The sequence below is a fragment of the Telopea speciosissima genome, chromosome 10 (genome assembly GCF_018873765.1).
Source record: "Telopea speciosissima isolate NSW1024214 ecotype Mountain lineage chromosome 10, Tspe_v1, whole genome shotgun sequence".
NCBI classification, from domain to species: Eukaryota; Viridiplantae; Streptophyta; class Magnoliopsida; order Proteales; family Proteaceae; genus Telopea; species Telopea speciosissima.
Window position 1 is genome coordinate 61,075,445 of NC_057925.1, and position 229,692 is coordinate 61,305,136.

General features: G+C 39.7%; 19 protein-coding genes, 2 long non-coding RNA genes and 3 pseudogenes across 27 annotated transcripts; 19 read left to right on the forward strand and 5 right to left on the reverse strand.

Moving 5' to 3' along the window:
* Nucleotides 1-3,586: 3,586 nt before the first annotated feature.
* Nucleotides 3,587-26,762, forward strand: LOC122643917 (actin). 3 transcript variants are annotated; one of them, XR_006330194.1, is made up of 6 exons: nucleotides 3,587-3,728; nucleotides 5,853-5,925; nucleotides 6,097-6,490; nucleotides 6,720-7,333; nucleotides 7,467-7,641; nucleotides 26,650-26,762. XR_006330194.1 is itself a non-coding variant. In XM_043837493.1 (5 exons), the coding sequence occupies exons 2-5, from the start codon at nucleotides 5,866-5,868 to the stop codon at nucleotides 7,530-7,532; spliced, it is 1,134 nt and encodes a 377-aa protein (XP_043693428.1). In that variant the 5' UTR covers nucleotides 3,587-3,728; nucleotides 5,853-5,865; the 3' UTR covers nucleotides 7,533-7,839. The 3 variants fall into 3 exon arrangements, 2 of the variants coding, with proteins under 2 accessions (XP_043693428.1, XP_043693429.1); XM_043837493.1 differs by lacking the exon at nucleotides 26,650-26,762 and having other exon boundaries at nucleotides 7,467-7,839; XM_043837494.1 differs by lacking the exon at nucleotides 26,650-26,762 and having other exon boundaries at nucleotides 3,622-3,728; nucleotides 5,856-5,925; nucleotides 7,467-7,839.
* On the forward strand, nucleotides 12,655-15,699 carry LOC122643916 (pentatricopeptide repeat-containing protein At2g26790, mitochondrial). Its single transcript, XM_043837491.1, has one exon. It carries the CDS (start codon nucleotides 13,093-13,095, stop codon nucleotides 15,559-15,561), a length of 2,469 nt encoding a protein of 822 aa, XP_043693426.1. The 5' UTR covers nucleotides 12,655-13,092; the 3' UTR covers nucleotides 15,562-15,699.
* On the forward strand, nucleotides 23,910-24,508 carry LOC122643847 (annotated as a pseudogene).
* Nucleotides 25,192-26,762, forward strand: LOC122643918. Its single transcript, XM_043837495.1, has one exon. It carries the CDS (start codon nucleotides 25,564-25,566, stop codon nucleotides 26,530-26,532), a length of 969 nt encoding a protein of 322 aa, XP_043693430.1. The 5' UTR covers nucleotides 25,192-25,563; the 3' UTR covers nucleotides 26,533-26,762.
* Nucleotides 26,763-32,334: 5,572 nt separating this feature from the next.
* LOC122641746 (50S ribosomal protein L25-like) lies at nucleotides 32,335-37,516 on the forward strand. Its single transcript, XM_043835037.1, has 3 exons — nucleotides 32,335-32,798; nucleotides 34,496-34,625; nucleotides 36,942-37,516. Exons 1-3 carry the CDS (start codon nucleotides 32,382-32,384, stop codon nucleotides 37,163-37,165), a joined length of 771 nt encoding a protein of 256 aa, XP_043690972.1. The 5' UTR covers nucleotides 32,335-32,381; the 3' UTR covers nucleotides 37,166-37,516.
* A 2,858-nt stretch (nucleotides 37,517-40,374) lies between these two features.
* LOC122643848 (nudix hydrolase 23, chloroplastic-like) lies at nucleotides 40,375-45,528 on the forward strand. Its single transcript, XM_043837421.1, has 8 exons — nucleotides 40,375-40,518; nucleotides 40,601-40,849; nucleotides 42,955-43,086; nucleotides 43,966-44,042; nucleotides 44,243-44,378; nucleotides 44,473-44,613; nucleotides 44,775-44,833; nucleotides 45,147-45,528. Exons 1-8 carry the CDS (start codon nucleotides 40,375-40,377, stop codon nucleotides 45,247-45,249), a joined length of 1,041 nt encoding a protein of 346 aa, XP_043693356.1. The 3' UTR covers nucleotides 45,250-45,528.
* A 3,549-nt stretch (nucleotides 45,529-49,077) lies between these two features.
* On the forward strand, nucleotides 49,078-66,902 carry LOC122643067 (metal tolerance protein C2-like). The gene is made up of 10 exons (XM_043836701.1): nucleotides 49,078-50,017; nucleotides 50,437-50,545; nucleotides 51,496-51,535; nucleotides 54,416-54,492; nucleotides 55,291-55,379; nucleotides 57,838-57,907; nucleotides 64,696-64,734; nucleotides 65,988-66,138; nucleotides 66,209-66,298; nucleotides 66,745-66,902. Exons 1-10 carry the CDS (start codon nucleotides 49,504-49,506, stop codon nucleotides 66,844-66,846), a joined length of 1,281 nt encoding a protein of 426 aa, XP_043692636.1. The 5' UTR covers nucleotides 49,078-49,503; the 3' UTR covers nucleotides 66,847-66,902.
* Nucleotides 66,903-70,376: 3,474 nt separating this feature from the next.
* Nucleotides 70,377-78,551, forward strand: LOC122643069. The gene is made up of 3 exons (XR_006330158.1): nucleotides 70,377-70,387; nucleotides 76,149-76,166; nucleotides 78,480-78,551. It is a non-coding gene; the product is annotated as an uncharacterized LOC122643069 (long non-coding RNA).
* LOC122643068 lies at nucleotides 74,691-76,793 on the reverse strand. 2 transcript variants are annotated; one of them, XM_043836704.1, is made up of 4 exons: nucleotides 76,226-76,793; nucleotides 75,974-76,035; nucleotides 75,552-75,628; nucleotides 74,691-75,382 (listed from the first exon to the last, which is right to left on the reverse strand). In XM_043836704.1, exons 1-4 carry the CDS (start codon nucleotides 76,703-76,705, stop codon nucleotides 74,739-74,741), a joined length of 1,263 nt encoding a protein of 420 aa, XP_043692639.1. In that variant the 5' UTR covers nucleotides 76,706-76,793; the 3' UTR covers nucleotides 74,691-74,738. The 2 variants fall into 2 exon arrangements, with proteins under 2 accessions (XP_043692639.1, XP_043692638.1); XM_043836703.1 differs by having other exon boundaries at nucleotides 74,691-75,385.
* Nucleotides 78,552-79,565: 1,014 nt separating the features above from the next.
* On the reverse strand, nucleotides 79,566-80,837 carry LOC122643849 (multiprotein-bridging factor 1c-like). The gene is made up of 2 exons (XM_043837422.1): nucleotides 80,823-80,837; nucleotides 79,566-80,043 (listed from the first exon to the last, which is right to left on the reverse strand). Exons 1-2 carry the CDS (start codon nucleotides 80,835-80,837, stop codon nucleotides 79,624-79,626), a joined length of 435 nt encoding a protein of 144 aa, XP_043693357.1. The 3' UTR covers nucleotides 79,566-79,623.
* Nucleotides 80,838-82,614: 1,777 nt separating this feature from the next.
* LOC122643850 (peroxidase N) lies at nucleotides 82,615-84,118 on the forward strand. The gene is made up of 4 exons (XM_043837424.1): nucleotides 82,615-82,818; nucleotides 82,942-83,124; nucleotides 83,226-83,391; nucleotides 83,692-84,118. Exons 1-4 carry the CDS (start codon nucleotides 82,615-82,617, stop codon nucleotides 84,108-84,110), a joined length of 972 nt encoding a protein of 323 aa, XP_043693359.1. The 3' UTR covers nucleotides 84,111-84,118.
* A 2,205-nt stretch (nucleotides 84,119-86,323) lies between these two features.
* Nucleotides 86,324-87,957, reverse strand: LOC122643851 (annotated as a pseudogene).
* Nucleotides 87,958-96,756: 8,799 nt separating this feature from the next.
* On the forward strand, nucleotides 96,757-98,852 carry LOC122642999 (peroxidase A2-like). Its single transcript, XM_043836630.1, has 4 exons — nucleotides 96,757-96,966; nucleotides 97,506-97,697; nucleotides 98,206-98,371; nucleotides 98,458-98,852. Exons 1-4 carry the CDS (start codon nucleotides 96,757-96,759, stop codon nucleotides 98,850-98,852), a joined length of 963 nt encoding a protein of 320 aa, XP_043692565.1.
* A 5,064-nt stretch (nucleotides 98,853-103,916) lies between these two features.
* Nucleotides 103,917-106,130, forward strand: LOC122642998 (peroxidase A2-like). The gene is made up of 4 exons (XM_043836629.1): nucleotides 103,917-104,135; nucleotides 104,664-104,855; nucleotides 105,478-105,643; nucleotides 105,736-106,130. The coding sequence occupies exons 1-4, from the start codon at nucleotides 103,917-103,919 to the stop codon at nucleotides 106,128-106,130; spliced, it is 972 nt and encodes a 323-aa protein (XP_043692564.1).
* Nucleotides 106,131-109,173: 3,043 nt separating this feature from the next.
* Nucleotides 109,174-111,422, forward strand: LOC122642995 (peroxidase A2-like). The gene is made up of 4 exons (XM_043836626.1): nucleotides 109,174-109,419; nucleotides 109,528-109,719; nucleotides 110,546-110,711; nucleotides 110,960-111,422. Exons 1-4 carry the CDS (start codon nucleotides 109,174-109,176, stop codon nucleotides 111,418-111,420), a joined length of 1,065 nt encoding a protein of 354 aa, XP_043692561.1. The 3' UTR covers nucleotides 111,421-111,422.
* A 6,481-nt stretch (nucleotides 111,423-117,903) lies between these two features.
* On the forward strand, nucleotides 117,904-120,563 carry LOC122642996 (annotated as a pseudogene).
* LOC122642993 (peroxidase A2-like) lies at nucleotides 117,949-138,746 on the forward strand. 2 transcript variants are annotated; one of them, XM_043836625.1, is made up of 5 exons: nucleotides 117,949-117,973; nucleotides 135,427-135,590; nucleotides 135,690-135,881; nucleotides 135,989-136,154; nucleotides 138,281-138,746. In XM_043836625.1, the coding sequence occupies exons 2-5, from the start codon at nucleotides 135,429-135,431 to the stop codon at nucleotides 138,739-138,741; spliced, it is 981 nt and encodes a 326-aa protein (XP_043692560.1). In that variant the 5' UTR covers nucleotides 117,949-117,973; nucleotides 135,427-135,428; the 3' UTR covers nucleotides 138,742-138,746. The 2 variants fall into 2 exon arrangements, with proteins under 2 accessions (XP_043692560.1, XP_043692559.1); XM_043836624.1 differs by lacking the exon at nucleotides 117,949-117,973 and having other exon boundaries at nucleotides 135,342-135,590.
* A 2,561-nt stretch (nucleotides 138,747-141,307) lies between these two features.
* On the forward strand, nucleotides 141,308-156,042 carry LOC122643852 (probable calcium-binding protein CML23). Its single transcript, XM_043837425.1, has 3 exons — nucleotides 141,308-141,595; nucleotides 142,242-142,267; nucleotides 155,544-156,042. The coding sequence occupies exons 1-3, from the start codon at nucleotides 141,308-141,310 to the stop codon at nucleotides 156,040-156,042; spliced, it is 813 nt and encodes a 270-aa protein (XP_043693360.1).
* LOC122642997 (peroxidase A2-like) lies at nucleotides 151,710-154,015 on the forward strand. The gene is made up of 4 exons (XM_043836628.1): nucleotides 151,710-151,931; nucleotides 152,081-152,272; nucleotides 153,044-153,209; nucleotides 153,582-154,015. The coding sequence occupies exons 1-4, from the start codon at nucleotides 151,710-151,712 to the stop codon at nucleotides 153,998-154,000; spliced, it is 999 nt and encodes a 332-aa protein (XP_043692563.1). The 3' UTR covers nucleotides 154,001-154,015.
* Nucleotides 156,043-163,070: 7,028 nt separating the features above from the next.
* LOC122642992 (homeobox-leucine zipper protein HOX11-like) lies at nucleotides 163,071-179,174 on the reverse strand. Of its 2 annotated transcripts, XM_043836623.1 has the most exons (7): nucleotides 178,752-179,174; nucleotides 178,296-178,660; nucleotides 178,091-178,170; nucleotides 177,606-177,996; nucleotides 173,161-173,167; nucleotides 165,268-165,278; nucleotides 163,071-163,082 (listed from the first exon to the last, which is right to left on the reverse strand). In XM_043836623.1, exons 1-4 carry the CDS (start codon nucleotides 179,095-179,097, stop codon nucleotides 177,615-177,617), a joined length of 1,173 nt encoding a protein of 390 aa, XP_043692558.1. In that variant the 5' UTR covers nucleotides 179,098-179,174; the 3' UTR covers nucleotides 163,071-163,082; nucleotides 165,268-165,278; nucleotides 173,161-173,167; nucleotides 177,606-177,614. The 2 variants fall into 2 exon arrangements, with proteins under 2 accessions (XP_043692558.1, XP_043692557.1); XM_043836622.1 differs by lacking the exons at nucleotides 163,071-163,082; nucleotides 165,268-165,278; nucleotides 173,161-173,167 and having other exon boundaries at nucleotides 177,292-177,996.
* On the forward strand, nucleotides 168,563-170,833 carry LOC122642991. Of its 2 annotated transcripts, XM_043836621.1 has the most exons (3): nucleotides 168,563-168,707; nucleotides 168,847-170,378; nucleotides 170,600-170,833. In XM_043836621.1, exons 2-3 carry the CDS (start codon nucleotides 169,042-169,044, stop codon nucleotides 170,634-170,636), a joined length of 1,374 nt encoding a protein of 457 aa, XP_043692556.1. In that variant the 5' UTR covers nucleotides 168,563-168,707; nucleotides 168,847-169,041; the 3' UTR covers nucleotides 170,637-170,833. The 2 variants fall into 2 exon arrangements, 1 of the variants encoding a protein (XP_043692556.1); XR_006330139.1 differs by having other exon boundaries at nucleotides 168,596-170,486.
* Nucleotides 179,175-189,208: 10,034 nt separating the features above from the next.
* LOC122643003 lies at nucleotides 189,209-205,347 on the forward strand. The gene is made up of 3 exons (XR_006330140.1): nucleotides 189,209-189,219; nucleotides 202,516-202,522; nucleotides 204,899-205,347. It is a non-coding gene; the product is annotated as an uncharacterized LOC122643003 (long non-coding RNA).
* A 1,178-nt stretch (nucleotides 205,348-206,525) lies between these two features.
* On the forward strand, nucleotides 206,526-208,109 carry LOC122643853 (ubiquitin C-terminal hydrolase 12-like). Its single transcript, XM_043837426.1, has 6 exons — nucleotides 206,526-206,585; nucleotides 206,673-206,720; nucleotides 206,888-206,995; nucleotides 207,654-207,731; nucleotides 207,826-207,912; nucleotides 208,023-208,109. Exons 1-6 carry the CDS (start codon nucleotides 206,526-206,528, stop codon nucleotides 208,107-208,109), a joined length of 468 nt encoding a protein of 155 aa, XP_043693361.1.
* A 9,289-nt stretch (nucleotides 208,110-217,398) lies between these two features.
* On the reverse strand, nucleotides 217,399-220,338 carry LOC122642989 (protein trichome birefringence-like). Its single transcript, XM_043836619.1, has 5 exons — nucleotides 219,221-220,338; nucleotides 218,877-219,069; nucleotides 218,575-218,768; nucleotides 218,300-218,458; nucleotides 217,399-218,192 (listed from the first exon to the last, which is right to left on the reverse strand). Exons 1-5 carry the CDS (start codon nucleotides 220,228-220,230, stop codon nucleotides 217,826-217,828), a joined length of 1,923 nt encoding a protein of 640 aa, XP_043692554.1. The 5' UTR covers nucleotides 220,231-220,338; the 3' UTR covers nucleotides 217,399-217,825.
* Between the last annotated feature and the right edge of the window lie 9,354 nt (nucleotides 220,339-229,692).

The window sequence follows — 229,692 nt, forward strand, 5'->3', positions numbered from 1 at the left end:
TTCCAAATGCAGTACTATGTGGCAGAACCCATCATTTGTTCAACTTTACATCACTTTCCCTCACTTAACCTTGAACCAAGACGGTTCTTATATACGAAAATGTGGAACAGGAAGATGACCGAACTCTCAACTCCACCACATTCTTTCCTGGTTTTTATTATTCATTGGATGTCCCTCCTGAACCAACAAGAAAATTAGGTCACTGGCTCTTTTACTTTCTTCCTTTAATATATTTCCCTAACTTTAAGCTTATAAACAACTAAAGAAATGTTATAAATAAGTTGAGTTAACTACGGGTGATTTAAGCTTGAATCTTTAGCCATTGATATGCTCACCACACCCTTAAGATCAATCACACAAAAGCTGTCCAACACGGCAACCTAAGCCTGTAATAACTTTGCTCGGCTAGCTTTCTTAACTTAACACCCCCCCCCCCCCCCGAATTTCTTAAAGAATGAAAGGCTAGGAGGGGAATAAAATCTATTTCAAGCATACATACCAAATAGAGCCTATGTTTATCCCTATTTTTTCACATTATTTTCCCTTGATAATGTGGGAAGTAGTAGTATCTAGGGTTGCAACAGGGTCAGGATGGTGCAGGCTTTTTAAAACCAGCCCAACCCTGAGTACCCTTAGTGGGCCCAGGCTGGTCCTCACTTAGGGCCTGAAAAATCCAACCTTGACCCGTCGTCAGGGTTAGGGCGGAGTGGGGCAGGCCGGGCTGACCCTTATTGGCCCTAATTGTGAACAATCTTAAGCAATGAGGAGTAATGATTTGGGCCTTCTAAACTGAATAAACCGTTAGATTTGTTGGTTGACTAGAACTCGCAAACTCAAATAAGGAACTTACCAATTACAAATGAAAAAATATTGACACTCAAACATCTGCTAATAAAATCTACGCAGCTCATGTCCACCCTTGGGACTAGAAATACATATAGAACATCATAGGCTTTGAGACATCATAGCAGAATTCAACATGAACAGTTGAAATAGAAATTAAAAGCCATTAGATAGTGGACACCCATGATATAGTTCATTGTTCATCTCAGCCTTCAACATTATGCATGGGCTATGGCACGGGGGAAGATGAAATATGAATTTCTGGTCCAACTCTTTCAAGCAAGGGGGAAGGGAGATGCAGGGGTTGAGCCAGAAGAATTGAGAAGTAGAAGACAGGGTTAGGTTGGGCCAGGTTGCTGGGCTCAGCCCAAAGCCTTAACCTTGGCTAGGCCTTGACCTCAGGGCTAGGGTCAGGTTGGCCTTAACCTGGCCCGGCCCTGACCTTAGGGCCAAGGTATCTCAGCCCAAGCCTTGTTCGGGCTCAGGGTGGGCTAAGTTCGATAGGACAAGCTTGCATTCCTAGTAGTACCTTATTGTGGTTTCAAAAACCCAAATCAAATTGGTCAAATCGATCAATTACAGACTCCAGTTGTTCTGACCATTTTGGAATGACTGATTCTAAAGTTTCTTGGATTGAGCTGTCCCTATCCCTATCAGTTGAATGCTAATGCCCTCTGCCGATACAGAGCCAACCTAGCTCTCGTCCCCGCAGGTGAGTTTTTCTAGTCATAAAGAGATGGAAATTAGGGAATAAGTTAATATTTCATGACTTTATGATTGTTTCGGAGGCGAGAAAGAGAACAAATAAACGAACTGAAAGGGGTTAAGGTAGATAGGTGGCATCGGCCTATCCAACAACTTTTCAACCGGCCCAGTTGCTAGTCGTCGTGGCAGAGACCGATTCCAATTCTTTAAAATCTTGATCTCAATCCAATTTAACCTTTCCATTTTGGTAATGGAGTTAAGTTAAAGAAGGTTAACAAGAAAATTGCATTTAATAAAAAGAAAAAACAGAGCAAAATTACAAGGCACCAGCTTCAGACTGCCATTTTGGGTTGCTTTTGTGTAATCCCCAATCTTAAGGGTGTGGTGGCTACATGAATGGCAATGGACTTTTCCAATTTTAGCTCCTGCTCTCTCTAAGATTAAACACTAGACAATGGGTTGGTTACCCAATTAAAGTCCATAACTGCGATGGATCATATAACTTTTTTTTTTTTAAATGACAAAAAACAAGAAAATAATATTAACCAACCAAAGGGAGTACATCGTTAATGGTTCCAGCGTTGGATCATACAATTGTTTGTGGAAGAAGTCTACGGAACCAATGGTCAGGATCTTCTCATCAGGAGTCAAAATGTTATCACTAGAGAGGTCAAAGGTCAACACGTCCTGGCAGAAAATTGGTCAAACATTAGGTCATAGGTCCCATTTCCGTCCCCACAATTCCACAACGCGCGCATATCCTTGTGGGAGTGCGTACCATGTTTGCAAATCGTCTCCACTCGCTCCGACAGTCACGGAAGAGATTTGGTTATGGATCATTGACCGGTTCGTTTGGTTAAACCACCCACGTGGCATGCAATCATCCTCGCACGTGTAAACTAACAAGTCGACCATGATTTCCAGGCTGTAAGACACGGATTGCTGAGTTGGCGTTCTCAACTTTTTCTTTTTCTATTTAAATATCATCCATCGAAATAATTACCCCAACCCACAAAATAGTGGGGCGCTTAATTTAGAAAAACCATTTCTTTTTGTAGGGCCATTGACCAAGGACGAATTTAACCCTTTATTCCCTCTATATCACCAAACTATCCATTCAAAATAATTCAATCTAATACTGAGGGTATTTTTGTGTTTTTAAGTTTTAACACCATTCCATGATTCCATCCAGTCTCCACTCTCATTCTCATGTGTACATATCATGGATTTTAAAATCAGAATCAGATCAGTGAATCGGTCAATTCTTCCAATTTTGGAGCAAGCGATCCATACAGGGTTTCTATGGTTTAACGATTCTAGTCGATTCTTGACCGATTCTAATCAATCCACAACAAAATCAAATCCTACATCCTAATTACCAGGTGATGTTGAACATATTTTATTGGTCAGGTTTTGACCCAAATAAATAGGATAAGTCTCTTAAAAATAAAGTATGAAGCATGAAATCTAGATGTGTTAATAGATTTCGTAACAATGAAAATGGCATTCTTATGGGTTTAGACAACTTTAAACTCATATTTGATGTTTGATTCATGTTAAAATTTGAACACTGAGATGAGTGTGGTTCTACTTCTCTCTCCTTAAAACTTATGTGTCGAACATTGATAATGATATTTAGATTGGATTGAAGAGGAATTATGATGGTCAATTAATTTGAATAATAATTTAAGGTGCTTTAAAAAACCTATCACAAACATAACAAGGTGGCTTATTTCTTTAATTTGTGTGGCCGAGAAGAGGTACATTTACATGTTTACCTGAAGTAGATAGCAAGGACTTTTTTGGCCATTTTTTGAAAGGTTAGGGATAGACTTGTCATCCGAAAAAGATGTCTGAGACGCACGACTGATACGAAAAAACCAGCTGTATCCACAGTTATTCTGACGCGTCATCGAGGCCGTAGGTATGATTAAAAAAACGAACGGCAAGGATTGGAAAGAGTGAATTTGCGGTTCATTTAAGCAGAATTTCATTTGGGGCGGAGTTTCATTTGGACGAGTTTCCTTTTTAAACTAAGGGCGGGCAGAGAGAGAGAGACGAGAGATATAGAGAGGGTGAAAGGGAGAGGGAGAGGGAGGTGAGAAAGAACTTAGTGAGAGAGAAGAGAGAAAGAGAGGGTTTCGAAGGCTCTCACGAACGCGCGATCTAGGTTTCCTGAGGTAATAACAACAGTGCCTTTTATCATTTTAATCAGGGAGAATTATAGTGGATCGATCTGTAGAAGATCGTTTTCCTTCGATCGCCATTTTCGATCTCTTAAGACGCAAAATGAAGACAAGGAAATGATTTTATTTATGTTTGCCTATATTTATTTATGATTGTTCTAATTACAGTGCTTTTTGGCTTTACTTAGAGAGTTAGACAAATGTAAGACGAATTTCTCATACATTGATCTGCATTTTCTGTTCGTTTGCGATTTGAGATCATGAACTCAGGGCTCTGGTTGTTTATGACGAGGATTTCCTTGTTGAGTTTTTCTTTTCTTCTTTTCTATCATGGTTGTGATTGATCTGTTTTGGATTGGCCATCATTCTAGATCTGCATTTGGTTGTCATTATTTTATTGGGAAGTAAATTGTGGTTGGTCTTATATGGAGCTGGTGTTAAATGATAATTTTTGTTTAATTCCCTTATTGCTTTTGAATTGCAGTCAGTATGTGATAAGGTTGGATCAGTTTGATAATTTATCCTTATTCGTTTAGTTACATTCTCTACCAACCCCTTATGGTCTGTCCGGTGGTTGTTCTTCGTCCACATTTCTGTTTCTCTCTATCAAAATTGAATGTTTTGTTTGTCTAAAGTTATTTTGAGCATTTTTTTTTTATATTGTTCCTGTAGTTTGTTCATCTCATATTTTAGGATTTGTGTATGCTCTTTGGGCTTCTTGACTGTTGTTATTCTCACAATTATATAATTACATAATTCACCTGACCCATAAATTTTTTTCCGGGGCTTAAAAGAAGGTTGATTACGTTTTTACGTGATATGGTTTCCTTTTGTCCTCCTTGATGTTTCAAAAATTGTATTGTGGAGTCAAGATATGAACTCGAACCTCTCTCTCTTGGGAGGTGGATTGGGAGATATTGTAGTGGTACCTCTCTTGAATTTAATGGTATGGGCTTCTTAGGCCTGAATTATGATGTAAAATTAACTGATTCTCACAAAACATGTTACAGATCTTGCTGATTTTACATGTTTCTGAAAACCATGTGGCATTGCATTACCTTTCTGCTTCTAATGGATACCCTTATTCCAAATCATTTTCCTTTTCTCAAAAATGCTATTTTCCCTTTATTCCCTTTCAAAATATTATTGCTATAGTTGTCAATGCTATGTTTTATATTTTCACTCGATTTTTATAAAAAAACACCTAGTTCCGGTGTTATTTTCCAATGGTTTTCAGTTGTAGTGCTGAAAACTTACTCCAAAAACGAGAAATGTCATCGGGTATTATTTTATGCTCTTCTATTGCTATCCAGTTGTCTATGACCTGTAAATTGTCCAAAATGATTGTATTGTGGTTATTATCTTTTCCTCCCTCACTATGCTTATTGACATATTCTGGTGGTCCTTGCAACCTCTGATGCAAATGAACTTGATTGTATAAGAATAGAAATGCATCTTTTTAATTTTCCGTAATGAAAGGAATTAGCCATTTTTCAACTGTTTGAATTGAAGAGTAACTTACATTTATTTGAGCAGGAAAAGCATAGAAGCTCTGTTGGTTGCAAGGGAAATAAAGGGAAGGGAAATGAAATTAAATCATACCTAAAAAAGAAACTTTTATTATCATTACCTAACATTACTGTGTCAATAACTCCAAATCATTCCAAATTTGGTTTTGAAATTTTATTTTACTAATTACTTTGCAAACAATTCCCTTGGATTTAAAAAGTAAAATAAAAATTACATCTGATTGTATATTATTAAATATAGTAAGAATTTTAAGTAGGATACACAATCATGTTAGGTAGTGATTACAACGGTTTCCTTTTTCCCTTCCTTTTTCTTGCAACTAGACAGAGCCATAGCGAGCATGTTTTGCCATCATATTCGGCTTGTTATTTCTACCAGGAAACTGCTAAATGGGGCACATTTCTCTAAATGGTCAAACTAACCCATGTTGCAAACACATTGAATGGCACTTCTGTGATTTTCTTTTTGTTGGTTGTCTTAACTTATTTGTCATAATTTAATGTCAACCGTGTTTCATAGACAGTTTTGAGGTGACAGCTTATGTTCCGTGGCATAATCTTCTTACCAAAATTTTGTGCCTGTCTTCAGTAGGCAATAAAAGATGGCAGATGGTGAGGATATCCAGCCTCTTGTTTGTGACAATGGAACAGGAATGGTCAAGGTAATGAACCCAGATTTCTTGCATATTTTTATTTTGGTTCTTGTGTTTTCATATTTGTATATGGTCACCTGTAACTGCTTCCTTGGAAATCTATTTAGTGACATTGTGCACTTATCCTTAATGATTTTAAATCTTACATTTTGCCTCATCTGAATGTGTTTTAATAATAAGGCCGGATTTGCGGGAGATGATGCTCCAAGAGCTGTGTTCCCTAGCATTGTGGGCCGCCCACGCCATACCGGTGTGATGGTTGGTATGGGGCAGAAAGATGCCTATGTTGGGGATGAGGCTCAGTCTAAGCGTGGTATTTTAACTCTGAAGTATCCAATTGAACATGGAATTGTTAGCAATTGGGATGACATGGAGAAGATCTGGCATCACACCTTCTATAATGAGCTACGGGTGGCCCCAGAAGAGCACCCTGTTCTCCTCACTGAAGCACCTCTCAACCCTAAGGCCAACCGTGAGAAGATGACCCAAATAATGTTTGAAACCTTCAACGCTCCTGCCATGTATGTTGCAATCCAGGCTGTTCTTTCTCTTTATGCCAGTGGTCGTACAACTGGTAGGCAACATCTTCCCCTTGTGGGTTAAATTTCTTCCTTGATGCTTTATTTTTGTTCAAAGGCCGGAAAGCCAACAAAGATTTCATTCTTCATGCTCTACCATTGATGTCGATTCTTGTACTGATAAAGATATGATCATCTTTGGGAGGCTGTTGCTTTTGATTTTTCAACCTTTTCCATTGTGATGCAGTGTTCACGGTTTATAGGTTATGTGGGTTTGTTATGTAGGTATTGTTCTGGACTCCGGGGATGGTGTCAGCCACACAGTTCCCATCTATGAAGGCTATGCCCTACCACATGCCATCCTTCGTCTTGACCTGGCAGGTCGTGATCTCACAGATGCCCTTATGAAAATCTTGACTGAGCGTGGCTACTCTTTCACCACCACTGCAGAGCGTGAAATTGTGAGAGACATGAAAGAGAAACTTGCGTACATTGCTTTGGACTATGAACAAGAACTAGAAACGGCCAAGACCAGTTCCTCTGTGGAGAAGAGCTATGAGCTGCCTGATGGGCAGGTAATCACAATCGGAGCTGAGCGTTTTAGATGCCCAGAGGTCCTCTTTCAACCATCCATGATTGGTATGGAGGCTGCTGGCATACATGAGACCACTTACAATTCTATCATGAAGTGTGATGTCGACATTAGGAAGGATCTATATGGCAATATTGTCCTCAGTGGTGGCTCTACCATGTTCCCTGGCATTGCTGACAGAATGAGCAAGGAGATTACGGCACTGGCACCCAGTAGCATGAAAATCAAGGTGGTGGCCCCGCCTGAGAGGAAGTACAGTGTGTGGATTGGAGGCTCCATCTTGGCATCTCTCAGCACTTTCCAGCAGGTAATTTCATCGATATATTTATGCATATTTTCACGTGCACACCACCCACTCCACCCAGTATGTTTACCTAGAGTTTGTGTGTGTGCCCATGGAGAATGTCTGATTGTTAGATAATTTTTGTTTCTGGGTGTAGATGTGGATTGCTAAGGCTGAGTACGACGAATCTGGGCCATCAATTGTGCATAGGAAATGCTTCTGATCACGGACAAGCACAGTGGAGATTGATGAAGAGAAACCCCCCATGTCATAGGAATGCTTCTGATCAAGCATATCTGAGAAACACTCTTTCTTCCTTACTTTCCTTCTTTTCCGTTTATTCTCTTTTTCTCAATCTAAAGAACTCGAAGGGGGTGAAATTTCTCGCCTGAAATTCAATTTTTTCATTGTTATTTCTTCTTAGAAGTTGTGTACTAGTACTGCTTTGGTTTGGGTTGAATCAGTGGTCTGCCATTACTTCAATAGAGGCCCTCTTGATTAATTAAAACCAATAATATCTTTTCCATGTTCAATCATTTACACAAGTCTTTGAATCCCATCTTCTCAGCAGAACTAATATCTGAGGATCACACAGCTCATGACTCTTCCGACGAGCCCTCATCCTCCAACTTTAGAATCCAAACTTGTGGGGATGGGAGCAGGGAGAATTGTTTCCAGGTTTTGTAGATTCCTTTGAGTGATGTAGAATCATTGTTTCACAGTTGGTTTGTTATTTATTCTCTAAACTCTCATTTAACACATTGGATTCTTAATTACTTAGATAATTTCGTGGTTGGGGAAAACAGCTTACAGCATCCGGGGATGTTAGAATCAATGTTAATTTCATCCTTGTGTGGTTATTTGAAATATTTATTAAAATGGCAATTATGGTCCAAATCTATACAACGAATTGATTGAAAGTGGCTAACTTTTCTTAGCCACGGAAAGTGGATTTGGTGACCTTGTCTATCTGAGAAAGAAGGGCCGTAGCAGGTAAGAAGATCGAGCAAAACTAAGAGGTCCAGTCTGCTGCAGCTGAAGAACTATTACAGGAAAGAAACCGAGGTGATGGAGAGCACCCCTCGTTCTGTCATGGGATTCAAAAATATCAACAGTATGGACTATGGAGTGGTTCGAATCACTGCACAATAAAGGGATAATCCCTGCAAGGGGATGGGTAGCAGGCAAATAAATTTCAAGTGATACATTCAGTGCAGAATGTTGTTAGGATTGAAGCTGAAGTATTAGTACCACAAGAAAGCCTATCTACTTCGATTGGTTGGATTCTGGTTCATGTTAATGGAATGTAACGAAGGCCAAGTTTGGTATGATTTATTGAAATACATTATTGGCTTAGAATGTATTTCAATAATACACAATAAACGCAGCCCCAATTATGTTGTTAGCTAAGATTTTGTGGACAAGTAGACCTCAAAGTTCATGTTTGCATGTCAAACTTCAAAACCTAATTGGAGTTGATCAAGTAGCAAAATGAAGCATTAAAAACCAATCAAGGATTATCAAGGGAGTATGCATTATGAGGGAGCACCGTTGTCAATGGGAAGGTAAAATGATTTGAGTTTGATGCCAAAATTTGACATATTCCTAATTTATATCATTCTATCAAGGTATCGAATGTCAGATTTACCACATCATTCCTCAACATGGCAAAATGAGGTTGCCTTTCCACTGAGATTTTTTTTTGGTAACTTGCCCTTCCATTGATTCTATGCATAGGAGGTCGTCATCTACGAAAACCTTTGTAGAAAACAAAACTTTTCAATGAAGACGAAGTGTTTAGTTGTGTTGAAAATAGATGTTGAAACTTGAACAATTCTGGTTGAGTCGCATCCAAAGTAGACACTTTCTTTAAGATTTATAACGGCCCCTATATGAGTGCAACGTGGGTTTCTTGTGCTTTAGCTCCAAGATAACACAATCACTGGGAGAGTAAAGTCAGACCCACTAAATACTAATTTGAAGAATGATTTTAATGCAAGCGATAGACCCGAAATCGTGGAGGAGCACAATACCAAATATTGTTCTGAACATTGGTAAAAGACACAGTTGTACACAGTAACAAAGGAAGGAATAGAGTATTTTCAAAAGTATTCTCAGTATTTTTTGTTGAGTATTCTCCCCATATATATAGGAGATTATAGGTCTGTACGTATGAGTATGTATTTATACACATATGGGTGCTACTCTTGTACGTATAACCTTTACATATTGGTGAAGACACACTTTGTTGTTGCTTGCTCATACACTATCAAACGAACAATAATGCAAAATCAAAACAAAGGAGGGATTGTTTTGAAACTTTAAATTTTTATTTTAAAAACAAATAAAATACAAGAAGTTGCGAGAAAAATAAATGAGGAAATGTAAAATTGATTTTATTTTATTATTTAAGTGGCACACTCATAATGGTATCTTTGGATGAGCTCTTCAATGTCATGGATTTTGGATATGAAATTCTAACTATTCTTGAAACCCCTTAAACTGTGAAACCATAAAATCTTTGGCAAATACATCCAAAAACTATATGAAGTCTAAACTTAGATTATGAAAACTATACACAATTTTTGCATTTTAGTGCTTTTATAGCTTTAAAATATAAACTTAAGATCCAAAATTTGAGTTTTCCACCGGCAACATTTTTTTTTCTTATAACACTATAAAAAAACCAAAAGTTTTTCCATAGCAAACATGTTCAATAATATCATAAAAGGATTTCCTCACCCACAAATCTACCGTCAAATTCACCCATGAATTTACTGTCAATACGTCTATCCCTGATCTACCTACTTTTCTTCTTTTTTTTGGAAAAGGGAAAATTTACATCCTTTAGTAAGAATGACCCTCAGTATCTTTATTCTTGAGGTGCTGAAGAGAGAGGGGTAGGGAATCTATACAAAAATCAATCTCAGTATGAGACTGTACAAGGTTAGTAAGCCAATCTGCTCAATGATTTCCTTCCATGTAGCAAAAATAAAGGAAGTAGATATGAGGTTGTGTTCCACATGTTCCAATGAGTTGAGGTGACGCCAGTAATCCCATCTATTGCCGATTTTTAATATGAGTAGATTATCAATTTGGCAAAGCCCAGGTCTCTGGCCGTCCGAAGACCACAGAGGATCGCTTGGAGCTCTGCCTAGTAGATGTTGATAGAAGGAATTGCCCCAGCCTTAGCAAAAATGATTGAACCATCATGAAGTCTACCAATAGAATCATATCCGCCCAACCCATTTCTGAAGGAACCATTGCGGTTGATTGCCAGAATCCCGATAGGAGGAGGGATCCATTAATGAAGGGTGGGTCTCCTCGTAGTGAAGGAGACCTGAATTCCCCAGGTGCTGAAAAATTGCCTGTTGTATGCATTGTCAACTACCTTTCCTCTATAGTGGTTGAATCTCAATCTTGTGTCATGCATCACCCTTGCAATGATCTTTTTGTGGTTATTCACTATCTTCAGTGTGGAGTCTAGCGTTGCGCTCTGCCCGGATTCTATAGATAGCCGCACACATGCTGAACTTCTTCACATGCTAGGTTGGTTGATTAACATGGAAGTGGTGTTTGAGTCATGTCACTTCATTATTCCAATTGTTTTCTAGATTTCTGGTGTAGCCATTGAGCCTAAGGATCTCCCTCTAGATAGTCGAACCAAAGGGACAAAAACAAAGGAGGTGGTCAAAAGACTCTAGCGAGACTCAGCAAAAGGTGCAAAAGTGATCTGGTGCGACGTCCCAAGCAAAAAGTTTGTCTTTGGTGGTGAGGGCTCCTCTCATTGCGAGCCAAGCTATGAACCTGAAGCGAGGCATGCGGTTTTTAAAATAGACCAGCCCATGGCATCGGACATGATTCGATCTCTGGCGGATGGAATCCCACCTTGAGGCTCTAATGTATTGGCCTTTGAGCGTTAGAGTCCAGATCAAGGTATCCTGAGCCAACCCCGGATGAATTTTGATATGAGTGATGCTATCCCAGTGGTGGCAAATAAGGTGATCCAGGGGAGAGGTTCGATCCAGGAAGTATTTGAGATTAAGGTTGAGACTTTATCTTTTCTAGACCTACCCAGAGTGGAAGAGATCAGAATCCCAAGTCGCCAGATGGAGTGGTGTCCAATCCAAGGATCGAGCCAATGGGAAAACCGCTGGCCATCACGGATGAAGTATAAGTTGTGGAGAGAAAGAGACCGAGTATGAAGGACAGCTTTTAAGATAGACACAATAGTGGCTAGGGGGATATGGACCAAATGGAGTCTTGATTAAGCCATTTACGTTAATTCGTGTATGAGATGCGTTGGAGGCCAAGTCCTCCCTCGTCATATGGCATAAGACATCCTTCCAAGCCACTTTATATATCTCTTTGTTGTTCTGCCAGACCCATAAGAACTTTTATATCTCTTTGTTGTTCTACCCGACCCATAAGAATTTGGCGAATAGCCTTTCAATAGCATAAACAATTGAACTGGGAAATTTGAGCACTTGGATCCAATAGGAGACGGTGCCCATCATGACGGATTTGATGTGTTGGAGGCATCCGACAAATGAGAGGAGAATCCCCCTCTAAGAGGTGAAACACTTGGCAAGTTTGGAGAGAAGCATAGCATAGTCCTCGTGCTCTAAGCATCTTGACCAGAGAGGTATTCCGAAATAACGAATAGGGAGAGAGTCTATATCAAAATCTTGGCTTGGAGCATTGGATTGCAGTTCAAAAAAAAAAAAGGGGCCCAACTATTGGCAGTTAATTGTAAAGCTAGAAAAGGAGACAAAGGAGTAAAAACGTCGAGGATGCCTTTGGCTTACTGGGTCATGGCACGACTGAAGGTGAATAGGTCATTTACAAAACAGAGGTTGACCAGATTAGTAGAGGAATAATCCTGGTAGAGCTCCATTTAGCCTCCCCTTTTCCTGCCTCATCTATCCCTAATCCTCTGTGGAGTTTTATTTGAAAGTTAATATTTTTTTGATGAAATTTGGAAGTTAATATTTGTGTCTAAGATTAAAATGTTTAATTGGCGGTGTTATTCTAATTTTATTATTGTTAAATAACTTTTAGTTAAAAGAAAATTGGGCACTAATGCTCTCTGTCCAATATTGTTAAATAACTTTAGCTTAACGGTTTGGTTTCGACTTCGCTAAATACCCGACCAAAACCGATTCAGTCCTACTGAAACTGGACCGAACCGACCAATTAACACCCCTTTCCGGTTTCAAGTTTGACCAAGCAGACGGTAAAACGAAACACAAGTCCTGGCTTCCGAGTTTCGGTCTCAGTCTCTCAGGGCTTAAACAGTTAAACCCTCAAAATTTTAGAAATCTACTCCAGTACTCCTCCTCCGCTGTTTTCCATGGACTAGCAGCCTAGTAGGGTTTTAGAGCTGTACTTTATACTTCGTAATTTGCAGAGTGAACGGCAAGCCTGGAGCTGTAAAGTGATCGAAGTATCTAAAATAACTAACTGAAGCAAAGTTACTTCCATGTGTGCTGCCATTTCTCCCATGAACTCCTTCTCTGCATCGATCTCAATCATTTGGGAAAGCCGGTAAGACCCTTCTATGTTGTTCTTGCCGCTATGAACTTCGTTTCTTTTCCTCCTCATACCCTAAAGAACTTCTTGTATCTAAAATAACTACTCGTTCTACCTTTCACACCTTAGGGAAAGCAGTTCACGGCTGCAGAAGTTAAAATAGTTTCCTTCTTACAGAGAACTCCTTGCATCGATGACATGCTGCCTAGTTTTATTCTGTACGGTTTCTACTTTGAAGCGTATAAATCCCCATGTGGGCTTCGGCAATCAGGTCGTTTTCTCGTAAGAAATCGATAATACCCTGTAAAATATCCCTCTTTGCTTCGGTATCCACTGCGAGTCAATTAAATCTTCACTTGTTGGACCCATTTGCTGAAGAAAAACCTGTTTCTACAGAAAACCGTTGTGACTTTCATGAAAATTTTATTGAATTAGATACTCCTAGAGTTGTTCAAATATTGTACGGTTTGAGGAAGGAACCCAATACTGCCCTTTCATTTTTCCGCCGGCTGAAGGACCATGGTTTCCGACATGGTGTTGAAACTTACTCAGAAATCACTCGAATTCTGTGTCATTCGGGTTTTCAGAGGAAGTTGGGATCTCTCTTTTCGGAGCTTGTTGGTTTGAAGGCAGATGACCTGGGTTTTGAAATTCCTGCTCTCTTTGAGGCTCTATCTGAGAGACGTGAGTATGGAGTAGAGGGTGAGAGGCGTGATTGTGAGGGAGAGAATAAGCTTTCTAGTCCCTCAGTTAAGGCGCTTGATGCATTGATCAAAGTTTATGTTGATCGTCAGATGTTCACTGAGGCTGTTGATGCTTTATTCCAAACAAGAAGGCGTGGGATTCTTCCCCATGTCTGGACCTGCAATTTCCTCTTAAATTCCTTGACTGAACGTGGTGAACTGGATATGGTCTTGGCCATTTATCCACAACTGAAGATGCTAGGACTGAGCCCTAATGTTTACACTTATACTATTGTTATCAAGGCATTATGCAGAAATGGGGATTTGGAAAAGGCCATAGATGTGTTGGACGAGATGCAGGAAGCTGGGATAACCCCTGATGACTTCACTCGTGGAACGTTCATTAAAGCATTGTGCTTGCGTGGGGAGTCCAATTTGAGTTATAAGCTGCTCCAAGGATGGAGGGTGTCTGGAATCCAGTTGAGTATTTTTTGTTACAATGCTGTGATTGAAGGGTTCTGCAGGGAGAAGAAGCTACAGGATGCTGAGATTGTCTTAAATGACATTGGAAAGCAAGGGTTGGTCCCTGATATATATAGTTACAGTAGCCTGATTGATGGATACTGTGGTATTTGGAATTTACCAAGGGCCGTTTGTCTCTACAATGAGATGAAGTCACTGGGTATCAGACCTAATTGTGTGGTTGTTAGCTCAATCCTACAATGTTTGTGTAGAATGGGTATGGTCAGTGAAGCAGTAGATCAATTCATGAGTTTTAAGGACTCTGGAATTTTCCTTGATGGGGTTTCATACAATATCGCAATGGATGCTTTATGTAAGATGGGAAAAATGGAAGCAGCTGTGGCATTGCTTGATGAGATGAAGGGTAAGAAGATTGATCCAGATATTATACATTACTCCACTTTGATTAGTGGGTATTGCCTACAAGGCAAACTGATGGAAGCTGAGAAAGTTTTTGAGGAAATGAAGGAAATGGGTGTTAAGGTCGACATTATAGCTTACAACATACTTGCCAGTGGGTTCTCCAGAAATGGGCATGCACAAGAGGCATTCAGGCTTCTGGATTCAATGGAAACCCAAGGTTTGAAGCCCAACACTATTACATACAGAATTATCATTGAAGGCCTGTGTTTTTCAGGCAAGGTGAATGAGGCAGAAGCTTTCTGGTATGGCTTGGAAGTAAAGTGTGTTGATACTTACTCTGCAATGATTAATGGCTACTGTGAATCAAACCATGTCAGGAAAGCATATGAACTTTTTATTGGATTGTGTGATCAAGGAGTCCTTGTGAAGAATGATGTCTGCTTGAAATTGCTCAGTAACCTTTGTGCTGAGTGTGATTTGGACAGAGCTCTAGTGGTGTTTGAGAGATTGTTGGCATTGGGTGTGGAACCCAATAAGAATACAACGGGTAAACTTCTAACTGCTTTTTGTCAGGACAGAGACATGAGGAGGGCACGATCTGTGTTTGATATTTTTGTTGAGAGAGGGTTAACCCCAGATGCCATCATGTACACCATAATGATAAATGGATACTGCAGGATGAATTACTTGCGAGAAGCCTGCGATCTTTTTAATCAAATGAAAGAGAAGGGGGTTAAACCAGATATAATAACTTATACAGTTTTGCTTGATGGTTATTTAAAGATAACTTTAAGACAAGGTCGTTCTTCAACCTCTGAGGAGAGAAAGCAGCAAAAATTTGGTGCTTCAGCCCTGTGGACTGAGATGAAAGAGATGGACATCGAACCTGATGTTATTTGCTATACTGTTTTGATTGATGGCCACTGCAAGATATATGACCTCCAGGATGCGCTTGCTCTTTTTAACGAAATGGTGGAAAGAGGACTGACACCTGATGTTAAGACATATACCCCTCTTGTGTCCATCTATTGTAGTAATGGTGATTTGAAGAGTGCCGTAAGCCTTGTTTATGAAATGTTATCCAAAGGTATACAGCCAGATACCCGTATTATCTCTGTGTTGAAGGCCCAAAAGGTTCAATTACAGCAGTGACCACTGATGACTAGAGGGGGCTGAACAAATCCAAGTTGTTTAAACTGGCCATTGTATGTGCTTCAGCGGTAAGATAACAAAGAGTTGCACTAATTTCTAATGGTTTAATCTCTGAAAGCCTAGTTTGGACAGTTTGAATGAGAACAGGGTATCATAGAATAGCCTAGTTTCCAAATCACACTTCTCATTCACTGTGAAAATCCTAACAACATATCGGTGATAGTGATGTTTTCTGATCTAGAGTTTCTCTTGGTATAGAATGCTTTCACAACTTGAACACTTCTTCCTTGCCCCCCCCCCTCTTTCTAGAAACCAGGTTGGTCGCTGTGGGGGTTACTCTGAATTGTAACGGCCATTCCAAAACACTAACTTTAAAGCTGTGCACCCTAGTTAAAAGTGGCTCATGAATTGGGGTAATCTCCATTATATGTGGATGTTCACCACAAAAATGCGAACCTGAAAAATGAAGGGGCTTATGAAATGGTTATCCCCAATACCATGATGCCCAGGTTCCTTGCTAACTGCTAAGCTCACTCTACCAAGGTCATGGCCCCAGCGAAAGAATCTTCAGGACCCCTTTCACCAACCACGTCTGACCTAGCGCTGTTGCTGATTCTAGAACCCCCCCCCCCTCTACCAATTGTTGCTGCCTTGACAGCAAGCCAGTTTAAGGCAGAGTAATGCTATAATCTCTGCTCTTGGTAATCCAGGCCATGCGCAGGCAGGAGGTATCTTTCAGATTTGTAATGGTGCTCCCATTACATGTTTCTCCACCTATATGGGAGTAACGTCAAATTTCTTTGTGGAATTTTCAGCTTTCTTTAATGGCATTAATCTGGCCATGGATAGAGGGTTTAACTGATTATGGATTGAATGTGAGGCAAGCTCTGTGGTGACATGATTTCAAAATCAGTCCATTCCTTGGTTCTTCCTTCAACAATGACGGTATTTCAAGAGCTTCCTTGATAGTATTGAGTGGAGGGTCTCCCACTGATATCGAAAGATCAAAGTGGTTGCGGACTCCCTAGCCAAAAAAGCATCCTTCAATAGAAGCTCGTCCGAATGGTCAGGAAAGACCAAGATTTTGATTCTGTTGATTGATCTTATAGGCTCCTTAGTCTTTTTGTTTGGTTTGTTTTCTCTGCTGATGGCCATGCTGAAGGTAGAAAAGCAAATTAAAGTTGTTTATGTAATTCTCCGTCCAGGATTGCCTGAACATTAACCCTGTATTGTTTCTTTTATTTTAGTATATTGAATTGCTGACCTTTAGCAAAAAAAAAAAGAAGGGCCACTTGCATCACTCTTCAGATCCATTCTCTGAAAGTTTCCACAATACCGGATTGGCCCAGATTTCCTGAACAAAAACTATGGAACTTGAGACGGGATGGGAAGACATCTGATCTGAGCCCACTCCATGTGGAATCCCTATATATCCTATGAAAGATCTTGACTTTTGATCTCTTGTTCTCTGTAGCATTATTCTTAAAATCATATCCTGTCTGTCTATCAATATCTCATAATAAAGAATGACTTCTTTGATGTCCCTGTAGGCTTGAAGAAAGTCAATGTTATTGGTTGAGGAAGTCGGGAGCCAGAGATCACAGGTAAGAAACTGTTCTAACATATGACAAAGGGAAGGTTTATGGTTCATCTGAGATTGTCTAATTTTGATGTATTAGGACGCAAATTGTACTTTGATTGTTAATATTGCTTAATCTCTCCAACAAATTAAGCACATCAATTCTGTTTGTATTACCTCATCTCTGCACGAAGACCAATATGAAGCATGTTTCTCCAAGTATTTCTACTTTTGTGTTCATTTGTAAAAAGGCTGGTTTTGGTGAAGTACTATCGTACAAGTACAGATACACTAAAGACTTGTGTTTGGTGGTACATATTCTGACTGACCCACGATTTGGCTGTTCTAACCGTTGGATGGTTAGGTTATGGTCTAGGTCCGTTATGTGTGAAATTTTTTTTGTTCATCTGAACCATCTGACCTATTATGTGTTGGAATTTTTCCTTTTATTTTCAAGTGTCCTATTGTTTTCCAAATTGTTGGCTTTCTCATACCTCTTGCCAAAGCTTTATTTCTCCATGTGACAATATTTGTTTGAGATAAAGCTTGCTACATGACGAGGTGGATATGGAGAAAGGTCCCCCAAAATGTCGTTGCCATTAAGCTGCCATGTGGCAGAAAACAAGGTCCATGGGTAGGCCTATATACAGCCCGTACAGGGATCATTCAAACAGAGAAAAAGGAAAATACATGGAAAAGTATAGAAGAAATTGTCAGGATAAAAAATAAATGACACAATCCATAAGGAGAATCCCAGAAAAATTTCAATGCCTAACAAATACTTTTGCTAACAATCTAAATGACTTGATGATATTAACTGTCAATCAAGTTGAGATTTGGATTGTGCTTTTGCAGGTAATACCTGCCATCAGCTGGAGGGGACCTCTTTTATTTTATGAGCCTCCTAATTGCAAACAAAGAAAAGATGCTGCCTTTGCTCAGGATTTTATATGGAAAACCTCTCTTCAGACAAGAACTGCTCCATCCACTTTTCGCAAAGCTTGGCACACGGGTAAGGATAGGTTCAATTGTACAACCTTATATTCTCAGGCCTATATTCCTTGTCTAAGATGATATTTCTCCTGATTCTCTGGTAGATAATTGTTTCTATCCATGAGAACCTCAATTCAGTTGTTCAGTTTATTATGGTAGTTAAAGATTACCTTTATTCACCAAAAATCTTCACAGAAGTGGTTAAGCTCCCTATTATTGTATCATTCTCATCCTTCAATTGTCTCACTTACTCCCGCTTTTATATTTACTGGTCAGAAAGGCTTATGCATAATTTAATCTTGATTTATCTAACTAAAGTACCAAGTTCTTTTCGGCAACCCTGGCCCAGCTGGCACTGGGGTGTTTCAGGAATCATTCTAGGACTGTGCCCGTTTGTGAAGTAAATAAAATATACATTTCCTCTCGACTCCATGTCCGAATAAATAAGTAAGTCCTATAAGATCGGTGGATTCCTGGTCAAATCCCTCTGCATTTATTACAATTTTTTGCTGAGAGAGTTCTTCTGGGGTTTCTGGACCCATTGGTACGACAGACTCAACCACTGACTGTAATTAAAATACCAATGGGAGGAGAAGAAGAACTGAACACAAGAAGAAGAACTGAAGGAGAGAGTTCCCGGAGGACTGGGAGGAGAAGAAGAAGAAGAACCACCAAATAAAAAAAATAAAAAAACCAATTACAGTAATTACTTACCTGCTTAAAGAGGTTGCCGGAGCTGGGAGCACTCGCCGGAGCCGAGGAAGGAGGCCAACAGCCGTTCGAAGAAGTGAAGAAGAAATGTGTCTCTCTATCTCATGACTCTCTCCACTGTTCACTTTTTCGATTTCTATTTCTCCCAAGAGACTAGAGTTAGGGTATAGTGTATTGTTTTAAGTTTTTTGAACTTTTTTTATGTTAATGTGTATTGCAGGTGTAACTTAAAAAGTTACACCTCCAATCCACATTAAGATAAAAGCATTATCTTTTAAAAGGTTAAAAAAAATTAATAATTATTAAAAACTTAAGTTTAATACACTTGAACATGAATATCAACTGATATGGCCATATATCGTGGTATGGCATCCATGTCGGCGCCATGGCGACGCCATGGAGGCCATATCAGTCGATATTCTCACATATCCCATGTCGTTGGTCGATATGCCCATTATTCCAGCGATATATCGCCGTGGCAACGCCATGACAACTATGATAGGAGGACAAATGAATGTGAAGAAAAATGGAAAGGAAGGAAAGAAGGATAAGTGCTCCAAGAGATTGGCCAAAGGCATAAAGAAGGTTTTTGATAGAAATGGGAAGCAGAATATGCTTAGCCTTGTGAGTGAAGCTCGAAATGATGGAGAATCCTGAATCCTGGAAGAATTCTTGCAGGATCGATTCTGGAGGACAACCAGATTAAGATCAGGTTGTGTAGGACCAAAGGGGGATAGAAGGATTGCAAGCTAGGGAAGATGAAGGATTCTTGCAGGATCAATTCTGGAGGACAACCAGATTAAGATCAGGTTGTGTAGGACCAAAGGGGGATAGAAGGATTGCAAGCTAGGGAAGATGAAGAATCACCTAGCCACAGTCTAAGTTTAAGGTGGTTTGATGGAAGGTTGAAGATAATGGAGATGATGAGGATGATGATAATTGAAGATGAAGATATATAGGTGGCAGCCTAGAGTCCCACTAGTTGCCCAACTGTCAGAGTCCCACTGAGGTCATGATCGAAGGAGTCCCACCTTGATCCCACTTGAGTCTCACAAGAGGATTTTTTTATTTAAATCTGGGTTGCCTTTGAGAGCCCATTGTTTGTATTATATAGCCATAAGATGGAAGCTGAATGCCTCTTGGTTACATGCAATTACATTTAATTGACTTTTGGACTCCCAACACCTAGAAACTAAAACCAATAAAACATTAAAGACATAATACATGAATCTAGGAATATGAAAAGACTAACACTAGACTCTAGACTAATACTTAGAAGACTGAAAAGACTAATTAATACTACCTAGGAAAATAAACCCACTACATTAATCAACCTAGGAATGAAAAAGAAATTTCCTGGATTCGAAATATTGTCTACATTCATCCGTTATAGACATGTATACGAAGTGTGGCTTGCACGACTGCATGCTCAAATTTTTCAAAGAAATTCCGGGCAACAATTGTCTACGGAGCAGCATGATTGCAGGATTTGCTAAAAATGTTGGGCATACATGAAATTTCTCTTTTCCCAGACCGGCTGAATGTGATCACATTTTCTATTGTTCTTCTTGTGTGCTCACACATGGGTGCTCTGCAACATGGAGACTGATCATGGTTATGTGATTAGAAATGGGTTTGAATTGGATGTAGTAACTTATACTGCCTTCATTGATATGTATGCCCAATGTGGTTCCATTGGGATTGCTTACAAAGTGTTCGATTGGATGCCGGAAAGAAATGTATATTATTGGATTGCAAGGATCAATAGGTTTGGAATACATGTTTATATTCTGAAGCAATCAATCTTTTTTCTTGAATGGTGTCAGAGAATTATATGAACTCAGTTCCTTGCCTTGTTTTGTTTGGATCCATGTAGCCGACCCCATTAAGTTGGGATAAGGCTGAGTTTGTTGTTGTTGGTGGTGTCTGAGAATTATATACCCAATTCCATAATTTCTGTTTCTATCCTGTCAGCTTGCAGTCATTCTGGTAAGGTTGAAGGAGGATGGTGTTATTTTGAATCATTGAGCAGGGACTTGGGTATTGCTCCAAGAGGAGCATTATGCATGCATCATCGACCTATTGGGCAGGACATGTAAAACTGAGGAGCTAAACTGCTGATTGATAATATGTCAACAAAGCGTAGTGGTAGTAATTGGGGGGCTCTAATAAGTGCTTGTAGAATTCACCAGGGAGTTGAATTAGCTGAAGAAGTGGCTGAAAGGCTTCTTGTCTTGGAGCCTGATCAGCCAGGCGCTTTCATATTGTTTTCTAATATATATGCAGCTGCTGGAATGTGGGAGAAAGTAAAGAAGATGAGATTAATGATCACTGAAGTGAGGCTTACGAAGACTGTTGGGTTAATTTTCTACAAACCACTGAGCAGAACACATTTCTGTTTTCCATTTGATTGCAAGTATTGAAGTAAAAGCTAGTAGTTCTGCATGTGATTTCTCCATAATGTACAACATTGTAATTGTCTATATATAAGATTGGACTAATCGATTGATATATGTTAAGAGTGCTTCTTTTATCCATGTAGCAATTCTTGGTGAATAGGTTTTGCCTGAGTTGATTGGGAGTTCAGAGGCATTTGACTACTGTATTTGCAGATTAATGTAAGAATCTAGGTGCAGATGTAAGAAATATTATAGTTGTCTTTATTACATCGAGTATACCATGTTCTTTGACATCAAATGTTCCTTCTTTTTCATTGTTGTATTTGGAAAACAGTTTTGAAGTTGCTGCATTTAAATACTGTGTAGTTTTCTACCCAAAAAAAAAAAGTGTAGTTTCATAAGCCATAATGGGTATTTCTGTAAATATTGTGTAGTTTCATAAGCTATAGTGATATTTTTGTAAATATTATGTTGTTTCTTTAACCCCCAAAAAAAAAAAAAAAAAAAAAAAAATACTATGTTGTTTCATAAGCCATAATGGTATTTTCTAATTAATAAGCATAGTGATTGAATTGATTCGATAAAAGGCCTTCCGAATACTGTTCTTGATCATTTGTATTCTTTTTTTTGTTTTTTGGTAGAAAGAATCTTTTTGTATTCTGGAACAGGTTTATCAAACGGTCATTTCTCAATCTATCGGAACAGAATCAAGAAATATCAATTTTGCCTAATACTGATTCCCACGGAGCGGGAGTGCAACCAAACGTAACTTAATACTCTTAGGTAAAGGGATTTAAAGGGAGGATGGAGGAGAGGATGTACTTTGACCTGTAAAATTGTAATGCTGCGTTTGGTATATGTTCTTGGGATGTATTCTAGGTTGATAATCCATTCCAAAAAAATCATACTAAAGTCAGCCTTTATTTCAAAAGTTCACTATACAATTTCAAACACTTTCAAAGTATAGAAGTATAGTTCATTGACTTCATTCTCTTTAACCATGATTTAGAGTTGAGATATTTAGGGGATGGGGGTGCTTGCGACCAACAAAATGTTGAGATTGAAAAGATGAGATAACAAAAAGTGGGTTTAGATGTTTAAGATCATGGGTGGAAGACAAGGCTATGTTTGGTATGATTTCTTAGAATGTATTATCGACAAAGAATGCATACCAAACACAGCCTATAAATGGAGGGGATGTACTTTGACATGTCAAATTTTAGGGAGGGGGATCACTCCTTAACACGGGGGCCAATGAGAGCATGCATGGGGATATCTAGTACGGGTGGGATTTTTCATTACATGGGGTTGGGCATGGTCATTTCACCCTTACTGTGTCTAGGTACAGGTGTCAACAACCTTCTTTTTCCAAAATTTGTATAGCCATAGTGTGGTTGAGTTAAAATCATCCATGGAATCGAGGATTATAAAAGCTTTTCAAAAAAGGTTCTTGACAGCATAGAGACGAAGCTTTTTCAAACACCACCTTTCTTCTTTTCCTAATGGTCTCACCACCACCATGCCACCCCGACCCTGCCACCACCACCGCCACCACCTCCCAGGCTCCTACCACCAACACTACCACCACTTCCATGCCACCACCACCACCCTCACCCCCACCCCCACCACCAGTACCACCACTCTTCCCAAAGAAATATAGAGATTTATTATCAGAAATTGAATTACCAAATGGATTTTTTTATTCTTGAAATATTTCATATTGATACAACCATAACAATTTCAATTTTTTGACCAACAATCTATTTGTTGACTATTTCATGAAAATAATCTGAAATTAAAATAAAAATCATACCAAATCAGAGATAAAAAATTTTGAATTGTAAATCTATTTATTCTGTCATTTGTTTTTTATTAGTCTCGTAGATTTAGGAAATTTCCCAGAAAAAGAAAGGGGTTTCATGCTTTCACAATTCACATCCCCCCCTTCCCCCTTTGTTTTGTTTTTTTGATAAACTCATCTTATACCCATTCCCACTAGGAATCGTCTCAAAACGTACGTACCACTTCATAGTTACACTTGTTTATGCCTCTGCAGAACGTTCTCGAATGCACGTGTCAACAAATCCTAGTTCGTAAACAAATCTAACAAGTGACAACTGCAAAGTGAAATTGAAATGACGAAATACCCACAAGATAAAGAAGTGAACCGAGGTCCTGTTTGGTAATTCAACCAATATTTCCTTCCAACGCACAAAACCCCCACTACGAGTTTTAAAGTGAAACATATTATCACAAAAAAAAAAAGGGTAATTTCCACGGACCTCCCTTGAAGAATGGCCAAATACCAGGCACCTCCCCTGACGCTTGAATTTGGACTCCTTCACCCCCTACTGTTAACGGTGTCAAATAAAAAATAAAATGATCATATTACCCTCGTATATAAAATAAAAGAGAATACATTCTCTTCTGCTAACGAAAAGAACTTGTTAGCAGAGAGAGCTTGAGTAAAGAAACCCTAGAATAAAAATCCGAAAATCTAATTGGTAAAATGTTTCAAGTTAATCAAAGCATTTGTTTTTTAAATAAACAAAGACCCTGGTTTGCTTATGTGAAAAACAGGAATCAAAGCTAATCAAAGCATTTCTTTTCCTTTGCTTGGGAGTTCTGCAAATCCTTAACGTGGTTGATTTGTTCCCAATTCGAAGATGGAAATCACCACAATTCAACGAAAACCACTCTCTTATTGGCTGTCGGACCACCCGTCGATCGTGGGGTTTCGATGGAGTCACTCCCAATCGTGGGGTTCCACATGGTCCTTCCTATTCTCCTCCATAGCTACCTACATCACCCTCTCCTTCTTCCTCCACCTCTTCTTGGCTCTCTTCCACCGCAGCCACCGTCCAGTGCCTCTTGGCCCCATCCCTGCAATCCACAGCTTTGCCATGTCCCTTCTCTCCATCGTCATCTTCGTCAGGATCCTCCTCTCCACCGCCTCCGAGATACGCGACACCCATTGGTTCTGGTGGCGTTCCAAAACCCCTTTCCAATGGCTCCTCTGCTTCCCCTTGGGACTCGGCCCAGCAGCCGTGTCTTCTTCTGGTGTTACGTCTTCTACCTCTCACGCTTTCTCCACTTGCTTCGCACCTTCTTCATGATCCTCCGTCGTCGTAAACTCACATTCTTTCAGCTCGTCAACCAATCCATTCTCCTCTGTGTGTCCTTCCTCTGGCTCGAGTTCTCGCAATCGTTCCATGTCTTGGTAAGTCAATGGGAAGAACTTTACCAGTTTGAATTTAAATTATAACTTCTGTTTCCATCAACTAGTCCCAAATTGAAGGACACAATGCTTCACACGTTAAAAAGAATGATTTTCTTCGAACACTGAGACCCAAATAGAAGAATCCAGTCCAATTACAAGTTTAATTTCACTCACCGGCGAATACGGTGGGTTTCGATTTCTATTCTTTTTTACAAATTCTTTATCCGGTGAATGAGTTCGTCCGGTGTCGGCATGCATAGTTGCAGGTTTCTGCTTCGGTGATGGTGAATGAACTCGTCCGTCATCGGCATGTACAATTGCAGGTTTCTGTTTTGGTACTCTATTAAAACACTTTGTTTAAGGGTAGCTTCGTCTATTAAGTTGCTTATGTCACCATTTAATATCATTACAATTACAGAATGGTGTGAGAAGTTTGACACCGTTAACAGCAGGGGGTGCGGGGGTCCAAATTCAATCGCCAGGGGAGGTGCTTGGCATTTGGCCATTCTTCAGGGGAGGTCTGTGGAAATTAGGTATTAAAGTGAAACCAATTCAGATCTCAAAAAGGCTCACAAACGTCAAGAAGTTCCGATCTCAGCCATCCAATCCTCAAACGAATATCTAACCGTTCATTTTCCTTCTCTCTCACTATAAATTGCTCGCCAGGGACACCGTGGCTCATTTGTCAAACCGTTTCATAGGTGGTATCGTCAATTGCGAATCGAGAGAGGAGAAGACGAGACTGGTAGAAGAGGGGAGAGAGAGAGAGAGAGAGAGAGAGAGAGACACACACAAAGAGGGATTGCATCATCTAACGTAACTCTGTTCAAAAAGTTCTTCGGTTTTGAGCTTCGAATCTGTTGTTTTCCCCTGGAAGAACAAGTTTTCTAGGGTTTTTAGGGTTTTCTGTACGTCCAAATCTCCCGATTTTAGAAAAGATTTAGGCCTTTTTAATCTAGACAGTCTTGATTCTCTTCCGTATTAGTTATCTAGAGCAAGAATTTGAATCCAAATATCATTGTTACGATTTTTAGCTTCGTTTGGTACGGTCTTGCTCTCCTTGGAGGTATTTGGTTCAATCGATTGAGTTTGTACATCCAATGAACGATCAGTCTCAGATGATGAGTCAGTCTCAAATGTTGAATCGTAGTTATGGAATATGGCCGCAGCCACCTCCGCTGCCACAACCTCCTGAAGATCCTGTTAAGTTTCAAAATGCTTCACGGCAGGCTTTTTTGGCGACGAAACCAGGAAGAAGCAATTGGAAGGGAAAAAAGCTCGTTGATAAACGGAAAGGCCGGAAAGAGAAGGGCGTAGTCATTAGTGGCAACGCTATCTTTGGTGGAGTTGGAGGTTATAACCCCCCAACCCTTCACGAATTACAGTCTCAGAACCGATTGAATGCTCGCAGGTTCTACCCGAAGAAGAAATTCAATCGTTTTGCTCCATTTGCTCCGAGGAACACGACCTCTTTTATAATTCGAGCAAAGAAATCTGGTGGAATTGCCTCACTCGTCTCCCCCTGCCCTGTGACCCCAGCCATTCTCCCGACTCCGATGTTCTCACCGTCGAGAGAGGTTCTTGGTGACATGGCCAAGGAAGAGTGGGGGGTTGATGGTTATGGATCAATGAAGGGTTTGATCCGGCTTCGATCGCCGGGTCACGACATCCGTGAGGACGTACGTGATGATGAGGAAGAAGAGGAAGGAGGAGGATCCAGCGAGAGTGATGTGGAAGAGCATGTTGAGGTGGAGAGGAGATTGGATCACGATTTGAGCCGTTTTGAGATGATTTATCCAAACTGTGCCGACGAGCATGCGAACTTACTGGTGAATCGTGTGGATGATCAAGATACTCACATAGCACAGCTGGAGGAGGAGAACCTGACACTGAGGGAGCGGCTTTTCTTGATGGAGAGCGACTTGTTGGACTTGAGGAGGAGACTGCAGTGCTTGGAGACGGGAAATCGAGCGCAGGATAAAAACCACGCGGAAGCGTCAGAGAACGTATCAGAGAATGAAGGGGGTGGGGATGTCTCTTCAGAGAAGAGCGTTGGCGACGGTGACTGATTTTAATCGTCTCGCGTTGATGTGAGTCTCTTCTCTGTACAGATTTTATCTGGGGATTCTTATCTCTAGATGTTGTCTGCGAAAAATTTCTGTATATATTACATCTTAGGATGTTAGCCTTGTCTACTTGCTTCCTTCTTTTGTTCTTTTTGTTAATCTGACCTTGGTCTTAGAAAACTTGTGGACGACTTTAATCCTAATCTGAAAAAAATGGGACATAGTATTACACTGTTGTGTAGACTGTAGACCCGACCGCCTGTTCCTCTGTTTGGGAAAAAGGAAGTAAGAAATCTCTATCTGTTTCAGATTTAGATTCAGTTCTGTTTTCAGAAAATGAAAATCAAACATCGGAGCATTTGTTCATAACTTTTACTGAAAGATCAATTAGCTTCGATCAATAAAGAATTTTTATCAGATATTGGCTATAAATTACAAACTATATGAATTGCTTTGCGTGGAAGTGAAGTTGTTGGAATGGAGGGACGGTGGAGGAACCTTGTTTTGGGTTCATCCACCTCTGCAAGGAATATTTTGTTTACCGTTTATATTTATATATTGGCGTTAATTTATATTCTTTGTCTCTTTTGAGTGTCATCTTGTACGAAAGGTTTGGGCATTATTTGATTTAGTTTCAGAATCGCGTGTCTACATAGAGGAGGAATCCCCTGGATTTCAGAAGAGCGATCATCAGTTCAGTCGTCCATGTTATGGTACACTAGAAATCAATCCCCTTGAAGATATTGGGTGATCTCAGCCAAGCTTTGGTGGATGTTATACAGGTCAAGTAAAGAAGAGATGATGGTCATCTCTTCGGGAAGACAATGATCTGTGATTTTATAGATCTGAGACATTGACCTTGTTGGGATTTCAGAACGGTGGGAGATGAAACGTTTGAGAGGTGTAGGAGCGATGTGCAATGACCTCTCAAATTTTTATTCCGAGGATCAGATGTTCTTGGTATTATTTATTGCTTTAATTATTATTGATTATTACTTTTTCCCCCTTTTTTTTGTGTGTAAATAAAAGGGGTATTATTGATGAAAGGTGTATTATTGGCTCACAGAGTCGGAGTGTTGGGGTCCTTTGCTACTCTTGTCATCGAGCCTGATCTTTATCTGGTAGAGATGAGGGGGGAAATGGGGAATAGAAGTAAGGGTGTGGGGTCCACTGCTACTCGTGTGATCGAGCCTAATCTTTATCTGGTGGCTTGATGAGGGGGGAATACTTGAAGTAGTAGGGAGCACTAAAGACAAAACGGAAGGGTTCGTGACTTCATGTGCAATGTTGGCTGTTGGTGTATACGACGGGGATTTCCTCAAATACACGGACGACGGAAAGAGAATCGGGTACGCAGTACGCTTTCGTTGTCAAGTTTCAACGGTTTCCCCAAAAAGGCCCTTCGAATGAGTATGTCAATTCTGCCCTCGTAAACTAATTTGGAGGTGGAATTATTCAAATATTAAAAAGTTGCTCGACTGGTGCAGTTAGTTAAAGTTTTCCTTCACTCCCCACTGTGATCTTATAATTATTCTTCTTTTATTGACTAGATCCGAAACATCCAACCATCACAAGTGGTGGGTGACGAGAGAGAGAAAAAATGGGTCCAGTATTTTCTTTTAATTCGTGGGTTAGGGGGTTTGGGTGAAAGAAAAAGAACCAAGTTTTCACCCCTTTCTTTGTTGACTGATAAGGAAGCAATTTAGAAGGTGGACTTTGACGCAACAATAAGGTTGTTCCATTGTGACTAGGGGTGTAAATGAATAGTCAAAATTTGTTTCCGTATCCATATCCATTTAGCACGATCCGAATCCGTTCGAAAGCTAAACGGATGGGGATACGAATAGGATATAGCTATCCGAAAAGCTATATTTACATGTAAACGGATAAAATATCCGATCCGTATCCGTTTAGCACTATCCGAATCCGTTCGATAGCTAATTGGATGCGGATGCAGATATAGCACTATCCGAGCCGAATCCGATCGGTTTACAGTCCTAATTGTGACCTAGTGGTCGTGGGTTCAAGTTTGAGTAAGGAAATAGCTTCCCTATAGAGCATGGTTTGAGGTATCGGATTGGATCGGTTGATTTTGTCTGGATTGGATCGGTATCGATTGAGATCGATCCGATCAAGTTGTACGGATAGGGGTAAAAATATAAAAAAAATTAATTTTTTTATAAGATAACAGAGACAGAAGTGTAATATTTGCATGAGTTTGGGCAATCCCGATCCAGCCGATATTGAGATCACGAACTATGCTATAGAGGCTGCGGATGCTCGAGAGTTCTCATTCAACCCCTTCAATGCCATTGACTTGAAGCTCATTGATTTTTATTTATTTTTGATGAAAACTTCAAGCTCATTGATGGTACCTTACTCTTGAGTCGTCCATCCATCTTATGGCGTGTGCCTCACAAATGACTCCAGCCAGTACTCCATCGATCAAGCTTTCAAACCTTTTCTTCTTCCTATCGAAAACTCAAACCAAACTGCCACAACCACAATTCCTCCAACTCCTTTATCTTTTCTTTTCTTCCATTCTCCCTCAATGCACTTCTAGCCGTAGCTTTTGTTACAAGATTTCAGGAGAGCCTAGTCCAAAAGCTAGCTTGAGATAAGGGAGAGCCCAAAGTCTTGTAAGCACACTTCAAGTTACCAAGGCAATCGATGTGGTACTCAAGAGTGTAACAGCTTCGGCCTCATTTTCTTCTTTTTTTTCCTCTCAAAACTCTGTACCTCCATTTTATGCTGTCTCAAAACTTTACCTCACCCCCAATGCTATCGACAGCCAGTACTCTGGCATTTCTCCAACTCCACCACCATCTCCACCTCTTTCGTTTGTTTCATCCTCCCTCAGCTCACTTCTAACCCTGGCTTCAGTCTTCTTTTCTTCCTCGCAAACTCTACCTCACCCTGAGGCCATTGCCAGCCAGTACTTTGGCTTTTCTCCAATGCCATCCACTCCTCTATCAACCCACTTATCACTGTCAAATTTGATACCAACATTAACATTGAATTCGACGACCGGGATGCCTGTAGAAAATTTGGCTTCGGGCGTCTCTTCCAACACACATGGATTAACTTAAGATTCTCACGGCTTTGGTACCTAATTTCAAACTAAAAATCACACAAATCAAAGAAAAAGTGTGGGGAAAAAAAAAAAGAAACCAAAAGTAAATCAGCTTTTGATGACTACCGGTGCAACAAAACACAATGTTAACATGCTCTGGCTGAACAAAGCACCATAAATCAGTAGATAATTAAAGAAAATAGAAAGATGAAGCCATTAACCTTTCTGTAGGTGGTGCCAACTTCTTCCTATCTAACCAATTTCGACGTTTCGCAATGCTTGGAAAGCTTGTAGTTCTCATTCATTCTCAAACCAACATAGATTTTGCTGATCTCTCTGTTTTTTCTCCTTTATCCGTTGGGTACTGATGCGACTATTCCATATGATCCTAATTCGGTTGAGTGTAAACTAGTTATCATTTGTGATGGCAGTTATGACCCCAATATTGGCGAGGCAGGTTGGGGGTATGTATTGTTCGGTAATCCAAATTTTTTTGGTGTTCTATAGATTTTGGATTCTCATGATGTGCATAGAAGTCGGAGGTAAGAGAGGTTTTACAAGGATTATAAGTTGCTCAAGAACAAGGATGGGAAGATATAAAAGTTTGAACAGACTCTGAAAAGGAATCAAAATGGCTGAGGAGGAGACAATCATCTTGGCCTTGGAATTTATTTGTGATACTAGATGAATGTTTAATTGTTAATAAACTTATTTTGGGTTTTAAATTTTGTTTTAGTTGTCTAAGAAATTTAGGGAGTATGTCGGCTGATAATTAGCTAAGAAAGCAAGGCTTGATAAGATAACATCTAAGATCATAGCTGATGTACACTCATTTATTTTTAATTAAGGGTTCTGTTTTTCTCAACTTGTATAAATGTTGGAGAGATCTTGAGCTAAAAGTGGAGTATCTTAGCTCTAGTCGTCAACCATTGATGTGGCCACTCTTAAATTACTCATAACCCATCTCAAAAAACCATCCTCAGAAGGCAGCCATTAAATTACTCTATTACTTCAGCCTTTCATATTAAAAATAGGGGAACTTAGAGATCTCTCTCGGATCTCTACGTTGCCAAGGAAGATAATTTTTTTTTCAATAAAAGAAAGAAAATATATAAAAAAAAAAACATAAAAAGAATGATGTAGAGTTTCATATGTTACAATATCCTATGTTAGAAGACAGAGAGGAGCTTTTGTTGACGAATTTCATAATTTAAGGTATCCTATGTTAGAAGAGAGAGATGAGGTGCATACCTAATTAAGAGCTAGTATTTAAAATCATAAAAAAGATGTTATCAAAACCAATAAGAATGTTGGTCAAATTCTTAAGTAAGAAAGCTTTATGATCCTATACCAATATGCATAATAGAATTCATTTTTCATGTATTAAGAGCTAACTTGGCTAGGGAGATGTATTATTAGATGTTACTAGGTAGTGAGTGAAATCACATCAAGTTGGGGCTTCTCAATTAGTTTTGGGAAAAGGTTCTGAGCCGCCAGGGAGGCTGCTCTCTATCTCTCTCATGCTCTCCTATGTACGAAATCATTTTGGTACATTTCATTGATACGCTCCTTGATACCGCTCGCTCAAGAACCGCTCCCCTAGTTTTTTACGTACCACAAAAAAAAAAAAAAAAAAATTCAAGAATGCAATCACACTACAAATTTTTTGACCAAATTTTTCCTGCAAAGGGAAGCGTAGTTTCGACCCCAAATAATAAGGATGAGAGTTTGTAATGGGACAAGAGCTCCAAATTGCATCACATTCTCACATCAATAGTGGTGAGGGGCTTCTTCCTCTCTCACATGTAATGTATAATTCTTCCCCCCTCTCCTGAGGTGGGATCGAGATCGGATCATGTCCTTGTACAAGTACCGTCCAAGGCCCTCCAGAGCCATTCACATGGAATCCACTATGGGACCCACAGGAGGAGTGGATTCCATGTGAGTGGCCTTGGATGGTACTTGTACAAGGACATGATCCGGTCTCGCTGGGATCCTCTCCAATGAGCCATTCAACGGCTAAGCTGGCTGTGTTTGCATCAGGATGCACACAAGCACACATCCGAGTGCGCATCCAATCAACCCAGCTGTTGGATGCTCATTGGGCGCACGCCTCATTGGAAAGGATCCGGACTCCCCTCCCTCTCCCTTACTGGGCAAGAAGAGGAGAAAGCAGGTTAATTGAAAACCAACCCGATTTGTTATCACTCCCTAGTCCCTCCACCCTTGTTGGAGGACACATTGTAAAGAGTGGATTGAGCTCCTCTTGAGGGAGCCTAGCATCCAGGGGGCATCCAAGGGCTGGACTGGGCTGGGCTGCACACATTCCAATGGTTGATTGGTATGCATCGAAATGTGTGCAACACAGGCTAATCCTTGGATACCCCTTGGGCACTCCATGGGCGCTAGGCTCCCTGGAGAGGATCCGAATCTTAAAAAGTGTCGAACCTTAACCCTCGGATCCGGCTTGCCGCACAGTAAGTGCCCAATGAGCAACTGACGGTTGGATTGGCTGGCACACATCCCCGAGCGTGTGTCTGATGTGTGCCAACCGCCTAGCCAAGCCGTCATTGGGCGGATTACTCATTGGAGAGGAGCTCGACGCTAAACTCTCAACGCCGTAAATCCTCAAATGACAAAATCTCCTCTGATCTTAGTCTGAATTCTGTCTCCGAAGTTCACCACCAGCTCCGGAACGGAGACGAGAGAGGTCAGACGACTATTTCAGAGAGAAAGAGAGAGCTGAGGAGTGCAGTGCTAGTTTTTGCAAGCGGAGCAAATGTGGATTCATCGGCCTCTGCTCACCAAGGCCATACACCTCCGGTTCCTCTCCCAAGCAGCAGCAGCAGCAGCAGCTCTTCGCGAACCCGAAGTCCCACTCACATACCTCGAAGGCTTCCCCAAACCAGACCCCAAACACGACGAGACGATACTTGCTATCCCTCGGGCTACGTCCGGTAAAAGTATAGCGGCGAAGGAGAGGAAGGCTGGTCGGGTGCCCAGCATCGTGTTCGAGCAAGAAGATGGCCAGCACGGTGGGAATAAGAGACTCATCTCTGTGCAGACCAATCAGATCAGGAAACTCGTCAATCATCTCGGCCGATCCTTCTTCCTCTCCAGGCTCTTTGATCTCGAGGTTAGACCAACGTTCGACTCCAACGAAAACATTGAGAAAGTCCGCGTCTTACCTCGATGGGTATGGCCTTGATTTCGTGCTAATTTCCTGTCACTGTTGGTTTCTAATCCCGTTCATGCGGAGAAGCATCGAAAGAGAGGCTATTGTGTTGCGTGATTTCTGCTTTGTTTACATTCTTACGCTTTATGTTGTTTATGACTTCTGAGAGTATAATGGAGAACGTTGATATGAATAATGAATGATGGGGGAAAAAGTTCAGTTTGGTACGATTATTAATCAATTCATTTGCAGGCTAACCAAGTTTGTCACCGTTACTTAATGAGCAGCAAACTACTGAACAGTGACCTCAAACATGGATCTCATATACTCTGTAGAACTGGACTCGCATAATTCTTGGTCACGGTGGGCATCTAGGTTGGGATCCCAAAATATTTGCGATTGGAAGAAACTGTGGTAAAATTATCAAAAAGATTTAAAGAGCTATGACTATGACAGTCTTTCCTGAGGGATGAGGATGAAATTTACATCTAGAGAATGAGAGTCTAGTTGTAGAAAAACTATCTATTCCACTTGGTAGAAAATTGTATTTTTCTAGGGGTCGGTCTGAATAACATTCTCGAGTGCCACGAACGCCGCAGCTGTACAATGGTCTTTGCTGAATGTTTCCTTGCCAAACCAGCTCTAAGTGGCCATCGTTTGGTGTGATGGTAAAAAGCTTGGCTGCCTGTTTGAATACACATGTTCAAGTTTGAGAGCGCCCCTGTTTGGCAAAATGCCAAAGGTTAGGACTGTCCAATCCAACCCTCATGGGGATACTATGAAAGTGAGATTTGTACTGGGATCCACCCCTTGGCAAAAGTGGGACTTCAACCAGGTTATAGCCCTTAGTAAATTGAATTTTACCTTACATTAGAATGCCATTATTTTCTTTGAAGTTTCTATACACTCGATCATTAAAAATGGACAAACTGAAAAGTATCTGGAATGGCTGAATGCAGATAAAAGATTCTTAGTGAAATTATAGGATGTACACGAGGTGTAGAAGTATTCATTATGTTCCCCTCTTATTTCATGGTTTATAAATTAGGATTAAATTTTCACCCAAAAAAATGTATATATAAATTAGGAATAATATATTATTGTATCTTTTCTTTTACAGCAGGTGTATTTTGAATAGCTCACCAACAATACAGGAGCTTGTTATTGTGTACATTAGATGAATCTGAAATAAATAAAACAATGATCTCAGTGATATTTTGTATACGTTATCCCTCAATAGCTAATTGTGGTGTAGCATGTGGACGTTTTTAAATTGTCCTGCTGATAGGATTTTAAAGCTGCTCTTACTGGCTGTGATTTGGCCTTCTTGCTCATACCATAAGATACACTATTCTAAATGATGTCTAAGAACTGGGGAGTAATTGGAGAGAAGGAAAAAGACTAATTAATTAAAGGGTAAAGGCTGCGCATGCCGGCACTGTGCCCAGCCTGAGTCTGTCTCTCTCCCACCCCCTATGGAAATGATTCCCCTGCCCTCCCCATTGGACACAGCCGCTAGCTTCAGGAATGCCAGTGGCGTGCCCAAACATCTCCCTTAATTAATATACAAGTGGAGAGTGACAGGGTCCTTTCTCTAGAGAACAAAGTGATAATCTGAGGTGGTCCTCATGTATTGTGACTTGGTCAATTCAATTCAATCTGAATGTAATTTAATTCCTATAATTCTTTTAACTTGATGCTCAAAATTGTTGTGTCAGATTCATCTCCATGCAGGCACAGATGCAGTGCTGAATGTTACGTTTCTAAGAGCCCCATCTCATGCTTTATTGAAGGTTGATGTTCCTCTTGTGTTCAGAGGAGAAGATGTATCCCCTGGATTAAGAAAAGGTATGCCAACTGTGCACTTGTTTTATATTTATGTTTGTCTTGGCACTATTTAGTCCCTCTCAAGTACAAAATTGTAAAATGTTTGGCATATATTGTTTGAATCATCCTCCTGGATGCAACTAATTAGTGTTCATATGTTTTGGATGGGTAATAGCCCAAAAATCAAACTAAGCTAAAAATGGAGTCTTAACCTAAGATTTGGAGTTAAGCTTGGAAATTTGCAAGAAAAGAAAAAAAGTGGGTGAACATTGTGGGTTCATTTATGGCATCTGGGTAGTTCTGCTAATCTGTTTTAGTTTTTGCCCTGTCAACTGAGTTTCTCATTGATTGAATGCTCTGGACTCTAGAAGGATAAGTCATGGCCAGGGCTATAGTATGATGGGATTAAGTTCTAGTGGCTTCTGCTTCTCTGCACTGGAATCTTACCTAGTGGGTAGACCCTTCCCAACTAAAATGGTAATATCTCTTCTTGGCTCTTGTTATGCATCCTTGTGCATAAGGATTCTCTCTCTCACCCACTCACACACACACACACACTAATGTCTCTTGATTGATCTATCAAGTACTTCCCTTGCAAAATGACTGATCCATTTTATATGCTTATTGATGGGTATATCTAATTGTATCTTTTAGTTCGTTACTTCAATAATGAAGTTTATTTTTTAATTGTTATCATATCCCTAATAATGTATACCAACTATCCTTCTTTTGTAGATTATCCACTCTGCACCCCAAAGCCAGTGTTGCTCTACAGGTTGATTCTAGTTTTCAACCGTTAGCCATATGATTATGGAATTGCTTTTTTATTATATAAAGCTATAATAGATTGATGGGACTCACCCATATGTTTCCAATTTTTTTAACTTGTAGTGGGCACGATATTTTGGCCATTTGGAAGTTTTGTTGCAGAACTCACTTTGGTCCTGATCATTAGTAATTAATAAGTTGTAAAATACCCCTTTTAATTATTAATTTATTTAAATTGTTTTTAAATGACTTAAAAATAACCCCACTCTAGGGTTTTCCCTTTCATTTGAAGTTTCCTCTCCTTTTTTATGATTGTTTGGTTAATCTAAGGTGTTGCCACATGTCATTCCTGCTTATTGGGTCAGGATAATGATTGCTTTATTACTGTTTCTCTGTGTTCGTAGATTATCTCATCCAAGTAAAAGAAACCTAAATGACCAAGCATTTAGATTGTGGGCAAGTGTTTGTATGGTAGATATAACGAAAAGCGCTGAACCTAGAACGCATTCATCATAAATATTTATTCTTTTTGATGAGTGACAATTTGATTGTATAAAAAAGAATCCCTTACCATCAGGTATATATCCATACATATCATAGCATCTCATTAATAGTACACGATCTGGAAGTGAGAGACTACACTCTGGAATTGTAAGACTAGTTTTTATATTTCTCCCTTTTTTTTTTCCTCCCCGAATTTTATGCTTCATCCTCTTGTTGAACATGGTATGGTTGTTGATAAATGAAGCATGGTTGGAGTTTTATTTACAGATGATTAATCCTTGTATTTTCTTTTCTTTTTCTTTTTTTATTTAAAGATTGTTGTTTCCTCTGGATAGGAGTCAACATAAATAACACAGCATCCTGATTGTTTGAGAAATTATCTTATCTTTATTATTTATTTATTTATTTTTGGGTTTGTGAGTCTTATTTTTAAGTTGTTGACCAATAACTCATCAATTTTGACATCTTAGATCGTAAGGGGAGGACAGTAAAAGCCAAACTCAAAACATTTTCTTATAGAATAAAACTCCTCAAAATAAAATATCAAATTAACTTCACCCAACTTGGGAATTTGGTCCTTGAATTTAATGGAGAGATTGGAAAGAGCTACCTCAGGTTTATTGCCATACAGAGAGCAACTCAATATGCTTGAAGCTGATTTCTACAGACAAAAGCAGTAACGCAGGCTTGTCCCGTAGGAGAGGGTTTCTTGGGTGGCCATGGAGGACCCTATTGATTTTGCTAGCTTAGTCACCTTTCTCAGGCCTCACACTTAAAAAAAGGATTACAGTTCTCACTGGATGACAGATTCCTGGGTATGCAGTCAATTGCTCCAGGAACGAGAAGTGCATGTTCTTATTCTCAAGCCCCCTCCCCCTTTTTTTGGCAGCTTGTGGGTTTCAAAAACTGTATGCAGATTAAGTTACAATTGCATAATCTCACATCCTGTAGTTAATATGAAATTAAATTTTAAACTTGTATTTTGTGATCTTTGGCAGGATAGTCTTACATCTTGTAGTGAATATGAAATTGAACTGTAAACTTGTATTTTGTGATCTTTGGCAGGAGCTTATTTGAATACCATAAAGAGGACTGTTCCATACCTTTGCCCTGCTGATATTGTCCCACCATTTATTGACGTTGATTTAAGTGAGTTGGATGCGGGCCAAAAGTTGGTAATGGCTGATCTCAACGTTCATCCGGCACTTCGGCTTCTTAAATCCAAGGATGAACCTGTTTGTAAGATTATGGGGGCGAGGGTCTCTGAGCTACAGAAGAAGTCTAAATGAGGGCCTTGTTGAACTAGTGAATCTATTATTTCAAAGCCTGTCACCATCTTTGATTTCAGGAAATTTTGAGCTCATCCATTCTTTTTGGTCTTATTACGCAGAAGTTTCTTTCATTGAAACCTTGCACCTGTCCTTGTGTTAACAGCAACCAGTGGTTGTAGTTGACGGCACTTGCACCAAGGCATGAAGCTGATGTTCTGGTGAGTTAATACAATGTATGCATTCTAGAAATGACAAAGGTACATGGATCAGTGTGGCTAAGTTCTTCACTTTAGGCATTTCATTGTTAGTAGCCAGACTTTTGCGAACTATTCATTGGTTTGAATAAGGACATACCTTGTGAAATCATAGACAACATGCAGATATATATATTTATATTTACAGTTTGGCTCTAGCTTTCTGTTCTTTGTTTACCCCCCTCCTTTCTCCCCTCCCCCAATTCTTTTATTTTCACCCTCTTGAAACTGTAAAAACGATGAATAGGATGATTTTGAGAGGAGGAAGAGGAAAGCAGATGGATAGTGCTGCATGTTAGAACGGAAAGGGGTGTAGATTGTCTATATGAACTTAACTCACAAGAATGTTTGGAATCCACTCCTATTGGTTAACATAAACATGGGGAGTGGATTGTTTTAGATTTTAGAACTCAAAGGCTGGCTGTGGGATTGATTTCCCTCCTGTGAGATAGCAATATCTTATACAAATCAGGAGCCAGAGTGGAGTACATGTCTAAAAATTAGCTGGAACAGTAACATTTTCTTAGACAATCAGGAGCCAGACAGAAGAGTGCATGTCTAATACTCAGTTGGAAGCTTGGAGCAGTTAGGTCTAGAAAGAGTTAAAACGTATAGTCATTGTTGTGTTGCTTATATGTTTCTGGCAAAATAGTCAAATGACTTACCCTTGAAGGGGCCAATGTGGAACATTGTGATGACATGGAAATAGTGACTTTAGGGCTAGGAGGTCTTGAAAGTATAAGGGATTTGAGAATCTCTTTTACAAAATTAATTGGCAGGCTGATATAGCTACACTTTGAAAACTTTGTTTATTGGTACTTTCACAGTTCACCTCCCCCTCCTTTAACCACTTACTTTTAGATTTCAGTAACTAATGGCCTTTTTTTTTTTTTTTTTTTGGGGGGGGGGGGGGGGGGGGGGTGGTAAAAGCCCAAAGTAATGAATGAACAATGATATCTTGAACCAAGTCTTGCTCTTGGACTTTTTATTTGTAACATGACAGATCTGATGGGACCAAAATCAGTGTTAAAGTCTAAAATGGGTGTGTAAGGTTCTAAAATCCCACAACAAGATAATATTTATGAAAGGAGGTTGATCATGTTAACCCAGGTTGATGAAGTTAACAGACAATAGCTCATGCATGCAGTTAACTGGGCAAAAACAATGAAAGACTAATTGGCAGTTAGTCTAGATTTAGACATTCCGGAGGAAAGCCACCTTTCTATGAAGGTTGTTCATGACTTTTTATTTCATTCCAATAATATCTTTTAGGAAAAGGAACTCCCTTACAAACAATCGGACCTCACATCCTCTCTCTACCATAAAAAAACCCCAATTTGATGGTTCGAAATTGTACACAGGTGTTGGAGGAAACCTTTGCCCATATCTTTGTTATGGAAATTGTTTCAATAATACTATTCATATGTGGAGAGAGTTTTCCTCGACCATGGTAGAAGGAAAACTCGTAATTCATTATTAACCCCCTATAAAAAAAATGTTTAAACTACCCTTCCCCCATTATGAGACTCATCCTTACCTCCCACGATGAAGGAATACTCCTTCTCCATTGTGAAAGAAAACCTCCCCTTATATATATTTCATCCAAAGAAAGGTTGTGAAGTTTGTAATATAAGGAGTGTCTTTTGGTAACAATCATTCATTCCCCCCCCCCCCTCTTTGAGGAGTGTGTGGTTAACCTCTGTTATTTCATTCTGATTTTTAAAAAATAATCTCCGTTATTGGAGGCTTGTAACATTTTTATGAATTTAATCTCTGTTATTGGAGGCTTGTAACATTTTTATGAATTTAATCTCTATTATTGGAGGCTTGTAACATTTTTGTGGATTTAATCTCTATTATTGGGGGGTTGTAACATTTTTTATGTATTTAATGGGTTTATCGATTTTGGGTTAGTTAACCTAACCCTACAACTCTACAAGGATCTTTTTTAAATACTTGTCCATCCAACTGTTTTTTTTTAAAAAGTCTCATTTTCAAGCTACTTGGGTTAAACATTTGGAGGTTTTTTTTACCCTGAAAATAAGTGGAACATTTTTATGAAAGTTGTCAAACTTTGAACAAATTTTTTTTATTGTATAATTTGTATTAGGTTAAAACTCAAGGGATTAGTTGGATGAAAGATCCACTATCTAACATGGACCAATCATGTATTTGATAATTGATGAAATTTTGCAAAATTTGCCTTCGCTAACCTTGGTGAATATTATCTATAAAAAGGGCAAAACTTTTCAGAAAAAAAAAAAGAGTTTTTTAAAAAATTCCTTACTTACATATAAATGTTCAGTCTAAAGACTCTAAAAAGAGATTGCCAAATAGTTAATTTGAGCTTTAAAAATTTCAAGATTATGAGAGTGCAATTGTATCCATGCATTGATAACATGAGAATGTGTATGAATATAGAAAAGGTATTAGATTGAATTACGCTATGAAATTTGACATGTGACTAATATAAATCCTTTACTATCTATTCAATGGTCGAATTATTTAAAGATTAGAATCACTCGAGCATGTTGTGAAAGAATTTTTGTTAGGAAAAAAGTTTTTTGTTTGGGAGTGCGGTCTACGCCAGCACTCCCATGTGTCTATCTCTCTCCTCCCCATGTGAAAAGACATCTCTATCCCCCTTGTTTTGAGGAGGAGAGAGATAGACACATGGAAATGCTGGCATAGGCCACACTCTCGGACAGAGAACTACTACTTTTATCAATTTTTTTTTCTTAAATTAGAAAATTCCATTCTCATTCTAAAACGGGAAGAAAGCCCTCTTACATGTACGGATGTACCAACTAGGAATCATTGTCGGAATCGATTGTCGCCGATTAGCGATTCAGATCAAATCAGAATCAGTCTAAAATAGCAGAAATCGAGGAATCTTTGCACGAGTATTTTGATAACACTAGAAATCAGAATCGTCTGTATCGGCCTATTCCCAATCTGATTCAAACCTTAGTTATGCCATATGTGTTATCAGTGCATAATCGAGTGCAGGGAATGTTCACGTACGCGAGCTTGCGTGAACAACTCACAACCGTTCAGACGGAATCTATTCAGTGGGAATGTTCTGAAATCTTGGCCATCCACCAGCGGCCCATCACAGTTTCTCACAGGTACATCACTTGTATTCAACATTCACAGCCAGAGTCGATTCTTGGCAAATTGTTATCTCTTCCTCTTACAGGCTTACCAACAGGAACTGCTTACAGTTGGATTTCAGAACTTCCCTTTGGTTGTGATATTGATTCTGGTTCGTCCTGAATATTTGCTGGATGAAGAGCGAATGATGTTCAGAGTAGAACACTTTCTTGCTTCCTCTGCTGGACTGGTCTCAATACCTCCAATGACTCGATGGAAACCCCTTGGGAGCAGTGGCTCTTCCTTCTCGTCAATTGTTGCTCAATCATCTTCAACATCGTCAAAAGCCGCTACGGTAACTCTATTTTCTACGTGGATTTATTTCAATGAATATGAAAAACTGGCGTGAATTAGATAGCAGTAGTTCGTTCGTGTTGTTGATTTCTTTCTTAGAGATTCTTTTTAGTGGGTTTGTGCAGATAGGGTTGCGTGGTTATATTATTCTGTTTTCGTTTCCTTCCTTTTTATGTCTATCTTTTCTAATCCTTTAATATTGCATCCTCGTTGGTGATTTTATATGAATTTGATAAAATGGGGTTAGGAGTTGAATTTGATTGGCATTCCTGTTTAGAAGAACACAGTCTCCCTCTCATAACTTGTAGTTGTGATAGATACATTACTTATGAGTTCTTAAAGCTATCAGATATAAGTATTTGTAATGGAGGTGGTTTTTTTGGTCAGCAACTAATGAGCATAATCGGTGAATGGCCAATCTAGTTCTGTCTTATGGCATTTCAATGGGACTGAAATTTTGTGGACATGTAAACCCCAAGGTCCCCTGATCACATGTCAAGTTTCTGCCTAATTGAAGTTGGTCATGTTGCAAACAATGCATTGGAAAATCTGGGACTACCAAGAGGGTGTTCGGGCTACTGAAGGAAAGCATAGATATACATCAGAGGCTATGCACCTGCAGTATCATTCAAAATTCAAGGTGGGGGGGGGGGGGGGGGGGAGCAGGGACATAGATAAAAATCATAAAAAACCTTACCTTACTTATGGGTCCTTTCAAGGACAAGTTTGTTGGCCTTCTACTTGAGATTGGTTGATCAACCTAGGACATTGAGAAGATAAAAATTGAAGTGTAAACGTAAATGGGCTGGGCCCAATTTGTGTGTCCACAAGGGGCTGGCCGCACGAGACCCAAGCTCTGGAGGGTTCGGTCACTCCCCTTTTCTATTCGGTCTAGACTTCTAGTGGAAGTCGACCAAGTGAGAGGGTCGCCCAGGGTTTTATCTATAAATAAGTATTAGGCTTAAACCCTAACACAAGGAATTTCATATCTTTCGAGAAGCCGTCTCTCTCCCTCTCTTTTAAGTTCTATGTTATCCTAGGGTTTCCATCGTTGCCTAGGGTTTTGTGGTGTGGAGTTCTTCTTCGTGAAGGAACCTTTCGAGATTATTCGTGATCGTGATCTGCTCGTAACCGCAAGCCGCATTCGATCATCCCTTCCGCTGCGATTCCATTCGGTTCAGGTAATCCCTAAACTTCTGTGGTTAATGGAATGCTAATATGCTAACATGAAGCAAAAGAAAAAAGACGGGAAGAAGAGGATTTCTCATCAAAACAGAAGAAATAAAGGGAAAACCGGAAGTGACAGTTTTAAATTTTGTTTTCTTGGTTATTTACAATGGCAATAAATACTATACCATTTGTATCAGTACAGAAAAGAAGCAATTAGTTTTCTACATGAACATTAGATGTTTTTCTTTTTCTTTTTGGGGTGAATAGACATAAGATATTAATGTAATTCACTTCAGCTTTTGCTAATGTTTGGGCTTCTCATGGCTGTGAACCCCATGTCATTATAGCTAATGGCCCCTGTAGAGCCATCCACGCATTCAATTTGATAGCTGTTGAAGTGGGACTTCTCATTCTTAATAATTTATTTGTTTGGTGAAGTCCTTTCTTTTCTTCTCTCTCTCTCTCAATTTCCAATTTAATTAGAGTGATATTTGGATAAAGTTGATAATATATTTATTCAGAACAATGAGACTATATTTCCTTTCAATAAGGACCCTAACTAATAAATGTGTTAGATCTGTTGAATCTATTCTTGAGGGGATAGATTAAGGCAGATCTAATTTTATGTAGGATTTTTCAAAGATATTATTTCTAGTTCTGGTGACCATTGCTGTATTTTATACAATGAAATGGCCTATTTATATTTTAGAATTCACTAGAATATGCAGATTACTTGAACCTCATTTTACCTTTTAATATTGTAGATCTTCATGTTTTGGTATATAAGGACATTGATACTTAGGAGGGTTGCGATTTACTAGTTTAGGCCATTTCTACGACTCCTTAAACGCTGAGTTATGACAATTATTTTGACAAATATATAACAGGACTTTTCTGTATTAAATGTAGATTGTAATCATTTTATTGTATATGCAGCCCCAGATGGGTAACAATAAATTCTGCCAGTGGTGTGGTGGCCCTATGAAGCATGCTGTTCCTGATGGAGATGAAAGAATGAGAGCTATTTGCACGATTTGCGGCAAAATTGCCTATCAGAATCCAAAAATGGTATAGAATTGTTTTGAGTATTTCTGCATTTTGCATATTCGATTCTTACTGTTGATCTCAATGATCTTATTTGGGGCAAGAATTGTTATGCACTAATGTTATAAGGGAGTTATTGCTGGAAAAGGAGTTATTAAGGAGTTATTTCCTTTTATTTTTCATTTTGGGTTTAAATAGACTGTATTTGGGAAGGAAGGAAGCAAGGAAGGAATGGAAGCATGAGTCCTATGCAATTCTTGGAGTGAATCCAAGATGGTGTGAAGCCAAGACGATCTTCTTTTTCTATCCACTCCTACTCTCTTTCAAACTCTATATCTACAGCAAATCATCCATATTTAAACAACTTTATTTGGTTTGTTGAGTTAATAAAATTGAGTTTAGGGCTTTAGGGTGTTGGTATTGGTATGGAGTAAGAATTATGGGCGATTTCTTCTTATTGCTGTATTTCCATGGTAGCAGCCTGGTTGATGTGGTGTTCTTATTGCTGGTTTGGAATTTGGATTTCCAGATTTCTCTTTTGTTTTCCTAATATTTCATCGTCATTATTACTTCGCTTTCACTTCTTTTCTCCAACAACTACATCTTGTCTAGATCTGTTTTGGGGTTTTCTTCTTCAATTTCCCCCTTGGGCCCATTATCTGGGGGAATTATAGCGGTTTTTGCTCCCTTTCCTTCAGCATGAATGCTTACTAAGTTACTATTACAGATTGGGTTTTACTTAGTTTCCAGGATGTGTTATGCCACCCTTCCTTATTGTGCTTTAATACATCTCATTTATACTATATTTGCAATATGTTGTTGAATCTACCTTCAAAAGCATGAAAACATTGTTTTCTCTCTTTCTTTTTCTTATGATCTTTCTTCTTTAATTTGTTGGTCTAGGTTGTTGGTTGCCTAGTTGAACATGACAACAAGGTTCTACTTTGCAAGCGTAACATTCCACCAAGTCATGGCCGTTGGTATTTTTTATATGAGAAGAAATTATGAACTACTTTTTTTCTTTTTGGCTTTTATCTTCTTCTTTCTATTCCCCCCTCTCCATTTCTTTACATTAGATATACTTATTGTAGCTAATTCTATTTGTTTCTATGCAAACTTGGCTTATGAAGCATGTGACATATTCTCCGTTCTTAATTTAGAAGACTGGATGCTATCACAGGACGCTTCCTGCTGGCTTCATGGAAATGGGGGAGTCTGCTGCAGAAGGGGCAATGAGGGAAACTTGGGAAGAAGCAGGTGCAAAGGTGGAAATAATCTCACATTTCGCTCATCTCGATATTCCTCGTATTGGCCAAGTGAGTGAAAAATGTCTCACTATTTATGTTAATTTTGACTTTATATGGACATGCTACGATGTTGATGTATTTCTTGATGGTATATGTGGAACAGAGTTATATAATTTTTAGGGCAAGGTTGAAGAAGCCTGAGTTTTCACCTGGTGCTGAGTCAATGGAGTGCCAGCTTTTTAAACTGGAAGATATACCATTTGATTCTCTGGCTTTTTCATCAATGCTGGTTACATTGAACTTGGTATGTGGTGGCTCAGATGATATTCCTTTATTATCTCTCTCTCTCTCTCTTAATTAATGCACCTAAACATAGATAACAGTATTTATCATGTGTTAGAATGGAATTATTATCATGAAAGTCAGTCTAGTCTAATAAATGCATCCTATTTTCTGTGGCTACAGTATGTTCAAGATGTCAAGTCTGGAAACCCCAAGTTTCACTTTGGTATCATAAACAAGAGGTATTTTGTTGTACTTCTGCACGCCCCCAACACAGACACACAACACAAAACAAACCCCTCCCCCCCCCCCCCCCCCCCAAAAAAAAAAAAAATGTAGGATGAATTGTGTTTCTCCTGGGTCAGGAGCAAATAAATTCATTGATACTGTGGAAATTGTATCTATGACCATTATCCTGTCGTAAGCATTTATTTCCCCTCTTCTGGCTGGACTAGCAGGATTTCTCTCGCCATTTCCATTTAAAGAAAATGAGTAGATTTTTTTTTGGTTCAATGAGTTTATGAGACTTTCTTTTCGTTTGATGTTGGCTTGCAGAGAAGGCACTGGTCCCTTGGATATTCACGCCTACACTCTTGATTCCCATTTGACGTCTGATGATTCCCTTTGCCATTCTTTCTTTGTTAAACATGAAACATAGGGAGGCGAGTTGCAGATACAGTATCTTTGTCAGCATTGGAGTTCTTTTTCGTACTTCTGTGGAAAAGAAAGGGAACTGATGGCACTACACAGTTGATGAACAAGATCAACAAATAATGAGAATATCAGGATAGGGCCATAGGTAGGTGTTTGTAAGGGTGGTATGATGATTTCCCTGTTGATTACAGATAAATTTGTTACTGTTAGTCAATTACTTTGTATATTGTACTGCTCATTTTATGAATGAACGAAGAGAAAAAAATTGCACTTTTCATTTTCTGCGTCTATTGTCTGTGTGGGAGATTAAGTTTGTGGTTAGTGTGATGATAATCATGTGAAAATGTTCTTTTCTGCAATGAATCTAGAACCCTTTTGTATGAAATTTTCACTATTGATGAAGTAATCTCTGTGAAAAGGTAAAGTTTAGTAAATATTCTGTGGGGGCTCTTCATAGGTGGCAAGGAAGATTAATCTCCACTCTTCTAGGGTACAGACCAATGTGGGGAATATGTGAGTATATTTGCACTCATATTCTTACCGAGGAGTCTAAAAGCAATACTAGAAATAACCATTGGCAATCCTTTACCCTTTTCCAGATAATTTAACTGTCTTATTAAAGATGTTCCGATTTATGTCATGTGCTCCTTTGTTATACCTTTCCCATCTTTCATTTCTCATCTCTTCCCCCATCCCTCTTTTCCCATCTTTTCCTTCCCTTTTTTTGGTTAGAACTCTGTTTTTCCTACTTTGTTTTGTTTGGATCCATGTAGCCGACCCCATTAAATTGGGATAAGGCTGAGTTTGTTGTTGTTGTTGTTGCTCCTTTGTGATACCTAAACAGCTACTAAGAGAAACTGAGAAGAAGCCTGTAATTTCCAGTGGGACATGCTTCCTCAAACAACACGTCTCATAAAAATTATGGCTAGTTGGTCTCAAGTCTTTACGTAATTTCAGTTTTGATTTCATTCCAAATTCGGTTGGATTACTAGATCCTAGACTGTTTGTGCCTGAGTTTTGAAAATAAAATATCATCCACATTGTTCCTTTGTGGAGATTGGAGCTATTTCCTCCTCCTCTTGGGTGTCGAAGGGTTTTCTTCAGGGTGAATATGTTTTTTGCTAGTGTTTGAGATTGGTATCTGGAAATAACTCTTAATATATGATCTAATTAGAAAACTGGATACCAATTAACATTCTCACTGTAGCTAGGACCTATAATACTACACCTTCTAATGACAATGTTAGGACCTTGATAGATCTAGAGACCAATCAACAGAATGATGCTCACTCTTCATTGAAAAGGTGGTTCATGCCATCCAGCTTCTTCATCTGCAGGCCTGATCAGGTTCACACTCTTTCCTCTGATTATTCTTTGATGTCAAGGCATATTAACAGCATTTTGAACCAAAACACTCTTGGCTTGATGATCTGTTCAATTTATTTTCCATGTGTTCAAATGTAATGCAATCTTTTGAACACGTGGAAAGTAAATTGAACAGATCATCAAGCCAGTGATTGATCACCTTGGATGGGAATTAGAACAAATGGGCTCAATTTGTTCCAATTCCCATCCAGTACCCATGCAGTTTGGTTTGCATATCAACAGTCCCTCAGTGGCTGATCACTTTGGATGGGAATTGGAACAAATGAGCTCTCAATTTTATCTTTTGACTCCACGCCCATATAATTTCTATGAACTTACAACCAGATCTGCTTCAGTACTTTTATGAAATATGGTTTGCAATAATGACTCAAATTTCAATGAGTGTTTTGTCAGCCGATGTAAATTGTAGGGAGTTTGGAATTTGGCCTGGATTCGTCCCTGTGTCATCTCAAGAACTGACATATTGCAGTACAAGTCAAATTGCAGCCGCCTCCTTCCTCAACCACTTAAATTGACTTGGTACAGTATTTTCTGCTCCAGTTGATTTCTCCACAGCAGGTTGTCATTTGGGATTTTGGTGGCTGGGGTGTTGCAGCAGGAGGATTCTGATTCATTTGCCTCATCTCTCACATGAGGCTGAAGCTAGAGGGTGGCTCCAGGAGTCAGAGCCACGAGGGAGCTGCCAGCTCCAATGGGCATTTGAAGGTGTGATGCAAATGCATGGTGGATGACCTGGATGGAGTACATGGAGTATCACAGGGGAAGCTATCTGCTACCCAGTTCGACTCAAAAGGGTATTTAACCTATGCGTTTCTTTTTGAGGTTGGAAATCATTTAACTCTTTTAGGCTTTGTAGGCTATAACTCCCTTGGATTGCAAAGTTTTGTTAGCTCCTTTTTGGTTTGTTAGACTATGACCTAAGGGAGGAAACAAAGCCCATGCAATTCTCTTCTGAAAATGTCATGTACACTGCAGAGTCTACTGGAATGACATGATGTAGCAAAAATTAAACGATGAAAAGACATTATAAAAGTGCACTGGAGTGTGGAAGTGAAGCCTTAATTTACATTTTCTTCAGTACTTCTGAACTTAAACTTTTCAATAGTCCTGGGGGAACTTGGGTTTGGAGCTACCTTGATTTAAGTTCTTGACATTGGGTTGGTTCACAGATGATCAGGGTTTCAACAATCGGGATTGGATCTCTGGATCAGCCGATTATTTTCCAAGAACTAGGTTAGGGCATATTCTTACCAATTTCTCACCGATCTGAATCCTGATTCCAGGTATTTAACACTGTTGGTGATGAGATTTTCAAGTTGAAGTATGATCAATCTTTAGATAGGGTGTCCAGTTGAAGCATACATTAAATTAAATGAGGCTGAGCTACTACTCATAGTGGGCTTAGTGTATTGGCACTAGCAAATCCCAGTATCCTACCCCTGGGAAGGTGGAAATTTTATTTTATTTATCAATGCTGCATATTGGTTGCCACCTAGATTTCATTTCACTATAATTGATATCCCATTAGCATCTCAGTGGATAAGTTATTGAAGATATTTATTCATATAAACCACTTTCCAGCTTTTCATGTTCTTTTGATGGGAAATCAGCCAAATCCAACTTTTACCTATAGGAGTTTAGCTAAATGCGCCCAGATGCCTATCCTTATGTTCACAGCCTTCTTGAGTATCAACCACCTTCAAGGATCCTTTGCAATTGTCATCTTGTGTTGCTATTTGTGAAAACTGGAGAAAAGCCATCTTTGGCCCATTCTGACTAATTCCTGGCCAGTCGAAATATTTTGATCCAATCTAGATCGGAATAGGCTGGGACTGTTTCGGATCCCCCAATTTTATTAATTATTTTTGATAAGAAATTTTATTTTTTCAAACCTTGTGATGAACTGTTAGTGATTTGATCTTGTGATTGGACTTTGTGATAGGTAAATATCATCATTAACTCTCACCTCTTTTGTACGAGGTTGGAACTTGAAAGTACCCTCTCACAGACCCCGATTCAATCAAAGCATGGTTACGAAAAACAGAGGATCGGCCTAATAATCAGCCAAGGTCGATCCTGATCCATTACATCCTGAAACGACAGATTTTCTAAGGCTAGACGGAGTCCGATTGATTCCCAACATTTGAAACAGAATCGGATTCAGATTTTATAAGAATTGACTTGAGATTTCACGTGCGTATCAGCCAGAATCACATTAGAATAGTATGAACTAGATCATGATCCCGATTCCGAGCTCCGACGGTTGAAGAGGGAGAAACTGGGTCTGGTTGACGGGTCGTATTGGACTTGAATCCAAGCGGAGCGGGTTATCCATGTAATCAAACCTCCTTTCGTCCTAGTGTCCTGATGGGCCCACACCTTCTTGACCTATGACGAATGGCGAGGGGAGTCGTGACGCTTGCGTGTCCTTTCGTTTACTTGGCTTGGGCGAGTGGCTACTTCTTCTTATAGGAGTTGTTCAGTTTAACGAACCAGAGACAGGGTCAAGTCTTCTGTTATTCATATCGGAAGCGTGGTTGTGGCGTATCGACGAGGGCGGAAAAACAACTGAAACTACGGTTTTGGAGGGAAAATATCCATGCAGATTTTGCTTATCTTCTCGTCGGAGAAACGGAGTTCGACTAGGGAAGCTTGTACCACGCCCCTGAATTTAGGAGAGTCTATATGGCAGCATTGAGCCCGGAATCTTTTTAGATTTTTGGGTCTCAATTTGTTCCATTTGTTTCGTTAAGATCTCAGTTCAATGTGGCTTGGGGTAGAACTGGATCAAGCTTCTTCTCCTCAATTATTTGGTGTTAAATCATCATAAGAATTGAGGTTTCTATGGTGGAGTCGTCGACGAATTTCAGGAATGGAGAACTCAAGGGTTCCAAAAGAGTCTTTTGTTGTAGATGGTGATTCTAGATTCCCTTCCTTTAAAAGCATGTCTTTTGGCTACAGAGCTTCCGAAAACGAGTCTCTGCCGTCGTGGAATGGGGAGCTTGGATTTGGTGGGAACGACCGAAGATTCACCTTTGCTCGCCAATCGTCATTCCATCAATCTGCTGAACTTCACACTCCGATTTCCATAATTTCAAATGGTTCCTTTCAGCCTCTGCTTTCCCCTAGTGTTTCCAGCATCAAGATCCCGCCGACCGTTTACCCGCAACTTGAGAATGACAATAACTGGAAAGGATACCAAAAGGCATCTGATGGAGAGGGAAATTTTTCGTCCGAGAAATTTTCTTTCCTTTTATTTGTGCTTTCTGCGATTAGGATTATAAGATATGGTAACCGGCCTATGAAGAGACTGTTTATGATGATCTCTCTCAACGTGGCATATTCTACTGCTGAATTATTTATAGGCCTTTTCTCTGGACGTGTAGGTAAGAAGATCGATCTCCCTTTGCTTATGATGTCTATTTTTATTTTGGATTTTAGAAGTCAATCCAAATGATGTAGTTCCTATTGAAAAAGATATTCTACATTTCTACCATCACTGGTTGGGGTGATAGTAGAGTATGTGATTATATATTTGCCAATTGTCTCGAATGTTCACTTTTGGTTACCCTTTGAAAGCCTAGCAACTTCCTGTCAATAAATTCTTATCAATCAATCTGAAATTATAGCACTAAATAGGACTTGTCGGACATGAGAGCATTTATTTTTTCTTTCAAAGGAAGCCTGTGCATTTGTTATTTACGGAAGGAGGATGTATTCTGTGCAATGTTGCTGATTCTCCATGTTTGCTAATTCATAATTCTGTGCTAATTTCTTTCTATTTGCATAATGTTTTTTTTTCCAGGTTTGGTTTCTGATGCATTTCATTTGACGTTTGGTTGTGGCCTCTTAACATTTTCATTGTTTGCAATGGCCGCCTCCCTGAAGAAGCCTGATGGTGTCTACACCTATGGGTAAGATTTGCACCTTATACCTTATTTACATGTTTCTGTTGCTTTACTTGCTTTCACCTTATACCTTATTTTCATGTTTCTGTTGCTTTACCTTCTTTTGAATTGTTGCATAAATCACATAAAAACTCTTTTGGGAATGGTTACAGTCAAAAGTCCCTGTGGCGGTATTGGTTAGTTCCACTTCTACCTAGATGTTTATTTTGCGTCAGAATATTTCCACTGGAATACCCATTCAGAGAAACTTATTAGAAATTTATTTAGCGAACCCTGGCTGTGTGGGCTACAAAATAATTTTTGGATATTGGAGATTAAATTTAATTTAAATTTGTTTCTCACTTTAAGGGATCTCTCAGATAGTTGACAAAATTGACATCTCCCAGATAGTAGAGACCACCTCACCATGAAAAAAATGGATCTATGAAATTTTAGCTTCAATCACGGTTCAAAGGATTTTAGATTGGTCAGATCATCTAACCTCGATCAGTATCTGAAGCAGTCAACCTGATCTATTATATACAGTGGAGTGGCCAATGCATTGTGTAGTTTGATCCAAAACAATCAGGATCAACATTTCCCAGGACATTCTGATCAATGATACAAATCCTCAAGTCCTTGGGTACTATGAGAGAATTACGAGGAACTAAGGTTATATTTGTTATAGCTAATGAGCATTGATTAAGAAGCTTTGGTGCGCTGCAGCTTTCATACATGAGAAGGGGTACTTGTAAGAGGATCTACATGGTATATCAGGACATTAATGAGTTATAAATATGAATTGTCTGTTGCAAGAAAACCATGGGTAATAAATTTTTATATGAGATTATGTTCACTTTTGTTCTTTTAAGGTTAGTATAGTGTAAGAAGTATGTATCTATGCAGAGTCTACTACACTATTTTCTGAAGTCTTCTGTCATTATTCATTCTTCCCATTTTCCTTTCTTTTATTTCAGGTACAAAAGGCTAGAAGTTTTGTCTGCTTTTACCAATGCTGTAAGTAATTAATGTTCCAATCCTGTGACATTTCTTTTTATTTACTTAGTTAAAAAAACTAAGAATCTGTTGTTATTATTACTTTTTTGACGAATGAAGTTTCATTTTTCACTTTTGTGATACTCGATCTGTTGAATAAATGGATACAAATATAATGCCCGAGGGAAGTTTGATGTACTGTTGTGCATATTGAACCATGCAACCATATCAAATCACATAAGAGGAGAATTTATGGCAGAGGTTCTCTGAATGTCTCAGTTATTCCCCTCCCTACCCTTCCTTTCAAGGTTAAGTACTGGATACTAGGTTGTTGAAGGTTTTGCTTTATTCTGTAATAATGTGAATGGTTGTAGACTGATGGGGAAAAGGATAGACAAACATATTTTATCCTTAGGGTCTTGTCTGCATTTGTTTAATGAAACACTTGTTTTTTTTTTTTTGGGGGGGCGGGGGGAAGAATCTGATACTACACTTGACAGTTGATACTGAAGGTGGGAAAACTTATCTACTTGAACTAGACATGTTGGTTCTTAAATTAGTGGAGATCTAATAAACGTTAAGTGATGAGTTGTATCCGTTTTTGTTTGTTTGGTTACTCCTTGTCTTTCAAAGTATTTTCTTTTATAATTAGGCTTACTGTTATTTACACTCATAAATGAAATCCTTATAATTACACCAATATTTTCATTGAAACCATCTGTTCAATATCGTATTATGAAGAAGTAATTATGTAGTTTACAATGCTACTCCTGATGACCTATCTTGGGAAAAAAACATCTGGGTTACTGCGACAGTCACCTGGTTCAATATTTCCCAGGCATCTAGGTGGCCTATTAATTAGCCCTGGGATCACCAATCCAAGGTGATCTCTGAGGTGCCTAGTCAACCACAATAATGTATTATGGCATTGCTAATTCTTAGACACATCATCACTGACTGGCCTTGAACACAATTGAAAGTTGCAAGGTAGAAGCTAGCATGAATGTATGATTTAGGGCCCAAATGAGGAAGTTTACCAAACTTGTAAATGCTAATCATAAATATTTCTATAGTAGGAAGAGAACGAAAGGGATCTGGTTGTGTAATCTGTAAACAGAATTTCTCATACATGGTGCTGTGGAGTTGTCAAAATACACTTGCTGCAGAAAAATGATGCTTTCTTCACTAAGCATGGAAGAACTTGGTCGCTTTTTCAAAGAGAGTTGTCCCTTTTTCGCAGGCTACCGAGATGAGTTAAGAGTGGAATTTAAATTTGACCAGGTTTCACATGGTTTCGACCAAGGTTTAAAGTATTGGTATCGGGTATCGTATCGGAAAGGTGATTTTAAGAGATGTATCGTATCGTATCGTATCGTATCAGAGAGTATTAACCATATCGGGTCACGCGTCAACCCTATACAGTTGATACTTTTTAAGTATCATATCGGTGCCATATCCTATCGATACCCTAAAAATAAGATACGTGTCCGTTAGTATTGGCGGATACGTTAAGATACTTAAAACCTTGGTTTCGACAGTGTTTCAGCCATATTTCGGCAATTTTGCAAGTTTCGTCCTTAACCATTATATAATAAATTCATGTATCCCCATCGAAACTTGAGGACACCTGACTCGAAACCAAGTAAATGTTTTTATATTTGTTATTTCATTTACTTAAGATATTATTCATAAATAAACAATTATCCCCTATATGAATCCAATAAAAATAGTTTAAAAAAAAAAATCAAATTCTAAAAGGATAGAAAGTCAACCCTCCCCAATTCAAGAACAAAATCTAGATTTATATAGTCTAGAAATTCCATAAATCTTAATATGATAAAACATTGCTAAAAACCGAAAGAGCGGTAAAATGTTCATTTGTTTTGATGTCTAAAAATTTATTTCCATTCAAAGTGATTTTAAACAACATTCACGCACATCAAATTAAGTTTGACTGGAACATAACTCTTTCAATATAAATCAAAGTTAAGCAATCTTAGATTTGTTTGAAAGCTTTGTAATCCAAGATTGCTTAAATCTGATTTATATTGAAGGAGTTATGTTCCGATTAAACCTTATTCGATACTATGTCCAAGAATAATATATACTATCAAAATTGGGTCAAAACCACAAATATTATTTTGAGTGTTCTCTTTGTGAAACTGATGCATGGATTGGGTTCAAAATGTCAAAAAATAGGCAATACAACAAGAATCAGGGCAAAAAAAAAAAAACAACTTATGGGCTTCGAAATCAAAGTTTTGAGTTAGCCTGGAAAAAGTACCAGGTTTAGACCAAGATCTGGTCAAAACCTGGGAAATCTCGGTTTCTCGCTGGTCAAAACCAGTGTCTGCACCTAGTTCTTGAACCTTGTCACTAGGAACTCATTATTTTTGTGTTTCATGTGTATGGGAGAACCACTATTTCTTGGCTAACATTTTACATTTGAAGCAGTAATCCTCTTTCCTGTCCATTGACTATAATTTCATCTTGGGGACGGGCAATAAAAGAAAAATATACTTTAAGAACTCATTATAGTTAAGGCATCAAACTTGATGATCTGCAATTGAATCAGAATAAGAAAAGATAACTTCCCATATTTCTCACATTGAATAGATCTAGATCCCTAGAAGTGCCCCAAGCATTTTGTAAGGTAATTCAGGAACATGGGCTGTTGTAAGTTTTTGAAGGCCATGTTATTTACTCCTTTCCATTGAAACTTATACTAGCTCAACCTTGATTCTGGAACTAATCTACTCAGTCTCAGAGTACTTAATTAGAGAGTATTTCTGTTTCACAAGGTTTTTTTTATGTCAGTTGACCTTTACTTCTTATTTTTTTCCTGTATGATCAGCACTAACATATACGTATTCTTTTTTCTTCTGATGCATGTGTAGACAGCTGTTTCTTTTGTTCATGTCATTCTCTTTAGCTGTGGAAGCACTTCATGCATTCATACAAGATGAATCTGAGCACACGTAAGTTTCTTATATTCACCTGCATGAGTATACTGTCTGTTGAAGTATGTAACAAATTGATCACTTAAAACCTATGGCATTAAAATAGAGATGCCTCCGACATTACCCGTAATATGTTGAAGTACCGATTTAATTTTAGTCATTCAGTCTGAATGCTACATGAAGAACATAAGCCATGATTTGGAGCAGATTTGGATTACTAACCAAAGCATGAACACCACTAGACTAAGTACTCAATATAAAAAACTCGAAACAAGCCCCTAAAAATATACCATATTTTTCACTCTTATCCTCCCCCCCCCCCCCCCCAACACACACAAAAAAAAAAAAAGTATTTACACTTATCTTACTTACTAATCTGAAAATAATTTTCTCATATCATTTCCAAATAGCACATTATGCTCATTTTTTAGTTAATCATTCTAAGCTTTGTAATGATGTCAAAGTCATGACATTTCATTTGGTGACACATTGACTTGGGAAAGGTTGTTAAGTTTTGCATTCATCTATTTAAGGATGTCCTGTCTCTTCCCCTTTTGTGGTTTCAAAGAAGGTCAATGCTCCTTAAATGAGATGATTAGTCTTGCTGCATTCCTATTTGTTCAATGTATTGGCTTTACTTTTTCTGGTTTCTCCTACATTTCGGACTAGTGAGAAGAGTGAATAATTAATTGAAGGGTGATTAACTTTTTTGTACAATTGCAGTGACATAAAATCATATTGCACTTCCATGAATCTTTCTGCTTATATTCTATCTTTGATTTCTATCCACATTTTCTGATGAAAATCTAATTGTAGGCATTATTTAATTATCTCTGCGGTGACAAATTTATTGGTGAACCTTCTTGGCGTTTGGTTCTTCCGGAACTATGCTCGTATTAATCTCGGTATATTTCTCACAAGAAGTATGTTTTGATGATATATTTTATCTAACCATGAATCAATCTACCGTTTCTTTGTGAAACTTCACTTCCATCTGCTTAGTTTCTCTGTATAATTATGGAAAGTTTTCAGAAATATAGCATCTAAAAACAAACAACACAATCCAGCCCTCCTTTGAGAATACATTACAAAATATTTTTGAGAATGGTTTCGATATTAAAAGGACTAACAAGGGAGCCCGGCTGGGATGTCCTGGAGTTCCCTCTTCAGCCAAGCCCTCCTACTTTCTCAAGAGAGTCTCTCCTTTCACTTTGTTCCTCCTGCCGTTGTTGGATCCTCTAAGGTGGCTCTCTGTCCAACTGGGTTGCTGGCCCATGAAGTATCGAAATAGCTGAACTCTTTGGCCACTTCATCGGTAGCTGCCCTCCCTTCAATATAGTTAAGTTTTCTTTGTCCAAGCAATGAAAAGTTCAACGGGTTAACCTCAAGAGCATTCCTCTCTGGATCACCTTCCCAGGGCTCCCCTTCCATTTTTAGTGTGAAGATGGCCTCAGTATAGTGAGCTCAGTTCTGGGGAAACCCCTATACTCTGATGATAGAACAGCGAAACATGACTGCCTTGTCTTTGCAAGGATTTGTGTTGAAGTATCCGCTGATGAAAGCCCACGTCCTCCATCTCTGTGGTGAACGATGAAGGATTCTCGTTCAACCAAGAAATGTGCTTTGAATGGCTTCCTACTCAATGCTTGATCTTCAAAGTGTATGGCCGTGGCTCTGGTTTATGTTCTCCTAATCCTGCTGACTCTATTGAGCATCCTTCCCCCAATTGCATCCGTCGTAGTGACGCACCCTTAACCCTCAGCAGCATCTGCTTCCATCACGCATCCTCAATCCTCTGTTGCTACCGCTGCCAGCCCCTATAATCATATTCCCAGCATTTACCACCCTCTGCCCCCTCTCTCACTCTCTTTGGGTCCTCCAGCAATTCCACCCTTCATTCCCCCAGCCGGGGCCATCATAAGTCTCGCTGGTGAATCAGGAACCGACATCACAGACCCCCGACAGGATCTCCGCGTGGCCATTCATCGGTTATCTCCTCGCGACTGTTGGTCTGTTGCCCCTCAAGGACCGCTAGCAGCAACTCTGTCCCCTGTAGCCCCTTTGACAAGGTTTTTCCTCGGAGGCTCTGGCTCCTGGAACCTGTCCCCTTTCATGTGGTTAGCCTCAATAGAGAAGATCCTAACTGTTGGTAATCTCCAGAGCAGAGGGTGGAGGACTGGAGGTAGTGAAATGTGGGCTGTGTGCTTAAGGGAGGAGGATACAATTCATTTGTTTTCAAGATGCATGTGTATTTGTGAAGCTTGGGAAGAGTTTATGTCTTTGGTGGGGCAAGGAATTTTGAGATCACTCTCCCCTTACTTGCCTTTTGCTTTAATTGTGAGATGAAAAGTCAACCGAGGAGCTAGCATAATAACCAAATAACTAATTACCCAGTTTGACTAAAAAAAACAAAGAGCATCCCAGTGTACGACGCTCCTGCTACTGCAGGGTCTGGGTGGGGCAAATGTACGCAGCCTTACCCCCGTTTTGCGGAGAGGCTGTTTCCAAGTTTTGAACCCACAACCAGATGGTTGCTAGAGTGCAACTTAACCGTTGCGTCCAAGGCTTGCCCACCCAGTTTGACTAAACTTCAATAATTTTAAACCGACTCAAAAAATAAGTGAAAGATATCTGGATAAAGATCAGACTTGGAGCCAACAAAAAAAGGAGTCATAAAATAATCCTTTATGATTCACTATAAAGAAATCAAATGAAACTCAAACCAGGAGTTGAAAGCCCAAAGTTGGCCAGCTGCTCTCACCTTCAACTCAATAATTTTATATGCTCTTCAACCTGAATTGGTTGATTGGACCCAAAGTTGGTTCAATATGAACTCCACTTGACGATCATCCTCTATAAGATGAACTAGGTGTATGACTTTGTCCTGCTTTCATTAATCTTTTTCAGCTGAGACAGGAGGATGAATATTTATTTTTCATCATCAATGCTTATGATGGCCCCTCTAGTTTCAATGCCTTGTACAATCTGCTTGAGGTAGCTGAACTGTAGGAATTCAACCTAGCAACCCTACAAGGCTACAACGTTCTTCCTTCTTTATGGTTCAAATTCCAAATTAATCTGTCCAGACGGCAAAGGCCCTGTCCTTTCTAACAGGTTCAGTAATCCCAAAATATTTGCTTCTATATGATTATTTACTCTTCACATATCAGGGATTATCATAACTCCCAGGGATAAAAAAGAAACATCTATTCTTTTTCTTTTATTCAGTGCAAGTACATTATTCAACTTGTATGTTTGCTTTAATGGCTACACATTTCTGTGTGTGCATGATTTGGAGCACAGTCTACTATTTTGCTTCATGTATATAAGTATATGTTGCTGATTCTATACATTTCCATGCAGTATACAGAAAAGCTGAAGACATGAATTACCACTCTGTATGTTTACATGTTCTTGCAGATTCCATCCGTAGGTATAATATTCTCCCCCCCCCCCCAACCCTGCGCGCGCTGGACTGAGATGTTACGCCTTTGTTTAAGTGATCCGAAGTAAATTTATACTATTGAGGTTCTTCAAATTTCTATATTTGATATATGCTTGCAAACAAAATGATAGATAGTCAACTCAGCTAGAACATAACGGAATAATGGACATAACATAAATTTTGAGGGGAGGGGGTTCAAAAAAGAAAAATCTTACAGTGTGTGTCATTGAGGAATATTATTGATTCCAAATAAAGTAAGTTTCCATTAACATAAATGTTAAAATGATATTTGATAAATACCATTCTCAGATCCACACCCAGTAAATCAGGCTCTGTTTTTTCAATGTGCAGAAGCGAAATTTTTTTCCATGAAATTAGTTAGTAAGTGACAGCTAGATAGATCTCATTGCTAATCAAAGATTATTCATTTGGTTGAGTATTAGGACTCATACTAGTTATGGTTCCCTTGGAAAGTGATAAACCTAAACAAAAAGCATGTTTCAATCTACAAAATTAGTTGACTAAAATCTTTTCACTTGTAAATTTATCTTGACCATTAACTGATATTGTGTATCACTTATCCAGGTTGATATAACTACTAATTTTCCAGAAAATATTTTTCACTAGTGTGCATACAACAAACATGGATTGAAACTTCACAAAAATTATTGTTAGATATATGGCCAGAATACCGTGGGGGTATTCTGGACCTTTTCTTTGTTATTTTGTTAGTTTTTGTATTATGTGGTTTAGTCCCACATTGCTCATGTACATATTTTACTATTCAATTATTCTTATAAATAAGAATGTGCTTGGGATGGATTAATCATCCAAGCATCGAGTTCTAAATCTGGTCCTCTTAACATGGTATCGAGCTGGATTAGAACTCAGATTGCAATCCACGATCTCCTTCCCTCTCTAATTCTCGATCTTTCTCCCTTTCTCTTCTCTTTTCTTTTCTTCTCTTCTTCCCTTTGTTTCGTTTTGTTCTTCTCTGTCCCATAGGGCAGCATGATGAGGTGATCAATTGATCCAGCTGCTGCCCTCCTTTACCTCATCCCATGATATGAAGAATTGATCGATAAGGTGCTGCACTCCTTTGCTGCGAATATTGAAGACTTCAGCCTTCATTGGACAGATTCACACTATATTACAAGGATTTTGTTCACTATATTGGAGCTTCAGGACTGCGGCATCAGTATTCCAGCACCTACATCAAGCTACATCAAGTTCCAGCCCTCAAGATCGATATCTCTTCACACTTTCGGGGTTTTTTCAAAACCACGACAATTGTCGATCTTGGGGTTCCACTTATCGATTAATTCTGATTTTTTGAGGAGTGCTTCACATCTGTTCAAGTGTACTTGACGCAATTTCAGCCTCACACAGTCATTTTCCAGGCCTCATATTATCTTATCGATTTCAGCAATTTCGGGGTTTTTTCAAAACCACGAAAATATCGATCTCAAGGTTTTCTCTCTTCGCTGTTCTGATTCTTGGAGACACTTATTCCTTTATTATTAGAGGGCTTTCATCCTTGTTTCAGCCCTTAACTTGGAGGTGTTCTTGGCTTTCTCTTCACAACAGCCCTCTTCTCCGATTTGGGATTCTTCACTGTCTCCATGGGTGACTCTATGGATTCGATTGCTACTTATGTTGGTGATGGAAACAGCAACCGAGTATCATACTTTCTCTCCAAATCCAATCAAGTTGGATGGCACCAATTACCTACTTTGGTCTAGGTCCCTCCTTTGCCATTCTTGGCCGTGGCCTTCTGGTCATATTAGGGGATCCACTCCTATGCCCTACGAGGTTGGGGCTGCTCAAGACAAGTGGCTTGCCAACAATGGAGTTCTTATGTCCTACTTGATTGGTTCTATGGTTACGAGATCTACAACACAATTTTCTTCTTCTTGATACGACCTCGAAATTTGGGCTGCTTGAGGAGACTTATGGACAACTTGGCAATGATGCCGGTATATGAAATCGGGAAAAAGGTCCTTCACACTACTCGGGGAGAATTGACGGTCTCCAAATACTATGCTACCTTGCGCAGCCTTTGGCAACAATTGGACCATTTTTCTGATTTTCACCCAAGTACACTGTTGCGAGATATTACTTCTTATAAGCAACACATGGACAAGATCGGGGTTTATGATTTCTTGGCGAGGATTAAATGTGGAGTATGATCAGATTCGGGTTCAAGTGTTGGGTCACAAGCCTTTTCCCACACTTGAGCAGTCCTATGCCCTCGTCTCCTCACGAAGAAAACCGTAGGGCTGCCATGTTGCACCCTCCCATCGACAGATCGGCTCTCAGCTGCTGCCCCTGCCACTCCTACACCTAGTGGCATTGCTTCTCTTGGTGATTCTACTACGAGTCTGTTGTTTGTGAGTACCGTCACAAACCTTACCACACCAAGGAGAAGTGTTGGAAACTTCAATGGGAAACCCGCTGATTTTGAAACTAAAAGGGTGCAAGACAAAGATAAAGACAGACGAGGCCCATCGATGGGGAGATTCTGCACAACTCCGCTCGGCTGGTCTATCCCGGGATGATCTACGGGCCCTCCTTCGTATGCTCGGGACTTCATGCTGCTTGCCGCCTACTACTACATCGCCACGCGATTCCTCGGCTCCTTCGAGTTCACACTTTGCCGGTCGGAGTATTCCATTTGTAGGTCATTGTGCTTCGTGGCTTCCCATCCTTGGATCATGGTTCGGAGCTACGGATCATATGACCGGTTCCTCTAATCTGTTTCACAGATATTCTCCCACTGCAGGAAAGATAAGGTCAAAGTGGTGATGGGTCCCTTTCTTGATATCGGAAAAGGACTCATCAAGCTGCCTTCCTCTCTTCCTTTGTCTTCATTTTACATATTCCTAATTTTACTACTAACCTTCTTTCCATTAGTAGTATTACTCGTGATCTTAACGCAAAGTCACTTTTTTCCCTCTCATTGTGTGTTTCAGGATCGGCCTCGGGAAGAAGACGATTGGATTGGGTAAAGTGCATGGTGGCTTGTACACGCTTGATGACGGTCGCTTCTCCACCACCTTTGCCTTCATTGCATCGAACTCCTTGGTCTCTTTGAACTTTACCAGTGGCACTCTCGGTTAGGTCGCCCCCTTTAGGAATTTTAGCTCATTTATTTCCTCGTTTGGTCACCCTACATACTAAGGATGACTTTTTTGTGAGGCTTGTGTTACGGCCAAGCAGGACACGTTAATTATTCTATTTCAAATAAAAGGAGTTCTTCTTGCTTTAATTTGGTACATTCGATGTTTGGGGCCCTAGTCGCATGAGCCCTCTATTTTACGGTCATCATTGGTTTGTCTCTTTTATTGATTGTCATTCTCGAACACTTGGGTATATCTTTTTGCACACTAAAAATCAGGTTTTCTCATGTTTTCAGCATTTTCATAGGTGATTCAAACTCGAGTTCAGGCTACTCTCAAATATTGAGAAGTGATAATGGAACCGAGTTCTTGAATCACAATTTCAAAAATATTTGGTGATCATGGCATCATTCACCAAACTAGTTGTGTTGATACCCCCCCTGAATGGTGTGGCGAGAAAGGAAAACCGTCATTTGTTGGAAATGGCCCGGGCTTTGATGTTTGGGAGGAATGTTCCTTCTCAATATTGGGGGATGCGGTTCTCATTCCGCCTATCTCATCAATAGGCTCCCTTCTCGGGTTCTTAATTCCCGTACCCCCTCGATATTTCATGGTCATTCCTCCTTTATTGTCCCTCCCAAAGTATTTGGGTGTGTGTGTTATGCTAGGGATACCGGATCTCCGGGCAAGCTTGAGCCTCGTGGGCTCCGTTGTATTTTCTTGGGTTATTCTCCAACCCAGAAAGGTTATAAGTGTTACCATCCCCCTTCCGTCGTACCTTGGTGAGTATGGATGTTGTTTTCCATGAGACCCTTTCTTATTATTCTTCACCACCTCTTGAGGGAGAGTTCTAGTGAAGATGTGCCCTTTGAGATTCCTCCACTAGAGGTTCCTCACTTGCTGCCTTGACCTCCTTTGCCGATGCCCAACCTCCTTTGGATGATGTCCCAACTCCTCCCTGTTCCTCCCTCACCTAATGGGAATCCTACGGGGAGACCATCGAAAATAGTGTTGTTAATGTTCCTCTTGGGAGTGACTCAGTCGAGAGAACTATTGGTGCATTTGAAGAGAATTGACAATTCCAACATACTCACCTACACGAGGCGGAACCAACAGAGGGCGATTCTGCAATCCCTTTAGCACCAATACCCATCCAATTGCGGCTCCAGATCCGGATCCTCCATCTCCTGGTAATCCCTCTTCATCCGACCTACCTATTGCTCACCGCAAAGGTACTAGGACTTGTACATTACATCCCATATCTCGTGTTGTTTCTTATAGCTCTCTTTCTCCATCTTTTCGTGCTTTTGTATCCTCTCTTTCTTACATTTCGATTCCTAAAACTTGGGAAGCATCTACAGATGGAAAGTGGAAGGCACAATGTTGGAAGAAATGAGAGCACTACATAAAAATAATACATGGGAGCTTGTGACTCTTCCTCCGGAAAGAAACCGGTTGGATGTAGATGGGTCTTCGTGGTCAAGCAGAAGGTGATGGTTCTGTGGATCGATATAAGGCACGCCGGTTGCAAAGGGTTCACTCAAACTTATGGAGTTGACTATCGGAGACCTTTGCACCGATGCGGCGAAGCTTGTCCGGTGCTATTATCTTGTGCTATAAATCTTGGGTGGGATCTTCAACGGTTAGATGTCAAGAATGCCTTCCTCCATGGGGAGCTTGAGGAGGAGGTATATATGGACATTCCACCGAGCTTCTCGATGACAGGACCAGAGGGCAAGGCGTAGCGAAGCGTGCACTTTATGGAAAGCGATCACCTAGGGCATGGTTTGGCGATTTCACAAGACTATGATTTCAGCGAGGTTATAGGCGAGTAATGCTGATCACACTTTGTTTATCGGGCGAGTTGGTGACAAGGTAACTCTTCTCATAGTCTATGTGGATGATATTGTGGTCCGGTAATGATGGTGATGCTATCGAGGTTTGAAGCTCCTCCTTGGCCGTGAATTTGAGGTCAAAGATCTTGGTCCTCCGAAATATTTTCTAGGGATAGAAGTTGCTCGCTCTTGAGGGCATCTTTCTTTCTCAACGAAAATATGTCCTTGATCTATATGACCTGACACAGGGCTGCTAGTGTCATCCTTCGAGATACTCCTATGGAAGCTACTACAAAACTTAGGGAGAAAGAGGGTGAGCGTTGACAAGGGTATTTATCGGTTAGTGGGCAAGTTAATCTACCTTTCTCACACACGACCGACATTGCGATTCTTTGTGAGTTTGGTGAGCGATTCATGCATGATCCCTATTCCTCTCATATGGATGCGATCAGTAGTATTTTGAGATATTTGAAGTCCTGCTCCCGGAAAGGGAATCCTTCTATCTCCCACGGGTCACCTTAATATTGAGGCCTATACCGATGCCGATTGGGCTGGTTCTCCTGACAGAAATCTATCTCAGTTCTTGTTCCTTTGTTGGTGGGAACCTTGTCACATGGCGTAGCGAAGCGAAATGTTGTGGCCAGGTCGATCTTGAAGCCGAGTTTTCGTGCGATGGCGAGGAATTTGTGAACCCGTGGCTTAGAGGATTATTACGGGATATCGGTATTGCTATTCATCTTCCCATGATGCTTTATTGTGACAATAAAGCAGCCATTAGCATTGCTCATAACCCTGTCCAGCATGATCGTACTAAACACGTGGAGGTTGACCGACATTTCATCAAGGAGAAGCTTGAGGCCGGCCTCATTTGTGTTCCTTTTGTGAAGTCTCTGATCAATGGCTGATGTGTTCACCAAGGGACTGAGTAGCAAGTTGTTTCATCCTATCTTAGTCAAGTTGGGCATGCATGATATATATGCTCCAACTTGAGGGGAAGTGTTAGATATATGGCCAGAATACCGTGGGGGTATTCTGGACCTTTTCTTTGTTATTTTGTTAGTTTTTGTATTATGTGGTTTAGTCCCACATTGCTCATGTACATATTTTACTATTCAATTATTCTTATAAATAAGAATGTGCTTGGGATGGATTAATCATCCAAGCATCGAGTTCTAAATCTGGTCCTCTTAACAATTATCATCCTCAAGTACCAATCAAATACTACGTTTGGTTTTGCTTCATAAACCAATGAATTGTCAGCCTAAAATATTAGACTGTTTGCCTTCTACATGCCCATCCATCCTTATTCCCTCACCCAAATGAACCTTACGATGTAATGGTACTACATTAAAAGCATTTTATGTCAGTCTATTTGCTTTGGTTTTTTTTTTTTTTTTTTTGGTAAAGTGTACTGAACAGCGATGGGCAATTGCCCTTTGCCCTTGCAACTGTCTTGGCTTTTCCGCCAAATGGCAGTGTCTTTTGGTGCTCAAACTTTTTTGACATGTTTTTCCATATCTTCACCTAATCATGGGTTGATTTACATACCAATTAGACATTGCCACATGTCAGAATAATGCTATAAAATTAGTTTTAAACAGTGAAATATGTTTGACAAAAGAGGGCCATTGAGTAAACAAGGGAATATCCCAATAGGTTCTGAATGGCCACCAATGTCAAGGGGATTCCCCACCTATTCAACAGTCGGAATGACCAAATGACCAGTCCATGTGGTCAAAATGTTCAACACATCTAATGACTTTTGGCTTTCTTAATTTATATTTTGAGAAATACTAAACTTGGTATCATTAATTGTTTTCAGTGCAGGTTTGATCCTGGCATCCTGGCTTTTGACCCTTGGGTAATTTCCCACTTTTCCTGTTATCAGCATTTCTTTCCTCCCCCTGGTAGTATAAATGGTTCATTATTGATGAGACAAACATTTTTAAGATGGTTTCCTACTTCTGTCAGGTTATATGAATGCTTAGGACTAGGTTATCTGTCCGGTGGATATCAACCAAAATACCCGCCCTCCCAACACACAACAAAGGAAACGTACAGAAAAGTGTTCAACTTTTCGATTCGATTTGGATCTAATACCTGCCAAATCCCTCAGATCCCAAAAAGCTTGAGCCATTTAATTATCCTGCTGATGAAAAGGTTGTTCCCATGGCTTGGTCTGCTTACTTTGGATTAAGGACTCTGTATTTAGCGCTCACGAAGGGCCACTGGCAATGAATGTTTAAAGGCAACCTCAATTGTTAGAAAGATTTTGTCCTGGAGCTCATTGGATTCAATGGAAATACTACTTTAATTAGGCTAGGATTGAATCTCCACTAAAAGCCATAGTAACACGCTTGTACAGTTCTATGAGGGAGAAGCATCCACCCAATTGCAAAATGGTTGCTTTACTCCTAACCCATAGATGCGTTGATTTTCCCCATGTAGAAGAAAGAGCATTGCTTCCCAGTTGACAATGTTTACGCCATGAAATTCTCTGTGTAGAGTTCAGGTGAGGAGTCGACCGAAATCTCTCATCAAGACACTGCCATAATCTCATTGTGGAAAATCTGCATCTTTGGACCCCTAATGCAAACAGTGATTATTGCTTCTCAGGTTGCTCCACTAGTGAACCCTTTTTAATGACACTCACATCTCTGTTAGTGCTCTCATCAACTCTTCTCACATCATCCAAGCACCCTCTCAACAATTCAATGCACAAGGTGTTGATATTAATGAATTTTGAGAATTTTTTTCTAATCTAGGTGACAAGAACACAGACAAGGATGTCAGTCTCTGATATGGATAGGGGTGGGAACCTACTGTGAAAATGCTACAGTTAATCCCAAGGGGTCGTTGGCAAAAGACCAACTCCTCAAATAAGAGGTCATGAGTTCAAACCACCTTGGGGCCTATCCCCATCCCCTATTCCCCCCCCCCCCCCTATTAAAGCTCTTCAATTCCGAAAAAAAATATGCTACAGTTACAGAAGGATTGTTGGAAACCATTTGACTATGTTTGGCCATGATGCTTAAGAACAATACAATATTTATGTTATTCATTGTGAAACTCAGAGATTATTTGATTTTGACAAATTTTCATTTATCATTTCAGGGTTAAGAATGCTGAAGTATTGTGCTTGGGACTGGTTTCAGCTGCAGTGTTTATGCTTGTCATGCCTCTATTTAGAACAACTGGTGGAATTCTACTCCAGATGGCCCCACCAAAAATACCCTCTTCAGCTTTGAGCAAGTGCTGGAGACAAGTAATAATCTTTCCTTCCATGTTATTAATTTAAATTTACGTTTTAGTTAATTTAGATATTTTTTGTTTAGATTTGCACCCTTGAAGATGTATTGGAAGTTTCCCAAGCTCGCTTTTGGGAATTGGTGCCTGGTCATGTTGTTGGTTCACTCTCAGTACAGGTAAAAATACTGCTATTTGGTTCTACAGCCATGATGTTCCCCTTTCCCATTTACTAGTGTTCTGCATACCATGTTAAAGACTTAAAGTATCATATCATGGTTTTACAATAGTACTGTTGGCACTCTTACTTATGTAGAACCTTCTAAATGGTAGCTGTTATGCCATTGTTTATCTTTGAACAGTTACTATTTGATATTATTTTATTACTTTGTGTAAAAAACAAGTCCATTTTATCACATTTTAAAAGAAATTAAAAATAAAAAAAACCAGAATAGTTGGTGAGGGCACCATTCCAAACTTGGTACTCCTTATTTTTATTCTTTTAAACCTTGCCTCTTTTTGACGGTGGTTGACATGATATCTTTTGGTGGCTTGCTCCACATGAAATATATATCTAATTGTGATAATTGGATTTGTTATTGATCTTGGTGTATGATGTTAACAGGTGAAGAAAGGACTGGATGATCATCCAATTCTTAGATATGTCCATGGCTTGTACCATGACTTGGGTGTGCAGGACCTGACAGTTCAAACTGATTCTGTCTGAGCATGTTCTTCCTCTTCGTTCTATCAGATTTTTAGATTATTTTTTGTGTTGGGGGGGGGGGGGGGGTTGGTTTGATTGTATAAAAACCTTATGGGGAAAGTTTTCATACACAACTGTGTAAGCCGTGTATGTGAGAGGGTGGGAGTTTCAAGGCATTAATTAATGGGTGGGGGTTTTGGTTTGATTGTATAAAAACCTTATGGGGAAAGTTTTCATACACAGCTCTGTAAGCCATGTATGTGAGAGGGTGGGAGTTTCAAGATATTAATTAATGGGTGGGGGGTTTATGACTTTTCCAATTGTTTGTGAGAGGAGACACGACCGTGCATGCTTACAGCCATGTATGAAAACTTAAAGCTTATTATTCATCCGAGCAACCTAGATTTTAATCACACATTGTGAACAAAAGCAAATGCATCAATGGTAAAGAGGGGCATGCATAAAATATTTAAAGAGATGGTTAGCTTTGGGCAACTTTATTTAGATCATCGAAGAATACGATGGAGATCAGAAAGATGTGGAGATGTGTATTGGTTTATTTTTTGTCCTCTCCACATTTGATATAGCGTTCAGTGATCTCAAATTTAATCCACAATTACCTCCAGACTCCAGTTGCTCTGAATCTTTATGGTGTCATAGAGATTAGCAAGAGTTTATCTTTCGTGAATGTGAGAACCCCTTTCCACTCATTCAAATTCCTCCAGTATTCTCTGCTATTCTGTTAATTTGCGACCCATCCAAATAATACGTGAGAAATGCAGATCTCCAAAATTTTCCTTTGGTTAGCAATACCCTAGATTTCCATTTCTAATGCGCTGCTCCAGAAATTTATTCATTAAAAAGATCAGTAGCAGTTACCTTAACCTAGCTTCTCAACATGAAGCACCTTCAAGTTGAGCTTGAGGTTTCCAACTTGGGTAAGTTTTCACACTAGCAAATAACTTTGGAGTTTTCATCCCTCCAAATTATTGGAGATATCTAGTTTTTATTTTTATTTTTCATGGAAGTATAATCACACAAACCATACACCAATCTTAAAAGGTTAACCGACTTATAGGAGACCGTGGAATGGCGGATATGTTGTTTATCATCTCATATGAGAAGTAAACACCATCAGATTGAGGGATGGTATCTTGCAAATTAAATAAGATTAGTGTCAAGAAGCACGGTTAAGGCCGTACATCCTCATGCATAAGGTACTTTCTTTTTTTGGTGTAAATAAGAATGGAATCTAGAGTACCATAATTCTTACTTGTGTACGTCTCTTAATCTCTCCTAATGGAAAAAATAAATAAGGGGCACTGTTTTGCACTAGTCAATGAGAGTGCACGAGGTGGCACAAATGGGGATTAGAATTTCCACCATACATAGGAGGCATGGCGGTCATTCCGACCTCTGTTGTACGTGGGCATGGGTTCTGCATTCCACGTAGAAAACATTCTTCTAATAAATAAATACCAATTCCTAAACTCTTCTATTTTTTAATTTATGGCCGTCTTGCATTCTTTCTGGGCTTTAAACACATTGATTTTTTTCAATATAAAACATTAAAAATTGTTTTTCATTAAATTAATCAACCAGATGTCATTTAGACACTTCCTTTAATTTTTTCTCTTCTCAAATTAAAATATGGAAAATCAGATCATATCACAAAGACAGCTTGCCGCACACTCTCGCAATTGAGTAATAAGTAAGTTACTGTGTTGTGTTAAGAATCATCAATACTCTAAGTATTTGCAAGAGGGACTGCTTTCTCATCAGCAAAAATTATATAAATCTTCTTGATGATGGTTTTAGCGTTCTCTAACAAGTCAACGCTACATGGGTGTGTACGGTACACTGTTCTTGTACCTAGACACAGAGCGGATGAAATGACTTCTCAGAAATTTTCGCGATTTCATGGGATTATGGATTATGGCGGTCATTTCGCTCATCCCTATGTCTAAGCACATGGGTAGCACACCGCACGCACCTAGATGTCGTTCGTTCTCCCTTCTTTTATCAAATATATTTCACATGTGACTATTTCATTTTCGCAAATTGCTAAATAAACGCTGATCACCAAGAAAGGAAGAGAATTGTTTTGGGTTGACAAACTATAATAAAGGATGAGCTTCTAAGCTCAGTGGCAGGCCTCCACCCAGTCTAGGGGTCGAGTGATCGGCTCCTACCCCCACCTTCTTGACTATAGTAGTAGTAGTAGTTGTAAGGGTAATTATCAATTAGTGGGTCTAGTGGGATCAAGATCGTCTACGGCCTGCCTGCCCATAGCAGCGCCTTAATGAGGCGTGGTGCAATGATCGCCATACCCCTGCCTGAGCACCTTGCCCGAACAGGGGTAAGGCGATCATTGCACCGCACCTCATTAGGATGCTGCTATGGCTACTACGGGCAGCAGGCCGTAGACGATCAGAATTGGGGTCTAGTGCCCCTTGTTGGCCCCTTGTGGGTCCCTCTCTAGCTTCAATGTGGGCCTTGCAAAAAACAAGTAAAAAGAAGCAAACTGCAATGCTTGAGCTGCAATCAATATCAGTGAAGGAAGGAAGAAACAGAAAGAGATTAATTTGGTGTGCTAAACGTGCAACAAATGGGTTGGGCTATTTTGGCAGAGTGGTACAAGCCAAGAACTAAAAGTCAACGAAAACTATAAGCATGGTTTCATGATTTATACTTTTTTTATGATAATTTCAAGATTTATACTTGCTCTCACGGTGAAATCTGCAAATCCTATTTGGGTTGTTTCAGTTTAGAGTTGAGAGAGAGAGAGAGAGAGAGATGGGGAAGGTGAATTATCAGCCTTCAATCCACCATTTCAGCCACCCACATCCTTTGGAGTTACAAGTCTCAAATCCCCAACAAGAAGCCATTAACGATACAGTTTCATGCTCAGGTTGCAAGCAGAAAGCTTGTTCTGATATATGCTGCTACGCCTGCAAGCCCTGCAACTACATACTCCATATCTCATGTTCTCAAATGCCTCAGCTAATCAATCATCCAGTTGACCCAATTCACTCACTCTCTCTCCTCCCTGTTCCAGCATACCCACAAGGTTTCTTCAATTGTGACGCCTGTGGCCAATCAGGGAATGGCTTTTCATACCATTGCCAAGTCTGTGATATTGACATCCAGACCCTCTGTGCTGTTATGCCTTTGTCCATCAATCCCCAATCCCATCTTCACCCACTCACTCTCACCTTCTCTCCTCCCTACCTGAACAAAAGCTTCGGTTGTGATGTATGCTTCCAGATGGGCTCCAACCATTGGCTCTACAGGTGCATTACGTGTCAATTTGATGCTCATCTGGGTTGTGTAGGAACTAAGCCCGAAACACCACTGCAAGCTCAAACTCAGTCGACTCAGCCGATTAATCAACAAACAGGGCAGCAGAGAATTGCAATTCCCCAGAATCGGGCGGCCATGGGGAATCAATATCGCCCTCAGTTTGGGCCTAGACCTGGGCCTGGGCCTGTATACATGCATCCAAACATGAATAACCCAAACCAGACGATTTTGAATAGAAATGTTTTGCCAAATCAGAGAAGTGGGCAGGGTAATAATCCTCTTTTCACAAGTATGGTTCAGAGTTTTGCTACTAGTGCAGCACAGGAGTTTGGCCGGGATTTAGTGAAAGATATTATGGGTGGGGGTGGTGGTGGTGGTGGTGTACGGTTCTAGATTTTGGTGGTAGTTGGAATATTGGGGGAACTCCTGATTTTAGTGGTGTTGCAGCTCAATTTGCTATGTTTTTGGATTTAAACTGTCAATATAAATGGTTGAAATTTTCTGGGTTTTCATGCACTGCTTTGTTGGATACATGAAATGCTGTCAAACACTTTGAAGGACTTCATTGTTTGTTTTTTTTTGTTTTTTTTTAAATTTTCCTTTTTGGGTAGAAAAGATTTCACTTATGCTTTTTTTGATGTATTACAATCATGGTTCAAGGTATCAGTATTGTATTGGTGAAACGTATCGGTATTGCTTGCCGTAATTAGCTGGTGCCTGAGACTGATACCGATTGGAAGTATTAGTTCAAATATGGTTTGTTTTTGAATTTGCACCCAATAATGGCCTGATACGAGCTGATATTAACCAATATGTATCAGTATTGGTGATGATCGATATAGGAACTGATACCGATACCTATTCGGAGGAGATCGACAGAGCAATCATAACAAGGAAAGCAACAGTGTAAATAGAGGATTAATGATCACTTTTCTTCAAAATTAATCTGGGATTGATCCCAATATGGGTAGTACTTACAAATGCTATAGAAGCATTGAGATGATGATATGCCATGAACTCCCACTAAGTAGATCTTTTTTCCTTGTTATATGTCTTAAAAAGGCCATCACCCAAAAGTGGTCTTGGGAGGACGAAATTTAACTACTACACTTGTAGCAGGAACATTCCTGCTACAAGACTGGCAGCCAAGGAAATGGGATCTTAAAGGGTAATTTAGAAAATACCAAAACCTAAAAGGGTATTTATGAACCCAAAGGGAAGCGACGTATTCCATTTCCTTGGCTGCTAGCCTTGTACTAGGTCGTGCTACACTTGTCAGCAAAAATTTTTCAAACTTTTTAGGATTTTTTGAAAGTGATCGTTCTCAAGACTCAAATTTGGGCATATTGTAATGGTCCTTTCTTGATTAATATCTTGATGAATAGGATCAAATTTCCCCTCATCCATAATGAAGAAGGAATTTCTTCACCCTCACCATAGCAGGGTTGCATTAAGGTAGGGTAGTTTCGACTCTGTAGATAGAAGATGGGAGTGTAATGATGAAACAAGATTTAATCACGAGATCTTAATACTTTTGGAGAAGGAAAACTTATTCATTCTCCACTGGTGAAGCAAAACTCATTCTTCTACAATTTTTCAAACTCAATAAGATCTGAAGAAGAAAATGGAGGCTGTTGAGAATAAGACAAGAGGAGCTACTTTACAATTCAAGCTCCCCAGTTTCTCCTCAAAACTCTTGTAAAATTTTTTTTTTCCTATTAAATAAGTTAAAAATGGAAATCGGATCATATTATACAGACAGCGGTTGAGTGGAGAAGTTATTTTTCTGATGATAGGAACAATACTTTAAAATTTGCAAGTGGGACTTCTTTCTCATCAGCAGAAATTACATAATTCTTCTTAACGGTTTCAGAGCACTTTCACAAGTCACAACAAAACACACTTGCCTATTAGTAGAGAAACATGTTTCTTTTATTTTAAGTTACAAGGAGTATATTCTTTTTTCATTTGCTTTAAACAAGTGTGGAGTACTGTGTTATGTAAGTGACTTGTTTGACTTTGCTTGCTTTTTCCTGAGAGGATAGATGACTATACTTGGTTGTGGCCCCAGTTATGTGATGCAACCAAGAGGGAGAGAGGGAGCTAGAGGTAGGATTTTGCACCCAAAAAGTTTATGTTTGGATGTTAAGAAAAGAAAATAATATGAAAAAAATTTAAAAAGAAAAATTTGACTTTGAGGAGAGAGAGACACATAAATCATTGTGTCATCGTGATTTTTATTTTATATATATATATATATATATATTTTTTCTTTTCTTACCTTCCAAACATAGCCTACATGTTGTTAAACCAAAGGTGGATCCTATGATCCATTGATTCCATTCAATTGAAAGTTGTCACATCATTTTCCATTTGACTCAATTCAAATGGGACCGACTTTACCTCCACCCAAGGTGAATGGGATCTTATTCACCGAGGGGCAAGAGAGGTTAGGAATGGTTATTGAGAGGGTATTTTTGAACATATCAAAACCCTACGAGATGGATGAACCATCATCCTCTATGGGTGGAGGAAAACTTAATTTATCCAATTTATTGATTATATTTCACAGTCGACTATTTCATTTTCGCCAATTGCTAAATAAACCCTCATCACCAACAAAGGATGGGAATTGTTTTGTCTAGACAAACTATAATAATTTTTTTTTAAAAAAAAGGCAAACTGCAATCAATATCAGTGGAAGGAGGCAAGGAACTATCCCAAATAGAATCCCTATCAAAACTTGAATGAAATTTTCAGTGTCATCAGCAAGCATTCACTTGAGTGAACATGTTGAGAAATGAATAAGAAGAAAAATTGGAGTGGGGGCAAGATGCATGCCTACACATGCACTGTGATCACCATATGGCAGTTAGGGTTTATAGCCTAAATTTAATGGGTAAGTACTTATCTTAAATTTCAAATCAATCTGACTTCTCTATGTGTCATTATAAACTCTTATGATCCAGTGAAAATTGTGTAAGAAAATTGGGATTGCTTGAACAAGAGCGTTTTGTTAGAAGATCAAGAGAAAAAACATTGTCGAACAAGAAATTTATCTCCTCAAGTGCAGTGCCCTGACCAGTGCACCACACTTGAGAATCCAACTGTCCACCCAACACTAGAAAAGGATAAAAAATCACTGCTCATGTTTTTACGGTTGGATTCTTATGTGTGGAGAGCTGGGCATTTGAGAGGATGAAAATACTTGTGGGACACTAGCGGTATCAAATTTGAAAAGTAAAATTTATTGTCAAAAGATTAAAATGCCAAATCATCTTGTCCACATGGCAAAAAAAAAGAAAGAAAGTGTAAGTGTGAGAACAATTCCTATAACAAGCATGTATACAGTTAGGAGTTAGCTGTAATATACTGTGGCTAGTTGTAATATGTTGTAATGTTTTATTCTCTGCAATTTATAACTCTGTAATATTTCCTTTTCCATGTAAAGTCTTTCCTTGGTTGGTCTTACCATGTAAAACTCTCTCTCTCTCTCTCTCTCTCTCCCTCCCTTTCTTTTTATAGATTGCCTATTCCATAATAATGAATTAAGACAATAAGATTTACCTCTTCACATGATCCCAATTAATAGAGATTACCACTTCCATCTCTTCAGTAAAATTTCATTTTGAAATAAATAAAATGTTTTAAATTGAGTTGAAACTTGAAAGTGACAATAAAATTACAAGAATAACACTAGATTTCTATATAATGAAAATGGTATACTCGCCACCTTCTCCACATGTTCATTCAAGTGAACATGTAGGAAGGAATTTCTACAATGGATGTGTAGGAAATAGGAACTCCATTTTTTGATAAATAATTTGTTTTATTTTAGTTATTTGTTTGTGGGATATCAGCCACCTTCTCCAGCCCCATTGGTTGGCTATCAATTTTTTGAATTCTTATCAGTCTATCATCAATCCAGTCTTGATTGTTTATATATAAAAAAGACAAAAGATTTTATGCACGACAGTGCTTATGCAACCAGGTTGTATACACAATCATGCCCATCCAATGGTTAAAAACACGATCGATCAATCATGATGTCCGGACACCACGGCCGTATACAAAACATCTCCCTTATAAAAAATATTGAATTTTTATCAATTTTATTAGATTTTTTGACATCCCTACTGGCCTTGATAAGGCTGAGGTTTGTCCAGTCGGAAAATTTGGACTAGGATCGACCACAATTTAATACGATTTTTATTTTTTTGGTAAAAAATATAATAGGATCAGGTACCGCAATTGGTGAAATCCGGCCCAAAACTGGACGGGTTACCATCCCAAGTCCCAACCACTGGTCCATTTGTGTGGAGGTGGAAGCATTGGGATATCTCAACTGATTCGGTGAACTCGATCAGGAGAGTGGATTTGAGTCATTTGACTGAGGACGAGTTGACTCACCAATGTAGTTGAATTTATGGAAAAAAATAAATTGGAACAAAAAAGATTGGATAACCAAAAGGAAAAGACCAAACGAAGAACTGAAGAAGAAAACTTAGATCAAACACATTCTTCACAAAAACAAATTTGTAGCAGTAGAATCCAATTTCTCATTTCTCCATGAACTTTGAAAACCCAGTTGGGGTATCTATCCAGACGGTTCATACAATGCCACCATTGTTACCATAAACCACGGATGATGTGCACAGCAAACTGCTAATGGAACGAGCTTTCACCATACCAATCTTCTTTCTCTTCTCTGTGCTCATCAGTGGTTTCCCTTCCTCTTCTTCATCTTCATCTAATAAATCATCCTCTTCATCCTTGTCTATGGACGAAGACAAAGATGATGATAGTGACCACCTACGCTTATTAAGCCCAGCAATAATGGAGGAAGCATTTGTGCGAACAGTGTTCATGCTCCTGAGCCTCCCTTTGCCCAAGTGATGCTCACATAGAGAGTAACCCACAAGGGTTGGTTGGCAGCATCTCCATCCTCTACCATTCACACGACTACATCTGGATCCCTCCATCACCACTCCACGACTCCCTCTCTTCTTCACATTATCATTACTTCTTCCACCACTGTTCGTTAATGTCTCCTCCTTTCCTTCTTCTTCTTCTTCGTCTTTGTTGTCGTCATTATTTTCTGGGTGAACACATCTCTTGTTGGTTTTAGTTTTCAGAATGGTTCTCATCTTTTTCCCCTTATCCGCCATCGTAGTCTCTTCTATTGCTTTACGGTCGAAACTCCCTCTTCTTTTCTTCAATGGAAACGCTTTCTCTCCTTCACACCATCTTCCAACTACTTCACGTTCAACATATAGATTATAGAACAACAAGAATACCCATTTTATACAGTAATAGTTGTTGCATTTGGGAAATGGAGGAAACTCTCTTTACAGGTTATTGGAAGAGATATTCACCATCTACCAAAAAAAATATATAAAATAAAATAAAGAAGAGATATTCACCTTGATTGAAGGAAGAAGATAACAACCCATTAGCCCCAATCTCATCATTAGCCTTCGTATTCAAACTACTTCCATTCCTGGTGGTAAACCCAAGATAATGAAAATTCACATTCTACACAAACAAACACAAATACACACAGAGACACAGATGCACACGCATACATGGAGATTGGAGAATATATAACAATGGTGGGTGGGTATACACCTCAGCATTGCGCATTACAGATGGGGATCAGACTCTCGTGCTAAGATGCACCAGGTGCATATGATGTTGCTCATGGGATGGAGTTAATTTTGCCTATGTTTGCATTTCAGAGAGAGAGAGAGAGAGAGAGAGAGAGAGAGAGAGAGAGAGGGGGGGAGGGTGTTGATGATGAGACAAATAAGAAGAAATTGGGAGTTTCAGATTAAGTTTTACTTACATGGAATTGTTAAAGAGCACGCGCCATCGCTTCCCTTTTGTCTTTTCATCTCCTTGCAAACCCTGCACCGATCCATCAGAGAGAGAGAGAGAGAGAGAGAGAGTATTGCACCGATGGTAAGAGGGAAAACCGCTAAGCTTAGCTTTGGTAAGAACTTAGAACCGATTAAACCGAGGAAAAGAAAAGAAAGACCGTTTCAGAAGTAGAGGCAGTGCAGAAAAAAGAAAATGATGGAATAAGGGCTAACCATACCTTGTCGCCCTGAGATGGAGTGTTGGGGCACATGCAGTAGCTCTCGTACTTGGTTTTCTTCGGTTCCTCTTCTTGTCCTCCGACGCCGTCGGAGCAAATCCAGCCGTCCTTCACCCTTACGATCGTCAGCTGCAGATCCGAAGAGGAACGGTGCCGATTCACTTCGAGGTTGAGCGGCAGTGGAGGGGATGGATTTGAATAAGTTTGTGTTTGAGGCTGCTGATGATGATCAAGATGGGTAGTCTCTTCTTCTTTTACTGTTACAGAAGTTGGATCTCTTCCATTTAGTTGTTGTTGAGGCTTTGATCCTTTTGCTTTCGCCTCTTTCTGTTGTTCTTCTTCGGGCCCTTCTCGACCGGCTTTACTATCTGGTTTCAGTTGTTCCTCCGGCGAGGGCACCTTGTGAAGTTGAAAACCTGGTGGAATAGTCGGGCAGAGAGAAGAGAAAGGCAATGGTACGGATCGCTTCCTAATCCTCATCTATGGCTTTGATTTGATCTAACAAGGGCGATAGATAGAGAGAGCTTTGCAGAAGAATTTCGGCGACGAACGGAGGGAGAGGTGCAGAAACTGTTTTAGAGAGAGAGAGGATTTTGCAGTCTCTCTCACACACACTCACTCTCTCTCTTTCTCTCTCCCACTTTATTTTTTTTGATGTACCACACACGGTGCACACGCACCACGCATCACGTATCACGCACGTACAGATACGCTTGGGGAGAAGGTGAAGGAGAGTAGATGAGCGCGTGTGATGGCGTTGGCACCGCTTTTGGGCATCACCGGTGACTGGGGTAACCCTATTCCACAATTGCGAACGATGCCACAGACAGGCTGGAGGAGAGAGAAAGAGAGGAAGCCAAAGTGGCTAACATTAAAATATGATGGGACCCTTTAACCCAAGGGAGTGGTGGCCTTCTCTTGTCGTTGGGGCAGGGGAGGGGTGTCAAAAGTTGGACCGCGCTTAGTTAGTCCGATCTGATGAACTGAATGGTTGAAGCCAGAGACCGGCTCAGACTGATTGCTATGACCGACCAACAATCGTCAATTTATACTTTTTAGCCTGATTATAGTCCATTTATGGCTGGTTTAAGGATGTTTTTATAACTTGATTATTCAATCAGCCCGTTTGATTGTTTGAAACCTAACTACCTTCAGCTGTATTATGGATCAGTAATCGTCCAACCAAATTGAAATGTGTCCATGCCTTAGCTTACGATGCCCAAATACTTTAATGACCGAAAACGGTGATAGATCTCAAATTGATGGGGACTGATTAGACTCAACTGACACCAATTAGCTTGATCAATTTGATAACCCGATTGGGGTAAGATGGGTCCGCACTTAAAACAATGACCCAACAACCCAAGTGCCTATGCTCACTTGTCAAATCTAACTATTGTTTAAGGTATGGTTTGGTTCACCTATGTAGGCATACGTCTCGGTATCATTCGAAACCGATATTAATCTGATATGGATTATTGACATGATTATGAAAATCCAAAAAATACCTTTTGTCCAAAGGGTATGGTATCTGTATCTTTGAGGGCAAAATCAACCAACATCTATACAGATCGATGCTGGGTACGGTATCGGTTCCGATACTGCCGATATCAAACCAAAAAATGATACCGGATGCCTAAAAGTCAGACTCTAATCCTTTTTCGAATTCCTAGTCATCCATCCCTTACCGGTCTACCCAAACACAACCCAATTCAATCCGGCCGGTCCAGCTCAAAGTGTGGATCCGTAGCCGACTAGCCGAGCCATCTCTATCTCTCTTTCTTTGGGTAGACATCTGTACTTGACGGCTCTGGCAGACGGAGGGAAGAAGATGTTCCCTTGTTGCCTGGGTTCATGTCATACTCAAGGGACCCACAACGGATAATATTCTCCCTCCTCTGTGAAGGTTGTAGTGTTGGGCCCTTTTTCCTTGGTTGACACTTGACGGTGAGACGCAGGTGGAATCGGAAACCAGTGAACCACTTACCCGGACTGCATCACGCCGCGTACCCCGAAGGTTAGGGAGCGAGGGGATCCACATCCTCTACTTCCATTATATGTACTTTCATCCTACTTCCTTTGCTTCTCAGCTTGCCACCTGTTTTTTTGAGCATCTAACGACTGAGATTTAATGAATTCAAAAATTTTTGATTTCACTTTAGATTTATCTGAACCACTATAAACCTCACTCAATCCAACCCAACCCAACCAGTTCTTATCGATCAAACCAAACCAAAGTCCATTGAAGAAGAAGAGACAAAAATGGAGTCATTGAAGATGAGACTCTTCGCCGCTGTGATCCTCATGGTCTTGGCCGTCTCGGCGGTTCAGAATGTAGCAGCAGCCAGGGGTGTCAATTCTAGGCGCAATCGAGCCCGCTTGGTTAAAGCCTGATCCAGACCGGACCGGACAGATTCTTAAACGTGTCGTGCTTAAGCCCGACAAGTTTAATAATAGGGCGGTCCCGATGTGGGGTCCTAGCCCGTCGGGCGCCCGATCTGACCGATCGTTTTCAAGCCCGACCTAGCCCGCCCAACTACAGCCTAACCTAGCCCGACCCTTTAAGCAAACCACCCTCCATTAATCCATTTAGCCCACCTGATAACCCTCCCTCTTTTCCTATTTAACTCCTTAAAATGATTAGCCCATTAAGCCCAAATTAATGGACAATTCAATTGATGGGTTTCCTTAACTCAAAAAAATGTTTATATTCTTCTCCATAAGCTTCTCATTTCATAGAATCAGAACCAGACATATACAAAAAGGGCTGGGGGTGTTCTTGCTCCAAAGAGAAAACAAATAGCAGGACGAACCCAGTACCGTCAATGATGATTGAGCTGATAAGTATAAGCACTTCATAAATTTGAGTTAATTATAATTATAAAAAGAAACAAATCAGTAAATAAAAAACTAATAAACATAAGTTCTTCCTTTTTTTTGGTAGAAACTAATAAACATAAGTTCAGGAAAAGATTATGGTTTGAAAAATTGGGTTTGGATTTGGGTCTTGAATGTGTTTTGGTGGAAACCCATTTCTCTTCTCTTTATTTTTTCAAGTAGGAATTTAATTCTGTAAAGGCGCGATTAAGACCTGGGTAAGGCCCGATGAAGAGTTAAACAGGCCCACAACCAGGTTAAGAGCCGATTAAGCCCGATTTTAGTACCCGATTAAAGACCGATACCGACCGAACCCCAATCGAGCCCGACATGGCCCGGACCGAATACGTAAATGGTCGGACGCGGTGCAGCCTGCACAATTGGTGAGGCCCGGCTAGGCTCGACAGAACCCGACCGAGCCCGACCGGTTGACACCCCGAGCAGCAGCTGAAGCTCTGGTAGTAGAACGAAAACGAACTAGACACATGACAACTTCACCTATAACTCGGAATCCATCACATTCACTTACACTTTCCCAACCTTGAGTTTCCTCTCAGCTTGACTTTCAAGACCCTCTCCATCTTCGCTAACACAGCCTGGTTAGGAACAGCTTTCTCGTTCTTGTACTCCTGAACTAGTTGTAGCTTCTTGTTGATCTGCTTAGCTAGATCGGCCTGACTCATCTTCTTAGCCAACCGTGCCTTTTGTATGACTTGTCTCACATCTGCCGCTACTCGGTTCAACGCCGCCAGTTCCGTCTCCTCGTCGAGTTTCCTGGCGTTGACAGCCGTTGCCGGTGGTTTCTTGTTCGATCCCGCGTCAAACTTTTTTATCGTCTGAACCTCTGTACCCACACTTCTTTCCTTTTCTCCGGATGTTAAGGGTTGAAAGAGTGGATGAAATCGGATGTGGAAAACTATAGAATTAGCTCTGTAAGAAATCTGTGTAAAGAAAACAGAAATATTCTGTAGTGGTTGATAAATTTTCTCTTTCTTCTACCTTGGGTATCATCTTCTTTTTATTGATACTGTTGGATAGTTCGAGATTTTTTAGGGGATTCGTACGGGTTTTACCTCCCAATCAACGAAAAGAAATTGACGAAATTGTTACGTAATAAGATTGAGTTTAATTTCTGCAAATATTCTCCACTTGTTTCTCGATTGAAGATGGCAAATTTAATTATCACTTAATATATAGTTGATTCAGCCCCAATCCTCATGGTCATTGAAGAAGGATTTGTTTGGGTGTGATTTGAGATTGTAATTTCAGATTTTCTTTAACCTATGTTGTATATCTCTCGATTTTTTTTTCTTATTCGGATGAGACGAGACGGGAGAAGAAGGAGGTTTAGGGCAAGAAAGCGATGAACAGAGTGGAAGGAAAGGGAAGAAGAGGTGTGATTAACAGATTTTTTTTCTGTTTGGAATTTCGATTGATGTCTTCATTGTCTTAGCAACAATAAATTTGTTTTCCTTTTCTTTAAATTTTAGATTTCGTTATTTGAATGCTTTTGATTTGTTCCTGATTCTTGAAGATGTGTGGTAGCAGTAAGCAAAGTGGCCGTGGCTGGCAACCCAACTCTCTAATTTCTCTTCAGCTCTATTCGATGTTCGTTGCTTATGAGTTTGTGGGAAGAAGAAGTGGAACGAGAAGAAGGGTCTGAGAGCAGAGCAACGGCAGTTTGTGTTGGATTTGGGAAGAAAGGTCATTCAAAACTCACCTTCTTCAGGTTCATGGAACGACGGTTTGATGGGAGAAGAGAGCAGCAACGGCGGTTCTTCTCTTCGTTTGGGAAGAAGGGTTTGAACTTGAACAAAATGATGTAGATGATTTTAAGTTAGGGTTTTGAAAATGGACTTTGGTTTGGTGTGATCGATAAGAACCGAATGGGTTGGGTTGGGTTGGTTTGGTTTGAGTGGGTTTATAGTGGTTTAGATAGGGCTAAAGTGAAATTCAAAAAATTTTGAATTCATTGAATCACAGTCATTCGATGCTCAAAAAGACAAGTGGCGGGCTGAGAAGCGAGGGAAGTAGGATGGAAGTACATATAGTGGAAGTAGATGATGTGGATCCGGAGTGAGGGACCGAGAGAGAGAGAGAGAGAAATATTAAAATTTTAATAAAATATTAATCTATAAGGGTTTTTTATTTTCCCAAACCTTGCAAGACATTTCTAGCTGCCACATTAATAGATAATGTGCTGATTCAAACTGTTGGATAAAGAGGTATTATCAAAATTTTCAATATAATCAAATCAAGAGAGAGGATTCTTTCGGTGGGTGAATCGTCCTTTACCGGGTGGAGGGAAACTTTCTCCATAAAGAAATGTAATATTTGGTGCTTAATTAATTAGTTAATTGGTAGGAAAGAAACCCTCTTTGGTTTTTCACCACCCCAAATCCAGCCATACAAAACCTTAAGGTCCAGTGTCCCCCATCTTCGATCCTTACCATCGGCTTTAAGATATAATATTGATAGAGTAGTACATACAATGGAAATAGTGGGATCCAGACCCTCTACGGCGCGCTGTCTGTAGCGGTATATGTGGTGCAGATTGAGCCACGAGTGTAAAGATCGTCTTACCCCTGCCCAAACGCCTTACCCGAATGGGGTAAGACAGTTATTGCACGCACGGCCCAGTCTGCAACGCACAGATCGCTACGGGCAGCTGGGCCGTAGACGATCTGAATTGGAAATGGTGTCAATGTTCTTCAAGTGGGCGATCCTACTTGCAGATGGCCTGCTTATTGGGTTAGGCCTGGCCGCATTTAGATTTTAGAACCAGGCACCTCTCTTTGTCTGGTAACAGATTAAATAATGAAACACATATGAGCAACGAAGCTAATGGCTGAATACTAATTTTTTTTAGTGCAGTTTTAGGGTTAATTAAGCGCGTATAGGGAGGAACAGCCATTAATTGCTAAATCGTACACGGAAGTGGCAGCAAAATGGGTTTCGTTTTTTGCTTCAATTCTCTGAGTACTAAAGCTCTGCAAGGGCAGTAGTACTGTGCCATGATGCATGCATGCTTATCATATATTTATTTATATATCAAATATGCATTCCAGATAACGATGAACATCACCGACCTCTTAATCCCATAAGAGCTTGGGGAATATTAAAATTAAGTTCTAATACCCACTAAATCACTGATCAGCTTAATTTAAACTCATGACTAATCTTAATGGTGGGTTACGTACATTGGCAATGGTGGTGCTCCGGATACCGCCAAGCACGCACCCGCCGCCACCGCCTTATCTTACACCACTTAGTAGCTTTAAAAACATAATTAAATCTTAATGCTAGCTACTTAAAAACCCATTATTTGCTATTTCAAACCATTGTTTTGTGCTATAAATAATGGATTCCACCTAGAATTAATGTGTATCCATTACATTACCCATTAGCCATTATAAGAGTCCCTTGTGTTGCAGTCCAGGCTAGCAGCTTTTGCTTTTCTGACCCACTTCTCTTAAACTCTCTTCGATCGATCATAACAAAGAAAACCAGCAATGAAGTCTTTGCTTATCATATTTTCACTGATTCTGTGTTCTAGTATTATAACTGTGAGATCCCAGTTAACCACTGATTTCTACGACAATACATGTCCTAATCTTCTCAAAATTGTTCGTCAAGAGATCAAGAAAGCTATCGAGAACGAAATGCGAATGGCAGCTTCCTTGCTCCGACTCCACTTCCATGATTGCTTTGTAAATGTGAGCATTCTGACACCATTTGTTAGGGACTTGTGTAGAAATCATCCTTAAAAGCTAGCCATTAAGGACAGAGTGCTCAAGTACCTATGTAATTTAATTTATCTTCTTCTCTACTTTGTACAGGGTTGCGACGCATCGTTACTCTTGGACGGGAGTGATGGTGAGAAATTTGCTGGCCCAAACTTAAACTCTGCAAGAGGATTTGATGTTGTGGATACTATCAAGAGTGCTGTTGAAAGTTCATGCAGTGGAGTGGTATCCTGTGCTGACATATTAGCTATCACAGCCAGAGATGCTGTCCTTTTAGTAAGCTCGATCTCTTACATCCTTTTAATTTGATAATTATCTCCATTAGTAGTTAGAAGCAGATGAGAATTTAATGGTGAATTAATGCAATAATTTTGCAGAGTGGAGGACCTTCATGGAAAGTTCTCCTAGGAAGAAGAGATGGGTTGGTGGCAAATCAAACAGGAGCAAACACTGGCCTTCCTTCTCCTTTCGAGACCTTGGATAAAACCATCGAGAAGTTTGCTGCTGTAGGTCTTAATCTCACTGATGTTGTATCCTTATCAGGTATGTATCAGTACTTATTCATTCCCGTTTCACCTAAAAGCTCAAACTGTTAGAGAAAGACAGCATCAATATATACATCAACACTCCCTTGCACGCACGTGTAGACCAAAATCCCATGGTCCTTGCATACCGGGGGAGAAGTGTTGACCCTTAATTACTGAATTTTTGCATTTTCGAGAGTCGAACAATATTCGACCTAAAAGCTCAAACTCTTAGGGAAGAGCTATCAATTTCTAGCTACAAAGAACAAGACTGATCTGTTTGTTATTTTATGTGGGTTTTCTCTGCAACTTTAATTAGGAGGTCATACAATAGGGTTGGCAAAGTGTGCCACTTTCAGTCAAAGGTTGTTCAACTTCTCCGGGACAGGTGCACCAGATAGTACTTTGGAAACTAACATGCTTTCCGATCTACAAAATCTCTGCCCAACAAATGGTGATGGGAACAAGACCACAGCTCTTGATCGGAACTCAACTGATCTATTTGATAACCATTACTTCAAGAACCTGCTGAATGGAAAGGGTCTTCTCCTTTCAGATCAAAATCTCTTTTCAAGTGATTTGGCTGTTTCAACTACAAAAACACTTGTGGGAAGTTATAGCAATGACTCTTCCCTTTTCTTCAACACTTTTGCCAGTTCCATGATCAATATGGGTAATATTAGTCCTCTTACTGGATCAGCTGGCCAGATACGCAAGAACTGCAGGGTAGTCAACTGAGACTTGCAGAGAGAGAGAGAGAGAGAGAGAGAGAGAGAGAGAGAGCCCTTTTCGTAAAAAACTATATTGTACTTTGAGTGTGTCTCTACCACATCTTATTGCTCTTAATTACATGTATAATTAAGTTAAATCTAAAATTATCTTATAGAATAGACTAGTTAAAATGATCATGTGAGGTTTGAGAAGTAGTACTTCTAATTAGGTCTCAAAGTTAGGGCAGTTTATAGTTCCATGAGAGTTCTGTGTGTATTTCTAGCTACCACAGAGAGCAAATATGTACCTCTGGAACAGAATAAAAAAGACACTTAGTAGAGCTACATATGGTTCATGGGAAGTTGCTTGCATGATCGAGTAGTAATTCACTGATGTCATATAACATCAGCAATTCGATCACTAATTAAATCTTAACAGTAATGCATATATATATTAATTCACTGATGCCATATAACATTCCAAACATGTTCTGCATGCCCAGGGTTAAACCAACTAAAGTTAAGGGTTGTTGAGCTGTGGTTGGGTTCGAGTCTGGAAACAGTCTCTCTGCGAAAGCAGGGGTACGGCTGTATACATTATGACTCTCCCCAGACTTGCAGTAGTGGGAGCCTCATGCACTGGGTATGCCCTTTATGATTTGATCGCTTATTCACAATGTTAAGGATTATTGTCACTGCCTAAACTACTGAAAGAACTAGAGAAACAGTTGAAGGGCATCAATTCATAGCTGAATCAACCTAGTGAATTGGTTACTTAAACATCAACCCAATGGGGTCATTGGCCAACTCAGACTAAGCGGTTTTCTAGTTATTGAAGGTTGGACCGGTAACTCATTCAGCAAAACGCCTTGATGGCTGGACCGTGTTTCAGCATTTTGGATCTGGTTCAGCATTCATCCACACGAGGTATAAGGGAAAAAAAAAAAAAAGAAAAAAAAAAAGAAGAAACTGGCCTATCTAGCATCTCTGCTTCTTTTTTGGATTATTTTAAAGCCAATATTTAAGATAGCTCACGGATCTTTAATTGAGAGTATTTAAGTGTTTTTTGAGGACTTGAGCTGAGGAATAACTAATAACAGTTATGAGAATGAAACAATAGAAATGGGTCTACCGAAAAATAATTTAAAAATAAAAAATAGAAATGGCGGCCAAAATTTTTTCTTCTTCTTAACCTGCTTGAGAGGTACTTCTATATCTGCATGAATGCTACATGGGTGTTGAAGCAAAAGTGACATTCCTCTACACTTGCATGGACTCTATAATTCTCTCGAGCATGTGACATGCTACTTGAAGCCAATATTAGCATTAGTGGGAGGCATTTGTCCACTCCATTGCGATTGAAGTCATCTATGAGAATTGTAATACCAAAATAGTGGTTTTTTTCAATTTTTCCCCCCCTAGGAGGTCTAGTTAGTGGTGTTATTGAACTTTGGCAATATTTGAAGTGTATATGTTGTCATTATTGGCAACAATACGCTGGTGGCAATGTTGGAAGTGAATTTGAGATTAGTTGCAAATGCTTAGTTGTGTTTTAATGCTTAAGGGTATTTTGATTAGTTTACACTAGTGCAAGGACGTTAGATGATGTGCTCTGATAATCGGTGATACCCTGACAAAGAAAGCCTTGTCCATCATGTGTAAGACAAATTGACCACATTTCATTCCTTGGCTTTCTAGGCTTACAGAGTCTAATGCTATAGTTTGTTTATGCTATATATATCCCCTTCCCCAAAAAGGAAACCCTAGATTTTTGTAACCAAAAGCTTCCTCAGCCTCTAAAATCCAAAAAATGTGACTGGATAACCTTGAAAGTGGAGAAAAGATCTCGAATGTTGGGGCTAAGCTTTCAAGTAAACAGTATTTTTAAAGTAGAGACAGCCTCAGTTGAAAAATGTTCCGAAAAAACAAGAGACATATTTAATACCAGAGTTTGGGTAAATACAATCTCTCTCTCTCTCTCACACACACACACACACAGAAACACACACAAGCCATTGGTACAAGATGAGGAAGCAAGCTTGTAATTTGATGACCTAAAGTTTGTATGACAAGCCTCGAGAGATGCACAAGTTCTTTACACAGAGAAAGAAATACTTGGATGTACAAACCCAAAAATTTCTGTTTTTTTTTTTTTAAACCAATTATGTCCAAAATTTTATATTGGTCAGACTTAGATTAAAATGGTTGGAACTGTTCCATGCAATTTAAATGCACAGAAGAAAGAAATATAACTTTCTAAGATAGAAACAAAAAATTTCCCCATTTGTAATACATGCAAACTCCCAAATAAAGTATAAGACAAACAGAAAACAGAACCTCCAAATGGTAAAGGACAGGGACTGGAAGCAAGCTGATTAGAAACGAGCTTTTCGATTCCGAGCAGTATACTTGATATCGAGGGGAACAGCATCCCCTTTTCTCCTCTTCTGCTCCTTTTTGTTCAGAACCCATTCCCTCCCCTTTGCTTTCTTTGTTAGTTTCAGGTTTTTTCCTTGGCCGATGCCTTTCTGAAATGCAGACCTGAGGTCCACAAAGAAGCCAAATGTCATTCTAAAGATGCCTAGAAACGGAATGCATGATGCTGCTACTTCAAAAGGTCCATTCAATCTCTTTCCTTTGGAAAAATAAAGTAGCACATCAGAAGGACAACATTACTGGAAGAATTCATATCTACAGTTCATCAACATACTGAGAAATTGATCGACAAGAACCTTGCCATATATTTTATAGATTAAATTGTACTTACCATGTTTGCTTAGCTTCCGTTTCTAATATAATTTTGATTATCCCCTATTTTATATTTGATCAGATGATTCCAATTACTCACCAATCAAATTAATTTTGGGTTGAAAGGACAAACAGATATAGCATATCACTCTCATAAGATAGCAAGCACTGTCTTTGAAGAAAATTTAACTCATGGCATGGAGACCAACATTACTCAGAAGCATAAGAAAATACAAAATATAGAGAAAACTTCACAATGAAAACTTACTGTTTGATTTTCTTCTTCTTCACTATCCTCATCAGAGCAACTCTCTCCATCATCATCACCTTTCCCACTGGGAAGAGCCGTGCTTACAGATGGTGGACCACAAGAAAGGACAAGGTATTCCTTTCTGCTCTTAGAACTGATTTGAAAATAGTTATCAAAGGTTAGTTAGCCATATAAAATGGCTGGAAGAAGTTCAGTCACACATACCAACATTTTGAGTACAATACTCCGTGCAGTTTCAGCACAGGACTCTAGCAAGATGGTTGCCAGTCAAAAAGTGTTTCTAATGACAACTTCATTCAAGCTAGGAAAATAGCTCAAAAAACATAGAATATTTTCTGGCCATCTTTGTGAAGAACTACAGAAGAGATCTGCACAAGATTTTTTTACATTAAATATCCTTTAGAATATAGGAGTAAAATCAACAAGAAGCTTATTTTCTTAAGAGTGCCAAGAGTACACTATCGTGAACTTCAGAAACTCAAAATCTACTCCATATTATGAATCCAAAAGATCAATTCAATACCATCCTAACAAAACTCTAACATACCTGTGGGGGTAGTCAACCACCACGTACACCACACGCAAACCCAGCACGCATAGCAAAACCCAGGATCAACTCTCGTTGGGCGACATTCTCAGGATACACTTGTAATACTGCTCTTGCTCCCCTTGCAAGGCATCTATACAATGATCCAAAGAAAGCCCTGTGGAGATGTCAAACCAAATTCAATAACACAGCAATGCAACACACCTTGATAAAAATAACTTGTGTAACAGTTGAGACATTCTTCAATCTTAATTTCGGATTGTGAGACTTCTTATCTGCATTGCAAAGCCACTGCTTCCATATGATCATTATAAATGAAGTTAAAAAAAGAAAAATTAATGCAGGCAGTCATATCATTTTCAGCATTAAAAGGCCTTGTAGTCAATATTTCCCACCTAACAACAGGCCGGGCTTCTTAAGCAGTATATTTGGACCTCAATTTAAGAACCTTAAACTTTATTAGGCTTTACTTTAAGTCCATCATAGGTTATACAGGTCTTGGGCTAAGCGTTTTGGTTTTTAAGTTGTAATGGAACAATATTATAACCCCATATTTATATATAGGATTAATGTTTAGTTTAAGTCTAATTCAGTTTTGCTAGTGCCATTAATTCAAATTTCCTAGTGCCGCTAATCAAATCTCCTAGTGCCATTAAGAATTTAAGATTTCTATTTTGGGCCTAGATTAGAACATAGTTGTCACGGCGGTTAGGCAACCCAAGGCGGTGGAGAGGGCCAAAGTTTGAGGCGACACCAACTAGGCGAACAAGGCGTCCGCCTAGGCGACCAAGGCGCCTGGACGCCTCGGTGCCGCCTTCACAACTATGGATTAGAAACCTTTCCTCTGCTCTAATTATGAATTAGGGGTCTGATAAGTAAATAAGTTTTAATTGCTCGAAGCAGCCCACAATTTAGAATTTGAGTAAGAATTTTTATTGCTGAGTTAGAGTGACTGATACAAATCTGAAGACCTACATCAGCAAGAAAAAGAAGAACTAGCTACTGATTGGTCTTTTATTTAGCTTTCATACTTCGTTTTATTTTGAAGTCTTTAGATCTTAAATTGAATCAGGTCCAAGCTTAATCAACCAATGGTTCAATTTAAGTGATTTTAATAATTCTCTTTTATTTATTTTAAGCAATGTAATTTAGGTCCACCTCTCTCCACGATTTTTAGAGAGGGAGTGGTATGTTTTAGAGTTGGTCAAGGAAACTTCAGCCTCCTAGTTTGATTAGGAGTACTTGGCCTTTAAGCCTTATAAATAAATCAATTTGTGGGGCTCCTCTTTACCTCACTGAATTTTGAAAAACAACATGAAGCTGCTGCTTTGCAACTTTGTCTTCTTCACGAAGAATTTTGTCTTGTGTTTGATCAAGGCAGACGGAATCGATGTTTGATCTGATTGACACCTTGCGGTGGGAAGCCCGGGTGATTTGTTTGGTTCTTGTTTGCATCTCCATTACTGTTCTACAGTCAAGCTATCTGATCTCAAGGTTTTGTTCATCAACAACTAGTAAGTTCAGATCCCCAAACCCTAGATTCTCTTTCTTTCCCTTCTTTTCTCCAAGACCTACATTCAGTCCAGACCTCCAACCAACCGTGGGAATCCCTCCAAAATCTGATCGAGTGCTCCTCTGTCCCATTGGAGAACTCAATCCATTTTTTGGCTGGTGGTGCCCAGCCGAACCCTAATAACATCATTTTCCCCTCCTAAATCCTAACTCTAAATTTAACCTATTTTCCCCAAAAACCTTACTGCTGATTCCATCCCCAACTCACTGGGTTGCTGATTCAGTTTATTACATCACTGAATTAGTAAATTAAAGTCCTATCACCAAACCTAACCCCATTACCCTAATTCCCATAAATCCCCATCCCAAACCAAATATATTTAAGCTCCCATTGTCTCTTGGTTCCTTCATATGATTTCTTGTTTATTGGGGTATTTTCCCTAATGCAAAGTTGACCTTGAACCAGGGAAACCAGCGGGAGATCGATTGCAGCAGGATCAATACAATAAAAAGAACAAAATTAAATAACTAACTCTTTTTTTATTTTATTGGTATCTTCTATTTACATGAAGTGGGAAGTTACTCTAGTAGTGTGTTGCGTAGTTTTTACTTGTAATTCTCATTTATAATGGATAACGAATGGAACAAAGATAGACTTTGAAATTGCTAAATTATCTCTCCAAGAGATGAGGTAAGGCTTCCTCACCCAAGCCAGGACGCAAGGATCTGTCTGTAAAACCGAAACACCTATTTTCTCTCCTATCTTCTCTCTCTATCCTTTATTTTCTCTCAACAACATCCAAACACGTATCACTTAACCCCAACATTTTTGGGCTTATAATGAGGCAATTATAGTAATATTCCATGAAATTAGAAGGTCCAGTCCACGTCAAAGGACCTAAGATTTATTTACACCTCTTTAACTCCTATTTGGGCTAGGACTGCCATATTGGGGTCAACCAATATGATCAGATTAGAGCTGAGTTGCTCATGAGTTGCCCCTGGTTCAGAAACACCCATCCTCAAGTTTTGAAGAAAGGTAATTAAGAAGCAAAAAAACTGTGTACTCTTTACTTGGCTATTTTCCTTGTTAATTGCTATTCTTGTCAATTGATGTAGCAGTTCAGCTCCTAGCTGGCCATGTTGATTGGGCTATACTTGGGAGACTAAGCCCAGATAGGAGTTTAAAGGACCTAAGTAGGACTTAAGTCTATTATGGGCTGGACCTTTTATGTACATGGGATATTGGTGTAACTGCCCTTGTTAAAAACCTGAAATTCAGGGGTCAAGTAATTTTAGAAGTTGTTCGAGTGGTGACCAAAAAGGTTGAGCAGGCAGCAAGTAATTGAGTTTAAGTGCTATAAGAGTTAATTTTCATATTTTATTATTCTTTCTATTAAATTCATGTTTAGACAACTTAAATGGGCAGTTTTTTTAGTAGCTAGGCTGAGTCCTAAAGTGAGAAATTTTGGTTCTTATAAATAGGGTTGTATCCTTGAAATAAAATTTGTTTGGTTTTGAGGCTGCTGCATGCCTAGATATTAGGTCTGTACGACTCTTATTCGCTCCTATATTTTCCGTCTGTTGTGCTTCTTTATTTCTCAATTCTTCTCTTTCCCTTTTGCTTATCTAATAGTTTAATTCATCCATGCAATTCTGATCGACAAACAAAATCAATTACTGAATATATAATCATGAACCTTCTTTCGCTATTTATTTTAGATCCACTGTTGATTCTTTTTTGGTTTTTAAAATCTGACATTGAAATCAGAACCCTTTTCTGTGTCTTGATTTCTTCATTAATTGGCTTTAATATTTTTAGTATAAGTTCCCATACCTGCAGGTTTTCATTCACATTGCCTACATCAAAGAACTAGTAAAAAAAGCAAGGAAAATTAATTCTTAGTGGTTTAGAAGAGTCCTGGAGTAGAGTAATCATGGCCTAATGCATGCATCATATCAAATTTTAGTTGGGCGATCTAACTACACTACACTACACTACTGGATGAAAGAAACTTAAAGCTTATTTTTCTCAAGCCTAACACTTGATCAATGTTGAAGTACTCAACCGTAGCTTTACCATTATCAGACAATGCATAGTGAGTTGTGACTCAACAAACTCTACTTGCTTCACACTTCACGGTGAAGTTTGAACAATTAAACGGCCCATGTGCTATGACAAACAATTTCAAAAAATCATTTCCATCAAAGCAATAGGACAAGTGTCTTCCTAAATTCTTCAAAAGGCAATAAAAAATAAATAGACAGGAAGGTAATCAATTACCTATATCAAGCAGAAGTCTAGGCACTCCATCATCAGGCAAAGCAAGCAGCTCCAGCGCTCTCTCCGAAAGTTTTGCCTTTTAATAATTTCAAGAGAGAGAGAGAAAGAAGTTCAAAAAACATCAATTTATTAAGAACTGAAAGGAAGAAAAAAAAAAATGAAGAAAGATAATGAGAAAGATCACCTGAATTTCCATTATACGAGAAGAAGAGGTATACTTGCGAGCCTCAGCATCATTGTAGAATATCTCGGGAGGCGCTTGTAACTCGGGTCTAGACGACATCTCTTTCGATCTTCTATTAGAGCGGAATCACAGTTTCAGATATAACGCTATGTGTCTTCAAACATTACAATAAAAAATAACAATTCAAGAGAAAACCCTAGTGAAAACAGAGAAACCTGACAACAGAATTCAAGAAGGGCAGTCGAAGCTCACAATGAAGACTGGATCAAGGGAAAGAGAAAAACAACACTAAATAGCAGAAACAGCTAAAACACCTCTTTCTATGGTTTTAGATAGGATAAAAATCCTCTCCAATTCTGGCAATTCCAGGCAATGCCACCTTTCCTGTGTGACACGTGGCATAAAGAGATCCTGAGGTGGAGAATAGTTTGCACCATTTCATGAATCACAACCGATTTCATGAACGACAACCTGTTTTAGGTACGGGATCCTCTTTACCCGATTAGAAGGTAAAACAAAATCAGAGAAAAAGAAATTTGCAGAGACTTTCTTCCCTTTCTCTCGGTTATCTCCTTCTCTCCTTCTTGCAAAACCAATCTTGCAGTACCTGGCAGGTAACTTATGCCCCGCTGTACCGTTCCTCCTATTAGAACCCATCGTTGATTCATCTTCACTAGAAGAACAATCCGTCGACCTTGTCTTGATTCAGGAGTTGACTCTGAGGCCCCGACATTTTTTGAAAAATCTCTCTTAAAACAAAATAGGTAAAAAATGGTATGAAAATAAACATTTGTGGAGATGAAGATTTGTTGTTTTCTTTATTTAGAATTTGGTGGAATTTAATTGTTTGGCTTGGGCATTCTCCGATTTGGGACTTTGGATTGTGTTTTGTTGGATTTTCAGAGAATAAGTAAGGATTTTGGATCAAGGGATCGAGATCGAGTTGTGATTCTTCTTCCATGGCGTCTCCTATACCCTTCTGGATACCAAGGCCCAGCGATGCTCCTCCTCCGTTGCCTAGTTACAACCCCAATGTCCAGAGAGCTCCTGCTGATTCTATAGCTGATGGCATGCAGAACTTGCAAATCAATCGACCCCTTTTTTTGAAAAACGTCTCTTAGAATAAAATACGTAAAAAAGGGTATGAAAATAAAGAAAAATATTCTCAGAACACGAATGTCAAGTCAGGGCCCCTCTGAAGAACAAGAACATGTATAAAAAACGCTTTATATGGAAACCCCCAAAGCATTCGATTCCAAAACCAATCTTGCAGTACCTGGTAGCACTCTTCAGGATCGCTGATGAAGAACTTTTGGTTGTGGAGAATCCCTGCGCTTGTGCTTGATATTTCAGATTTGAGATCCCTCTTGTATGGTTTAACATATGATTATCATTTTCCTGGATTTCGTTTTGGGGATTTTTACTTTGTGTAAATAATATTTCTCCTCCTATTCCTCGTCGTTTGATGTTGAAAGAGCGGTTTCTGTGTCAATCGGTTATTTTTCATGAACCCTAGTAATTTTTTTTCTGGATATCATCAATGTATCAATCTACCCAGCATTAGGGATGAATAATTCCAGATATGCAAGATGGAGATTTACATGGGTGATTGATGAATAATGCAGTTTTTGATTCAATTAGAGTTTCAGTTTTCGTGATTACTTTGATCTTGGGTTTCCTGTTGTGTATATTTAGACAAAGCTTCAGCACTTCAACAATGGCCATGGCTATGTTTAATCCACCTTGAAACCACAACACCCACTATGCCACCACCATAGAAGAACGCAGATCTGAATCTCCAAACCCTCGAGGGTTTACCCTTCCAGCAGATCGCAGGTCTGGCTTCAGACTTTTGAAGCTCGACAATGATGGTAAAGAGTTATGAACCGAGAGAGAGGGAAAGTCGGGTTAGGAAGGATCGGTAACTAAAATGGGTTGTAGTTCATGAAATGGTGCAAACTAATCTCCACCAGGATCTCTTTATGCCACGTGTATTGCCGGATTAAAGAATTGGAGAGGATTTTTATCTTTTATATAGACCTCTTTCCAGACATCCCGAAATGGACCGGGTTCGATCGGTTTTTTATACCAGTTTCAAATATCCTCTTTGCAAAAAATGTAAAATTTTTTATAGCATGGACTTTGCTAAGTCATAAGTGGGCTGTGATTGGGCCTTGTTAGTACCACAACTCAGTGGGCCAAGGTATTCAAGGTCACACAGGTCTGATCAGGGCCGGTTTGGAAAAACCCTACTAGGGTCAGGCTGGGCTTGGGTTTAAGTTAAGACTTCTAGGGTTGGGCTAGGGTTTGGGGCAACCCGGCCCGTTGACACCCCTATGGGTGGGATTACAGGGATAAAGGGGTAATCCTAGGATTTTAGATTACCAGGGGCTCCTTCCTTCACTGAGGGGGGGTTGGGGATGTTTACACCAAACAAAAAAAAAATACTAGGGGAGAGAAAGGGTAAAACTTTGCCTTTTTAGGGGAATTAGAAACAAAATTTAGGGTAAGGAACTTTGAGTAAATATAAGATGAGTATAGGGGAGTGATAGTAATTGCCCTCAATTAAATCGTTTGATAATGGAAATGGATCTTATTGAGCGATTTCAACTTGCAAGCAAGTTGTCATTATTTGTTAATGCAGTCTTTATGATCCTCAGGAGACGGGCGACCTGCAACACATGAACACCATCCCCTCTCTATGTCTATATCTCTCAGGCTCATTTTTTTTTGAGTTCTGAATGGTAGGCAGACCCACCACTGGGTGATGTTAATATTTATATAAATCCAATGATTTTTGAATGCTATCTCATCTAGTGCAATACATGACTCGCTTTTGCGAGGAATCGAAAAAACTAGGGCTTAATTGAGATCGGGGAGAGGAAAGGAAGAGGAAAGAGAGTGGTCAGGGAAGAAGGTTCTGGTGAGAAAACTATCCCCTCTAATTTCCTATAGTTCGGTAGTGCGGCAGTGGATGGCCGACATGTGGTAGCTCGGACATCCAATGGTCCAAGCTCATTGACTATGTTGAGCTCAGGCTGTTGGATGTCCGAGCTGCCACGTGTCAGACATCCACACTAGCTAGCACTATCGCACTGCCAAGCCATAAGGAATTAGAGAGGATAATAATCCGTTGCGGTGAGACTCATACCATGCAACACAACCGCCATATCAGTCAGGGAAGAAAGTAGGGGTGGGCGGGTTGGGGAAATGAGTTGTCACGGACTCACAATTGGAGAGGGGGTTGGGTTATGGAGATAAGAGTAATCTTGGGATTTTAGAATACCAAGGGGAGAAGAAGGTGTAAAACTTTGCTTTCCTAGGGGAATCATAAAATAAATTTAAGGCAGGGGACTTTAAGTAAATATAAGATGAGTATAGGGGAGATAGTAATTGCCCCTAGTTTTTATCTATATAATGATATTCTTACTTGACTTAAAATAATAATAATAAAAAAAAAGATAGTCCAATTCCATCCCATTTTTTTTAAAGGAGAAATATATTCCAACATGGTCAAGTCCGAAAAGTATATCAGCACATCCTATAAGTTTTTTGTCATGTGGAAGAATGATGTGAACATCCTAATTGTTGAGGGCTTAGAAAATGTGTGAAACAACTACATACTAAATTTCGGATCAAGATTGGATATACCCTCTCATATGTACGCATAAGAGAGAAAAAATTAAGGAGGACGAAAATAGGGCAATGAGAGGAGAGACCATTTGTGAGAATGCGACGGGAGGCACCTGGTTCCATTGAATTTGAAGAGCTCTGGTTTGCTTTGAAAGGAAGAGACGCAGGTAGTTTGAGATCGGGTTTCACTGTTCTTTCATCCAAAAAGAGGAGAAGGAAGTGAGGGAGAGTTGTGAGTTACGACTTTTGGAGAGGTGACGTTACAGGCGCAAGAGGGTTTTGAGAGGATCAGGGGCATTTTGGACAGTTGCATAACTTAGAGGAGAAGTGGTCTTGTTTTGGTCAGGGGTCTTGGGGGTGTTTTTGTTATTTAAAAAATTGGACAAAATATGTGGAGTACGTGCTATATATATGGTAACGTCAAATTTGAACTCAATTAGAATTGGTGACATGAAATTTGAACGTAAATCAGAATTGACCATGTCACTTAAAAAGATTTGAAGATTCATTATATTTAGAAATATAAATGGAATGATAACTAAAGATACAAGAAAAGAGAAAATAAATGATGAATCTGGCCAATCTAGAACATACCCTTTCTATTCAATAGCTGGATTTGCTAAATCACCATTCCATATTACATATTAGGTGGACAAAATATGTGGAATACAGTACGTGCTATATATAAAATTCTAGGGGCCAGCCCGGGTCCCAGGTAATATTCAGGTTAAAGATAATAATAAATAAAAATAAAAAGTGGTTAAAGCATGCAGACTTCTAAGGATGGACAGTCCACAATAAATTTTACCTATTTTTTATAATTTTTTTTGGTGGTGGGAGCATGGTTTGAGGTATCTATATCGGATCATCCGTATTGATATCGCTAGTCACCGTGCTGATACTATATCGGTGATGAAACGGTATGAATTAAGGTAAAACAGTAAAAAAAAAATATTTTTCTTAGGAGAACAGGGGCAAACTTGTTCGATACGAGCTGATCCATACTGGTATCGTATTGATTTTGAAGGTGACCCATACTTGATCCAATACCGTGCACTAAAACCATGGGTGGGAGGGAGGGTTTGCATTTGTGTCTGTTGAGAGAAACTAGTCCTGCCTATCAGCCTATTGACCACCATTTAGCACCATTAAATGATTAACAACCACTAAAGAGGAAGGGGTCAGTTTCCAATTTCATTAGTCTCTCAGAGTAGTTGCAGGTTAATTAGATGAACCCCCCCTAAGGTGGAAAGAGTCAGTTCCTTATCTCAGTAGATTCTCACTAAATACAAGTCAAATAAATCAATAGTTGGAAAATTTCCCACACAAATATTGAAAAGTAATAACTAAGAAATTTTCATCAACCACTGCGTTTGCTTAGTTCCCAAACTCGTTTTGTCCCTTTACTTTAAATAGAAGGGCTGAGGTTAGGCTCTCAAATCACAAAACGAAGTAGATCGAAGAAGCTCAGCGATTATTGCAGCAAAAAACTAAAATGTCATCTTCTCCCATTATCATAACAGCTCTCTTCTTCACGTTTTTGATGTTGGGAACATCAAATGCTGAGTTGAGTGCAACATTTTACTCCTCCACATGCCCTAACGTGTCCAGCATCGTCCGTTGTGTTATTGAGCAGGAGCTGAAATCTGACACTCGAATTGGTGCTAGCCTCATTCGACTTCATTTTCATGATTGCTTTGTTGATGTAAGCTCAAGGCTCTTTTCTCTCTTTTATATATATTATTTTCATTACATCTAGGGTTGATACAAAGTCGAGTTGGGTCGAGTTTTTTAAAACCCTACCCTAACCCTAAGTCGCTTTAGCTGGGCCCAGACCCAACCTAGCCTTGACTCAGGGGTTGAAAAATCCAACCTGACCTGCCCTCAAGATCGGGCCGAGCTGACCCTGATTATCAATGACCATAGGGAGAGGGAAAGGAGATGTGTAGGGGCTCGATCAATCTGGAAAGAAGAAGAAGAAAAAAAGACTGAGTCGGACTCAACCCAAGGCCTCAACTCTAGACCGGCCCAGCCCGGACCTGACTTAATTATGGCCTGAAATTCCCAACCTGGATCCGTCCTCAAGGCTAGGGTAGCTCAGCCCAAGTCCTGTTTGGGCTCAGGGCGGACCAGGGTGGGTTATCTGGTTTGTTTTTTTTATAAAAAAAATAAATATGACAATTATAACCTAATTTCATCTGAGATTAATTAAGGAAGATATAAACTAGGTTGTTCTTCTGACAGGGTTGTGATGGTTCGCTTTTGTTGGACAATAGTGATACTATACAGAGCGAAAAATTTGCTAATCCAAATAACAATTCAGCCAGAGGTTTCTCCGTTGTAGATACCATAAAAACTGTTGTTGAGAACATTTGTCCTGGAGTTGTCTCCTGTGCTGACATTCTAGCCATTGCAGCCGAGGCCTCAGTTTATTTGGTAACTCATTTCAAACTTTACCTTCTTTTTCTCCTCTTAACATCTTGATTTTATGTGTTTAATTATGATGTATTTAGTTGTTGGGGGTATGATGTTTTGTATTTGGTCGTTTTTGCATTAGTCGGCTCATTTTGAAGGGCCGTTGGAGGAGTTGATCCACCTGAAAAATGTTTTATGGGTATTTCTCTGTAGTTAATTTAAGAAAGGTGCAAGATCAAGTGGTTTTAATGCAGATCTCGAACCACATAAATCCTTGTGTGCATTGTGGGATCTTTAACTCCTCCAGTTCCCCAGTGCCTCTAACAAAGAAGGGGGGTGGGGGGGGTCCAACCCCCCCTTATTAGAGACACTAGGGAACTGGGCGGGCAAAGAATTGGAGGAGATAATTTATGGTGTATTGTGTGAGATTTCCATTCTTGTTTGCATCATTTTAGGTTTTCGTTTTTTCTACATTTAATTAGTTCCTGCATTAAGGATACTAATCCGCCTAACATTCAAAACCTTGTAGGGAGGAGGACCCAGTTGGGATGTGCTACTGGGAAGAAGGGACAGTAGAACAGCAAATCAAGAAGGTGCAAATAGTGCCATCCCCTCCCCTTTCGAAAGCCTAAGCGAAATTACAGACAAGTTTGCTGCTGTTGGACTTGACACTACAGATCTAGTCGCCTTATCCGGTAATTAAAGACATTAATTTGGTCTTAAATTAAATGCCCAAATTAACCTTAACGAGATGTCTAATTATATATAATTATTATTTCAGGTGCACACACAATGGGGCGTGCCCAATGCAAGAATTTTAACCAGCGTCTGAATGGAAGTAACCCTGACCCAGCACTGGACACTGATTACCTGGAAACTCTAAGTGAAATATGCCAAGCTGGAGATGAGGAGTTAACTGATCTTGATTCTTCTACTCCAAACACTTTCGATAAGAAATATTTCAGTAACCTTCAAAACAATCGTGGGCTTCTCCAAACGGATCAAGATCTGTTCTCAACTACTGGGGCTGACACTGTCGACATTGTTAATCGATTCGCAAGTAGTCAAAGTGAATTTTTTGAGAGCTTTGCTCAATCCATGGTAAAAATGGGTAACATTAGCCCATTGACAGGGTCCAGTGGTGAAATTCGGTTGGATTGTAAGAAGGTTAACTGATGATGCTTTGCTAATAAGACTTCCTCTCTTAGGCGCATGAAGAAGGGACATCTAAGGTTGGCTACTTAATTGGAAGTTGTTCTTTGGTTTCATTTAATTTATTCATGATAATAAGTCTGTATATTTTACATAGTTCTCATCATTAATTGAATCAAAATAATAAAGAGTTGGCCACTCAAAAAATTTCTGTAATAGGGTTTTGGCTGTATAATCAATTGAAGTGATAAGCTTTCTACTGTGTTGTCCTTTTGAGCTTGTGAGAGTTTCAAGAGTTCTATTTTTGTTTACTGAGAATAAATTGAAGGTTAAATGTACAACTAATTTAATCTTAATTTTCCAATGACACTGGTCCTCCTTTCCCGGACACTACACTATACCGCAGCAGAGTGGGTGCCCTTCAGTATCTTACCTTAACAAGACCTGATCTCTCATTTTGTGTTAATAAGGTATGTCAGTTTATGCACACTCCTACGTTACCACATTGGATGGCAGTGAAACGCATCCTACGGTATATCAAGGGCACAACACATTATGGCATCTCCAATATTAAGCCAGTTAAAAAGCCTTCACAGATGCTGACTGGGTTGGCAGCCCTAATGATAGAAAGTCTACTAGTGGCTATTGTGTCTACCTTGGTCCAAACATTATTACATGGAATTCCAAGAAGCAACCAACAGTTGCTCGGTCTAGTACGGAGTCAGAATACAAGGGTATTGAAAATATGGCTTCGGAATTGCTTTGGCTACAATATCTTCTCCGTGATCTAGGTTGCATTTTAAAATATCCACCTTTAATTTGGTGCGATAATATTGGTGCAACTTATTTGGCTCTCAATCCTGTTCTCCATGCAAGGACCAAGCATGCATGTGGAAATAGACTACCGTTTTGTCAGAGATCAGGTATCCAAGAAGATTCTTGATGTTTGGTTTCTCTCGACTCAAGATCAAACAATAGATGTCATGACAAAGCCATTGTAACACTCCAGATTCAAGTTACTTCCGGACAAGCTCATAGTTCAAGAACTCCCGTTGCGCTTGAGGGGGTGTGTAAGCGTAACAAGTTCAAACTCACAAGATCACTTACATGAAGACTCCTTCACTGAGAAGACTTCTCAAACGTTATCAAAAGCGTTGTAACTAACCCTCTTGAGTTATCTCTTAGGGTTATCTTTTATCTTGTGTTATCCTTATCATTTGTTACGAGTAAATTCATGTATCAAAATACTTATAAATATACAAACCTCAAACACCAAAACGGTGAAGAGGAATTCCAAATATTCTCAAACTCTATTACAAAAAACATCAATTTATTAAGAACTGAAAGAAAAAAAAAAAAGAAGAAAGATAATGAGAAAAATCACCTGAATTTCCATTATACAAGAAGAAGAGGTATACTTGCAAGCCTCAGCATCATTGTAGAATATCTCGGGAGGTGCTTGTAACTCGGGTCTCGACAACATCTCTTTCGATCTTCTATTAGAGCGGAATCACAGTTCTAGTCTTTCAGATATAACACACTGTGTCTTCAAACACTACAATAAAAAATAACAATTCAAGAGAAAACCCTAAGAAAAAGAGAGAACCCTGACAACAGAATTCAAGAAGGCAGTCAAAGCTTACAATGAAGACTGGATACAAGGGAAAGAGAAGAGCAACAGTAGAGAGCAGAAACAACTAAAACCTTGCTTTCTAGGGTTTTATGATAGACCTCTTTCCAGACATCCCGAAATGGACCGGGTTCGATCGGTTTTTTTATACCAGTTTCAAACATTCTCTTTATAAAAAATGTCATTTTTTTTTATAGCATGGACTTTGTTAAATCATAAGTGGGCTGTGATTGGGCCTTGTTAGTACCACAACTCATTGAGCCAAGATATTTAGGGTCATCCGGGTCGAGCTTGGAAAAACCATACCAGGGCCAGGCTGGGCTTAGGTTTAGGTTAAGACTCCTAGGGTTGGACTAGGGTTTGAGGCAAGCCCAGCCCGTTGACACTCCTATGGATGGGATTACAAGGATAAAAGGGTAATCCTAGGATTTTAGAATAGAGAAGAAGGGGTAATACTTCGCTGTTATAGGGGGATCCGAAACAAAGTTTAGGACAGAGGACTTTATAAGATGAGTATAAGGGAATGATAGTAATTGCCCCTCAATTAAATAGTTTGATAATGGAAATGGATATTATTGAGTGGTTTCAATTAGCATTTCTCTTTACTTGTTAATGCAGTCTTTATGATCCTCAGGAGACAGACGACCTGCAATACATGAACACCATCCCCTCTCTATGTCTCTCTCTTAGGCTCGTTTTCTGAGTTCTGAATGGTGAATAGGCAGACCCACCAATGGGTGATGTTAATAGTTATATAAATCAAATGATTTTTGAGTGATAGCTCATCTAGAGCAATACATGACTCGCTTTTGCAAGGAATCGAAAAAACTAGGGCTTAATTGAGATGGGAGAGAGGAAAGAAGGAGGAAAGAGAGAGGTCAGGGAAGAAGGTTGGGATGAAACCCGCACCATCCAACACAACCACCATGATGGTCAGGGAAGAAGGTAGGGGCGGGCGGGTTGGGGGAAATGAGTTGTCACGGACTCACGAGTGGAGAGGGGGTAGGGTTATCGAGATAAGAGTAATCTAAAATTTTAGAATACCAGGGGGAGAAGAAGGGGTAGGACTTTGCTTTCTTAGGAGAATCAGAAAATAAGTTTAGGATAAGTGACTTTGAGTAAATATAGGATGAATATAGGAGAGATAGTAATTGCCCCTAGTTTTTATCTATATAATGATATTTTTACTTGACTTAAAATAATAATAATAATAAAAAAGATAGTGCAATTCCATCCCATGTTTTTTCAAAGGAGAAATATATTCCAGCATGGTCAAGTCCAAAAAGTATAGCAGCACATCCTGTAACTTTTTGCCATGTGGAAGAGTGATGTGAGCATCCTAATTGTTGGGGGCTTAGAAAAAGTGCGAATCAACTGTATACCAAATTTAGGAACAAGATTGGATATATCCTCTCATATGTAGGCATAAGTCAGAGAAAGGAGGGCGAAAATAGGGCAACGAAACATTTGTGGGAATGTGATGGTAGGCACCTGGTTCAATTGATCAGTTCGAAGAGCTCTGGTTTGACTGGTTTGACTTGAAAGGAAGAGACGTAGGCAGTTCAAGATCGGGTTCCATTATTCTTTCATCCAAAAAGAAGAGAGGGAAGCGAGGGAGACTTGCGAGTTGCAACTTTTGAAGAGGCGACATTAGGGGTGCAAGTTTGGCCCTGTCAACTCGAACCCGTCTTGGCTCGCCCTGAGCCCAAACAAGGTTTGGGTTGAAATATTTGGCCTTGAGGGCGGGTCAGGATTGGAAATTTCTGGCCCTGAGTCAGGGTTGGGTCGGATTGGGGTTGAGGCCTGAGGCTAAGCGTGGCCCGGCCCGGCCCGGCCCGACCCTGTTTTAAGTTATACTATAAAATATATATGAATATAATATATATATTATAAACTTTCAACGTCACCCATATTTTGTTATAAAATATATTATATATGAAGATAATAAGTGACATAATATATTTTATTATAGTGTTATTTTACGTTAAATTGATAATTTTCTTCCCAGCCCATTTCAGCCCATGCATTTCCTTCCCCCTCCCCATGATCACGGCCAATTAGGGTCAGCCCGGCCCGACCCCGAGGGTGGGTCAAGGTTGGATTTTTCAGCCCGAGTCGGGGTCTGGTCGGTCTGGCCTGGGCCGGGTAAGGGAACTCGAGGGTTGGGCTAGGGTTCTATAAAGCCAGGCCCAACCCGACCCTATTGCAGCCCTAGGTGACGTTACGATCGAAAGAGAGTTTTGAGAGGGTTAGGGGTATTTTGCATAGTTGAAAAACTAAGAGGAGAATGTGGTCTTGAGAAGATCAGGCGCATTTTGGACAGTTGCAAAACTTAGAGAAGAAGTGGTCTTGTTTTGGTCAGGGGTCTTGGGGGCATTTTTATTATTTCAAATATTGGACAAAATATGTGGAGTACGTGCTATATATATGGTAACATCAAATTTGAACTCAATTAAAATTATTGACATGAAATTTGAACTTAAATCAGAGTTGACCATGTCGCAGTGTAAAGATTTGAAGAGAAAAAAATAAAATAAATGATGGATCTGATCAATCTAGAGCATACCCTTTCTATTCAATAGTTGGATTTGCTAAATCACCATTCCATATGACACATTAGGTGGACAAAATATGTGACACGTGCTATAAATTTTGGGTCATCCGGCTGGATTAAAAGTGGTTAAGCATGCAGGTTTCAAGGATGGACAGTTCACAATAAAATTTCCCTATTTTTATAATTTTTTTGGGTGGCGGGAGCATGGTTTGAGGTATCTACATCGGATCGCTCATATTAGATCATCCATATTGGTATCGGCGTATCGCTAGTCACCTTGCTGATACTATATCGGTGATGAAACGGTATGAATTAGGATAAAACAGTAAAAAAAAATTAAAAAAATTCTTAGGAGAACAGGGGCAAACTTGTCCGATACGAGCTGATCCATACCGATATCGTATTGATTTTGAAGGTGATCGATACTTCATCTGATACCGTACACTAAAACCATGGGTAGGAAGGGGGTTTTTGTCTGTCTGAGAGAAACTACTCCTGCCTATTGACCACCATTTAGCACCATTAAATGATTAACAACCACTAAAGAGGAAGGAGTCAGTTTCTAATTTCATTAGTCTCTCAGATTAGTTGCAGGTTAATTAGATGAACAACCCCTAAGGAGGAATGAGTCAGTTCCTTATCTAATTAGATTCTCAGTAAATACAAGTCAAATAAATCAAATAGTTGGAAAATTTCCCACTTAAATATTGAAAAGTAAGAACCTCGATATCCCACTCAAATATTGAAAAGTAATAACTATGAAATTTTCATCAACCACTCCGTTTGCTTAGTTCCCAAACTCGTTTTGTCCCTTTACTTTAAATAGAAGGGCTGAGGTTAGGCTCTCAAATCACAAAACGAAGTAGATCGAAGAAGCTCCATTAGTATTCCAGCAAAAATTAAAATGTCATCTTCTCCCATTATCATAACAGCTCTCTTCATCTTGACTTTGATGTTGGGAGCATTTGCAGCATCAAATGCTGAGTTGAGTGCAACATTTTACTCCTCCACATGCCCAAACGTGTCTAGCATCGTCCGTTGTGTTATCGAGCAGGAGCTGAAATCTGACACTCGAATTGGTGCTAGCCTCATTCGACTTCATTTTCATGACTGCTTTGTTGATGTAAGCTCAAGGCTATTTCCTCTCTTTTACCTAAATTATTTTCATTACATCTAGGGTTGAAAATTGGATCGAGTTTTTTAAAACCATACCTTAACCCTATGTCCCCTTAGCTTGGCCTAGATCCAGTTTAGCTTGACTCAAGGGTTGAAAAATCCAACCTGATTTGCCCTCAAGACTGGACCTAGCTGACCTTGATTAGCAATGACCATAGGGAGGGGGAAGGGAGATGTAGGGGCTCGATAATTAGTTTGGGAAGAAGAAGAAGAAAAAGAAGACAGGGTCAGGCTCAACCCAAGGCCTCAACTCTGGACCGGCCCGGCCCAGACCTGACTTATACCTAGAAATTCCCAACCTATATCCGTCCTCAAGGCTAGGGTAGCTCAGCCCAAGTCCTGTTCGGGCTCAGGGCAAACCAGGGTGGTTTTATCTGGTTTGTTTTTTTTATAAAAAAAATAAATATGACAATTATAACCTAATTTCATCCGGGATTAATTAAGGAAGATATAAACTAGGTTGTTCTTCTGACAGGGTTGTGATGGTTCGCTTTTGTTGGACAATAGTGATACTATACAGAGCGAAAAATATGCTAATCCAAATAACAATTCAGCCAGAGGTTTCTCCGTTGTAAATACCATAAAAACTGCTGTTGAGAACGTTTGTCCTGGAGTTGTCTCCTGCGCTGACATTCTAGCCATTGCAGCCGAGGCCTCAGTTTATTTGGTAACTCATCTCAAGCTTTACCTTCTTTTTCTCCTCTTACATCTTGATTTTATGTGTTTAATTATGATGTATTTAGTTGTTGGGGGTATGATGTTTTGTATTTGATCGCCTTTACATTAGTGGGCTCATTTTGAAGGGCCATTGGAGGAGTTGATCTACCTGAAAAATGTTTTAGGGTTGTATGGGTATTTTGGTAAACTGCATGTATAGGGTTTCATTAAATTTTGTATCGTAAGGGTTCTTTCTCTGTAGTCAATTTGGGAAAGGTGCAAGAACAAGTGGTTTTAACTTTATTCTCTATTAATAGCGAAACAGATGTTGAACCACATAAATCCTTGTGTGCATTGTGGGATCTTTATCCCCGCCAGTTTCCCAGTGCCTCTAACAAGGGAAGGGAGAGGTGCAATGACCACCCTACCCTTACCTGGGTGGGGTCCAACCCCCCCCCCCCCCCTTATTAGAGGCATTGGAAAATTGGGCCGGGCAAAGAATTGGAAGAGATAATTTTCCGTATATTGTGTGAGATTTCTATTCTTGTCTGCATCTTTTTTTAGGTTTTTTTCTACATTTAGTGCCTGAATTAAGGATACTATTAATCCACCTAACATTCAAAACCTTGTAGGGAGGAGGACCCAGTTGGGATGTGCTACTGGGAAGAAGGGACAGTAGAACAGCAAATCAAGAAGGAGCAAATAGTGCCATCCCCTCCCCTTTCGAAAGCCTAAGCGAAATTACAGACAAGTTTGCTGCTGTTGGACTTGACACTACAGATCTAGTCGCCTTATCTGGTAATTAAAGACATTAATTTGGTCTTCAATTAAATGCCCAAATTAACCTTATAAACGATGTCTCTAATTATATACATATATTATTATTTCAGGTGCACACACAATGGGGCGTGCCCAATGCAAGAATTTTAACCAGCGTTTGAATGCAAGTAACCCTGACCCAACATTGGACAGTGATTACCTGGAAACTCTGAGTGAAATATGCCAAGCTGGGGATGAGGAGTTAACTAATCTTGATTCTTCTACTCCAAACACTTTCGATAAGAAATATTTCAGTAACCTTGAAAACAATCGTGGGCTTCTGCAAACGGATCAAGATCTGTTCTCAACTACTGGGGCTGACACTGTCGACATTGTTAATCGATTTGCAAGTAGCCAAAGTAAATTTTTTGAGAGCTTTGCTCAATCCATGGTAAAAATGGGTAACGTTAGCCCATTGACAGGAACCAGTGGTGAAATTCGGTTGGACTGTAGGAAGGTTAACTGATGATGCTTTGCTAATAAGACTTCCTCTCTAAGGTGCATGAAGAAGGGACATCATAATTAAGGTTGGCTACTTGGAAGTTGTTCTTTGGTTTCATATAATTTTTTTTTTTTTTTTTTGGATAGAAATTGGTTTCATTTAATTTGTTCATGATAATAAGTCTGTATATTTTACATAGTTCCCACCATTAATTGAATCAAATTAATAAAGAGTTGGCAGCTCAATTGAAGTGATAAGCTTTGTACTGTGTTGTCCTTTTGAGCTTGCGAGAGTTTCAAGAGTTTTATTTTTGTTTTTTGTTTTTTGTTATTTTTGTTTACTGAGAATAAATTGAAGGTTAAACGTACAACTAATTTAATCTGAATTCCCAAAATGGCCTTTCTTGTGCCAATCCTAACCAAAACAGGAATTAATGGATTTGGATCCTCTGCACTTTGGGGTTGTGTGGCCATCGAGCTGTGTGCAACTCCCAAGTCGCCACCTTAATTAGCATAGATGCCCAATCATTGGATGGGCATATATGCTGAGGTGGCAACCTGGGAGTTGCACGCAACACGATGGCCAAACAACCCCAGGCCTTAGAGGGGATTGGGCTCCTCTCCTTGGAGGGCATCGCCCAATGAGTGCCCAACGAGGCATCCAATGGTTGGACATCCCCAAGAATTAATGGGCCCGTTATGACCTCAGGGTTTTCAAGGGTATTAGCAATAGGTCAGAGATTCAGTAGGTAATCCTGATTTCGTTACAACACTTTACATTTGTAGCTCTCTCTCTTACGACGAAAATCTGTGAGCTTGATGGTCAAATTACATTTCAGAAAATAATTTTGGGGCGCTGTTCTCTGTGCCGCAACGTAGGCTGCGCCAAGGCACATGGGGGTGGGCGCAATGACCACCCTACCCCCTTGAGTGGCAGGCTCATGTGTCTGGGCGCAACCTGAGCTACGGCACAGAAAACATTCTCCCAATAATTTTTTGTCACTATATTTTATGGGGTTCTTTTGAGATGTTTGGATAAGTGTGTGAGTTGAGATCGCTTGTAAGGACTAGAGCAGTAGGTGTTGCGTAGGATAACTTGGGTGTTAAAATAGAGCCTAAAAGAAAATTGGATCCAACTGAAAAACCAAAACAAACATGGAATTCGGTTTGGTTTTCTTGCCATTTTTTTTTTATCGATTTCCCATTGACCAATAGGCTAGATTTGTAACCAAACTCAAATGAGGTATCCACATCATATGTATGACAAACCATAAAGCAACCCAGAGAAACAGACATATATAGTTAAAATATATGAAAAAGACTCTTTATGGGACCGTAGCTTTCTAGACACAAGATGGGACGAAATGATGTCCTACCCCATGAAAGACAGAAATTGGCCTTTTGAAATCTTTCGTTTGCGTTCTCATTGGCCCCTGCACTAGTTTAAGAGCCACACTAGCTCCTAGGGAAAAAATTCTTCCTCTTTAATATATTATCTTGACCAGAGAAACAAGAAGGAAAGAATCTGTGAATTCTATAGATCAATGCCATAAACCATCCCAAAGACTAAGACATAATTAAGATATTATCTTGAGAGAAACAAGAGGGAAAGAACCCGCGAATTCTGGTCCTGATTCCATGTTTTAAAACTTTGACAAGGCAATGACAAAGTACCGTCCGTGTTCACTCTAATTAAGAAAAATTAATATTGCATGTATTCAAGAGACTTAATTTCTTATTGAACTGTTCAATACCTAACCTTTGTTGATCATTTCATACAGACAAAATACAATGAAAACAATGAAATCAGTCCAACACTTTGGTATTTGATCAAGGCATGATTAAGTCTTTACCATGCAGTTACGACAGACCACGAAATTTCATCTAAAAGCCCAAGATAAGCTTACAACTTTAAAAAGTGTATCCCAAACACCAAAAAAGACCTTAACACTTCGAATGTCCTCTTTCATGACTCCGAGGCTCAAGGACAAGAAAGATGATGATTTTCGCAAAATTCTCTTATTTATGAAGTAGAAAACAAAAACAATAACAACAACAAACCGGCCTATTAATAGACAAAAATTATTAATAGAATGACGAGTTTCCACAGTTAGATTAGAATCCAATCACATCTTCACTGTTTGATAGAGATTTTTAAGTCATGACAACGTGGTAGATTAAAAAATTATTACTTGAATACAACCTACCATAAGCTTAGGTGAGAACATAGCAAAGGGTGGGTGTTCAAACTCAAAACTTCAAATGTCCTCTCTTGACTTTGAGGGTAAAAAATTTCGAAATCTAACATAGTCTAAAGGGTTTCTTTAGATTACACATACAGTAATGCCAAATGGGAGGATGTTATAGCAATTCTGACCATTGAATATCTAGTGATCGAATAGTGTGGATTGTTCACGTATCAAAATTATACCCTACCATCTATAAGCATGCACCCACGGATTGTCGAAGTATCAGGTGTAGACCCTCTTAATTAGTAATTTTGGCATTTATCTATTTATTTTAACCACATGGCCAACTCCGTTTAGGATGAAACTTGACTGATCGAGTAAATTTATACCGTAGGTATAGAGATTCTGTAGCCTTATTGTCGTAGGATGGGACTCTTAAGGGCAACAACGACATCGTCGAGTAAAGAAGATAATTAAACCCGTAAATTTTCTAACCATGGTATAGCAAAACTTTTGCCATATAAAAAAATAAAAGATAAATTTATCTTGTGATTTTTAGAAACATCATTGTCCATCAACCATTATTACATAGATAACTACCCAAAAACTTGTTTAATCCATTCAATGTGGCACATGCTATATAAGGCTCATTTTAATTATTGTTGCGTAACGTGAGAAAAGTGTAAGAGCAAAATTTAAATGCTGACCATGGACCTTAGACCATTTACTATTTCCACACCAAATCAAAGGCTGCTTTACGGTAATAATACAAAACCAACATTATCTATAAATAGAGTTAGAAGTTTAATTAGTTGTCTATAACACATACCTAGCTAATTAGGCACACAACGTAAACAAAGACAAAGAAGGCCAGTTCCCATGTCCTTTACCTTAAACATGTCATCCTCTTCCACCACCACCTTAACCGTAACAGCAGTTCTTCTCCTCTGTATGTCGTCTATGCTGATCAGAGGATCAACAGGTCAGTTGGATGCTAATTTTTACGCAGATACGTGTCCCGACGTACTCGACATCGTCGAAGATGCCATCGAACAAGCGTTACAAACAGACCCCAGAATCGGTGCCAGTCTCATTCGACTTCATTTCCATGATTGCTTTATCAATGTATGTGAGATTTTCTATCAGTTTTTGCTTAAAGTATAAACTGTTTGAAGGAATTACTGAATGAAAGATTAAACTTATTTCACTAATTGTCATGCATGGGTTTTTTAGGGTTGTGATGGATCAAATCTGTTGGACAACAGCGACACTATAAAAAGTGAGAAAGATGCCCTTCCCAATTTGAACTCGGCTAGAGGATTTGACGTTGTTGACAACATCAAGGCTGCTTTAGAGAATGAATGCCCTGGTGTAGTCTCTTGTGCAGACATTCTCGCCATTGCATCTGAAGCATCGGTTGTCTTGGTATGTTATTTTTTCAGTCAACAATTAAATTCAGCTCTGTTCCAGGAATTCCTTCCAATATTACAATGTCCCTTCAAGAATTGCCAAATGGCAGTTGGATTATGGCCCAAATTTAGTGGATATATTGTCTACATCATCATATTTATCTTTTATCCACGACTAAAAATTGCTCAACCACTTATGATCATATTGGACCCGACTCACATATCACATGACATTATTGTGGTTTGGTAAATATTTGTCTAAACCAAGACAAAATTCTATACATGGTGAATTCTATGATTGATATGGTCCACCAAATTTGACGTTGGCTGGCCACATATATTGCGCCACTTGTCTAATAGTCAGTCTGCTTAATCACCACTTCATATGACAGAAAAGTAAGCACAAGGCACGTTGGTAAGTAAGGATTTCATTTCAGCTAGATATATATGGTGGGGTTGGAGTGAGGGGAATTATAGAAGCTCCTCTAGGGAAAAGGGCGCTTGTTTGACTCTCCCCCCAATCAATGCTTGACATCCTGTAATTTCCCCATGCATGTCCCTCCTGACACCCCCTGGCCGCCCTCTTGGGCTGCCATCCTAGTGGCCTATGGGCCCTCATTAGGAATGACAAAAAAAAAAAGAAAAAGAGATATATATGGGGGCCAAAAACAAATTTTCTAAACTTAAAACCCCTGACCTAAGTCTAGGGAGAGGTCGTATGTTTGACTCTCCCCGCATTGGATGTGTACATCCTGTAATTCCCCCACCCCCAAAACACCCTATCCCCTTGTATATATCAAATTGTATACTTAATTAAATTATATAATTGGGCTTACTTACAGGCAGGAGGTCCTTCATGGTCGGTTCTTCTAGGAAGAAGGGATAGTACAACCGCAAACCAGAGTGCAGCCAATACCACTATCCCAGCTCCAACAGATAGCCTAACTGTGCTCAAGGCTAAGTTCGCAGACCGAGGCCTAAACACCAATGATCTTGTTGCATTGTCCGGTAACAATTTTAGACTGTGTTTGGTATGCGTTTTTGAAATGCATTCTAGGTTGATTTCACATTCTCGGATGATAAAAACAACTATTTTATCATCCAAAAATGCGAAATCAACTTAGAATGCACACCAAATGCTGCCTTAACTTCCTTCTTCCTTAATTACTTAATTCATTAATCAAGTATTAGTGTATATATAATCTCGTTTTGCATTAATTAATAACTTGACATTAATTGGGTTTTGTCATTCTCAGGTGCCCACACATTTGGACGTGCCCACTGTAGGGTTTCCATTAATCGGCTCTACAATTTCAATGGTACAGGCAATCCTGACCCGACTCTCAACTCAACTTACTTGAAGACTCTTCAACAGATCTGCCCACAAGGTGGAAACGGGTCTACCCTAACCAACTTAGACCCGACCACACCCGATGGATTTGATAATCACTATTACTCTAACCTTAAAACAAACCAAGGTCTACTCCAAAGTGATCAAGAATTGTTTTCAACTCCGGATGCAGATACCATCTCTATCGTTGAGAGCTTCAGCAGAAATCAACACAAATTCTTTAAAAAATTTGTTAAATCTATGATAAGAATGGGAAATATCAGCCCGTTAACGGGTTGCGAAGGAGAGATCCGATTGAATTGCAGTAGTGTTAATAATGGAGATTCATCATTTGGGTCAGATAATATGTTAATTAGCTCCAGTTGATGATGGATATAGCTTGTGAATTAAGCTTTGTGTATGAATTCGAATAAGTTTGTTTGAACAATACCGTTGTAGTAGAATTCCTATTCAAATTAATTAATTAATTTTCCATGCATGGTGGAATATTTGAAGTGTATGTTAAGATAATCATGAATAAGAAAATATTTTAAAGTTTGTATGACTTTGTTTCTTAATTTATTATGAGAATGGATCATCAGCATGTACGTGCAGGTGAATGTACATCTGAGAGGTACCCACATGTCCCTTTTGTTTCCATAAATACCCCTCATCCCATTGTAAACAGCAAAAATAGAACTCAGGGTTACCTCTCACATGTACATGTACATGCATGTAGAGGAACTGAATTTGTTTATTACTCTTCATTACACCATCAGATTTTTGTGTTTTATAGCCTTGGAATGAATATTTAATGAATCACCCTAAGGGGTCAGTTCAGTTGGCAAAAGACCAATTCCTGAAATAAGAGGTCATGATTTCAAACCACCTTGGGGCCTATCCCCATCCCTTAATTCCCCCCCCCTATTATACAAGCTCTTAATCCAAAAAAAATTAATAATAAAAAAAATTAATGAATCGTGTAAAGACTCCAACTGTTTACCAAAAAACAGATTAGACCATGTGATAGAGGACCTCACATCTTAATGACCAAATTTGAGTTTAAAGTAAGGAAAATTGTTCAAATTTTGATTCAAAATTTTAGTAAAATTATCAAAATTCCATCAAATGGGATGAATATAAAATACAAAATGACATCTTTTGTAATTTTTTAGCTATTTCTCCGACTCATTTTAAGCTGAAATTGTATCAATGAGATGTATGTAGGGTTCTCTATCACATGGATTAACCCATGTACTTCCATGTGGCAAATAGTGAAGTGTTATACTCCACTAAGCACAATGATGAAGAAGAAAATATGAAAACCATTAGCGTGTATCCCTTGAACTTCTGGGGTCTCGCTGGAAGCATGCACTCCAACTGACAACCAACCAACCGACCGACCGATCAAGCGGTTGTTTGTAAAAGATTTGTTCAATACATGATTTGAATGGAAAATATCAGCCCATTAACGGAAAAGGACAGAGAGAGATCCGATTGGATGTAGAAAGGTTAATGGAGATTAATCATTTGGGTCAAATAATATTTAATTAGCTCCAATTGATAGATGTAGCTAGTCAAACCCTTACGCATGAATAAATTTGTTTGAATAAAACCGTTGTAGAATCCCCATTCAAATTAATTAATAAATAATTTATGGTAGAATTTGATTGTGTGTTAAGATAATCCTGAATAAGAAAAGCTTTTAAAGTTTAAGATTTAGATCTTATTATATATATATATTACTCTTCACTACGCCATCAGATTTCGGTGTCTAAAGTAAACCCCAAACCCAAGAGGCAAAACATATAGCGTTTATCCAACGATTATATAATGATTCATGAAAAGACAAAAACTTAATTTGAATTTACAAGGGCCTCCCTGGCCAGGTACAGTGTACTTTCCAATATTGAAACCACCACATAAGAAAAAGAAAAATAACTTATCATATTACACAAAAATAGGTTTCATTTTAGCAAATCACTCACATCATATTTTGTTTAATCAAATCACTTAAAATAAAGATTTATATTAGTAAAATACCATAAACAATGTCCACTCTACCACAACCCCTCGTCTATGTACATTTCTTATAATTTTGCCCCTGAACAACACCATAAAAAGGTTTGAAGAACTTTTAGTCGTGTGTACCACACCCATATTACAATTCTCCCTTCCTTCCTCCCTTGGACTTGTTATGGTCAATCTTATTTACACGAATAAAAGGTTTTCAAATATATTAATTTATTGATGCAGTAGGAAGTACGGGGTTAGATCTCGTTTTAGCGCTCATGACCCTCAAACCCTTAAGATAAAGAAAATCCTAATTTCAATGGGAAAAGAGAGCAAACAAAGCAATTTCGTTCATAAATTTCAAGTTACTTTATATTGTCTAAAACGATCTTTATATAAGAAGATCAAATTACAAAGGAAAAAGAAACCTAATTAAAACAGGAAACAGACTAGTATAGTAAAAATAAAACAGGAAACTAAGATTCCTAAATCACGCACAAAACTTCAGAGGCTTGGTAGAACCCTTAAACAATGGATTTTGACCCCGAAACTCTGGCACTTGTAAAAAGATATTAAGCTTTGTAAATACCGGATCGAACTGAGAGGGGAGGGAGGTGAATCAGTTCCCTTAATTTTTGATGACTTCTGCAAACCACACAGTCACTTACAGCCTCACCTCGCACCACCAAAATGTGACCAGGTCTACCAAGACTGTAAACCCACTCTGCAAAACAGGGATTAGTATCCAACAAATAACACTAGACAAAAAGACATGATATATATACGTTGTTCACCTCACAGTATGTGAAGGTTACGTCCACGAAGCAATACCCCTCAAGGTTTTGTATATGCCCAATACTCAACTCAATACAATTAGCTGCCCCTACAACCAGGATACCCTTTACCCTGCTTCAACCTCTCACCTTAGTGAGGGCTAGGACTTCAGTCCCCAATACAAAATGGCCTCAACCTCACAATCAATCAACCCAGTTAACAGATTCAATCACAAACCCAACCCATAACAAATTACACTCTAGGTTCTACCCAATACATTCAAAAATAAAGAAATAAACCTAGAACACAGAGACAAAGGTTTGTGAACACGTTTACCTTCTCGAAGGTAAACTCCCAACTTCAAACGAATGTTGTGAAATCTTCAATAAAACGTATCAAACACTCAAATCCATCGCCAACAACCAAACCGATGTTTTTTGTCGATTTCTTTCGCGCCTATACTCTCAAATCACGCCGGAATGGTAGAAGATGACCTCTCCTCAATTTCCTTCTTCTCTAGGGCTCCAGAGATGCGTTTTCGGTCCTCCCACAAGAATATATATATTATTCCAAGAGATACCCTTCAGACCAATAAGAAAGAAGCAAAAAATGCAAGCCCAAAACCATATGCTTATGACCGACTGAATACTCTCCACAACCATATGCTTATGATCGGTACTGCCAAACCCTTTTTGCCAACAATGACAACACTGAACTGCTGCCACTACAAGCGCCAAAAACACTAACATGCTTGTAGAGCAATGGTTGACATTTCTAAAAAGGTATTATGACTCTCGTAATTCCACCCGAATCAAAAGTTACGACTCTCAGAAGTTACGCTGCCAAAATTAGTATTTTCGACCTGATCAAGTAGACTTCTGTTGGTCCAACCGTTCTAGAAATTCTTCAGAGATCTTCTCTACATCATTTATAGTGATGATTGGAGGCAAAAATTTTAATGCCCGCACAGTATCAGCGTAAAGTATATCAATACTTTTTTTTGGGGGGTAAGCAATGTATCAATACTAAACATCTTTATTTGAAATTTTGAATGATTTGGTTAAAGGATGGATAATGAGATAAATCAAAACCCATTTCTTAAAATCTGATAATAAGGAGGTAGTTTCTGAATTTCTTATTGATCCATCATCATTCATGCTCAAAATTCAAGACAGTCCTACAAACTGACCAGCATTAGCTACGGAGATAACTCCAAATGCGAGGGGAGAAAGGGCCCCAAAAGAAGAGGTGCATGGTTGATAGTCTCTTGAGAATTCCAACATAGGCAGTAGGAGAAGAGGGGGAGAATGTGTTTCTTGTGAAGAAGGTTCTGGGTAGGGAGGAATTTAGGTTGGATCCTTAATTTATTCGATTATCCAACCACATGATGTTAATTAGTGAAACTATCCAAATAAAATGACCCTTAAATTCTTATTGAACTCTACAAAACCCTACCTCTGTCCATCATTCCATCCAGACAAAATCAAAAGTAAAACATTTATTCTTGATTTTTGGGTTGATCGAGGCACGACTAAGTCTTTACCACGCGGTTATTAAAGACCACAAAATTTCATCTAAAAACCTAACAAAGGGTGATAAAACTATGAAAAATGTATCTATCTATCTATCCCAGGGAAGGGAAAAACTAAAAAAAAAAAAAACAAAAAACAGAAGACCTTAAAACTTCATTTGTCCTCTTTCTTGACCCTGAGGTTCAAGCACACGAAAGATGCTTTTGTTTGAGAAAAAGATTATCTGGTGTACGTGTGCAATACAGAAGAATTTTCTGTTAGCTGTCATTTGCTTATTTATGAATTAGAAAAACAATAATATCCGATCCACAGGAACAAAACAATAACAACAACATATATATGTTTGACTGAAATGATTAAAAGAAAGAAGATTTTCACACAGTTTTGGCGAATTACGCTTGTGACTCGTTATACAACACAGTGTTTCACGACTGAGACGAATTTCCTTCTATTTTGAAAAAAATCACGTTGGATGACATGGTGGACCTTTCAGTTATTTGCAGATGATTCTCTTTTCTGTCCGGTTTTTTTAGTTTGGTTCGGTCCTCAGGGCCTTTGGTGGTGGTAAGTGTGCTTTTGTATCCTCGGATTGGGGCAAGCGGATATGTCCCCCCCCCCTTGTATTCTTTTGATTTAGTTTGATTATTAATTCAATGGCCGGTAGGGGTTAGCCCGGGTCCCAGGTAATATTCAAAATTTAACAAAAAAAAACAAAAAAAAAAAAGAGTTTTCACAATTAGAATAGAGAATCCAATCATATCTTCACTGTTTGATATATACATTTTTATGTCTTAACAATGTGGTAAGGATGGATTGAAAAATGCTATTGATCCATCATCATGGGACTTGGATCTGAATTTCTTATTGATCCATCATCATTCTTGCTCAAAATTCAAGATAGGCTTAGAAAATGACCAGAATTAGCTAAAGAGATAACTCCAATAATGCGAGGAGAGAAAGGGCACCCAAAAGAAGAGGTGGTCGGTAGTCTCATGAGGATTCCACTACCAACCGAGGCATTAGGAGAGGAGGGACCCTTAAATTCTGCCCCGTTTTTTTAGGGGGGATTTAGGTGAAATGAGAAAATTGGAATGGAAAAATGCTGATGTGACATTTTAAAATTTTACTTCAATCTTGTTTGGTTTATTTGGAATGGTGACTTTATAAAAGCTCAAGGGGACATCATTAATTGTTTTGTTTATTGAGGGATAATCCAAAATCTTATCTCTTTCCTATTCAAAATCCTCAATATTTCTACCCTTACAAGTGGGTCCCATCTTCCCAACAATCCCAACCCCCCATCCCTTTGGATTGATCGGGTCTTGATCGAGTAAGTGTTTACCACGTGGTTATTAAAGACCACAAAATTTCATCTTAAAACCTAACAAAGTGTGCTAAAACTTTGAAAAGTGTATCCCAGCCTTCCTAGAAAAAGAAAAAAACTAAAAACTGTAGATAATTTTGTTTGAGATAAAGATTTTTCTGTTTAGTCATTTGTTCATTTATGAAGTAGAAAACAAAAACAATAACAACAACATACTGAAGTAGCTTCAAACCGGCCTTGTTTGACTGAAATGATTAAAAGAAGGAAGATTCGATGGATTGAAAAATATTACCTTAAAACTTCAAATGTTTGTTTTTTCTTCTGTACTTTGAAGGATAAAGATTTCCAAATCTACATAGTTTTGAGGGTTTGTCTATACTGCACACGGAGTAGTTGTGCCATGTGAAAGGATTATTTAGCAATCTAGACGATTGAATAATCTAGTGAAATTACCTCTTAGTAATTTGGGGTTTCTTTAGTTTAAATAACATGGCCAATTCTATTTAAGTTGAAACTTGATCTGAGTTAATCTATACAATGGGTATAATAGAGAATCCCTGGCCTTGCCATAGTTGATGTGACTCTTAGATGATGACTATTGGGGGTACAATGTCTTGTATTCCATCACTTCCATTTAGGAGTTGATTTTGAAGGGCTATAATTAAGAGCCTACATAAGTATTTCGATAATATGTGCTTATGTAGGGTTTCGCTATATAGTTGTAGCGAGATGGTTTTTGAATTGTAAGCTATTCTCCATTGATAGTGAGGTAGATCTCATCTCAATCTGAACATAGACAATCTTATCAAAGCACGTAAATCCTTGTATGTATTGTGCGATTTTAGATTCTTATTTTCTACAATGCCGAAGCATGTAAATCGATCCTTGTATGAGAGTAGATTCTCTACAACGTGGGTATAAGATAAACTCTTCAACGAGGCACATGCAATATATAATAAGTCGCATCTAAATTGTTAATTGCGTAACGTAAGAAAAGTATGGCAATCCCAAATGTAAAACTTTTACAGCTGACCATCCATGGATCCTGATTTCCACACCTAATCAATGACTGCTTTACAGTAATAATGATACAAAGCCACCCTATTACGTTACCTGATCATTGCCAACTCCCATCTATAAATAGAGTAAGAAGAAGAGTTGAACATCTATCTATAATAGCACAAACACATAGCTTAGCCACACAACGTAAACATTATAGTTTTAAAGATGTTATCCTTTTCTTCCACCACCTTAGCAACAGCAACAGCAGCAGCTCTTCTCCTGTGTGTGTCTGTGCTGATCAGTGGATCAACAGCTCAGTTAGATGCTAATTTTTACGCAGATACGTGCCCGGATGTGCTGAACATCGTTCAACAAACCATTGAAGAAGTTTCACTGACGGACCTCAGACTCACTGCCAGCCTCACTCGACTTCCCTCCCATGATTGCTTTGTAAATGTATGTGAGGTCGATTCTATATATCACATTTTGTTGTTTAGTAGTGAATGGAAAAAAACTAAACTTATTTCTCATTATATATCATGAATGATTTTAGGGTTGTGATGCATCACTTCTGTTGGACAACAGCGACACTATACAAAGTGAGAAAGATGCCCTCCCCAATTTGAACTCTACTAGAGGATTTGAAGTTATTGACGATATCAAGGCTGCTTTAGAGAATGCATGCCCCGGTGTTGTCTCTGCGCCGACATTCTAACCATTGCAGCCCAAGTATCTGTGGTTTTGGTATGTCCCTCCCTCACCAAATAAACAAATTTCATATCTAATATATAAGGGAAAAGGTGGAGAATTATCTCCTCCAGTTCCCCAATTCCTCTAATGGGTGTGTGGGGGGCGGGGAGGGGGGGGTGGACCCACCCGTGCAGAGTGTTCGGGCTGGGGTAGGGTGGTCATTGCACCCTTCCCCTTGTTAGGGGCACTGGGGAACTGGGCCAAGTAGGTAACTGGAGGGGATAAAGATTCAAGAAAAGGTTCTCTGAGCTATAGGGAGCATATGCTAGTTGCTCGCTCTCTCTCTCTCTCTCTCTCTCTCTCTCTCTCTCATATGAAATGATCTTGTTGCCTTTTAATGCACAAAATCATGCTGTCACACCTCCTTAGCGTGCTCCTCTAGACCTCTTGCTTAGAGAACCCTCTCCCAATACATATAGTAAGGGGCTGGGGTTTGCTCCAGATCCAGTGGCCTCTGCACCAGTTTAGGGGCGAATGAGGGGGTGCACAGAGGCATCCAATAGGAGGGTCAGTGCAGTCATTTCATCCCCTTATGTATGGACGCAGGGGAATGCAACCAGGCAACGTTGTTTTTCCCATATAATGATGCTGGCCTTTACCTGAAATTTCTTCCATCCTATATTTGAGTGGGGCTCTATTGCACATAGATGTCTGTTACATGTATTTTCAACATTGGACACATGTCCTTTTTTGCTTCAAAGAATACCCCTTAGTGCACTCTAAATGGCAGTGGATGGAACATGTGTTCAATGTTGAGCATACGTTTAGTGTGCAGTGGAATTGCTCCATAGTTCCCCCTTCAAGCAAGCTTTTAAAACACAAAATTGGGGACGGAAGCGGTCAGGTGCCGATTTAGATCGAAATCGGCTTGAATAGGTCTACAAAAACCCTAGAATCGATAGATTTGAGGAATATTCCAATGATTCTGGTGTTTTTATCCAAGAATATCAAAACGTTAAGAATCATGATCGATGATCAATGGTTTTGATCTAAAAAATCAGCCGATTCGCCGATTCTTGAAACCTTGCCTTCAAAAATTTGCACTTACGGTTGAATTATGACTCAATTTTGATGGACATATTGTCTACACTAGTAATGAACCTGATTTATTCTCAATTGGCTTTACAGGCAGGAGGTCCTTCATGGACGGTTCTACTAGGGAGAAGGGATAGTACAACTACAAACCAGAGTGCAGCTAATACTACTATGCCTGCTCCCACAGACAGTGTGGAAGTTCTCAAGGCTAAGTTCGCAGCCGTTGGCCTTGACACCACTGATCTTGTTGCGTTGTCCGGTAATAATTTTGGATCCAAATCCTCTATGGTGCGCTGCCCATAGTGACATGAGTGGCACAAACTGAGCCGCACATGCAAAGACTGCCTTACCCCTGCCCAAACTCCTTGCCCGAGCAGGGGTAAGGTGGTCATTGCACGTGCGGCCCAGTCTGCGCCGCACAGGCCGCTACGGGCAGCTGCACGGTAGAGGATCTATGTTGAACAGTTTTTCCTTACTTTCACATGTTATATAAGTCTCTTTCCTCCTTAAGTAATCACATTAATTAAGGGATTAATTAAGTATTAATGTATTAATGTATAATTGTTAATGTGCATAAATGAACAACTTGACAAATTGGTTAATGTGTCCATTCTCAGGTGCCCACACATTCGGACGTGTCCGGTGTATAGTTTTCAATGATCGGCTCTACAATTTCAATGGCACGGGCAGTCCTGACCCGACTCTCAACTCCACTTTGCTGGCGGAGCTCCGACAAATCTGCCCCGATGATGGAAACCTGTTTACCCTAACCAATTTAGACCATACCACACCCGATGAATTCGATAATAAGTATTTCTCTAACCTTGAAACAAACCAAGGTATACTTCAAAGTGATCAAAAGTTGTTTTCAACTTCGGGTTCGGATACTATCTCCATCGTTACCAGCTTCAGCAGCAATCAAACCGCTTTCTTTGAAAGTTTCGCTCAATCCATGATAAGAATGGCAAATATTAACCCGTTAACTGGGACCGAAGGAGAGATCCGATTGAATTGCAGAAGGGTTAATGGAGATTCTTCATATGAGTCAAGTGACGTTTTGATTAGTTCCAGCTGATGGACTGGGGAATAAACCCTCAAGTATGAATAAGTTTGTTTGAATAAAAACGTTTTAGAATTTCTAATCAAATTAATTAATAAATTAACATCCCCATGGTGGGTGGTTTATTTGGATTGTATGTTTAGATATTAATCATGAATAAGAAAAGCTTTTAAAGTTTGTATGATTCAATTTCTTATTTGGGTAAATTACACATCATCTCCTGGTTTTTGAAAAAACTCAAATCACTTCTCTACAGTAATGGTGTTAGTCTGCTGTTAATTAGTGGTGTGAAAGGACTATTTTACTGTTATACTAAAACATTAGAATTAAATTTATAGCACTACCCTTCTTTCATCTTCAACATTGGTCAAGGGTAGTTTAGGAATTTAAATTTATTTGACTGGCTGACATCATCACTTAACATCATAAAACTAACGGTAGCGATTAATTTGTCATATTGGGGTCTAAACCAATGGGTGATTTGAGTTTTTTCAAAAATCAAGGGGTGATCTGAGTTTCATTTAAAAATCAAGGGGTGACATGTAATTTATCCTTCTTGTTTTATTACTCTTGATTAGGCAGGCCATCAGATTTGTATGTGAAGTGAACAACAATGATTAGGGCAGAAAGTTACCTGGTCCCCATGAAATAAAAAATTATATCTATGTTGATCCTCATATATGCGGGTGTTCTTATTGGCCCTAGTACTGGTGCAAACGCTACACGATCAGACAGCGATCTCTTACCCAATAAAGATGCATTAAGAAAAAAGATAATTCCAAGGCTACCCCTGTAGGAGATTATAAATATCAAAACACAAACCATAGAAGGGAGAAACAGAAAAATCTAAGTACAACATCTGGATCTGCATACCCCAGGAGGCAACAATGGATAATTAAATATATCGAAACCCATTTTTTGATAATCTGATAACAACCCATAGTAACCAAAATTAATTCAAATGAGACATTCACATTATGGATCAAGAGAAAGAAGGGGATAAATTCTGTTTATTGTGGACCTAAAAACAATTTCTTTGAACAAAAGATAAATAGATTTTCTAACTTCTGTTTTTTTTTTTTTTTTTTTTTTTTTTTTTTTTTTTTTTAAAATAGATTTTCTAACTTCAAAAATTGATGTAGACAAAAGAAATTGGACAAAACATCAATGTAGATCCCTAGCTATATTGATGATAGAAATTTTAAACAGCCACTTTTAGGTCTATATGAAGCTTTGCCGGAAAAAGCATTTTTGTATGGGGGAGTACTACCTACAGCCAGTAGGTCCTCTTTAAGCAATTAAGTTATGGTGGAAATTAAGAAAGGGACTTGCTAACCTTATAGAAATGAATGTAATGATGCGTCACTCTGTGAACATTAATGTGATTAGATTGTGAGGTTAGCATTTTCAAGAAAAAAAATTCTACTTTTTATATAAAATAGGCTGCTAGTCTTTATCATCAAATGAATAATAACCAATTTCGTTCCTCAAAATTGTGGCTACCAAGAAGTGGTCGGTTAAAAATTATATTAAGTAAAATAGGATTTATTGTAAATTAAAGACCCACATGTTTGGTATTATTTATTGGTTATTATGTTCATTCATGAGGGAGAAAACAAAACAATATTAGTATTATTAATTGATTATTATGTTCATTCATGAGGGAGAAAAAAAAATATTAATATTAATTCTCATTATTTAAAGGAGTAATTTTTTTTTTTTTTAAACAATGTTGAAGAGATTTCATGTCTTTATGACTTTATCGCTGTCTCGGATGTGACTCTAGGAGTATAGAAGGACTTCGTATAATCGGAGGAGAAGGATGTCCCTTGTTTATTTTTTTGTCTTCTCCAATTATCTGCACCTCCATTTCCTTCAATTCCTCTAATAGGGGGGAGTGGATCCGACCATCCTATCCCTTGCCCGAACACACTGGCCGGGTGGAGTCCACTCCCCCCTATTAGAGGAATTGGAGGAAATGGAGGCGCAGATAATTGGAGACGATTATTTTCCGGCCTTATACACGGCTGCATACTTGTCTTCAAACAAAATGATTTGAGTCCTGACTTTTGGGGCTAAGACATGAAAATTTCTAGGTTCTAACCATTAATTAGGTTAAGAAATACTATCTAAGATTAGCTTAGGTAGTGGTGGTGAAAAATCCAACACCCACACACAAGGGCAAAGCGTACATGGTGGAAGTAGCACGGGCGTGCCAGGGCCTTTGACGCAGGCCCAAACGGAACTGGAAATGGCCGGTCTTAGCTTCCGACCAGGACAAAATGGTCTGTTCTAACTTCAGACTGAGACGAAACGGCCTGTCCTGATTGACGGAACGGCCTGTTCTACCTTCAGAACGAGACAAAATGGCCTATCCTGATTGGCGAAACGACCGTTTCTAAGAGGTCAAAAATGGCCCGTTTTGACATCGAACCAGGACGAGAAGGGGATCCTTCCATGCCTGAGTAGCTCTAAGGTCTTTTGAGCAAAAGCAAATCACGATGGACAAAGCAAAGAAGAAGATTGGGAATCAAATTGTTGCTTGACAATTACATAGCCATTGAAGACACTTACACTTGCCGTCTACGGACTGTTGAACATGTACAACTTGGTGTTAAACTACACTAATCACACCAAATCTCTTGTTGCCAGTAGCGTATCCGTTGAAGTTCCCACATCTTGCTTAGCGATGATCTGTCGAAGCTTGCAAACTTGATTCTGATGATAGTTGTCTTTTGAAACACGGGACAAAAGACATGGTTGCCGGAGTTATTCTCCAAGCAAGGCCTATATGAATGCCCCTTGAAACACAAGCCAATGAGGCATTGGTGGCTGGAACCCAACTCCAGCAAAAATTACAGAAGGGATGAAAGATTACATCCTGAAAGATAAAAAGAAAAGAATAAAGTAAAGATAAAAACTGAAGTGTGTTTTGTTGATCCATTGGGTGATGTCTCCCTCTTTCGCTTGGCTTTGTCTTTTATAAAAGATAGACTTGGTAACTCCCATAACCAACCATTCCACTTGCTTCCTTGATTGGGGCCACTTTCACTCCAAAAATGCTTATCTCTTGTGCCATGTGACCATGTGGGGTTTGTAACCTCCCACCATCTATGGTCATGGTGGGTCCCACCTTTCCACTTGGTTAAATCAAATTTCAAAATTGTAACTCTTTGGCAACGTGCAACGCACGGCCCTATGGCACACATAACCAAATCCCAACTTGTGGAAATTGGGTGCAAACAATGCCCCTCACAATCCCGTTTGAACAAGGCCACACAAGTTCGAATGGGATTGTGGATAAATTTTTATCGGTCTCCAGTTTGGCCTCTTGACCGAAATACAGGGGCACTATCAGGAATGGGTATTGCTGCCCCTGGTTTGCCTGATTCATGAATGGGTTCCTTCATCGGCACATCTTCTTTCTTGAACCATCACGATTTTGCTTTCTGGTGTCCCACCGGGCATGCCAAAATGTGTTGGTGAAAAATCCAACACCCACACACAGGGGCAAAGCACACGTGATGGAAGTAGCGCGGGCGTGCCAGGGCCTTTGACGCAGGCCCAAACGGAACTGGAAACGGCTGGTCTTAGCTTCCGACCAGGACAAAACGATCCGATCTAACTTCAGACTGAGACGAAACGGCCTGTCCTGATTGACAGAACTGCCTGTTCTACCTTCAGATCGAGACAAAACAGCCTGTCCAGATTGGCGAAATGGCCATTTCTAAGAGGTCGAAAATGGCCCGTTCTGACATCGAACCAGGACGAGAAAGGGATCCTTCCATGCCTGAGTAGCTCTAAGGTCTTTTGAGTAAAAGCAAATCACGATGGACAAAGCAAAGAAGAAGATTGGGAATCAAATTGTTGCTTAACAATTACATAGCCATTGAAGACACTTACACTTGCCGTCTACGGACTGTTGAACATGTACAACTTGGTATTAAACTACACTAATCACACCAAATCTCTTGTTGCCAGTAGCGTATCCGTTGAAGTTCCCACATCTTGCTTAGCGATGATCTGTCGAAGCTTGCAAACTTGATTCTGATGATGGTTGTCTTTTGAAACACGAACCAAAAGACATGGTTGCCGGAGTTATTCTCCAAGCAAGGCCTATATGAATGCCCCTTGAAACACAAGCCAATGAGGCATTGGTGGTTGGAACCCAACTCCAGCAAAAATTACAGAAGGGATGAAAGAATACATCCTGAAAGATAAAAAGAAAAGGATAAAGTAAAGATAAAAACTGAAGTGTGTTTTGTTGATCCGTTGGGTGATGTCTCCCTCTTTTGCTTAGCTTTGTCTTTTATGAAAGATAGACTTGGTAACTCCCATAACCAACCATTCCACTTGCTTCCTTGATTGGGGCCACTTTCACTCCAAAAATGCTTATCTCTTGTGGCATGTGGCCATGTGGGGTTTGTAACCTCCCACCATCTATGGTCATGGCGGGTCCCACCTTTCCACTTGGTTAAATCAAATTTTAAAATTGTAACTCTTTGGCAACGTGCAACGCACGGCCCTATGGCACACATAACCGAATCCCAATTTGTGGAAATTGGGTGCAAACAATGCCCCTCACAATCCCGTTTGAACGAGGCCACACAAGTTCGAATGGGATTGTGGATAAATTTTTATCGGTCTCCAGTTTGGCCTCTTGACCGAAATACAGGGGCACTATCAGGAATGGGTATTGCTGCCCCTGGTTTGCCTGATTCATGAATGGGTTCCTTCATCGGCACTTCTTCTTCCTTGAACCATCACGATTTTGCTTTCTGGTGTCCCACCGGACGTGCCAAAATGTGTTGGTGAAAAATCCAACACCCACACACAGGGGCAAAGCACACGTGGTGGAAGTAGCGCGGGCGTGCCAGGGCCTTTGACTCAGGCCCAAACAGAACTGAAAACGGCTGGTCTTAGCTTCTGACCAGGACAAAACGGTCCGATCTAACTTCAGACTGAGAAGAAACGGCCTGTCCTGATTGACGGAACTGCCTGTTCTACCTTCAGACCGAGACAAAATAGCCTGTCCAGATTGGCGAAACGGCCGTTTCTAAGAGGTTGAAAACGGCCCGTTTTGACATCGAACCAAGACGAGAAGGGGATCCTTCCATGCCTGAGTAGCTCTAAGGTCTTTTGAGTAAAAGCAAATCACGATGGACAAAGCAAAGAAGAAGATTGGGAATCAAATTGTTGCTTGACAATTACATAGCCATTGAAGACACTTACACTTGCCGTCTACGGACTGTTGAACATGTACAACTTGGTGTTAAACTACACTAATCACACCAAATCTCTTGTTGCCAGTAGCGTATCCGTTGAAGTTCCCACATCTTGCTTAGCGATGATCTGTCGAAGCTTGCAAACTTGATTCTGATGATAGTTGTCTTTTGAAACACGGGACAAAAGACATGGTTGCCGGAGTTATTCTCCAAGCAAGGCCTACATGAATGTCCCTTGAAACACAAGCCAATGAGGCATTAGTGGTTGGAACCCAACTCCAGCAAAAATTACAGAAGGGATGAAAGATTACATCCTGAAAGATAAAAAGAAAAGGATAAAGTAAAGATAAAAACTGAAGCGTGTTTTGTTGATCCGTTGGGTGATGTCTCCCTCTTTTTCTTAGCTTTGTCTTTTATGAAAGATAGACTTGGTAACTCCCATAACCAACCATTCCACTTGCTTCCTTGATTGGGGCCACTTTCACTCCAAAAATGCTTATCTCTTGTGGCATGTGGCCATGTGGGGTTTGTAACCTCCCACCATCTATGGTCATGGCGGGTCCCACCTTTCCACTTGGTTAAATCAAATTTTAAAATTGTAACTCTTTGGCAACGTGCAACGCACGGCCCTATGGCACACATAACCGAATCCCAATTTGTGGAAATTGGGTGCAAACAATGCCCCTCACAATCCCGTTTGAACGAGGCCACACAAGTTCGAATGGGATTGTGGATAAATTTTTATCGGTCTCCAGTTTGGCCTCTTGACCGAAATACAGGGGCACTATCAGGAATGGGTATTGCTGCCCCTGGTTTGCCTGATTCATGAATGGGTTCCTTCATCGGCACTTCTTCTTCCTTGAACCATCACGATTTTGCTTTCTGGTGTCCCACCGGACGTGCCAAAATGTGTTGGTGAAAAATCCAACACCCACACACAGGGCCAAAGCACACGTGGTGGAAGTAGCGCGGCGTGCGGGCCTTTGACTCGAGCCCAAACAGAATCGAAAACGGCTGGTCTTAGCTTCCGACCAGGACAAAACGGTCCGATCTAACTTCGACGAGAAGAAACGGCTGTCCGATTGACTGGAACTGCCTGTTCTACCTTGCATCGAGACAAAATAGCCTGTCAGATTGGCGAAACGGCCGTTTCTAAGAGGTTGAAAACGGCCCGTTTTGACATCGAACCAAGACGAGAAGGGGATCCTTCCATGCCTAAGTAGCTCTAAGGTCTTTTGAGTAAAAGCAAATCACGATGGACAAAGCAAAGAAGAAGATTGGGAATCAAATTGTTGCTTGACAATTACATAGCCATTGAAGACACTTACACTTGCCGTCTACGGACTGTTGAACATGTACAACTTGGTGTTAAACTACACTAATCACACCAAATCTCTTGTTGCCAGTAGCGTATCCGTTGAAGTTCCCACATCTTGCTTAGCGATGATCTGTCGAAGCTTGCAAACTTGATTCTAATGATGGTTGTCTTTTGAAACACGGGCCAAAAGACATGGTTGCCGAAGTTATTCTCCAAGCAAGGCCTACATGAATGTCCCTTGAAACACAAGCCAATGAGGCATTAGTGGTTGGAACCCAACTCCAGCAAAAATTACAGAAGGGATGAAAGATTACATCCTGAAAGATAAAAAGAAAAGGATAAAGTAAAGATAAAAACTGAAGCGTGTTTTGTTGATCCGTTGGGTGATGTCTCCCTCTTTTTCTTAGCTTTGTCTTTTATAAAAGATAGACTTGGTAACTCCCATAACCAACCATTCCACTTGCTTCCTTGATTGGGGCCACTTTCACTCCAAAAATGCTTATTTCTTGTGCCATGTGGCCATGTGGGGTTTGTAACCTCCCACCATCTATGGTCATGGTGGGTCCCATCTTTCCACTTGATTAAATCAAATTTTAAAATTGTAACTCCTTGACAGCGTACAACGCACGGCCCTATGGCACACATAACCGAATCCCAATTTGTGGCAATTGGGTGCAAACAAGTGGGGGAGAACATAACAGAGGGTGTTAGTATCTAAGATTAGCTTAAGTGAAAACATAACAGATGTTGTTAACCATTCAAACTTTAGACTTCAAATGTCTACTTCCTTGACTAGGAAGACTTAAACATGTAAAAAAAGAAATATATGTGAAAGATGATGATTTATCGCTACACGTCAAAGAGAAAGATTTCCTTTTGCTTTGTATTGATGGTCGGTAGATGGAGCGTCATGTTTGCCCTAGGCCTGCCTAGGGTAACTAGTTTTTTATTGCAAAAGAGAAGAAAAACTAGATACAAACTAAGCCACCTTATAAGACTATGGGACATAACCCAAAGCCTCAATGGCACCAACCTCAAGGAGAAGAGATAGTGTACCCTGCTTGCTTAGAGAATCCTCTCTTAAGTTTTTTATCAGGAATTGTTTTTTTGGTATAGAGTTTACAATGAATTGAAAAAACCTATTTGATTTTAACAAAAATGACTGAATTTCTCTTCATTGAATTCCTTCACCACAGGCATTGGTATTGTTGGATGATCAAGGTGGGTTAGTTTTGAAATCAAACAATAGTGAGTAAGAGTTGATGATGAGAAAAAAAAAAACCATCACATGGCCACATCACCATTGGTGAGGAGATTCTTTTTCCCCCACTAGTAAAGGAAAACTGTCATAAAAAATATTAAGCTATTAAGAAATAGCAAAAGTTTTTCTACGTGTGCAAGAAAAGTAGAGTCCGTTGAATCTTCACGTACGTGAGCATACGTGAACGACTCACAGCCGTTCAGATGGAATATTCTCACAGATTGGATTCCATCTGCATGGTTGTGAGTCGTTTACGTATGCTCACGTACGTGAAGATTCCCCCGTGCACAAAAAAGTACTCCCATCGAGGGTCATAAATGTTCTGCCCCCAATAATACGAAGTTGATAATACTTTCACTCTCTCACTCTTCTCTGATACCTCATGGATACCATCTAAAGTCTAAACCCCTCAATCAAGGGATTCTCCCTTGACTGTGGGTAAAGGAAAACTCGATCTTTAAGAAGTTATCTGCTCATAAAATATTAATTACAAGAGGATCCATCTAATATATTGGTTTTAGGACAAAGTTTAATTCCATCCTCGATGAACATTCAGCCACCATTCTAGGGTTCACAAACCCCTATTAGGTTTTAGTATGTTCTCCAAAATACCTTCCCGATACCCCTACATGAAACTGAACCCACCTGATCAATAAATGGATTCCCATTCACCTTTGCTAAAGGAAATCTTAGTCCTTGGTTTTATTAGTAAGTCATTATATTTATTTATTTAAGGTATTGAAGAAGAACAAGAAGTTGACAGCAAAATTAGTAATATGCTTAGAACCAAAACAAACCAGGTAAAATAGTTGGAAAAAAGATCTTTATAGGGGAACGTAATGTTTAAGCTAGACAAAAAAAGGGGGGATGAAATGACAGCCCGACCTGATCCCAAGAAAAATAGAAATATCCATCTTATTGATGCTTTTGCGCATATTTCCATTGACCAAAAGCAAATATGGGCTATGCTACCCATGGGGAACTCTTCCCTAAAAAATAGAATTTCAATGCGTACAAACTTCATATTAAGTACCGAATTTCTATTTACTAATTGAGGTATTTCGGAGCTTCAACTAGTAGGAGAATAATAATGAGTAATGATGACCCGTGGTGACCACGGGAACAAAAACTTTCTTCAACTTTGAATGTCCACTTCCCTGACTATCGAGGCTTAACAAGAAATATGGGCATCCAGATCTTCTATGGCTTAGGCATGGCGGCGATCTTTCCGGCGCTTGAATATATGGTTGACACCTGTAAAACCATGGATCTAACGGTAGGTTTTGAAAACTTTGAAAACTTTGAGTTTTAAAAAGGTTTCAGGCATTCAACCAAGCTGGACCGGTCTGGGTTTGCCAAACCGGATCGATTTACAACTAAAACAAAACAAACGAAACCAACCCCATCGTCCCATTTTCAAATCTGAAAAACCCTCGATTTCCTTCCTTCTTCCCAGCGAACTCCGAGCTTTCTCTTGACCCTCCTCTGAATCCCTTCGAACCCACCCTGATCTTCTTCCTCCTCTCGCTCATTTGTGAAGAACTCATTTCTCTTACCTCCTCTGGTCTGGCGAAGCTCGAAGGTGGGAAAGAAAAATCCAGATCTGGATATGGGAAAGAGTCTGTAGCTCCAAGCGTCCTTGTTCAAGCTTTTGGGTGGAAAAACGACAATGTAAGTCTCTCTCTGGCTGGCGAACCTCGAAGGTGGGAACTCAAACTAGGAAAAGATTTTTAGGGCTTGGAAGCTCCAAACCGCTGTGGGAAAACTCGGAAAGGCTCTTAAACGACCTTCTTCATCCTCTGGCTGGCGAACTTCGAAGGTGGGAACTCAGACTTTTCAACTGGATTTGGTATAGATTTGAAGGGCTTGGAAAGGACCTGAAACATGAAAGTTAAGGTCCCTCGTCCCTCTCTGTTATATCTCTCTATCTCTCTGCTGAATCTAATTGTTAGAATGTAATTGTCTGAACTGCTGAAGCTATATACTTGTCTCTATTTCTGTTCTAAAGTTCCTGATCCACCTCTGATCCTGCCCAATAAACCCAGAACTCTGTTTCTGTGTAGTTGCGGAGTTGTTAATCTCTGTTATCCTTTTTTCTTTTTTGTTTGTTCTCCATATTTTGTAGCCTTCCTTTCTCACAAACAGAGATAGAGAGCGAATAGCAGGGGGTGGGTCGACATTGGAGGGAATAACAGAGGGAGGGATAGCGGCGGAGTTGCAGATGATGGGGTTGGGTCGGTGGTTTGGATGAAGAACAGAGGTGTGGGTAGGGTTGGGACTGGGTTGCAAGGTTGGGTCTGTTATCATTTTTTATTTTTTGTTCGTTCTCTCGGTTAGTTATACCTCACTGTATAGGTAAATGATAAAATCAGTTTGAAAAAAAAATTGGTTTGGCATAGCTTGGAAGTTCTGCCAAGAGAGGGACGGTGTAGGTGTACTTACTGGTTGATACTTCAAACAATTCTCAGAAGCTATACTTTGGGGTGTTAAGGGGTGGAGGGGACAAGAGAGGGGAGGATGAAATCGGAACTTGATCCCAGGTCTTGGCTACAACATGCCAAATGACATTACCAACTTGAGCTAGCTGACACCTTCATTAAATTGCTCTTATTTAGAATTTACTTGATATAATTCAGAGGGCATGCTGTACTTAGCAAAGAATGTTAGAGGTTTAGAGGTATAATTATGATTCCAAATGTAATAATTCTCTTTGCTGTTCTAGATCTAAAGACTATAACAGGGCCTTGGGAGCCTATCAGTACTCAGGGTGTTTGGTTCTTTCTATTGTTTTGTGGATCTCTTTGCTGTTCTAGATCTAAAGACTATAATAGGGCTTTGGGAACCTATGAGTACTCAGGTTTTTTGGATCTTTCTATTGTTTTGTGGATCCCTTTGTTGTTCTAGATCTAAAGACTATAACAGGGCCTTGGGAACCTATGAATTCTCAGGTTTTTTGGATCTTTCTATTGTTTTGTGGAGCGTGAGCTAGGTTTTCAAGTACTCAAACTTATCCCACACATTTGTTTGGAATTTTTTTATTTCTCCTTTGTGTGTGTGTAAATATGAGGGTTTGTGTTTGTTTTTTGCATAGTCCTAGAGTTTTATTGTGATAAGTGAACCAACAGAAGCTAGCAGTTCTCAGTATTTTCTGGGTACTTTCCACTAGAAATTGGGATGTTTTGGCTATGATTACCCCATTATATGGTAATGATTCATAATTCACTATTATGAAGATGAACCTGGCTCATTGGGTAGATTTAGAAAATTCAGTTCTGTATGCACTTGGTGTTCCTAGATGAATTCAAGCTAACAATTAACTTCTCTTTTCCAAGGTGAGTCTTTAGCTCAAAAAGGAAGAGCACCTGGGTTTGTTCCCAGGAGATGATGGTTCGAGTCCATCAAGACTCTCATGTATTCATCAGTAGGTTCTTTATTAATTTTTTATCTTGAAGTAATATAGCTTATATTAATCTTATGGTATCATTGGGTAGTGAAGATGATGGATGACATCTTTGTGAAACATGGTTTTTTTTTTGCCATAATTTAAGATCTTGGTTCCCTTTGCCATGCTATTGTTTTGAAGACCCTGTTTGCACTTATTTTTCTGATTTTAAATTCAAATCTCCTTAGCCCATTGCTCTGATCTGATTCAAATCTGAATTCTGAGTTGGTGTTCTTATTTTCTATGGAATTCTGTGAACAGGCCTTTACAAAATTCTGCAGGACTGTTCCTCTTTTAGGAAAGACAGTCCTTTTGTTGCAATTCTCTGCTTTTTAGAAAATGCAGCATAGAAACCAAACATTAGATGAATTAACCAGCAAGGATATGTAGAGTATTTGACATGAAGAAAGGACAACAAAACAGACTATAAAGGCTAAAGAAAGAAAGAAAGAAAGAAACCTCCAGGCAAAGCTTACACACCAAGGGCATTATCTAGATATTTTCTTTATTTCCACCAGCATCACAAGGAATCCATCAAAGAAACAAAAACAGAAGAGTTGACCAAAGCAATTGCAATGGACTAAGTGGAATAACAGCCTACCTTACCAGTTGAAGCTCCATAACCAGAATAGTCATATTTGCAGTAGAACATGACAAAGGTAAACAGAACAAAGAAAATTTCTGAGATACATCTACAGCTATAGAACCTCTATAGAAAAACAAATTCAAGGCATAGCAACTTTACGTATAACTTGCAATTGTTATACAGCTGAACATTTTAAACTTGCAACTACACTTCTAGTGTTCAGCCTTCAATGCATCCTCTATTGTAGGATCATATAAAGGTAAATATAAACATTATTGTATCCCCTCGTAAAGAAATTAGGAGCCTTGGTGGAGTCGAACCACCATCTACTGGGTGTAACCCCAGTTGCTCTTCCGTTTTGAGCTAAAGACTCACCTACCTCCATAAATCATGTTAGTTTAATCCAATATTCTGAAGAAAGGTTACCCATGTTCAATAAGATGGTAAAGAAGGGTTACCCATGTTCTGAACTCACATATGGAACAATAATCTCCCAAAAATGTAACACAAAATGTGGGAACAATAATGGAAGCGAAGGGCAAATGTAAGCCAAAACCTATTTCAGTAACAAGATAAATCTCCCAGAAATGTAACACAAAATGGATGGTGACAATAAAATGAGTCTTTGTACATACAGAGAAATCTCTGCAGAAAACCTAATGCAGTAACAAGATAAATCTTCCAGAACTACAGAGGAAGCTCCAACAAAGAAGATATAAAGGCACCATCCTTTCAATAGATATAATACAACCATGCCTAATTAGCTCCAACATACTACAGAGGAAGCTAGTTAGAAATTATCCATCGATTCAAATCGACTTAGAAATTGCTCTCACCTATCCTCTGCTAGGCTGATCTATGCCCAAATTGGATATTTTTGTGACAAAAATCCAAGAAAGAAAGAACAGAAATCCCTCAAAGAGATGAAATCTTTAATAAAATTCTAAGTGAGATTTAGTGCAGCTAGCAAACCTGTTATAATCTCCATTTTGAACGCATGAGGGAAGCTCATGGTTTTACCTTTGAAAATTCCCCTGCAGAACCAACTAATAGGTGACTCTCTTTACTGAGATAGGTCACTTGTAGAATCTCTGTATTCTAGATGACATTTCCAAGGGTTGAACGGGGAACCAGAGAAGCTCAAAACTACAGTTAGGCAAGAAGTCGTAGTGGGATAAGACGAGGAGATTCTAGAATTGGATCTCTTATTTTAGGGTGCCAAGTCCCCACATTTCTCGAAACAAATTACCTAAGGAGAAAAAAATGGAAAACCGAGTTCTTACATTGCCTTGTTTATTGGGCGATAAACCCAAGGCAGATCGAGTTTGTGAGAGAGGGAGAGAGAGATAACAGAGAAACGGCAAAGTTTGTGAGAGAGAGAGACTTACATTGTCGTTTCTCCACCCAGAAGGTTGAGCAAGGTCGTTTAGAGCTCCCAAATCTTTAAAAGACCCAGATCTGGATTTTTGTAATTCTTGTTCCCACCTTCGAGCTTCGCCAGACTAGAGGAGGTAACAGAAATGAGTTCTTCACAAATGAGCGAGAGGAGGAAGAAGATCAGGGTGGGTTCGAAGGGATTCAGAGAAGGGTCAAGAGAAAGCTCGGAGTTCGCTGGGACGAAGAAAGGAAATCGAGGGTTTTTCAGATTTGAAAATGGGACGATGGGGTTGGTTTCGTTTGTTTTGTTTTAGTTGTAAACCGATCCGGTTTGACAAACCCAAACCGGTCCAGCTTGGTTGAATGCCTGAAACCTTTTTAAAACTCAAAGTTAAAGTTTTAAAAACTTACCGTTAGATCCATGGTTTTACAGGTGTCAACCATATATTCAAGCTCCGGAAAGATCGCGGCTATGCCCAAGCCGTAGAAGATCTGGATCCGAAATATGTGATCACCATAACTGTAAAGCCATATTTTATTTACTCTATTTCGTCTAGAAGACATGTTTTCTTATCCTTTTTATAAAAAAAACAAAGACATGTTTTCTTATCCTGTAAGTAAATTTCTCCTCACCGACCACCGACTTGAAACAATTCCACACCTAATTCATGTACGGGAGCACTAGATGATAATTCAATCGTCTATACACAATCTACAACATGTCCTCCCCTTATTGAACCTGCCCAGGTTTACCGTTCGGAGCTAAGGGAAAACCCTGGTTACATGAAGCCTCCCAAACTCCGTGTAATGCTTCACTCGTAGGGATTTGAACCTGGAATTTTTATCACCTACGGTTCCCCTGCTTGGTATAGTTCCCTAGTACCTCTAATAAAAAGGGGGTGGATTCCACCCGGGTAGTGTGTTCGATCAGGGGGTGAAATGATCATTTCAGTCCCTTCTATGAGAGGAACCGCACAATCGTACCAGTCAGCAAACCCCAGGGGATGTGAGCTGTTGAACCTGGGATCTAGATCTTCCACGATGCGGGCTGTCTGTCCTGCCATGCTGCACAGACACAAGGTAGCACACATTGACTGCCTTACCTTTCCCCGAGCGCCTTGCCTGAGCAGGGGTAAGGTGGTCATTACACATGACCCTATGTCTGCGCAACACAGGCAGGATAGGGTAACGTGCAATAGAAAATCTATGTTGGATCCAGTGACAGCATGATTGCGTGACCAAAGCACATCGTCCTAAACCAGCCAAGCAAACCAAAGTGGGGTTTCGACATGTGATAACTGTGTATACCTACCAACCGGGGTTGAAAACATCCCACAACCTATTCTATTGATCATAGACATCTAATTAATCCTCTAAAACCAATCTTAAAATGACCTTTGCAGTGTTAGTTTGATTGATTGATTGATTGATAAGCCATATATATGATAAAAGTCAAGACTCAAGACTATGAAGTTTGATCGATTCTTGCCTTGTTTTACTTTTCTCTGTAGAAAACCCTGTTTCTTTCTTTGCTCTATTCTGTGTATAAATAGAGTATGGAGGCCGGGGCTGGTCATTATTATTAAAACAAAGCTAGGCAAATAAGGTTCCCATGTCTTTGAGCTTAAAAATGTCTTCTTCCACCACTTCCACAATGGAATTAGCTCTTCTTCTCTTCTTGTTGTCTATGTTGATGATGATCAGAGGATCAACAGGTCAGTTGAATGCCAGTTTTTACGCAGATACATGCCCTAACGTCCTCACCATCGTCAATCAAACCATCGAAAATGCGTCACTGACGGATCCTCGAATCGGTGCTAGCCTCATTCGACTTCATTTCCATGATTGTTTCGTCGATGTAAGTTAACAATCTTGCATTTTATTAAATTAATGCCTAATTTGTTACTCTAATTGAACTGAATTAATTAAACTTGGGTTTTATCATGTTTGTGTAAAGGGCTGTGATGGATCAATTCTGTTGGACAATAGCAGTACCATACAGACAGAGAAAGATGCCGGCCCCAATAACAACTCGGCTAGAGGATTTGATGTTGTTGATAACATTAAGAGTGCTTTAGAGACTGCATGCCCAGGTGTTGTCTCCTGTGCTGACATTCTAGCCATTTCAGCCGAAGTAGCTGTGGTTTTGGTATGTAAAAATTTAGGAAATTAATTCATGATTTAAGAAGTAGATAATTGAAGTATTCTTAATTATCACTACTGCTAGCTAACAGAAGCTAGTGGCCGGGCTTACAGGCAGGAGGTCCTTCTTGGACAGTGCTACTTGGAAGAAGAGATAGCTTAACAGCAAATCTAACCGGTGCCAATACTGCTATTCCGGCTCCCTCTGAAAACCTCACAACTCTTACGGGCAAGTTCTCGGCTGTCGGCCTTAACACCACAGATCTTGTTTCACTATCTGGTAACAATTTTTCTAGTATTTAATTAGCTCTCTTTGTTATGCATTCTTGGAATCAATTAATTGGATCCTCTACGGCCGGGCAGCCGAGCGGCCTCACACATGCAGGGCATGGACCCCACCCAGGCAGGGTTCTCGTGCAGTGGGTGGGGCGGTCATTTCGCCCTTGCGTGTGTGAGGCTGCACAACAGCCGCTCAGGCTGCTCGGTTTTAGAAGATTAGGATCCTTCTTGGAATAGATTTTGGGTCTAAACACATTCTGATTGTTGTGGCAAGATCCAATTTGCTAGTGTCCCTTTGTGGTCGATCTGACCTACACAAGAGAACATAACATAACAAGGGAGTATCGATCTGAACCGATTAGGATGTTCCGATGCTTAAGTCAGACCTCTTACAACTGATAATACTCAAATCCAAGAATAGGAAATGAGAGACTCCATAACTAGGTTAGATCGATATGTAATTTTTTAGGCAATGGATAGAATAGAGCGTCATGTATCTAAGTAGGTGTAACTTCTTGAGCTAGACACCTATCGGGTAGGAAGTAGTCATGCAAAAAGTGTGATCCCAACCCAGGCTAGGCTCTAGTCAGGTTAGTTTACCATGAAGGTTTAGTTGCTTGTTGGCCCAGCTAAGAGTTTGACTGATGTGTCTGCCGAGTGTAAGTGTCATGGGATCGCATACTGATTGGCAAACGAGTCTGAGTTGGATGATTAATCCAGGCTGACTTCGGTGATCAGTTTCTTGACCGACATGGAATTGACCAAGGCAGTTTGCCTAGGTCAGTGTCTAATGTTCAACCCATAACGTTGGTTTACAGTCCACTGAAGCTTTGAACGGTTTGGTTCGGTTCACTACTGCTAGCTAACACAAGTGGCCGGGCTTACAGGCAGGAGGTCCTTCTTGGACAGTGCTACTTGGAAGAAGAGATAGCTTAACAGCAAATCTAACCGGTGCCAATACTGCTATTCCGGCTCCCTCTGAAAACCTCACAACTCTTACGGGCAAGTTCTCGGCTGTCAGCCTTGACACCACAGATCTTGTTTCATTATCTGGTAACAATTTTTCTAGTATTTAATTAGCTCTCTTTGTTATGCATTCTGGGAATCAATTAATTGGATCCTCTATGGCTGAGCAGCTGTTGTGCGGCCAAGCTCTTGCAGGGCATGGACCCCACCGGGTGGGGCGGTCAATTTGCCCCTACCTGTGTGAGGCCGCACAACGGCTGCTCGGGCCACCCGGCCGTAGAGGATTAGGATCCCTCTTGGAATAGATTTTAGGTCTAAACACATTTTGATTGTTGCGGTGAGATCCAATCTGTTGGTGTCCTCTGTGGTTGATCTGACCTACACAAGAGAACCTAACATAATAAGGGAGTGCCGGTCTGAACCAGTTAGGATGTTCCGATGTTTAAGTCAAACCTCTTGCAACAAATTAATAATATTCAAATGCAAGAATAAGAAATGAGAGACCCCATAACTAGGTTAGGCGCCCATATTTATAGGGTTAAGATGGTAGATCAATATGTAACTTTTTCAATAATGGATGGAATAGAGCGTCATGTATCTAAGTAGGTGTCCGTAGCTTCTCGAGCCAGACACCTATCGGGTAGGAAGTCATGCAAAAAGTGTGATCCCAACCAGGGCTAGGCTCTAGCCAGGTTAGCTTATCATGAAGGTTTAGTTGCTTGTTGGCCAAGCTAAGAGTTTGATTAATGTGTCAGCCGAGTGTGAGTGTCGTGGGATCGCATGCTGATTGGCAAACGAGTCTGAGTCAGATTATTAATCCAGGCTGACTTCGGTGATCAGTTTTTTAACCAACATGGAATTGACCAAGGCGGTTCACCCAGGCCGGTGTGCAATCTCCGACCCATAAAGTATGGTTGGTTTACAGTCCTCAGATGCTTTGAACGGTTCAGTTCAGTCCGGTCTGCTCAGGTAAGCGGTCTAAATATCCTCCATGCCTTTTCCACATGCCACCAGCCGATTGGTTGGTGATAAATTGGCACACCACTTGTCAAATTAACCTGATTCTTCTCTATTTTTCTTGCTTTAAATTAAAGCGTGTTGTTGTCTTTTTGATAAAAAAAAAAAAGAATTAAACATGAGGTTGTGTTAATTGTTATTCAGGTGCCCACACATTTGGACGTGCTCAGTGTCGAACATTCATTAATCGACTCTACAATTTCAGTGGTACGGGTAGTCCTGACCCGACTCTCAATACGACTTACTTGGCGACACTCCAACAAATCTGCCCCCAAGGTGGAAATGGGTCTGTCATAACCAACCTAGACCTGACCACACCCGATGGATTCGATAATAACTATTTCTCTAACCTTGAAACAAACGAAGGTCTACTCCAAAGTGATCAAGAATTGTATTCGACTTCGGGTGCGGATACTATCTCCATCGTTGCCAACTTCAGCAGCAATCAAACCGCTTTCTTTGAAAGCTTTGCTCAATCCATGATTAAAATGGGAAATATCAGCCCGTTAACGGGGACCAACGGAGAGATCCGATTGGACTGCAAAGTAGTTAATGGAGTTTCAATATTTGGGTCAGATGATGATGCTTTAATTAGCTCCAGCTGAAGGATGTAATTAAAAGCCTATGCATGTATTACTTTACTGAATAACACAACTATATATTTATATATATATATATATATATATATGGAGACTTGATTGTATAAGCAAATATTATAATGAATAATAAAGACTTTGGATTAATTTCATTTTCAAAGTAGTATTATATGGGAGTTGGGCTTGCAATGCACCTCAACCAAGAATCCATTTTTTACTATCACTCATGTGGCGTTTCAGTTAAATCGAAATTATTATATGGTGATTCATATGGTTGAGATAGAATTCCAAATATAATAGGCATATATATGAAACTACATCTATTAATCAAAAAATAAAGTTATCAAATCATTATTGATGCATCATGTCAGTAATTTTATTTATTTATTTTTTTTTTGGGGGGTAGAATCATGTCAGCATATAATGCAGAGCATGATGGGAAAAAGATGATAACTCGAGTTTAAGTATACATTAATTACAACTGGTGACTTCTATAACTTCTAAAGCCTTTTGCAATAATGAGGGCCAAGTCAAGGCTCGCATAATAATCTTACCCAAATTGTCAACAAAAAAAAGAATTAAAATAGCTTTTTTCATCTTTTCTTCTTTTCATAAATGAGCACAAATAATATTTTCATGAGAAACCCGAATAGTCTGCAACTTAGATTGAATCCACAAAGGCCAGAATGTGAGAGAAGTGGCCTTTTTCGATCAATATTCAAACACATAAGAGGAATCAAACCCTTGAATCCCTCTCTCCCCCTTTCTTTTGTCTTTTTAGGAAAAAAGAAGCACACGCACGCTGAAGTGTGAAGGAATCCGGAGAATAATAAGTAATCATGTGCCCTTCTTTTAATTTTGGATATTATAAGAATCCTTTCAACCTATACCACAAAAAAAAAATGGATGAAAGACAAAGAGATCACTTCAACTCATGGAGAATAATATGGGATCATGAATTTTTATCCTATGCAGTTACTGCACGGTGCAGTATCGTGCGGTAACTGCAAAGGCCATGTGCATCATGTGGGGTCCACTATGCCACATGGCCTCTGTTGCGCCGCACGATGCAGTACTGCACCATGCAGTAACAAGAGGGATCATTTACACTTGACAGCAATTGCTAACAAAGCCTAGCTACCACAAGGTGTTAAACATTATTTTAAAAAGTCAAATTTGTTTCCATCTATCAAACAGTCAAAAGTAGGGTTGCAATAGGGTCAGATTGGGTTGGGCTTTTTAAAATCTCAACCCAACACTGAGTCCCTTTAGCTAGGCCCAGGCCAGGCCCGACTTAACTCAAGGCTAGAAAAATCCAACCCTGACCCGCCCTCAGGGTCAGGCTGGGCTGACCCTAATTGGCCTTGACCATGGGGAGGGGGAAGGGAAATGTAGGGGTTGAGTCAGACTGGAGGCTACAGGTGATGTAGGGGTTGGGCCAGGCTGGGGTGAAGATGAAGAAGAAGAAGAAGACAAAAAGAAAAAGTAGACAGGGTTGGGCTAGGATAGTCTAAGCCAGGCCGGGCTCAACTCAACCATGGCCCGACCTGACCTTCACTCAAGCCCAGAAATTTCCAATCCTGACCCACCCTCAGGGTCAGGGTATCTCAGTCCTAGCCTTGTTCGGGCCCAAGGCAGGCTCGGGCCATCAGGGCCAAACTTGTACCCTTAATCAAAAGTACCAAATTATTAGTTCACATAGTAAAATATATAAAACATGTGGAAATGGTTTTCCACATGATCCTTGTAGGATAATTTTTATCTTTTATTTAATTAGTTCATCATATTGTTTTTGTAACAAAGAACTCAGCCCATTCTTCAGGTAGACTGGTAAACCTAGGCTCATGTAAGACCCTCAACCCATGTGGATTAGGAAAATTCAAGGCCCATAAGAACCATGGAAGTTTGTGCAGGTAACCCCCAAAGGGGTAGAGAAGAATCAAACTTAGGACTTACAAATTGCTTCCATGGTTCAAGAGAACCTTGAATTTTCCTAATTCACATGAGTTGAATTTGTCATGTGATGAAGCTAGTGGGTCCTGGGCTACTTAATTGGGCCGCTACTGTATTGACTTATATATTGCGTACGTCCAATATCTCTAATGGTATGGGTTGGGCCAAATGAGGAAGGACAAATTCAAGTTTTAAAGTCAAAAGGTTTTGGGCTTTTGAAGGCATGATTACAAGGAAAATTAAACTCTCAGAAACGTTGAATTGAGGCAATACAAATCCAATCTGATAGGTGTGTAAAGGCAGATGTCAGGACTAAAATGTCACATGTTTCTCGCGTTTAGAGATTACCATTCCAAACATAACACTTGAAAGGGAGGAGATCCCAATTCGGATCCAGATCCTCTACTGCCGAGCGCCCGGCAAGACTGCTGCCCAAATACGGTGTTTCGTGCAATGACCACCTTATATCATATTAGAATTCACAAGCTGATCAGACAAATATATACATTTTGGAATACATTCTAGGTTGATTTCGTTCTTAGGGCTTCAAAACTCATGGTAGAATGCACAAGCTGATTAGGTTTTTCCTAGGGCTTAAAAAATAAAAAACGATTGCTCTTGGATGAAGAAAAACAAAGCATTACTTACAGAGCTTGGAGTTGCAGGTCGAACTGAAGTTGGAGAAGTTGCAGATCCAACGATGGTGGTCCTCGAACAAAGGTTGGAGAAGTTGGAGGTCCTCGAACCGAGCTTGGAGCAATGGCAGGTTCAACAATCAGGTCCAACAATGGTGGCCCTTCCCTTTTTTTCCTCTTTTCTCTTCGGTGTGGATCGATTAAGGGAACAACGCAGTGGTCATGGAGGTTCTAGGTCACGATTGGGAGGAAGACGAGTTGCAGCTGTGCAAAAGGTGTTAGATTTGGGATTTTCCCCAATTTACAACCATAAAATCCCTCAACGGTTTACTCAGTTTTGAAACCCCATTGGCAAGGGCAATTCTGTCAGTTTAAGTCTAATTTTTAATGCAGTTAGTCATGAACTGACGAAATGGGCTTATTTGTTACCGTTTGCAAACCTCAGGGGGGTACGCAGAATTTTCCAAAACTGGGGGGTAAAAATATCCTTTCGTCAAACCTCAAGGGTGGTATGTGTAAATTACCCTATTTTTAAATACCTAGATTACCCTTCCTTTTCACCTAGTAACTTGCTAATCTATTTAACCTACCATTCTTCTTCTATTTTTTACTATTTTTGTCATTAAAATAGTAAAAAATGAAAGCATCCACCCGCTTCTTCTCTCTCACATTTTTTACTCCATTCGTTTCTTTTTTCTTCAATTTTTCTATTTAATTAATTTTTTAAAGAGAGTCGATCTGTTCCATGGTTTTAGTGCACGGTATTGGGTGCTTTGAAGAGAGTCGATCTGTTCCATGGTTTTAGTGCACGATATCGGGCAATTATCGGTAACTGCAAAAGCGATATGATAATCTTGTCACGGTATCGGCTGGATCGATTGTATCAAACAAAATTACCCTTGAATCTCCTTAAAAAATGAGTTTTTTGACCATTTTACCTCTTCTCCGTACTGTGCTATTGATACGGTATCGACATGATATCGATGACTAGCAAAATCGGTACGTATCGCCCGATACAGGCGATACAATACCGATACTTAAAACCCTGATTTGTTCAAAGAACTATGAGGCTGAAATGTTGAATAAAAAATTAATTAAATAGAAAAATCGAAGAAAAAAAAAAAGAAAAAAGAATGGAGTAAAAACCGAGAGAGAGAGAGAGAGAGAAGAAGCGGGTGGGTGCTTTCAATTTTTACTATTTTAATAACAAAAATAGTAAAAAAATAGAAGAATGGTAGGTTAAATAGATTATCAGGTTACTAGGTGAAAAGCAAGGGCAATATTGGTATTTAAAAACATGAGTGTAGAAGGAGATGTAAAAGTTTAAAAGTAGGGTAGTTTTAGCAAAGAAGTTTAAGGTAGGATAGTTTTAATAAATATAGGCTAAGTGTAGGGAAGTGATAGTAATTGCTCCTTTCATAAATCAGCACAAAAGATATTTTCATGAGAAACCCGAATAGTCTGAAACTTAGATTGAATCCACAAAGGCCAGAATGTGAGAAACAAGCACACGCACGTTGAAGTGCGAAGGAATCCGAAGAATAGTAATCATGGAAAACCTGTGCCCTTCTTTTAAGTTTCATCTTATAGGAATCCTTTCAACCTATACCCAAAAAAAAAATGGATGAAAGACAGAGAGATCACTTCAACTCACGAAGAATAATTAGGGATCCTTTATACTTGACAGAAATTGCCAACAAAGCCTAGCTACCACAAGGTAGGCCAGGCCCGACCTTGACTCAAAGTTAGAAAAATCCAACCCTGGCCCGCTCTTAGGGTCGGGCTGGGCTGATCCTAATTAGCCTTGACCATGGAGAGGGGGCAGGGAAATGTAGGGGTTGAATCAGACTGGTGGGAAGGGTGATGTGGGGGTTGGGCCAAGCTGAGGTGAAGAAGAAGAAGAAAAAAACAGAAAGAAAAAGTAGATAGGGTCAGGCTAGGCTGGTCTAAGCCAGGTTGGGCTCAGCTCGAGGCCTCCACCCTAGCAAGACCTGACCTTCACTCAGGGCCAGAAATTTCCAACCTTGACCTGCCCTCAAGGTCAGGGTATCTCAATCCTAACCCTGTTCGGGCCCAAGGCGGGCTCGGGCCATCAGGGCCAAACTTGTACCCTTAATCAGAAGTACCAAATTATTAGTCCACATAGTAAAAAACATGTGGAAATGGTTTTCCACCTGGTTTTTTTTAGGATAATTTTTATCTTTTATTTAATTAGTTAATCTAATTATTTTTGTAACAAAGAAGTCACAGCCCATTCTTCAGGTAGACTGGTAAACCTAGGCTCATGTAAGACCCTCAACCCATGTGGATTAGGAAAATTCAAGGTCCATAAGAACCATGCAAGTTTGTGCAGGTAAACCCAAAGGGGTAGAGAAGAATCAAACTTAGGACTTACAAATTGCTTCCATGGTTCAAGAGAACCTTGAATTTTCCTAATCCACATGGGTTGAATTTGTCATGTGATGAAGCTAGTGGGCCCTGGGCTACTTAATTGGGCCGCTACTGTATTGACTTATATATTTCGTACGTCCAATATCTCTGATGGTATGGGTTGGGCCAAATGAGGAAGGACAGATTCAAGTTTTAAAGTCAAAAGGTTTTGGGCTTTTGAAAGCATGATTTCAAGGAAAATTAAACTCTCAGAAACATTGAATTGAGGCAATACAAATCCAATCTGATTGGTGTGTGAAGGCAGACGTCACGACCAAAGTGTCACATGTTTCTCGCGGGATCTTTATCGGCCCCAGTACTGGGGGTGCCAGTGCGCATCGTGCGGCTGGGCACCACCCATGTGTGCACGGTGGGGCCCACTGTGCACACATGGGCGGTGCCCAGCCGCACGATGCGCACTGGACCGCCCCCAGTACTGGGGGGGATAATTTTCCTTTCTCGCGTTTAGTGATTACTATTCCAAACATAACACTTAAAAGGGGGAAGATCCCAATCCTCTTCAACTACTTGGGCGTCCAATTTCTTTTCAATTGCCTATCCAATGATCAGGAGGATTTGAACACGCATCCCAACACCTAAGGATGCGTGTCCAAGTCCTCCCGCTGTTGGATGGGTGGTTGAAGAGGAGTTCGAATTGGAGAATAATTTTTTCCGAGGGCGACAAAGAAATGTATCCTGGTGAAAACCAACAAAAAAAAGAAAAAACAAAGAAGTTTATCCATGCTAGTCAAGCAATATCGTTAGTTATTAATTAGAGAGACTAAAAACTAATTATATTTAAGGAGAGGATTCTCTGAGCCAGCAGGTTTTTTTTTTTTTTAAATCGTTCTTTCACTTCCTTAAAAATGAATGTGAGGAGACGCATTGTATGCCTAAGGCTCAGAGGACTTTTTTTCTTTCTTTCACTTATATGTGTTTTTAGTTATATGTATGTAAGGTTGCAATTATGAGTAAATAGTTTGTTTACTAATTAACAATTAGACTTTTAGGTAAATAATACTATTTATTAATGTAATGTTAGACTCACATAAGGCAATCCTAGTAGAATCACGCAATACGATCCTACCCTTTTACTTTTACTTTCAGAAGGGTACAAAGAGATTGAGTTTCAAAACTAATAAATAACTTGCTAAGGGGAGAGTAAAAGAAGCTTTTGAAAATTAGGGTTTTGCTTTATCAGTCTTTTTCTCTTCCCAAATTGCTCTTCTCCATCAGTAGTGAAATAGGGTTTTGAACCCTAGTGAGAGTCAATTCTATTTTTCCTATGCAATCATTGTTCCATAAATTAATAACCAAGTTTTCTTTGCTAGCATCTCAAGTTTAAGTGATAAATTCCTTTGGAGGTATTGCAATTCTGGTAAAAAGATGAAACATTGAAACCCTGGTTTTATGTTTCATTTGAAAACCTTAATGCCTACGAGGAACCGTTCTTAGTTGAAAATTTTTTATTTGGCATTGTCGTCTACAACAACTCAAGCATCATCCTGAAGTTTAGCATACTCATAAATTTTAATTCTGGTAATCTCTCAACCAAGGTTTAAGAACTCATCTCGAGTACAGGTTTTGGCTTGGCCAAAAAGTGAGTTGGGCCGAGATTTCGTTATCGGCAAGTTGGTTTTTTTTATTTTTTTGAACTTGATGACTGTTTATGGTGGGTATTAGACCTAGTTTAGTCATAAAAGTTGGTATACATCCTATTTTGGACCATTTAAACACAATGGTACTATAAACTTTTAAAAAATCAAAGTCCAAATAGGAGTTTCACTTAGTGGGAAACCAGGACATATACTTATTTATGCCTAATATCATTTAAGTAAATATTTTTGTATTTGTATTTCATTTAAGAGATTATTCATAAATAAGCACATACCCCTTATTTGAATCCAATAAAAATAGTTAAAAAAAAAAATCAAATTCCAAAGGATAAAAAGTCAATTCCCCCAGTTCAAGAACAAAAATTGAATTTTCAACAGTAGGTGCAATTTTCAACTTTCTAATGTTGGGGTTTTCTCATATCTAAAAATTTTATAAATCTTAATATGGTAAAACATTGCTAATTAAAAACCAAAAGTGCGATAAAATATTCATTTGATTTGATGTCCAAAAAAATATTTTCATTCAGAGTGATTTTGACACACACCAAATTAAGTTTGACCAGGACATAACTCCTTTCTATTTTGACTTTCATCTCATCTTGAGATTTTGAAATGGCGAGATCTCGCGAATTCGTGAACCATGCTCTCAACCACTATTTCTAATCAACTCTAATCCTCCATACGTAAAGCAAATGTCGAATTTTCTATAGAACAGATCTAGGAGGAGCAAACCAATAGATTGCAATAGCACAATTTAACTGTTGTCCTAAGGCTCGCTCATTATTCTCTCCTCCAAAAAAAATAAAAAAAACACACACACATACACACACAAAACAAAACAAAACAAAACCAATAAATCTTCCATGTGTAAAATTAAGAAAAGTCGCTAACCCCCATTTGGGGTTTCTCAACCTACCCTTTGCTTAACTTGTGCCTCATCTAACCCATTAAGATGCTTTAGAGATAATGATTGTCAAAAGTTGGGAGACTTGGCGCTTTTTGAATGCGACTCTTTTGAGTGAAATTTGGGCCTACCTAGTTTTCACTCCGGCATCGTGCTCCCTCCTCGATTGTCGATACTTGATAGCATGGCTGCTATTTTTGACCATTCATGCAACGATTCGATTAGCACTACACTACAATCTTTGAATTGCATGGTTAATTCACCGCAAATCAACATTGGTTTCCTAATAATTAAGAGCTGGCTAGCTCTGTCTTCTTCTTACAATTTTCCATGAAAAGAGCCGACAAATTACTTGAAATCATCTTTTCTAGGAAGGAATTTCTCTTCATCATTTTATTACGGTTGGATTAAAGACTCAATGGGCTCGTGGGTGCCACAAGAATTGTCTCCTTTCTAGAATATCTCCTTTGGGGTCAAATAAAGATTTTGAGTTTGAATCATCAATTATAGTACGTTGCATGGGATGTGCATGCATCATCTTCTCTTCTTTGGACCAATCTCAACATCCTAATCATCATCTTAACAAATAGCTACTATTGTAATTTGTAAATGCAAGGACCATGCAAAATACATACACAAAAATTAGCACAAAAGTAGAGGAAGAAAGGAGGGGAGGAAAAAAATAAAGTTTTTCTTCACCACACTATCTTAGGGTTCACAAACCCCTATAGGGTTTAAGTATCTTCCCCAAAATACATTTTGATACACTCCCATGCGCATCGAGTCCCTGAATGAATTCTCATTCACCATGACCTAAGAAAAACTTAGTAAAAAAAAAGGGGTAAAGCTTGATGCTTAGTTGGTTACACTTAAGCGCGTTGTAGTTTTTCAACTTGGTTTTGGCGCGCGCCTAGCTCATATCGCCTCAAGTATGCAGATTGTCTGCCTCTTAGCGAGAAGATATGTAAGAGAATCCAATCTTGGAAAGGAAGGGTCCTCTAGACTGAACGTTTGGAGCTCATCAAGTCTATTCTCAATATTACTCCATGAAAGCGATTAAACCATATGTTTGTGGTGTTAACAAATGAACAGATCAGTTAGCGCTCAGATGCGTGCTAACGTGCGCAGAAGGAGATGAAATCATTCTCGCGATTCACATGTCAAAGTGCTTCGAAAGGTGTCAACAGGTGCGTGGAGCCGACATACTTCCATCTAAGAAATAGGGGGTGAAAAAGCAAGACGAAGAAGAGGTACGTGGTTCCTTTGAGAATTAGAACTTAGAATCGAACCACCTTACAATAAGGGATATCTTGAATAGTAAAAAAGTTATTTTGAGCAACAAGACTCTCTTCTACAGTTATTTTGGTCCACATACTTGAGAGGTCATTATAGTTCCAAATGAACTTTGTTCATTTTGATGTACCATAGATTGATGTCTGCACTGGTTATATATTGGTACACTAGATTTACAATGGTCTTGTTTGAATAAAAGAGATGTACCACAGATTAATGTGATATTCATGAATCATCACCACCACCACCACTATGACCACAAAATAGAAGAAATTCTTGCATCTTCTCCGCCAATTATGTATTGGTTCTCTCTCTCTCTCTCTCTCTCTCTCTCTCTCTCTCTCGTTTTTAATGAGAATCTATTGAAGTGAATTTTGGAAGTTCACTCTTATATCTTCTCCGCCGATTGTGTAACATGTATAGAGAGAAAGGTGAGAGAGTTGATTGTCAAAACTTGGCGCTTTTCAATGTGAGTGTTTTGAAGTGATGAAATGTAGTAGAAGGCCCTTTCACTCCGACATCATGATCCCTCGATTATCGATAGCATGGCTCCTATTTTTGACCAAGCAATGATTTAATTAGCACTACCCAACATACTTATTTTAGCTAATTCTTACCTAGCCTACTTGGATCCTTGCATGGTTTCACAATTCAGATCGTCTATCGCGTGCTGCCCATAGCGGTTTGTGCGGTGCAGACTGAATCGTGCACATAATGATTGCCTTATCTCTGCCTAAACCTCTTACTCAAGTAGGAGTAAGACAGTCATTATGCACGTGGCCCAATCTAGACCACACAAACTGCTACAAACAACACGCCATAGAAGATATGGATCCATGGTTTCACCGCTAATCAACATTGGTTTCCTAATAAGAGTTAGCTAGCTAGCTCTGTCTTCTTCTTACATTCCATGGAAAGAGAGCCAAAAAGAGTTGAAATTATCTCTACTAAAAGGACGGAGTTTTTCTTCACTTTCATCATTTTATTGCAGTTTTGGATGACAGGCTGTATGGGCTTGTGGGTACCACAAGAACTTTCTCGTCTCTAGAATCTCTCCGTTAGTCCCAAAAAAAAAAAAAAGATTTGAGTTTGATTAATCGCCAATTATAGTACGTTGCATGGGATGTGCATGCATGGGAGCAGCTGACATCATCTTCTCTCCCTTGGACTAACTTAATCCACATCCAACTCAACTCGTAAATAGCTACTCGATCTTACCAAAAAAAATTCGTAAATAGCTACTACTGTAAATACGAAAGATCGATTTTGAGAAAAAAATAACAAAAGAGTTTTCTTTCAACACATGCTGAAGGTTTCACCACATTATTCTAAGGTTCACAAATCCATATAGGGTTTTAGTAAATTTCGTAAAAAACTTTTCCGATACAATCCAATGCACATCTGAAATCTGATGGTGAATGGATTCTCATTCACCATCGCTTAAGGAAAACTTGATCCAAAAAAACCATGAGGGTAAAGCTTGGTGCATGATTGGTTTCATTGAGCTTAGAATTGAACCTCCTTAATTACATTAATAGGTGACATTTTAAATAGTGAAAAAATTATATCATTATGGTGTTTTTTTTGCCTCATATTGAAAGAGGGTTTGTCTCTCTCTCTCTTCTGTGCCACATAATACGATGAAAACTTATTGTCACCATGCATAGTTACAGCAAGCTTTACTCAAAAAGAAAGATAATTAGGTGCATGGAACCTATTTGATCAATTTTACAAGGAGCCCGCCCTGCATTTTAAGTCGGGACGGGTTATACTTTCTTTTGGGTCCTTTGAAACCCTAACCTGACCCAAACCCTATCTTAATCATACTCATCTGATCTCATTAGGAATGAGACAAGGCGGTCGAGGCAGGCTTATTCTTAGGGTTGTAAACGGATCAAATTCGGCTCGGATAGTGCTATATCCGCATCCGCATCCGCATCTGATTAGCTATCGGACGGATTGGGATAGTGCTAAACGGATATGGACACGGATACGGATCGGATATTTTATCCGTTTACATGCAAATATAGCTTTTCGGATAGTTATAGCCTATCCGTATCCGCATCCGTTTAGCTTTCGGATGGATTCGAATAGTGTTAAACGGATATGGACACAGATACGGAAACGAAAACGGATTTCGGCTGGTTCATTTACACCCCTACTTATTCTTATGTTCTTTAAAACCCTAACCTGCACCAAACCCTATAATATTGGTCATACCAAACTCATCCCTTTAAGGGCGGACGAGGTGGGGGCGGGTCTCTATTTGACCAAGCTATCTTATTACCATTCCATACCTAATTATGTAGAAATATTTAACCATCCAATGGTCCAAATTAATGTGTTATTTTGGGGGCCGGATTATGTTAATGATATCGAGTTCAATTAAAACTTACCATTTACTATGAGCTACCATTAATTTGCACCTAATTATCATTGCCACCGTCATTATCGATCATTAAGATAGTTCCAATTATAGAGAAGATAGTGCTGTCTCACCGCCATGAGATGTTGTTGCTTTTGAGCCTTTCTTGACAAATTGGCCAATCTCTTTCCTCTGATTGCGGGATGGAGGGCTGAACATAATATTATAGTGGTTGGTCCTTCTCCAATATCTACTTCTCTAGCTATCTTCTTATGCTTCCTTTTAAGTCTTCTTCTCAATAATAAATTTATTGGGATTTGTTCTATTAGGTGAAAGGAGCAACTACTAAATATGCAATTCGACTCCTCTGCTTTCGCCTACCCCTATTGCTGTGTGTGCGCCCCACACACAAGCAAGGTGGAATGTACCGTCTTGCCCGAGCAGGGTAAGATGGTGCTTTCCGCCACGCTTGTGTGTGGAGGCGCACGGTAGTACCAGGCAGGCGGAAGTAGAGGAGTCGGATCCCTAAATATGGGGGAGAGCCGGAGAGGGAATGATTAAACTCTCAATCTTATGATTCTCTTAGGCCCTCTTTATTTAAAGGGGAAGGTGGGGTGGGATTGTTGAAAAGATGAATGGGACCCACATGTTGGTGGGATTTTATTGGGGGTGAAAATGTTAAGATGAAGTTACTTTTTTCATGAATAGTAATTTGGTGGGACTTTGGATAGACTTATAAATGGGGTTTTGAAGTGGCACATCAACAGACAAAGCAATTAATGATGTTCCTTCAGCTTTTATAAGTTTATCAACCCAGGATTACTAAACAAGGTCCCGAAATTGATAATATATACTAGAGTTTATTGTAAAAGTTTTTTTGGATTACACATACACCATAGAATCTATGGGCATGGGTGTAATTTTACCAAAAAAAAAAAACAGTTACACTTAAGTGTGTCATAAACTTCTTTATTTATTGCCATGCATCCACGAAATTCATCTATTCGTTGAATAAGTGATGTTAAAATGATTCTTACTCCAAGAATTCTTTAGCGTAACTGGTGGTTTTATTGAATCACTGTGGACTAGTGTTTTAATTTTATATTTATTAACATTGTTTCGGATACAATTGGTACATCGCAAAATAACTATGTCTCTAACATCTTTATGCTTATCCTTTACCTGGCCAACTTTAGCTGGATTGAAACATATGAACCACGTAAATTTTTGTATTTATTATATGATTGTTGTTTGCGATTTTCATTCTGTTTTTTTCATCGTGTTAGGTGTTTCGTTTCTCAACTTATCCGTTTACAAAATTGTAGGGATGTGGCACAACTAGATGTATTGTCCATATAGATTCCATAATGGATGTGTTTGTTAGGTCCATAAAATCCGCTGCTAGTAGAGGTTATATATGCGGCTTTACAGTGGCTACAATCAAATGGATTAGAAATTAAAGGTCCTCCTCATCTTCAACATCATAGGATATATAGAATATACTGGTTAGAAACTTCAAAACTTACTCCCATACCAGCTCGTTTGTCTCACTCATTGACTAATGACGAGTGATCTTGAAATTACAAAATGTGAAAGTTGAAACTGGCGGTGCTCGGTGACAGTGCCAGGGAAGTGTATCTATAAATAGGAGTGCTTGTAATTAGAGTGATATATAAGAAAGCACAGTTTAGAGTGGGGAACTAGTAAGGAAGAAAAGGAGCAAGAAAGGAAGAAAGGAAGAAGCTTTTTTGGTGCTGCTTCAAATTAACTGAAGAATTGAAATGAAGGGTGGAAACTCAAACATTATAGCTACAGGTGTTGTTGTAGCAATTTGGTTGATGGGTTTGGGTTCAATAAATGCTCAATTGAATTCCACATTCTACGCAAGCACCTGCCCAAATGTGTCGAGCATCGTTAGTGGGGTTATCCAAACAGCTTTACAATCCGATGCTCGAATTGGTGCTAGCCTCGTTCGGCTTCATTTCCATGATTGCTTTGTTGATGTAATTAATTAGTTAAACATTCATTCATTCATTTACTCTGCATCAGCTCCTTCCTTCAATTACTTTCATTTCCTTTAGAATTAAGTTTTTAATTAATTAATTAATTTCTTGAATTGGTTATTAACTTTTAACTAATTGATATATATTAGGGTTGCGATGGGTCAATTCTGTTGGACAACAGTGCGAGCATACAGAGTGAGAAAGATGCAGCTCCAAACACAAACTCCACTAGGGGCTTCGATGTAGTTGACAACATAAAGACAGCCCTAGAGAACTCCTGCCCTGGTGTTGTGTCTTGTGCTGATATCCTTGCCATAGCAGCTGAAGCTTCTGTTTCTTTGGTATGTCTAGCGGCTTCCATGAGTTTGAGGCTTTTTTGTATATTTTTTTTTACTTTCGTTAATACAATCTGATCTTTAGCAGAAAAATATACATATATACATATAGGGGCTTCGATGAGTCCGAAAAGATTAATAGACAATGGTGGGGGGTTCCCACCCCATCTACATCGTACATGGGTGTAGGACCCATCTCAGCTGGCACATGATACTTACACCCATATATGATGTGGTTGGTGTGGAGACCAGCTTCACGTGGGGAGTGGATCTAGACTCCTAGACTCTAAGGTCATTCTACTCAGATGTTCAATCAGGTTTTCGAATGAGAGTCATTCTTGTACACCTTTAAGCGGACACATGAAATTCACTCACTCTCTTAGATTTCATCTGCACCTAAAGGCATATGAGAATGGATACCGTACCAGAACCTGATCTGGACTCCTCAACTCAATAGCCACATATATGAAAGGTTCAAGCTTCAAGACCTGGAATGTTCAATATGAGATCGATGATAGAACTAATCAAATTTCATTGAGATCTGACCCAGAATCACTTGATTATGGAGATTTGACCCATTGATGGTCAGGGTATTCTCAATTATTATATTGTCACATCACCAATGACAAAGGAATTCTTACTTTTCCGTGGGAATCTTTCGAGAACTTCAATGAATACATGATACAAAACAAAAGCATGCATGCATCAAGATTTTGAGTGATTGATGAAATATTTTTGTTTTGCTTTCACAAATCAATTTCCATAATATGTTTGTAGGCTGGGGGTCCTACTTGGAGTGTTCTATTAGGGAGAAGGGATGGCACCACTGCCAACCAAGCCGGAGCCAATACCTCTATTCCATCTCCATTTGAGAGCTTAAGCAATCTCACGTCCAAGTTTTCAGCCGTTGGACTCAGCACCACTGATCTAGTTGCACTATCTGGTAATAGAAATTTAATTTTGGATAAATTATAGAGTCACCCCCTGGTTTTCAAAAATCAAGGGGTGATTTGAGTTTCATTTGAAAATAAGGAGGTGATGTGAAATTTATTCAAAATTATTAACCTCCACTTCATGTTTCGTGATGCAATGAGTGGCTTGAAACCCTGAAGTTTGGACTTTTGGGTTGAACACCATCAAATAATATTAAAGCAGCACACGGGTTCTCCATACACGTACCCACCATGTCGATGTCATTGGCTGGAAACCCTGAAGCTCGGGCTTTTGGATTGACTCATCAATTCTAGACAATTGTAGACATATAATCTTGTTACTAGCTCCATGGATTGATTTCTTTACATGTATTTATTTTTAGGTGCTCATACATTCGGGCGTGCTCAATGCCGGACTTTCAGCAATCGCCTATACAATTTCAGTGGCACAGGCAGCCCTGACTCAACACTAGACTCATCTTACTTGGCTACTCTTCAACAAACATGTCCTCAAAATGGTAGTGGGAGTACAGTTACCAATCTTGATGTCTCAACTGGTGATACCTTCGACAGTAACTATTACTCCAACCTTCAAAACAACAAAGGTCTTCTCCAATCTGATCAAGAGTTGTTCTCCACAACTGGAGCTTCCACCATCTCCATTGTCAACACCTTCAGTAGCAATCAGACTGCCTTCTTTGAAAACTTTGCTTCATCCATGATAAATATGGGAAACATTAGCCCATTGACTGGGAGCAGTGGAGAAATTAGGTCAAATTGTAGGAAGGTTAATGGAAGTTAAAACTTTTAATTAGGATATATAATCCCAACTTCAGTTCAATGATAAACCTTAATTTGTAAGAATAATTGAGATGTTGGGCGTCATGGAGGTATAGTCCTACATCGATCTTTGGTACTTTCATATACTTGAAGAGTTCCCTCCATGTAATACCTTAAGGTTTTGGGTTGGACTCTCCAGCTATTTTGTATTTGTATTTGGTTTTCCTAATTCAATGAAGTAATTTGGTTGTGCTGCCTTTAATTTTCTCTCATTCAATCTTCAATTCTCCACATTTAATGGTTAATAATGGACTGGACTTGCTTTGATGGGCTCTCTCTGGTTGGGCCCAATATGGATCAATAATATGGATTTGGCCTTATGGGTTGGACTTACAAATACCGGCCGCTCTTGGATTGAACCTTTAATCTATGAATTCATAAATAAAAAAAGAATTCCTTCTTGGTTGTGCTGCCTTTTTTTTCACCGATTCATCTCCAATTCTCCACATTTAAAGTGTTAATGGGCTGGACCTTCCCTGATGGGTTCTCTACCTAAGCATTCTAGAATGCATTTCCAAAGTTGTAGCTCTTTCTTTTAAAGGAGAATGTTCTCTGTGCTACAGCACAACCTGCGCCCAGGGACATGGGCAGCCTGTGCAGGGGGGCAGGTTGGTCATTGCGCCCACCCCCATGTGCCTGGGCGCAGGCTGCGCTGCGGCATAGAGAACAACACGTCAACACCCCTTCTTTTAAATATAAAGTCATTCCTTGGGGCTTCCGAACAAGTTAGAGTACTATGGGTGTCAACAAGTCGGGCCTTGTCAGTTTCAGCAGGCCTAAATAGTCCCCAATAATTTAGCGGATCCAGATCCTCTACTACCAAGCTGCCCGGCAGGACCGTGCTGCCCAGACACTGTGAGGTGCGCAATGACCGCCTTACCCCCACTCGGGCAAGGCGCTCGGGCAGGGGTAAGGCGATCATTGCACGTCTCACCGTTTCTAGACAGCATGGTCCTGCCGGGCAACTCGACAGTAGAGGATCCAAATTGCAATTTAAGGCACCACATAGTTACCAATCGGGGCCTCGTAGGCTAGGGGATGGACACCTAAGTTAGATAGTGAGACAACCTTCTAAGTCCGATGGCTCCTTCACCTACTTTGGGCTGAGTTCTGCCTCCGTTTTGACACCCCTAACCCTAGTTGAACACACACACACACACACACACACACACAAAAACCACTAATTTGAAGTGTCTTTAAGTTTTGAACAAGACCCTTATACAGTAGGACCAAAAATATGATCCTCTAGGTCGTATCACTTTACTCACTCAGTCACTCCACCTATTATTTAATTTTTGTTTCCGCTTAACGAGATCAAAACCGCGTGCCGTACGTGAAGTGAAGCGTGATCTCTACTCTTACTATATTAAGTATACTGACCAAACAGGACTTCATCAATACTGTGTTGGTTAAATTTCTCTCTCGTCGCTTCGACCCAACAGAAAAAGAAGCACTAGCAGCGGCAAGAAGCAAAGTCACGAAAAAGTAGTGAGTCCCCAAATGAGTTCTGAAAACCCTAGCCTGAAATCTTCTGTTTATCTGGATAACATGGAGGAGATTAAGAAGGTTTTCAAGCGATTTGATGTTAATGGCGACGACAAGATCTCTGCCACTGAGCTCGATAATGTTCTCAACGTCCTTGGTTCTGAGACTTCGCCAGATGAGATCAAACGGATGATGGCTGAGATTGATACTGATGGTGATGGCTTCATCGATCTCCAAGAGTTCGCTGATTTTCACCGTGGAGTTAACAACGGAGATGCGAGGAGTACTGTTGATGGAATGAGGGAATTAAAAGATGCTTTTAATCTGTTCGATCGGGACAAGAACGGTTTGATATCAGTGACGGAGCTTTACTCGATTTTGAAGAACTTGGGCGAGAACTGCTCCCTCCACGACTGCTCCAAGATCATTAGCTCCTTTGATGCCGATGATGATGGCAACGTTAACTTTGTGGAGTTCAAGAAGATGATGATGACTAACAGCAGAGCTTCCTCTCATTAGGCTTGAATCTGTGAATCTTGACTTTAACGGTGGAACGAGGATAGGAGGCGACGCCATAGTTGCTTTCTCATTTAGTTTGTTCTAATGTGAAAGAATACAACATCAGACGGTAAGGTTTCTATTTTCTGTAACTCTGATTTCTTGTAGAGACAATTCAATTCAACTCAGAGGAAGTACTTTAGTCTTTAGGTTTAGAATTAGGGTTTCACTTTCATTAAATGTTGGGGACTACTAGTACGGTACTACCTCCAATCCCTGTGTTTACGGCTTCTTGTGATTACGTTTCAAATGGACTAACTCCTTGGTCATTCTGCCTCTCCCTCTCTTGGATTCCAATCAAGAACCGGTCGGGTAGGGGAAAACAAAGCCAAATCGATTCTTATTGTATTGGTTTTGGGCTGGGGTATGACTGGACCGATTGAAAACCAAACCGATCAATATCTAGACTGAAATTGAACCGATTAAAACCAATTTATAAAAAAAAAAATTTGATTATGAGCTTATGAATAAGTGAATTGATTATCCATTGATTTCAATATTAGTGAGAACATTTTTTATTGTAAAGAGACAACAACAACAACCATAACCTTATCCCAACTAAATGGGGTCGGCTACATGGATCCGAAGAGGCTATGATAGTAAAAGAAATAAGAGAAGTAAAAAGAAGTACAAGAAGTAAAAGAGAGAAGAATACGAGGTTAGGAATAAGGAAATTAATAAATACGAGGTTAGGAATAAGGAAATTGATTTGTAACAATGTCTCCATTGATTTCCTTGTTCACTATACAAAATTACTTAGACATTCAAATGAATAATTTGATTGTAAGATTCATTTTATGATTTCAATTTTAGTTTTTTTTTTTTTTGGTAGGATGATTTCAATATTAGTTACCTTCTCAATGATTAGTTATCTTCTCTTTACAAAATAGAATACATTATATTTATTCTAATTACAACATGAACACATCAAATCAATTTAAGGCACCATACGGTTATCAATCATTTAGATAAACGAGCCTTGTAGGTTAGGGCATACTGATCCATATTTGGCCTAATGGTAATCGGGTTATAAACAGACTAATTGGCTCATCGGACTACAATCAGGCTCTAAACGGGCCCTAAATGGTTTATACTCATGTTAAATGGGCTTAAACGGGTTAATCGGGCTATAAACAGTCAGTCACACAGTCCCAATTGGCTGCCTGTCTGGCTACAACCAAACACCTGTATCGATCATTTCCTTAATTGGTCTAGGCCCTGCACCGGAACATTTAGTAATCAGTTGGCCTGGTGTGAGACTTTAATCAATCGGGCCTGACCCCTAAGTTAGACAGTGAGACAATCCTCAAAGTTTGATGGTGGAAAATTATCTCCGCCAATTTTCTGCCCGGCCCAGTTCCCCAGTTCCTCTAATAGGGGTAAGTGAATCCCACCTGGGCAGAGTGTTTGGATAGGGGTAGGGTGGTCATTCCAGTCCCCCCTTGTTAGAGGAATTGGGGAACTGGGCCAGGCATGAAACTGGAGGTGATAAAGATCCGTTTGATGGCGCTTCTTCACCTACTCTGATCTAAATGGGCTGAGCTCAGACATGGCTAACGACAAGTCTCCTTGGTAATTTATAATATAAATAGCTCCATTCACAGACCAACCCATAAGGCCCAATGGGCCAAACCCACTTGTACCCGCACTGTGGTCTGAGCTTTGAACCCATTGACAGGACCAAACTCCTACATGGCTACATCCTTGGTTGGACCCGGCCCTACTGACTTCGGACTTTGGAGTGTATTTCCTAAACACTCTTTTCTGCGAGTCTGGGTATAAAGAACAGGTTTTTGGTTTTACCATCCTTTCTTCCTAGTAGAACTGTCCATGAAGGGCCTCCTGGCGTAGGCCAATAGTTTTAAGTTGTAATTAAGAATACAAGTTTCTATAACTGAGAATTAATAAGGTTAATTATGATGGGGTTTTTTTTTTGGACTTCATTTTGTATAGACGAAAACTAAAAGTTTGACATTGGCCACGTCCGAATGTGTGGGGACGAGAGAATGACAAAAATCATAATAGAATATGGAACCATTGTATGGATTTTTTCTTTGCTAATAGACTGATACCACTTATTGGGCCTTGGGTAGAACTCATCCTTAAAAAACTAGTCGTTACAGAGAGAAGGAATGAAATTGTTAACTGATAATATAACAAGATCATTGGTGCCCATGCCATGGGCTGCAAACAAAGCCTTTATAACAGGTAGGGTGTGAAAGGGAGCAGGCATAGTAGTATTAGCTGCACTCTGGTTTGCTGTTATACTATCCCTTCTTCCTAGTAGAACCTCTTGGGTATATTTTATAATCTTAATATATGTTCTAATATAAGTCTACTTGAATAAGGAATCAGGGTGTGGTGGGTCCCACTGAATAGAACCCATCTAACCTAAAAACCCTAATCTTTCCTATAAATACTAGTTAGAGGCTGTAACCTGCATTAGTCCAAACTTGCTATACAGGGTGTATTGCTTTAAACAACCTCGTGCTTAAAGCCTAAACCCTAACAGAAGCGACCATGAAGGATCTCCTGCCTACAAGTAAACCCAATAATTTGTTCGATGGTATCTTCGACGATATGCTGAGCACGTTGGGGCACGTAACATTGTAAAATTAGCATCTAACTGAGTTGTTGATCCTTTGATCAGCATAGACGACACACAGAGGAGAAGAGCTGCGCCTGCTACTGTTAAAGTGATGGAAGAAGATGTTATACTAGGCATATACTGTAAGACAAAGCAGATATACAGAAATAGAGAAATACCTGTTATCGCACACCAGTTGCAGAGTGAAACGAACTAGAAAGGAAGAAGCACGGACAATCGAGTTGAGTCGTATCTGAAAGATACTTTCCTTAAGGATTTAGATGCCCCCTCTTCTGCAACGGGGTTGACCTTGCACCTTACCCTCCAAGATAAATACAACTCCTAAACATATAGGTTGCAGAACCTAATACGAGTACCAAGGATACCAAACGGCTATACAACCCTCTTATTACTTAAACGAAAATACGATTATGTCTCTCGAGGAGGTATTGCAGGGACAATACGTTTACGTTGTCTATATCGAATGCAGGCATGACATGGTGTATATATATAATACTGGAGTACCCTTTCATGAAGGGATACATCCGTATGAATACAGGTGATATACGTACATGGGTGTAACCCTTACATGGGAGGTGTGACCGTATGTATACCTCCACGTACAGGGAGGGGATGTAACTATTCATATATATGTATGAATAGACAAGTGTGGTTCAACCGTATAGATGAACCACGGGTGAACCAAATCTAGTTTTAAACAAAACATTAAAACTCCTATAAGGTTTTGTCCACACCCCACCCCACCCCGACCCCGACCCCGACCCCGACCTCGACCTCGGCCACGGCCCGGCTCGGCTCGGCGCACGCGCGCGATTCAAAAGCACCCCAAGGACCCCCCACACACTAGAGAGTAGGGTGTCTTCCTCTCCAAAAGGCTCACACCTTAAGGAAACAATCCTATATATATACCCCTCAAGTAACTCTCCCACAACCAATGTGGGACTATTCTTGAGCTCAATTCTAGCCTCTTGCACACAAGAGAGTATAACCAATTTCAAACAAAATAGAGGAGGGAAACAAAAGAGGAGGGAATGAAACAAAATACAATTTTGAAACTTTGACACACACTTGAAAAAGTGCTTTTTGAAACAAGTGCTTTGACCCAAAGTGCTTCTATAAAATAATAATACAACAATTCCCCCACAAGTTTCAAAATAGTGATACATATCGAGTGATAAGTATATTAGACATAGTAGGACACATCGTTGCAGGTGTCTTCAGGACTTGAACCTACACTAGGTCTGATGAACTACGCCACAGAGTACAGGTGAAGTCAGACTTCTTGAACCTTTCCTCATCGGTGTAGCCGACTAGTTCACCAACCACATCCTACTAGTCGACCGTATGTGATATCCCTTTTATAAAGATGGACATTTTTTTACTGGCCTTGTCCCCTATCCTGGTCTCATAGATGTTTAGAGAATTAGCTTATAAAATTCTCATTGGTAGGCGGCCTTACCTCCTACATCTATTTAGGTCAGTCCATAGTGTGCACCACAGTTAACACACCCCCACTTTACATGAGATCCGACTAGATTAAGAGTCTATAAGACTCATCCTCCTTCCTTTGTGGTGGTACTACTTTTCCTATCTACCTAGAATGAGTAAAAAATGTAGTAGTACTAGACAGGTCATCCAGTGACTTCGTTTGTACCCTTTGAACCTAATTCAGGAATTTACCTCTTCACATAGGTTGGGTGTCCATCACATGACCTATGTCATAGGCCTTAAGCTCATTCCCTTAGATGAATCATGAATTATTTTTGTAGGCAATGGTTTTGTGAAAACATCAGCTAAGTTGCTTTCAGATTTCACAAAATCAATAGCTATTGTTCCTTCATTAATAAACTGCCGTACAAAATTATGTCGTAGGTGGATGTGGCGCTTCTTTCCATTGTACATTTTATTCTTAGCTTTAGCTATTGCCGCTTGATTATCACAATGAAGTGATATCGAAGGCAATGGTTTTGGCCACAATGGAATATCTGCCATCAAAGTTCTGAGCCACTCTGCTTCAGTTCCCGCCTTTTCTAAAGCTATAAACTCAGCTTCCATGGTGGATCCTGTACCACAGGATTGCTTTACCGATTTTCACGAACACTCCACCTCCTAGTGTGAAAACATATCCACTAGTTGCTAATGTTTCCTTGGTATCTGAAATCCAATTAGCATCACAATAGCCCTCTAACACGGCTGGTTTTCCACTGTAGTGAAGGCCATAGGCTATCGTTCCCTTTAAATATCGCAATAATCTTGTCATGGCATGCCAATGCTCTATACTTGGATTATGAGTGTATTGACTCAATTTCCCAACTGCTAAAGCGATATCTGGTCTGGTGCAGTTCATTAGATATGTAACTGAACCAATGATTTGTGAGTATTTCTTTTGGGAGACAGGTTCCCCCAAATTCTTTTGTAAAAAACAATTAATGTCCAAAGGTGTTTTAACCGATGATAAATCATTATAACCATACTTCTTTAGTATGGTTTCAACATAATGGGATTGGGATAATATAATCTCTTTTTCTTTTCTGATGATCTTAATTCCAAGAATTACATCAGCCTCCCCCATGTCCTTTGTATCAAACTTAGACATTAAGAAACCTTTAGTTTGCTTTACAATGTCTAAACTCGTTCCCATTATCAACATGTCATCTACATAAAGTACGATGAACATACCTTTGCCTTTATTGAACTTACTATACAAGCACCTATCAGCATCATTTATGAGAAAACCATTCGATACAAGTACCGAATCAAGTTTTTCATGCCACTGTTTTGGAGCTTGTTTGAGTCCATAAAGTGATCTAACCAACTTACATACCTTATGTTCTTGTCCAGGCACAACATAACCTTCAGGTTGCTTAATGTATATTTCTTCTACCAAGTCGCCATTTAGAAACGCTGTTTTCACGTCCATTTGGTGTATAACCAAATTATACATAGATGCAACAGCCATCATTACTCGTATAGTAGTTATTCTTGCTACTGGAGCAAATGTGTCAAAGTAATCTATATTCTTCTTTTGTCTAAAGCCTTTTACTACTAACCGGGCTTTAAACTTATCTAGTGATCCATCTGGTTTCAATTTCTTTCGAAATATCCACTTAGTGTCCAATACTTGGGAACCTTTAGGTAAGTCAACTAATATCCATGTGTGATTGGCTAAAATGGAATCTAGTTCACTTTTGATGGCCTCTTTCCAAAACACGGCATCTAAAGATGTCACCGCTTTTTTATACGATAAAGGATCATTGTCTAAAAGATAGACAACCCAATCACCATCCGAAAAAGTAGCTTTCTTTTGCCTTTTACTTTTTCGTAATTGACTTGAATCACTAGATATAGGTTCAATATTCTTTGACACTTCTTGGCCAAAAGACGATACACTACTATCAACATTCCTTTCTAATAGGTTAGACTTAAGAGGAAATACATTCTCAAAGAATTCTGCATCCCTTGACTCAATGATATCATTTTCGTCAAACACATCATCTATGGTTTTAATAACCATAAATCGATATGTAGTATTGTGAGCTGCATATCCAACAAAAACACAATCACATGTCTTTGGTCCTAGTTTCCTTTTCTTTGGTTCTGGTATAGCCACTTTGGCTAGACAACCCCATACCCTTAAATGCTTTATGGTAGGTTTTCTTCCATACCATAATTCAAAGGGTAACAATCCGGTTTTCTTGTACGAAACTCTATTTAAAATATAACATGCCAATAACATGACATCCCCCCACATGTCTAGGGGTAACCCTGAGCTTATGAGCATTGAATTCATCATTTCCTTCAATGTTCGATTCTTCCTTTCTGGCGCCCCATTAGACTCAGGTTGATAAGGGGCGGTGGTCTCATGAATAATACCATGGTCCTCACAAAACTGAGAAAGATTAAAGTATTCAGTACCTCTATCAGTTCTAAGCCTTTCCACTTTCCTCCCTAATTGATTTTCCACCTCTGCCTTATAGGATATAAAAACATTACTTGCTTCATCCTTGGACTTAAGAAGGTAAACCATAGTAAATCTAGAGTGGTCATCTATGAATGTAACAACATATTTTTTACCTCCTCTAGATTCAAGTGACTTATAGTCACAAAGATCACTATGCACCAAATCAAGAAGGCCACTTTGTCGTTCCATTGACCTATGTGATCTTTTAGTGAATTTTGCCTCCACACATGTGGGGCACTTTGTCAATGGTTGCTTAATATGATTGTCTATTAAGCCTTTCTTTTGCATATAAGAAATATAAGATGCATTGCAGTGACCTAATCTACCATGCCATAAATCATAATAATCAATAAAGTAAGCAGAAGAAGCACTAGGCTTTTCTTTTATTATCTCAGAAACACTTAGTACAAATAAACCATCGCTAAGATACCCCTTGCCCACAAATACATCATTTTTTAGAACTACAAGCTTGTCAGACTCAAAAAGTAACTTCATTCCTGCCTTGTTGAGAAGCGGCCCTGAAATAAGATTGCGTCTTATTTCCGGCACATGCAGCACATTGTCCAAGACAAGTGTCTTTCCTGAAGAGAGCTTCAAAGTAATTTTTCCTTTGCCGATAACCTTGGTTGACTGAGAGTTGCCCATATAGACCTTATCATCTAAAATAGAATAACTCAAAAAAGAGTTTCGGTCCCCACAGATGTGCCTCGTAGCACCTGTGTCTATTATCCAGTCATTTGGCTTTTCAACCAAAAATACTTCGGTTATCATTGCTGCAAAGACTTCGTCTTCAGCAAGATTGACTTTTGCCTTATCTGGCAAAACCTTCTTCTTGTTCCTACAGTCTTTCTTGAAGTGACCCGGCTTGCCGCACATGAAACAATTTCCTTTCTTCCTCTTTGAGTTTGAACTTTTCTGAATAGGGTTGCCTTTCCTCTTAAGATTTGGTTTCTTCTCTGTTTCCACCAGATGGGCATTGGATCGAATGTATCCAATGGGCTTTTCACCTTTGTCTTTAATGAGGTTCCATTCCTCTATTTTGATGCGAACTACCACTTGATCAAAAGACCAGTCCTTCCTCTTGTGTTTCATAGTAGTTTTGAAATCCTTCCAAGAGTCAGGTAGTTTATCAATTAAAGAACTCGTGACAAACAGATCTGGTAAAATCATGTTCTCTTTAGCCAAATTCCCAACCATAACCTAGAATCTGTCTACTTGAGAAGAGATGGTTTCACCTTCAGTCATCTGGAAGTTCAGAAAATTTGACACCACATACTTCTTTAAGCCAGCATCTTCCAGAGTATATTTGTTGACCAAAGCATTCCAAATCATGTAGGCATGATCAAAGGAATTGTAAACATTATACAATTCATTCGATAGAGCATTCAGAATCTTGTTCTTGCATTGAAAGTCTGCTTCGATCCAAGCAACCCTCTTCATATCGAGATCAATATCCTCATTGTCCGGAGGCTTGGGATCAGGCAATGCAAACGCCACCCCTATTTGCGTTAATGCAAATTGCATCATCTGCTTCCACCGTTTAAAATTCTACCCGGTGAACTGTGCTATCTTATCAAACTCTGAGACTATTCTCAGTTTCTCCATACTCGGTTGTATGGTAGCAGCAGTATTTTGGGCAGCGACAGCAGTAGGTGGAAGGTCCACAGTAGCAGTAGTATCCACAGTATTATTCCCAGCCATAGTCTTACACAGAAAATAAGCCAAATAAGGTCTAAATCCTTAAGATTGTTATACTAGGCATATACTGTAAGACAAAGCAGATATACAGAAATAGAGAAATACATGTTATCGCACACCATTTGCAGAGTGAAACGAACCAGAAAGGAAGAAGCACGGACAATCGAGTTGAGTCGTATCTGAAAGATACTTTCCTTAAGGATTTAGATGCCCCCTCTTCTGCAACGGGGTTGACCTTGCACCTTACCCTCCAAGATAAATACAACTCTTAAACGTATAGGTTGCAGAACCTAATACGAGTACCAAGGATACCAAACGGCTATACAACCCTCTTATTACTTAAACGAAAATACAGTATCTGTCTCTAGAACGGACTGTTGCAGGGACAATACGTTTCTGTTGTCTATATCGAATGCAGGCATGACATGGTGTATATATATATTACCTTTCATGAAGGGTACATCCTTTCATGACATGGATACATACATCGTTGTCTATATTGAATGCAGGCATGACATGGTGTATATATATAATCTTGGAGTACCCTTTCATGAAGGGATACATCCATATGAATACAGGTGATATACATACAGGGGTGTAACCCTTACATGGGAGGTGTGACCGTATGTATACCTCCACGTACAGGGAGGGGGTGTAACTATTCATATATATGTACGAATAGACAAGTGTGGTTCAACCGTATAGATGAACCACGGGTGAACCAAATCGAGTTTTAAACAAAACATTAAAACTCCTATAAGGTTTTGTCCACACCCACACCCCGACCTCGGCCACGGCCCGGCTCGGCTCGGCGTGCGCGGGATTCAAAAGCACCCCAAGGACCCCCCACACACTAGAGAGTAGGGTGTCTTCCTCTCCAAAAGGCTCACACCTTAAGGAAACAATCCTATATATATACCCCTCAAGTAACTCTCCCACAACCAATGTGGGACTATTCTTGAGCTCAATTCTAGCCTCTTGCACACAAGAGAGTACAACCAATTTCAAACAAAATAGAGGAGGGAAACAAAAGAGGAGGGAATGAAACAAAACACAATTTTGAAACTTTGACACATACTTGAAAAAGTGTTTTTTGAAACAAGTGCTTTGACCCAAAGTGCTTCTATAAAATAATAATACAACAGAAGATGATTAATCTTTAAGTTAAAGGACGACGTGGGAATTGAATAACCTTCTTTACGTTGTGGGGCTAAGCTAAACTCATGCATGTACTGCAGACGACCAACACTTCTAATTACTCTATTTATAGATAAAGTTACTCACCATCACAATTAGGAAGATAGTGCTCTCCCACCATGAAGTTTACGTTGATTTTGAATCTTCTTTTCTACCAAAAAATTAAAAAAATAAATCTTCTTGGCTTAATAGATAATCTTGTAGTGGTTGCTCTTCGTCCAGTTATATTTAACTTAAATTTTATTAGATTTTATGGTAAAAGTCTTTTTGGATCCACCATGGAATCCATGGTTTACAATTTACAAACATAGATCAAGCTAGGTTGATTATCGGGAAAATCTTGATTGCTGGATATGTAGGGAACTGATCATGTGTCAAAATTAAGATTCGAATTGGTATTATTAGATTTTTCAATATTTTTATTTCTACGGGAATGTGACCTTATGATTGGATTTTCGATTTATTATTAATTCTTTTTTTTATTATTCATTATTATAAATACCTATTTCGAATCAATGAGAGAGTTTGATGCCTATGATGAGGGGATTCTTCCTTCACCATGATTGAAGGCAAAATCGATCCGAATAAGAGTGCACGTGAGCGGAGAATCTTCACGTACATGAGCGTATGTGAACGATTCACAACCGTTCAAATAGAATCCAATCTGTGAAAATATTCCATCTGAATAACTGTGAGTCTTTCACATACGCTCACGTACGTGAAGATTCACCAGACTCAGAGTACACATGCATCATACTTAATGAACACATGATACAAACAAAATATTCCATCCACGCATGAACATGAGAAAGTGATGCAAATATTTTTATTATTTTTTTACACAAATTAATTTCCATGTACTAATTTGTAGGCAGGGGGTCCTTCATGGGATGTTCTATTAGGGAGAAGGGATAGCACAACTGCAGACCAAGCCGGAGCCAATTCTTTGCTTCCCTCTCCATTCGAAAGCTATTAAGCTCAATCGTCTCCAAGTTTTCAGTCTTTGGCCTCAACATCACTGATTTAGTCACACTATCTGGTAACTGAAGGTTTAATTTTTAACCTCTAAGCTTCTAGTTTCCAAATACTTTTAGACATAAAATCTTAGGGAGAATGTTCTCTCTGTCAGGGGCGCAGGCTGTGCCCAGATACATGGGGGAGGGCGCAATGACCACCCTAGCCCCCTGAGTGGTAGGCCCATGTGTCTAGGCGCAGCCTACGCTACGGCACAGAGAACATGAACCCAAAATCTTATTACACCATGGAAGGTATATAAACATAACCTTAACCTTAACCTTAACCTTAACCTTAGTAGATTTTTTTTTTTTTTTTTTGTGTGAACATTTTCGGTGCTCATACATTCGGGGCATGGTCAATGTCGGACTTTTAGATTTCACCTATACAATTTCAGTGGCATAGGCAACTCGGACATAAAACAGACATGTCCACAAAATGATAGTGAGTCTACGATCATTTATCGGCCTACAATCGGCTCTATATGGGATAAAATGGGCTATAATCAAGCTAAATGCTTTTAAACAGACTAACGGGGCTCTAATCAGGCTAAATGATTTTAAAGAGACTAATCAGGCTATAATCGTGGGTTACTGGTGCCAGTTGGGTTCCCCGAGGGCTATAACCATACACCACTACTGACCCTTTCCGTAATCAGGCTAAGCCCTACTCCAGGTCATTTACTAATCTGTCAGTCCAACCAATTGGGCTGCTGGTGCAGGCTAGCATTTGACACCCCTTATACAAACTGTGAGACAGACAAACTTTTAAGTAGAGATGTAAATGAATCATCGGAATCCGCTTCTATATCCGTGTTCGTATCCGTTTAGCACTATCTAAATCCATCCAAAAGCTAAACGGATACGGATACGGAAAGACTATAGCTATCCGAAAAGCTATATTTACATGAAAACAGATAAAATATCCGATCCATAGCCGTGTTCGTATCCGTTTAGCACTATCCAAATCTATCCGAAAGCTAATCGGATGCGGATGCAGATATAGCACTATCCGAGCCGGATCTGATCTGTTTACATCCCTACTTCTAAGTCCGATGGCTCCTTTACCTGCTCTGAACTAAATGGGCTGAGCTCAGGCATGGAATACAAATAGCTCTATTCACAGTTCAGCCCACAAGGCCCACTAGGCCAAATCCACTTGGACCAGCACTGTTGTTTGAGCTTTGAAGCCCGCTGATAGGGACAACTTTGTTGTTGACTTCTGACTTAGTGTGTTTCCAAAAAAAAAACCTCTTGCCTGCCAGACTGGGCATGAAGAATAAGATTAGACACGTGGCCGGCTTTCTCTTGTATCCCCATGAATGCCAAACTTTGAAAGCTGGATTGGACGGTTGCGATGATTCCAAATTATGGACGGTTAGGTAAAGCCTTTTTGTAAAGTTTGTATTTGGAATCTTACATATTCTGACAGAAGATGATGATATGGTGATGAGGAACCCTTAATCTTTTCTGTTTTTTTTAATAGTAACAATAATTGAAGATAGAGATACTTATATTTAGATTCGAATCTTACGGTCCAAAAGACAGATGATCTTCGATGAGATGGACACCGAATTAGGTGGTCCCACCCATAGTTCGACCATCATGGAAGATTTGAAGATCCTCGGAAATGTCAAAGGCCGAACAGAGCCTTACGTCTTCCGCAGTTTCGCGCCAACATCTCACAGGTCACAACCAACATCTCACAGGTCACAAATGACAAATCATAATCAGTGATTTTCTCTCTCCTTTCCGTAGATCTATTAATCTACTTTGAATCTCTGTGGAAACCAGATCAAAGGAAAAGAAACCACCTTGTTGGCCATGGAGGGTGGTACTCTTGATGAAGGAAATTTAGTGAGGGAGAGGAGTGGTTTCCTTCTGCCTAAAAAGCCGTCTTTAAGGTTTCTGCGGTGACTTGATTTGAGGTGGTTCTTGTTCAAAGTAGGTGGCTTCGTCTTTTTCTTTTGGTTAGGCCTCAAACCAAGGAACCTTAGTGAGAAAAGGAATGTCTCCTGATTAAAATCTTGTGTCAAGTTTCCAGTTTCCACCAGGACTTGAGTCCGATCGTCTTCGAAGTGGGTGTGCTTCGATTTCGACTCTATTTCTCTCTCCTTTTGATCATTTCCATCAGAAATCGTTGAAATTGGTAAGAGAATTTGTCTTTTCTCTTGTTTTTTGTTTTTGTTTTTCTTTAAAGAGCTTTGAATTGAACCATTAGCGTGTGTGATTTGTTTCTCACTTTCTTCTTGGGTGAAACTTGACATGAATGAAACCTGTAATTTAAGGTTCTTCTTCGACGGGGACCCGACCAAGTGATTGCAATCCTTTTGGTAATCTTGTTGGTAGATGACTGAAACCCTAGATTTGTAGTTAAAAGGATTATAATTTGACCTTGTAATTGATTTGGAGGAGAGGGAGCATTATAGCTACAATCTCCAGAAGCATAGCTTAGGGTTGATTTTGTATCTTTTTCTTTCGTGATGGGTGCAGCGAGGGACGACATTATGGATCTTGATTTAAATCTCGGCCCTTCTGATCCGCTATCCCCCAATTTCGACCCGGAATTAGGGCCTCTATCGGCTGAACTAGGAGACATTGGAGAACGTATTCAACAACTCGAAGCAGTCACAGTCAGGGCTAGGCATCGTTGGAGGTGGAGACAAGGGCTCCCACCTGAGGCGAGGAATATACCGGTGGAAATGATCGTCAGCTCCGGTAGCACGGGCGAACTGCAGATTGGGGAGGGCAGTATAGCTGCGGAGGATAGATCCACTGATAGCAATAAAACATGCAAAGGGAATGCAAGTGATATACTAGCCAAGGCGTTGGGGAAGAGCAACGATCCAGAGAAGGGTAGTGGTAGTGGTAGAGAAGATGGTGGTAGTTTCTTTGAGTGCAACATATGCTTAGACATAGCTAAGAAACCTGTCCTCACTTGCTGTGGTCATTTATTCTGTTGGCCCTGTCTTTATCAGTGGTTACACATTCACTCCGATAGCAAGGAATGCCCCGTGTGCAAGGGAGAGGTCACAGATATGAACATTACGCCGATTTACGGCCGTGGAAATGATACCCATGAGCCGGAGAAGGAAGACGAGGAAGGATTGAAGATCCCTCCAAGACCCCATGCACGGCGGGTAGAAAGCTTAAGGCAGTGGATTCATAGGGCTGCTCAAATTGAGGATTCTTACTTTGCTCAGATGATTAGGCGACTTGGAAGTAGGTTTGATGTGATGGGGGAATGGACTCCACCTCAAGATCTTGATGCTGCTGATGAGATGCCAGATATGCCTCCTAATTCATTATCCAATAGGATTATAACTCCAGGAATCCAACCACCAGATAGACCTAATTCATTATCCATTCTAGCTCAAATGCGGAGGCAGGGTTCAGGCCGATATTCACTTTTAGAACGGAGTTTTGGTAGACCAGAGCCAGAGATAATTAATTTAACACAAGGCTCTAGTGGCAGCTCTGAGGCAGATGGCATCCGGCAACTTCCATCCCTGCGATCTGTGAGGTCACAATCACGAAGGGCTGCTTCAGTTTCACACCTTTCCTCTGCTGAAAGACTGGTCCAGGCATATTTTCTTGGACACCCCATGGGAAGAAACAATACCCATTCTCCACTAGTTGAGGACAGAGATTCTGTTTCCAGCATCGCTGCTGTTATACAGTCAGAAAACCAGACATTGGATAACACTGCAGAAATAGAGTCGATGATTTCACTTTCCTCTTCATCCTCCAGAAGAAGAGCTGATGCTTCTAGGGCTTCATATGTGGACAGTGGAATTCCACGTGCAACTAGACGGAGAAGGTTCAATTGATATTTATTTTTATATCTAATAATTGTCATTCAGAGAATTTCTGAGAATTTAAGGCTTCTTCCAGAAGTTAGTCAGCTTACATTTTTACCAGCAGCTGTGTAAGTGGAAATTTCCTTTATGCATTTTTCACCTTATTCTTCAAATTGTTCTTTCCCTTGTTTAATTATGCATTCTAACTCATCGTGTTGTCTGTGTTTGGTTTTTATTGCAGCTCACTGAAGTTTCACAGCGAGCCAAGGTTGTGCTGATGCTGAGAGACTCTAGACTTTTGCTTTTCTCCTCAAAGGAGAGAGTTTGCTTGTTTCTATTTGTAGACAACTCAATTTGTACTGTAGAAGCAGGCAAAATTATGGTGAGTGTTGTACATCCATTTGCAAGATTCATGCTTCATGCATTTGTTTCTAATGGTATACTTGGTTTCCATGGTCAAAATATTTTGTGCAAACTTCCGCTTGCCCCTTTAGGCTCTCCTACAGTTTATATAAAAAACTTATTAAAAAAATAGAGGATGGCTAGGTGTTAACATTATTCTGGACTGTAGCTTGTCTTCCTGGGCTTCAGACATTGGCTGCCTTTAAACTGTTCATCCATTTATGTTCCGTAATACTCACTCTTATATGTGTTCAGTAAACAGCTATATATTGAAAGAAATAAATTGTTAGTAGGGTGATTTTGGTCATATGGGAGCACTTTGTTTCCAAGGAATAGTTAAATACTGGATGGAAGCTAATTTGTGACCATTCCATGTTGAAAGTTACTCCACGAAATCAAGAATATAGCAGTAACTAGCTTTGAAGAAGAATGCACTTTGTGAGGAGTAAGGTTGTGAAACACCAATCGAGAATCATTTCTTTGTGCACCCAACAACAGATTGTAATCGTTAGGGTACCATCATACAGTGGGTACTTATTTGTAGACTGACATCATACCAAGAGCTATAGCCTCGAAGGTCACTGAATAAAACTGGGAATGGAAGGGGACAACAAATTCACTCAATCTCAATTTCAGCTTGATCTCATGAAGGGCAGTGAATAGAACTGAGGACAATAGGTTGTCACTTATAAAGGAGAAAGGGAGGGTGGGGGAGAAAAAGAGACCAAATAAGGCAACATAAAATTTTCTGAATATTTTTATATCTTTGAAAGATGTGAATGATTATTCGGGAACAACTGCCATTTCCCCCCCCCCCTCTTTTTGTAAGGGGGGATGTGAATAGGTAGCAACAACTTTCCTTGTTCAATTTGTTGTCAGAAACTTCAATTCTTTACCTCATTTGGGTTATTTATTTAACTGTGATCCATCCTCGTCTAATTTCATGTCTAGGTAGTTTCTAGGATTGACAGTTTTTCAGTGCACAGTTGCACGCATTTTAGCTAACATCATATGAGGTTTTTTTCCATGTGCAATGCCTGCTTTGGAGTGTCATCTTGCCCCTCCTGTATGATGGGCCACTTACTTCCGTAATTCCATTTACTTTATGCATTTATAATATATGATCTAAACCCCCAAGGGTGTAGCTCAATCGGCAAGGGAGACCTAAATCCGACATACATCCTAAGTTCAACTCCCCTTAACCCCATTGGGGTCAGCCTCACGGTTTCTATGGTTCTCATAGGATCCAGTGCGGACCTGGTGTGTGGGGGGGGGGGGGAGATTATATGCATGTGCCGGGGGGGACTAGTTGGGCCAAAGGTCTGGATACCCTCATTAGCAAAAAAAAATGTTGTGTATTTATAATTTGATCTTGCTTGTAGCCCCTACTTCTTGTTAAAGTTTGTACTGATGACAGTAATAACAAGTTAAACGATCAATCACAATTGATATCTTCCGTTGTACCTTTGGAAAAGATACTAGTTTTTATAATATATTGTAGGCTTGTGTTTAATTTTTTCAAGGATTCAAGTATGAAGACAAATTGGGAAAACCTCTACAAGAAGGTAAGGTTATTACTTGTAATAATGAATTTAACAGCTGTCCAATGTTGAATAAGAGTGGCAAAATTTGAGGGGCAGCAAGTGGATGAAATTTATACATCACCCATTATCTCTCAAATTTAGGCTTAACATTACTGAAAAGCTAAATGTTGGATTTCAAACGAATATTTAATAAATGGAATCTAGTCAATCAATACATGATGCAGTCAATGTTGTTGGGAGATATTGATGTTGGATCAGCGATGAACAATTGGAAAACAATAGCTGGTGGGTTGAGTTCAATTTTCAAAGCTTTTAGTTGATGTTACAGATCTAATCTGCTAGCTTGGCTTGGAGACTCTGCTCTTTCAGAAATTGCAACTTCAGTATTGTTGAAAGTCCAACTCTAGAGGATGGTTCAATAATCAAAACAGAGCGAAAAAGATCAAAGAAACAATTGTTAAGTGATGATTTATGGTGTATTTGGGAGAGGGGGGGGGGGGGAGGGTAAAAAGGAAAGGTGGTGATTCATGGTGGATGTTTCAGTGGTATATTTCTTTGCTTGTAATTCACATATTAATATTGGAAAATATCTGTGCAGATGCCTCTGCCTTGTGTGACAATAGGAAAGGTGGCTGGGTAAACAATCATTTAGAAATACAGACTGATTCAGCATTTAGGGTGCTACTGTTTCCATATCTGTGAAGTGAAATGTTCGAAATATTATCTGCATTCATTAGGAGGTGCATCTTGATGGGAAGGTAAGCATTTGGAGACAACCCTCTCACAGGGAAAATCCTGGTCAATCATGTATAATGAATCAACTCCTGGATCTGAATATTGTTATGGCTCCTCCAACCTGTCATAGGGCTTTCTTAGCAGTTAATCAGATATGTTATTTGGTATTATGGCTTAAACTCTGCACATGACCACATGGATTGAATATTTATGGTAGAGTTGGACTGGAGAGAGATTGTCTAGAAAGAATCACTCGAGATGGGAAAATGATGAGGGAGTATTTCAGATGTATGACAATAGTAAAATGCTGGAATATTTGGCACGGAAGGGTTGTTAATGGCATGCGAAAGATCCTTGTTTGCATTCTCTCTGATCTGGTGGTCTGATTTGCCCAACAAACAAATATAGCCAGTTCTGTTGGTTGGTTTTATCATCCCCGGTAAAGTCTGAAACACTTAAAAATTTGTTCCAGACAGGAGAGATCGTCCTATGTGCTTTTTTATGTATTGTTTTGTGTGATTGTGTTTTTTTTTCTGTCTTGGATTTGGAGGGTAAGGTTAGGGTGTGGCTGGCGGAGAGAAGGGAGTAGCTGGTTATATATAATGCTTTGAGCCAGTGGCATAGACGAGTGGACCATTTAAGTGTGGTAGAATGGTTTCATATATAGGAGGGCAGCAAGATCATCTCATGTGAAGAGGAGAGAGAGAGAGAGAGAGACGTACCCTCCCCTCCCCTCCCCGGGCAGCTCAAAGAACCCTTTCCCTATATATTTTTTTTGGGTGAATGGAAAATTATATTGAAGAAAAAGAAAACAAAAACAACACATCAGCCACAAAGGCTAGACAAGGGGAAAATCCCAAACAAAAGAAACAGAACAATCTTCCAATGGATGATAAATAAAAAAACAGGGGATAAAAACACCAGGGGAGGGATATGGTCAAACGTAAATTAACTTTCCCATTCCTAAAGAAATAGAACAATCTTCCAAAAGATGATACATCAGAAACAACAGAAAGGAGAACCAACTCGCAAAAGGAAGGATACATCAAACCACCAGGGGAGTTATATGGTCACCCATAAATTGTCCCATTCCTTGGAGCGAAGGTAGTACCGGGCAAATCTTAATCAATAACTACGTCTAGAAGTATATTCGCCATGTCCATCAGAATCATCATCCTTTTCAAGGCCATAATATGTCATCTTTCTTTTCTTTGGATGCTAGTCTGCCAGATTTTTAGAATCCTTCTATTCTTCTATGATGTTATTACCCGACAACTTTGCTCTACAGACTCCTAATAGTTCCCTTGCCTGTTCTTCTTCTGAGGATCTTACAATCCTATAACCCATAAATTCTGAGACAAAAGCATTCTTAAAAATAATGACTGCTGCCCATCCCGCCTCTTTTGTTGAGGAATTAAAGGTTCCATCTGAGATTACTAGTAGGCAGGCTAGTTTAGTGTTGCAGGAGTAAGTTTATGTTGGAGCTTACTCCCTTCCCTATTCATTGTGTATAGGGACAAACAAGATATGTAAATCCTTGACCCAATTTGAGATGCAGGACATAGTTTGATAGGGATTTGGAGATTTTTTGTTTTTTTTTTAACAAAGCTTGATTTCTGGCTAACCATAGAAAATAGACAGTACTGGCCAATGATACTAAAGAGAACAGAGATATCTGATGCCCACTCGCGCCCATCCTTCAGCCTGCAGTGAATGGATTCCCACTCACAGTGGCTGAAGGAAAACTCGGTCCATCAAATAATAGGAAAACATAGACCACTCCCAATCCTCATTAACAGCAGAATTCAGTTTGTTGAAACCACCAATGCATTCCTGAGTTCCTTCTCTTTTTCCTTGTCGAAGCCTCTGCCAAACCCTCTTAATTCAGAGATGACAGTTACATTCTCCAGACCCTGCTCGAGTATAGACTTAGTTTGTACTTACTGAAAGGAGAAAAACATATACATTTGTGAAATCGCATGTCAGCAGGCATAGGTGAGCCGTGAACCCGGGACATGTAATTTTTAGAAATTTTAATTTGGAAAAAAAATCCATAACATCTAACCAAACTTTGCATGCATTGAAGAGAACTCAGGTTTCTCACTAACCCAGATCCAAAATAAGACAGAGGGATTGATCTGGGAACCCATACTTTATTTGGATTGGGGTCAGGCCGTTGTGGAACCTCAAGCCATCCATAATTTTCCACTCTTTTTCTCTCTCCCTCCAGAAAGGAGCCTTAAAATTTGTGATTTTGGTCTAAGGGAGAAAGAATGCTAACTGGTGTTGTGCCTCGGCGTGTACCTGCACCCAGACACAACCCAGCGTGAAAAGACAAGTGCACCACTGGTCCGTTCCGCCCTTCCAGAGGTTGGTCTTTTCGTGCTAGGCTGTGTCTGAGTGCAGGTACACGCTGCGCCCAGCTATCGGTTAGCGGTTAGCAGTTAGCATTCCTTTTCCCTTGGTCTAATTAGGGTGAGACTAGATTGAATTTGGGATTGTTTGAGACTTTGAGCCCTCCACTTGTGGAACCTGAAGCGACTCTTTCTTTCCTCATAGTATAGACTCTCTTTTCTCTATCTCAAATGTGGCAGAGCATGCATTAAAATGGAAAGAGGAAAATAAGGAGGTACTAAGGAGATCGGAGAGTTCTCCTTCGAGAGTAAAGAACCAATATATAATAATAGTAACCTAATTTTAACTTGGTCCTCCCTCTTTTTCTATCTGTTAAATAAAATAAAATTCCCCAAGGCATTCCCTTCATTTCCTTTTTTTTTTTTTTTTTTTTCTTTATTTATTTATCTGGGGTTTAATTCAATGTGGGAGGAAAGATCAAGGAAATATGATTCATAAGCAAAGTCAAAAAACAAAAAACTCATCATTTTTCAAGACTTCAACTCCTCTCTCCGTCTTCTCTCCATCATCTGTTTTCTAATTCCTCCCATTGTGCCGTTTTACCTCTCAATCCCAATCATTTTCTTGCGTGTAGAAGAAGATTGCACCCTTCGCTGCCCATCCTTTCCCCTTTCCCCTTTCCCCTCTATAAAAGTGACCTTCCATTCATTGACATTCCATACCATGCTTCTCTCTCTCTCTCTCATCAACTTTCTTCCAACTATAAAACTCCATTAGTTTGGTTGCTTCCCAATAACCACAAGCTGCAAGTTGATGGGATGCGGACCTCACTTTCCTGGGCTTGACCAAATTCACTAAATTAAGACAGATATAGCCATTTCAATCTTGATGAATCAAACCCTTTTGACAATTAGTTAATAAAAGAGAATAGTACTGGACAAACTACAGTCTCTAAAGATGGAAAGGTCCATACATCCACACATTTTGATTGATGAAAAAGTTAAGTGCCTAATTATTAAAATTCCAAGAGGCTCTCTCTTTCCATTATGATTAATTGAAAAAAATTGGAAGAAGAGATGTGTATACTTGCATCAGCAAAAATAGACTTATCTGTTCTTACTTTGATATATTTATATGTAATAATACTAACACCCATCTTATCCTTATAGCTTATAGCATCAAAGGTTCAAAGATCAAATCATTTGATGACATAAATATAAAATAATGGCGGGTTTAACTTTCCATTAAAGTTAATGTCTCATTGTCTCCCTTCCAAGTTCCAACCTCAAAACAAACCATTAAAGAATCCAAGTTAGGCAAGATAGATTTCAACCCAGTAGTAGTAGTCATTATTATAACCCCATTAGTCATTAACACACAAACTTATGTCCTCGGTTCCATTTGTATTTATGGTTTAGTTATCTATCATGTCTCCTTCTTCATACTTTATTATGTTATTTTATTTTATAGATCTTATTAAAATAACCACACAAAAAAAGTTCACAGCATGCCGTGAATGAAGTAAAGATCCAACCCCCCCTACCCCACAACCCAATTCATCTCACAAGCTTTTCACACATGCCTCAAGTGACATAGGCAATGAGCTCAACGTTTTAAAAAATTATCTGAAATGCAAATCTTGAAATCAAGGGCAGTAGAGAGGGGACCAAATGCTTGTCTTGTTATTTAGTTCCAGATAATCCAATCCAATGGTTCGCTCCTTCTCATGTAATAGATGAAATTTATATCATATTTGCCAATCAAAACATCAAAGACTGAAGACAAATTAATGTGAATTTCCTCTGATTTTTCCTGTTGCAACTTTTAATACAAAGAGCAGAGAAGCCATTTAAATATCACCACAACCCCGCCCCCCCCCCCCCCCCAAAAAAAAAAAAACATTTGTTGATCTAATTCTCTGTGCTCGTCTCTGTATGTGTCTCTGTCTATCACTGAACCTAATCTTCTACCCAAATAAAGGCCCAAAACGAAGAATGTATCAAAAGTTCCCAACTTCATGATCTCTCCCTAGAAGAACACAACCCCACTAACTAAAAAGGTATTCTTCAGAAAAATCTCATAAAGGAAAAAAATTTCTCAAAAGTCGAAATATTTACACATCAGACCAAAGAGGCTAAGAGCCCATGTCAGAACAAACGGCATGCACAGATGGATGGATGGATGATGGAAGGATGGACAGATGGGTGGATATGGTGGCGCTCATGAAGCAGGGGACGGGTGGGCATGAGCGTTAGAGAAGGGATAGAACCTGGGTTTTGTGAGGGAAAAAGCCGAGGTGGGTTTGCGAGTTGGTTTCATGGACGTGGCATCTATGGTGGTCTTTCCGGTGGTGGTGGTGGTGGTGGTGGTGGTGGTGGTGGTGGTGGTGGTGGGGGTGGGGGTGGTAGAAGCGGTGGCCACTCGCTCGCATGATGGGCACATGGAAAGGGTAGTCGCCGGAAGCTGCATGTGGAAGGGATGGGAAGTCTTCAAGGCTCTCAATTCTTGCAGCTCCTTCTGTAGTCTTCTGTTCTCCTCCGTCAGTGTCTCGCAGCACCTCTTCAGATACTCGCAATCCACCTCCGTCTGTTTCAGCTTCGTCCTGTTATTTTTTCAATTTCAATTTTTTCAGAAGAGAACTTCAAGATAAAAAAAATTTAGAATAAATCAAACAAAGATAATGAGAAATTAGATACCTGGCTCTTCTGTTCTGAAACCAAACTTCTACTTGGCGAGGTCGAAGATTGAGCTGTTTTGCAAGAGCAAGCTTTTGTTTCTGCAACATTTAAGAATTGAGAAAACGTAAGCCAACATAAGGAGAAGAAAAAGAAAAAAAAAACTGTTCTTTTCCCCGATTCGTTTTATTTCTTCTTTCCTTCTCTATTGCTGCACATTACTTACAGGGTTGAGAGTATTGTGGACTTTGAAGCTCTCTTCCAGAAAGGCGGACTGTTCTTTGGAGAGCCTGAGCTTCTTTCGAGCGAGGCCGTTCTCGTCCTCGTCACTCGCTCTCGAGGAAGCTCTCTCAGTCGTATCGATATCGTTAATGGCATCGGCGTCAGTGGGTTCAGTGCTGTATCTTTTGTTGTTGCTACTGCTCCCTCCTCTGCACATGGAGAAATCCATCTGGAATGACGATAGAGTGCTGTTAGGAGAAGATACTACCGCCCCATCATCGGCTTCCTCCGTCGACGGAAACCGATTCACATCGAACCCTCCAGCAAGCGCAGCCCCCAAAAGAGCCGAAGAAGCCGCATCTTGATTCCCTGCAACAGAGGAAGAGATCGATAAGCCAAACATTTCAAAACCCACCTCCCTAAATATCCGTTAAATTTTTTTGCATGTGTCTATGCATACCATTTCGAGTTTGCCATGGCAAGCCCAACTGAGAAGAAGAAGAAGAAGAAGATGGTGGATTACGAGGCACAGGAGCAGGAGGGAGAAGATCAAGTTGGAGGGGCGGATCTGCAGAGACTCTTTTCTCTTCTCTGTCTCTTTCTCTTTTTCTTTCTCTTTCGTCCCCATCTCTGATGATAATTCCTCGTTCCTTATCCTCTCCGATTGCATCTCTTCCATTGATCTCAACAACGCCTAAGGCCATACAAAATCCTAAACCTGGGTTAATGTTCATCCTTGCAGCAGTTGTCTTCTCCACAAATGGAAATGGCTTTGAAGCTTCGCCTAAACTCAGAACCAACTCCATCTTTTCTCTCTCTCTCTCTCTCTCTCTCTCTCTCTCTCTCTCTCTGTGTGTTAAAACAGCTCCTAAGGAGGAATGTTTGGATTGTAAAAGGACTTAAAAGAGAGTCTTTATAGAAGGGGGGGGGGAGAGAGAGACCCTATCCGAACTTTTAAGATAAATATTATAAGAATTTATTTATATAAAATAAAAGGATATTACACCTCAGTCCTCACTATCACACAGGACACACAAGAAGAAGAAGTGAACGAACAGCCCTTTTCTTCTGCTTTTTTGCGAAACAAAGTTTGACCGACAAACCCAGGTTGACTATAACACGTGAAATCCTCCTTCCTTATTAAACTAGTTTTAAAGAAAAGTGGCTAAAAATTATAACTAATTGAAAGAAAAAAAGAAAAAAAAAAATACCAACATGGGTGGACACAGATTAGGAGAGAAGGGAGGTCACATGATTTTGTAATAAAAAAATTAAATTAAATTTAATTATTAATAATAGAATTTTTAATTTGAAAATGAGAGAAAGTAATTATTGTTAAATAATAAAAATTAATTATATTAGAAGAAAAATAAATAAAGAAGGGGAGTTAATCCAATCCATCTAAACCATGGACCCACCGGAGCAAATGAGAGAGAGAGAGAGATGAGTCACTGAGCAGAAGTAACTAACTACTCATCATGTGCGGTGCGATTGTGCGAATCGCGATGCGCACCCCGGCCCTTGCCTTGCTTTGCTTTAAACGGCTATAAGGCCACTTGGCTTTGTAGGATTAGCTTAAGAGGAAACTGACTTGGAATTTTTCAGAAGAGGGCGTTACAACTTAGGCTATGTTTGGATACCAAGAGGAATGAAGGAGAAGGTAGGAAGGAAAGTCGAATTTTTTTTGGTTGTTTTTTACAGTCAAAATCTCGAGAAGAGAGTGAGATGGACAGAGCACGGGCTTTGACCCAGAATTACCCTCCCTTTTCACTTTAAATTGCGTTACGCTCCCAAGAATTAAAAAGAGGTGAGGAGAACTGGGGAGGAGAGTAGTGGTGCATTCATGGGTGGAGTGAGGGTGACGAGGAAGTGACAGAATTGAAGCAGAAGCAGCAGCAGCAGCAGCTGCAAGGCAAAAAAGGAAAGAAGGGAGGAACATGCGGAGGGGGATGAGGTCACACATGTCATGCTTTTAGGGTCATTGCAATTATTGATTTCATGCGAGCAAGCAGAGACTTTAATGATAGGTTTTGGACTTTAGAGGATAGCAAAGAGAGAGAGAGAAGAGGGTGGTAGACCCATCACCCATGGTCCGTCCGGCCATAGTTGTAGTTTTATCGTGTCGGGCACCCGTATTGGATTGATCCAACACACATCCCTACACCTAAAATCAGGAATATGGATCACAGATGAAAGTCGAAGAATAAACGGAGAGTAATGGAGGAGAGGGAGAGAGAGAGAGAGGCATGAATTATGAGGAAGTGGTGGAAACTAACTGAGCACAACCCACCATACTTTACCACCTCTCCCTATCCTTATCACGCCTCCCCCACCCCCTTTTTTTTTACCCACAGAGATAAGGGTTTTCTGTCCATCCCACCAAAGTCCAAGTGTCTAACTACCCCTACACACATTTTTATTTAAAATAAATAAATTAAAAAATAAGGCATCCTTATTCTTATAAGAGGTCTTAAGTTAGTTATCTATCTTCAATATATTATATACTAATTTAGATTTCTTAAGGTGGAACTGTATTCCACATCATATTCCCTTATCGTATCATCATCTTCACTAACTACTTAATTAATCTCTAACAAAATGTTTTATTAGATTTTTAATACAAAAAAGCTATTATTATTATTATTATTATATTTGGGCTAATTATTAATTGTCGCACCTTGCAAGCTTTTCGTGCAACAACCAAAAGTCCTAGTGTGGGAGAAGGGGGGAGGGAAAACAATTCATCTGTAGTGTTCTAATTTGGCGGTGCATTGCAGTGTGAGCCTAAGAGTTCAACACGTGAAAAATGCGACATCCAACGGTGTTGAGCTTTAGAAGAAAAGAAAATTTAAAAAAAAATATGTATCGCATCAAGCTCTCACCATTGAATGAAACATCTTCACGTGTCAAGCTCTCAAAGCCACATTGCAACGCACCGCCTACACTACAAGGGATTTGAATCAAGGAGAGGGAGAGGGGGGGGGGGGGGGGACATCATCTCCGGCTTCTAACTTCTTACTAAATCTACTTCCAACTTAAGCTTGTCATTATTTTACCTAAAAAAAAACCTTAGGCTTGTCATTTTTTTGAATCTTAATTAACATTTTGAATGTTTGCATCTATATTGTGAGAAATATTTGGTTAGATTATTGAGAACATGAACGATCACTCCACCTACCTCAAAACCCTCTCTCTCTCTCTCTCTCTCTCTCTCTCTCTCTCTCTAATGTGCCATGGATGGTTTCTCTCTAATGTGCCTTGGATGGTTTAAAAAGATGGTAAGAGGAGCGTACGAGGTAAATTAAAGGTGTTAAATGCTAAATGCGGAGTCGTAATAAATAGATATTTTTATTTTTTGGTGAGGTAGTAAATGGACTTAGGAGGTTGAGTAAATATGGCATTGGGTGGGAGAGCAGAGAGGTAGGGGCAATCTCGTGATTTCATTCATTCAGTCCTTATAGAATTTATTATTTTTTTTGTTATAAATGCGGAGTTAGTAGTGGTACTTTAGTTTTTTATTATTTTTTTATTTTTTTGGATAATATGATACTTAGTACTTGCTGCTTACTACTATGTGGTACCAAGGAGCAAGGGCAGGCTTTCCTCCGGCTGTGGCAGGAGCTGGAGGGTCCAGCCCAGTAAAAACACCCAAAAATAAGGGTGATTTTGTAAAAATACCCAAAAACAGGGAGTATGGTCATTTCATAGAGCCTGATAGAGGGCCCAAGTGGGTGTTTTTGCTGGGGTGGACCCTCCAGCTCTCCTTAGGGGTGTCAATTGATGAATTGGATACGGAATCGGGTATTCAATCTAGTTCGGTTCCAAGTAGTGGCAGTGGGATCCAAATCCAGAACAGTTTTAGAATTGAATATTTTAATCGATTCTGTACAGTTTGGTTCGGACCTGATTACAATTCGATTATTGTATTCGATTCTTATTTGGTTATTATATCCGGTTACTATATCTAATTTAAATTCGATTAAGTCATTCGGTTCTGATATTCAGGAGACAAGGCAAAGCAAAAGTTTGAGATCAAAATATATGACTTGTTTAAGTAAAATAAATATTGATAGACTATTTTAATTGAAAAAGAATATTAATCTAATTGGAAGAGATTGGCTCAAAAGTGAGACCATTTTCAAGTTCTATTACATTTATCAATTCATGAAGAGACTTAATTTTTTTATTATTATTAAATCCTCAACCAAACAACTATTTCAAATGTGTAGAAGAATAACATTAAAGAGAAAATTGTGAGAGTTGAAGGGTTAACCATCAACACAGTTTTTTTAAATCTAATAAATTATTTGGATTTTAAGTTAACTTTTAAAGCAGTTATATTATTCGGATTCGATTAGATCCGACGATTTAATGGATAGATCCATATCCAAATTATAAAGACATTTTCAAATCCAAGACTTAATTATATTAAATTTAATCTAAATCGATTCAAATTATTCGATTAAGATCTAAATTTAATGTTTGATTTCTGATTACTTATTGACACTCTTTACTTCTGCCACGACTGAAGGAGAACCAAATTGGGAGTAAAAGAAGTCTAAGCATTAAATTTTCTTTTTTTATATTTTTGTGGGTTTAATTATGTTGTTGTGGTTTGGCGTGCGCCAGGTGCGCATTGGTGGATTGTGGGGGAAGGCCGGAAGGGTAGTCACGTGATAGGAGCGTGGGCGGGATGCAGACATTCCAATTTGAATACATTAATTAGGTGGGCTCGTATCCAGATAGATATATAATAATATAATATTAAGAGAGATAGAGAGACGTGGGGGTTGGGCGCGAGACATCCCACCACAAAAATGATAGCTTTTGCGGCGGTGGGGGGAGAGAGATTGAGACAACATCCGCAGCATCAATCATTACTGTGCCCGCGCTTTGCCCCCCTAAGGGCCCCCCAATCTTCATTACAATTCTCTCTCACACACACAACATTTGTGTGCACCCCACACCGTTGCCCCATCCCTCCCGCCAGGCCACCTGAGGCCTGAGGGTTGAGAAGAATCCGCAATTATTAGTGGCTGATTGAAATTGAGTTTTTGTTTCTCTCTCTCTCTCTCTCTTTATCTTTCTCTTCTCTCTCGCTCCATACGTTCCCATTGGAAATGACTGCAATATCTACCTGTTTACCTAAGGGTGTTAATCGATTCTCTAATCAGTTCGGTTCGATGCAAATCGTTTATTTAAACGGTCTCAGCTTTGAAATCATAATTGAATAATTTATTAAACAGTTTTATGATTTTGATTTTAAATGGTACGATTCAGTTCGGATAAACGATTTTTATTTGCTTTTGACAGATTTATGTACATTTACGGGTGTTAAATAATTTATTCGATTAAATGGTTCGGTTCAATTCAAACTATTTAACTAAACGATCTCAATTTTGAAATCATAACCAAATCATTGATTAAATGATTTTACGATTTGATTTTGACACCCTTACCTCTAGGTGGATTTTATATATAATTTGTTAATACTGTCAATATTTAAATTTATATATTTCTTCCAAAAAAAGATATTTAACTTTATATATAAGACAAAAAATCCACCGTCCGATCATAGAATCCTCCTATTACTTAATAAGGACAAATGGTAGGCCCAATATAAAAAAAATTACCTGGTCGCATGGTTAGCATGACTTTGCCCCTAAACACAGAAGTGCTCATAAGCGTGCGTAAATACTGCCCTATCCCCATGAAAACAAAAAATGGCATATGTATTCACACATTTGCATGCGCTCTCATTAGCCAATGCACTGGTGCAAGCACAGGCCCAGACAACGATCTCTTGCCCTAAAGATAAATTTTCCAGTATTTGCCCATGTTTTAGTGCACGATATGCTTAGGTATCGGTCACCTTGCAAATTGAAACGATATTGATACAAATCGACTAAGGTTCAAAGGGAAGGCTAAGACAAGCCAACGAAAACCTACAACTACCAAAGTGGGAGGGGTGGGAGTGGGTGCCGAGTCGATTTCTTGACCTTCTGGGGGGATGCTCTCCAGACTCCAACCGACGAAGTTGTTGTTTGCTCCATCTCTTTGAATCACTTTAAACATGACACCCCCTTAACATTTGTAATTGTTTTGCAAAATCATTCAAGAATTTACTTATCTCATGTAATATCCGTCTCCCTACCTAACAAAACTAAATAAAAGTAGTGTTTTTTGTCTCATACTTGTGGGTTTTGCCTCTCCTATCCCAATCCAGTGGACATTAGGGGTGTCAATTTTAGGCCCGGCCCAGCAAAATCGGTTGAGCCCGCACAGCTAAAGTCCGGCCCAGCCCGATACGTTTAGTAACCGAGCGGTCTCGGTGTGAGATCTTAGCCCATTGGGCATTCGACCGGACCAACCGAATGCTAGCCCGACCTAACCCGATCTTATTTGCTGGTTTTGAAACCTTGTAAACTGAATATTTATAAATTTTAGTGGCGTGTTTGGTCATTGGATGATCGATCAGGTTTAACTTAATATGGGTCTTGAAAATTTTCACCTCTTGGTCGATGGATTAGGTTATTAATACACACATATGTTATAATATGTTCTCACTCACTCTCATATCAAAACTGAGGCAGTAGCTTGATCCAATATTCCCATGTAGCATGAGTAAGCCCAAAAGACATTGAACTTTAATTGATACCTTGATTAACTTATTTACCCATATTTTGAGGACCACATGATTATGATTTTTTTTCACTGTTGATCAAAACTAATAAACCTAAGAAGTGAGGAAGAAAAAATAAGTTGTCTATTCTATTACTCTTAATCTGTTAATGTCCGGTTAAGGCCCGTTTAGAGTTAAACATGCCAACAACCCGGTTAAGGGCCGATTACACTAGCCATAGCCCGAAACCCTACCTAACCTGACCAGGCCCAGACCGTAGACTTAAAAGGGCGATCACGGTGCAGGCTTTAAGGATCGTGAGGCCCGACCAGTTGGGACCCCTACCGGTGGTTTTCGTTTTCAAACAGTCACAATGGAGTTTCACATATACCTAATCTTGAAATATAAATACGGATTTAAAAGATTTTAAATTCAAGATTAACAAAAACTTGTTAAGTTACCATGACATTTTGTATTAATTGTAGATTTAAAATAATATTTGGATCTTCCCACATCAACATCAAGAGCATCAACAAAACTTAATTAAAATAACTTCAAAATGTCAGATATATGGAATCCCTAATGTGAACATATTACTTTATTTCCTTTTGACGTGGTTATTGTATTTCATGTCCCATTTTTGTATATAATATATCATGTGAAATCAAGTTTTTTTGTTTAATTTGTAAAGAAGAAAAATCAACACTAAACCTCAACAAATAAAGTTTACTACGCATTAACAACATCGCAAACAACAAGATAGAGTGACATATTTTCACCCAAAAACATAAGATAGAGTGACATATAAAATCAAGTATTGTATCACAACTTACTAGACCCTATCTCTACTATGGAATATATATAAAAACAAAAACAAAAGATTTTATCCTACTAACTTTGGAGAAAGTGTTGGGATTAGTATGCCAGTCCACATAATTATTATTGGATCTATATTTATAATTGGATTGGATTTTAGGTTCATTATATCTATGAGGTTGAAATTGTAATTATGTAGGAATTAGGGTTCTAAGGGTCTTCTATATATTGTCTATATGTGAAAAACACAAACACAAGCAAAAAGGAGATCACATTGTGAAGTGTAGAATGGTGTAGAGAATTTTTCTGGATTAGTATGAGAAATTTTTCGGGTTTTCTTGATTGGATGTAAGCATTCATGTCGAACTATGTTAAATTCCTCATGTTATGTGTGATTATTTACTTAGTTTTTTTTCCTTCATAGTAACACATTTGTCCCCAACAAAAAGGACATATACTCTAAACTTGTGAATGCCATTGGCCATATTCTAAGCCCTCAAAAATGTCAATCTTTTTATAAAAAGGGGGGGGGGGGGAATTGTAATATGGGGTGTGTATGCTTGTAAATATCATCTATTTTCGTATCATATGGTTTATCTAATTAGGGGATATATGTGTTATGCTTGGTGCAAGTAGGAAGGTGAACCTCATCCAACAAGTAGGACTTGAACTTCTCTACCAACTTCAACAAGAAAAAGTCCATTAATTGTAAAGAGTCATTTTTCAGTCCTTGGTGGCTGTGGCACTTGGAATTTTCATAATTTTAAGGTTTAATTTGAAATAGAATGCACCTACAACTATCCATGAAAACCCATCTCATTGTTCATTCAAGAGGTAGCTCACCAATTAATGACTTAGGATGGTTGTGATATGTTAATGACTTTGATAATCTTAGATCATGGACTTAATAAGTCTGCTTTTGAACATCCTATTTAAAATTTTCTACATGTTCCTTCCCCGTCCAGACCCCGCAGTGGTGGGAGCCTCGTGCACTGGGTTCGTCCTTCTTAAATTTGAAATGATATAATTGCTTATGAATCTTAACCATTAATTTTTAAATAGCAAATTAATTTTTTGAATTAAAGGAATCTTTCAAATGAACATGTGGGATGAAACTTTTTTATTTTGAATTCTCATGACATTTGCACACAAAGTATTCTTTTAGAGTTCATTAATTATAATGATGTTGCCATGTCAATATTCAAAGAGAAAATGAGGTCATCTTACTATCTTAGATTTGTATAATCTGTTTCATTAATCAAAATATTTAATTAATTTCTTTTTCTAACAATATGCAAGCCATGGACCTACCTTTAAAAAAAAAAAAAACTAAAACTAAGCATGGCAAAGCAAAATAAAATCATCTAATACCATATCACAACCAAACGGAGCACGAACATTAGGAAGGGTCTTAAAACTTCACCTTCATATAAGGATCGATGAGTGTCATTATTTACAACTTGTTCACTTTGTTATCATTTTCCTGATATCATATTAGACTATTGGAAAAAAGAGTCGTGTCGCCCTAGTGCATAGACACATTTATACGCAGAATTACTATTTTATCCCTATGAAATTAAAAATCTCATCCATATTGATGCCCTTGCATGTGTTCTCGTTGGCTTAACGCTAGTGTAGGAGGCCACACACACCGTTCTCTTGCCCTAGAGTGTTTTAGTAAATGAAACAAGAAAAAATTGCATACATTAACTCCTTTTTTTGGTTATTAAGTGAGAGAATACAATTATTATAATGAAAAAAGATTGTTATGCTGTCAGTGTTCAGTTTCTCTTTCACATATTTTTTCTATTCTTTTTTTTTCCACTTGTTTTAAAAATGTGGGCTTCACATGGATAATACTTTTTTCACAACGTAAGTGTGGCGTGTGCAAACTCATTCCTACGTTGGCAACATGGGGAATCGCCTCTTTCTTCTATTATTATTATTATTATTATTATTAGGTTAGGCACATTGCTCATGTACCACAAGCTAGCGTCCATTTTGTTATCTCTCTCTCTCTCTTCACCCTTCCCCTCTTTGAAATGACTCTATAGCCCTCTTGTATGATGTCTCGTTCCACCCCTTCATTGGTGTCGAACGATAGTTTACTGCCCGTGAGCGATGTGCCTATCCCTCTCTTTTGTTATTATTATTATTATTATTACTATTTGTCAAAAGAAAAAGAACTTTTCTTTTATCAACAAAAAAATTTACATCAGGATTGATGGCCAGAAGGGGAGTATGATCTTTCAAGGCTTTAAAAGCAAACCCACCCAACATATTAGAAAGAGTCGGATGATATGTATAATTATACAAAAGACCCTTTGACTTAGAAGTAATTTTAATTAAAACAAGGAGTGAGATGCATGGGCCATGGGGTCAAAACCGGATCTGGTAGCCATTGATCCACATATGTACACTTGTGCCAAAGCCCCTGAAGATGAATTCCCAATTCTTTAACCTGATGAAATCCGTGTTCAATACTCTCTTGATATTATTATCATTGAATATAAAAGGCAAAAGTTTTATTCTTAATACAAAGAATTTAATCACTAGGACCTAGAAGCTCTCGATTTGTGCGTGATGCTGGGGTCATGTACGAACCCAGAGGGATTTAATCAACTTAAAATCAGATACCCCTCCTCTCTCAAAAAACCAAAAAAAATAGAAGAAGAATATAACCACAAGGCAAAGTTACAAATTAAATAATATCAGTGTAGAGGTAAAGAGACAAACAAACACACGCACACGCTCCTCTCCCGCATGCAAAGTTGTGAAACCCTAAAAAGTAATTTGTAATATTGACCCATCGACAGCATGATTAGCCATTTGTCATGCAACCCCAACATCATTGTCAATTATCTTTTATTATTATTATTATTATTATTATTATTATTAAATGTTGAGAACATGATCATGATTGTCAATTATCATCCTCTTCATCATCTACTCAACTTCCCCACCTAATAATAAGTTATAAGCATGCTCATGATATCATTATAAAAATTATTAATAAAGACAATTAAAAAAGGAAGTTGGAATGTAATGGCTTCAAGGGTCAATACTGAAGACTAATCTATAAAAATAATAATAACAATGATGTTCATGATGATGTTTATGATAATGATGATGATGATGATGATAATAAGGAAGATTGGAGAATAAAGGAGACAAGAAGAGGACAAGATGTGAAATGAGAACATAAGATCCTAAGAAGAACGAATGAAACTAACAACTAATGATGACCAACCACACTACCATATAATCACGTATTAAAATCTTCTGTAGTATCGGTGGGGTGACGGTGCACATCTGACGGCACAGCAGAGGCCAGGTGGCATACTGCAAAGGATCCTGGTCCCCTCCTCCTATATCAGTATTGGACAGTCCATATCACGCGATCTATATCGGTATCTGCACAGGCTGATCTCGTACCGGTGGAACGATATGAATAAGTGGAAAAGGGGAGACGAGGACAGTTTTGTCAATTGTGAAGAGTTCTTAAAGGGTATAAAACCTTTCTTATTTTTTAGTTTGGTGGGCTCTAGGACATGCGCATCTCCTCTTCTCTTCGTGTGGGTCAATCATCATGGTATCTTTAGGAGGAGGAGGAAGAGTAATGATGGGAAAGAGGAGTGCAGACCTTCCACCCCCTCCCTGTAAACCCAGTTAGCTTTTTTGTCAGGTGTGGTTCAATGGTCATCATCATTATCTATCATTAAGGTTGTCATTAGAATTCAGATAGTTTAGTACACTTCTCTGGTCTTCTGGTCTTCTGGTCTTCTTGTCTAGGATGAATTCATCCATTTGATTCAATCCAACCAGTTCAGCCCGAAACGGGTAGACCGGATAAACCCAAGCCACATGTAACCCCACAACCAAATGGACAAGGAAATGGAGGCCCATAGTCTAGATGGACTTAAAATCTTGAAATTCTTGCACTAAATAAGTAGTACAACCATGTTTTGGATCTTTAAGAAATAATTAACGAATGTTAGTATTTCAGAATCATAGTTCAATCCAGTTTCCAATCTACATAAAATTTTCCATTTTGGTTGTCCATTTTTCCACGATGGCCCATGCTTGAGATGGACTTAAATTCTTGAAATTCACACACACGCACTCACAGGGAAGGAGAGAGAGAGAGAGAGAGAGAGTGGCAACAATTATTTTGTTATTCCTCTTCCACCTTGATCACAAAAAGAAGTTAAAATTTCAAAGTTGGGAGAGGGTTCCTCATGCCACTAGCATAGGAGGAATCTCTCACGCCACATCAATCATGATGTGGAGAACACTTTCATCAATAAGAGCACACATGGTTATGAAAGAGAAAAATGTAAATGTGGGTCACATGGTCAAGAAGGAGAGAAAATGTCAATATGGGCCCACAAGGTCAGGAAGGAGAAAGACTATCAATGTGGACGCATATTATCATGAAGGAGAAAGTATATGACCAAGAATGAGAGGAAGTATCAGTGTGAGCCCACATGGTCAGAAAGAAGAAAATACATGGTCGAAAAGGATAGAAAATGTCAATGTGGGCCTACAAGGTCAGAAAAGAAAAAAAATGTCAATGTGGGCATACATGGCCAAGAATAAGAGAATAGTGTTAGAGAAAGCCCACATGGTCCAGAAAAAGAAAATAGTGCATGGCCATGAATGGGAGAAAGTGTCCGAGAGAGCCCACATGGTATGGAAAAAGAAAGTACATGGTCAAGAAGGAGAGAACGAGTCAATGTGGGTCCACAATGTCAGGTAGGAGAAAAAGTGCCAATGTGGACTCACATAGTCAGAATGGAGAGAAGATACATAGCCATGAATGAGAGAAAGTATCAATGTTAGACCACATGATCAGGAAGGAGAGAAAGTATTAGTATAGGGTCACAAGGTCGGGAAAAAGAAAGTACATGGTCAAGAAGGATAGAACGAGTCAGTGTGGGCCCATAAGGCCAAGTAAGAAAGAAACTGTCAATGTGGGGAGTATCAATATGGACCCACAAGGTTAGGAAAGAGAAAGAGTATCGGTATCAATTTTGGGCCTTTTGGCCCACAAGGTCAAGATAGAGAGAGTATAAATCTATGACACAGATGGGCAGGAAGGGGAGAAAGTGTATGGTCAAGAAGGACAAAAAGTGTCACTATAGGCCTACAAGGTCAAGAAAGAGAAAAAGTATCAATGTGAGACTGCACAGTTAGGAAAGAAAGAAAGTGTCAGCGTGGGCCCATAAGGTTAGGAAAGAGAGAAAGTGTCAATGTTTGTCCACATGATCTAGATGGAGAGAAAGTGTTAATATAGACCCACAAGATTAGGAAAGAGAGACAGTGTCAATGTGAGCTCACATTGTCAGAAGTAAGAGAAAGTATATTGCTAAGAAGGAAAGAGTGTTATTGTGGGCTCATAAGGCCAGGAAAAGTGAGAAAGAGTTACTGTTGGTCCACATGATAAAAAAGAAGAGAAAATACAAGGTCACTATGAACCCACAAGGTTAGGAAAGAGAGAAAGTGTCAATGTAAGCTCATATGGTCAGAAGGAGAAAAAATACACGGTCATGATAGAAAGAAAATGTATCATGGAAATTACAGAAACCCCCCAATTTTATGGAAAATTATCTCCTTCAATTCTTGCTCGGTCCAATTCCCCAGTCCCTCTAATAAGGGGGTGGATCCCACCCGGACAAAGTGTTCAGGTAAGGATGGGGTGATCATTGTGCCCCCTTGTTAGGGCACTAGGGGAACTGGGCCGGGATAAAGATTTCCAATTTCACACCGTCAATGACTATTATAATTTTACCAAAAAAAAAAAAAAAAAATATTATAATGAACCGGCACCCCCGTTAGGTATATAATATAATCTCTCTGCCTCAAGCTTATACTCTCATTCTCTGAAGTCTCAACCTCGATAACGGTATTCTTTTTTATTTCGTATTTGCTTTTTATGATTAGTCCCCTCAGTTTCATCGATTTCCCGTGCTAGGGTTCTGCTTCCAATTTGGTGGTTCTGAGTATATCGAATTTCTCAATTTCGATCCGATGTTGGTCCCTCATTCGGCTTTCGCCCACAGTTCCCAACCAATGGAAGGTGATACTTTTAGTATTTTATGAGCAAGTTTGTGGCGTAGAGTTTATAGGTCTTATTATCAGATAAGGGTTTTAATGTTTGCTCTTTTCTGATTACTTTCTGAATGATACAGTAACAAGTAAAGGTGAGGTTGCTGTCTGGGTTCGAGATAATTTGGCAGATGACTCGAAAAAGGAAACAGGTTATGTTGGACTTAAGAACGAACATGAAACCCATTACATGCATCCACTCCTCCAGACTTTGTACCATATCCCCTGCTTTAGAAAGGTCAAGCCTTAAATTGGTTTTAACGTTATCTCGTTGTTAATATCTTCCCTTGTTTCTTCTTCCCTCTCTCTGTAATTTTACTTTTCTAATAACAAAGTACTGTATTCGATATTGTATACTTCAGGCTGTGTACCAAATTACAACCATGAACGATACGCCATCAGATATCCCTCGGATTATGCAGAGCTTATTCTATAAGCTTCAGTACAGTAACTACAGTGTTGGGACGAGATCTCTGAACGATTCCTTTCTGGGGGACACTCGTGGTTTTGATTCCATGCGACTTGATGCACTGGGACTTAGTAGTGAACTTTTCCGAATTCTGGAAGATAAACTGAAGGTGCTTGTTGCTTTTTCTTCCCCTCAGTTTTATATTATTTATGGAGGCAGTCTGAACTTATCAATCCATCTACTGGCTCAGGAAACTAATATGAAGGGTACAATTCAACAGTTGTTTGAAGGGCACTACATGGACTACAAGTCTACAAGAAAGGAGTCATTTGTCGGTATGTATTTTAATTTCGGTATTGAGTTGTCCAGGTTAGAACTGTATGGTGTTGATCAATGTCCTTACATGGTATTCAACCCTATACTTTTGTGCAACAGGCCTTCAGCTTGATGTCAAAGGTTGTAGAGATGTCTATGCTTCTTTTAATAAGTATGTTGAGGGTGATAACAAGAACAGTCCTGTGCAACATGGACTCCGGGTAAGATGCTATCTGTTCATAGTTAATGGTGAGCAGTATAGTAATGTGGAAGCATCTCAGGCTTTCAACTCACAGATTACAGAGGCTTCCATGTTATGATTTGTGAGCCATTTTGAGTGAGAGATCAAGCTCTAGATTGGTTTTGAAAGTCAAAAATGACTTTTTAATCAGTCCCTTTTTCCTTGGGTATGTTGAACTCATCTGTTGTGGCCTTCAGAAGTTGCTAATACTAATGACAAGTGGAAGAGGCATTTTTGAAGTTTTATCATTTCTAATGTTTTACTGTTCATTAAATGGGCTCTTCTTTAACTTTATTTGGATTTAGTCAACAATTTGTTTAATATTTAATTGCATGACATGATGCCATAAATATGATCATATGTCTAATGACTTGCTTGGATATGATTCTTAGAGGAATTTTGTTAATTTGATTTTTCCAGGAAGCTAGGAAGGGTGTCCGGTTCGTTGACTCCCCTCCTATCCTTCTGCTTCATCTAAAACGGTTTAAAAATGATTCTTGGGAGAAACCTATAGTGAAGGTTAGAATTTTGCTAACTCATTTTTTACATCATGATTTGTTTGTATGATTGCTACATATTTTCCCTGTTTATGTCTTTGCTTGATGTGTATTGTTTTATTCAATCACCGGTTAAGTGAAATGAGGGAAAGGGAAGAAAACGGTCCAAATGTCATCATGGTTTAAGTTATGAACTCTGTCCATTTGTGAAGATAATTTAAGTTATGTCTTTGCTTGATGTGTATTGTTTTATTCAATCACCGGTTAAGTGAAATGAGGGAAAGGGAAGAAAACGGTCTGAATGTCATCATGGTTTAAGTTATGAACTCTGTCCATTTGTGAAGATAATTTAAAAGATTCCACTATGCCATGACATAGTGCAATATGAAAGAGAGAATGGCTTATATTAAACCTTAGATAAAAAACTTACTTTAAAAATCCAATATTGTTGAAAATAACATCAAAGGCGATTGAAGTTTTTGTTTCCTCTATTTTTGGGATGAGGATCCTTTTGTGACCACAATGCTATGATATTGAGGGTTGTATCGGGCATAGTTATCAAGGCGTCGCCAAGGTGTCCAGGTTCCTTGGTCGCCTTGGACGCCTTGGGTGCCATGGCGGTGTCGCCTTGAATTTTGCCCCTCTAAAACGCCATGGTCGCTTTCCCGCCTTGATAACTATGGTATCGGGAAAATAAATCTGAGTTTGCTATTGCAAAATGTGAAACTGCATTATTCATTAGATGTTATGAGGAGAAGAAGGATTAATATTTGCCTGTATTCAAGTGACAAGGTGGAAAGGTAACAAAGCTAAGATTTTTGATGACTTTTAAGTTATGGTATTCGGGAGACCAAAGTAATAGAGGTAGAGGGGGTATAGTGGTTGACAAAGAGCTAAAGGATGACGTGGTGGAGGTCAAAATAGTTGGAGATAGGATTATTGCCATCAAACTTGCGTTGGAGAAAGAAGTTTCAATGTTGTTAGCGACTACACACCCCAAGTAGGATTGGATGAAAGTAGTAAGTTACTATTCTGGGAATACATGGATGGGTTAGTGCAAGGCTTTGGACAGGGAGAAAAGAATATTATAGGAGGTGATCTAAATGGGCATGTTGGTAAAGATTGTAGGGGATATGAAGGTGCTCATGGAGGTTACGAGTTTGGGGAAAAGAATGAAGTGGGTGTTTCAGTTCTAGACTTCACAGTAGCTTATGATCTTTCCATCATGAACACCTTTTTCAAAAAGAGAGAGGATCACCTTGTTACCTACGAAAGCGGGCATCAAAGAGAGAGGATCACCTTGTTACCTACGAAAGAGAGTTGGCCTTGATGGGCTGGCTCGAGCTGGTCCATCTCTGGCCCAAAAAGGGATGACCCAAACGACAATGAATTTGATGAGGAAGTACCTCACTCGAACATGCCACAGTGGATGCGTCGTCAAGCAGATACAGTTCCCCAGATACGCGACCTCTACCAATCGTCTTCCTCGACTAGAGATCCTGAAACTCACAATAATCAGGAAAAAGGTAACCAAACAATTGTTAGCTGTGGGTAAATTTGCGAACAGATAATAAATTGAAAGGAAATTTGGGTAAGTAAGAAATGGAAGACAATGACAAAGAGGGGGTAACATGCATAGTGCCTGTACCCCGAACCTTAGCAAGAGACCCATCGGCTAACACAACATTGGAAGAAGATTCATGAAATGAAGAAAAAATACCTGATGCTCCAGTCATATGGTCCGAAGCACCCGAATCAATGATCCAGGGACGAGAAGTAGATGATAGGCATGCAATAGCATTACCTGGCTGAATGAGGGTAGCAGTGGAGAACTGAGTTGACTGTGAATTCTGAAATTGAGTAAACCACTCATAGTCTTCATCAGATATAGTCATTGTTTTACCCTCAGGCTTAGAAGGAGGGGTAACCACCGGATCACTCCTGGCTGAATTTGCAAACTGAGGTGGTTTACCATGAAGCTTCCAACAAAAGTGCTGAATGTGACCAGCTCTGCCACAATGATGACAAGTGCACACCTGTCCTGAAGTCTCTGAAGTACCAGGTGTGGGTGCTTTACTATTCCCTGACCCACGACCACGGCTACCACCACTGCTGCCCGTACCTGTCCCACCACTAGACCCACGGTTGGGAAAGGCTGCAAGGGCTGAACTCTCATTACCATGAGAGGAATCTTGGCTGTTCTCACGAGAAACCTGTAAAAGTCTTGAAAAAGCTTCTGAAAGTGTAGTGACTTTATCCCTACTGAGGATTTGAGACCGTACGGGCTCAAATTCTATTCCAAGTCCACCCAAAAATACCATAACAGCCAGCTGCTCTCGCTGTTGCTACATCTCTTTCACATCAGATGTGATAGGAAGAATAGAATTCAGCTCCTTATGTAGTTGCTTGAATTCAGCAAAATATTGGGTTACAGTCGGGGTTTTTTGATCCACTTTATAAAAAGCCTGGGATAGGTCATAAATCCGAGACAAGTTGTCCTTCCTAGAATAGAGGACATTCAAGTAGTCCCATAACTCCTTTACTGTGTCAATGTGAGTAACCAGGTCTGCAATTTGATTATCCGTTGAGTTCAACATCTGACTCAATATTCTTGCATCCATTGTATCCCATGGCGCATCTCCCTCAGGCTTTGGCTTTGTGAGATGATCCTGTTGATCACGCCCTGTCAAGGCCAATCGAACCACCTTTTTCCATTGCTGAAAATTAGAAATCCCTTCAAGTCTCCTTTCGGTAATACGATGAGAAGAGGAAGACAACTCAGTCACAATGGTCTTTGCATCACCCATGCTTCACTACACACGATAAATCTTCACAGAGAAGTCTCAGACAGATTGAAACAAATGGACAGCAAACACTGCTGAAATTAAGGACAGCAAATACTTCTGAAATTATGGACAGCAAACACTAATGAAATTATAAACAGGGCAGCCACACTCAACAGACACGAGCCAGCAGCAAGTAATAACCAACCTCCAGTCAAGAAACTCACAAAAGCATAATCGATCTCACCCTTGGCACATACCAAAAATAAAACCACAAAACCGAGACCAAAACAGTCTTCACTTCATTCAATTCCTTCAAACACACCCATAAACAAGAGAAAAAGACCTAGTTCTTAATTTATGCCATGAACTAGTCTTCAAATAGTCCCAAAAAAATACAGCATAGGGTGCTGCACCCCCTCAACAGAAAAAAAAAAAAAAAAAAAAAAAAAAAAGAGAAGCCTAGAGTCCTTCAAATCTTCAAAACTTGTCAATCTTCAATTGTAGGCTGCAGGAAGGAGACAAGGAGATTCACGAATGCTGTAGCAGTGTCTATCCTTGCTCTGATGCCATGTAATTTAAATAAGAAGAAGAAGAAAGAAGAAGAGAAGAAGAGAGGAGAAGGAAGAAGAGAAACTGCACAATTGGGGTTGCAGCCGTAACACTTACAGCCCCCAGAACATAATATTAATAGGTTAAAACCAAAAAATACACAAAGACAAAACTACCCCCAAATATAGAGAAATCGTGAATAGGCTAGCGTCAGCCTATTCACGATTCCCCTTTACTCCCCCTTACTCCTAACAATTAGCATTGCTCATAACCTTGTCCAGCATGATTGTACTAAGCTTGTGGAGGTTGACCGACATTTTATCAAGGAGAAGCTCAAAGCCAGACTCATCTGTGTTCCCTTTGTGAACTCTGCTGATCAGTTAGCCGATGTGTTCACTAAGGTACTTAGTGGCAAAGTGTTTTTCCTATCTTAGTCAAATTGGGCATGCATGACATATATGCCCCAACTTGAGGGGGAGTGTTGGATTGTATGGGCCAGAATACCGTGGGGGTATTCTGGACTTTTTACCCCTTTGATGATATGTACAGCCATGTCGACTTTGTTAGGGACAGTTCTGTCCATGTCTATTCATTATAAATTTATGGCTTGGGGTCTGCCTTAGACTATCCAAGCATTCAGCTCTAGTTTTATTCCTGTTAACACTTCTTGTGCTAATAAGTATCTGTTGCAACCTTTATGAGTGCTCATGCTCTGATTCAGTTGTTGGATTCCAAGGCTTTCAAACTACACTTTGATGGTGGATCTGTGCAAAACTGGGCGGTAGGATTGGGATTGGTCTTTAGGAACCAAGATAGGAATATTTTACTATCACTGCAGAGCTGAAGGTGGCAATGATGGTTCAGAGACTTCTGTTTGGATGCTATTCTTGATGCTTGATCGCGGTATGCCCTACTCGTAAATGGCTGAATTGTATCTGAGGTGGTCCTTGTAGATTAATGCATCTCATTTGAAGGTCTTACTAATATGGGTTGGAATGTGTTATGTCTCAATCTAACCAAGGAAACTGTATGGTGCTTGGGAGAGTTCTTTACTGTCATCTGTTCTTGAGAAAGTGTGGCCGTTGTCCTTTTCCTTATTGTTGTACTTTGTGCTTGTGCAGCTTTCCTTTCAGTTGTGTAAAATTTGTTATTCATTGAAAGAACAAAGTGGCCTGAAAGTATGCTGGTCTTTAGAGAATATCAAGATATTTTAACCTTTTTTTTTTTTGTGAATAAAAAATGTATTACCAAAGAAAGCCCAAGGTGGGCAAGAAAGAAATACAACGGAAAGAGGGGGGGGGGGGGGGAGAAACAAGCCACATGCCCGCTAGGAGGTGGGCTGTAAAATGGAACTATCTAGGTCCTAGGCGCTAACAATATGCCAATTCCTTGGAGAATCCAACAGAGACTTATGTGGAAGAAAACTCAACTTCATAGAAACATCAAAAGAGATGGACTTCCAAATCAAGTCGAAAGATCTAGAGTTGGTAGTCCATCTCCGAAGGTTTCTCTCCAACCAGATGTGGTAGAGCGTAGCATCAAAGACAAGCTTCCCAATAGCATTGTAGATAGAGCCTCCAGGGAAAGTTCTGATTAACCAGAGCCACTCTCTATCGAAGGGGAGGGGTCTTCTACTGCGTGGCCAAATAAACAAAAGGACTTTTTTCCAGATTGTTTGGGAGAAAGGACAAGCAAATAAAAGATGGTCGATGTCTTTAGAGCTAGACCAGCAGAGGGTACAGGTGGGGGGAGCTGGGATTCTGCGGTGGATGAGGAAGGCTTGGGTGGGGAGGCAATTGTTGAGGGTTCTCCAGACTAGGAAGCTATGCCGGGGGATGTGACCTTTGAACCAAACCAATTTGTGCCGGGGGATAGGGGGGCTTGAGGACGGACAAAATTCCATGCAGAGCTGAAGCTAAAGAGGCCATTGGAGGCGGGGAGCCAAGTAATCTTGTCAACAAGGGAGGGGGAGGGGGAGGGGGAGGGAATGGGGGGGGTGGGAAGGCCAGATCAAGGAAAGGATGGGGATAGGGGGGAGGGGGGACCAAGAGCCGTGGGAGATGATGGAAGAAAGGGGAGCGTCTTTTGGAATGCCGGAGGTATAGATTGTTCTGAGGCCAAAGTGATTGTAGAGAACTCCAAGAGGGTGTCAGGGATTAAGCCAAATGGATGTGGAGGAGCCATCAGCAATAGAGAAGGAGATGGCTCGCAGAGCAGTGTGGCATAGGAGGAGAATCTTGGCCAGATGTCGGAGGAATCGGGGTGGATGGAAACGGTCCCGATGGAATCGTTATTGAGAAGGTGGGAGTATACCCATTGGACCCAGATAGAATCCTGCTTGGAAGGATGCCCACAGTATTGGAGTCCTGAATGCGTCGAATCCCCAGGCCTCCCTCAGCTTTGAGGAGGCAGATAGATTTCCAGTTGATAGGGTGGAGGAATTTAGAGGTTTCCTTTCCTTTCCAGAGGAACACACAGAAAAGGCTTACCATAGCTTTGGAGGTGGCTTTTGGAATGGCAAAAACTCCATACCAGTAGATGTAGGAAGATTGGAGGACCGATCTAATGCACTCAAGTCTGCCCGCATAAGAGAGAAGCTTGCCTTTCCAGAGTTGGAGGCGCTTGCGGATATTGTCAAGCATGGGGGTGCAGTGGTGCTTGGAGAGTCTGGCAGGGATGAGAGGGAGGCCTAGGTATTTGACTGGAAGAGAGCCAAGGGAAAAGCCAGTCAGGTGGAGCAGAGAATCTTTTGTAGCGTCAGGAGTCCCCGAAAGGAAGAGTTTGGATTTGAGGAGGTTGATACGAAGCCCTGAAAGGCGTTCAAAGAGATGAAGGGAGGACATGATGGCAGAGATGGAGGAAGGGGAGGCTTTGGAGAAGATCATCAAGTCATCAGCAAAGGCAAGGTGGGTGAGATTGATGTGCTCACATTTGGGAAGATGGGGATAAGGTGAAGGTCAGTGTTGCCCTGAAGACTCCTAGAGAGGACTTCAAGGGCCAGGGAGAAGAGGAAAGGGGAGAGGGGGCAGCCTTGATGGATCCCGGCTTTTCGTGGAAAAACCCGCAGGAGAGCTGTTAATTATAACCGAGAAGGAGAGGAGATGCAAGCCAGAATCCACCTAACGAATGGGGGGGGGGGGGAAAGCCCATCTGGGACATCACATCAGAAATAAAGTCCCAGCGAAGGGAATCAAAAGCTTTATGAAGGTCTATCTTCATCAGGGCAGCCAGCGAGTGGGATTTCCTATCAAACCCTCTAACGATTTCAAAGCAGAGGATGATGTTATCCGCAATACTAGCTTCTACTAGAGATGAAGGCAGACTGGTTTGGGCTCACTAAAGAGGGGATAACAAGTTGGATCCTATTGGCTAGGATCTTTTTAATGAACTTGTAAAGAAGATTGCAAAGGGAGATAGGCCTGAAATCAGAAAGAGAGGAAGCACCATATTTTTTAGGGATGAGGCAGAGGAAAGTCTAGTTGATCTGTGCTAGCTGGTTGGGGTTGAAGAAGAAACTGCGGACATCAGTGATGAGCTCAGCTTTAATGTGGTCCCAGCAGCTCAAGAAGAATCCCATGTTGAAGCCATCAGGGTCAGGAGCCTTGTTAGATTTATAGGAGAGGATGGCTTTGGAGATCTCCTCATCCGAGGGAATGGCGAGGAGGGAGCTAGCCAGAGAGGGGGGGACAAATTTATTAATGAGATCAGGGGGGATGGGGGAAGGAGGGAGGAGGGGGGGTTGAAGAGGGAGGAGAAGAAGGAGACTACCCCGGACTTGATGTCAGAGATAGAAGAAAGATGGGAACCATCATTAGCAATGAGCATGGTGATGGAGTTGGAGCTCAGCCTGGCTCTGAGGAGCGGTGGAAATACGCCGAGTTGGAGTTGCCCAGCTCTAACCACCAAATGCGGGATTTCTGGCGAAGGAAGCTTTCTTCTTGAGAGGAATGGGAGATAAGGGATTCGGAGAGATTTTTCTCTTCCTCCGCCAAGAAGTGGTTAAGAGGGTCAGCTTGAAGGCGAGACTGGATGCAGGAGAGTTCATTGTGGCAATCAGAGACACGGGAAGGGATGTTGCCAAAGGTGGAGGAGTTCCAGGCTGTGAGGGCTGATTTGGTGAGACGGAGCTTTTTGACAAAGGAGATGAGAGGGAGGGAGGGACAGAAAATAGGCGAGCTCCAAGCTTTGAGGATGGTGGGGAGGTAGAGGGGGTGGGAGGTCCACATGTTAAAGAATTTGAAAGGTTTGGGGCCAAAAGAGTAGTAATGCTGGATGTGGAGGAGGCAGGGGCTGTGGTCGGATAGACCTTGGAGGAGAAAAGAAGAGTGGGAATGGGGGAAAGAAGAAAGTCAGGCTTCATTGATGAGGAGCCGGTCAAGCTTGCAGGCAATCCGATCAGGACCTGCACGACGATTGTGCCAAGTGAGAGGGGATCCGGACCAGCGAAGGTCGTCAATACCCGCTTCCTCGATGCAATCATTAAAGGCAGAGACTACGAGAGTCAAGTGGATGGCCTCAAATTTTTTCATGTTGAAATCTAACAATATTAAAATCTCCCCCCACCCCCCAAGGGCTGGAACCGACCCTGGAATTGAGGAGAAGGTCATCCCAAAGAGGGGTGCGGTCGGCAGCCCTGTTAAAGGCATAGACAACAGAAAGGAAGAAGGAGGGAGAGGAATTGGGAAGAGAGATGGAGAGGTGAAGGAGTTGTGGGGAGGAGTGGGAGATGGAGATGTGGAGTTTGGAGGGGTCCCAGAGAAGCCAGATGCGGCTGTTGGGCGAATGGTCTTAATTGGAGAGGAAAGACCAAGAGGGGGCAATGGCTGCCGCAATGCGGGGGGCATTATCAATGAGAACCCGGGTTTCAAGGAGGGCACAAAAAGAGGAGTTGGAGGATTTAATGAGGTCCTTGATTTCATGGTGCTTTGCCAGGGAATTAAGGCTCTGGACATTCCAGATGAAGCCTGAAGACATGGAGAACTAGAGGGGGGGCAGCGAGTTCCTTGGGGGGCACTTCTGTACCTCCAGCGGAAGTAAGAGAGGGCGGGGCGGTGGCGGGCAATGATCGGAGCTGCAAGAGGGCAAGGGGTCCCTGTGGTGGGAACAAGGGGGGAGGGGGGAGGGGTCTAGCCAGACCGAGAAGGGGGGGAGGGGGAGCTGCCACGGACCAAGGAGAGAGGGGAGAGGGCAAACAGTAACAAGGGTTGACGGGTGGGGCAACTGGATGGGAAGCGGGTTGGTAGATGGGTCAGTTGGGCAGGTAGCAGAAGGGATATCGGGTCGGGTAGAAGGGATAGACGGGTTAATGGGTTGAGGAAGGGTGATGGGTCGAGGGGGGGCAACGTTTAGGGCCAGTTGCGGGTTGTGGGAATTAAGGAGGTGTGGAGGGGCGGTAAAATGGGTAAATTGTAAGTGAAAGAGGATGAAAGAGGTTTGAAAGGTGGTGGGGCCAAGGAGGGAGGGGGGAAGAGGGATTAGGGGAAAGGTGGGCATACTTGTCAAGAGAGGATAGGGGGGAGGTTGGGGGTGGTTGGGAACCGACAGAGTCGCAAGGGTAAAAAAGTAGGGGGTTTGAAAAAGGGGGTGGGGATTCTTTTACCTTGCCATTCACAAGAGCCAAGGCTTTGTCAAGAGAGAGGCTTCTGGTTCCAGATCGCGATTCACAAGAGGCGAAGACTGCGGCAACGTCAGGGGGAGCCAGAGGAGGAAGAGCCCAAAACCTTGATACAGCAGAGCTTGAAGGTGATCTGGCAGGAGCTTTAGAGGCCAAAAGGGTGCTACCAGCTTTGCGAGACGGCGAATCAGTCACCAGGGGCATCGTCAGTCTTAGGGGAGCAAAGCGATTTGAAGAGGTTGAAGGATCCAACCGAGGAAGGCTAAGGATCGATGTAGATGATTGACCAGCTGATGGAGGCAGAGTGACAGTGCCGATGCAGGTTGACAGAGTCGGCTCGGGCGCAGGAAAAGAGGGGCCTTCCCAGCACGCAGGAGAAGAGAAGCTCTGCTGGGCACGGCGGCGGTTTCTGTTGGGGCGGCAGCGAGATTTCAGTCGACCCCTGCTAGGAGATCTGGAGGGGCCAGAAGCCAGCAGGGGGATCAAGAGATGATTTGGAGCAGCCTGAGGTGCAGGGATATCCATCGTTGCTGGAGGAGGCGAGGTATGACTTGGGGCCGTTGAAGTCAGAGACGAGAGTAGGGCTGCAGGAGGATCCGAGGGTTCATCTTGAGCATCAAGGCCAGGCAAAAGGAGAGGTTCCTTTCCGGAGCAACCCCGGGAATGGTGACCAAAGACGTGGTAGTGAATGCAGTGAGGGAGAAGCCAGTCATATTTGATGGGCTGCTCAAAGCTGAAGCCATCTTCGTCAACAATGGAGATGGAGGAGGGGGCTGATCAGCTGAAAAGTCGATGCAGAGACGAGCAAAGGACAACCTGTCCATCTTGACGGTGCGCACGTCAATGTAAAGAGGGTGACCAACAACAGAGCCAATTCTGCTAAGGCTTTCCTGGCTCCAGAAGTGAAAAGGAAGGCCAGGAAGGGAGATCCTCAAGAGAATGGAGCTGTGGTCGACCTTGTGGAGAAGGATGTAGGGGTTCCATTGTCTGAGAAAAATGGGTTTAGTGCCCACAAGCCAGGGGACACCGTTCAGGGCGTGAGCTAAAGTATCGTCGGAGAAGAACCTGAAAATGAACACGCCCCTGTCGACGACATAAATGTCCATGGAGCCCTGCGCTTTCCACTATTTGGAGAGGGAAGACCTGACGGTGTTGAAAGAGGGCCGAGACCCAAGAAAATGACCAACTAGGCACGATTGCCACTTGGAAATTTCAGGGGACAGAAAATCATTGGGGCAGAGGGCAAAGGTGTTGCCATCTTCAAAAGAAGGTTTAACGTAGTGGATGGCAAGACCAGAGCTGGGGGGTGGGGAGGATCGGGGAGAGAGCAGGGAAGCCCAGGATTTAGAGCCGGCAGGGGTGGTGGAGGAGATGACAACAGGGGGGGTGGTGGAGGAGATGACAGCAGGGGGGGGTGGAAGTGAGTGGAGCAGTGGAATAGCAGGCGATGGGGGTGGAGGAGGAGCAGGTGTTGGTGGGGAGGGAGGAGGGTGGCAGCAGGTTCATCATGGCAGAGTCCATAGTTTTTTAACTATGATATTTTAACCTTATATTGGAGGTCAAAGGTCTTTGAAATCCCCAGGAATATTATATGTGGCAAACCTGGCCTACTTCAAATTGTTTTATCAGTTCTGCTTGGTACTTTATTCTGGTATGGGCTTACTTGTTAGTTTGTTGTGAGGAACAATTTATGGCACTGATGTGATGAATCTTGTTGCTTACAAGTGTTCGAAAAGTCAAAAAGTCATGCTTTAACGACTTTGTTTTTTTTTTTCTATCTAATTATGTATTACTTGTTATCTTTTATTACTTCATTCTGAATATCTGAAGTCTTGACTTTACATAATTTGATGATCAAAAGGCTGTTCGTTTCCGATCTCTAGAGAAACCAATTGAGAATGAATTTTGTCTGCCACTGTAAGTATCAGTTAATATTCTTTTGTTTTTAATGGTAATTTAACTGTTGGAGAACTTGTTTCAATATAAAATTCTCTCATTCATTTCCTCTTCTCCTTTTGAATTTTCTAGGTCAGTGCTCGACACATATGAGGGTATTGCTGAAGTAGTTTGTAGCAAACTTCGTTTGTGTGACCCATCCAAAGTTAAGCTCTCATCCTATGATTGTATCTATGGAATGCTATATTTGTGACAAATTAGGTACGGGGTGATAGAATTAGCAGACATGCTGGTCTATGGCAATCAGGTAGGTCATCAACCTGGAACCAGATTTTTTTAGGGTTTTCATGTCCTTTCATTTTTGGTAACCTTTGAATGGCTCAATTCAATCGCAATTATTTTCGACAGACTTCAAATATCTTGTATTATGAAGTATTGAATACCCCTCTTCCAGAATTGAGCAGTTCAAGAACTCTGAAGTTTGCTTTTCATTCAGCCGTAAAGGATGATGAGGTGAGTGTACAGATCTCAGTGGTCATCTGCATGGTAATTTTAAGATTTTGGGCTTACATTGCATTTCTTTCCTTTTGTTTTCAGGTGACTACTTTTTGTCAAACGCTTCCAAAATACACACAACTAGGTGAATTATTAGCTATACTGAAAGCTAAGGTGAGTGTTTGTTTTGTTTCTGAAATTTTATTTGTTTCCTTTTTATCTTTAGAAGGGTAAACCTACATTTGGACTCATTGTGGAGCAGGTTAAGCTGTCTCGTCCCAATGCAAGACTCCGGTTACTTGATGTTTCCAATCACAAGATGTCTGTGGTATGTATTTCACTATTCGACTTCTAATTGCTTTTAGTGGATTAACAATGATCCATTTGGCCCAACATAGTACTACCAAAAATTAAAATTTGTTTAACTGGGAGTGTTGAACAAAGATTCCCAAGTTAAGTAGCTGATGCAGATTAATCACAGAAGTGGTCTTATTTTAGTGAAAATAAGCTTTGGGTTGGGTTCTATATGTGTTTGGTGGGCCTTTGATCCAAGGGGTTTTAATTGTATTTGACCATTCTAATGGGCCTATAATATGAGCTGTGAGGTAGAAATACAGGATTAGTTGGGGTCTTGGTAGTTGTTTTCTATTTCACTTCTTATTTATTATTTGATCTTATTGTTTAACTGGAATAGGTCTGATGTTAGCAATCCAGCTATATCCATCTCTAGAGTCAAGTATTTACTAAAGTAGGTCGTCGTTTTTTATTATTTTCTTTTGGGTAATCTATAATCAGTTATGATGCTGTCCTACTTGGGTTAGCTCTCAGTATAAAAAAAATGTAAAGCCATATGAACCTCCCCAACGATTTGAAGTATTATTGGTTCAGTTTTTCTAAATCTTTGCTGTTGTGGATTCTGTAGTGTGCTTGGTAGAGTCCTGTCCTGTTCTATCAATGCTTCTATTTTCTATTAGGTCTAGTTTCATATTTTGTTCTGTTAGTTCAATTTCCTATATTCTTTGTTTTGTGATTTTGTTTTCACTACAAGTCTCTAATGTTTTCACTACTAGTCTCTATTTGGATTTTTCTTGTTAGAGATTTTGTCTTCATTAGTAGTTGAGGTCACTAAACCCTGTTATGTGTTAAGTACATGAATGTGATGTTCCTGATCAACAGTTATAAATTTGGTAAATATGAAAGAAAGGAATTGCTGCAGATCTGTTTCATTCAGCTGTCAGCATCTATAAAATTCTTAGAGTTCTTTTGAGAGCAGATCATAATTTGTCTATTAATGTTCATTCTTGTCTGGTGATTAATTCTTGCATAACATCCTTGCAGGTCTTTTGCGAAAACCATACGGTAGAGTACATAAGCTATTATAAGGGGCCGTTGCGAGTCGAGGAGGTAGTTATATTCTTTCCTTATAGCATATTTGAAGCATAGCTTACTCTTCTCTGTTGTACTTCTGCATGCTTGTGGTAGGTGCATGGCTATGCCTGTTTATTTGTATTTATATGTTTCAAATCGAGTTAAAAGATGCTGAGTTTCCAGTCTTGTGAGGTCTGGACCTGATAGTTTTTTGAATGTTCCATGCTTTTCACGAGACTTTTTACAAAAACCTTCTGAAACTGATTTTTTTTTGGATAATATAACCACACGTAGTCCCAACTCCCATGGGTACAGGAAACGTCTAAAACCTCGTTTTTTATCCTGCTGAATTTGCAAACGGGTGAGTGGTGAAGTCTGGCTTTGGAAACTTCTGTGGTGGAAAAGTATAGTTTTACTCGAGGAATTTTCTAATTTATTTATTTAAAATCCCCGCCCCAGAATCCCACACACCTCCCAATCCCCCTCCCTCCACCCCCCCCCCCCCTCAAAAAACAAAAATGTCGAGTTTCTCTACTTTCATTTCAAACAACCAGATTTGCTTACATGCTTTGAAACAAGTTGAAGCATGGGCTAAGACATTGAATTGATATTCGAGCAAATTGAAGGTACTGTTGAAAGGTATTAAGTATTGATTGTTACTGCAGATTCCTGAAGAAGAGGAAAACTCTGGTCCTCATGATCGCTTGATTTGTGTTTGCCACATCGGAAAACATAGCTAGAAGTTAAAAAATATTAGATTGTATCTACTCTTATTTGAAGTGTAGAAAGTCTTTGCAGAGTGATGAAGCTCATTTTTGCAGAAAAACAACTGTCAAAATGTTCTTATATTTAAACCTTTTGGTTTCAACATCTCTTACAGTGCTTTGGAAACCCTTTTCTCTTTATCATTCACAAAGGCGAGACTTTAGCGGAAATTAAAGTACGTCTACAGAAGAAATTGGATGTTGCAAACGAAGAGTTTGTTAAGGTATCTTTTTGTTTTTTACTTGCTTTTTATTTGTGGGAGTATGTCTAGTGGATCCCAATCCAGATTTTTTTGCTGTGTAGGCTTAGTGTTATTTATCCATACATTAAGTATCCCAATATCCTATATCGCCTTCTATCTATACTGTACAAACTTCTCTCTCTTTTTAGTTTTTATATATATGGTTTTTTTTTCATTAAAAAAAAAAAAAAAGTACCCCATTAGTGGTGGGTCTAAAATCTTTATGAACAAAATTAACTGAAGGCTTGAGGGGAAGTGGTTCGACTGATGGTTTGCAGGATCTGGGTAATAGACAACTTTACGAGTGGATGTTAAGAGAGGCGGGGAGGGGGGGGGGGGAGGAATATGTGTTTATCCATTTTGATATCTTCCTCGCACCTCTGTTGACACGTACAAGAAATGAAGTATCACAAACCATCATAAACAACTTCTTGTGGGGGTCTTGCCATGTAGAGTAATCTTATCGTCTCCTACCTCCCACCCCACCCCACCCCACCCCACCCCACCCCAATTTGATAGGTAAGGGATTGAAAGCGTAGTCCAGAATAAATGGTTGCACATTAACTGCTAAGATGTATTCCATAATATTAGAAAAATGATTTTATTCTGACTAACAAATATTGTTTTTCTTTTGGTTCAGTGGACTTTTACATTTATTCAGATGCATATTCCCAAGAAGTATCTTACAGATTCTGACATTGTATCCAGTTATTTTTCGGTAAGGCCATTTGAATCTATTATTTCCAACATACTTTGTTTTCTTCCTCCATTATATTCCTGGTTAATTGATATTTTTTTGATTCGGTCTTCAGAAAAAAGATGAAATTACAACTTGGTCGAACCATCTTGGATTGGTGCACTCTGACGGAACTCATGAAAGGGTATATGAGGACAATCAGGTAAAAGTGCAAGATCTTGGAGGGATCACGAATTTTGATGATTAGTGATGACTTGGACAGATGGCATTGAATATTTTTTGTTTCCTTCTATAGTATTTGACTTCTAAAAGAGTGCAAAAGTTAGCAGATACTCGCGATATTCCATTACCACACTTGTGACCATGTCTCCAAATCTTGCAGAACTCTCATACATCTGAGAAGCGGGTAAAGTTGACGGATCCCTGCCAAACCCTGGGTTGGACCCTGTAGCCTCCAATGCATGTGGCTGGATGGGCTACACCTGTTACACATTATTTAATTACTTTTTATTTGTAATTTGTTATATATATTACGTTGTACTGAGGAGTGGGATATGTGGGAGAAATTTTAGGAGTTTGTAAATTCTTTGGTTTTGTCTAGTATAATATGAAATGGAAGGCAGAATAAATCCCTAATTTATCTCTTATTAGAGATGAGGTAGGCTTCCTCACCCAAGCTAGACGTCCTTGTTTCGTTCGTAAAACATATTCTCTCTCTCTCTGTTTTTTTTTATATTTAATTTTTAGTTTACTTTGCACGTAACAACGCCACATCTATTTCAAAACCAGTTCATCTTTACAGAATTTGGGCGTGGTATGGCAGTTGACGAGGTCTAGACAGAAGCCAGGGTGTGGTATGCCAATTGAATGTAGGAGGTTGGGGTTCCAATCAGTAGAGGCATGAACTTGTTCCGAGAAGTTGTCTACGTTGATTCCAAACTGGTGATGTGGTGTGGCCATTGGAGGCTTTTAAAATAAGGAATATTACAGGAATACTCACTTTTGAGTTTATCTTTACAAAACTATCCAGTGTCTGTTTCACTTGACAAAATTAGAGATCATTGATTTTTTTGGTTTACAAAACTTCCCACTACAGTGTATCTCCCTCTCTTTGTGTACGTGTTTGACATTTTTACCCCTTACCTTGCCTCTGCCTTACCCTTCCCTTCCCTACTTGTTTTTCTCGGGACCGAACATGAATGCAAAGCAGGTAGCGGCATTTAATCAGAAAATCACCTCTGACGGTTTTTGACTGTATCACTTCAGTTTAATTCTCTGGCAGTACTAGCAAGATCTCCACACACACCAAAATAATAATAATAATAATAATAATAAAATAAGCCATCAATCTGTAACCCCTCTAATCAGTTAAGGTTTACTTCCTTCGATGCCAGAATCAAGATCTCCATTCTTGGTTTTTTCGGTAATGATCTCCATTCTCAATGCAACATAAAGAAAGGCACGATGAGAAGTAACTGAGAAACGTCCACCATCAGCCGATGCTTCAAAGCTTACAAGGCAAAAAGATTCCAATGTTTCTTCATCTTTACAGGCTTCGTCTCCATTGTCACCTGATCAATGGTTCTTGTCGTCGTCCTGTTTTTCTCCAAGACAATGCAGGCAGAGGAAGAGAGCCAGAGCAACCGAGGCCATGGTTGGAATGGTGAGCCCAGATATCAATTTCTTTGACGAGTCTAGTCATGCGTAGGTGTTGGTGATGCTGCTCTGATCTTCTGGGTGGAGCTACCATTATGGAGAGGAAGAAGATGGGCTCTTCAATTCCTTCATGATTTTTCTCTCTCTCTTTTTGAAATGGAAAACCAAGAATGAATGATGAGCAAATTCGTTGGGTATTTATATCTATTTCTAATGGGATTGGAAAGGACAGCTCTCTTACATAGGGGAGAAAATGGAAATAAAAATGGAGTTGTTTCACGCAGCCATACACAGGAATCTGATTTCATAACCAAGGTATAGGGATTTACTTGTTTTCTCGATGGGTCTATAAGTTTAGATGTAGGGCTGGTTGGCTGAACACTGGCCTTTTATGTTAAAGCTCTTGCTACCTGTCTGATGAGGTGTTAAGGAGGCTCTTTTGACTGGTCTGAGGCTTTACCTCACCCTATCTCGCTTACTCGTTGTGGTAACGGTAAGCATGAGGATTGAACACAGCAAAGGAAAGCCAGAGGTTGGGCGGTGTTGCAGGGAGTGGGGACGGAGGAAGAACAGGGGATCTTCTTCATACCAGTTAATCATGCGCGGATGGGTTGGGTGGCAGCAAGAAGAAAGGGTGGGTAGGGGGTGGGGTGCAGCAGGGGTGGAGGTGCAAGGGCATGGCGGGTTGGTCATGGGTGGCAGGAAGAAGAAGAAGGAGGGGATAAGGGAGGCTTCAGTCTCTCGTCAGATCGTCATTGGGGAAGGGGAATTGAGGGAAAAAACTGTCAAAAAAAAATGTCTTTAAATGAGGTAGGAACACTGTTATGTCAAGTTTTGTAAACTCAAAACTCAAAACAATGTATTTTTGTTAACTGAAATAATCAGTAGATAAATTTTATAAGCAACAACTGTGATTTGTTCAAAGAGCATATTTTGATTGATATCTCAATGCTTTGGTCTGGGCCAATTCGGCTCTCCTTTATGCCCCTGTTTTAACAGTCCAAAAAATAATAAATATAATATAATATATGCAGAAAATTACTCCAAAAATCATATAACACTCCTTGCACAATGTTTGATTTTCTAGGTTCATTAACCATTGTTGTTTATCATGTTATGTATGCTCCCCACCCCCTTAGGAAATAGATGTCATTCTTAGATTTGATGCAAAAAATTAGGAAAAAAATAATATATAAAAGCACATGCTGTTTTTATGACTTTTATGCATGCAGAATAACATCATTCACTGTATAGCATGCATTTTCATACATGAGTCTTTTTTTTTTTTGTCATTTTTAATACAATTATTTACATGTTTCAATTTTATCATATTTCATAAATAGGGCAAAATGTATTATAAAATTGTCATGGCATGTACATGATGAATTTGGGTCATTTCAGTATGTGTACATGACACATCAGGATGTAGGATCATCATGCATAATTTTGTGCATTTAAAAAAAATGTTTATGTTATTTTCTATAAAAAAAAACATTTCAACTTTTGCCTTCTGAGGGCATTTTGATAATTTCACAAGTGCAATCTCAAAATGACTTTTCAGCCTAAAATTTGCACATCTTGCCATCCTATGATGTTTAGCATCATTTCCAATGTTTGCAATGATTTTAAAATACATATCCTAGCATTTTTACTCTTTTGCCCTTTAGGAGCATTTTGATCATTTCGCGATCAAATTTGGTTTAGGGTTCCTGAAAGGCTCTTTTCCATCCACTTTACATTTTAGGCTTTAATGCATACTTGCATTTTCCCTAATAGGGGCATATCAGTAATTTAAACCATCTTGCACTTTTTAGCCTTGTAAATATCTTTTTTTGATAATTGGTTTTGATGTGTGTCCATCAAACCAATTTAATTTTATTAAAATTAATTATTATAATTCTTTTTCATATGCTTGTTATGATTATTTCGTAATGTGCGATCCCTAATTTTTACAGTTGCTTATTCACAACTTTGGACAGACTTGGGCACTCTGTTCTAGGGTAACCGTATTGTATATTTTTCTAATAAAGATTAGAATGGAAATATAAATGCAGGCACATAATTGTGTTAAATTTTTATCCCTCAAAATTCCCAATTTGGTTTACCACCATTGTGTTCACAAGAGGCACTTCCTATTGCGTTTACATTTCATGTAATTGTGGTTTTCCAATGGTTGATGTCTACCGATAGGACTAGTGACACATCGGACTCTCATTGTATGGAGTACAAGCATGAATGGGGGTGATCCTCAATAGAGTTTCTACATCCCAAAAGGATGAACATTCAAGTATGCGAGTTGTCGGACTATGATTGGTCAGAATCAAGACCTCAATAATATTAGTTTTAATATTATTGTTTGAATAGAGTTTCAAATATTTTGATTAATCATTGGTCATGATATTTGCGGTTTAATTTACAATGCACTTGCTTTTTGGCGGGTTATTTTATTCCATACTTGTGAACGTACATTGCAGATGATGGTAGTGCAAGGGTAAATTGTAATGAAAATATCTACCTTATGAGGTTTTTAGGTTACACCATTGGTAGTATCATCCTTTTGTGTAATTAAGGACAAAACCTCAATAATATTAGTTTTAATATTATTGTTTGAATAGAGTTTCAAATATTTTGATTAATCATTGGTCATGATATTTGCGGTTTAATTTACAATGCGCTTGCTTTTTGGCGGGTTATTTTATTCCATACTTGTGAACGTACATTGCAGATGATGGTAGTGCAAGGGTAAATTGTAATGAAAATATCTACCTCATGAGGTTTTTAGGTTACACCATTACCATTGGTAGTATCATCCTTTTGTGTAATTAAGGACAATTTAATGGTCACCCTTTTGGATCATACCACTTGGTTCAATATTGTTTGTCTATTTGAAATCTTAAATATAAGTTTTTTTCTATAAAAGAGAAGCCTTAGCCCAAATTTAGACTAGATTTGGTATGATTTGAATTTCAATATCGGATTGATTTCATGAAATAGTCAAAAAATAGTTTTTCAGTAAAAAAAAAAAAATGAAATTGTCTTTATAGTATCAATATGAAATAATTAAAAAAATTTTAAAAAATCCATCAAGTAGTTCAATTTTTGAGAATAGATTCTCTATAGTTATGTTCGTTCTTGAAGTGAGCTAGTGGTGAGGTCTGCAAGACTAAAGGGCCAACCGGTGGATCCTGAAACCTTGGCGTATAGGGGATGGGGATAGGCCCCAAGGTAGTTTAAACTCATTACCTCTTATTTGAGGAGTGGGTATTGGCTGACCCTTGGGATACTATTACTATTGAATACTTACTTTCCCTATTTACAAATGAGCATTAGAGATTGAAACACGTGGTAGTCTGGTCAGATTGTCCACAGTGGTTGAGTAATGTGGGGTTGTACTAGTATTTCACTCTGTTTTACTTATCTCTGCTAGCGTTTATTTTATCAAAAAAAAACAAAAAACAAAAAACTGCTAGCGTTTCCGCATGGGACTGTTTTAAGGACCCGTTTGGTCTGGTTATGTTTGAAATGGATAGAAAAGAAGGGGATTTCATATGAGGTAGAGGTGAGGTCCATCACGCTTAATACGTAATACGTACTGTTGATGTTAATAATTTAATGTTTTTTAATGACTCCACATTTACATAGATAGAAAGGATTGTGTTAGTGAGTCTGTTCAATCCCATCGTCAACCTGTTGGATCTTAAGGAAGGCCTCACCACGCACCGACCCTCCCGCTTCATTCTCTCCGCTTCCCTCTCCAAGACTCTCTATAACGAGAGAGAGAGAGAGAGAGAGAGAGAGACGATGCTTTTGTTGTGAAGATCCTAATCTCAAATTTTTTTTATTCACTCAACTTGTTTATCACGCATATTTCTTCAAAATTTTTTTTATTTTTTTTGGGTTAATGACACTTATAACCTACATCTAAAGTACTCATTGTACACTTAAAATTTTATTCATTTAATATACAGTTTCTTAGGCCAAAAACTCTCTAAAGAATACCTTTGGTTAAAAAGATAAACCCTAGACTAATGACACAATAACTCCAATAATCTCTTAGACCCTTGATAGTTTTGGTTTTTTGGAGTCTGCCCCTACTTCCATGTGCACCCTACATACAACGGGGCGCACAAAGACCATCTTATCCCTGTCTGAGTACCTTGCCCAAACGGGGGTAAGGCGGTCTTTGCACGTCTCGTTGTATCTAGGACGCACATGGAAATAGGGGCAGGCGAACGTAAAGGATGTCGATTCAGTGACCACCAGCATGCAGCTCACATTGCTCCAAAATCAAACTAACATAAGGATCCATCTTATATTGACCATTTATAACCTCAAACCCAATAGATTCGACAAACATTGCTCCTAAAAGAGAAAGCCTTCAGCTTAGTGCATCAACAACTTGGTTTTTTGGGTTTTGATTCCGGACTTGAACTATCTTACTGATTTAGGGCCATAGGACGTAAAATCCAAACCGGTTAAGGTCCTCATGAGAAACTTATTAATATGGGAGCCCAGTGGTATCCATTCAAATTTACCTTTAAGTTTGTATGGATGAAACTCAGATATACCAATTGGGCCAGTGTTGCCCATAAATACCCCTGGGCTAAATGCTAATATGCTACAGAAGCCCATAATAGTCACTTTATTTTATATCTTGTGGGACCAAGTTAATTGTTGCTGATCATTGGATTCGTCTTACATCTCTTGGATTAGTTAGTGCGTGATACAGGGATTAGCTGTTGCAGCAGCGGAATTGGGATTCGGATCCGTCCCCACCAATAATGATCCTATTGTAATCCAGATCAGCCAGAACTCATCAAAAGCCAGTCCGGTTGGCCCATATATTTGAACACCTACCTAAAGCCGATCCGGTTGGCTCATATATAGAGTGTGATATATACATGATCGGTGAATCAGGTGCCCTTTCTTTCTTTCACATGTAAGACCACAGAAGTCAGAGATTACCGACCCCAGCAGGCAGGGGGGGTGCATATCATGTTCTAAGGCTCCAAATGCCTCACATGTCTCATAGCTCCTTCATTAGCGATTTCAAATTTCAAATTCTCATGGATTAGGTAGACCAAACACAACGGCCAGACCAAGGAAGAAGGGGGACACCCTAACGGCCTCACCAACAATGTTTCAAAACATGGAATTAGGGATCGAATCAGCCAGCAAAGATTTCAATGGCTGAAATCGTTTAGAATCAGCCAGAAACTCATCAGAATCAGTGGCAATTGGGCGAATCAGTCACCAAAGAAGCATGATGCTTGAGTGTAAAGTGTGAACTCTCAATAAAACTCTCTGGGAATTCAAGCCTTTAGCCCAGCCTGATAGTTGATAGATGATAGTGGTCTCTCTCTCTCTCTCTCTCTCTCTCTCTCTCTGAGAATCATGAATTCACTAGCCACCAGAGGTTTTCCAGATGTGAATGATACCAAATACACAAGCCCAAGTCCTAAATTCCTCCCTATCATGTGCTCATCCATATTATTAGGTGGGAAATATCGAAAGGAGATGGTCGTCAAAAGCCATCCAAGAAGAACAAGCCGCCTTCAAAAGTTTTCTCTCCGCTCCCTCTAGGAGTTTAAGGCAATGCAATACCAACCTAGAATGGATCTCAGCGCTGTGTGAGTACAAGGAAAATCCAAGGGAAAGGAAATAAATTTTCACGGACATCCCCTCTAAGTATTCAATATGTCACGGACTTAACAAACTTGGTCAAAATGGCAACCTTCCCCCTCACGTTAAGCAGGGTTACCATCCAAAGTTAAAATGTCAATTTTACCCTTTTAGTTATTTAAATAAAAAATGGGTAAATGACACTTAAGGTACCTAACGTTTGATAAAATTATAAGTTGGGTATCCAATGTTTGACAAATTATGTTTAAGGTACTAAACCATCACCAGTCACCACTGCCGCCGCCACCACCACCATACCCTCGTCTTCCCGCACGACCACCACCACCCCACCACCTGCTACAACGGCCCGCCCCCTCGACTACTCGTGACACCCGCCCAACCAAAATTGCAGTGTCCATGATTTGTTTATTTGTTTTCATAAAGCTGCTCTACGATTCCATCCCTTCGATCCTTTAATTCGTTTCTGTAATCCAAAGAGTCAACAGAGAATGCCGTGTCCATGAAATTCCAAACATCCACCCCTTGAATTCCTCAAAATCAATCTAAAATCCTCATAGTCCATTGTAAGAAATAACCTCCGATCTCCAAATTTCACCTGATTTTTCCTACTGGAAACTGTTGGAAGACCTAGAGTTTGGATTTCATACAATTTGCAAATTGATCCGATCAGATAACATTAAACAAAACAAAATGAGGTCATTAACATCATTTAACCTGCAAAAACCAGGGAAAGAAGTGGTGGCAGGGGTTTTGAGTTAGGGTAAAGAATGAAGTGAGGAAGCTGGGTTTCGTTTTGGGGGTTCTGGAAAGGAAGTGGGTAACGATGATGATGGATATTTGGTTAATGGAAGGGAAATAGAGATGAATTTTGAAGTTCAGTGGAGAGATGGGTTCGGTTATGGTGTATGGAGAATTATAAGAATAAGAAGAAGAAGGGGAAAGAGAGGGTGGTTGGACGTCGGCTGTGAACAGGTAAACAAAAAAACAAAATGGTCTTCAATATTGCTTCATTCTTATCTCTAATAATCTGTTTGATTTCTGATCTAAACTTGAAGAAATTCAAAAGCAACAAATAAAATCGCACAATATGGGCACCTTTGGTTGTGGAGGGAGTAGATTTGGTTAGGACGAACATTAGCGAGCGCACTGTTAAACGCCATGGAAAAGGCATTACCGGGATGGGAAGAGATGAAATCCTTGAGAATCTCCTCTAGAATTAGATTAGTCTTCTCAGCACTCCTTGAAGAATCAGGGATGCAACTCCTTTGGTGGATGAGCTACTGTCTTGTTAAGATCGCCAATATCTTCTTCTTCTTCTTCTTTGAGCTTGGAACAATCGAATTGAGATTCAGGAAACTAAAACTCAAAACAGGAACAGAGAAATTGAATGAAAATAAAAGAGGAATCAATGAGTAGAAGAAGATGGAGATATGTAAAATGTATTTATATGTTGATAGACATGCGAGCCTGGGCATCGATTACGATGGTCCGTCTAAGTGTTGCCATGAAAGTCATTGACATTGGTGGTGGTCGGGGTTGCAACGGTGAAGTAGAAAGAAATGAAGAAGAAGAAGAAATGATGGGCCCCATGAAGAGAATGGTTTGTATTTGGGATTTTACCCTTGAGTTCCCAGGTAAGGGTAATTTTGCCATTCAAAAAGAGTTAACAGCCACTTAACTGCAGAAATTAATGGAGTGGACTAAGTTGAAATAAAGTCATAAATAAGGGGTGTCTGTGACATTTTGACCAAATTTGGTACGTCCGTGACATATTGAATACTTAAAAAAGGTGTCCGTAAAATTTTCCCAATTTTCAAATCTAAAAAGGGAAACTTTTGTATTCGTTATCCGGCAAGATTAAATCATCCAGCAAATAGGGTATTTATACAATTTTACCCTTGATCAAATCCCTAAATAGGGCTGCCAACCGAGTTAAAAAAACAGACCTTTTTCACTCTATCCAATCCATATGCATTTTGATTCAGGTTCCCTGTATTTGATCTGATCAACATCTGATTCCATAATTTATAACATGCATAATAGTTTAGTGTTTGTTTAATTTGTCTAAATCAAGGTTCAAAATTTTGGATTTTGCCTTCAGCCGAAACCAAAATACTTTGATGAAATTTTGCATATAAATTCTGGTACTCATTTCGTTCATAACACTCTTAATTGATTAACCCATCTACCTCTCTATTTATGTCAGAGATATAAAATGCACTTACTATTACCAAGATAAAATCTTCACCCAACCTGTCAAATAAATGATCCATGCAGCTAAATCCATTCTGAAATAACCACAAACATGCTAGCAATGTAGTCACCAAACATGCATCAAGAAATTAAGAAGAAAAGAACAGTTCCACTCTGAATGAATCTAAAGGCTTATATGCATCACTAGTTTTTTTTTTCCCTTTATTTCAAATGAACAAACTCTAACATGGAAATGAGATTTTACAATATTTAAGCTTGTTTAAGGCTAAAAGAATATTGTATATGATGATGGGGGAAGAGAAAGAGAGACCCCTCTCAATGAACACCTTTAAAAACCAGACCATCCATCCACCCTTTCTCCTTCTTCCTACGAATATAAACAATACTATTACAGCTCAAACCCCCTCATCACTCACTTCTCTCCACTTCTCATTTTGAATTAAAAACACATAACAAGGGGAGAGAACACTCTTTTTTGGATCTTCTGCTGGTTATTTCTATTCTTTCCAAAATAGGAGAATAAAAAAACCTTATATAATACAGATGCCATTAATTTAGTGATTAATTTAAACATCGCCTACTAATCTGTGTACCCTTTACCACTATGGTCTCTTCTGCTGTTGCTGTTCCTGATGCTGCTTCTGATTGTATTTGATCAGTAGCTGAGCGTAGAGAAGCTCATTCCATGAGTCGGGCACTCCAGGGAGACACCAATGGCTGCAATCCTGGAACCTCAATGGAGATCTCCGCTCCTCATCTGTTAAATTCTGTTTCCTGTATATTGAAGGGTGGGCTTCTTTCCTATAATCAGTCATTCTTGTAATATTCAGGTAGGAGACTGGTGTTCTCAACCCCTTTAATACAGACTCTAACACTGCCATCTTCTGCGGATACGCTTTCAAATAGGTTTCGTTCTTGATGGGTTCAGTTTCATGGTCGCATTGCCCACCTGAATTCCACTGTCCACCACTAGATACGGCAGGAAAAAAAAAAAAACCCCCTTGTTAATCTATTGTTTTAATTGGCGAGGATCATGGAATTTATATTTTATTGTTTGATCAGAGTGTCAAATTTACCTGAAATGTGTGGCAGAATAGCCCCTGAAGAAAACCAGGGTCTTCTTAGGACTTACATTGGCATCAACCCATCTCGCCCAAGTTGTTAAAGCTCTTCGAAATGCCTCGACAACGTTCAATTCGTCATAGATATGGCTACCTTCTTGGTAGTAATCCTTTCTGCAAGTTGTGAGTATTTATTCCCCTTTTCTTATTTAGTTTCTTTAAGAAACAGAGGTTTCAATTCAGAACACCAAATCTATAAAGAACACAAGGAAAGGATTCTGAAGATTTACCCTTTTGAAGTCTTATCGTGAGTCCACCAGTGTCCCGTGTTGAAGACGATGATATCTGCATTCTTGTATTTATCTGACGATCTCTCAACTATGTCGAGACGAAGTGTTTCCTTCTTGGATCCATTCGTGTCTGGCATTTCCCATTCTTGAACTAGGAAAGGCGATCGGAAGAACTCTACGGAACAGTTGAAATCCTATAAATCAATCCAAATCAGAATATTAACAAGAAATTCTGTAAAATTTAGGTGGCCTCGAAGAAGGAGAGGGAAGGGCTGAAATTGAAGAGGAGAAGAACGACCTACTTTAAATAGAAAGGAGTAAGAACCCTCTGTTCGAAACTCTCGTCGACCAGAAGCTTCAAAGACCTTGCTTTTATCTTGCACAGAATTTCTAAGAATGCAAACCAGAGATTCCCACATATTTCTATTCAGGGAATCACCAACAAAGACTAGTCGTTTTCCTCTCAGCAATTGTAGCATATCCCTCCCATCCAACCTACATAGAAACCCAAAACTCAAAATTTATTTACTTTTGGAACGATATTAGCAATAAGTTAATAGATCACAACTTTCTCCCAAGTAAATGGGGTTCGAAAAGGAAAGATTTCAACTTTTTCGTAGTTCTTCTACTGCTCTTAGAAACGTACCTTGGGATGTTGCAGCCCTTGGGTTGCCATCTGAGTTTCTGATAAGCTATATCAGGCCGACTGTTGAGAAAACAATTAAACGGTTCGTCGATGCTTGGACAAGATCCCGGTGGGTAAAGCGGATAAGAATCGTCTTTGACCCAACGTCCATAAAAAATATTACAATGCATCATTGAACTCAGCAAATTCGAATTCGCCTGCCTCGTAGATGAAATCCCGGGAGAAAAAAACCCATTATTCCGCTTCAAAAGCGAAGCAGTTACGTTCGAGTTCGACATCCCAGCCGGCCCTGCAACCCCTTTAGCCATCCCATTCTTAGGCAGACTCTCCTTCTCAGAGGACTTGGAGGACGAAGTTACAGTCTGATTCCCTGCTCGAGACTCTGTCTTACCACTATTACTCTCTGTTTTCTTCATCGGAAAGCCTGTATTATCAACGGATGGTGATATGGGGGTTGGTTTCGCTAACCCATTCACAGTACCATTGTTGGGCAGACTATCCTTCTTATGGGATTGCGACGGCGATTTCAAGGGTGGTGCTTGGGAGTTTGCTGTACCTTTACTGGTTTCTGTTCCGTTCTTCAGAACACCTTTTTCACCGACAAGTTTCTGAGTTCGATTTTTTCCAGTTTGGAACTGTTTTGCTTTCAGAACATGAGGAGCCGAAGCGTTATGAGTATGAGACGACGAGACATTGAGATCACCTAGTGGAAACGGAGAAGGAAGAGTAGTCTGAGTGGGTCGAGAGGAATTGGGGAGGAAGTAGGATAAAAGGGAAGAGAAGTGAGATCTATAGGGAGAATCAGAACCGGAACTGCCGAAGATGTTGTTGAACCAAGGGGAAGAAGTTGCAGAAGGGTTGAAGGCGATAAACACAGTGCAAGCGACGAAGGTGAACATGAACCCATATGCGAAAACAATAGTTCTCCTGGTTCTGAGAACAGAGGATAAGCTCTTCAGGTCGGAGATGATGTTTCCACGAGGGGAGAGATCCTTAGTCGCATCCGCCATGGCGGATTTCACCGGAATGTTCTTTCTCCAAAACCCACCAAAATGTGGTCCGAGACGATGAGCACTACGCGACCACTGTCAAATCAAAAGCAAAACAGTGGAGAGAGAGAGAGAGAGAGAGAGAGAGAGAGAGAAGATTAAGCGAAAAAGATGCCGTCTTTAAGAGAGTCTCGTGCTCTTCTGCCTGTCACTCACACTCTCTCTCTCTCTCTCTCGATCTCTTTCTCTGTACCATACTACCATTAATAAGAGAACTGTGACTGAATTGAAGCCTGAAGATGAAGGGGAAGAGTAATTTCGTTCAGTGGAATTCTAAAAATCCCTTGGATTTGGATGTTAATATAAAAAATGCCACTGTTCCCGTATTAAATATCCGATTTAATGAAACTCTACCGTGATTGTAGGACATCAGGTATTTTGATTACGAGAAAGGGAAATAGGGATTCGGGCCGGGCCAAGGGGGGGGAGGGGCGCTTGAACTTCCACGTGTCTGGGATGCTAGATGTTGGGCTATGATTCAGTAAAGGTGACTGCATGAGAAGAGAGAAGCAGGCGGCATCCCTGAGTTTCACTGGGCCAAGGGTTAGCGCCTAGGGCCCATTTGGATGAACTTGTAAAAAATTTCATTCTCAAAGCGCTAATTAAAAGTCGGGGAAAAGAGGAAGGCAAGGAAGCAAGAATGGCAAAAGTGTAGTTTATGGAAATTCTTTGCTACCACCACCCCTTTTGATGCATATTGGGCAATATTTTCTAAAAAGAAGAAGTTCATCTGTGCATGTGGGGTTGTATTGCACTCTGCTTTACTTATCTCACTGCTAGCCGAGTAGTTTCCGCGTGGGGACTGTTTTAAGCACCCGTTTGGTCAGGTTATGCTTGAATTGATAGAAAAGAAGAAAAGAAATCCAATATTTTTTGAATTTACGGACCAAAACAAAGATAACCTAGCTTTTTAAAAGATAGAATCAGAAGCCGGATAACCGGTTTATCCGTACGTAACGGAAGTTAGTTACATCATGAGAGTTTGGAGGGTGGGAGGATGCATATGAGGTAGAGGTAAAGTCCATCGCGTTTAGTACGTACTGTTGATGTTGATGTTGATGTTGATGTTGATGTTGATAACGATTTAATGTTTTTTATTGACTTCATCAAAGGTGTCAAAATCTAATCCGAACTATTAAGATTGATCGAAAAAAACTTGAGATCGAATCAAATCGATTCTTATTGGATTGGTTTTGGATTGAGGTATAATGAGATCGGTTAAAAATCAGACCGCATCGAACTGATCGATAACAAATCGAAAAACAAACTAAATGAAACAGATAAAAAAAATAATGAATATACGATCATGAATAATTGAATTGATTTCAATATTAGTGAGCATATTTATGATTGTAAGGTAAATTGTTACAAATCAATGAGTATGAGGTTATGAAAATTGGGAATTTGATTTGTAACAATACTTGATCCATCGATCTCCATTTTTAGCGTGGAGCTAATGAAATATTTTATGTAGTTGAAAAAAGAATAAGAAGAAAATAGGCACAAATCGAACCCAATTTATTTAAAAAAATCGATATCAAATCGAATCCAAACCGCTTTCAACCCGTTATCATAAATCGAAAACGACACGAAACCAAAACCAAGCCGAAACTGAAACGTCCTTATTGGTTCAGTTTCAGTTTCCCTAAAAGCCACACCGAAACCGAAAAATTAGACCGAACTGACCGATTGACACCCCTAGACTCCACATATACATATGGGTGAATGCTCTCTGTGTCACAGCACAGGCTGCGCCCAAGCACATGGGCAGCGTATGCAGGGGAGACATGCGGCACAGAGAACAGCGCCCCTATACATCTATACATAGAAAAGAAGATTCGTCAACCTGTTGGATCTGGAGGCCCCACCATCAACCCTCTGCTTCATTCTCTCTGCGTCCTTCTTCAGGACGGCTATTGAAAGTGATTATTTGTTAGTGGTCAACATCTTGAACAGGGTATCTGCCGCCTTCCCATGGAAGGTTGCTCCTATTCTCAACGATTGTTCGCAGTTAGCATTAATGTTTGAAGATGCAAGCACACCTTAAGGGAAGGCAACGCAGTCGCTGATTGCTTGGCCTCTTTAGGCACCTCTGTTCAAGATCCTCTAGTTTGGCTTCAGTCCCCCTCCTCTTTGTATTAATTTGTTGTTGTATGCTGACTCTTTAGAACTTTGTTCCAACGTTAATAAATCTTCTTTATCAAATAAATAAATAAATATCTAGGTTGGAGAGCATTGCCCAATGAGTGCCCATGAATACCCCCCTTCTCTCTCTGTTTCTAAAGAGCTCATCCTCCACCGACTCCACTCCACAGTCCAAAGTCCAAAATACCCCCGTGGGGGGTGGGGGGTGGGGGAGGTGGTGGTTGTTGAACTTTCAATTCTTTGGTCTCATCCTCTTGATTTCTCTTCTCCACCATCAATAGATTTTAGAATTTTTCTTTTTTGCCAAAATACCCTCCGATACTTGTGTGCATCTGAACCTACCTGATGAATGGATTTCCATTCACTTAGGATGAAGGGAAACTCCGTCAAAAAGCCATATGTTGGAGGCTGTGGATTCTGTTAGACAGAATATGAATGAATGAGAAGGTCATTCTCATTCCATTGTCTCTAGTAATGGGAGAGAGTTCTCTAAGTAAGCAACATAGAGGAATGTATCAATGAGGCTTTATGAAACAATTGTTCATAAGAGGACAATGTGATCATTTCATGTGAGGAGGAAAGAGAGAGAGAGAGATAGGAGAGGGGGTTAGCGTACATCACTGTACGTGGCTCAAAGAAATTTTTTTTTCCCAATTAATGGAATGAGAAAAAGGTTCACCAATGGCGGAGGATTTTCTCTCTCATGAAATGACCTCCTGCCCGTTATGCTTGTTAATATTTAAAGCATTATTGTATACCTGCAGATTAGATTATACAAACTTTCAACATTTGGGCAATTGCAGAATGGTCGCGAAGCCCAGCCCCCCCCCCCCCCCCCGGCGCCTACATTGCCTTGGAAAGATGGAAATTATCAAGGGTGCGAGAGCAATTTTGCAGCGTGAATGAGAAAGCTAAGGTTGTTTATGGAATAGATTCTGGATATAAAATGCATTCTGAAATTTGATTCTTTATATTTTCTCGATTCCAGAATCTATTCTAAGAATGCATACCAAACAAAGCCCACTTAAGGTTTTTCATGATGGTGCTAGTAGCACCTCAAGGCTTTTTTATGTTTTATGTTAAATCTTCTACTCAAAAAAAAAAAACGTTTAATGTTAAATCAACTCAACCGAGGATTAAGTATCAATGTGTACAACACTGTGAGTGGCATCACTGGCCCCCAGTCATGAGCAGCAAGCGTGCTTCTGACTCCTTTTCACCCTCACCCCCACTCAAAACAAAACACCTCTACCATGTCAATCTCTTGTGTCTTCACAATGAAGCAAGAACATGTATTATTTCTGGTTTCCCAGTGCCCATTTCAAGATCTACCTTCTTTCTTAAGTAAATAAAGCCATGGAGTGCCTTTTGACTCCCTCCATATTTCATCACCAGGCTCAGGCTCACAGTTGTTTGTCTTAATTTCTAAACTCAATTGGAATGGTTAGGAGTTAAAGGCAGATCTGATTCTGAAACCTAATAATTGACACCATCCAGTCACCCATACTTACTATAAAGCCAAGCTGTCAAAGGGCCAAATGCATCAGATTGGAGAGGAAAGCAACATGTGAACAAAGGAAACTAATTGTCTCTTTAATCTTTTGATGGGTTAATAAACAAAATCTATTTGATTTGATTTTAAGAGTTTAGACCAAAAAGAAAGTCACAGAATAGAAAGCAAAGGGAGGTCACATGGCCATGAGGTATCCAAGTCCTCATTAACTCTCATAAAAAGAGATCAGATTTTATGTTTATAACCACCGACCAGATCAGGATTTATGCTTGCTAAAGAGTAAAGAGAATCAATTAAGGGAATAAAATACGGATCCAAGTTCCTGAAATGCTTTATCTAATTACCCATAAAGGCACTAATGACTAATGAAGTGGATAAGAGCTATAGATCTGTGCATTGCTCTTGAAAAAGGTGATTCATAATACCCCAATAAGGGTCCTACAAACTCACTCAATCTGCACTACACCTTCTGTCTTGTCTCTTTGATCATACAAACTACAAAGCAGGGCCCATGGAAGCTCAAGTATGGACAGAAAGCTCAGGGAGGTGGAAGGGTAGACTTGAATATGTTTGGGCATTCTGGGTTTCTGCTTCAAAAATAGAAAATGTGAATCCTCTGAATCATAGCTACAAACCTCATCATTCATCAATTGATGTGTCGGTTGGCACTTTTCTCATCATCCCTACAATGCCCACATCAAATATAATACGAGAAATAGAAAAAGGTGCATAATTAATTGCTCAAATCACTCCTATTTCCCACAATATAACATAAGATGTATCTGTGTTATTTGAAAAAAAAACAAAACCATTTTACCTTCCCATCATCATATAGAAATATAGAATGCATCCAACCTTGAGGGAAAGCTCAGTTGGCAAGGGATCACACCTTACAAAGCAGAGGTCCTGAGTTCAACTCTTCTGCACCCCTTGGGACCACCTGTACAACGTTTCCATCGTTCTCATGGGACCTCAATCTTACATTGTTCTGTCAATAGTTCTCATCTTCAAACAGTAGCAAGCTTTATTTTAACATTTAGGAATGACAAACTAGATCGAATTCATCCATCAGTACCTTCCAAGGAAAACAACCACACAGGGGGATGTAAACTAAGTGCTGAAATAAGTAGAATTTTGAAGCCATGGTGCAATTATGCAAGAAGCATCACTTATTCTCCACTTCAATCAAGTTATAGATGTCACTTCAGCAAGCCAAAGCTTCACTCAACTACATTTTCTTCTCATTCACTATCACTTTCCACGTTACATCTTCTGTATCAATAAAATCAGATAGAGAACTTCAAATAACTTCCCATGGACAGAAAGCAACAACTGAGAAATGTATCTTAGCGAGCGAGCTTAACCAACCCCATAAATGACCGTCTTACCTCCACTCGGGCAAGGCACTCGGGCAGGGATAAAGCGGTCATTCCTCACCTTGTTGTGTCTTGACAGTGGGGTCCTGCAGGGTAGCTCGGCAGTAGAGGATCCAAATTGCTAGAATTTACCGATCCCGACTGCTTCTGACTGATTTGAAATCAATTTGAGACCAATTAGGATCTCGATCCCGGTGTTTTAATCCCTATTGAGAAGTAAGTACTCATGTGACCCTTTCTTTTTGAATGAAGAAAGCTATTTGGGCTTCTACCAAAAAAACAAAGAAGAAAGCTATATGGGCTTGCAATACAGATGCCTTTTTGAACCTTGATCTTGACATGACAAAATAGATCTTCTACGGTGCGCTACCCTGTCCTGCCTGCCTGTGTTACGTAGACATAGGGCCACGCACAATGACCACCTTAGTGCCTTACTCCTCCTCGAGATCCAGGGGAATGATATGTTTAGAGGAAGATATGGAGGATAATGACATGTTCATCCTTCTTCCTCAGGCTGAAAACAACACGTGGCAAACAAAGGGTGGAAACAGAAAATTATGTATTCTTTATACTTTTTTAAGTACTTTATTTGAACATAATAGAATCATTAAAACAGGGAATCAGGATCCTCTACTTCCGCCTGCCCGGTACTGTCGTGCGCCCTACACACAGTAGGGTAGTGAAAAGACTATCTTACCCCTGCCCGAGTGGCGGTAAGGCGGTCTTTACCACCTTGTTGTATGTAGGGCGCACGACAGTACTGGATAGGCGGAAGTAGAAGATCCAGATCCTAAATCAGGTCATTTCTCAGTAACTTACAATTTCTATTGTCCCTCCCCTGTCCCTAAGTTAATTGTATATTCTCTTTCTTTAATAGGTTTGATTAATCACCAAATATAAGGAGGAGCACAGGGTCACGTGCGTTGGCATCTCAGGGTGGGATTTTCACCTTTTATGGGAGTAGGTTGGTCATTTCACTTGCCATTGTATTTGGGTGTGGGCTACAACCCCTACAGAAAGCATTTTCCCCAAAAATTGATAAGGGAGAAAGAATGCGATCCAATCACGCCAGACACACCGCCCCCGTGCCCTGACAAAATGGTTCGTGAAATAAGCATCCTCATCCCTGGTCATTTTCTATATTCCAGGGGGTGCGACGGTCATTTCCAACGATCGTGTCAAATCGGATGGTGTTCTCTTTCCCAATGAATAAATAGTTGGGGAAGGACGGAGTTCATATAATACGGTGTTTGCTCTGGTTGGATGACAGCTTTACTTCAGCATGTTGTTAAGGGTGTTAAACGGTTCGGTTTCGATTAAATGGTTCAGTTCAGTTCGATTTTGATTGCTTGAAGGTAGAAACCGTAACCAAACCGTTTAACTAAATGGTCTCATAATCAAAACTTGGACCGTTTGGTAAACGGTTTCAGTTAAATGGTTCTAAACGGTTTTACACGATTTTGGTTAGACGGTACTGTACACATTTTCTACTCTATTTATTAATACTAGTTATTAGTTAATAGTTATTACTTATTACTTACTAAATTATTAGGTTTTTTTTCAAAAAAATTAATGAAGAAACATGACTGCTTAATAGTTGTTACTTGCTAGGTTTTGACTTTTTGTTTATAAAAAGGAAATTTGTTAAGTTTTTAAACGATTAGGCGGTTTGGTTATAATCGATTTTATTGGATCACACGGTTTGAAATCGTTGAATTAATCGGCCTAAATTGAATCAAACCAATTAAATAAACAGTGTCATTTTTTAAAATATAACCAAGCCATTTAACTAATCGATTTACCGATTTCAATTTAAACGGTTCAATTCTATTTCGATAAACAGTTTTGGTTTAGTTTTGACACCCTTACATGTTGTAACAAAAATCGACCTTTAGACCTAAGTTAAGAACACCCCCACCCCCCCCACCCCCCAAGAAAAAAAAAAAAAAACTCTTATGATGACTAATGGAAGCATTTCATAGAAAGTCTCATCAGTCGGATCCACATCCTCAACTTCCAAAGTTGGTACTTCCATCCTACTTCCCTGAGCTCACAGTGTGCCACCTGGCCTGACATGGATCCAACAGTTGATGTAAAAAAAAATTCAATATATTTTGAAAAACACATGAGATGGATGTTGAACCACCTTGAACCACAAACCAAACCCACCCGACCGGTTCAAACTTAACCAAACCCATTTCACTCCAACCAAATCCATCAACACTCATCTCTACATTCCTCTTTCTCTACCTTTCTCTGCAATCCCATGGCGGTGCTACCTACAACCCCTTCTTGCTTAGAATTAACCATGTCAGTTCCTGGGTTCACTCGATCCTCATCATACTAAGAAACCCAAAAGGAAACACATACTAAGAAACCAGAAAACCAAAAAAAAAAAAGAAAAGGGTAAAAAGTGCGAATCACAGAGAAACTGAAGAGATTCACGAGAGCGTCAGTGGCTGTGAACGCTGAAGTATCTTACTATTTTAGAGGACATATTGTTCTAGAAAGTTTGAGGGTTAAAAAGTGTAGTAAAGGAATACTGTGAGGGGAGGAGGGTGAAAGAGAGACAGGCGGATTGAAGGCGGATTGAACAAAGGGGAAAAATTCTGATTATGTTTTTTCTACCCCTGAAATTTCATAAGGTGGATTGGTCTTTCTCTCTGCAATTATTTCCATTTTTCAGTGGCTCTCTATGCTGGGTATTGGGTTTCGTCTATAATTCATTTGTTTAATTTGAGTTTCAAGGTTTTATTTTAAAGTCTCTGTATCTTTCTGTGACATTCTTTTGTCTTCTAATGTAGTTAGTTCTTCACAAAATTATGCAAGGTTCCCATTTTCTTCTTTTAATCCTTTCTCTCTCTGATTATTTTAAGATTTTACTGCATGTAATTTAATTTTTTCTCTACTCTTAAATTGTCAGGTTTCTCAGTTCCCCGTTTGCAACATGGAAAGCTGGACTTGGGTTTTCTCATTTTGTTCCTTACCGAGTTAACTTCATGCTCTGTAGAGGCGCTCATCAAATATCTTCCAGAACTTCCTCAAGGTCTCTTCAATTGAGATTTTTTGGAAAATGGAAAGAGCGATGAGATGGTTCAGGAGCCTGTTGGGGATGAAGAAAAAGAAGGAACAGAAGGAGAACTCTAACAGTGGTGAACCCAGGAACTGACATGGTTAATTCTAAGCAAGAAGGGGTTGTAGGTAGCACCACCATGGGATTGCAGAGAAAGGTAGAAAAAGAGCAAGGTCGAGATAAGTGTTGATGGATTTGGTTGGAGTGAAATGGGTTTGGTTGAATTTGAACCGGTCGGTGGGTTTGATTTGGGGTTCAAAGTGGTTCAAACAACGATCTCATGTGCTTTTCAAAATATTTTGAATTATTTAACATCAACCATTGGATGCATGTCAGGCCAAGTGGGACACTGTGAGCTAAGGGAAGTAAGATGGAAGTTTCAACTTTGGAAGTAGAGGATGTGGATCTGTTATGTGCCTAATGGGGCCCACTATAGTGTATGGGCACTAGATTGGGCCAGCCTAGTATGAGATAGGTTAAAGGGCTTGATTTAACGTGTTCCATCAGCATCGGAGCGTTTGGCGTATTGGTCAAGTACCTAACATTTATCCCACATCAATTCTTCGGGATGTAACAAAAACTTCAGAAAATATTCATCACTGAGGTAATGACTAAATAAGTAAATCTCAAATTTATTTGGAGCTCTACGGGCCTCAATCTCAATGAGCATACATATGATAGCATATCGAACAATATAAATGGCCTTGATTATGTGCTTCATTTGTTTTTTAGCTCATCAACTTCATAGTTTGATAATATTCAATTATCAATTCTATGTTTTTAGTCAGCTCATAGTTTTTTTTATATATAGCTTACGTTATGTGAGACGATACATGAATCAAGGAAATTAAGAAAATGTATATTTGAGATAACACAGGAAATTTATGGGGGTAATTGGGGTTGTCCAAAAATAAGCTTAAACATGTTGGGCTCGATTAGACGCCTATCAGTCTATCTCCTTGCATCGTGAACGACACATTTAGCTAACGTGTCGGGCCGGTTTCAGGCTTTCACCGGACGAGTCAAGTTGATCCTATTGGTGCAGACTTAGAATTGACACCCCTAAAGATAACAGCATACACCAATCATAAGGTTGGACGTCGGAGGGCAATGGGGTCTTTTTTAGTTTGTGACTGCTAAATCCATCAGATCTCCTGAAAAGGAACCAATCCGAATGAGACACATATCCCTTGCAGTTAGTTGATAAATTAACTTTGATTGACTCCTTGTGGTTCTACTGCCTAATATATATGGGTAGAAAGGAGAAAGCCAAGCCACCATGATGATTTAAGTGTGGACCATGAGGTCCACTGCTG

What these genes read in the sequence shown, in the direction of transcription:
- LOC122643917 (XM_043837493.1), top strand. Translation starts at nt 5,866, where the DNA reads ATGGCAGATGGTGAGGATATCCAGCCTCTTGTTTGTGACAATGGAACA. An exon ending in ATGGAACAGGAATGGTCAAG is followed by an intron (nt 5,926 to 6,096) that starts GTAATGAACCCA and finishes TTTAATAATAAG; the next exon opens with GCCGGATTTGCGGGAGATGA. An exon ending in CTCTCAGCACTTTCCAGCAG is followed by an intron (nt 7,334 to 7,466) that starts GTAATTTCATCG and finishes TTCTGGGTGTAG; the next exon opens with ATGTGGATTGCTAAGGCTGA.
- LOC122643916 (XM_043837491.1), top strand. Translation starts at nt 13,093, where the DNA reads ATGTGGGCTTCGGCAATCAGGTCGTTTTCTCGTAAGAAATCGATAATA.
- LOC122643918 (XM_043837495.1), top strand. Translation starts at nt 25,564, where the DNA reads ATGAACGATCAGTCTCAGATGATGAGTCAGTCTCAAATGTTGAATCGT.
- LOC122641746 (XM_043835037.1), top strand. Translation starts at nt 32,382, where the DNA reads ATGTGGATTCATCGGCCTCTGCTCACCAAGGCCATACACCTCCGGTTC. An exon ending in TCCGCGTCTTACCTCGATGG is followed by an intron (nt 32,799 to 34,495) that starts GTATGGCCTTGA and finishes TTGTTGTGTCAG; the next exon opens with ATTCATCTCCATGCAGGCAC. An exon ending in ATCCCCTGGATTAAGAAAAG is followed by an intron (nt 34,626 to 36,941) that starts GTATGCCAACTG and finishes GATCTTTGGCAG; the next exon opens with GAGCTTATTTGAATACCATA.
- LOC122643848 (XM_043837421.1), top strand. Translation starts at nt 40,375, where the DNA reads ATGCCATATGTGTTATCAGTGCATAATCGAGTGCAGGGAATGTTCACG. An exon ending in CATCGTCAAAAGCCGCTACG is followed by an intron (nt 40,850 to 42,954) that starts GTAACTCTATTT and finishes TTGTATATGCAG; the next exon opens with CCCCAGATGGGTAACAATAA. An exon ending in TGCTGGTTACATTGAACTTG is followed by an intron (nt 44,614 to 44,774) that starts GTATGTGGTGGC and finishes CTGTGGCTACAG; the next exon opens with TATGTTCAAGATGTCAAGTC.
- LOC122643067 (XM_043836701.1), top strand. Translation starts at nt 49,504, where the DNA reads ATGGAGAACTCAAGGGTTCCAAAAGAGTCTTTTGTTGTAGATGGTGAT. An exon ending in CAAGATGAATCTGAGCACAC is followed by an intron (nt 54,493 to 55,290) that starts GTAAGTTTCTTA and finishes ATCTAATTGTAG; the next exon opens with GCATTATTTAATTATCTCTG. An exon ending in TCCTGGCTTTTGACCCTTGG is followed by an intron (nt 64,735 to 65,987) that starts GTAATTTCCCAC and finishes TTATCATTTCAG; the next exon opens with GGTTAAGAATGCTGAAGTAT.
- LOC122643068 (XM_043836703.1), bottom strand. Translation starts at nt 76,705, where the DNA reads ATGAGGATTAGGAAGCGATCCGTACCATTGCCTTTCTCTTCTCTCTGC. An exon ending in CTCCATCTCAGGGCGACAAG is followed by an intron (nt 76,036 to 76,225) that starts GTATGGTTAGCC and finishes GGATCGGTGCAG; the next exon opens with GGTTTGCAAGGAGATGAAAA. An exon ending in GTGCTCTTTAACAATTCCAT is followed by an intron (nt 75,629 to 75,973) that starts GTAAGTAAAACT and finishes GTTTACCACCAG; the next exon opens with GAATGGAAGTAGTTTGAATA.
- LOC122643850 (XM_043837424.1), top strand. Translation starts at nt 82,615, where the DNA reads ATGAAGTCTTTGCTTATCATATTTTCACTGATTCTGTGTTCTAGTATT. An exon ending in TCCATGATTGCTTTGTAAAT is followed by an intron (nt 82,819 to 82,941) that starts GTGAGCATTCTG and finishes TACTTTGTACAG; the next exon opens with GGTTGCGACGCATCGTTACT. An exon ending in TGATGTTGTATCCTTATCAG is followed by an intron (nt 83,392 to 83,691) that starts GTATGTATCAGT and finishes AACTTTAATTAG; the next exon opens with GAGGTCATACAATAGGGTTG.
- LOC122642999 (XM_043836630.1), top strand. Translation starts at nt 96,757, where the DNA reads ATGTCATCTTCTCCCATTATCATAACAGCTCTCTTCTTCACGTTTTTG. An exon ending in TTCATGATTGCTTTGTTGAT is followed by an intron (nt 96,967 to 97,505) that starts GTAAGCTCAAGG and finishes TTCTTCTGACAG; the next exon opens with GGTTGTGATGGTTCGCTTTT. An exon ending in CCGAGGCCTCAGTTTATTTG is followed by an intron (nt 97,698 to 98,205) that starts GTAACTCATTTC and finishes AAAACCTTGTAG; the next exon opens with GGAGGAGGACCCAGTTGGGA.
- LOC122642998 (XM_043836629.1), top strand. Translation starts at nt 103,917, where the DNA reads ATGTCATCTTCTCCCATTATCATAACAGCTCTCTTCATCTTGACTTTG. An exon ending in TTCATGACTGCTTTGTTGAT is followed by an intron (nt 104,136 to 104,663) that starts GTAAGCTCAAGG and finishes TTCTTCTGACAG; the next exon opens with GGTTGTGATGGTTCGCTTTT. An exon ending in AGATCTAGTCGCCTTATCTG is followed by an intron (nt 105,644 to 105,735) that starts GTAATTAAAGAC and finishes TTATTATTTCAG; the next exon opens with GTGCACACACAATGGGGCGT.
- LOC122642995 (XM_043836626.1), top strand. Translation starts at nt 109,174, where the DNA reads ATGTCCTTTACCTTAAACATGTCATCCTCTTCCACCACCACCTTAACC. An exon ending in CTGAAGCATCGGTTGTCTTG is followed by an intron (nt 109,720 to 110,545) that starts GTATGTTATTTT and finishes GCTTACTTACAG; the next exon opens with GCAGGAGGTCCTTCATGGTC. An exon ending in TGATCTTGTTGCATTGTCCG is followed by an intron (nt 110,712 to 110,959) that starts GTAACAATTTTA and finishes TGTCATTCTCAG; the next exon opens with GTGCCCACACATTTGGACGT.
- LOC122642993 (XM_043836624.1), top strand. Translation starts at nt 135,345, where the DNA reads ATGTCTTTGAGCTTAAAAATGTCTTCTTCCACCACTTCCACAATGGAA. An exon ending in CCGAAGTAGCTGTGGTTTTG is followed by an intron (nt 135,882 to 135,988) that starts GTATGTAAAAAT and finishes CCGGGCTTACAG; the next exon opens with GCAGGAGGTCCTTCTTGGAC. An exon ending in AGATCTTGTTTCACTATCTG is followed by an intron (nt 136,155 to 138,280) that starts GTAACAATTTTT and finishes ATTGTTATTCAG; the next exon opens with GTGCCCACACATTTGGACGT.
- LOC122643852 (XM_043837425.1), top strand. Translation starts at nt 141,308, where the DNA reads ATGAAGAAAAACAAAGCATTACTTACAGAGCTTGGAGTTGCAGGTCGA. An exon ending in GAGTTGCAGCTGTGCAAAAG is followed by an intron (nt 141,596 to 142,241) that starts GTGTTAGATTTG and finishes TTAAAAAATGAG; the next exon opens with TTTTTTGACCATTTTACCTC. An exon ending in GACCATTTTACCTCTTCTCC is followed by an intron (nt 142,268 to 155,543) that starts GTACTGTGCTAT and finishes TCCCCAAATGAG; the next exon opens with TTCTGAAAACCCTAGCCTGA.
- LOC122642997 (XM_043836628.1), top strand. Translation starts at nt 151,710, where the DNA reads ATGAAGGGTGGAAACTCAAACATTATAGCTACAGGTGTTGTTGTAGCA. An exon ending in CTGAAGCTTCTGTTTCTTTG is followed by an intron (nt 152,273 to 153,043) that starts GTATGTCTAGCG and finishes ATATGTTTGTAG; the next exon opens with GCTGGGGGTCCTACTTGGAG. An exon ending in TGATCTAGTTGCACTATCTG is followed by an intron (nt 153,210 to 153,581) that starts GTAATAGAAATT and finishes ATTTATTTTTAG; the next exon opens with GTGCTCATACATTCGGGCGT.
- LOC122642991 (XM_043836621.1), top strand. Translation starts at nt 169,042, where the DNA reads ATGGGTGCAGCGAGGGACGACATTATGGATCTTGATTTAAATCTCGGC. An exon ending in CGTGCAACTAGACGGAGAAG is followed by an intron (nt 170,379 to 170,599) that starts GTTCAATTGATA and finishes TTTTTATTGCAG; the next exon opens with CTCACTGAAGTTTCACAGCG.
- LOC122642992 (XM_043836623.1), bottom strand. Translation starts at nt 179,097, where the DNA reads ATGGAGTTGGTTCTGAGTTTAGGCGAAGCTTCAAAGCCATTTCCATTT. An exon ending in GCCATGGCAAACTCGAAATG is followed by an intron (nt 178,661 to 178,751) that starts GTATGCATAGAC and finishes CCTCTGTTGCAG; the next exon opens with GGAATCAAGATGCGGCTTCT. An exon ending in TTTCAGAACAGAAGAGCCAG is followed by an intron (nt 177,997 to 178,090) that starts GTATCTAATTTC and finishes AAAAAATAACAG; the next exon opens with GACGAAGCTGAAACAGACGG.
- LOC122643853 (XM_043837426.1), top strand. Translation starts at nt 206,526, where the DNA reads ATGTCGAGTTTCTCTACTTTCATTTCAAACAACCAGATTTGCTTACAT. An exon ending in CTCATGATCGCTTGATTTGT is followed by an intron (nt 206,721 to 206,887) that starts GTTTGCCACATC and finishes CATCTCTTACAG; the next exon opens with TGCTTTGGAAACCCTTTTCT. An exon ending in CAAACGAAGAGTTTGTTAAG is followed by an intron (nt 206,996 to 207,653) that starts GTATCTTTTTGT and finishes CTTTTGGTTCAG; the next exon opens with TGGACTTTTACATTTATTCA.
- LOC122642989 (XM_043836619.1), bottom strand. Translation starts at nt 220,230, where the DNA reads ATGGCGGATGCGACTAAGGATCTCTCCCCTCGTGGAAACATCATCTCC. An exon ending in AAGGGCTGCAACATCCCAAG is followed by an intron (nt 219,070 to 219,220) that starts GTACGTTTCTAA and finishes GTTTCTATGTAG; the next exon opens with GTTGGATGGGAGGGATATGC. An exon ending in CACGATAAGACTTCAAAAGG is followed by an intron (nt 218,459 to 218,574) that starts GTAAATCTTCAG and finishes CACAACTTGCAG; the next exon opens with AAAGGATTACTACCAAGAAG.